Source organism: Urocitellus parryii (genome assembly GCF_045843805.1).
Source record: "Urocitellus parryii isolate mUroPar1 chromosome 10 unlocalized genomic scaffold, mUroPar1.hap1 SUPER_10_unloc_3, whole genome shotgun sequence".
Lineage (NCBI taxonomy): Eukaryota > Metazoa > Chordata > Mammalia > Rodentia > Sciuridae > Urocitellus > Urocitellus parryii.
In genome coordinates, this window is record NW_027551756.1 from 1,127,003 (window position 1) to 1,415,360 (window position 288,358).

At 36.2% G+C, this 288,358-nt stretch overlaps 1 long non-coding RNA gene and 2 pseudogenes across 1 annotated transcript; 2 read left to right on the forward strand and 1 right to left on the reverse strand.

Moving 5' to 3' along the window:
- Nucleotides 1–54,515: 54,515 nt before the first annotated feature.
- On the forward strand, nt 54,516–56,020 carry LOC144251252 (alpha-internexin pseudogene; annotated as a pseudogene).
- Nucleotides 56,021–91,686: 35,666 nt separating this feature from the next.
- On the reverse strand, nt 91,687–206,019 carry LOC144251253 (uncharacterized). Its single transcript, XR_013342654.1, has 4 exons — nt 205,882–206,019; nt 143,636–143,746; nt 112,063–112,259; nt 91,687–91,777 (listed from the first exon to the last, which is right to left on the reverse strand). It is a non-coding gene; the product is annotated as an uncharacterized LOC144251253 (long non-coding RNA).
- Nucleotides 206,020–267,092: 61,073 nt separating this feature from the next.
- LOC113178679 (bublin coiled-coil protein pseudogene) lies at nt 267,093–267,284 on the forward strand (annotated as a pseudogene).
- Nucleotides 267,285–288,358: the final 21,074 nt, after the last annotated feature.

A 288,358-nucleotide genomic window follows, 5' to 3' on the forward strand; every position in this document is an offset into this window, starting at 1 on the left:
TTGATATCCAAAGGGGCAAGCTCTTTGGGGGGAGCCTCCTGATCCTGCCATGGAGTTGTCCTGAGCCCTTGGGGGAGGGGTTTCAGAGTTGAAAATTCAGATGGGTCACTGTGTTTTTCTTTTAGTGATATGAGAAGATGGAAGATACATATTTTTATGCTTTTTCTGTTCCTGATATTTTAGGAGCTCAGATTGTGGGTGTTCTATGGAATGCAACAGTTGCTGCCATACCGAGGCCACATTGAAAAATCAGATAGCTGAGGCCCTAGGAGTCAGACACTCAGTGATACTGGGGCCTTTGAAAGCATTCCCTGTAGTTATTCTTCAGTCAATTATGCTTAATTAGTAGACTAGAATTATAGAATCTTCAGTTCATCAAACACCAATCCTAAGTGCTTTGCCTTGTCTCCTATAATCCACAAGGCTGACTTCCTCCGGTGTAGGTGAAAGTAGCAACTCCTCTTTATTAGCAAGGAAGTTGAAGCTCTGAGGGTTTAAGGACTTGAGCCAAGGCCAGACAGCTATGAAGCAGCAAAGCAGCGGTCCACATTTCAAATTGGATAAACCCTAACAATGTTAGCTAGATCAATAAGTAAACAAGCATAACTTTACAGGAGAAAGAAAGGCTGACAAGTGCGTTGCTTTAGTTCACATGTTTGGGAATTGTGGGCTGAACACTACAGATTCAGGCACAGCTTTATCCAGAGGTTGCAGTGTCATCATCAGGACACTGCCTCTCTCCATCTCCTGACACTGCCTTCTTTGCCCACCCTGTCTCTGGGGGTGGTGACATGCTGCCAAGCAGCTTTAGAGACACAATCTTCTAGTTTGGCATTGGAGGAAAAGACAGTGTCCTAATGATGATAGTGAAAGTCATGGGCCAGCCTGGGACACTGCTTCTTTCTGCCCATCATGGTGGGATGGATTGATCTCAGTGGTCAAGCCTGGAGGGGCTGAATCATTGTGCGAGAGAAAGAAAGAGTCACCAAAAATATTCAAGGGTAAATGATGAGACAGGGAGATGAAAGCCAAGCAGGCAAGCCACAGATGTCCCCACTGAAGGGGTGAGAGCAGCTGCATTTAGAGCACAGCCCCTTGCAGTAGAGGTGGCTGATTTTGCCCCTGTGCCTGTCTTTGGTCTTAAGTGCTGCCTGCAGGCTTACTATTTGCCAGGTGTCCACTCCTGTTATAAGGAGTGGACACAAAATCCTCCCGCAAAATCCTGTTATAAGGGCTCCTGTTTCATGGGGAGCTCTTATAAATGATGGCTGGGCAAATCCCAATTTCCACCCTGTGTGATTTCCTGCAGAGGACTCAACTCTGGGGTTTACCCTGTAGAAAGAACACATTGTTCTGCATTGGATTCTGGGCACCAAAGGAACAGAGTAGTGGTTGGGGCCTCAGAGCCAAGCCCTGTGGGGATCCCTTTCCAACACAGCCAATCCAAACCCAGGTTGCCACTACTTTTCTGTACAGAGACCGGAGAGCAAGTGTGGGGAGCCCCTTCCCCACACATGTGCCTCACAGGTTGCCCTTCTGATCTGGTGCATGGACTTGCCTGGCTACTCTTTGGGAACCCATGATGCAGGGACCTTGGGAGGTTCCAGTTAAAAGAGAGGCCCTGTCCATCATGACTCCCTGTTTCACTCCACATTCCACAGCACCCTCTGCTCCATCATCAAAATGCAGCTGTACCTCTATCCAGAATATTTTTGAGGTCCCAAGACTTGGACAACCTGAAGCTTCTCAGGACCTTCCTGTTGATCATTATGCCTGAATCAGAGGGGAACTTCCATGTGCTTCCCCAGCTGAAGAACACAGATCCTGTAAGTCTGAGCTCTCTGATGATGGGGTCTGGGGCGGATGACTGAAGGTGTGTGCAGAGGAATCTCAGCTGGTGCCCCTGGGATCTGCCATATGTTCCCAAGACACACAACTCTGACATCCTTCAGCTGGTGGAACCTAGTCTGGGAAGATGGCCAATTGTGGAGGAGGGCCAGGACTATTCGCAGAGGCAGGGTTCTCGTGTGAATTCGGAAAGGCCCAAGGAAAGTCAGTCATGTTGGGTGTTTTCTCCTGCAGCTCTAGCACCATATCAAGTGATATAATTGCCTCCAGCAGCTGTGGCCCAATTTACTTGCTCACATTTGGAAGAGCATATCATCACATTCCCTGTGAAGGAGGAGAAATAGCCCTCAAAATCAGAGGTTGGTCCGACACCAGCATTGACCACACAGGAAGATATGGAGCCACCAGTGGCCACTGAACCTTCAAGAAGAGGAGGAAGCTTAGCTGCCAATAAGCAAGTCAGTGGATATTGAACACTATCTTCCACTTGGTATATATGTATGGTACATATGGTGCTCCAAGCTGCCATCCCATCCTCTGAAAGAGAACCATCTTTCCTGGCAGCAATATAAATTCCAAAACAATAGAGGCAGGAGGTCAAGAAACTATTAGGCCACAGTCCTCCAATCTCCTAGAATGTATCCTCACTTCCCTAGTTCTAAACTTTTCAAAGGCATCTCCCACATGTGAGCTCCTGAGCATTACCCAGTGCCAGAACCCCCAGCACAGCTATCCTTTCCCTCCCCTCTGAGATTATCCATTTTATTTTATTTTTTAAATTTTTATTGTTGGTTATTCAAAACATTACATAGTTCTTGATATATCATACTTCACACTTTGATTCAAGTGGGTAATGAACTCCCATTTTTACCCCGTATGCAGATTGCAGAATCACATTGGTTACACATCCATTGATTTACATATTGCCATACTAGTGTCTGTTGTATTCTGCTGCCTTTCCTATCCTCTACTATCCCCCCTCCCCTCCCTTCCCCTCTTCTTTCTCTACCCCCTCTACTGTAATTCATTTCTCCCCCTTGTGTTTTTTCCCTTTCCCCTCACTTCCTCTTGTATGTAATGTTGAATAACCCAGAGGGTCTCCTTCCATTTCCATGCAATTTCCCTTCTCTCTCCCTTTCCCTCCCGCCTCTCATCCCTGTTCAATGTTAATCTTCTTCTCATGCTCTTCGTCCCTACTCTGTTCTTAGTTACTGTCCTTATATCAAAGAAGACATTTGGCATTTGTTTTTTAGGGATTGGCTAGCTTCACTTAGCATAATCTGCTCTAATGCCATCCATTTCCCTGCAAATTCTATGATTTTGTCATTTTTTAATGCAGAGTAATACTCCATTGTGTATAAATGCCACATTGTTTGTTATCCATTCGTCTATTGAAGAGCATCTGGGTGGGTTCCACAGTCTTGCTATTGTGAATTGTGCTGCTATGAACATCGATGTAGCAGTGTCCCTGTAGTGTGCTCTTTTTAGGTTTTTAGGGAATAGACTGAGAAGGGGAATAGCTGGGTCAAATGGTGGTTCCATTCCCAGCTTTCCAAGGAATCTCCATACTGCTTTCCAAATTGGCTGCACCATCTATTTTATTTCTCTTCAGATCATAAAATCTTTCGCCTTTTCTATTTTATTTTTTGTGATGCTAATTCTTATGGCATTGTAAGTATTTTTAGTGGCATTCTTTTATGTTGACCTAAAAGTGCTTAATCCATTCCCCAGGCTGTGCCACCACCAGTACTGCTTAGCTGCTGATGGAGCCCATGCAGAGCTCATAGGTGCTGTGAGAGAGGATACAAACAGGCCATCCAGAAGGAGGTGAGATAGATGCCCCAGTTATGGAGCAGGAGGGACTCACTAATGAGTGTTGAAGATTTTAGGCCATTATAACTCATACTATGATCTATTTTAACTGTCACGTGGCACTACAAATCCCACTCATATAAGATAAAAACCTTAATATGTACATTCTTATTGCTCCACAGATCATGGCTCACCATCCTCTTATTCTTCAAGACACAATATTGAAGTTAGAACCATTAATGACTCAGTAATGGTCTGTACTCTTTAAATTAAAGGAAGAGTCTTATGTTTTGCACTCAGGCTTGGAGGACAACAATGGGCAGGAGCCTGGGCAGTGAAGACTTGGCATTTGGAATCTGTGGAGGTATTGGAGTCTGAAGTTCACTAATGGCAGTGGTGGCAAAGACAACTGAGGAGTCTGTAGGTGGCAACGTCAAGCCAGGCATCCAGAGAGTTGCATTCTCATCCTCTGGCAGTGGCAGGAGTCTGGTCCCAGTGCAGTGATGGTGGCTGCGGCATCACTGGTGGCCCTGTGGGGACTCCAGTGGCTTCAGTGTGGAGCTCTGTTAGCGGTGATGGTGACAGCTTGGGACAGCAGGCCTCAGAGTCAGAGGGTGACTGGAGGCTGTGATGGCCTCTGCAGTGGCTCCTCCAGGCAACTGGTATTGCCCCTTGTAGGGCCTGCCTGCTCTGGAGGAAGGGCACAGGAGGCGGTGGTAGCCAGACACCTGCTGAGGACCTTATGCTGCCCATTCCAGCAATGCCTGGCATTGGCCTGGAGCCCACCAGGCTGCTCACCTAATCCTTGAGTTCACCCTGCCCCTCCCTGAGTTGCAGCCTCTGAGGGATGAGTAGGCCTGCTGCCAGCTGGGGCAGCCTTTGGAGAAGGCACCCACCCTCCCCAGCTACATCTCCCCTGGGCTGGGGTAGCAGAGTGCAGAGGTGGGAGGTGGGGGGGCCTAGAAAATCCTCACCCTCCAAGTGCATCCCTGGGCTGGGACAAGGTGGAGGGCACAGGTGGCAGTGGGAGTCTAAGGGCAACGAGTTCTCTGTCTTGGTCTTCTGCCACCCCCAGCCACAGAAATGCACTTTGGGGGTGAAGATGTCCTAGGACCTCTGCTTTCTGCACCCACAGTCCACTCAGGAAGTGGCTGGGGATGGTGAGGTTCTCTCTCAAGACCGCCCCAACCTAGCAGACAACCTAGTTCCTCAGTAGAGAGGCTATATCAGGCGATGGGGTGAGCAGACACACACAGTGGGCTCATGGACAGAGGGAGACGTGGCAGCTGTGGGAAGCAGAAGGTCCTGGGCAGCTGCGTGGGTACCACCGCCTCCCGCATTCTTCTTCCTGAGCAGGCCAGTCCACCATGCACAAGACCAGGGCCTGGAGCCTCCACCACAGAGGACATCCCAGCTACTGGTTACCTTATCACTCTGACACCCACTATCCCATGCCCTTGCTGCCATGCCAGCCTGGAACTCTTCGCTGCAGCCAACCAGACTCCCCACATGGCCACTGGATGCCACTCTCACTGTCCTGCAGCTGGACCCCAGTTACTTCTGCAGGATGAAGATGCTCACTGCTGGACACTGCCTGTTGTTGCTGCCCCTGCTTCTGAACTCTTATGGTGCCACCACAATTGTGCAGCACTCAAACTTCCAAACTCCAGATGGACTCCAACAATGCCCACCAAGGCCCCAATGTCATCGTACTTTACACCACACCTGGTGCCCGACCCCTCTACTGAGGATGGACCCCTGATGCAGCTGCATGTTGCTCCTGCACCTGCCAGACCCTGGAGCTCCGCCCTGCTGCCACCAGACTTTAACATGGATACTAGACAGTGACACTCAGTACTGGTGCCCACTTCATTGCAACTGCCAGAGTTTGGTCCATTATGTTTTTGCCAAGAAGCCCCTCTCCATAAAGAAAACGTGCAAGGCAAAAAAACAAGTGCTGATGGAGAAGCTCTTGCAAGTTATCTAGAAGGTCTTGCTAAGCTATTCGATGAAGATGTGTTGTGCTTGAGGTATTGGTGTCTGAAGTTCAGTTATGGCAGTGGTGGCAAAGGCAACTGAGGAGTCTGTAGGTGGCAATGTCAAGCCAGGCATCCAGAGAGTTGCATTCTCATCCTCTGGCAGTGGCAGGAGTCTGGTCCCAGTGCAGTGATGGTGGCTGCGGCATCACTGGTGGCCCTGTGGGGACTCCAGTGGCTTCAGTGTGGAGCTCTGTTAGCGGTGATGGTGACAGCTTGGGACAGCAGGCCTCAGAGTCAGAGGGTGACTGGAGGCTGTGATGGCCTCTGCAGTGGCTCCTCCAGGCAACTGGTATTGCTCCTTGAAGGGCCTGCCTGCCCACAAAGCAGGGCGCAGGAGGCGGTGGTAGCCAGACACCTGCTGAGGACCTTATGCTGCCCATTCCAGCAATGCCTGGCATTGGCCTGGAGCCCACCAGGCTGCTCACCTAATCCTTGAGTTCACCCTGCCCCTCCCTGAGTTGCAGCCTCTGAGGGATGAGTAGGCCTGCTGCCAGCTGGGGCAGCCTTTGGAGAAGGCACCCACCCTCCCCAGCTACATCTCCCCTGGGCTGGGGTAGCAGAGTGCAGAGGTGGGAGGTGGGGGGGGCCTAGAAAATCCTCACCCTCCAAGTGCATCCCTGGGCTGGGACAAGGTGGAGTGCACAGGTGGCAGTGGGAGTCTAAGGGCAACGAGTTCTCTGTCTTGGTCTTCTGCCACCCCCAGCCACAGAAATGCACTTTGGGGGTGAAGATGTCCTAGGACCTCTGCTTTCTGCACCCACAGTCCACTCAGGAAGTGGCTGGGGATGGTGAGGTTCTCTCTCAAGACCGCCCCAACCTAGCAGACAACCTAGTTCCTCAGTAGAGAGGCTATATCAGGCGATGGGGTGAGCAGACACACACAGTGGTCTCATGGACAGAGGGAGACATGGCAGCTGTGGGAAGCAGAAGGTCCTGGGCAGCTGCGTGGGTACCACCGCCTCCCGCATTCTTCTTCCTGAGCAGGCCAGTCGACCATGCACAAGACCAGGGCCTGGAGCCTCCACCACAGAGGACATCCCAGCTACTGGTTACCTTATCACTCTGACACCCACTATCCCATGCCCTTGCTGCCATGCCAGCCTGGAACTCTTCGCTGCAGCCAACCAGACTTCCCACATGGCCACTGGATGCCACTCTCACTGTCCTGCAGCTGGACCCCAGTTACTTCTGCAGGATGAAGATGCTCACTGCTGGACACTGCCTGTTGTTGCTGCCCCTGCTTCTGAACTCTTATGGTGCCACCACCATTGTGCAGCACTCAAACTTCCAAACTCCAGATGGACTCCAACAATGCCCACCAAGGCCCCAATGTCATTGTACTTTACACCACACCTGGTGCCCGACCCCTCTACTGAGGATGGACCCCTGATGCAGCTGCATGTTGCTCCTGCACTTGCCAGACTCTGGAGCTCCGCCCTGCTGCCACCAGACTTTAACATGGATACTAGACAGTGACACTCATTACTGGGGCCAACTTCATTGCAACTGCCAGAGTTTGGTGCATTATGTTTTTGTGAAGAAGCCCCTCTCCATAAAGAAAACGTGCAAGGCAAAAAAACAAGTGCTGATGGAGAAGCTCTTGCAAGTTATCTAGAAGGTCTTGCTAAGCTATTCGATGAAGATGTGTTGTGCTTGAGGTATTGGTGTCTGAAGTTCAGTTATGGCAGTGGTGGCAAAGGCAACTGAGGAGTCTGTAGGTGGCAACGTCAAGCCAGGCATCCAGAGAGTTGCATTCTCATCCTCTGGCAGTGGCAGGAGTCTGGTCCCAGTGCAGTGATGGTGGCTGCGGCATCACTGGTGGCCCTGTGGGGACTCCAGTGGCTTCAGTGTGGAGCTCTGTTAGCGGTGATGGTGACAGCTTGGGACAGCAGGCCTCAGAGTCAGAGGGTGACTGGAGGCTGTGATGGCCTCTGCAGTGGCTCCTCCAGGCAACTGGTATTGCCCCTTGTAGGGCCTGCCTGCCCACAAAGCAGGGCACAGGAGGCGGTGGTAGCCAGACACCTGCTGAGGACCTTATGCTGCCCATTCCAGCAATGCCTGGCATTGGCCTGGAGCCCACCAGGCTGCTCACCTAATCCTTGAGTTCACCCTGCCCCTCCCTGAGTTGCAGCCTCTGAGGGATGAGTAGGCCTGCTGCCAGCTGGGGCAGCCTTTGGAGAAGGCACCCACCCTCCCCAGCTACATCTCCCCTGGGCTGGGGTAGCAGAGTGCAGAGGTGGGAGGTGGGGGGGCCTAGAAAATCCTCACCCTCCAAGTGCATCCCTGGGCTGGGACAAGGTGGAGTGCACAGGTGGCAGTGGGAGTCTAAGGGCAACGAGTTCTCTGTCTTGGTCTTCTGCCACCCCCAGCCACAGAAATGCACTTTGGGGGTGAAGATGTCCTAGGACCTCTGCTTTCTGCACTCAGAGTCCACTCAGGAAGTGGCTGGGGATGGTGAGGTTCTCTCTCAAGACCGCCCAACCTAGCAGACAACCTTCCTCAGTAGACAGGGTATATCAGGCGATGGGGTGAGCAGACACACACATTGGGTTCATAGACAGAGTGAACATGGCAGCTGTGGGAAGCATAAGTTCCTGGGTAGCTGCCTGGCTACCACCGCCTCCCGCATTCTTCTTCCTGAGCAGGCCAGTCGACCATGCACAAGACCAGGGCCGGGCGCCTCCACCTCAAAGGACATCCCAGGTACTGGTTACCTTATCACTCTGACACCCACTATCCCATGCCCTTGCTGCCATGCCAGCCTGGATCTCTTCGCTGCAGCCAACCAGACTCCCCACATGGCCACTGGATGCCACTTTCACTGTCCTGCAGCTGGACCCCAGTTACTTCTGCAGGATGCAGATGCTCACTGCTGGACACTGCCTGTTGTTGCTGCCCCTGCTTCTGAACTCTTATGGTGCCACCACCATTGTGCAGCACTCAAACTTCCAAACTCCAGATGGACTCCAACAATGCCCACCAAGGCCCCAATGTCATCGTACTTTACACCACACCTGGTGCCCGACCCCTCTACTGAGGATGGACCCCTGATGCAGCTGCATGTTGCTCCTGCACCTGCCAGACTCTGGAGCTCCGCCCTGCTGCCACCAGACTTTAACATGGATACTAGACAGTGACACTCATTACTGGGGCCAACTTCATTGCAACTGCCAGAGTTTGGTGCATTATGTTTTTGCCAAGAAGCCCCTCTCCATAAAGAAAACGTGCAAGGCAAAAAAACAAGTGCTGATGGAGAAGCTCTTGCAAGTTATCTAGAAGGTCTTGCTAAGCTATTCGATGAAGATGTGTTGTGCTTGAGGTATTGGTGTCTGAAGTTCAGTTATGGCAGTGGTGGCAAAGGCAACTGAGGAGTCTGTAGGTGGCAACGTCAAGCAGGCATCCAGAGAGTTGCATTCTCATCCTCTGGCAGTGGCAGGAGTCTGGTCCCAGTGCAGTGATGGTGGCTGCGGCATCACTGGTGGCCCTGTGGGGACTCCAGTGGCTTCAGTGTGGAGCTCTGTTAGCGGTGATGGTGACAGCTTGGGACAGCAGGCCTCAGAGTCAGAGGGTGACTGGAGGCTGTGATGGCCTCTGCAGTGGCTCCTCCAGGCAACTGGTATTGCTCCTTGTAGGGACTGCCTGCCCACAAAGCAGGGCACAGGAGGCGGTGGTAGCCAGACACCTGCTGAGGACCTTATGCTGCCCATTCCAGCAATGCCTGGCATTGGCCTGGAGCCCACCAGGCTGCTCACCTAATCCTTGAGTTCACCCTGCCCCTCCCTGAGTTGCAGCCTCTGAGGGATGAGTAGGCCTGCTGCCAGCTGGGGCAGCCTTTGGAGAAGGCACCCACCCTCCCCAGCTACATCTCCCCTGGGCTGGGGTAGCAGAGTGCAGAGGTGGGAGGTGGGGGGGCCTAGAAAATCCTCACCCTCCAAGTGCATCCCTGGGCTGGGACAAGGTGGAGGGCACAGGTGGCAGTGGGAGTCTAAGGGCAACGAGTTCTCTGTCTTGGTCTTCTGCCACCCCCAGCCACAGAAATGCACTTTGGGGGTGAAGATGTCCTAGGACCTCTGCTTTCTGCACCCACAGTCCACTCAGGAAGTGGCTGGGGATGGTGAGGTTCTCTCTCAAGACCGCCCAACCTAGCAGACAACCTTCCTCAGTAGAGAGGGTATATCAGGCGATGGGGTGAGCAGACACACACAGTGGGCTCATGGACAGAGGGAGACATGGCAGCTGTGGGAAGCAGAAGGTCCTGGGCAGCTGCCTGGGTACCACTGCCTCCCGCATTCTTCTTCCTGAGCAGGCCAGTCCACCATGCACAAGACCAGGGCCTGGAGCCTCCACCACAGAGGACATCCCAGGTACTGGTTACCTTATCACTCTGACACCCACTATCCCATGCCCTTGCTGCCATGCCAGCCTGGATCTCTTTCGCTGCAGCCAACCAGACTCCCCACATGGCCACTGGATGCCACTTTCACTGTCCTGCAGCTGGACCCCAGTTACTTCTGTAGGATGAAGATGCTCACTGCTGGACACTGCCTGTTGTTGTTGCCCCTGCTTCTGAACTCTTATGGTGCCACCACCATTGTGCAGCACTCAAACTTCCAAACTCCAGATGGACTCCAACAATGCCCACCAAGGCCCCAATGTCATCGTACTTTACACCACACCTGGTGCCCGACCCCGCTACTGAGGATGGACCCCTGATGCAGCTGCATGTTGCTCCCGCCCCTGCCAGACTCTGGAGCTCCACCCTGCTGCCACCAGACTTTAACATGGATACTAGACAGTGACACTCAGTACTGGTGCCCACTTCATTGCAAATGCAGCCAAACCCTTGTCACTATGGCAGATGAAAACACTCATGGCTGGATGCATCTGTTGTTACAAACACTGTTTCTGGATTGTTTCACTGTCACTGCCACCATGAGTAGGAATCAAGGATCTCCCAAGTGAAAGCTGCATGCTGACACCACCACAGTCACCCCCACCCCACGCCAATACTCGACTCCTGACTTTCGACGCCTGATGCCCTATGCCCAAAACAGCTGGATGCTGCTCTTGCCACCTTTTCATGATGGTGCCACTGCAGTGAATTGAGCCCAAGGATGCTTCTCTGCTCAAGATGTATAAGAGCTGGGAAACTGATCATTCTCCCTTACAGTCACCTCACCAAGTTCCACTGCATGCTGCCTGCCTTTTGTCACCCCAGGACCAGACACCAGTCCTCAGGACCCTTGAGGAGTTGTAGCTCTAACTCAGAGAACTCATCCAAAAAAACAAGTGAGCACTCTAAATAAAGGCTGCAGTCCTCACAGCAGGCAGTGGGTGGGACTAGGTGGGTCCAGCTCACTGGTGAGAGGGTGGGGTTAGAGCCTGGGAGCTGCTGGCAAGGTCTAGACCTGATCCTGTAGGGCAAGATAGAGAGGGATCTTTGGCTGCTCTGGGAGTCTAGTCCTGGAAGAACCTTCTGGTCCTTTCTCCTGAACTTTCCGTGGTGTCTCCTTCTCCTACTCCTCCACTCTTCCCTGAGGAGACTCTGTGTCCTGGACATAGGGTCATCTGGGCACAGGGTCTCTGGGCAGTGTTGTGAGGCCCCAGTACATTGCAGCAGGCTGGGGACAGCCAGACTGGCCATACCTGGACTTGTAGGAAAAATAGCCTATTAGGAAAATACCCTCCAAATCTACCAAATTTAGCCTAACACTGGCTTCTTCCAAGAGATTATCAAGAAAGGAAAAATATAAGTAAGCAAGTTTGTCTGGCTAAGGGGTGGTGTGAGGAGAAGTAAAGACTTCAGATTGGGTAGAGCTGGATTTAAATCCCTCTTAACTGGGTGACCTTGACCAGGGTGCAGAACTAAGTACAACCTTGGGTTTGCATCTGGTAAAGTAAAGTTGGTGAGGAGGATAAGCCAGGGGTAAAATTAAGCTGTTGAGCAGTACCTAAACTTTGGGAGCCAGGAAGGCATTTGACATGATTTCCATGCAGAAATATATTCTGAGATTAAAGTCAACGCACTTAGAGGTGCACCTTTGGAAGGCAACTGACCTGTGAGCAGGCGGTTGAATTGACTTCATTTTTTAGATGAAAAAATAATATATGGAAGATCATAAGCCGATGTTGGGTTGGGCTTGTGAAATTATAGGCTGTTTTCAAATTTGTTTAAAGTTACATTGAGTTAGATCTACATAGTTCAAGCCTCCTGGGATATCCCCCACCTCTTGTCACACCCCCACATAGAGCACTATCTACAATCCCTTACTCTAATTTTTAGAGTGTCACCAAATATGTCAATGCATGTATGTACATATGCAGAGATATACATTATGTAATACTTTGTTCCTTTTAGCCTGCTTTGGAACCTCCTGAAAATAAAATCTCTTATTCTTACGCACATTCTTTTGCAGCTTTCCCTCCTTAATTTGTACCCCTTAAGCTGAGCATCAGGAAGAAGGAAACACCAGAGAAACTCAAAGATCCGAAGGACACCAACCCTGCTCAAGTCACTCTGGAAGCCGACTAGCCTGAATGTGCCCAAAGCTTGAGGAAACATCAGCCCTGCTTCAGCCACTCTGGGTTGGATGTACAAGGTGAAAGATATACTAACCAAAAGGAAAATGGACTGTTTCACTCTTATACTGTCATTGCCACCCCTTACTTCTGTCATATACAGAGTCCTTTGTTTTGTCTTGACTCTAGGACTGATAACAATCAAACACATAGTTAATAATATCAGAAAACAAACACATGTACCAGTTCAATCCTGAAAGGGCATTGCAGTTGAGATCCAAGCTCACTATTTGGAGGATGGTTTCCTTTTCTTGGTGGATTCAAAAGCTTAATTGACATAGCATGGATTGTGCTATGAACTTGTGTATTGCTTCCATGTTTGTTTCCTCTTTTCATTAAAACTAGTGGTTCTACAATAGAAGCAGGTTTCCTTTTTAAAAAAGAGAAACAACTACTATGATATTACATTATATAAAGCTTTAAGCCAAGAAGATAATAATGCCCTTTGACTTAGAGGATTAAATAATGAGCATCAAAGGGGGTAATGCTGTAGTTCCCAAAAGACTCCCACCTTAATTGTAACACACAAGTCTCTCTCCTAATCAAGAAGAGATTATTTTAAGAACTCAGCAAAATTTCCAGAGCACTTTTTATCTCAGGCCTTGTAGCTTAGAAACTTTACCCTTTCAACTAATCAGAGGAGGAACCTCACTTGCTCATCTGGCATAGGTAAGTTACTCCGTGGTCTGTAATAGGGTATCATATTCATACCTGCTTCTTCAGCTTTGTCATGATTAAATAAGATGAGGTGCATAGAATGCTTTATGTCACCTGGAAAATGCAGGGAACATATGAGAATATTATTTTTAGTTCTCAGGTAAGCAATAAAGTGCAGGGCCTGAAATCAAACTGCAGAGGGCCACTTCCTAGCTTTGCCACCTATTTCAATGACAATGGGCAAGTTGGGGGACCTCTTCAGGATTCAGTCTCCTCATCAATAAAGCAGAAGTAATAATAGGTCATAGCTCACAGTGTTATATTAGGATTCAATGAAATGATCCATGGAAAGCATTAGCATGTTTTGCATGTAGTGATCAGTCCCTAATGATAGCTATTACATATTGCCCTCATTATTACTATTACAACAAGTACAGTTGATATATGTCCTTTATTGATCCTAATGGCAGAGAACAAGAACCAAAATTCTTTGTGGAACTTTGTAATGCACAAGGAAAGATGCATGTAGGTGAACATACAAAATCACTTTCTCTGAAGCTTGGAAAGGGCTGGAACAGAACAGTAACACTTACCCTTAGCGTCTTTGGTATCTATTCCTCTAAGTTCTAGTTGAGCAGTGGAGTCCAGCCTCCTCCCACCCAAGCCTCAGCTGTGTGGCATTATGGACAGCCTGTGAGCTGTGCTGTGTGGCTTTCCCACTCATTGTCACTGGACTCTGACCTCCCCCATCCAAAGAGGGGCCTAGCTGCACATCCATGGCAGATTGGACCATGATCATCTCTCCCCCACTCAGTGAACAATCATTGTTTAAGCACTTCTCTTTTAATGAGGAGCAAAGTTACCAAGAAGGTTTTCTTTTCTTGGTTCCCAGGAGGCTCTTTATTTTACAGACCTACTCTCAACTTTGCACAGCTTGAGTTTGTTCTAGAAACCTACTCATCATTACTGATGTGCAACATTAAAAAGGTTTTCATTTTTTCCTTCTGCAAATCAACACATTCAGCCCAAGTCTCACTGATCTTGACCCCCTCATTTCTGTGAAAACAAACCTCCCCAACTCATCTCAGAACATTCATTTTTTTTTCTTTACCTATTCCATATGGCTTTCTCTTTCCTAATGTGATTTCATTTTGAGAAACTAAAGGGAGGTGGGTGTGTGTGTGGAAAATGCTATGAAGATGAAGCTTAGTATAGTGTAAATGTTAATTCATTTGGAAAAATGGGGTAAATACTCAACTAAAAAAAATCTTTTTGTTTCCTTGGAGGCCATAGAAATCATCTTATTCCACCATTAAAGGACTTGCAATACCTAAGTCATTAAATATGTTGAACAAACAATCGGCCTCTGTACTCAGAAATAAACACAACTGGACTATCATGCTAAATTCGTCCCAATTCTACTCTCACAACTAATTTTTCTCATTTTTAAAATTATGAGCCTGTATTACTTTTACAATTGAAAACAAAATCCCTTTTGAAAAACTCAGACATAATTGAACATAGACAGACAATCTCACCAGACCGATCCTTCTCTGGTTGTATTGGAGAGTGACTGCTAATGGCAGCCATGCTTATCTGTGTCATGGGCTGGATCTCAGAAGGCTGACAATATAATCTTTCTGACAAGCATCCAATAACACATTTTTAGCTTACTGTTTGGGGTCTCTTCTTTTTACATTCCAACTCTTGACTCATTGTGTGTGTGTGTGTGTGTGTGTGTGTGTGTGTGTGTGTGTGTGTATGCACACGTTGTTCCAGACTGTCTGTCAGAAGAACACGTCTCTCTAAATGAAGAAAAGTGTTTCTGGTGAATGCCAAGATTATATGAGGAATCATAGCATGGAGTTGCTATTTCTTTGTTGCTGCCGGGTAATTGCTTTAAAGATGAAATTCAAGGGCAAGTGTACCTCTAAGAAAATCTTTTGTAGCACATACAACCACTTGTACCTTTCGAATGATCATGAACTGCCTTCTGCCAACTTTTGATCAGGGTGACAAATCTTGGCTCAGAAAAGAAATTTAGCCATGTGTCAGCCCCATCAATAAGCTAGAAAGAAAACTAATTCATTTTTAATGGAAATTCTGTTTACAAAATAGACTAGGTATATAACCAAACTCTAAGAGGAGATAACTCACTCTGGCAAATAGGCTGCATACCTAATAGAGTAAAATAAAAGTGAAGCAGACACATTGTACTTACAGAAATGAAGTACATGCGACATTTTATAGTTACTACAACAGTAATTTTACATCATACAGAAGCTTTCATTTTCAGTCTTGATTTAGATTCAAGATGCAGAAGAAAAAAAAGTTGGGAAAGATGGAAAAGGAATGGAGCCATAATATTAACTAAAATTGTATGCTTATTTTTCAAAAATCTTTAGACGGATACAAGATTGCTGAAGTCCCTAGAATTGATGGGATCTTTGCCAATTTCTCAACTCCATTGGTCTAGCTAGTGTTGTCCCCCTAATTAATGTTGGGATCATTCCCATGACAGATATTGTTAAGATATTTTCTTTTTTAAAAAATATTTTTTTAGTTGTTGACGGACCTTTATTTAATTTATTTAATTTATTATACAGATGGCCTCACACATGCCAAGCAAGTGCTCTACCACTGAGTAACAACCCCAGCCCTGTTAGGACATTTTCTAACTTGCTTTGTTTCTACTTTAATTTGATTTTTACTATCAACCAATAGGTAAAAAACTATTTCCAATAAGCAAAGGGAAATATGGAGGCCTAGAGGAACCCTGCTCCCTGCCTAAAATGATAGTATCTTCCTCCAGATGGATATTGACTACCTTCATTCACAAAGAGAAGGAAAAGACAGAGGATACCATCATTTGGGTCAATCACACAAATTCTATATCATTGGAATATCATGTTAAATTCTTCCCAATTCTATTCTGACAACCAATTTTCTGTATTATTTGGATTCAAAGGATATAAACAGAGTCCTTGGAAATACAGAAGCAGAAGTCAAAGCCTTATTAATCTAATATCGTTTGCAAGTCTAGAATGGCATACAGAATAAATCAGTGGATATAACTGAGATCACCAAAAATGTTTGAAAATATTCCAGAGATCTAAATCACAAAAACAAAAAGGGAAAGAAAGAAAACAATGACAATGAAAGATAGGAGTTTGAGGAAGGTAGATACTGAAATGAAAATATGTGGTCCTGAAAGCAACGCGGGTGCAGATTCATGTCCCACTGGGGTCATTTATGCCCCAGCTCCTAACTCTTGGCATGGAACTGATGCTCAATAATTTTTAATGAAAGATTAAATGCATGAGAGCTCCCTCCCTCAATGAGTCTAGGCCAAGCAGAAAAACAAATATGAAGGTAAACAATTGTTTCAATGCAACAATCTCAATAATAAGAGTCAACAATTTTTTTAGTGATTACTAAGCTAAAGATCCCTATGTCTATTAATTCATTAAATATTCACAGTGATCTTTGGAGGTAGGATCTATCAATAGCCTTGATGCAAAGATAAATAAATTGACACACAGAATCATACAGATGGCAATCTGCAAAACTGGAATAAGAATTAAATGTGGGTTGTATTAATAACACTCAGCACAACGACATTCTGTGTTGTAATGGGAAGAGACTCCACATTAACTCATGACCACTGGTAGATTCCAAAAAAAAAGCCACAATTATTTATTCCCTGCATCTTCACACTCTTTACCATTGACTTTGCATCTTTTTTTTTTTTTTTAATCCAAAGAGGTAGAATCTGTTTCCCTACCCCATGTATCTAGGTTGGCCTTGTGACTTGCTTTGGCCAATGGAATGTGTTGAGTGTGACAGATGTTTTGGTTCTGTGCCTAGGACTCAAGAGGCCTTGCTTCTGTCCATTTTCTTGGGGCCCTGCCATTGCCATGTGGACAAGTCTGGAATTGCCTGCTGGATGATCATTACATGGAACACAACTGGGTTGGCTGATTAATCCCAGCTGAGGCCTAGAGATGTGAGAGAGTCTATCCAAGATCAGCAGAGCCTGCTAGCTGACCGGCATCGAATGGCAGAGGCATAAAGGAGTGCAGCCCAGATTAGAACTACCCAGCTGAGCCCAGCCTAAACTGCCAACCCGCAGAATCAGGAGTTAAATAGTTGTTGTTCAAAGCCATTGTTTTTATGTGGTCTATTAGAAATAACTAAGTGATACATCCACCATATCAACAACTGCCAGGATCATGCTTAACTTTTTTTTTTTTAAGGCCAGTAAATGATTTGAGAGAGAGAGTGCACCTTAGGATTGCCAAAATCAAAATATTTTCAGAGGACCAGTGTGGAAAACGATTGGTGCCCAAGGCAGAACTAATGATTGGTGCCCAAGATACTATGAAAATATATTGAGAGAGGAACCTTGATAGCCCCTGTTTATATTGTGGTAGACTACTTTCAAAACGTTCCCCAGTGACCACCCAACTTCCCTTCAGGGTCTTCTACAAGGCTGCAATCGAGGTGTCAGCTGGGTCTTCGGCTTCACCTGAAAGCTCAGGGAGGATCAGCTTCCAAACTCCATGTGACTGCTGGCAGGATCCCGTTCCTCAAGGGCTGTTGGCTAGAGGCCCTCAGGTCTCTGCCATGTGGATCCTCTTTAGGGCAGCTAACAATGTAGCAGTTTATCTTTTCAAAGCAAGGAGAGAGAGAGAGAGAGAGAGAGAGAGAGAGAGAGAGAGAGAGAGAGAAAATATGCAGGCAAGATGGAAGTGACAGTTTCCTCTGGTTGCCCAGGCACAACCAGAGGAAAGTTCACATAGGTTTATGAATAACAGGGTCTGGAGAAAATTGGGAGTCACTTTAGAAGAAGCCAACCATATAACTAAGTTCTATGAAATCATGAAGATATGAGTTTTGTAAACAGGGACTTATTCATCAAATCTCAAAACACAAGGCCTCAGGAAACTAGTCTTTTGGAAATGTGAAAGAAGCAATTTTTTTTCATATAAATAAGTGATCTTATTGTCCCAAAAGCATAACAAAAGTGAAACTATAAATAAGTTTTAAAAGGTTTGGGAAAGGGCTGGGGATGTGGCTCAAGCGGTAGCGCGCTCGCCTGGCATGCGTGCAGCCCGGGTTCGATCCTCAGCACCACATACTAACAAAGATGTTGTGTCTGCCGAGAACTAAGAAATAAATATTAAAAAATTCTCTCTCTCTCTCTCTCTCTCCTCTCTCACTCTCTCTTTAAAAAAAAAAAAAAAAAGGTTTGGGAAAATTCTCAGATGCTGTTTCTATAATGGAATATTGAGGGAGTGTAAGGAATGTGCTCTGTGGATCCCTAATGATTTCAGAGCAATGTCAAGAAAAACGACCTTGGCTCCCCACAAAACATCCCTCAGAGGCAAGCAAGATGGACCATTGGCCTAATGCGTTATGGCATTTCTTATATACTTATGCATAACACTATGTGGGAATGCAATAAAAATTTAAACAAGGTACCAGAGTTCAATAAAATAAGAGGATACAGCTTTTGAAAAATGGAGACATGGCATTCCTACATGGTCTCTAAGATATTCAATGTGCTACTGCTCTTTTCTGCTCATTCCATCCACAGGAGCTCATCTAAATCATAGATTCCAAAAAAGCATGTCTTAGTTCCTCACAGAATTAAGGAGAAGAAAACAGGGTTTTGTAGGTATAGTAATAGAAAGAGGAGGAAAATATCTGACTTGATATGACAGGGCTTTCTTTTATACCTACATTATGTTCAAGAGTTTAAAACAGCTAAGCCATTTATTTTGCCCTCAGGCAATGTCTGAGTAGATATTTTAGGCATACACTTGGAGCTTGGGGGGATTTGTTTCCCTCAAGTTTATAAAGAGAGGAATGAGGATGGGTGTATTGAAGGTTTATGCTTTACAATACGCATAGTAGGGCAAATAAATGTTCCTGGCTAATGCAGTAGCACTTAATTAGAAGATAAACATCCCTCAATGAAAAGAACAAATTTAAAAGTTTCCACATAAGCAAAGTCATACATTTTGACATTGTAAGAGCAGTAGTTTCTGTCAATCAACCTGAATTCTCTTTAAGCCTTAAACATATAAGTCACATTGAGAGGGTTATGCATTTCACAAGTGGATTTATATATAAATACTTTTGCTGGCTCCAGTTCAACACAACAAAAGAAGTCAAACATTAGTCTGTATTTGTATTTCTTTGCTGAAGTGTTTTGACATAAACTGCACACAATCCTAGCTGAAAAGCAGCAGGCAGTTTGGAACTAACTGCTCCTCACACTTGCATTCTTTGTGATGTGATTTTTTTTCTCCTTGGAAAAGTAGACAGCTCATGAGTGAAAAGTTTACTCAAACCCAAGAGAAGAAAATTTAAAAGTGGCATAGCATTTCTGAAAACTTCTAGCTTCACACATAATTTACTGCTGCTTCTCAGAATTCCTATAAGTATCAAATTCCCAAATTCCAATTGCACAATTTATGGTCAGCATTTACATCTTTTGAAGACAGAAAGCAATATATATCATCTCTAGACATCACTTAGAACACCTTTTACCAATTCAGTTCTTCCCATGCAGAGAAAAGACATTCTTCCCTAAAACTTTAAAATATTCAAATTACATTGCAAATACTATTGAAGATATTTATGGAAAGGAATATTTGGGGAAATTTTTATACTAGGTGGAGTTAGAAAAATGTCTCTGGAGATGACCTGTAGTCAGTTATTGCCATAATAACATTGAATAATGAGCCACCCTGAAACTCATTGACTTGAAAACACAATTATGGGTTCTCCCATTTGCTAGCAGCAGGCTGACCATGACTTGGCTGAGTTAAGTTGGACTGTGACTTCCAATTCCAGGTTGCAGGTTAGGTTCAGATCTGCTCTACCTATCTCTTATCTTCCATGGATCAACAATTGCCAGAGACACATGGTCAGCTCTGTGTCTCTCAGTTTGGGACCTGGTCTGAAACAATAGAGGCTGCTGTATGGAGCATGTTGTCCTCCCAAGGAATCCCTGATGCACAAAAAGGCAAACCTAGCCATCCAAGTGCAGGCAAAGTCCCTGAGACCTCAGACACCAAAATCCTCAGATACTCAAGTTCTTTATGTGAGATGTCACAATTTGCGTGTGACCCAATGATTGCCCCTCTCATTTTTCTGGAATTAAAGACAAAGGAGTCTTTTAAACTTTATATTATGGAGAATTTTGAACTTTCATAAGGTAATCACAAGTCATTAATACAGTGTAAACGATTTCTAACAAGGAGAGCGCTCCAACTTCAAAGTCTTACTCAATAGACCTTCAAGTTTATCCTTAACACAGTATCCTATTCACCTTTATGTTCCCAGCCCTGTTCTTTATTAAAATTATAAGGAGAAGAACAAAAAATGTATTGCCTCCTCCCCAACTTCGTTCTTAGATATTTCTCTCCATGCATTTCCTCAGTCATCCTCAATTCAATTCAATCTTCCTTAACACCATGAGTAATTTGAGAAAGTGACAAACTCCTTCACCCACTTACCAGCTATTTGTGGTTATCCACCAGGAACCACAATTTTGGGGATTCTATCCAGTATTTTGTACAGGACTTTCAACCCATGAAAATAATGGACTAAGGAGAGTAACAAAAGATAGACATACAAAAAAAGTATGGTTAAGTTCTATACTACTAGATCAGAGAGGAGGATTCTACACAGATAGATGTATGGCTCAGGTGGTTAGGGAAGGGTTATTTGGAAGAAGTGATGTCTAAGCAAAGACCTAGAAGAGGATTAGAAATTAACCAGGTGAAGATATAAGGGGAAAATACTCAAGGCAGAGAGAAGAGCATATGCAAATACCCAGATGCATGAAAGCTTGATGCATTTTTTGGGGGAAAAAAGTTTGGTATGGCTACAGCACAGATTCAACATGAGAAAAGCAGTTAAGGGAGAGAAGAGAGGAAAAAGTGAGGTTGGGGGGATCCTCAGGAGTTAGTTTTTGCAGTACTTTTTAATTCAAGTGAGGGGATTTTGGATTTTATCTTGAGGACAATAAGGGTCATTGATAAAGTTCTGACATAACCAGATTTTATTTTAGAGTGGTCATTTTTGCCACAGGTGAAGAATAGACTGAGCAAGAAGCTGGGAGGGAACATGGAGAGAAGAGGGGGGGACTTGTTAGACTGTAGCAGTCCTGCAGGTGAGAGATCTCATTTAGAGAGGTAGAGAGAGGAGGAAGGAGTCAAGGAGCACCGTGGGAGAGGAAGACCAAAAGATGTATTGAATGTTGGTTCTGGGAGGAGAAAGAAACCTTCATGACGCTCAGGTTCCTGCTTGGCCACTTGCTGAGTGAAAGAGCCATGTTGGGGCTAAAGTTACTCGGTTGTGTCTCAATGTTACATTGGCCCTTAAATGATCGAGACTCGACTAGATAAATGCAGATCACAGGATCCATCATGGAAATGCAATGGCCATTTGCTTCACGAATTTACAGTGTCACTTAATTTGGACATTTGGATATTTACCCCTTTGCCATAGGACACCTAACTGGTGAAGGAGAAAAAGATCTGCAGATGGATTCCAGTCCCAGATCTGCCCCCTGGAAGCTGTGTGAGCCTGAAGAAAACTCCTTCAGTCTCTGGGTTCCATTATTTGCAGAATAATAAGATTCGAATCACTCCCAAAGTCCTATTGTTATGGTTCCAGTTCATCTATTTCCTGTTCATTAAATTTTATACATTAAAATGAAGTAATTATCAAGACATTAAATAAGAAATACCATTAGCAGTGAAATTCGTTTTTTTTCTTTGATATTTTATAAAATCTTTTTGATAGTAAAAAAATTATCCTGAGTTGTTATAAAGGATATTTGAAGGGTTAGTCTACACAATATCTGGAGCTTTATTTAGTTTTCTCTGCTGCCTGACACAGGTACCCATTCAATTTGAAGAGCCTGCGGAACACAGTACCTGAATTTTAAATGTGTGAATTTTTTATGTCAGAAAACACCAATAGCATTTGTCTTTGAAATTATTTCACATTTTCTAGCATTGTCTTGAATTCCAAAAAGAAAAAAAAAGCAGTGTCCAACTTGTTCCATTATTCCTTCTGGAAGAACTATATTACAGGTCTCATTTCTTGATGGTAATTTCTTTTGCTACCCTGGGTCTCTTGCAGAAAATATAACTGAAATAGCTACAGAGACTGCTTCCTTCCTCAGTTACGTGGCCACCAGTAGTAACCCAAGTCAATGGGGAATGAAGTCAAAGCAAATTTGCTCTCACATCTAATTTCAACCGCCAGACTTGCACGTCTGAGGGCTTCTGGAGTGTTTCCATTGGCAGGTCTCTCTGCCACCTCACACATGTGGGACAGTGCCTGATACAAGATAATGACAAGATGTCCCATTTATTGAGTCCTTAGTAATGCCAAGCACTGTGTCAGGAACTTAGCATGCATGTTACAATTAATTTTCACATAAACTCTGTAAGGTGGATTTTATTATGATCTCCATTGTACAGATGTAAAGATTGAGATTCAGAGGAACTTGCCCAAAGTCCCTTCAAAGGTAGAAAGTGGTCAATCCTGGGTTTGCAAATGGAAGCCATCCAATGTCAGACTCTGGGCTCCACCAACCAATCTGCCTCATTTCCACATCAGTACTGAGTGGCTATCATAGTTAAAAGGATGAGTAGATCCATGGATACTGTCACATTTTGTCTCAAATCAGTTTGTCTCAATTTTTTTTTTCTGCTTCTGTTACTCTCCACTGTAGTTCTATAGAGCTTAAAAGTGCTTCCTGCCTTGCAGCTGCTTGATACAACTCACACATCCAGTGGTGTGCTTGGAGCAGTTAGGTCTCTGCTCTCCCAAGCACATTCAAAAGAAGGCGGTCAAAAAACAAGCAAACACATATATCAACAAAGGACTTGCAGATTGTGAAAGTATTTTGAAGGCAGTAGAACAAGATAATGGGGTAGAAAGTGTTTGCAGGGAACTGTTTCTCTTAGTTCTATTGATATTCCTTCCTCTATCTGTTCTCACTGAGAGGTTCAGCTCTTGGAATCTTTTTTTTTTCTTTTTTCTTTTTTTTGGAGGGGTGGGGGTGCCTGGGATTGAACTCAGGAGTGCTCAACCACTGAGCCACATCCCCAGCCTTATTTTGTATTTTATTTAGAGATAGGGTCTCACTGAGTTGCTTAGAGCCTCCCTGTTGCTGAGGTTGAAACTCACAATCCTCCTGCCTCAGTCTCCCAAGCCGCTGGGATTACAGGTGTGCACCACCAAACTCAGTTTTTGGAATCTTTATTATCACAGTAATTTTATAAGTCTTCTCCCTGTTTCTGGGTTCTTTTTTGGTTAGTCTATCATGCTGAACTCCTTAGGATAATCTTCTCAAATTGTTACCTTCTTGACTTGCCTTTTGCTATACATGAGGCTCAAATACTTGACTTCACACCCAAGTCCCTCCATCATTTCATCTCCTGCTACAGTGCAATAATGTTTCTGGACCATCTACCACATGCTGGCCACGGCATATGCCTCAAAGTAAGACATCTGGTCCTTTGGGATAAATTTCTTGTGTCCCTTCTACCATTGCAGTCTAGGGGTGCTGGGTTTGAGGTCTCCATTCAGCAAAGAATTGAAGAGAACTTGTTGTTGTTTGACTTCATAATGGCTGCCAATCTTACTGGAGTGAGATGGTATCTTAGGGTGGTTTTGATTTGCATTTCTCTGACTGCTAGAGATGGTGAGCATTTTTTCATGTATTTGTTGATTGATTGTATGTCCTCCTCTGAGAAGTGTCTGTTCAGGTCCTTGGTCCATTTGTTGATTGGGTTATTTGTTTTCTTATTGTTTAATTTTTTGAGTTCTTTGTATACTCTGGATATTAGGGCTCTATCTGAAGTGTGAGGAGTAAAGATTTGTTCGCAGGATGTAGGCTCCCTATTTACCTCTCTTATTGTTTCTCTTGCTGAGAAAAAACTTTTTAGTTTGAGTAAGTCCCATTTGTTGATTCTTGTTTTTAACTCTTGTGCTATGGGTGTCCTATTAAGGAATTTGGAGCCTGACCCCATAATATGTAGATCGGAGCCAACTTTTTCTTTTATCAGATGCAGAGTCTCTGATTTGATATCAAGCTCCTTGATCCATTTTGAGTTAACTTTTGTACATGGTGAGAGAAAGGGATTCAGTTTCGTTTTGTTGCATATGGATTTCCAGTTTTCCCAGCACCATTTGTTGAAGATGCTATCCTTCCTCCATTGCATGCATTTAGCCCCTTTATCAAATATAAGATAGTTGTAATTTTGTGGATTGGTCTCAGTGTCCTCTATTCTGTACCATTGGTCCACCCGCCTGTTTTGGTACCAGTAACATGCTGTTTTTGTTACTATTGCTCTGAAGTATAGTTTGAAATCTGGTATCGCTATACCTCCTGATTCACACTTCCTGCTTAGAATTGCTTTTGCTATTCTGGGTCTTTTATTTTTCTATATGAATTTCATGATTGCTTTATCTATTTCTATAAGAAATGCTGTTGGGATTTTGATTGGCATTGCATTGAACCTATAGAGAACTTTTGGTAATATCACCATTTTGATGATGTTAGTTCTGCCTATCCATGAACAGGGTATATTTTTCCATCTTCTAAGATCTTCTTCTATTTCTCTCTTTAGGGTTCTGTAGTTTCCATTGTATAAATCTTTTACCTCTTTTGTTAGGTTGATTCCCAAGTATTTTATTTTATTTTTTTGAGGATATTGTGAATGGGGTGGTTTTCCTCATTTCCATCTCAGAAGATTTGTTGCTGATATACAGGAATGCCTTTGATTTATGCGTGTTGATTTTATATCCTACCACTTTGCTGAATTCATTTATTAGCTCTAGTAGTTTCTTAGTAGACCCTTTTGGGTCTTCTAGGTATAAGATCATATCATCCACAAACAGTGATAATTTAAGTTCTTCTTTTCCTATCTTAATGCCTTTAATTTCTTTTGCCTGTCTAATTGCTCTGGCCAGTATTTCCAGAACTATATTGAATAGAAGTGGTGAGAGAGGGCATCCCTGTCTTGTTCCAGATTTTAGAGGGAAAGCCTTCAGTTTTTCTCCATTTAGAATGATGTTAGCCTGAGGCTTAGCATAGATAGCTTTTACAATGTTGAGGTAAGTTCCTGTTATCCCTAGTTTTTCTAGTGTTTTGAACATACTCAGCACTAAAAAATGACAAAATTGTGGCATTTGCAGGGAAATGGATGGCATTAGAGCAGATTATGCTAAGTAAAGCTAGCCAATCCCTAAAAAACAAATGCCAAATGTCTTCTTTGATATAAGGAGAGCAACTAAGAACAGAGCAGGGAGGAAGAGCATGAGAAAAAGATTAACATTAAACAGGGATGAGAGGTGGGAGGGAAAGGGAGAGAGAAGGGAAATTGCATGGAAATGAAAGGAAACCCTCAATGTTATACAAAATTACATACAAGAGGAAGTGAGGAGAAAGGGGGAAAAACAAAACAAGGGAGAGAAATGAATTACAGTAGTTGGGTTAGAGAGAGAAGATGGGAGGGGAGGGGAGGGGGGATAGTAGAGGATAGGAAAGGTAGCAGAATACAACAGTCACTAGTATGGCAATATGTAAAACGAGGATGTGTAACCGATGTGATTCTGCAATCTGTATACGGGGTAAAAATGGGAGTTCATAACCCACTTGAATCAAATGTATGAAATATGATTATGTCAAGAGCTTTGTAATGTTTTGAACAACCAATAAAAAAAAAAGAATTGAAGAGCAAGACCCAGAGATCTCAAGCAAACATAAGGTTTATTGCAAAAGCAAGAGAAATAGACTTCTCTGAAGAGGGGAGGCCCCAGAGCTGGGAATCAGGTAAGGGAGTTTTGGCTTCTAATTTTTATGGTTTCTGGAATTTCTTCCTTTCCTTATCTCCTCCCCTGTCAGTGCTTTTCCTGCTATTATTCGTTGGTGCCCTCTCTGTCCACAAATCTGTTTCAGTTTTTCTATTAGGTCCTTTGCTTAGGAGCACAAGTTTGGAACTGTCTGTCTGATTGGGTACCGGCTTGTGGCTATGAGCACTTCCATCAAGCAGGAAGTTGACCTTGTTAGAAGACCCTCTCCATGCTCCTTTGTTTGGGCCCTGCCCCTGACCTCCTCTCTCGCCATCTTGCCCTGGCTGCCTAAGCCATTCTATGTCTCTCTCACTACACACTATGTTCACTTCCACATACCTGATATCAGAATGTCCTCCTCTGTTCTGTCCACCCATCTAACCGTCCTAGTCATTCAAAGTCTAGCTCAAGTCTCAGTTTGCAATTACCTTTTCTCTATGCCATTCACATTAATGTCCTTATTTTAAAAATTCACATTAGTTTTCATGGCTTTTTATTTGATAGCTTTACAGTTAAGCACACCGCTGTATAATGCTACTTAATTGCTGTATGAATGTGTGTGTGTGTGTGTGTGTGTGTGTGTGCGTGTGTGTGTGTGTTACATACATTTGTGACTGATGGCTATACATTTGTTCAGGACAACCAGTTTTCATATTCCGTTTATTTCGTGGTGTTAATGATCACTATAGCTGCACATACCACGTGCAGAGCACTGTGCTAAGTATCCTACACGCTGCAGTTTTTTACTCCTCCCCACATCTTAATGAAGTGCCTACGTTTTTATCCCCTTTTGGCAGATAGGAAACAAAGGCTTTAAGAGGTGAAGCCAATTGCTGAAGATCACACTCTAAGCAGTTGGCAAACCTGGAATTCGAACCCCCAAATCTGCAACCTAATCTCTATGCCACACTGCCTGGGCACAATCTTGGGCATTGGTTTGTACTTTCTATCTCCATCTACTTCGTAGAAAGAAAAAAAAAAAACCTTTTATGGTTTGGATGTGAGGTGTCCCCCAAAAGCTCATCTGTGAGACAATGCAAGAAAGTTTGGAGAAAAAATGATTGGGTTATGAGAGCCTTAACCCAATCAGTGAATTCGTCTCCTGATGGGATTAACTGAATGGTAACTGAAGTGGTAGGGTGTGGCTGGAGGAGTTGGATCATTGGGGCATAGACTTTGTATCTGGTGAGTGGAATCTCTCTCTGCTTCCTGATAATCATGAGAGCTGCTTCCCTCTGCCACACTCTGCCATCATGACATTCTGCCTCTACCTCAAGCTCCAAGGAATGGAGCCTGCTGTCATTAGATTGAGACTTCTGAAACCATGAGCCCTTAAATAAACATTTTCTTCTCTACAGTTGTTCTGGTCAGGTCTTTTAGTCACAGCAGTGAAAAGGCTGACTAAAACACCAGTTGTGACTCAGGTCAGGCTGGGAGCACTGACTGACCTCCCTCTGGCTATGGTGGCAATCTGGGTACCTTCCCAGGAAGCTTCCTGAGGTACTCAAGCAACTTCTCCTAGCAGCTTCTGCTGGCTACTGCCACCATCTGGGAACTGGACCTGTCTCTTACTGGATAGTCAAGCAACTTCCCTCCAATACAGGTGGAGGCACGATCAAGGGGGCAGTTCCTCCAGAGCTGGAGTCTGCCTTCTGCAGTTGTCACTACGAGGGCCCAGTGGGGAGAAGCCATGACTACCACATCTGACCAAGAGTTGAATCTTCACTTGGGGAGCAGGTGGGTAAGAAGAACACCTTAAATGGAAAGCCACAGGACAGGACATCCAGAGTCATTTCACATATCAAGAAACTCAAAGAAGCATCCTGTCAACAGGAGTGAACTCACCCTGGGATGTCCCTTGAAGGTCAGAGGATTTCTTATAACTCAGCTCCAAAGCACCTAGAACTGAAGGAAGATGTGTTGGATGTTTATCAGGAAGAGACAGTGAGCCATTTAACAGTTTGAACATTCTTTTAGGTTTAGATTTTTTTTCCTTTTCCATTTTTAAAAATAGGCCTTTTATCATGTAGTGCTCAATACCGAGTGGGAGCTGGCTCTGTTCTCTGGAGTCTCACTTTAAAACGTCTGGTATTTTGAATCTCAGGGCCCATTATTCATTTTTATTGATTTTCCTCTGGCCGAGTTCTTACGATCCAACTCTGACTGCCTTCATATTTCCCTCTCCTTCTTATAAAGCTCCTGAGGTCCTTGTATGAGAGGCTCCTGTTTCCATGAGTGGGCATTTTCAGGCCTGTCTGAGGAGATTGATGGGTGGGCATGGGTCCTGTGTCTTCCCAGGGTCCCTGAGGTAGCAGCCAGTAACTGCTTCACTGAGGAACTTCTGCGGGAGGTATTAAGTTTCCACAAGACTAAATGAGGGAAGAAAATGAGTTTCCTTAACTTGAACCTACCTTTAAAATCTCACAACCTGGATAGGTCATGGTTATTCATAATAGTCAGCTCCAAAGGTACATTTTAAAAGTTTTAAAATCTTGTCAGATGATCCCAGATAGAAAAGAAAGGAAATTACGTGGAATATTCTACAAGAGAACACGGCTATTTTTACATTTTATTTATAATATTTGGCTTGTGGCATGGGTTTTCAATGATAATTTTCTATACCGGCTACACAAAGCAAAATATTGGTAATGCTGTTAAATTAAAAAAAATACACCATGGGAGTGTGAATTGAAATTCAAAGTGAAAATCACACACCAGAAAGTTGAAAACTAACGGACCCAAAATTTAAGTGAATATTAGATTTAGTGTAGACCTATCAGCAATTAAAACAAAAGGAAATTTTAATCAGTTGTACATTTCTGAATATTTTAAACTTTTATTTTTAACTAATACATGAAGCATCAGTTTTACCTATTAACAGAGGACCATACCTGTACATATCTCAAAATATTTAAATCAAGTTAAATATATTTATCTCCTCAAATATTTACCATTTCTTTAGGGTGAAAACTCTCAAAATGCTTTTTTCTAGTTCTTTGAAATGTACAATACACTGTTCTTTCTTTATAGACACCATACTATGCAAAGCACACCAGAACATTTTGCTCCTATCTAATTAGAACCTAATACTTCTCAATCAACCTTTCCTCATCTCTCATATTTGCTTCTATGGCCACCCTCTGGTAACCACTATTCTACTATCAACTTCTATGACATCAAACTTTTTAGATTCCACATATGAGTGAGACCACATGCTACTTGGCCTTCTGTGCCTGACTTATTTCACTTAGCATGATGATGTCTAGTTCCATACATGTTGTTGCAAATGAAAGGATTTTGTTCTTTTTTTCATGGTTGAATAGTATTCAATTTTCTATAGGTTCCACATTGTTTTTATTTGTTTATCAGTTGAGGGACTTTTAAGTTGTTTCAATTTCTTGGTTTTTGTGAATAGTGCTGTGGTGAACATGAGGGTGGGGGGAGTTGATCCTCTTTGACATAATGATTTCATTTTCTTTTGCTATATACCCAGTGGTGAGATTGCTGGATCATAGAGTAGTTCTAATTTTAATTTTTTGAGGAATCTCCATATAGTTCTCCATAATGGATATATTAATTTACATACCCATCAAAATTAAATTTTTTTCTACACCTCACCAGCCCTTGTTATCTTTTGTCTTTTTGAAACTACTCATTCTCACTGGGATGAAGTAATATCCCATTGTGGTTTTTGTTTTGTATTTCCCTGATGATTAGTAATGTCGAGTATTTTTTTAAAGTACCTGTTGACCATTTGAATGTTTTATTGTGAGAAATGTCTCTTTCAGGCATTTGCCCAGTTTTTAATCAGATTTTTTATGGGTTTTTGCTATTGAGTTTTGTAGTTCCTTATATAGTCTGTGTATCAACCCCTTTTTTAAAGTATAGTTTGCAAATATTTTGTTCTAGTTCTGTAGATGGTCTTTTCATTCTGTTGATTGCTTCATTTGCTATACATAGGCTTTTTAATTTTTTGCAATCCCATTTGTCTATTTTCACTTTGGATTTTTTTGTGCTTTGGGAGATTGTCCCAAAAAATATGTGCCCACACCAATGTCCTGAAGAATTTGCCCGATATTCTCTTCTAGTTGTTTCATAATTCCAGGTCTTACATGTAAGTTTTCAATCAATCCATTTTGAGTTAATTTTTGTAACTGCTGAGAGGTAAAGGTGTAGCTTCATTTTTCTGTATATGGATATCCAATTTGCATAGTACATCTTTGCTGGACTCATTGATTAGTTTTAGTTGCTGTTTTCTTTGGTGTCACTTTTGTGATTTTCTCTATATAAGATATGTTATCTGCAAACAGTGACAATTTGACCTTTCCTGTCCCCCTCCCCCAATTTAGATGTCCTCTTGCTTAATTAGTCTGGCTGGGACTTCCAGCTCTTTGGTGAATAAAAGTTATGAAAGTGGGCATCATTGTCCTGTTCTAAATCTTAGAAAGCTTTCAGGATTTTTCCCATTTCATATAATGTTAGCTGTTGGCTTATCATAGATGGCCTTTATGTTGAGGTACATTCCTTCTGTGCCTTGTTGTTCAGTGTTTTCATCATGAAGGATGCTAAATTTTATCAAATGCTTTTTCTGCATCAATGGAGACAACCTTCATTTTTGTCCTTCATGCTGCTGATATGGTGCATCATGTTCATTGATTAGCATATATTGAACCATCCTTGCATTCCTGAGATGAATCCCACTTTATTAGGGTAAATAATATTTTTTATTGTGCTGTTGGATTCAGCTTGATAGGATTTTGTTAAGCATGTTTGCCTTTTTGCATTTGTGTTCATCAGGAAAGGCTTGCAGTTTTCTTTTTTGTGGGTGTGGCCTTGTCTGGTTTGGATAGCAGGGTAATGCTGGCCTAAGAGAATGTGTTTGGAACAATTCCTTCTTCTTATATTTTCTGGAGTAATTAACAAGAATTGGTATTAATTCTTCTTTAAATATTTGATAGAATACAGGGAGGCCAGCTGGTCCTGGGATTTTCTTTGATGGAAATCTCTTTATCACTGATTTAACCATGTTGCTTGTCATTTATCCATTTGGACTTTCTATTTCTTTGTGATTCAATCTTTGTAAGGTATATGTGTTTAGAATTTTTTCTATTTCTTCTAGATTATCAAATTCATTGGCATATAGTTGCTCATAATAATCTCTAATGGTCTTTTGCATTGTGTAGTATCAGTTGTAATGTTTCCTTTTTCATCTCCAATTTTTTAGTCTTCCTATCCTTTTCTTAGTCTAGTAAGAGTGTGTCAATTTTGCTTATCTTTTTGAAGATGTTATTTCTACTCTGATATTTATTATTTCTTTCCTTCTACTAATCTTTCATTTAGTTTGTTCTTGTTTTTCCAGTTCCTTTAGATGCAGCAGTAGGTTATTTATTTGAGTTATTTCTACTTTTGTGATGAGGGCATTAATTGCTATAACTTCCCTCTTAGAACCTCTTTTGCTTTACCTCATAGGTTTTAATATGTTGTGTATAAATTTTCATTTGTCTTAAAACTTTTTAAATTTATTTCTTGATTTCCTCTTTGATTCATTGGTTGTTCAAAAGTCAGTTGTTTAATTTCCATGTATTTTTATATTGTAAAAACTTTTACTTGTTATTGATTTCTAGCTTAATTGCTTTGTGCTCAGAAAAGATACCTAATGTGATTTCAATTTTTTAATTTATTGAAACTTATTTTGTGGCCTGTCATGTTAGTATCCTAAAGAATATTCCATGTACTGATGAGCAGCTGTGTGTGGAATGTTCTGTTTATATCTGTTAGGTCTATTTGGTCAAAGATACAATTTAACTTTGAAGTTTCTTTATTGACTTTCTATCTGGATTATCAGTCCATTGCCAAAAGTGGGGTGTTATAGTGTCAAATTTTTATTGGATTGGAGTCTATCTCTTCCTTTAGGTCTATTAATACTTGTTTTATACAATCAGGTGCTCGAATTTTGGGTGTCTGTGTATTTAGAATTATTATTTCCTCTTGCTGAATTTATCACTTTATCATCTTGTAATGACCTTCTTTGTCTCTTTTTCACTGCTTTAAAGTCTATATTATCTGACATTAGTATTAAAACTCCCACTTTTTTTTACCTTCCATTTTAATGAAATATTTGATTCATCTCTTAACTTTCAGACTATGTGTGTCCTTAGAGTGAAGTGGTTTTCTTGTAAGGAACAAATGGGTTTTGTTGTTGTTGTTGTTGTTTTAATCCAGTCCATCACTCTGTCATTTAATTAGATAATTTAATGTATTTACATTCAAGGTAATTATTGGTAGGTAAGATTACTACATCCATTATGTAATTCATTTTCTAATTTTGTTGTAGTTTTTTCTCCTTCTCTTATACTTTTTTAAATGGTTAAGTGAATTATTCTAATAGTATGTTTTAATTTCTTGCTTGTGTTTTGGGTTTTTCTGTTATAGATTTTTGCTTTGTAGTTACGATGGGGCTTACAAAAAAAATCCTTTGATTTTAACAAGCTACTTTGAAAGGATGACAAATTAACGTGATCATAAAGGCATGAACAGAAAGAGGTGAACAAAAGAATAAGAGAAAGTATACTAAAAATAAAACTCTCCAGTGACCTCCCATTCCTTCCTACATTTTGAATTTTTGATATTCCAATTTACATCTTTCCCTCTATCACTTAACATTACAGTAGTTTTTATTTTGATTGTTTTGCTTCTTAGTGTTCCCACTAAAGATATGAATGGTTTATGCATCGCCCTTACAATATTAGCACATTCTGAATTAGTATACTTAGTCTTATCAGTAAGTTTTATGCCTTCCTATGTTTTCTCCTTACTCACTAATGTCTCTTTCAGTTTGAAGAACTTTTAATGGCATCTTTGTAGAACAGGTCTAGTGAAGATATATTCTCTAAGCTTTTGTTTGTCTGAGAAAGTCTTTATCACTCTTTTCATTTCTAAAGGATAGTTTAGAAATGGGTTGACTGGCCAAGCGTGGTGGTACATGCCTGTAATCCCTGTGGCTCCAGAGACTGAGGCAAGGAGGATGACGAGTTCAAAGCCAGCCCCAGTAAAAGTGAGATGCTAAGCAACTCAGTGAGACCCTGTCTCTAAATAAACTACAAAATACAGCTGGAGATGTGGCTCAGTGGTCCAGTGCCCAAGTTTAATCCCTAGTACCCCCCAAAAAGAAATGGGTTGACTCTCTTTGGTTTTTTCCTTCAGAATTATGAAAATCTCATGCCTCTTTCTTTTGGCCTGTGAGGTTTCTGAGAAGTCTGCTGTCAAGTGAATTTGGCACCCTTTCCCATGCAACCTTGAGAGTCTTTTTTTTTTTTTTAACCTTTCACATGTGAATGCCTGATTATATCTTGGGATTGACTTGGTTGAGTTAAATGTGACCTTTGACCTTCCTATACTTGAATATTTATATCCTCCTCTACTTTGGGGAAGTTTCTTGTTGTTGTTGTTGTTATTTCTTTGAATAGGCTTTCTACTTTATTAATTCTCAAGTCCTTCTTAAATACTTGCTTTTTTAACACTATCCAAAAATTACTGTAAGCTTTCTTCATTTATTTTCATTCTTTCGCTCATTCAACTGTGTATTTTCAAATAGGCTATGTCGAGATAATTCTTTCATCTGGGTGATCTATCCTGCTATTGATACCTTCTATCACATTTCACTGAGTCTATTTTTCAGCTCAAGAATTTGTTCACTTTTTTTAAAATTGCTTCCATCTCTTTCTCTGTTAGAGTATTGAAATGTTTCTCTGTGTTTTCTTCAAACACACTGAGTTTTCTCAAAGCAGCTCTATTTAAAGTATTCTCTGTCTGATAGCTATCTTCCATACTGATAGCTGCCTGGTCAGTTTTTGACTTCTTTCTTATTTTGAGTATTAGGCAAGGTCATGGTTTTCCAAAAGTTGACAATGCTTATTAGCATGAGACATCATCTGAGCATTTAAGGATCAGGTTTTTATTTCAACCTTCCTAATCTGGCTTTGTTTATACTGGTCTTTCCAGAAATTCTAAGCAGATTCCCTCTTTTCCTTGTAGTAGCTTCCACTATTTCAGTACTAAGTGCTGCCCAGGGTCCAGATTTACCAGAAATCTGTTGGTGGTATATTATCACTATTTTAGTAGTAGAGGGCAATCCAAGCCCAAGTTTGACCCAAATACACTGCTGATATAGTGCTCAGAAAGGAAAAGGAGAATACCTAAAGAGAGCATTCTATATCCATAAGCCTCCCTCTGAGGCCAGGTTAGGCCCAGATACTACATTCGGAGTTACCAGCCTATGGTCAGATACTGCAGATTCACCTGCAGCCATCATAACCATCAAGCTGTGTTGTACCCTGAGCCCATAGCCCACAAAGACCAGCAACACTAGGTAAGAACCAAAGTTCATGGTGCTATGGGTTGCCTATTTCTGAGGTGGATTATAGCCCAAGACCTTTGCAACCAGCCATAGGCAATGCTAACACAGAAGTCTGAGAAACTGGGGCCACATGCCTCCCCCTGACACAAGAATAGTTACAGATGTTCCATTCCCATGCAGGCCTGAGGATGAGAGCCTCTGTGATCTGCCCAGTGTTAGGTTTCACCAGACTAGCACTAAGTTCCAGGACAAAATCTTATGCTTAATGCTCTGTCCTATTCCCAGAAAATGGAGTTTTGCACCACACTGTGCTGCATTGAGGTTTAGAGCAATATTGGTGTCAATAAACCCTTAGCCATATGGACTGACACCATACTGGGTTACGACTGAGTCTCACAGCCACAGGACCTGCTTACTCAGTTTCAGGAGTAGATAGAGACCCATGTTGCAACTGGCAGTGATGCAGACTGAAACATAAGTCTGTCCCAGTGGGGCACTGGTCTTTGCCTGGTGCCAGGGCAGTTCTTGAACCCCATTCGTGAGTACTGGTCTGGTGATATCTCTTCTTCCTGAGATTAGAAGATGGGTGGTGGAGATGGTCATTTGGCCATCAAGGCTGATGTTAGGTTGAATTATACCTGAGTCTAACAGCCACAGAGGACCGTGGTCTTGGGAGAACAGCAAGGGTGGCCTAGATCCACTGCAAGGCTCAAACCAATGCAGCTCAGGTCTGTCCCTCTGGTGTCCAGGTCTCTACCTGATGCTGGAGCTGGACTGGACATTCTGTCTGTGAGCTCTGGCTGAAGAGCTTCTATTGGGTTCTTGGTCTCATCATAGCAGGCCTGACACAGGGATTAAAGACAATCCTCAGTGCTTACCTTTCCTATTCTTGCTCCACAGCAGGTGGCATCCTTATTCCTGCTGTGCCACCTGTGGTTGGGGTATGGGTGGTGGAGGCCATCAGTGCCTGGGCTAATGCAGCTCTAGAGGTTCAGTCCACAGGTATTGTCCTGGTGGTCGAAGGCATGGGGCTTTGCCCAGCACTGGGTTTTGCCATGGCAGGCCTGGTACTGGGTTTCACGTCTAAAGCCTGGACTTAATTCTCTCTCTGTTTCCCAATCAGGAGTCACTGCTCCATTCTGGGCTTCTTGGAGTGGGGAAAGGGGTGATGCAAGCAACTTTCCTTCTTGGGTACATTTATATTTAGTATGTGTGTGTGTGTATATATATATACACACACACACATACTAAAAACAGACACTATGGGTCTCTCAACTGATTTTCTTAGCTCTTGTGCTGGTAGTTTGATGTGAGAATAGCTGTCCAACTTGGTGTGTCAGTGGGAAAAGATTGCCAGAGGGTCTTAGCCACCATCTTGCTCCCCTGCCTCTAGAAAGCTCTGAATTTGATGACATCATCTGCCAGGGAAAGAGAATATTTTCACTTTGTTTTTCATGCAAAATTTCTTCATTGTTCTGTGTTTCTCCAAACACATACATAATAGAGATTTTGAGATATTCGGGGATTTCCTCTTATTTCTTACTATGCAAACACCAATATCATCCCTGGGGTATTTCCCGGTACCAGTGGAGTTCAACATGTTTGGATTTTCTGATTTTGATTAAAATACACATCTGAGAGGTTCATGAATCGAATGTGATTCCTTCCCATCATTCCCAAATGCCTTAGTTGGCCATTACCCACATGCACAGTTATTTAATTACATCCAGAGGAGATGAGGCAAGCAGAGTGTAAGGTGATAGTTTTGAAGAATAAGGGTTCAAAGACTGCTTCTGTCCAGGGAGTCATTTCTTAACACAGACCCCAAATTCCAAAGCACACTCATCTAGCAATCTAAGAGTCAGCCTTCTCCAAGTATGGGCATTTCAATAGCATACCTGGAGAGGACACAAACCACTGTTCATGCCTCCTTCATGCATCACTATCAAGCTTTCATGAATGACATACTTTGGGTCCTTCCCTAACTGTTTTTAATAGCTTTAAAACTCTGAGGCTGCTGATATGTGATTATGTAAGCAAATGTATTTTTTTCAAGATATACATTTTCTCAGGTCTGAATAAATAGCATATATTCAGTCTGTAATTTACTTTCATCAGATATCATTCCTCCCCTCACTTAAAAACAATGTGGTCTTTGTGCTTTTCACACAAAGTTCTTTTTAAAGAAGATTATATATATATATATATATTCAAGGTACAGTAAGCTTTGGTGTCTTACCACTGATGGTTCTCTGCCAAGAATTCTTATTTCAAATATTTTCTGCCCCAACCCCACAAAGTTGTGTAAAGGAACAAAGTGGATATTATTCTTTAAATCTGAGTTTAATGAGAGTGGGAACAATTGAAGCACATCATAATTGCTAAACAGGATTCAGTTTATAACAGCCTTGCAAAAATCTGCAGGAAAAACGCAACACAAAAATAGACCCAGACAACAGCAGTGCATTTGTATGTATCTGCCGCTCCTCAACTCCTTTCTCTAGAGTGCCTATGTCATGAAGCAGTGAGTGTAGAATAGTCACCTCTGTGGTCTTGCATTCACCCTTGATCCACATTATTTATGTTCTACTTCTATTTTGGAACTGGCAAACATTTTCTAATAGTAAGACTCACGTGCCACCAACAGTGATGTATAATCAGACTGAATTGCTTTCTCCTGCATTAGTAAATTAGGGCAATCCCACCCAGTCCTACTTGCCTTTTGTACTGCACAATTTGTCTTCAAACTAATGGATCTTAACGCAGGTGATCAAAAGTTGTAGGGGTTACTTCTCAATTCAATTAGCTAAATTATTTCTTACCATTTCAAATCATAGCCTAAGGCTCCATAAGGCAGCAATTTTTAAAAAAATTTAAAGTGAGGCCATTCATGCTCAGATATCAGAGCTATAGTAAAAAGAAAAAAATCTGTGCAAACTCTGGTAAGATCTAGTCCAAAAAAAAAAAAAAAAGGACAAAAGGCAGGCGAATTGAAACTGTTGCCTGACTGCGATTTTTATAAGCCCTCTCCCCTCAGTCCCCAACTATTTCACTATTAACTTGTACTCACTCTTGAGTTTTTTTTGGTGGTGTTGTTGTTTATATGTGTGTGTGTATTTGTATCAGGGATTGAACCCAGTGGCTCTTAACCACTGAACCACATTTCCAGCCCAGTTTCCTCTCGGGTTTTTAATAAGGCCCTGAGTTAGAGCAAACAATTTGGAGCAATATTTCTCAACAAGCCTTTGTCAGAACACTACTCCTGCCAGAGCCTCTGGAAAAATGGGTTCCATGGTGTAATAAGTTTGGGAAATGTTGTATTTCACAAGGCTTATTAGCACATTAGAAGCTTCTAGAAGCCATACATAAACTTTTAATTCAACTAAATTAATTTAGCGGAACCCGCCTTTTTCCCCAAATGGTGAGGCCACAGAATTTTATTCTAAACATGACTTTCCCATGGAACCAGTGTTCTGCCATGATGCAGATTGGAAAACTCCATTTTAATGTGCCCAGCTAGTGTTCTGCTTGCATTGTCTTTACCGTTAAACTGGACGACATATGTGAATAATCCATTTGTGCGGTGAGGCTGGGGGAGATGGCAGAAGGGAGCTGGGCAGCGAGTCCCCGTCTCCTCACAACACAGAAAGGGGGTAGTGAAGGAAAAGCAGAATGGAGAGGTGGGTGTTAAAACATAAAGGCTCTAAGATTCAATGCTACAAAGTCTGAGACCTGGAGAGGCTTGAAGATTGATGAGCAGAGTAGAAGATAAGTGCAGCCTCCCCTAATTCCAAACCCAGACCAGAGTGGGAGACAGAGAGAAGCACAGCAGGGAAAGGGAGCAGAAAAACTCTTAACCCCACCCACTTCAAAACATTTGGAAAGGCAGACAAAATGAAAGCGTGATGTGAACAGCAGTGTCGCTGAAGCAGATCAAACAGTTTAAAACCAAATCGTGCATAAAAAGCTACTCAGGGGTCCCCAGCCATTTTGTAGAGCCCTCCGTGGACTAGTCACCCCCTTGAATCTTTCTATGTCCAGACAGCTGCAAATTAAATCACCCGGAAGTCCCCTGCAATGGAATCTCTTAAGAATCCACCCAGAAAGAACTTCTAGATGGACTTATACTTGACTGAAACCCATTCACCCTCACTTCAAGCAAGGGGAGAGGGGTGGAGCAGACCTGGGCCAGGCAGTGTGCCTAACACAGCGCTCTGCTCAATCTTCTCAAATCCAGACAGAGGCTGGATACTCTAATCAGCCTCTGCACAACACAGTTATAGATTGAGCAGATTCAAATGTATGATATGTCTGGAATAGGTAGAAAAAATAATTATTAAATTTAGTAAAATTGCTGTAAGTTTAAAAGAGGGCTAAAAGTGGGATAAAAGAAAGATTTGGCAAAAATAGATAAAGAGACAGAAAGAGGAAGGACAGCAGAATAAAATAGACATTATTATTGCTGTATGTATATACGTGACTGCATGACCAATGTGATTCTGCAACCTGTACACTCAGAAAAATGAGAAATTATTCTCCATCTGATTTATTACAAGTTTATACCTGGATTTGAGGGACCATTGAGAATATTCATAGTTAAAATGTTTGATGAACTAAAAGAAGATGTAAAGAGTGAAATTAGAGAGAAAATACAGGAAGTGAAAAGTCACTTCAGTAAAGAGATATTCTGAAAAAGAACCAAATAGAAATTCTAGAAATGAAAGTATCAATAAACCAAATTAAAAATTCAATGGAAAGCATTACCAATAGATTAGACCACTTTGAATATACATTTTCAGACCATGAATACAAAGTATATAATCTTGAACATAAAGTTGACCATAAAGAAAAGATGTTAAAAGACCACAACCAGAATATTCAATAAATCAGAGATAACATCAAGAAACCAAATCTAAGAATCATGGGGGTAGATGAAGGATCTGAAATACAAACTGAATCTTTTCAATGAAATAATATTAGAAAAATTTTTCCAACCTAAGGAATGAGATGGAAATTCAAATACCAGAGGTATATAGAACTCCAAATAGACAGTCAAAGCAGACCCACTCCAAGACACATTATAATGGAAATGCCAAATATAAAGTACAAGGATAGATACTTAAAAACTGCAACAGAAAAACAACTGGTCATATTTAGAGATAAACCATTTCAGATTTCAACTAATTTCTCAATCCAGACTCTAAGAGCCAAGAGAGTTTTGAATAATATATAACAAGCTCTAAAAGAAAATGGATGCCAACCAAGATTACTATACCCAGCAAAATTATGTTTCAAATTGAATATGAAATAAAAAAACCTTCCATGATAAACAGAAACTAAAAGAATTCATAACCAGAAAAACCTGAACTATAAAACATACTCAATGAAATATTTCATGAAGAAACAAAAAATAAAGATGAAAATGAGGGGCTGGGGATGTGGCTCAAGCGGTAGCATGCTCGCCTGGCATGCATGCGGCCCGGGTTCGATCCTCAGCACCACATACAAACAAAGATGTTGTGTCCGCTAATAACTAAAAAATAAAATATTAAAAAAAAAGATGAAAATGAGGATAGGGATGAATTAAACTAAAAAAAATAGTCAATTAAAGGAAAATTAAGTCCAATTTATACATTAGAAATATATCAAAATGGCATAAAATAAAAAGAATCTCTTTATAATAACATTGAATGCAAATGGTCTACATTCTTCAGTCAAAAAAGTAGGCTGGCAGATTGGATAAAAAACAAGACCCAAAAATATGCTGTCTTCAAGAGACTCAACTCACAGACAAAGACATCCATTATTGAAAGTAATGAATAAGACATATCATGCAAATAGTATTCACAAACAAGTAGAGGTAGCAATGATCCTATCAGACAAATGTTAAAAGACCACAACCAGAATATTCAATAAATCAGAGATAACATAAAGAAAACAAATCTAAGAATCATGGGGGTAGATGAAGGATCTGAGATATTATTTAATCTCCAGGTGTTAAGAGTGGTTTCTGTTTTTTATCTTACCATTGAAAGTGGATTTCAAGCCAAAATTAACCAGAAGAGACAAAAATGTCTCTTCATACTGTTTAAAGGAATCATACAAAAAAATATAATGATTGTACATAATTATGCCCCAAACAATGATACATCAACATTACATAAAACAAACCTTGATCAATATTAAGAATTATAGACAATTCAATAATATTGGGTATCTTTAACACACCTCTCACTAATAAATAGATCATCCAGACATAAACTAAGTAAAGATTTTATAGAACTAAAAAATACAATTAATAACACCTAACTAACAGATATGTATAGAATATTTCATCATCAATGATGGACTTCACTTTCCTCCCAGTAGCACATGGAACATTTTCTAAAATAGACCATATTTTAAGTCACAAAGTAAATCTTAGCAAATACAAAAAGAAAGAGAAAAAAAAGAAAGAGAAATAATACCTTGCATTCTGTCAGATCATAATAGAATGAAATTAGAAATCAATGGTAAGATAAAAAAGAGAAACCACTCTTAACACTTGGAGATTAAATAATACAGTTTTGAATGATGTATGGGTAATAGAAGAAATCAGGGAAGAAATAAAAAAAAAACTTCTCGGAAACAAATGAGAATAGAAATACAATGTATCAAAATCTCTGGGACAGTATGTAGGTAGTTCTATAGGAACATTTATAGCCCTTCCTAAAGAAATAGAAAGATAGTAAATAAATCATCTAACATTACAATTCAAGGACCAATGGAAAAAAAGAACAAAACAACATCAAATGAGTAGAAGACAGGAAATAATTAAAATTAGGGTCAAAATCAATGAAACTGAGAATAAATTTTAAAAAAAACAGAGAAGAGCACAAAACAAAGAGTTCGTTTTTTGAAAGGATAACAAAATTGATAAACCTTTAGCCAAACTAACCAAAATAAAAAGAGAGAACACTCAAAATAACAAAATTAAAGATTAAAAAGGAAATATTATCACAGATACTACTACTGAAATTCAGAGGATCATCGGAAACTATTTTGAAAACTTAGATCCAATATGCTATAAAATCTTGGTATATTAACAAATTCCTAGAGACTTATGACCTACCCAAATTGAAACATAAGGATATAGAAAACTTAAATAGATCGAAATCAAGTAATGAAATTGAAGAAGCTCTCAAAAGCTAAAGAAAAGCCCATGACAAGATGTTTTCACAGCTGTGTTGTACCAGACCTTTAAAGAAGGTCAATCGGAGAGAAATAAAAAAATAATTCCTCAAATTATTCCATGAAATAGAAATGGAGGGAATGCTGACGAATTCATTCTCTGTATCACCTTCATATCAAAACTAGACAAAGACACATCAAGGAAAGAAAATTTCAGGCCCATATCCTTGATGAACATAGATGCAAAAATTCTCAATAAAATGTTGGCAAAGTGCATATAAAAACACATTAAAAAGATAGTGCACCATGATCAAGTGGGTTTCATCCCAGAGATGCAAGGTTGGTTCAACATTCGGAAATCAATAAATGTAATTTACCACACACATAGAGTTAAGGACAAGAATCACACAATTAGCTCAGTAGATGAAGAAAAGCATTTGACAAAGCACAGCACTCATTCATGTTTAAAACACTAGAAAAACTAGGGATAGAAGGAACTTAGTTGAACCTTGTAAAGGCTATATATGACAAACCTAAGCCAAACATCATCTTAATGGAGAAAATTGAAAGCATTTCCTCTAAAGATAAGAACAAGACAATAATGCCCACATTCACTACTCCTTTTCTACATAGTCTTTAAAACTCTAGCCAGAGCAATCAGGCAAGAGAACAAAATTAAAGGGATATGAATAAGAAGAAAAGCTCAAATTATCTCTGTCCACTGACAACATGTTCCTATATTTAGAAGACCCAAAAAACTCTTCCAGAAGACTTCTATAGCACATAAATGAATTCAGCAGAGTAGCAGCACACAAGATCAACATACAATACGCGATCATGTTCCTGTACTCCAATAAAGAATCTGGTTAAAAAGAAATTTGACAAAAACCTCAAAAAAAAAAACCCTTGGAAATCAATCTAACAAAAGAGGCAAAGGACCTCCACAATGAAAACTATAGAACAATAAAGAAATAAATTTAAGAAGACCTTAGAAGATGGAAAGACCTTCCAAGTTCTTGGATAGGCAGAATTAATATTATCAAAATGACCATACTACCAAAAGTACTATGCAGATTCAATGCAATCCCCATTAAAATACCAATGACATTTTTCACAGAACTAGAAAAGACAGTTCTGAAATTCATTTGGAAAAATAAGAGGCTCAGAATAGCCAAAACAATCCTTAGTGAGAAAAGTAAAGCAGGAAGCATCTTAATACCAGACCTCAAATTATAATACAGAGCTAGAGTAACAAAAACAGCATGGTATTGGCACCAAAACAGGCATGAAAACAGATGGAATAAAATAGAAGACACATAGACAAACCCACATAAATACAGTTATCTCATAGAAGGCAAGATACCAAAAACATCCATTGGAGAAAAGATAGCATCTTCAACAAATGGTGCTGGGAAAACTGGAAATCCATATGTGGTAGTGAAATTTAACCCCTATCTCTCACCCTGCACCAAACCCAGCTCAAAGTGGATCAAAGAGCTAGGAATCAGACCAGAGACCCTGTGCCTAATAGAGGAAAAAGCAGACCCAAATCTTCATCACACCAGATTAGGCCCTGACTTCCTTAACAAGATTCCTAAAGCTCAAGAAATAAAATCAAGAATTAATAAAATGTGATGGATTCAAACTGAAAAGCTTCTTCTCAGCAAAAGAAACAATCAATGAGGTGAATAGAGAGCCTACATTTTGGGCGCAAATTTTTGCCACATCCACATCAGATAGAGCACTAATCTCCAGGATATATAAAGAAAAAAATTAACACTAAAAAAACAACCCAATCAATAAATGGGTTAAGGAGGGGAACAGACACTTCTCAGAAGAAAATATACAATTGATCAACAAATATATGAAAAAATGTTCAACATCTCTAATAATTAGATAATTGCAAATTAAAACTACCCTAAGATTTTATCTCACTGTGGCCAGAATGGCAGTTACAGGAATACATACAACAACAAATGTGGGCTAGGATGTGAGGGGAAAGGCACACTCAGATATTGCTGCTAGGACTACAAATTGGTGCAACCACTATGGAAAGCAGTATGGAGATTCCTTAGAAAAGTTGGAATGGAACCACCATTTGACCCAGCTAGCCCACTCCTCAGTTTATACCCAAAGGACTTAAAATCACCATACTATAGTGATGCAGCCACATCAATGTTCATATCAGCTCAATTCACAATAGCTAAACTGTGGAAGCAACCTGGATGCTCTTCAATAGACAAATAAAGAATATATATATATATATATATATATATATATATATATATATATATAGAGAGAGAGAGAGAGAGAGAGAGAGAGAGAGAGAGAGAGAGAGAGAGAGAGAGAGAGAGAGAGAGAGAGAGAGAGGGCCTGGAGGCCCCCCGCTGTCTGTCAGGCCTATTGTGGACGTCCTGCAGTACAGCCAGAGGGGGTACCTGGATGCAGCGGTAAGCGCAACACAGGAAGAGAACCTGGAGCTGAAGAGCAGGTGTGAGGAACTCCGAATAAGAACCTGGAGATGGGGAAGGTCATGGACAGTTTTGAAGGGCTTGTGTGCCAGGCTCAGAAACAGAAGGAGCTTGCTGAAGCCGAAATCCAGAAGGTTCTGAAAGAAAGAGACCAACTCACTATGGATCTGAACTCCATGGAAAAGTCTTTTTCTGACCTCTTCAAGCAGTTCGAGAAACAGAAGGAGGTACTTGAAGGTTACCGCAAGAATGAAGAGTCACTGAAGAAGTGCGTAGAGGATTACATAGTGAGGATCGAGAAAGAGGGCCAGAGGTACCAGGCACTGAAGGCCCACGGAGGAGAAGCTCAGGCTGGCAAACCAGGAGATCACCCAGGTCCGGAGCAAGGCCCAGGTGGAGGCCTTGGCCTACCAGGCGAGCCTCAGGAAGGCACAGATGCAGATCCACTCTCTGGAGAAGACTGTGGAGCAGAAGACTAAAGAAAACGATGAGCTGACCAGGATCTGTGATGACCTCATCTCTAAGATGGAAAAGATCTGATGAGGGCCATGGCCACACCTGCCTTTTCCTGTCTGTCTGTCCATCTGATTTGTCTTAGTTTTGTGTTCTTCTCTCTTAACCTCAACTTGGTTTCAAAATAGGTTGCTTTTAAAAGAAGACTAAATAAAGTTTCCCTTGAGCTCAAAAAAAAAATGGTGCTGGGAAAACTGGAAATCCATATCTAACAAAAGAGGTGAAGGACCTCCACAATGAAAACTATAGAACAATAAAGAAATAAATTTAAGAAGACCTTAGAAGATGGAAAGACTTTCCAAGTTCTTGGATAGGCAGAATTAATATTATCAAAATGGCCATACTACCAAAAGCATTATACAGATTCAATGCAATCCCCATTAAAATACCAATGACATTTTTCACAGAACTAGAAAAGACATATAGATAGATAGACAGACAGACAGATAGATAGATAGATAGATAGATAGATAGATAGATAGATAGATCCCCAACGGAATATTATTCAGCCATAAAAGAGAATGAAATTATGGCATTTGCCAGTAAATGGATGGAATTGGAGGCTATCATGATAAGTGAAATAAACCAGTTCCAAAAAGTCAAAGGTCAATTGTTTTCTTTGATATGTGGAAGCTAATCCAAAATAAGGAGGAGAGGGAGAATTTCATCAAAACAGAGGAAAGATCAGTGGAGTAGACCAAGAGGATTGAGAGGGAGGAAAGAGAGACAGGATAAGAGAAGAATAGTGGCATGAATCTGACCAAATATTCATATGTACATACATGAATAACCCCAGTGAATCTCAACATCAAGTATGTCCAGAAGACACTAATTAAAAATAAAATCTCCAGCAGCCTGCAGCAGGGCCCCGGAGACCCAGGCCAACTGACTCGCGTGGCCTGCCCTGCGGCTACAGAAGGCGTGGCGCCTCAGTGAAGCCATTAATTGGCAAGCAGGGAGGTTAGGGAAGGCCATTAGGTGGAATCCCACTAGCCAAGCCCACACGGACCCTTGGGCCGAGCAGAGCACGGGTTCTCAGAAGGGGAAGGAAGCGGTACAGTCCCATCCCCCACAGCGGACACTCCGCCGAGGCAGTCAGCGGCCACCATCCGGGAAAGCTGAAGGATACACCGCCACTCTCCTTCAGAGTGCGACATCAAAACAGGTCGGTGTCATTCAGCTCACCCCCCAGACAGCGGGAATTCGCATAAAATCTCTCCTAGGCTTGCCGGGAGAGGGAGTATCAAGCTGAGCCTCCATACAGGCTAGGGGGAAACCAGAGACACCTGACCTCCAACCCCTCCTCCCAGTAGCAGCCAAAAGGAAACCTGGCTAGCCAGCGCTGGGGGAGGGGCAAGCAGAAAAAATCAAAGTGATAGAATGCCAGGGATCCCAGTAGCCTGCAGCAGGGCCCCGGAGACCCAGGCCAACTGACTCGCGTGGCCTGCCCTGCGGCTACAGAAGGCGTGGCGCCTCAGTGAAGCCATTAATTGGCAAGCAGGGAGGTTAGGGAAGGCCATTAGGTGGAATCCCACCAGCCAAGCCCACACGGACCCTTGGGCCAAGCACGGGTTCTCAGAAGGGGAAGGAAGCGGTACAGTCCCATCCCCCACAGCGGACACTCCACCGAGGCAGTCAGCGGCCACCATCCGGGAAAGCTGAAGGATACACCACCACTCTCCTTCAGAGTGCAACATCAAAACAGCGGACACTCCATCCAGGCAGTCAGCGGCCACCATCCGGGAAAGCTGAAGAATACACCACCACTCTCCAACAGCTTGCAACATCAAAACAGCCAGCAGCAGGACCCCGGAGATCCAGGCCAACTGATTCGCGCGGCCTGCCCCGCAGCTACAGAAGGCGTGGCGCCTCAGAGAAGCCATTAATTAGCAAGCAGGGAGGTTAGGGACTGCCATTAGGTGGAATCCCGCCAGCCAAGCCCACCGCCCACGCCCGGAACAGGCCCAGCATCCTGCCAGCATTGTAGTCACGACACCCCAATTGGAATAGGGACAGAGCAGAGCCGCCTTCCACTCCCGTAACAGGCCCAGAGAGCCGCCAGCGTGGTAGACACGTCACCCCAATAGGAGTAGGGGCACAGCCGCCGCCCGCACCTGCAAGGGAGACTTTTCAAGTATACAAGAGCAACATAAATAAATAGGGGGTAAATTTCAAAACACAACAGTTGCACCAAGCAGAAAGAAACGCGAGCAGTATGAAAAGACAAGGAAAGAAAGGACCACAAGCAATGCAGGTCAACTCAACTTTAGAAGAGGTAATAGCTGCAACAGATGGAATATCAGATAAAGAGTTCAGGATATATATGCTTCAGATGATCTGGAGTCTCAAGGAAGACATGAGACAGCAAAATCAGACAATGAAAGATCACATTGACAAACAAATCCAGGAAGTAAAAGATCAATTTCACAGGGAGATAGAGGTAATAAAAAACAAACAAATTGAAATTCTAGAAATGCAGGAAACAATAAACCAACTTAAAAACTCAATTGAGAATACTACCAGCAGAGTAGATCACTTAGAAGAGAGAACATCAGACAATGAAGACAAAGTATTTCAACTGGAAAAGAACATAGACAGCTCAGCAAGTCTGCTAAGAAACCATGAGCAGAACATCCAAGAATTATGGGACAATATCAAAAGACCAAATTTAAGAGTCATTGGGATACAGGAAGGCACAGAGCTCCATTCCAAAGGAATTAACAGTCTATTCAGTGAAATAATACGAGAAAACTTCCCAGAATTGAAGATTGAGACAGAATCCCAAATCCTAGAAGCCTACAGGACGCCGAATGTGCAAAATCATAAGAGATCCACACCTAGACACATTATAATGAAGATGTCCAACATACAGAATAAGGAGAGAATTTTAAAAGCTGCAAGAGAAAGAAAGCAGATTACATTTAGGGGTAAACCAATCAGGATAACAGCTGATCTCTCAACACAGACCCTGAAAGCTAGAAGATCCTGGAATAACATATTTCAAACACTGAAAGACAATGGGCTCCAACCAAGAATCGTGTATCCGGCGAAATTAAGCTTCAGGTTAGAAGATGAAATTAAAACCTTCCACAATAAACAAAAGTTAAAAGAATTCGCAGCTAGAAAACCATCTCTTCAAAAAATCCTTGGCAAAACATTACAGGAAGAGGAAATGGAAAACAACATTGAAAACCAACAATGGGAGGTAGGACAGTAAAGGGGGGAAAGTAGTCAAAGAGGATAACAAATCAGGTTTAGTAACATCAATAAACAAATATGGATAGAAGAACAAACCATATCTCAATAATAACCCTAAATGTTAATGGCTTAAACTCACCAATTAAGAGACACAGGCTAGTAGAATGGATCAAAAAACAAGACCCAACAATATGCTGTCTACAGGAGACGCATTTGATAGGAAAAGATATACATAGACTGAAGGTGAAAGGTTGGGAAAAATCATATCACTCATATGGACCGCGGAAACAAGCAGGAGTGTCCATACTCATATCTAATAAAATAGATTTCAAGCCAAAGCTAATCAAAAGGGATATAGAAGGACACTTCATACTGCTCAAGGGAACCATACACCAACAAGACATAACAATCATAAATATATATGCCCCAAATAATGGTGCAGCTGTATTCATCAAGCAAACTCTTCTCAAGTTCAAGAGTCTAATAGACCAACATACAATAATCATGGGAGACTTCAACACACCTCTCTCACCACTGGACAGATCTTCCAAACAAAAGTTAAATAAGGAAACTATAGAACTCAATAACACAATTAACAACCTAGACTTAATTGACATATATAGACTATACCACCCAACATCAAGTAGCTACACTTTTTTCTCAGCAGCACATGGAACCTTCTCAAAAATAGACCATATACTATGTCACAGGGCAACTCTTAGACAATACAAAGGGGTAGAGATAATACCATGCATCTTATCTGATCATAATGGAATGAAACTGAAAATCAATGATAAAAGAAGAAAGGAAAAAGCAAGCATCACCTGGAGAATGAACAATAGGTTGCTGAGTGATCAATGGGTTTTAGAAGACATCAAGGAGGAAATTAAAAAATTCCTAGAGTTAAATGAAAACACAGACACAACATATCGGAATCTATGGGACACATTGAAAGCAGTTCTAAGAGGAAAATTCATTGCTTGGAGTTCATTCCTCAAAAAAAGAAAAAACCAACAAATAAATGATCTCATACTTCATCTCAAAATCCGAGAAAAAGAAGAGCAAAACAACAGCAAAAGAAGTAGAAGGCAAGAAATAATTAAAATCAGAGCTGAAATTAATGAAATTGAAACAAAAGAAACAATTGAAAAAATTGACAAAACTAAAAGCTGGTTCTTTGAAAAAATAAATAAAATTGACAGACCCTTAGCCATGCTAACGAAGAGAAGAAGAGAGAGAACCCAAATTACTAGCATACGGGATGAAAAAGGCAATATCACAACAGACACTTCAGAAATACAGAAGATAATCAGAAATTACTTTGAATCCTTATACTCCAATAAAATAGAAGATAGTGAAGGCATAGATAAATTCCTTGAGTCTTATGATCTGCCCAGATTGAGCCAGGAGGATATAGACAACCTAAACAGACCAATAACAATAGAGGAAATAGAAGAAACCATCAAAAGACTACCAACTAAGAAAAGTCCAGGACCGGATGGGTATACAGCAGAGTTTTACAAAACCTTTAAAGAGGAACTAACACCAATACTTTTCAAGCTATTTCAGGAAATAGAAAAAGAGGGAGAACTTCCAAATTCATTCTACGAGGCCAACATCACCCTGATTCCGAAACCAGACAAAGACACATCAAAGAAGGAAAACTACAGACCAATATCTCTAATGAACCTTGACGCAAAAATCCTCAATAAAATTCTGGCGAATCGGATTCAAATACATATCAAAAAAATTATACATCATGATCAAGTAGGATTCATCCCTGGGATGCAAGGCTGGTTCAATATACGGAAATCAATAAATGTTATTCACCACATCAATAGACTTAAAAATAAGAACCATATGATCATCTCGATAGATGCAGAAAAAGCATTCGACAAAGTACAGCATCCCTTTATGTTCAAAACGCTAGAAAAATTAGGGATAACAGGATCATACCTCAACATTGTAAAAGCAATCTATGATAAGCCACAGGCCAGCATCATTCTGAATGGAGAAAAATTGAAGGCATTCCCTCTAAGATCTGGTACAAGACAGGGATGCCCTCTCTCACCACTTCTGTTCAACATAGTCCTCGAAACACTGGCCAGATCAATTAGACAGTCAAAAGAAATTAAAGGCATAAAAATAGGAAAAGAAGAACTTAAATTATCACTATTTGCAGATGATATGATTCTATACCTAGCAGACCCAAAAGGGTCTACAAAGAAGCTATTAGAGCTAATAAATGAATTCAGCAAAGTGGCAGGATATAAGATCAACACGCATAAATCAAAAGCATTCCTGTATATCAGCGACAAATCCTCTGAAACGGAAATGAGGACAACTACTCCATTCACAATATCCCCCCCAAAAATAAAATACTTGGGAATCAACCTAACAAAAGAGGTGAAAGATTTATACAATGAAAATTACAGAACCCTAAAGAAAGACATAGAAGAAGACCTTAGAAGATGGAAAAACATACCCTGCTCATGGATAGGCAGAACTAACATCATCAAAATGGCGATATTACCAAAAGTTCTCTATAAGTTCAATGCAATGCCAATCAAAATCCCAACAGCATATCTTGTAGAAATAGATAAAAGAATCATGAAATTCATATGGAATAATAAAAGACCCAGAATAGCAAAAACAATACTAAGCAGGAAGTGTGAATCAGGTGGTATAGCGATACCAGACTTCAAACTATACTACAGAGCAATAGTAACAAAAACAGCATGGTACTGGTACCAAAACAGGCGGGTGGACCAATGGTACAGAATAGAGGACACAGTAACCAATCCACAAAACTACAAGTATCTTATTTTTGATAAAGGGGCTAAAAGCATGCAATGGAGGAAGGATAGCATCTTCAACAAATGGTGCTGGGAAAACTGGAAATCCATTTGCACCAAAATGAATCTGAATCCCTATCTCTCGCCGTGCACAAAAGTTAACTCAAAATGGATCAAGGAGCTTGATATTAAATCAGAGACACGGCATCTGATAGAAGAAAAAGTTGGTTATGATCTACACGCTGTGGGATCGGGCTCCAAATTCCTCAATAGGACACCCATAGCGCTAGAGTTAACAAATAGAATCAACAAATGGGACTTACTCAAACTAAAAAGTTTTTTCTCAGCAAAAGAAATAATAAGAGAGATAAATAGGGAGCCTACATCCTGGGAACAAATCTTTACTCCACACACTTCAGATAGAGCCCTAATAACCAGAATATACAAAGAACTCAAAAAATTAGACAATAAGATAACAAATAACCTAATCAATAAATGGGCCAAGGACCTGAACAGACACTTCTCAGAGGAGGACATACAATCAATCAACAAGTACATGAAAAAATGCTCACCATCGCTAGCAGTCAGAGAAATGCAAATCAAAACTACCCTAAGATACCATCTCACTCCAGTAAGACTTGCAGCCATTAGGAAGTCAAACAACAATAAGTGCTGGAGAGGATGCGGGGAAAAGGGCACTCTTGTTCATTGCTGGTGGGACTGCAAATTGGTGCAGCCAATTTGGAAAGCAGTATGGAGATTTCTCGGAAAGCTGGGAATGGAACCACCATTTGACCCAGCTATTCCCCTTCTCGGTCTATTCCCTAAAGCCCTAACAAGAGCATGCTACAGGGACACTGCTACATCGATGTTCATAGCAGCTCAATTCACGATAGCAAGACTGTGGAACCAGCCTAGATGCCCTTCAATAGATGAATGGATAAAAAAAAATGTGGCATTTATACACTATGGAGTATTACTCTGCATTAAAAAATGACAAAATTATAGAATTTGGAGGGAAATGGATGGCATTAGAGCAGATTATGCTAAGTGAAGCTAGTCAATCTTTAAAAAACAAATACCAAATGACTCCTTTGATATAAGGGGTGTAAACAAGGACAGGGTAGGGACGAAGAGCTTGAGAAGAATATTTACAGTAAACAGGGATGAGAGGTGGGAGGGAAAGGGAGTGAGAAGGGAAATTGCATGGAAATGGAAGGCGATCCTCAGGGTTATACAAAATGTCATATAAGAGGTAAGGAGGGGTAAGTCAAGAGAATACAAATGGAAGACATGATTTACAGTAGAAGGGGTAGAGAGAGAAAAAGGGAGGGGAGGGGAGGGGAGGGGAGGGGGGATAGTAGACAATAGGACAGACAGCAGAATACATCAGACACTAGAAAGGCAATATGTCAATCAATGGAATGGTAACTGATGTGATACAGCAATTTGTATACGGGGTAAAAGCGGGAGTTCATAATCCACTTGAATCAAACCGTGTAATATGATGTATTAAGAACTATGTAATGTTATGAACGACCAATAAAAAAAAATAAAAAATAAAAAAATAAAAAAAAAAGCATCATTCTGTCCACTACCAAAAAAAAAAAAAAAAAAGAAAACATTAAAAAAAAAAAATCTCAAGTTTCTAAGGTACCTTAACTATTGTGGTTAATATCCTAAATGTGCTCCCCAAAGCTCATGTGTAAAAGGCTTGGTCCCCAGCTGATGGCACTATTGGAAAGGGGCAGTAACTTGAGAACAGCTATAGTTGAAGGAAGTTAGGTCATAGGAGGGCATGCCCTGGAAGGCTATAGTGGCCCTGGCCCCTTCCTCTCTGTCTTTACCTCCCAGTACACATAAGGTAGGCAGCTTTGCTCCCTCCACCATGCAACTCCTACCATAATATTCTACCCACCCAAAAGCAATTGAACCAACCAATTATGCACCAAAACCTCTAGAACTGTGAGCCAATATAAACCTTACCTCCTTTAAGTTGATTTCACAGGTACTTTGACACAACAATGGAAAACTCATATGTTAACTTCTTGTAATTTTTCTATAGCCATAGGGTACAAATTAACTTTTCATTTCAGAATTCTAACAAAAATTAAATGAGGCTCATCAATTTTATCCAAAATAATGCAAGTAAAATAATATTTTAAATTTCTATGTCAGAGAAGACATGAAAGAAAAAATGAGAAAAAAATAAATGGGAAAAGCAAGTCCAAAAAAAAATGAATACTTAATTTTATAAGATACAGTCCTTAGCTATGGAGAAAAGGTCTCAGTGATACTCACGAATACACAAATTCTTGATCAACTTCCCCCAATACAAAATGTTCCTCCGTTCCATTCACTTTTTCTCTAAAATCCTCACCTTGTAAAACACACCTTTCCTGTTCACTTCCTCCATTTTTATTAGAATCCTCCAACTCCTCACCCACCCACAAATTACAGTATGATGTTAACAAGTCCTATGCCCTGGGATTGTGGCTAAAACAACAGAATCAAAGGCTTAAGGAAAATAGAAAACTTATATTGTAGAGATAAAATAAAAAATTTCTAAAGCAAGAAAACCCTAAATCCATAGATTTAAAATAGTTGTCACTATTTGCTTCATATGTATGCAAATCAATACACATCTATAAAAGGAACTCTGGGAAATTATCTACTAGAGGATAGCAAAATATAGATAATCAGATAATATAGAAGTTTTTAAAAAATCTGATAATCCTGAACAAATTAATGAAAAGAATGTCTTCTACAACAATAAGGCTAACCAAATTTAAATGCCTATTATATCCAGGCAAAAAGCGTTATTAATTACAGTGTACATTTGCAAACAACAAATACTGTTGTGAAAACACTCTAAATTCTTCATGTACACTTATCATTTTATCTTTCTTACAACTTGGTGATGATGTGTCTTCATTATCTTTGTTTTCAAATTAGTTTAAGAGAAAACTAATTAAATTTGTCTAGAGTAACACAATTAAAAAGTACTGAAGCCAGAATTTGAACACATTCTGTCTAGATCCAGAGCTTATATTTTTTCTCATATACTACAAGGGGATCTCAATAAGTCAGTGAGGCACACAGACCAAGAATAAAACAAGGCGTAAGTTGATGAGTCTGTGAATAATGAAACACCCTTAATTCTGCTTCAGCTCTTTCAAGACAAAATAGACATACAGAATTTTCTGTGAACTCCCCTTACTTGTAATTGTGGCAAATAATTCAAATTTAGAAATAAAAACTGTGCAGAACAGATTAAACAGATTCTGAAGTTGTATCTGGGCAACTATTTTTTAATGTAATATTCATATCCTCTTCCATGTTGCTACATCTAAAAAATATGAAATTAAAAATTTTTAAATGACTTATTCCAAGTTAACAGCTAGATTTACCTTAAAATTTCTTTAATATCCTAAACCATGTTTTTATAACTTCGTTACCTAAATTTCTCTTTGTATTATAGATTTCACATATCTAAAATCATTTGTATGAATTTTAAACTTTATAAATAACAGACAACTGACAAGCAAATTGATATCAAAGTCTATTTTAAAAAGGAACAACAAGCCAGGTGTTGTGGCATGTACCTATAGTTCAAACTATTCAGAAGCTGAGACAGGAGGCTCTCTGGAGCTCAGGGGTTTAAGACCAGTATAGGCAACATAGAAGATCCCCTACTCAAGGAGGCGTTGGGGGGGGGGGGGATTTAAAAAAAATTGTTACCACATTTAGTGACAAATGCCTGTAATCTCAGCTACTTGAAAGGCTAGTGGAAGAGGAATACAAAAGTTTGAGGCCAGCTAGAACAAAGCAGAAAGACCTTATCTCAAATTAAAAAAAAAAAGACTTGAAGCACAGAGGTAGAGTGCTTCCGTTGCAGGGGCTGTGGTTCAAGCCCCAGACCCTGAAAACAAAGAAAAATCTCTTTTTGGGCTTGGGATGTGGCTCAAGCTGTAGCGTGCTCGCCTGGCATGCGTGCGGCCCGGGTTCCATCATCATCACCACATACAAAGATGTTGTGTCCACCGAAAACTAAAAAATAAATATTAAAAATTCTCTCTCTCTCTCTCTCTCCTTAAAAAAAAAAAAAAGAGGCCCAGCCTGCCGCACCTCTAGCGTCCTCAGTAGCTCCAGCTGCAGCCGCTCTCCAGGCCCTGATCCTGGCACCATGAGCTTTGGTTCAGAGCATTACCTGTGCTCCGCCTCCTCCTACCGCAAGGTGTTCAGGGACAGCTCTCACCTGTCTGGGCGTCTCTCTGGGACTGGAGGCGCGGGCAGCTTCCGCTTGCAATCACTGTCCTGCTGCAATGTGGCCTCCTTGGCCGCCTGCTCCTCGGCCTCATCGCTTGGCTTGGGCCTGGCCTACGGCCAGCTGCCGGCGTCCGACGGGCTGGACTTAAGCCAGGCGGCAGCGTGCACCAACAAGTACAAGATCATCCCCACCAATGAGAAGGAGCAGCTGCAGGGCCTCAACGACCGCTTCGCGGTGTTCATCGAGAAGGTGCACCAGCTGGAGACACAGAACCGCGCACTGGAGGCCGAGTTGGCTGCGCTGCGGCAAGGCCACGCTGAGCCGTTGCGCGTGGGAGAGCTCTTCCAGCGCGAGCTGCGCGACCTGCGCGCGCAGCTGGAGGAGGCAAGCTCGAAGCGCTCGCAGGCCCTGCTGGAGCGCGACGGCCTGGCCGAAGAGGTGCAGCGGTTGCGGGCACGCTGCGAAGAGGAGAGCTGCGGGCGCGAAGGCTCCGAACGCGCCCTGAAGGCACAGCAACGCTACGTGGACGGCGCCACTCTGGCCCGCCTGGACTTGGAAAAGAAGGTGGAGTCGCTGCTGGACGAGCTGGCCTTCGTGCGCCAGGTGCACGATGAAGAGGTAGCTGAACTGCTAGCCACGCTGCAGGCATCTTCGCAGGCCGCGGCTGAGGTGGACGTGGCTGTGGCCAAACCAGACCTGAGTTCAGCGCTGAGGGAGATTCACACCCAATATGAATCCCTGGCCGCTAAGAACCTGCAGTCAGCGGAGGAGTGGTACAACTCCAAGTTCGCCAACCTGAACAGCAGGCGGCGCGCAGCACCGAAGCCATTGGAGCCAGTCGCGAGGCGAGGAGATCCACGAGTATCGGCGCCAGCTACAGGCACGCGCCATCGAGATCGAGGACCTGCGCGGGGCCAATGAATCCTTTGAGAGGCAGATCCTGGAGTTGGAGGAGCTGCACAGTGCGGAGGTGGCCCGGCTACCAGGATAGCATTGGACAGCTGGAGAATGATCTGAGGAATACCAAGAGTGAGATGGCACGCCACCTTCAGGAATACCAGGACTTGCTCAATGTCAAAATGGCCCTTGACATTGAGATAGCAGCTTACAGGAAACTGCTAGAAGGTGAAGAGACAAGATTTAGCTCCAGTGGATTAAGTGTTTCAGAGCTGAATTCACCTCCCAATCCAAGTTATCTGCTTCCTCCTAGAATTCTCAGTTCTACAACCTCCAAAGTCTCATCCACTGGGCTGTCACTTAAGAAAGAGGAAGAGGAGGCCGAGGCTTCTAAGGTTACCTCTAAGAAAACCTCCCAGATAGGAGAAAGTTTTGAAGAAATATTGGAGGAAACAGTAATATCTACTAAGAAAATGGAGAAGTCAAATACAGAAGAAAGCACCATTTCAAGCCAAAACATATAATTCTGTTGCTTAAAAAAAGTTAATGCTTAAGAGGGAATAATATCTATTTGACTTGTTAAACAGCGTATACCTGAACCGTAACTCCTGTCACCACTACATAATGTCTTCAAGGCTTCAATCCTATTTAGTGTTGAATACTTTCTCTAATAGGAAAACTAGCCCTTAGATTGGAGTAAACTGCAGTCCTGGAGCAATCACAAGGAATTATCTAAGAATACAGCTTTCTCACCTAAAGCTCAGGCTTCACAGTGATAGATGATTCAGGTGCAGAGGAAGTACAAACTAAGGTGCTAAATCTGTGATCATCATCATTTGCTGTGAGCTGAAAGCAAACCCATATATATTTACTATACCCAGCCAGTTAGCCAGTACCCAGCTATATAATCTTACTCTAGGTTCCTAAAACATAAGATTACTGCCAAATGGTGGTGCACATCACTGCATAAACCAATGGTCCTCACCCAATTCCACTCTGATAGAACTAAGTCACAAATGATAGGTATTTAATGGACACTTTCTTCCCTACTCCCTTCAATTCCACATATCCTTTTCTTCCATCCATGAAAAAAAAAAAAAAAGAAAAAAATGTCTAGTGTAGTATGTTTCCCTTTTGAATACATTTAGGTTTTTTTCAAAAGAACTTACCCCTTTAGGTCTCTTTTGCTCAATGGATAAAATTAGATGCATGTCAACCATTTCTGTGATTTGTGTAATAACTTACCCTTGCCCATTTCATGTACTTTCTGTAGGTTAAAAAAAAATGGCAGTGATGAATTTTAATGGTTCCCCCAACAAGCAAAATAATGGAAATAATCTCTAGATGTTAGACTTTGAACTTATTCAAATCCATTTAATTAGGGGAAAAAAACCACTTTATTAAGAATGTAGCTTTCACCTTAACTTTAGAAGTACAGTAATAGTTTTCCCAAGCTGTGATTAAGCTGACCTTAGATGTAGTAGGATGTTAGAAGAGGTGGGTATTCCAAGAATGGAAAAAGCCAAGGTCTCATCTGTGTCAGACTGTGTGGTATAGAACTAGCTTTTTTGTGCCCTTATCCTTAGAATCCATGTGTTCCCCTTCTCACTAGTCTAGGTCCTAAAGAGGCCTTGCTTTTACTCTCCTATGCCTTTTAAGAATGCTAAGTAGAGGATATTTTATCACTAGGACACAATGCTATTGCCCAAAAGTTAAAAAACAATAACAATCTCACTTCTGGTCAATCAGCATCACCAGCAAACATAAAAAAGAAATCATTCTCTTTTTTCTAAGAGTCTTCCCCCACAGTTGCCTCACTGCTGCATGGTTGGCAGGTGTCCCTTCCCTGCTGGAAAGGCAGAGACACTCAGACCCCAGAGGGGTGTGCACACCGCTTCTCACTTCCTGGACTGTAGTCTGGAGGGTCAGTTTTTCATCCGCCTGACTGTGTAGCATCCCCATTGCCCTGTCTGCCACATGTGCCAAGTTTGATGCAGGACTCTGTCAGTGCTTACTTCCACAAAGCTACAGCTGCCCCTGTCCCTGTTCCACAGCTCCATTATGAGCTCTGTGGTGAAAAGGACATGATGCGTTTACTGAACTTCCTTATTCTAGCACATGCTTCAATAGTTCAAGGAACTCAAAAGACACTTTTCTTCCTATCCCTATCTTTATTCCTCACAATTGCTGTAAGACATTAGTAAAATAATAAATTTTAAAAATCACATGAATCCCACCAAAAAAAATGTCTTTTTATATTTTATTATTAAATTAAGATATACTACAATAGGATGATGTTTATATATTCATTCGACGTATTACAAGATACTTAAAGATCTTTTCAACAACTTAAAGGAAATTAAGCTCACTAATGTTTCAATGGATTTAGTTATAATTATAAATCTTCAGTACTCGGCAAGTATATGGTAACCCCACCCCCCAAACTGGAATACATTAATCTATAATCATTCTATATAATCAGGAATCCACTTTCTCCAAATTTATTATGCCTATAGTTTTGACTGAGATACTGAAATGCTTTTATAATTAATAAAAGTAAACGTGATGACTATTAATAATGAGTTATTTCAAGCAATCTGTGGAAGAGAAAAAGTGTGAAAAAATATTCTTAGTTTTCTTTTATTTATAATCTTAAATAATGATCTAATTCAAAGGTAACTTATTAAAAGTTGGCACTTTTTGTTGTTTTATTTTAATATAAAGGGATATTTTGGCAATTTAGAATACACAAAAATACTCAAATGTGTCAGTTATTGCTATGCTGATTACCTTATAAAAATCAGAATAAAACATGGCTTTAAATTGTGAAATACTTTTAAGAAATTCTCAGTTTCTTTCATAAATATACCACAAGAAAATATGTCTCTGTACTTATTTTGATATTTCTTACACATAAATTCAATACCTTTATCACACTATATGAAAATATTTGATAACAATTCATACAAAAATGAAGGTAGTTTTGTCTTTAGTTTTAAAAATAATCACTCTAAAATTAACAAAAACTTCGAGTTTTAATGATCCATTACATCTTAAATTTGTATTACAAACTTTGACTTCTATACATGATCTCTACCATCTAGTTTCTACATAGAGAAAAACACAGAAAGACCAGAAGTAGGCCTCTTTGTAAATGACTACTCAAATCCATGAGAGATACATTTCGGTTCTCTCAAAAGCTACACAGCTATGTCTAGACTTCTTGATAAAAATGATACCCAATTTTTATGGAAAAGGGACTGTCTTTACTTTCTTATAATTTTTATAAATAACAAGTTCCCTGTTTTACACAAATTTGAAATTCAGAAAACTCAAAACTGGTTTTAGTACTATCCTGGTCACAGAAACTGACAAATTAGGTGGAAATTTCCATCTCATCTTAAATTAAGTTACCTTCTAAGGACAATCTTAAAGATACCTGCACTAGTTTCACATATCTGATTCTTATAGCATTAAATGTAAAACTGATCTGTCTTTAAAAAGAGGGAAGTCCTGTGCTACTGATTAACAAAATGGTGGAAGTTTAGCACTGAAGTTTGGAAGACAGTTTTAAAGTACATGAAAATGTTTTAAAACGTCTTTCACATGCATAAGCGTCTCAAAAACTTCAAATTATTACCACTGTACAGATAAAATGATAGACTGAATGAATAATACTTTCTCTTTTAAAATGATTATAACAGAACCTCTAGGTTTTGTGTATTTCAGTTTATATCCATTACTTCACTGTTTCTAATACTTAGGTATTGAATTAGCATTCTGAGTTGTGTCATTCTAAAGACATCCATATTCAAAAAAGCTCATAAGCATACTACATAAATTTAAATTCACTGATGGTAAACTTAAAAAGTCAAACACTGAAATGACAAAGTAATATTATTTTACACAAAGATTTCTTCAATAATAAAAACATATCAGAGCTTAAATAGGCTACTTCCATTCCAGAATATGATTATAAAAGGAAAGGATACAGCATAAATGTGTGTTACAGATAGCATGTATTTACTATGATGAATATTTAACCTAAAATATGACGTCTTGGCTATAAAAGCAAGTTTTTATTAATAGAAGCTCTATTTTTATAATAGGAGATGAGGTAATTAACATTATCTATAAAATTAGGAAAAAACACCTTTAAGTGTTAGTAGCTAAAGGTACAGTTGACAGTTGGAATTAATGATGTTCTCTGAAGTCTTAATTACAAGGGAAGAAAGGAGGAAGAAAAAAGAACAGTGTTCAGTTTTTAAATTCTGTCAATCTTTAATGCAAAAGTGTTACACTGGATTTTAAACAGATTAATTGTTAAAATCAATCATTTGAAAGTCTTAATATTTAATATTGTTAGATTATATATCAAAGTAGTTTTATTATTTATTTACTCCAAACCTTTCCAGAATACTTCACTTGACAACAGGGGTTCTGTTTCTCACAAGATAAATGCATTTACAATGCCAAATAAATCATATATAAAAGCATTTGTCTTAATACATGTCATTCAATATTAATTATCACCCATTGGTAAAACCCTAAAACCCCAACTCATTTTTACCAGTCATAAAGTTGTAATATAAAGTGCTGTTTAATAAACAGGTACAGGACTACACAATAAAGTTCTTCATACAAAAACAATGATTTTTTTTAAAAGGTACTTAATCCTTATAATTTTATGCTGTTAGAACAAAGGTTTAGGGTTAACTGGCCACTGAAATTTAACATACTACACTAATAATGTACACAATGAAAACTATGCAGAATACATGAAAATTTGAAGTTAGACTTGATTAGTTAAAACTGCTATAATAAAAATACTATTGACTGGGTGGCTTAAGCTATTTGTTTTTCACAGACCTGAAGACTAAGAAATCCAAGTTCAAAGTGGGGGTAGGTTCAGTTCCTCATTTGGAAATGGATATATTTTTGCTGTGTCCTTGTATAGAGGACAGAAAGGTCATTTCTCTCCCTCATACCTTCCATAAGGGGATTAATCTCATTAATGAAGGTTTTCCTCCAGTGACCTAATTATTTCCCAAAGGCCTCACTTCCAAACATCTTCACACTGGAGATTGGGGCTTTTTCAACATATGAACTGGGGATGTGGGGTGACAAGATTCAGTCCATAGTAAGTATGTAATATAAGAATTAAGTAAAAAAAATTCTTAAAAACTTTTTCAAAAGTTTTTTGTTTTCTTTCTGGAAAAACACCTCTCCTGGCACTAGAGTCCTAGTTTCATCTCTCTCACTGAATTCTTCTAATGCCCTCCCAACTGGTAGTCCTGATTCTATTCTTCACTGTTGTTATAAAGCCAATCATAACAATCTTGTTCCTTTTGTCAGTGTGGCTGGGACAAGTCACTCAATGTGAGAGGCTTCAAGAGACTTTTCTCTCAATTACAAAGGTGTAGACTATTAATTATAGTGCATTAGCCAATCCTAGCTTGACTCTACCTCTGGCATTCTTGTTATAATATATGTTACAATATATAATTCTTGTTATAATATTAGAATCATCACTACATTGATATTTTCTAAAACTTCTACATGAAATCAGCCTAATAAACCAGCTTCCTAAATCTTACCACACAATAGTCAATGTGACTATTTTTTTTGCCATTATAGTTTCCCAACACTTTTAGCATGAAGTCCAAACTCTTTAAGAAGCCCTAAATTCATGTCCATGAATAACCCTTTGATTCTACTCTCCCTTTTCCCTCAATATGCTCTACCCACAGGACCGTTTTTTCTTACCCTTCAAATATAAATACTGCTCATTGCCACTTTAGGTCTTTGCATATCTCCTGTTATTCCTCTGGGAATACTTTCTCCTTCATATTATTCAGATATCTGCTCAAATTGAGGCCAGCATAAAAAGCTTTTCCTGGATCCTATCTAATCCATTGGCATATCTTGTCCATTACAACCTCAAAACAAACTCCAGAAGCAGATCACTGTGTACCACACTCAAGTCATCCAAATCATTGCTACCCACATTGTGGTCTATATAAAACTCTTCAGTAAACTTCCTGTTCCCAGCCATGCTTTCTACAGTTACCTAACTGATCCATTTAAAATTTAACTCAGCTGCCATCCATATTTCTCTTTTGCTCACAAGCTAATGGCTTCTCTTCTCAGAATAAAATAAAAAATTTCCACAAAGCTCTATACAATTTTGCTCCCTGCTACTGCTTTGAACTTTGATCCACAACTCTCTCCACTTTTCACTCCAATCCTCCGGTCTTCAAAGTCTGTTGATAGTTCTTCAAATGTGCTGAGCAAGTTTTTAGCAAAGGAAGAGGGGCGAGGGTTGTCCTTTCTTCTTTCCAAAAACAAATATCCAGAGGATTCTCACCACAATTGCTTTTAGGTCCTGGCTCAACAGTTGCTTTGTTTGTGAGTTCACTGAGGACCACACTCCCAGATATACAACTTTATACCCCTCCAACCCAATCCCCTTAACAGCTTTATTTTTCTTAAAACATCTATCAATATCTAATATATTATGCATTTGTTTCTATTTTGTTTACTATGGACAAATCCTCTAAATTCTAGTAAAGCAAAGTTATCACCCAGGGAATGTAACCTTATTTTTTTTATTATGGCATTCTGGATAAAGTTTTAAAGAGTCATAATAAAACACAATGAGAAGAAATTTAACTAACTCTGAGTTAAATACTAATTTAAATTAACTTTTAAAAAGTTCTTAGGTGTATGTGAGGGACATATATTAGCACAAAATAAAATTTCTAAAATAAATTAGACTTGATATTTGAGGAGATAGATCCCATGAAACCGAATAGAAGGCTGGGAAATAGCAGCTCAGTAGTGGAGCATTTGTCTACCATGCACAAGGCACTGGTATGATCTCCAGCACCACAAAAAGTAAAATGAAACAGACTAAAAAATTAGGTGAGTAAGATCTTCAAATAATAATTAAAGAAGGAGAGAGTCCCAGATAGGGTCCTTTCTAGGCTAAGGAGTCCAGCAGACACCTGGTCTGTGCTGCTGCTCGGAGTACATGCTCAGAACCATAGGAGGAAAAGGAGAACCTGAGTTCCCTGAGGACCAATAGATTTCTAAGGCCACTCTTGCAGAGCAGGTGTGTGCACTTGCGTGTGAGGGTGTGTCTGAGCATGCATACTTTTGCCACCTACACTTACCTGTGCTTATTCATACTATTACCTGCATAAGGTAGAAAGCTGTCATCTTTAACACTGCCCTTCAGCCAAAAAACCCTCTGTTTTACACTAAAACCAAATAAAACAAAAGGGTGCATGAAATCTGTGCATTTTACTCAATGTGTGCTCTTTACTCTTATTTGGACTGAAATGAGATTAGCTGGTAGATATACCTGTACAGCGGGTGAGAACTGTCACAAGTCTTTTTGTTTCAACTTTGAAAATTTAAATGTAAAGCATGAAGATGTGAATTTGGTGTCAACATACCCTATATATAATCAGAGATATGATACACCATTAGGTGTATTAAGAATTGTAATGCAAAAGAAAGGAAGGAAGGAAGAAGGAAGGGAGGAAGGGAGGAAGGGAGGGAGGGAGGGAGGGAGGGAGGGAGGGAGGGAGGGAGGGAAGAAGAATAAAGAAATTCCTGAGAAGATAATGTTATAACTTAAATATGGATGCTTTACAAAGTTAAACTTCCAAAAATAAATAAAAGAAATACATAGTATCCAAAGATGAAAATGTCATAAAGCAGCGATTATGAAGAATCAAATAAAGTTCATGAAAAAAGAACCACCACTGGAATTTCCAAGCATCCTTATGCATTTACAAAAAGGGTAATATTTCAATAAGATAGATAAGCTTGAAAGGCCTTCAGAATAACATCTGGTTCAGATTTGATATAAAGTAGACAATCTTGTGTGGCTAATCTTTTAAGTCAATTTTATTAAAAATCCACACATCTAAACATAAATAAGGTATGTTATAACTAATTCTACTTTTCTTGTTTTGAAAGATGATTTTGCTTTTGTTGAAATTATTTTTTCTTCAGATGAATTAAATTCTAGATAAAAGATGACACTCTAAGACAAATTATATCTACTTTTTAATTTCATATACTACTTATGACTGACACAAAGATTAAATAAATCATGTACAGGAACATATATCAAAAACTGCAGCATCTTGTGGTTTCTTCACAATAATAAACAAAAAATTTTTCATAAGTCAGCAGATGTATGAGTAGCTACATTTTGTTTAAGGTTATATGGATCTCAATTAAGTAAAAGTAGTGTAGACTGTAAAGAGAGATTAGGAAATCACTAGAAGAGGAGAGGAGAATATTCCTCTGGGCAGGGAAAACATCATGTGCAAGGGCTCAGAGAAGACAGTGCAGGAACCTTCCAATCAAAATGTAAAAGGAATCAGGTTCAGTTTGGTTGACAATCAAGTTCAAGAAGCAGAAAGGATTCAAGGCACAGCTTATAGAACATGCCCAAGATTCGGCAATGGAAACAACTGAGCACATTTTAAATTAAAAAAAGGACGGAATTTCTGCTGCTGCTGCTTTTCTATATTTAACCTTTCTTCAGCTAAACCAAACTATAAATCTCAACACTTCCATACATGTAACTCCTCTGGCAGGTACTACTTTTATTACTCAATTGCCACTTGCCCTTAAACTTCAATGCAAAATCACCTCTTCCCAAATTCCTTTCCCAAATTTTGTTTCAGATGCCCACTTCATACTTAACACCTTGATATGAACCATTGCTGAGTAAAACAATTGGTTTTCTTCTAATCTGTACTTCTTCCTAAGGGTAGTGGACATATTTTTATTCATCTATACTTCAAGTTACTAGTATACTAGTCAATCAATAAAAATCCAAAAGATATAGTTCAGTGTAATTCCAACATATGAGTAGTAATTGAGACATACTTGTTCTACATAAGCACACAAATTTAAATGATTTAAAAGACCCTTTTGTACACCGTCAGAACAGATAACAAAACTTTAGGTTACACTGGTCAGGCTACATGATATGAGTTATCTATCATATTTTTAAAAGCTATACCGTAAATATGACCTAAAACACTCATTAACAAATACACACTGAGGACATATGAGGACCAAATTCTATAGCACTGCTCTTTATATCAATGCAAATCCAAAAGGCAGTGAGCTTAATTTTATATAATACTTGGTGAAAATCATCACTACAATATAGCATGTTATATTGAAATATAGTATTCGTCTTTAATAAAAATTCTGGACATTCTCACATTAGATGACAAACTAGATTAACTAGATTTCTTTTCCACAAAATCAAAATTCTTTTTGAAATGTCAGCCTTGAAGATCATAAAATTATACAGAAGGATGAGGAAATATGCTTATAGTGCATATAAATATGAGAGTATATTAGGCTGCATTTAATTACCGGTTCAAACAACAACCTGATCTAACCTTTGACAAGTAAAATAAACGTTCTGAATAATTTAACTAAAGCAAACATTTGCTGTTAATGCTAGCTAATTATAATAAGAGGCTGAAAGATAAGGGGAAGAAAGATGAAGAAGAGAATGAGAAAGGAAGATGAAATTGTTTTTAATTAAGGTTGAGATCTGCAACTATTCATTGAAACATGATTTTTTTTCAATGAATTCAATTCACAGAAAAGGGCAAACCCAACAAAGTTGCTTGATAAATTCTCAGATAAAAAAACATAAAGCTGGGGCTGGGGATTTGGCTCAAGCAGTAGTGCGCTTGTCTGGCATGCGTGCGGCCCGGGTTCGATCCTCAGCACCACATACAAAGATGTTGTGTCCGCCAAAAAATTAAAAAATAAATATTAAAATTAAAAAAAAAACATTAAAGCCGATTGAACAGTTCATTCTTTCAGTAGTAAAAAGTAACCTCACTACCATGGGAACAGGAAACCAAGTATAGAAGTATTTGGGTACAATCAGATCCCCTTCTCTCGGGGTGCTCAATGTTTAATGAGAAAAGAGGAAGAGGGATACCACACGTAGTAAAAATAACAAAATAAAAACAGATGTCAAATTAAATTGAAATTTCAGGGGAAAAGAAACAATATAATATTGAGACGTTCTAAAAAGTTTTCATTGTTCATTGTTAAATTCAACTGAGCATTATCTATTTCATCTGAAAACCCTACCAGTACACAGATAAAGACAAGTGATCATGGGAAAATATATAGGTTTCCCACTGCAGAAACTCTGGGATTAGAGGACATCAAAACTTTAAAAGGGCAAGATCCTCAAAACTTACCACAAAACAGGAAAGAATTGTTTTCCAGAGCTGCTATCTGATTGCTACTAGAAAAGATCATAATTACTACAGTACTGACCCAGCCCTACAGAAACTTGTATTCACCTACCTTGAGAAAAGAATCAGCAAAAGTAGAAGAAACCAACTTCTTAGATGAAACCACTGGCTATCAAATGTGGGGGAAAAAAATAAAACATCCTGACAAAAATACAAGAGCCAATGAGGCCCCTGTTAACTAGAAACAAATAAAAAGACCACCTTATACTGAGATTATTATTTTTACCTCTGAAGAACACAGGCACATTTAGAATAAAAAAAAAAAAAACAAATGAACTTTGTTAATTTATTGAGACTAATCTCATACCTGTACATTGGGTGAGAACTGTCACAAGCCCTTTTGTTTCAACTTTAAAAATTTAAATGTAAAGAAAATTCCTGAGGGGGCTGGGGATGTGGCTCAAGTGGTAGCATGCTAGCTTGGCATGCATGCAGCCCGGGTTTGATCCTCAGCACCACATACAAACAAAGATGTTGTGTGCGCCGAAAACTAAAAAATAAATAAAAAATTCTCTCTCTCACCCACATTCTCTTAAAAAAAAAAAAAAAGAAAGAAATTCCTGAGAAGGTAATAAATGTTATGACTTAAATATGCATGCTTTACAAAGTTAACCTTCCAAAAATAAATAAAAGGAATACATACTGTCCAATGATGAGAATATCATAAAGCAGTGATTATGAAGAATAAGATAATATGAATGTAAGAATTTTCAAGCTTATATTAATGTTAAATATACACACTACTGTACAAGAATCTAAGCTATGACAAACTCTGAGTAGAAACTTTTTAAAAAGGCCAGGTCACAGGAAAGTTCTGAAACATTTCAAAGTCATTTGGCCAAAGAATAGTGTTTTCTTGAGACTTCATGGCAGTCATTATCACTTTGTACTTGAAGGCATTCCTCAACAAATTTCTTTACTACAGTCTTCAGAGTAAAAGGACAGGATCTGGGCTCACAGAAGGGGTTGCTTCCAGTTGGAGCACCAACCAGCAGAGGATTCTTGCAGGCATTCTGCATGCAATACTACTGCTGAAGCTGTCTAAGAGACTGATTTTCTCCATGTCAGCCTCCAGCTTAAGCTGCTCCACCATGCACTGCAGGTTGCTCATACAACCCCAGAAGACATGGCAGTGGCAGCACAGGCTCTGAGGTCAACTGAGCAGAGCTGGCCTCCTGAATGTACATTATTATTGTCAGTAAATTGATATAACCTTTCATTCCAAGAGAAATTCAAATGTCCCCTTGGAAAGACCAGCTATTCTTCAAGATAGGAAGCTTTGTCTGAAAAGGGTTGTAGTCAAGGACCTATCAATCTTATGTCCAACAGCCAAAGTTTGAATTGCCTAATGTGCCACCCAAAGCTAGAGAAATCTGAGAGTACAGAGGGTTTTTTTTAAATAAATCAAGGTGGGTGGAGTCCTGGCTCAGTGGTAGAGCGCTTGCCTGGCATGTGTGAGGCCCTGGGTTTCGATCCTCAGCACCACATATAAATAAATAAAACAAAAGATTTATTGACAACTAAAAGCAGAGAAATTATATATATATATATATATATATATATATATATATATATATATATATAGAGAGAGAGAGAGAGAGAGAGAGAGAGAGAGAGAGAGAAAAGAAAGAAAGAAAGAAAGAAAGAAAGAAAGAAAGAGAAAGAAAGAAAGAAAGAAAAGAAAGAAAGAAAGAAAGAAAGAAAGAAAGAAAGAAAGAAAGAAAGAAAGAAAGAAAGAAAGAAAGAAAGAAAGAAAGAAAGAAAAAGAAAGAAAGAGAGGGATATGTAATGATTTTAATGTAGTTCTAAAAAATCAAAAGTAAAATGTACACTAAATTATCAGTCATGCCCACTTTAAATGGCCCCCACAGTTATAGCAAATTATATTCCAGGGTACATTCTGAAAATTATCTAAAGAAAAACAAATTTTCCCTTTGAAATTCTGGTGCAATGACTGCTAGATTATATTCTTCAACAAGAAACAAAGAATTCTGGTGAAATTTTGCTCAAAAATATTATTAAGTCAGTGGAATCTATTGAATAAACTATCATCGCTTGTTTCTGGGCTAAGAACCTTTTAGAGTATTGATAATTACTAATTTACTGAATGCTTGCTAAATGCTATACTCTGGGTTTAATGACTATTAGCATATTTAATGTTCTCTGCAATCTTATCAACCATGGATAACTTTTACCTCCACTTTTTCCTGGGTGGAAACAAGCTAGCCAGTTAAGCACCTGGCCCCAAGGTCAGACTGGCTACTTATTTTAAAGTTTATTTTGAGACACTTTTCCTAGATTCTTACTGTGTACAATGGCATTGAGAAATAGAGAAAATAGAGAGAAGGACAGAGGCAACATTCTAGCTGGCTTGACACAATTTTTGGAAGGTGGAATATAGAAACTATACAGACTACACAATGAAAGGCATAATGTCAAAGCAGAGGAGCGACATTTGCTATAATGCTAACTCTAAAGAGGTCAAGGGATAAACACAGGGGAATAGAAAGACTTCCCAGAGAAAGGGAGTATCTACCACAGGCTTTGAAGAAAGTAAAGTTCTGAAAAGCACAGATAGGCAGAGAGCTCATCAAAGGTCAACTGAAGAAAGATTGTTCCAAAGGCAGCAAAATGGACAACAAAATAGTAATGTCTCTGTTAGCAACTGGAAAATCTGCAGTGAAAAAAAGGCAGCTACAAAACAGTCATATCATATCATATGAAATGCAAATTATTAACAATAAAGCTTTACATCTAAATAGCACTTCGCAGTTTACAAAAACTTTCACGTATATCCTGCATTCTCGATGGGTGTTATATTGTTCCCGAAGGGACAAAAATTGGTACATGGAGTAGGGGTGGGCAATCTTGGATAATACAATGGTTTATGGCCCTCAAATAGGTTAAAATACAAAAAAAAAAAAAAACAGATACATAATATATCCATTGTATAAAAATTTCATGAGGGAGGGAGGGAGGGAGGGAGAAGGATTCAGGAAATTTTTTCTAAAAGGGCAGTTTAGGAAAGCAATGATTTAAAAAATAAAAAAAGGTTTAGAAATATTAACATATCCTACACCTCATTAAATCATCCCATCTATCTAGAGGGTAAAGCAGGGCGTCTTTCCCCTTTTTAGAAAGCATGTAAGGCAGAACTGGAAGAGTTAAGCGGACAAATAGAGGCGGGGAAAACAGTTCACAGAAGCACACATTCTACACAAATATAGTCAGATTGATAGATATAGATATATAAAGGCTATATAATGAATATATGACAAATATATATAAGACCAATAAAATAATGTGCAGCTTCACTAATAAAGAAATGTTAACAAAAACAAGAATTTTCTCCATCACATTTGCAAAACGAAAAAGGAAGATAACAAAGAATGTGCATAAAACCAGATAATTAACTCCAAGACATACACATTTTCAAGGCACAATAATGATCAGAATTAAAAATACAAGGCCCTGTACAGTAGCACATGCCTGTGGCATCAGTACTCAGGAGACTAAGTCAGGATGACTGGTGGAACCCGAAAGTTTGAGGTAGGCCAGCCTGGGTAACATAGTGAGGTGAGACTGGGGGAAGGAGAGTACAGCAATTTTATTGCTAGGAATTTATCGCACTGATGTAACTTCTAGCCAAATTTATGCAGAAAAAGGTTGACTATAATAGTTAAAAAAAAAAACTATAGGCAATCTAAATGTTCAATAAAGGATTGGTTTTATAAATTATGGTGATCTAGAAATGGAATAATAAGTAAACATAAAAATCTAAATGCACTTAGACCACAATGTACACAGCATATGAAATCTGCAAGTAACAGAATAAATATAGTGAAACCCCATCGTTTTCTAAAAATATGTAAATTTAAGTTTGCTACATGGTAGAATTTCTGGACATTCAAGAAACCAACAAATCATGAAGAGAGTGTCTTTTTACATATCAGGATGCTTCAGAGAAAATCATGATATAGTCCTCAAAACATTAAACTACAAATCCATTAAAATGACTTGCTTAAGTTCATACATTTGGAAAGCAGAATTGGATAAAATTATATTATTTTGGCTCAAAATCCATTGTTTCTTATTACTTTAGAAAGCTTACTACTACTCAAAAATCAATTTTGGTTATTAAATATAATAATGTCTATGATTCTATAACAACTACTGAAGTGTAAGTCCTCCCATAGCTTCTCAGTACCTTTTATGATTTGCTCACACCTACCTCTCTAATTTCTTTCATGTCTTTTTTCTCTAGTAACATGTAAAGAAAAGAGTCTTGTTTTTCCTCAATCCTCTTAATATACATATCAATAAGATGTAAGTAAGCACTGCAATATTTTGTGGAAAAGCCAAGTAGTTACTCAGGCCTCTATGATAACAAGGGGAAAAATATTTAATAATACATTAAACTTCAAATAAGACAGTGCTAGTTCAAAATGTTAGAAACAAAGAGCTGCCCCATCATCAGATTATATATCTTTTGGCCTCCAATTTTTAAATATACTGGACATTTTCATCCATATATCTATCCTTCTTGGACGTCCCTTAATTTAAGCCAATATCATCTGGATCACTCTTGAAACATGACAAGATGCCCCAGCACTCTTCTCTTAGTCCCTTCAATCTCTTCAAAAAAGATCACTATAGATAGTTATTTAATTTTTGAAACAATGAATCGAAATATATGAATATCCTTACTGAAAAATTCTTCAATGAGTTACCACTCAAGGGTTTAAATTTCTAATGAAATCTACAAGATCCTATGTGACCCTTGCCCACAGGTGTGGCTTCTCTCACCAGGGTCCCTGGGCTCCAACCACACTATTTGTGATTTGCAACAAAGGAGTCTTCAGGGCTTTTACAAAAGTTTTGTCCTCAGCCTCCAATGTCTTCTATTCTTCTTGAAGAACAAAATAAAAATTTCACTTCTTTTTTGAAACCTTTCTTGATACGTGGGTCCTGTCTTTTCATCATTCTATTTATGTGGGTGAGAGGAGAGGGTGTGTAGGAAAAAAAAAAAGGGAAAAAGAGGGTTTTTACATATAAAAAAAAGTACAAATATATATGGTTTACTGCCACCTCTAAATTTATGAGTACAAGGAATATGCCTAACACCACACTTGCACACAGATGACACTTAATATCATTTGTGGGGGAGAAAAGTGAAACAGAATTGTTCTCAGCAGGTCAGAATGCCACAAAGATGCTTCCCAAATGAGCATGAATCAGACGAAAGATTATGCATTCCTACTTTTAACAAATCTAGTTTGCTTTAAATATGGATAAAAATTGATCCATCCTAAAAAACATAATTTGATAGGAATGAGTGTACAAAGATACTAAAATACCAACCACGAGGGAGGTACAAGGGAGGGAGTGGAGACATACAACTGAATTCATCAGCAAAGGAAAAATAACTAGAGTTCATTTCTCGGCAGAAGCAGTAACCACGATCATACTTAAGTGACAGGATGAAAATATAATATTTTAAAAGGAGTAAATCTGGGAAAAATTAACCCTTTCTCTTAAACTCTCTTCATTCTTTCATTTCCCCAAGGCATTCCTGTTATGTATTAAAATTAGGCACAAAATATATTTCTTTAGAAAATAAGTGGGGAAAAAAATTCCCACAATTATTTCCCAAGTTCTTAAGCATTCTCAAATTTTATATATATAAAATTTGAGTATATATATATTTTGTTTTTAATTCAGGAGTTTATTCCTTTTCTAAATGTGTTTTTCTCTACAATCAAGAGATAAAACATTTAAGATTGAGTACTAGCTTACTTGACCTGTTAATGCCGACATATAAAGAAGGCAAAAACATCTGCCTGGAACCTAAGTGAAAAGTCAATATCATTAATTAAATTCAAAATCTTAAATTGTTTCCCGATTAACTGACAGCTACTGAAGTTAAAGAACTTCTATCCCAGCGTCTGGCATATCAACTACTAACAAGGGAGACTTCAAGGGGAGAATGATAAACTGGTGAAGCAATAGGGAAACCAACTCAATCTCTGATTTTTAAGGAACAAAGCAAAATCCAAGTGTCTTGGGGTGGTGGGCAGGAATCCAAGTCTCTTCTGCTGTGATTAAAACCACTTCCCTTTCTGAAAAACATTTTAGTAAGACACTACTGGTGATAAATTAGATTGAACAAATTTATTAACATAGAATACATTTTGATATGTCCACAGGCCTTTAGTGCTTAACAGCCTGCTCACCTATGTACATAAAGTTTATTGAGATATTAATCCTTCTGGATTTTGGTTTCTCTGTAGTATTATGCTTACATTTTTGTACTTTTGTTTCAAGAATAATTCAAAAACAGACAAATCCGTTTCCCTAGGAAGTCTGCCTGTTTCTTTCTCTACCTACACATATAATGTCTACATGTCCTCATTTTCCTTTATTTTAAATCTTCAAAAAAAAAATGGTCCTTCTAAAATATAAGGTGATTTTCTCTTTAACCTATATAAGTAGGATCAACACCATTTCCTGAAACCTGTGATGGGGTTTCCTACAGCAAAAGCAAGGGGAGACAGATGGGACAATAAACATATTGTAGTCTCTCCTCCCTAAAAGGAGCCAAGAAACCAAAAAATCACTTGTTTGACTACAGAAATATGGTTCCTATTAATATCCAATAGTTGTACTATTCTAGAATTAGTACAATGACACATAATTAAATAGCTTGCATTTGGAAATTTCTATCATTCAGAATGCAAAAACATTATTTCTAACACAAAAAAAAGACAAATTTAATCAGAGCCGAAAATTTTAAATTACTGAAAAAGGTCCAAATTTTTTTCATTAAAAAAAAGATACATAAAAGGATATTATTTCATGCCTTTGATACCTAAATCTTATGAAATGTATATGTGTATAAATCAATGGATAAGAAAATTTAAACCAGAACAGAAAATCTGATTTAAATTCAAATTAACATCTTCTTTTTACCTATTCCTTTTGGCAGTACTTGCAAAATCTGTAGCGACAAACTATCACTTCATTATCTTCCCACAAGATACTGGATTTTCTCTAACACTTCACAATGCTTCTGAGATAGCATATCTGACATAACACCTCTGCTTCTCTCCAGCATTTAATAAGATAAAGAAAAGGCAGAAAGAGAAGAGACAATGTGTCACAAGTGCAACAATCCAACCCTTATGAACCTTCAAATTAACTATATACTGTAAATCATTTTAACATTTTCCCACATTGGCAACTCACACAATCTAAGTTCCTGCTTCTCTTTAAAGAAATGAATACTCTGGAGTCCCTTTATTCATCTCATAGAGGTCGAAGGGGAGGGGCGGGGGCATGGGGTTATTAATGATGGTGGAATGTGATGATCATTATTACCCAAAGTACAGGTATGAAGACAAGAATTGGTGTGAAAATACTGTGTATACAACCAGATATATGAAAAATTGTGCTCTATATGTGTAATAAGAATTGTAATGCATTCTGCTCATATAAAAATAAAAAAAAGAAATGAATACCCTTGCTATAGGGTCAATCAATGAATGATAGAGTAATAATACTACTTAAGTTAAAATGTAACTAAAACAAAGCATAGTAACTCAAAGCTCAAGTAGTTCAAGCTTATTGTTTCAAATTTTGTTAATTAATTAAAGCTGAGTAATAAAATGTTGTCTTTGAAGGTTATTTCTATTTTTTACCTAGATGGGATTCCTCAAAGATAAACCATTAAATGTCAAGTTTTTAAATCACCCAAATACTCAATATCAAATTTCCCTGTGTTAACAAAATTTAAACTTTGCTCAGGACTTTCATTAAAATGAAGATGCAATTATTTAGCTTATCTGCTTCGTAAAAATGCCCAGAATATGTGGGTACTTATCCACAAAAACATGCAAGATTTTCAGAGGATTGTGTAAGAAATGAAATATGGAGAGAAAGAAGGTTGCATACTTCTCCCCAACTAAAATCAACAAGTTTATTCAACTGTTCCTCAGTGTCAGAGTGCTTGGGTACAAAAATTCAGAGGGCATGGAGCAGGCTCACTATGGACTTCTATGGCATCATCATAACTTATTAAATCCTGGTTGAAAGGCATCTGACAATAGCTAAAAAATTCAATGTTCACTTGAATGTGAAATTATGTGCCTTGAACCTTACAATTTCAGCATTGCCATGTGTTCTGTGATAGTTAAGGGCCTGTCAATGTTTCCATTATAAACTCTGGTTTTCAGAGGTTTCTATCTTGGCCTATAAAAATAGACTCCGGTCTGTAACTTGGCATCCTAAGTACTGGTATCAGCCCAAGGGAACATTTTTTCTTCCAAAGATTAAAATAAAAATCTGTTTAGTAGTTTTAAGTTAACAGGGTGTAAAAAAAACTGAAGGGGGGTGGGCAGTAGATAGAGAGTGTTTTTAAAAACACACCCCAAAAACCCAATACTGTCTCACTACTGCTTCATTTTAAATTTTCGGATGATTAACACAAAATAAACCAATGATACTGTGTAAATGAAAAACCTTAAAATAGCTTAAATTGAAGATATTATTGCGGTTACTTAAAAAAAGTCATAAATTTTTAAACAACTATTTAAGTTGTATCTCAATAATTCCCATGTTTAAGGTTTGTCCACATAACCATTAACATAATAAATCAAAAATCATTCCAGAGGTAACTTTGTATACATGTAAAAATGTATTTTTAAATTAATGACTAAATGTAGATGTACTTCAAATTATCGGAGACAATCTTCAGTGCTATTTTCAATGAATTCAAGAAATTTCTCAGACATACTACAATTTGAAACTGCGAAGGAGACCTTTACAAACTGCTCATGAAACACACAAAGTGATGTTCTTTGTTTATTTTTCTAGCTTATCACAAATGTTTTCTTTAAAAATATAACACTAAAACACTGCTGTATCTTCAAAAAACTATATATTTTCCAAGAAACTTCTGTTAAAAGTAATAAAAACTATAAAATCTGCAAAGAAAATTATTTGGATATAGCCATCAAAATTATGAGTATGTACACACTGCTGGCCCTCCATCAGTGGGTTCTGCATCCATGAACTCCACTCTCTATGCATAGAGAATATTTGAGAAGAAAAACATTGCACCTTTATTAAACATTAAAGTCCTTTTTTTCTTGTCATTATTCCCTAAACAATATTACAAACTGTTTACATAGCATTTAGATGGGTTTAAATATTATCTAAAGTATAAAGGAAGATGTTTGTCGATCTTATGAAAATAATACACCATTTCATAGAAGGTATTTGAAAATATACACATTTTGGTATCTACCTAGAGTCCTGGAATGAATTCCCTATGGATACCAAGGGATAACTATACTGTGTTAAAATTGTTTTTTCTATTGAGGTAAAATACAAGACATAAAATATGTTCTATCTAACAATATAGCTCAGTAGCACCCAAATGCATCCATAATGTTGTGCAAACATCACCACCATCCACCTATTATTTTTATTTTGTAAATCAAACTCTGTACTCAATTCCCTATTACCCTTCTTCCACTTTATGTCTGTATGAATTTTTACTATACTCTAAGTGCCGTATACCAGTGGAATTATATAGTATTTATTTTATTGGCTTACTTCATTTAATGAATCAATGTTCATTCATGCTGTAGCACATGTCAGAATTTTCTTTAAGGTTGAATAATGTTCCATTGTAAGGATTTATGCTTTGCTTATCTATTTATTCATCAATGAACACTTGGGCTTTCTTCAACATTTTAGCTATTGTGAAAAATGCTGATATGAACATGTGTACACAATTATCTCTTTGAGACCCCATTTTCAATCTTCTTGTATACCCAGAAGTGGAATTGTTACATGCTATGATTTGAATATGGTTTATTCCTTCCAAAGCTCAGGCTGAAATTTGACCGCCACTGTAGCAGGGTTGGGAAGTAGGGTATAATGGGAGGTGTTCGGGTCGAGAAAAATTAATACCCTCTCTCCAAAATGAGGTTTTGCCTTTTCGGATTAGAGCTACCTCTTGTGTTTTATCTCTTCTATCTTTCATCTCACCATATGTGAGTGCCCGAGTTTGAACTACTTTCTAGCCTCCAGAGCAATAAGCCAAAATAATCTTCTATTCAATATAAATCACCCAATATCCAGTCTTCTATTATAGCAACTGAACTGGCTAAGCGCTGACATCATAGGAATATACTACTTTTGGTTTTGTTAAGGAATCATACTCTTTTCCATTGTAACAGTATCATTTTACATTCCCACTAAAAGTGCACAAAGGTGGGTTCCAACTTTTCCACAACCTTGTAAAACTTGTTAATCTCTTTTTTAAAGTTTTTTGGATAGTAGCTAATGTGTGAGAGGTAACTCAGTGAAGTTTTGATTCACCTTTCCCTAAAGATCAGTGATGATAAGCCTTCATGTGTTTATTTCCATTTGTATACTTTGAGAAAATTAGGAGTCTTGTATGTACTATGAATATCAATTCTTATCAGATAAATGTTTTTCAAAGATTTTCTCCATCTTGTGAGCTATCTTCCCACTCAGTTTCTTTTTGATGAATAAAATTTTTGGATTTCCAAGTAGTCCTATTTGTCTTCTTGTTGCAGCCTAAGACTTTCGTATCATATTCGAGAACAAAGCCAAATATAATGTTGTGAATCTTCTATCCTGTGTTTATTCTAACAGTTTATACCTTTAAATCTTACATTTAGGTTAATGGTCCATTTGGAAATAATTTTTGCATATAGTATTAGGTTAAGGATTCAATTGCTTTATTTTGTATTTGGATATCCATTTTTCCAACCCAAATTCTTGAAGAGACTCTTTCTCCACTGAATGGTCCCGACATCCTTGTCAAAAATCACTAGACTTTTATGTGAGAGTTTATTTCTGGACTATCAAGTCCATTGGTCTATGTTTGTCCTTATGTTTTGATTATGTATCATAGCTTTCAAATATGTTTTGAAATGAGGAAGTGTGATTCTCCTATCTTGTTTATTGTCAAGATTAGCTTGGCTATTCAGGGTCCTTATGTAAGAGTCCATATGAATTTTAGAATAGGCTTTTCTATTTCTGCAAAATCATCATTGAGATTTTCATAGGGAAATCGAACTAAAATTGATTTGGGTAGTACTGACTTTAATTCTTCTAATTTGTGATAATGGGATGTGTTTCTATTTATTTATGCGTTCTTTAATTATTCTTCCAGCAACATTTTGTATTTTTAGTTGTATGAGTCAAGTTTGCTTTTGTGCTAGGGATTAAACCCATGGCCTTCCACATACTAAAAGCACATATATAAGCCCAGCCCTAAAATTTTGCTTTAAAACTGGGGTTTTGCTATGAGATAACCATAACCCCTCAAACAATTTCTCATTAAATTCAACAAGACCAATAATCTCAATTTCTGAAATAGTATGCAAAACAATTAACAATTATTCTTGATTTGTAAATGCCTCATAAAACCACCCATAACTTGAATTTCCTGTCATTTTTATTATTCAAGTTCTCAACTACTGAATTAACATTTCTGTAAATATGATTATTTGTTTCATCTTTATTAAAAAAATAGCAGTTGAATTCTAGATACCATTATCATATATTGTAGAAATTAAACAATTATTAATGTTAAACTTTATCTAAGACTTCTCCTCCCTTTCCCTTTCCTTTCAACAGGGTCCAGTTGCATGGTTAAGGAATGATAAACAGACTGCTGGCATTCTTCTACAATATTTCACATCTTCAAATATTATTAAAGTACAAAATAAAATTTCTTGGTCACCTTATCCATAATATTCCAGCGTCACTGTTTCTATTAGGTCCCAGAGAGAACATCTTTTATTAATCCTACAATTAAATGATTCAGCAGCCAACCACACTATCTTTGCCTTTTAACAGTTCCAATCAGTAGCAGATCTAGGTGTAATCAACAGTGTCATTCCTACTTGCTTTAGGAAGCAAAACAAAACAAAAACAGTAGGAATCTTTACTAGAATACAGTAATTGATACAAGGAAACATTATAGGCTATTTTAATCCAAATTAGCCTAAGATATTATTGGCTGTTTTTTATAATCAGAAGTGAAATAAAGAGGGCAACTTTTAAATATCTGAAGACAGGATAAATTTGAAACAAAATAAATTTTTATTTAGTAAGGTTAAAATTAAAAGGTACTGTTCTCAAAATGAATCCTTTCAGTCTCAAAAGGGTCATTACTTCTGTTTTGGTTAGTTAGCACCCATTTAGCTGACAAATTAAAGCCCTCCTTACCTCCTACTGCTACCATACCAAACCAATTTCATTATCATATATTTATAGAAATTAAAGCATCTCAGAGAATAACTGGCAATGTTCCTACTCCTCTTAAAAAAAAACATTTAAAATTTTACCAGCAACATCAGGACATTCTTAAAATTTAATTTAGTAAACTGTTCCTTTTTCTTTTCCATTTTCCAATTTTTGAATCCCTAGCTTAGAATGTATGGGTGGTAGTTAAGTGCTATATCTGGTGCCACTCAATAGCATTCAGGTAACACAGTGATTTATTTACGGGAGAAAGCAAAAGCCAATGGTAATTTGATATGATGACTACACATTTTATCTACACAAAAATTCACAAATGGAAATGTTACCATAGTAACAACCTGATCACACTGCACATGAGGATAGCTGATTTCATGATATAATTCTATAAATGTTTACTATAATAAGTGTGATATCTACAAAACCACAATTCTCCCATTTCCTCACTCTGCTCAGAAGAACAAAATGTGAGGAATGCAGTTCACAAGTTTACATCCTTGTTAAATTATTTTACTTCTTAAATTGTACAACCCCCCCAAAAAAAGAAAATTAAAAAGGCAGAATTAAAAAATTATATAACTAGATATTTTTATTTTTAGCCTATTATTTTTGGCTAAAAATAAAAATATCTAGTTATAGAATTCTGTATTTGACATATTCCAACCTGGAGAATTAGAATTTCACACACTGGTAGAAAACAAATGTACCTGGTGGCAATCATTTATTTCTATGTCTGAAACACTTCCAAAGTTATTCAGCAACAAGCCTACATTATTTAAAAATATAGAGAAAAAAAACCAAAATCATTGTGCATCTTGTAATTATTAAGTGTTAATAAAAATATTATCTATGTACAAACTAACATTTGCTTACAAGATGCTTTTCATAAGAACATTTCTGGACACCTTGTATTATTGGTAAGGGAAGAAAATGCATTAAACAAACACTGCAGGAAAAATAAGTTGTCATCACTTTGTCTCTTCACATAACAAAAAAGTCATCTTATAACTTTAAAGCTCTGAATATAAAAACAATTTACCCTGAAAAATGATGCGGTTTTCCTAAGGTAATATAATGCAAAGGGAATATGTACATGTGTGTACATATATCAGTCAAGTTACAAAATACACATTTAAAATAATCACCTCAGCCTATTGAAATATAAATTCATAGGGAAATGTAATAAGGCTCTCCGAATGCTTTTAAATTATTCTAATGAAACTTTCTTTGGACAGTAACAATATAACTTTGGTTATTAATTATTTAAACTACTTCAAAGAATGGAGTTTTTATTATTATCAAGTGGTAATTTCTTTTCCATACCCAATTTGTACTAATTTGTGAGGGAGGAAGGCATTTGTAATCACTTTTCTGTTCTATGAATGCTCTCTGTGACTAGTCATAAGACATTTTAAAATAAAGGACTAAAAACTAGTCTTTGCTAATTTTAATGGATTTCCCCACAATATACACAATGAGTGAAAATAGAGACATTAACAGGTAATTAGGGAAATAGCTTATCATATAATTTTATAACAAGTTACAAAGGAAAAAATCACACAATATACTCATTCCACAAATATGCAACAGGTTGTGCCTCCACTCAGATTTCAATAGCATTTTAATAACAAATGGTTCTTCTAACATCCTTTTGCAAAATTGTCACATTAAAAAATATCTTTATCTTTTTATCTTTTAATTTTACTTTCACCCTCTACTCATTTTCCTAAGCTTCCCCAGAAAAAGTTCTAACATGAAAGACAGTGACTTCATAAGTACCTATATATAAATATTTTGTTTATTAGGTAAATGATATGTTATTATAAAATCTAATCTCTTAAATCACTAAGTCTCTCCCCTTCTAGAGACTTTGGAAATGTTAAAGTATTTATTAGGAAAATACTGACTATTGTGAATATATTTTAAGTTAACTGATGTTCACTATAAAATTAGATCATTTATGAATACTAATTTCTCTATTATCTTGCTGATTGCTAGGTGCAATGAAAGTTTACTTTTAGGATTCCACTGCCAATTATTTTAAACTTTTAAATCTCTCTAAAATAACACAAAATTGCTAAAAACAAGCATGCTATAAATATGGAAACATATCTACAAAAGTAAAACAGAAAATCAAATTAAATATGCAAGTTGTACATACAAAATCCTTTTTAAAAAATATACAAATTGTCTTCTTCAGCAGGGTAAGTCAGGCTTTAATCTGTAGTGTGTATATCATGGCCACAATTAAGATATCATGGCCACAATTCAGAGTGAAGTAAAACAAAATCATAATAAAAAATTTTAATTCAATATTCATAGACCTAGTACTTGTGGCAACCTACCCACTGTGATTCACAAGATGGCATTTTGCCATAGAGACAGTGCACTTACATATCTGAACATCACCAAATGCCACATATAAAAGCTTTGAATACGAGTAAACTATCAACCTGACTTTTACAATGTACTTGAAATAAGGTGTGACTATAAATTCACAACTTTCACATGAAACTATCAAAAACCAACAAACAAGCAATATCCCATCCAAATATCATTTTAAAAACTGTTTGAAAAACAAATTATTAAAAAGAACTTTAAGTATATAGCTTTACTTCAAAAACAAATGAGGATAAAACAGTAAGAAAACAGTGACCTATATGTGTATGAATACACAAACACAGTTTCTAAGCATGCACTTAACTTAACACACGCACATACACATGCACACAGAGCAAAAGATTTCCTCCCATGGCTACACCATTGCTTTGCAGACTACAAGCTAATTTGGGTTCCTATCATGCATCTGATCGGTCATACAGCAATACAAAACAGAAATAAGTAAAGACGACCATCTGCTTGTTAGCTGAAACTATAAAAGTATATCTTTTTAATAAACAATAAAATTAGTTTGACAGGGCAGAGACCACCTGAATAGAAAATCAAATTCTTCATGTTATTTAAGGTGTATGTCCGCTGGCTATTAAATACTCCAATTTATTACAGCAACACACACAATACTCATGTCATACTCATTTTCTAAATCAATAATCAGCACAGCATGCTTCATTAATCTCATTTTACAACATGAGCATTCCTAAGACATAAACCATCTGCTACTTGTAGTAACAGAAAAATCAAATTAATCCATTCTTATTATGCATTCAGATTTTAAAGCAATTAAAGATGCTCTTAGTGTAATCACAGCCACAGAAGTAGTTCTGTAATGAGGGAAGCAAACTCTTCACTGAACTTTCTGTCATTCTCAATACATTTGAAAACTTTACAAGCTTTCTGCACTCCAGTGGGCCATTGTTCTCTGAACACAGATGTTGAAAACAACAAGCAATTTTTATTAAACATTTAATCTTTGCACATTTGAAAGAGTTTAAATACTGAACAGTGATCAAAACATAAAACATAAATACCAAAAATAACTGCATATTAAAATGCGGCATAATGTCTAGTTTAAACTTATAACAAGAAGAAATTCAGATATGAGGTTTTTCTGATTCCGTAAATATAGCTTTACTGCTCTTGCTCCTATTATTTTCTATCACATATGGTATGTATTGATATTATCTTCAACATCTGCAGCACCTGAGCAATGGCATGAGAAGCTTTGTTTCTGAGCAGTATAGATTTGTGATTTTTATCTTACTTTTTCCCCACTTATGGTCTCTAATATAAAAACTATTACTCAACAAGTAAAATTTGAGTACACTGAATACAAATGCTTCCAAATCAATAACACAAGGACCTATGATATTAAAGGGGGGGAGGTAATGGCAATCAAAGAAGCAAGTTCTTTTAAAGAAAAGAAAGCAACATGGCTGCAGAAAGCTCCCTCCTGATCTTAATCAAGTTTCAAAACTGGAATTCAACAATTCTGGAATTTTTCTAAGGAAAATTAAAATGATCACTATAGTTTCTAATGAAATTAATCTGTACATATCTTCTTTCCTACATCAAACAGTACATTGAAGGATGAGCAGGACTTTGTGAGCTAGACAAGGAAAGGCTAAAGGGAAGAGAATTCTAGAGACAGGAACAAGCAGAAAAGCAAATCAAAGAAAATGACCTTCATTCTAAAAGTAACTATTAAAAAAGTAGCACATGCCCAGCTCTGTATCATGCCCTAGGACACAGCACTAAACAAGACACAAGGCCCCGATCAAATGGAGCTTAAATGCAATGGTGGAAGATGAACAATAAAACACTGTTAAAACACAAGGTGGTGCTAATAGCTATGATGTAAATTTTAAAAGTTGATGGAATGGAGAGATTGGGGCTATTTTAGACTGGGTATTCACATGTTTGAGGAGGTAATACTTTAAACAGAGTTGAGTGGCAAAAAAAAAAAAAAAAAAAAAAAAAACTGTCATGGGAGTCTAGAAGGTTATTTCAGTGAGAAAAAAAATAGCTAATACAGAAGCCCAAAGGCAGAAAGCAGAACTTGGATAACTCCAGAGTTCTTGGACTAGAGAAACTGTGTGTCCTAATATGTAATGTGGAATTTTTCCATTTATCACTGCTTTTGTTATTACTAATGTTCTAGCTCCAAATTCTGTGTGAGACACAGATTATATACTTAAATTATAAAACTCTGTGCCAAATATGAAACTGACTATATGGTAACAGCCTACTATTTATTAGATCAACAGATTGTGTACACATATAACCTTTGGCCACCATTTTTTTTTTTTTAGTTGTAGATGGACACAATGCCTTTATTTTATTTATTTCTTTATGTGGTACTGAGGATCAAACCCAGTGTGTAACACACGCAAAATGAGCACTACTCAGCCTCAACCCCAGCCCCTAGGCCACCATATTTGAAACAAGAGAGAGATAGGTAACAAGGGAGAGGGAATAGTGTCATGTGTCCCTGCTGCTATTCAAGAAATTCTTCATAGTAAATGTAAAGAGGTTATCAATATAAAAAGTCCTCAACCAAAGCCATAATCACTAGCATTCTTATAATCTTAAAACTAAAATGAAGTCCATTTTTTTACATATTACACTAGCAAAATACAAAAGTCTAGCAGCACATATTAGTGGTAAGACTGTGTAAGACCAACTCTCCCTCCATAGATTAACTAATGGTAAGAGTGGAAAATGGTATAATATCAGGGAGGACAATCTGTCAATATTTGAAAGAACCATGAATGAATTTTCTCTTGTTCCAGAAATTAGCACTGCTAATTATTCCCCAAATGTTACCCACATATATGTGTATGAATTCACAATCTCAACACCAAAAGCACTATCCTAACTTTAATATAGTCATTTGGATATAAAATTTGACTTGAATTGACAAAAAAGGTATTTGTAGACTTTAGGTTAGCCAACAATATCAACAATCACACATTTTTTTCATCAGAAATAGCAATTAGCTTACGAAGTGCTGCATCCACTGGACTGTCTGGTAATTTTTAAACATGTATCACATTTACACCACTAAAGTAGGAAAAATAAAGAATTCTGACTTTCAAACCATCCAGTCTCCCAATGGATTTCAAGCTAAAGGACTGAGGCCCTGCATCCGTTTATTCATTATAACATTATAAAAGCAAAATGCAAAAAAACCATCAAAATGTTCATCCAATAAGGAACTTATGGAATACTATTTTCTCCTTCCTTTAAATTCTATCAACATGTATTTCCTAAACACTTAGCAGGCAATGGTTTAACATCTGCTGTTAGTATAATATACTATTTTTACAAATTTTTACTTCATTTCATAAAATGAAAGTCTTATAAAGGAACGACTACAAAGACATACAAGATAGGATTCCTCCTTTACATCATCATAGTCTATTTGGTGAGAAAAGATTTCATAAAATAACCTCAAATATTAAAATAAGATGACTCAGTAAGGAAATTGATAGTCAATACAAATAATCCTTACCCAAGATCCATTATGTATTCATCCATTCTTTTAAAAAGAACTAACTCAGAAAAATCTTTTGAAAACAATCTTGTAAAGAATCATATTTGGGTAATCTGGGAAACTAATCAGAATTCTATAGGCTACTCAAGGCTAATGTAATCAGTGTGGAGGCTCTCATGGGGTGGAGCTACAATATGCCTTTAAATGATGGGGAAAAGGCAAAAGAAAACAGCGCTTATATTGTTCTTGTGTTATGGGATATTTGGAAACACATTCTAGAAAACCAATAAAGGTAGTTAGTCAGCAATGAAAGATTGATATGTGATGGGAGAGAATAAATAACCTAACAGTTTTCTACACTTGAGTGCTAAGTAAAACTTGACGCAGATGGGATTTGTCCTGGATACTAATGGACACATAGGATTTGGGTATTAAAACACACATCCACTTTCTCCATAAAAATCTTTCTATACTAGTGTAACTGATGCTTTCCTTATGAATCATACCTTTATTGGTTATCATGTTTAACAATGTGCTCTGCTGCTACCAGATTAAAACTAATATATTTTGTTTGCTTTCTTGACAACTTCTGATAGTGCTCCACCTTCTAGCATTCTTTGTACTTGAACATAATCACATGAAGATGAAAGAAATTGAAATGTTAAAAAGCAACATTCTATAAATATCAGGAACTTAAGTAAGAAAGATAAGATACAGAGAAATAGCTCCATCTCAAATACACAGGTTATTTTGAATTTGTATGGATGTGTCAGTCTTGGCTTTCTGATTATCCAGCATAACTACGTTTTGGAAAAAACAACAACTGGATATTCCCATGATGCAAAATCTACCCTTTTGTGGATTAAAGAGTCACTCATACTGATAACTAAAACTCTGTTCACTCCCTATATATACATATTATCAAATTCAATTTTTTTCAAGACTCATTTGTTCAATTTTATACAGCCTTTAGAAACATTAAAAAAACTGACTTTATAAGCAAAGAAAGTCACCTCTAAAATTCCATCTATAATAAACCATAGTCTTGTCCCCAAACCTAAGAGGACTTACTTTAAGCATGAACAATCGATTTGTTCAGTGAAATTGCAATATGAGTTCACAGAAATAAGAGAATCTTTATGGAAAGCACAAGCATGACTGTACAAATATAAAATTATCACCATAAAATTTAATAGTAATAATGGTCAAGACTCTGTATACTATTTAGAAAAAGACTAATGTAGCAAGCACAGTCAATATCAAGTAGTTAATATTGACTATTTTATTAATTACTTCTATTTTAAAAGCATTCAATAATTATATGTAAAAGACTAAAAAGAAATGAGAAATGAATTAAAAAGAATTCATGGAAAATGAATTTCAATGTTGTCAGAAATTAATAATCATGAGCAGATCATTCATACAATTATAGATGGAGGTGTTTTAAAAAACCAGTTCCGTAAGAAATGTTTTGTTATGGGAATGAGGAAGATGAAGATAAAGTTATCTGCAATGTAGTTTTGCAAATTTATTCTCCAAAAAGTCCAACAGTAAGAATATTGGCCTTTGTGGACCACACAGTCTCTGTTCAAACTACTCAACTCGACTAAAAACTAATGAGCATGGCTGTTACAATAAAACTTCATTTATGGAAACAAATTTGAATTTTTATGTAACATTCATATGTCAAGAAATAGCACTCCTCTTTTCATCTTTTTAAACATTTAAAAACATACAATACTTCTTGGTTTGTGAACTATATAAAAATGGACAGAAGGCCAGTTTTAGCCCATGGACCAGATTTTGTCAATCCCTATTCTAAATCATACACTTAATCACGCTGTACTCTTAATCACAAAATAGAAACTTCTCTTTCAACTCTCATATTTCCACATCTATTTTCAAAATTCTTTTGGATCTCCTGCTGTCCTCAGTGTTCCACTTTGAAGAGTTATTTCTCACCTGAATAGTTCCCAAAAAGCAAAACAAAAAATCTATTTGACCTTCTCACCATCAGTGATGTTTGCACCTTCAGTCCTAAGAGTTGACTGATCAAGTAAAGACACAAGAACAGGAACCATTTGAAGAATATGGTAAGTTTGATCTAATATTTAGTAGCTATATAAAAACTTAAATAATAAGCAAAAGAACATAAATATCTTTAACAAATACCAATGGGACATTTGCAAAGTTGACTATACGAGACAAATATTTTTTATTTGTTAATTTGTTTTTAGTTGTATATGAACACAGTACTTTTATTTTGTTTATTTTTATGTGGTGCTGAGGATCAAACCCAGTGCCTCATGCATTCAAGGCAAGTGCTCTGCCACTCAGTCACAACCCCAAAATAATCTAATGCATCACAAAAATGTGAAGTCTACATTCCCTGACCACAATACAAATCTACAGTTGTTTAATGCCAAAAAAACTCACATTAATCAGAAACTGAAAAAAAAGAAAAGTTCATTTCTAGCTAATTTATATAACAAAAGCACTGTATAACATATGCTAATGGTTCTAGGCTTTGGAACAAAGATGGCTATAAGCATTTGAAATGAAAAAGAGACAGTGTGCACCTCCTAATGAGGACACAAATAGCACCTCTAGTCTTTCCCAGGAATGAAGTGTAAATCCAACTAAACTCTAACTTAGCCAGCAACTAGGAGAAAACATAGAAGAAAATGTTTAATTGCACCATGAGTATAATATCAACAAAATCCTGACTGCAGAAAACTCTATAGGTCAAACAACCCAAGTTCTTCAGTAGATGGAACAGGAGGGAAGGGGAGTAAAGCAGAGGGAAGAAGAGGGGAGGGGGGAAAAGGGGAATCTGGAGGGAAGCACCACAGATAAAAGACTTGACAGCCAAACATAGCTTTTAAAAAGAGTAACACTAAACTGTAATGTCTAGAGATGTACATTTGAGTAATAACAGCATTAAGCTGAAATGAATTACTACTATAAAAGTCAAAAGAATGGTTACTGTGGAGGGAAAAACTGGTCTGTGATTAGCACAGAGCACCTGCGAGAACTTCTGCAGTGGCTAGTAAATTGTATTTCTTGACCTGAGTGGCATTTACAAGCATACTTAATCTATAATAAGAATAGTAATAGTAATAGTAATAATAATAATAAACATTTATTGGTTTGAGTAATTTCCTGTATTTGAGTTCAATTTGATAATGAAAAAGTTGAAAATTAAATAAAAGCAACATGTTATACATGTCACATCCTTTTACATATATGTAAAAATAGCAAAACTATAGTAAAAGGAAAGTCATAATTTAACATTGTTAGAAGTAAAATGAAGAAAATTTAACAAATAAATGAACTATTACTTAAGAATATCATAAAAACAAAATAAACCAAGGGCTAAGGATGTAAATCAGCAGTACAGCAAGTCTTCTGCATACCCTAGGCCCCAGGTCCAATATCCCAGCACCACAAAAAAATAATTAAAAAATTAAAACACAAATAATGACAATAAGCCAAATAAATTAGCAAAGGGGGAAGCAAACAAGCTAATTATTTCCTTCTTTGAAAAATCCAATAAAAACTGACTAAATTTCAAGGAAAAGGATAAAAAAATACTACTAGAAACAAAACTTTATAACAGCAAACCAAAATAAGATTTTTTTTAAACACAGGAGTTAGGGAGTTATTATATACAACTTTATGCCAAAAAATATGAAAATATTCATTGTGGTATATACACACAATGGAGTTTTACTGAGTTATGAAAAAGAATGGCATTAAGGCATAGGCTGGTAAACAGAAATAGAAAACATCATGCCAAGTGAGATAAGCCTATCTTAGACAATCAAGGATCAAATGTTTTCTTTCATGTGTGAAAGCTACAGCAAAATAAAGAAAGAGGGAAGGATTGGACATCATAAATATATAGGGAAGATAGTAAATAGGAGATTAAAAGGAGGGATATGAAAGGGGAGGAAATGTGAAATTAGTTTTTTTAAAATCATACTATGTGCACATGCACACACGTGCGAGCACACACACACACACACACACACACACACACACACACACCCCATATCCACCCCCTATAGGGAATTCTACCCTTAAGTACAAAGCAACAATAAAAATAAATAAATGGATGTGAGAAAGGAAAATCAGTAGAGGAAAGACAATGGGCGGGGGGAGGGAGGGGGGAAGGGGGGCAACAACTGAAATCAAATTCCATGCTTGTATAAATTTGTCAGGATCAACCCAACTACTATGTACAACTATAATGCTGATACAAAAAAAAAAAAAGGATAGTTTTATTTAAAATTTCTACAATCAATTCAAAGCTACAAAGAATCTGAATACAGTAACAGCCTTATAAGATATCAGACATATAAAGATTTTTCCTCTAACACTGCAGATTGTCCAGGAACACCCTTCCCTCAACCAAAGGCATATGCCAAGATTACATTATGGGTAATTTTTTGACAAGGTACTAATCATTCTTATTATGTTTAGACTATTTTATAATTTTAAAAAAAACTATACCAATTCATTTTACTTTAGCATGGTCCTAATATAAAAGACTATAAAAACATTTCATTAAACGTGGCAAAACTGATTTAACAGTCATTCCTAATAAACTAACCAAGATAAAAAATACAACTTCCATTCCTCAACGGAGGATTTATTATGATAGGCAAAAAATTATACACAAGTAGCATTTATAATGGCAATGGAATTTTTTTCCTCATCAAAACCAGTCAAAAATATTGAATACCAATGCCAGCGCTATTAGTTCAGCATCATTGGAGAGATTTTAAACAAACAGGTCAAGTAAAAGAAATGAGACCAGTGATGGAGTACTTGCCTAGTGTATGAGAGTTCCTGGGTTTGATCCCTAACAACACACACAAAGTATAAACTTTTAAAAAGACAACAAAACTATAATCTGCAGCTAATATTACCTACAAAAAAAACAAAATAATTTAAAAATTTAAATAATAAACTGAATAAGATTGCATGACTTTAAAAATTATTTTCTACACTAAAAATTGCTCAAAATTCAGTATTTATTGTGTTACGTGTCAGAAACTGTGCTAAACACTTAGACAAACTAAAAACAAACATAAGGAAAATAAACCAGCACAATTTCAAAAACAAACAGTGTACTGTGAAAAACCTAGATGGAAAAGATATGTGCCTTGTTTGAAAAAAAGATTTCAATGGCACTAGGTTTAATCCAGATGCGAAACATATTCCTAGATGGGAATATTTACTATTGAGAAGATAAAGATTTTCGCCAAAGTAATTGGTACATCTAATGCAATGCTAATAAATATTTCAAAGCAACTATGAGAACACAGAATCACACAAACTGATAAACATTGGATTGTCCAGGAACACCGAAAAACTTTTAAAAGATATGAAGGGAATAGTTCCGTAAGATAGAAAAACAATAAATTTACAGTACTGTTTTAAGGTATAAGAGATCAACAGATTAAAACTAAGTCCAAAACACATCTGTAACTACAAAAAAAATGAGAACATGATAAAGGGATATTTGTTAATGGATTGGTTATGAAAAAGTTTCTGGTTACACAGATGGGCAGAAAGATTATTTACTAAAATTGGGAAAACTAAACAAATTACTAGCAAATTAAGTAATATAATAAATTTTAAACTTGTCAAGTTTAAGGAATCCATATGAACTTCAAGTAGAGAAATGTCAAGTAAATAAGATATGGATCTGAAGGTCATAATAATGGCTAGCTGGATCAAACTGAAATTGGGGACACAAACAAGACTGCCAAGAGGAAGGCACAGAGAGAAAAGCATCCACTTTGAGGAATATAAATACAATCAATCAGGAAATGGAAAAACCAGGAATGTGAGGCATCATTACAGCAAGAAGAGCAAAAACACATCTCAAAATGGAGATAAATTAAAACTTAAGGTCTGAAAATGTCCACTGGAATTATCAAAATACATTCTGCCTGATATAAGGCTATAAAAAGAGATTCACTATGTAAAGTAATAAGGGAAGAATCCAGATTTCAAAATGGTATGTTTAGAAAGAGGTTACATATTAACATTTAAAAGAGAAATTGAGGAAAGACAGAAAGATATCCTAAGGCCTGTTCTTAGGAAAACTTATGTCTGAAACACTACAGACTTAAAGGAATATGTAATTTTTTTAAAGATACTGTCTGAAAACATTTAATTGTAGATGACTAGAAGCTTAATCTGACAATCACCTTTTCCCAAATGGTCACTACTGAGTAAGAATTCTCAAAATGCCATTAGTTTTTCATTCAGTCACATTTTTTGAATCCTGTGTTTAAAGTCCACAAGAAATAGCAGTTAATGTGTTACCTTGGTTCAGTTAGTATCAATAAGATTTGATTATCAACTACCATATTTTCCAAAATGTTTCAAACACTTATTTTTAAGGAAAGAAAGATTATCTTAATTACAAAAAGAGAAATCAGTATCATCATTTGCTTTGTTAAAGTTAAATACACTATATGGCTGGCTGCTCAAATAAGAGTCCTCACATGGTATAAAATAGTAGACCAGGAATTGAGAAACACAGTCCTAACAAAGACCTCATTTATATTTTCATTTGTTGTTTTTGTTAACAATCACCAAGTATCCTTTTATGTATATATAAATTTACTGCCCCAGATAAAATGACATCAGACAATAAATAATATATTTTACACACTTAAAACAGAAAGGAACTCATCTTGTCATTTCTTACAAAGGATAACTTTCCAAATTAGAGTAATTTACATGCTTCAATTTAGTTTTCCTTCTTTTTGTGGAAATGCTGCATGTTATAGTTGATAAATTCTGCCAAAGAAAATATAGTCCCATATTTTCACCAAGGGCAGAGATGTTAAAAATTTAAACTTTTAAACTAAGGCTATTTCTATTCTAGACATACTTTCTTTCCTTTAAAATTCATCTTAATTGGTATAAATACAATGCAGCATCCCTCCTATAGCATAACATTACAGCACAATATTTGAGATTACCTTTTAGTCATTCAACATTCTGGGGGCAGAGTACATTACACTAAGGCCACATTGAAGTAACAATTTCCCCTTCAGTATGAGGGGAAAAAATCATTTAGTTATTTTTCCCTGAACAATGAAACAGTTCTAAAGACAATGTAAATACAGGTAATAAGATTTCAAATCAGTAACATGTAAAATAAGCTTAAGTGAATATTCATATTCACTTACATGAGCAATTCATACAAATGAAGGGTCCTGTATTATACATCAATCTGCTGGTATGCTAACATACCATTCCACTATAAAGAATTATGGTACCAAAAGACAAATATTTCTGAAAACTGACATAAATCAAGAATCTTAAGAGTCTCCTAAGGTTCATGTACTGAAGGCTTGCTTCCCAGGGTACACTATTGAGAAGTGGTGGTGACTTTATGAGGTCCTTGATAGCATGCCCTTAAAAGGATTAAGAGACCCTGGCTCTGGCCTTTTTTTTTTTTTTTTTTTTAAAGAGAGTGAGAGAGAGAATTTTAATATTTATTTTTTAGTATTTGGCGGACACAACATCTTCGTTTGTATGTGGTGCCGAGGATCGAACCTGGGCCCAACGCATGCCAGGCAAGCGTGCTACCTCTCCCCAGCCTAACCCTTTTGTCTTTTTGTACCCCGATTCCTACCTGTGTGGTGAGTGGCTTGTTTCAGCACACACTCCTGTGATGATACTGCTTTGCCACAGACCTGAAGCAATGAGACCAACCAATCATATACTGGAACCTGTGAAACCAGAAGACAAATAATTCCTTTCTCTAAGTTGATTACCTCAGGTATTGGTTATAACAAAAACCTAATACAAGTGGAGACAAATTAAAACACAAAAAACAAGATGAAACACAAGAAAAAGCAAAGCTATATACTGTAGGTAACATAGGGAACAGAAGGCCACTGTTTTGAAGATTAAGGTGTCCCTGTGGAGCAAATCTTAAAATCAGAAACAATGGAACCTTTTGTTTACTCTTATTCTTAGAAACTGACAATTATTTCAAAATAATCTTAGGAGCTAAGAATCAGTAATATATACTTTTAAGGTGATCATATTGTGGATTATAATAAATTTCTAATAAACTACGAAGGCTAAAAAATTTAAAGCCTTCTTCCTTTCCCTCTTTCCTACTCCCTTCTGTTTATCAGTCTCTTTCCATGCATGTATGGACAAGTAAAATTTATTCATTTGCAGAAGTTGGTAACCAAAACAATTAATAAAATCTTCCATAAACAAAGTTAGAAAGCTTTTCTATTTAGTTGACATTTACTTTCTGAATATGGAAATTCTGTTGATCAAGTTCACTAGGCACAAAAGATTGCCGATAGATATTTTGGTAAATAAGGAACTTTGTTTCTTGTCAGATTAAAAAATCAGAGAGAATACCTTTGAAATAAACAACTTAATCATCATTCTATTATTTTTTTATTCCAAATCATAATTATATATAAAACATTCTCTATGCCTACAGTTTACTAATAAAACTCTTATTCTCTATATTAACCTAGCAAAATGCACTAAACTTCATACTAATTATACAATTTGACAATATATGCTACTCAAAAATAAGCCTAAAGTGATCCATTTGATTCTAAATAAACATCACTCATCGCAGACTTTTTTATGATCTATATTTCTTAAGGGTCCACAAAAGAATAATTACTAAAATTCGTGAAATGTTTCACATTCCTTCTTTGGGAGAATAACCTGACTAAAGCAGACCACTCACTAATAAAGTGTGATTTAATAAATCATGTGGAATCTTATTTTGTTGAAACCCTTACTAACTCCTAGCACCATCTGTTACCATCAAAACTGTATGACAAGATATGATATATAATTAATATGTAAACAACAAACTAATTAAAATGGACAAATACTCCATGTTCCTGCCATTTGGGAGCTCTAATTACAGACTAAATTTTAAGCTTGAATTAAATATTTAAGCTGGAAAATTAACTTTTCTTCTCGAGCCTTGAATACATTAATACAGATATGTGAAGCAACTTCCTGATGGGAACTTAAACATGTAATTTAGTTTCATCAAAGCAGTTACTAATTGTTAAGCAGCAGTACCTTACCATATGTACACAATAACTATTTAGAGCTGAAAAGGTGGTTCTAAAACACCCCTCTGAAACCCTTTCCAGGCATAAATATAAAATGTATATACATCATAGCAGTTAATACTACACATTGAAAACAAATTAATCTTCAGATTTCAATGCTTTCTGAAGATAAATAGAATTTGGTCTAAATAAACAAAATAGTCCCTATAAGTACATGATAAGGTATAAATATAAAAGACCAAAATATATTCAAAGAAAAAAAAGAGGTATAAATTCCTCAGATTATACCAAATAAACACACTCTGACCTACTGCATTAAAATAGTAACTTAAGAGAGTTTATCAATTCTCTTTTCCATTCTAACTCTTCTCTTCATGGAACATAACAGGCCTTGAAAATAACATTCTAGAAAGATTTCAAAAGATGACCACTTAAACAGAAACTTATTTCTACACTTTTTATTCATGTTTTAATTTGTTCTTTTTAGTTATACAAGACAATAGAATGTATTTTGGCAAAATGCACATACAGAGAATATAACTTATTCTACTTAGGATCCCATACTTGTGGTTGTACATGATGTGGAGTTACCCTGGTCGTGTATGTAAATATAAGGCTAGGAAAGGTATGATCAATTTTCCTTCATTTTTTAATGCAGAAGACAGAAGATTTCAGAACAAATGACAGGCAACCATTTAATGAAATAAATTCTCTAAGAATATAAGAAATATCTTTTTTCATTGCTATTTTAGTTTTAGTAAACAGAATAAGAGAGATAAGAGAGAGAGTTGAACTGGTACTGCTTAAGAAAGACATATATCACTTTTTTAAAAATAGGCTATTCTAATTCCTTAAAAGCTTAACAGACTAATAATAGCAGGTGGATAGTATAAGAATTTAGTTACAAAAAGAGAACACTGTCAAAAGGGTATAATAAAAACTATGTTTGTTTATATTTCAAATTCTTTTGTTAAACAATAAGTAGATTAACCATTAGGTTTTAGTAAAAAAAAAATATATATATATATAATTACCTAGGGAGAAGTAGTATATTACACTGTTTAACAGTCAAGGTCAAAGACATATACATAATACTTATTTGTAGTAAAGATGCAGTGTTTGAAATTTTTTTTTACCAGAACTTAATTAAAATTGAAATTATAATAAGACCTGTACTTAAGAATAAAAAGGAGTTTTGATTTTTTTTCTGTTTTGGCAATAGAAAATATATTTAGTATATTGCAATTAATTACTCCATTTAGGTTTTCGCTCAAGGACAAAATTATTGCCATTATTTTCTCCCAACATTTCCTTTTATCTATTCTATCTTAAAACTGCCACAGTTTTACTCATGCTTAAATTTTTACTCATTCTATAAAGCATTTCATATGCCTAGTATATTTCTGATCCCATAATGATGTTCTCTAATTAAAAAAACCCAGACCCACTCCCAACACCCACAAGTTGGTGTGCAAAATACTCATCATTAATTGACAAAATTTACCATATAGGTTCAAAGATGCCTAGTAATTACCCTAAAGTTTCAAAAAGATTTACAGCCACAGACTAGCAAACATCCACAGAAAGATAAAAGGGTACTCTTTGATTAACTCTTTGAAGTTACTATTTATTTTCTTTAAAAAAAAAGTTTACTTTTTAAAAAAATTTTTTGGTTGTAGATGGACACAATATCTTTATTTTATTTGCTTATTTTTTATGTGGTAGTCAGGATCAAACCCAGTGCCTCACGTATGCTAAGCAAATGCTCTACCACTGAGCTACAACCCCAGCCCTATTTTCATTTATTCTATGTCATATAATGATTTTTAAATAGAGGACAATCAGTAAAATGTTACATGAAGATAAAAACCCTGTCCTAAATATTTGGTGGATATACAAAATCTGGCTGGTTCACATTCAAACATCATGATTCTTCTCATATTAAATCAGTCAACTGGATAACAGAAGTTCCTCCATAATGTGGGCTAGAAAAGTCTATTCAATTTTATTTAAAATCTGTATGCTGTAAAAGTACATGTCATAGACTTTACTAGGATGACAACTATATAGATATACATGACATATTGATTAAACATATTGAACTGGTTTTTAAAACCAATTTATATAAATGATTATAATAGTCTATATTATGTTTAGTCTTTGAAGGCATATGGTAGTAAATTTGAATTTAATTTACATAAATATAAAAAGCTCAGTAATTTTTATCCACCCTGCATATGAAACAGAGCAGATAAAAAACAAGCAGAGTGTACTTTATAAACACTTGAGGCTGAAGCTTGAACACCAGAAAAATGAGTTTACTTCTTAAAAAGCAATCAAAGAATGACTGACTTCTGTCCAAAAAAAGAATGTCATTGAGTAATAATGAAAATTAAACAGTTGATATTTATATATACATAAGTATAATTTATGAATACATATTTTGCAAGTAGGATTTTTTATTGACTATATTTTCAAAAACACTAACGCAATAAAATCCTGATATATAGTATACATATGTTCAGAAGAACTACTAAATAAGACCGGTAAGACCACTTTGGGAAATTTCAGCACTTTGTAAAATATATATTAAAAAAAAAAAAGGTACATGAAGTGGTTTTGATAAATACAGTACTATCAGAGGTTCCAAACTTGATTTGAGAATGGTTCTACCAAGCTCTACAAAACTAAACCACCTTGAAATATATAGGCACTGAAGAAGGGGTCTTGACCTCATCTCACTATTAGGGTCTTTACTCTAATTCATGAAATAAATTAAATGACCCATATATTCAAAAAATTCAAAAAAATAATAAGCAGGATCCAAGATACAATCTATCAATTTGAGGTTTATGTTTGCAATATTATCATCAGAAGCATTGACAAATACTTATCATATGCCAGTTGTTTTACAAGTATCCTTTTCTAGTACTGAAAATAATTGCAAACCCATTTTATCTCCACTATACAGATAAAAAACCATGATACAACTTGCCCAAAGTCACAAAACTGGAACTCAAATTTCTTACCCCCAAACACTATCTGATTATAACACTATTTTTTTCTAATAATTCATTCTAAAAATTTTCAAACTATCAAAAAATTTGTAAGAATGTTACAGTGACCATCCATATGCCTACTACCTAGGATCTTATAAGTGACATTTTACTACATTTATTTTATTACTTACCTATCTGTTCACCAATCATTTTCAATATATTTCAAAGTTGTAAATGCCATACCATTTTTCAACATTACAATTACTTTCAAATATACAGAAAAAGTGAACAAACTATACAGTGAACACCCATGTATCACCCAGAATCTTCAATCACATTTGAGTTTATTGTTTTATTATGTCTATCCATTTGTCCACCCTTCCACTAATCCATCTTATTTTAATTACCTAAAATATGTCACAATCCAATTCCCTTCTGCCAAAAACAGAGATGTGAAAAGCTGTTTGTGTTTACAGCTATTATCTTACCTTAATTACTTTCTGTTCAATTAATATATAGCCTTGTAGACTTTAAATTTTTTTCTCCATTTCTCTACCTTTTCTATCAGGAAACCTTTAGAGACAAAAATAGATGCACTGGTTGATGGGAACTCACTTGATTTTTTTGAGAAATTAAAAAGTTCCCTTAGGATATCAGAGAAAATGAAAAGAACTCATTTTTTTAATTACACTTCCTGATGACTAAATAGATTTTGTCAAACAAGAAATTTGATAATATCTCTGAAACTATTTTGCAAAAAAAACCCTAAAAAACAAGAGATTATGATACCTTTTACATTTTTGTGGTATTTATTGTCATGATTCTATAATGTATACATATAACACATTTTCTGCTGGTAAAATGTTCTTCTCATTTTACATGAAGGGACTTCTAAATATTAGTATTTCCTGGGGTTCAGCTATAATTTTTGAATTGCTGTATCACTTTATCATCATTAACTCCATCTACCCTTACGTTCTCTTACTCCTTCACTTTTAGCACAAGTACTTTCAAACTCATTGGAACTTCCAGTTTGTCAACTCATTTCATTTCAGTCTCTTACTCCCTGTCTACTTTCACTTTCTTTCCCTTTAATCCTGGAGCCTATGAGATACGATTTTAACTTATGTCTTACTAGCACACTGTCTTATCTTGCTGTATTTATTAACTGTACTTTCCCAAAAACCTTCCAACACTCACTGACTGGACATCCAATTTGTTGAAATCATAGGAATTAATGAAACAACAGCAATAATTCCTCCCTCTCACCGAACTGAAACAGCCACATCCATTATGGTAGCCTAGAAGACACCATTCAAAGAGAAACTGCTCTGAAGAGTTGCAGTAAACTGACAATCTCCAGCCATTATAACTTCAGGATCCACTGTAGTTTTCATGCTAAGGCCACACACTCCCCAGACTTGCTCATCCAATGACAAGGTAGCTAGAGGAAGGCCACTGCTGCCCAAAATAGGACATCTCTAGTAGCCAAAGTTGTCTGTTCTCAAGGCCAACATTCCCTGATTACCTGCCTAGCTGAGACTTTTACAAAGCTGTACTGTATTCAGTGGAAAGTCTTCTGTCTTCCCTTCCCCTCTCTTACAGGTGCCAGGCCTGCATTACAGTCTAAAGGCTTTCCCTGCTTGGTCCTGTTCCTCTCTTACTTCTGAAGACTTTCCCACACTAACGCTCTTAATTTTCTAATTACATCTTAACTTTCTGGAGGACCCGAACTTTCATGTCACACTTCTCCTATTTCTAGCATTCTCAATTTTAAAAAATAATAATTAGCCCACCTCTTGTGGAAATTCATTCCTTCATTAGTCTTGAGCCAAATCTGTTATATCACTCCACATACGTTATTCCAAATTTAACTATTTTAAATTGTTTTCTCTCCTATATCACAACCTCTCCTCCTCCTAGCCCTTTTTCATCAACTATGAAGTCTCTGCGAAATTAAGAACAAACCTCTTTCAGCCTTGCATCATCCTCCATTGACCAGCTCTTCAGAGACAATGGTAAGATAGTACCTTTCAGAGGTCATCTATAATGCTTCATCTCATTTGTTTATCCATCAACTACTCTTTGAGCTTACATATGTTTTACAGCATTCCATGCCAAATGCTTATTAAAGACGTTAGGAATGTCAAATTCATGACATTTTTCTAACCCGTCTATTCAATACATTTTTCTAACCCGTCTATTCAATACACTCGCCTTATCTCTCACTTTGTCTTCAGTGACACCATCACTGTTTCCCTCCTTCATCTCCTCAACAAGTTCTTCTTTTATCATTACATTGTTTGATAGTAGTCCCTTTGGTCCAAGTTTACCTCTCCTCTATATATAATCCCTGGGAAGTCTTCTACCTGTCAAATACATTTATTTACCTTTGTTTTGCCAATGCCTGACACAATGCTTGAAAATGCTAAACAAAGAAGTTCATGCCAATATTTATGTTAATGACTCCAAGCATACATACATCTCTTACTCTAGCTGGTCTCCTGGGTTTGAGAGATCAATGTATTCAAACATCCCTTGAAAGTCTTCAATCAATAAGATGCCTAAACACAAGTCATCCTCTTCCCCTTCAAACTGTTGCTCTTGTATTCTCCATTCAATGAATGGTGCTACCAATCAACAGTCACTTGAGTCTAATACTTGCATTCCTTTCTTGACCTTCTTACATGCAATCAACTAGATTTGGCCAAATCTACCTCCTTTTCCCTTACTCTGATGCTAACTTAATTCAGTGTCTCAATTTCTCTCCTGATCTGCAATTGTCTCCTAACTGGTACCCGGGCTCTTGAGTTCTTGCTCCAAATCTGATGGCTAAATGTCACTTAACTATTCCTTCTAACAACCAAATCTGATCACATCTCTCCTTGGCTTAAATTCAATAGAGCACAATGCCTAGCACTGCATACTGAAACTCTTTCTATGCAATGTCTTCCTTTCCCTTCTCCTTTTGCCTCCCAGGATAAAAGAGTGCAGTCACTTAGAATGATCCACAAAACTCTTCAGAAAGAGCCTCAGATCTCAGTATTTCTCATGGTGCAAATCTATCAACTTGCCGTTCTTCAAATACACTTTGGGTTTACAGTTATTTTGGGGCTGGTACAGGCAATATTTTCCTCTATATGCACTGGCTTTTCTTCAACATTCTTCACACTCAGGCTTCACCCACTCTAGGAAGTTATCTCGGAACCATTCTTCAAGTCTAAGTCCAAATTGGTTTAAAATCCCTTCTTCTAGGACCAACTGTTTGCCCTGCATGATTCTATCACCTTATTCTTCACATGAGATGCTGACTCTTTAACTGTTTAATTTTTTTTAACAACTCCCCCATAAACTAGAAGCTGCTTAAATAAAGAATCATATCTTACTTTGTTTCTCTAGCCACTAGAACACTGTTTGGTTAAGTAATAAGCAAAAAGTGTTTTGAAGAAAAAAGTTTAAAAAAGAGCTACTTTAGTATGTCAGTAAAATTGATAATTATTTTACAAAACAAATATAACCCGTGCTTGCTGCTTCTCACCTTCACCCTGAAGCAGGATACTAGACCTCTACAAGCTGTCCTTTCTGGGAATCATCCTTAAGTCCATCATACATGTTCAGAACAAGACCAGTCAGCTAACAGTCACCTATTAAGTCAGTCAGCTTTGAGATACTGTGACAAAATAAGGAAAACAACTTAAAGGAAGAAAGTTTTGTTCTGGCTCATATTTTCAGAGGTTTCAGCCTGAGGTTGGCTGGCTCCATTCTTTGGACCTGACATGAGGCAGAACATTATGGTGGAAGGGCATGGCAGTGGAAAGCTGTTCTGCTCTTGGCAGCCAAAGGGGGTGGGGGTATTGGAGTTAAGATACAGTCCCAAAGGCAAGCTCCCAAGGACTCACAATCTTCAACGGGGTCCCACTCTTATAGCTTCTACCACCTCCTAGTAGTCCTCTGAGGTATAAAACAGATTAATCCACTGACAGGTCACAATCCTCTAGATCAAATCACTTCCAAAAGCTCCATCTTTGAACACTACTGAATTAGAGACAAAGTCCTCAACAAAAGAGCCTTTGAGGACACTCCAGATCCAAACCATAACACCTACCATGGCACATATGTCATTTCATCCCCCCTCTTTGTGTCTCTATGTGGTATTTTAGGTCTGATAATTCCGCTACCTCCAAAGTAAGATGAGAAAGCCTCTTCTGTTCTCCCCATTCAGGCATCTGTTTCCTGGGTTTTATACTGTTGGTTACAATGGCTACTGTCACCTACAGGGCACCAATGCAGCTTCTTTCAGTACTCTGACTCCCACTGAGGCCCACTTCCCCTCTGCTCTAACCGCTGCTTTGTTAAATAGGACTGCTCTCAACCATGGTGACTACATCTTTCACAACACTGAAGGCAAGTGGAAAGTGCAAAATGTTACTCAATAAACTGACAGAGGAAAAAAAAGTATCTTTCATCTAGTCTTTCACAGATTACAAGAGCCATGCTATTTGCCTCCTGACTGTCTTGTTCTGATTGTTTTTTGTTTTTTGTTTTTTTTTTTCCCTACAGCCCACTCATCTACCTCCCTTGATGGAGGGAGGTCTGGACCAGAAAACAAACAGAACCCAGGTTGATTTTAGAAATGCTGTTCTTTTAACAACTAAAGCTGTGTGACCCAGTGACATAGTTGGAGAGTGTCCACCAAAGTTTCATGTTCTGGAAGCTTGGTCCCCAGTGTGGCAGTGTTCAGGTGGTAGACTCTTTAAGAAATAAAACATAGTACAAAGTAATTAGGTCATGGGAACATTGTCTAGGGAGAAATTAAGGCTTGTCTCAGAGTGAGAGAGTTCTTAAAGAGAGCAGGTTGTCTTAAAGCAAGACCATTCAACATGTTTGGTCCATTCTGCAATGAAGCCAGTCCCATTTCTGTTTCTCAGCCATGTTATAATGCAGCCAGGGACTCTTGCCAGGATCTTAGCCTCATGCTGTTTAGACCTTCCAAAGACCCGAGTCCTCAGCAAGCCTCAGGAATTTTGTTTAGCATGGAAAGCATACAAAAATATCACCAGATTTAGGTCTTTGTATTTTATTTTTCTTAGAAAAAAATCAATTCATGTGCCTTTGCATCGAAGACTAGGTACAGGTCAATTCTGCTAGTCTCCATATCCCAGGTATGCCTGAACCCCAGAGTAAACACAGGTGAAGATCACACTGGTAAAACCTACCACCAAAAACAGCTTAAACATGAAAACAGAAACCAGAAATATCAAAACATGCAATATGCTTTTTGCTACATTCACATTCACAAATAGAAGTCTCCCATTCTTGAGAATATTTCATAAACTAACATTGTTATCTGAATATCAGTATGATTAGGTCAACAGTGTAAATACCGTCTATATCATAGCACTTCAAGCAGTGGTAGGCACATCACCTCAGTCAGTATTCCAAAAGCTATTTCCAGGCAAAGACAAGCTGAGGAAAGGATAGCTGGAAAGATGGACAGTAGGTAATAATCTTCCGGACTGGGGGAGCAGGTTGGTTACAGTGGCTACTATCACCTACAGGGCAGTAATTAACTATCATTAAGGTTATTCCTACAACTAGAAGGTTCATTCTTTATGTCATTAGAACTTAAGAAAAATAACTTTTCCTCAATTCTACTCAGTTCCAAACCTACTTAGGAAAGTAATGTGTACCAACAAAATGTAACCATAAAGAAGAGAAATAGAATCAAGGGTGGGGAAAAAATCAAAATTCTCTGAAAACAAATTTTAAACAAAGTGTGCAATGAATATTAACATTGATGAATGTTCAATTTCAATTAATAATTGAAATACATTAAGAAATTACAGCCTGCCTTTATGGTTATAAATAAACAAATAATTTAGGTTAATATATTTTCCATCAAGCACTTTAACACAAGAAATTTTTCTTCAAAGTATCATTTCTGAGGATTTTCAAAATATTCAGTTATGAAAAATTAAACCTTCATTTTTGCCATTTTGATACTTTTGCCATCCTTTCAATCACCACTTTTATGGATTTTAACACCATGTTCTCCTGGAACTATTAAATTTTCATGAAGAAAAAGAAATTTATATCTGTTTAATTGTAATACTTTTAAGTTGACACATAAGAAATAGACCTCCAACCTTAAAAAAAAAATAAGATGGGATACACAGAGACTTTAACAGAAACAGAAAATAAAAACAGTCAAGAAAGAACTCTGGTATAGATTTCACTCAATTTTAAGCGCTAGATAACTTTAATCTAGAAAGAAGACACCAATTCAGTCATAACTATAATTTTTAAAATAGCATATTATACCTTAATAGAGAATCTGGATAGTAGTGATTTTAAAACAAGCAATGATAACAGGAAAAAAATACCCCTCCTTTTGTTGTTTTTATTTAATTTGTAAATTCCTACCACAGGTGGTCCTTCAGACAATATCATAAAAGATTATTAAAAATATTAATAAATAAGGCTATTTATTTAAAACTTGGGCACTTTTTCAAAATTAATTCTATTCTCAATGCCTAATTATCTACAAGGTACACATGGTCTCCAATCTAAGTTAATATGATTGATTTTTTTTTAACAAAATTACTAGCATATGCATACCCACAAATTGAATGTTATCTCCATTCAAAGTATCATTTTGAATAGTTGTACATCAATTCTACTAAAAAAAAATTCAAAAAAAGGCATTCTAAAATACTTTGATTGATGAATTATGTATTCATCCCAAGAGGGCTACTTCAAATGAAGGCATTATTTTAACAAATAAACTTTGTATCTGTTACATCTTGATTAGCCTAACTAATCAATAGTCACATGAAATGAGGGGAAAAAAATGAAAGACACATATTTATCCAAAAAATATTAATTTTCATTTGAAATTTACATATTTAAAATAAATAAAGGAAAAGCAGGTAAATATTATAAAGTCAAACAATAACAAAGGGCCCTTATATTAATTACCTTTTGAGAATTGAGTAATTATTGAAAGTAAAGAAAAAAAACCTGTAGCAAGCAGTCTACAATAGGTAGCAATCACTGAGGACAATCTTTAAAGCCTACACATATAAATTTCTTAAGTTTTATAAAGCTTTACTCATCCATTAGTTTTAGTTGTAGTCTATGCAGAAATAGTTCCAAATTATAAACAATTCATTAAAAATGCAGCTCTTCTTAAAATAATACCACTGCTCTAGAAAAACTGCTATCAATTACATTCTAACACTTTTAAGGACAATAACATTTTTTTCTGATTTGTGTGGTGTTTTGGAATAGGAATAATTAAAAACTAGTCTGAAATCACTCAATGCATATAGATAAAAACATCTAGACATTTAAAATATATATAAATTTTATTCAATTCATCTTCATCAAAACTCTTCCCAAAAGTAATTTTAAGTTTTTAAAATACAAGGCCTGTAAGTTACCTTCTTTATTTTTTATGAAAGTTGTGTAAAATGAAAATTTTGACCACAAACTGTAGGTGTTAGATGCCTTAAAGCAAACTACTGCAATTAATATGAAATTCTAAATACCGAATATAATGCCACATAAATAGTATAACAGCCAAGTACTGTCTAAGAAGCCATATGTTTTTTCCCATTGTTCAAAAAAAGGAGATGACTTCCCGTCACTTATGTTTCTGATTAGCAAGGTGATTTATGCCACAATCACTAAAAATGCCAGCAAGTGAATGAGAAAATGCATAGTGACTGCACCAGATGTGCACAATAAACAGGAATCCCATTGTAATCTCTGGTACTTAGTTTATATGAAGGAATGTAGGAAACACTCTTGGATATGGCAAAGTCACTCTTTTTTTTTACATTTGACTATAAATGATATGAAATAAATTGTGTGTTTTATACTTTATGGCATGCATACATTGATAAATTAGGTACCGTTTTGTATCCCGACTTATCTACAAGACAAACCTGGCTAAGATCATGGGGATTAATTGCTTCAGAAGTGTGAAATGCAGCTTTTCCATTCTTTTCTGCACACTCAGTGAAGAAACAATGATTAATCACTGTTTAACTATTCTCCTGAGAATCTACAAGATTGCCAAAGCAGGACTTATCCTCATAAATCCAAAAAATACAGGTTTAGATTTGTTGCCAACAACAGAAAGAACATGAACTTAAACCCATTTGTTATCAGATTAAAATAATGTCAAAGTTTTAGAAACCTACTGGTACACAATTCTCTTTAGTGACTTCAGTGAGAAATTAGATTAACATGTAAGATATAACGTGTTTTAAAATGGGTAAGGAATATTTTTTAGTTTATGTAAGATCCTGTCCAAATAATATCAAATTACATATTATTAAATGTGAACAGAAAACCTTCCTTAGCTATATCAATAATTAAATTCCTGTTTCATTTATAAAAATTAAAATATACACTATCAGATGAAAACCACTTTCAATAGATTTCTCATATGAAATGGCTACTTATTTTAAAATATTTTATTTTAGACAGCAACAGCTGAATGGAATTTGGGCAAAACTACTTAGTTCCAATATTACTAACAAATGCCTTATCAAGGGTACATACAACTGAAAGTATAAAACACCAAACTTCTAAGACTATACCATGAATGATCCAAAAACATGTAATGTTTTCAACATAAATACAGAAGAACAAAAGTCTCAAACATATTCAAATAATTTAGGCTTTCAAAATATCTTCAACACATATTCACTAGCATACTGACTACACTGCAACTCTTAAGTTGAAGAAAAGTTATTGTTCATATCATTTACAAAACTTTGAGCACATATTTTTAATAACTGAAACCTTATTCCGTCTCAATAAATGCAATGTTAGTGACTTTCCTGTCAAATCATTACAAATTAAAGACTAACAGAAATTTCCTTTAAATGTGTCAGCTGTTCATAGACTACAAAGGAATACTAAAGTTGGGAATACTCTAAAGTAAAACTTCAAATTTCTATGACAAATATAAATGTTTGGTGAATATATTTTACTTAGAAGAAACAGCCACCTCTCAATTATAAATGGTTGTTTTTCTACTTGTCTCATTATAAGTTTATATATCTTCTCCCATCCAATTCATCAACTTTCCTGCTTCTTTCAGATCTGCTAAGTACCACAGAAGACAACTATAACTGCAAAGAAGAGAAAGGGAAGTTGTTGGTTCATTTCACTGTTCATTAAGCCCTTGAAAGAGTGAATGAGAGGAAGAGAAGATGAACCAGATTCTCTATTTTCTACATTTTACTATTATTTAGGATTGGCTCTCTATTATCACGAAAGAGTACACATACAGTGAAAACCTAAAAAACTTCTCAGTGAACTTTGAAAAAAAATGCTCACATTACCTAATTTAAAAAGTAAAACATCCTAAAAGGATATATTATTTAAGAAGTATATCTCCAGATAGTTCAGTATCTGCCATAGAGTAAATAATTAATAAATATTTGTGGATCAAATTAATTCATATTGAAATAATTTCAAAGCTAAAAACATTATAGAACTTAAAGCAAATCATTACCTTTTTGCTACATTTCCAAACATCTTCTCCACTCAAAATTATTCAATTCAAATGAAAAATAGTTAAGAGTCATCCTTATGTGTATTGCTCAAAACACACCACTAGTATAAAACCCCATAGAGACAAGTTTCTCTTGTTTAATTTACAAAGATTGGAAGCTCAAGGATAAACACAGCTTACAGAGAAACATGAGTGCATGAGAATAACATAGTTGGTATTTCTGCACTAAGATTTTTGCAAACAAGTTTGCACTTATAAAGGAAAAGTCACCACAGATGGTTTATTTAGACTAGTAAGTTAAAGGGAGAAACAGATAAAAAAAAAAATTGCAATGTACAGAAGAAAGGTGTGTGAAGTGCATGGAAGAGAGACAAATGATGATGTTAAATAATGAAGTATTTAACAGGGAATCAGGTAAGACAAGGTTAAAAGAGTTGGCGGTTAACAAGCGAACTTTTCAATTGTGAAATAGAGAATTCCCTAAGGACTCTACTCAGGGTTAGCCCATGAAATGCCAGGCAGCCTCTCCACAAATAGTACATGTTTCACATACTACACAATGATATAAATATATCCCTAAAGAAATTGAAAGAGATCTTTCATTGTTGCTTAAAGGGCAATTTGATAAGCTACACCCTGCATTTAGAGGGAAACTAGATGCACAAGACATCTTATTTCTATTATTCCTTCCATAAGAGCCCTCTTTCTAAAAGCAGAGTACTTAAGAAAGTTGAAAGGATACTGAGTACACACTCTCACTTGCCTCAGAAGACAAGTGAATATATAGATGTATAGGAGATATCATTCCAATGTCTTTCAGCTCAGTAAAAAGGACATTGTTTCAGATTATAGGGAAAGGGGGAATTGTAAAGAATTGAAATTTGTTGCTGGGCATCTTGGTGCATACTTGTAATCTCAGCTACTCAGGGAGGCTGAGGCAGGAGGATTCCAAGTTCCAAGCCAGCCTTGGCAGCCTACTGAAACCCAGTCTCAAAATAAAAAAATGAAAATAAAACAAAACAGCAACAACAACAAAAAAAGACAGCTGGGACAGTAGCTCAATGGTAGGCTGCCCCAGGGTTCAATCTCCAGTACATGAGACAGGGTGGGGGAGGGGGCATTTAAATCAGAGGAATGAGTGAGTCACTAGAGGTGCTCTGGGGAATACTCTTCACAGGCTACTCAGTTTTTTGGCCTTTTAACTGATCCCATACCACCTACTATTCTCACTTAGGTACTACAGTATGGGTCATAGTGAACAAGCAATTTGAATCATGTCACAGGACACCATAATCAGTATCTACAGCCACAGGGGCAGCTGAATCACTAAAGAGTACAGGGAGCTTGACAAGAATGGGTAAAAAGAATAACACTATTACAACTCAAAAGCATATGCCCACTCCATATTATACCAGTAGACTTCTGATGCCATTATCCTATCCCATGTTTATTAACTATGCTTCTGGGCTAAGCAGCTAGGAGGAATATGTATCATAATGAACACTACAAACCATTTGCATTTGTGGATTTTTACAATTACAATTTTACCTAGTTCAAGGAATCTAAGACATGAAGTACTTCATTTTTTGCCAAGTGCATTTGAATAATGACCTACCTAAGACTGGTATAAGAAAGAAGCTGATGGCTGGGGATGTGCCTGGCATGCGTGGGGCGCTGGGTTCGATCCTCAGCACCACATAAAAATAAAGATGTTGTGTCCACTGGAAACTGAAAAATACTAAAAAAGTGTGTCTCTCTCTCTCTCTCTCTCTCTCTCTCTCTCTCTCTCTCTCTCAAAGAAAGAGAAAGAGAAAGAAAGAAAAAAAAAAGGAAGGGGAGGGGAGGGGAGGGGAGGGGAGGGAAGGGGAGGGGAGGAGAGGATGGCCCTGCATCCCATCTTAACATAGCTTGGTGATTCTCTAGCATTCTATGGAAATATTCACAAACTTGATATTCTTTAAAAACATCAAGAGATAAGTCATACATACATGCCTGCTGTATGTCTTAATTCCATTAATTCCATTAACAGAAACATTTAACCACAAAAATCCTAAACTGGAAACGAAATCACTAATTTATATGGCTAAAGTTAAAAAAAAATCACTAAGAAGTAAGAATTACAGAATAAGCTTAAAAGACATGAGAAGCAGCTAATCATGATGCTTCTTGTATGTCACACAAGTTAAACACAGCATGAAGTTTGACCAAAAGCTTTTAAAAAATGCATCTGTGCCCATATTCTCTGCCTTCTTCCTTTTAAAGATAAATCATCCTTTCTCCTGTTTAAGGATAAACCATTTCCTTTATGAGGCAATCTAACATTGTACACATTACTTTAATAATCTTCCACTTTTTTTTGCATAATCACTCTTAAAAATAAGCCTAGCTTGACTCTAACTTTCCCCTTCATCTGCCATATGTGTTTCTCTTCCATCTGTCACCTGAATGCCTTCATCTTTTGTTCTCTATGAAGCTGTTCTTCTAAAAGTCACCAATAACTCCCCATTAGAAAATTCAACAGAATTCACAAGTCCAACTTCACTGACCAGTAGAATTTACCATTAAATAATCACTTCTCCTTCCTTGAAGTGCTTACATCCCCCTTTCAGATATTCAGAGACATGGGAGTTTCTCTCTCACCTCACTGGGTTTTCCATTCCTAACCTCCTTCACACTCCCTCTCTTAATCCTTTTACTTAAGGTTCCCCAAGGATAGGACATAGTAGTTATATCTACCAGACTGTATTTAAAGTTAACTTTTATATAATCTACAACTGACAATTTTTCCTTCATCCAAAACATCTCCCTTACCCATTTACCCTGTCCGAACTTTGAATTCTCCCTGAACCCAGGTCAGTGTCTCCTTAACCTCTCCACTCAAATATACAATTTTCCATGTTCAAAATCAACCTTCTGACCTTCTCCCAACTGTATTCCCTTTATAATCTTCCCCTTCTTCATTAAATGAAAGTTTTTCTCCTGTTACTCAAACCAAAAACACTAAATTCATTCTCCACTTATTGCTTTCTCATAACTCAAATCCAACAAATCAGCAAACCCTGTTGTTCAAATGACAATTTTCTCTCACTTCTAACCTTCTACGTGGTGTCTCCGCATCTGCCCTTGCTACCTTAAAATCTGTTCTCAAACTGGCAATCAATAATTCTTTTAAACTACAAATCTACTAAGGAAACTCCCCAATAACTCTCTATCTCATTCAGAATAAAAGCCAAATGCAGGCATTTAAAAGATATAAATTCCGAGTTACTTTCTTAATTTAATATCCATTAGTAGAGAGTAACTGCAGTAACTGACCTTTAGGCTTTCCTTGAACAATTCAGCAATATTTTTGCCTCACAGCCTTTGTATATCGTATTCTCTGTGCCTAGACACTCATTCCCTCATGTTCTCCAGGTCTTTAATGTTCTCTTCTCAATGAGGCTTTTCCTGTACATGCTACTTTAAAATCTCTACCCCTCTCCCTATATAATAAACTCCCTAGGTCCCTCTTCTTGTATTATTCTCCATCATAGAATCACTATCTAACCTACTACACATTTACTTATCTAGCTACCTATCAACCTCTCTGCCCTCAAACATAACCTTAATCAAGTTAAGGATTTTTGTCTATTTTGTTTTCACTGTGACAGATTCTGTAACAGTCTTCAAGGGGTTCAGACTGATTTCAAATTTCTCCTTAGGAATAATAGGATAGCAGAAAAAGTTTTGGGAATAAAGCCCTCAATGTTCTGATGAAAATTATTTTAAGCTTAAATATTGAACTAAATCATCAATCAACTGAGAGAATAAATAAGTACATTTTCTAATATGCACAACTCAAAAAATTCATCTTCCACTAAACCTTTCTAAAATTTTATTTAAGTGAATCTAAGAATGAGAATGGCAATGGGATAAAAGAAACAATAACTAACCCAGTAATACAATAAAAGAAATCTGAGAATGGCACTTCATTGAAAGGCCAAGGAAACTCGAGATTACTTAAAAAACAGTGTAGCCAACAAAATGTCATTTTGTGATTTAGGAGCCTGAAAAGACAACTGTGAAATGCTATCAATAAAAATAGAAGTATATCTCTCTTGTGAGCAATAAATGAAAATAATGGCAGTTTAAAAGTCTAATAAAAACAAACAAAAACTATATGCAAGGCAAACCATGGTACAAATGTGAAGCATAATGTAGTATAATTTTAAGCCAATGAAAAAAGTTAAAAAATCTTCAATTCTGAGGGAAAAAAAATGTCCACTGCTCAGCTAGCTCTGAAGAAAAAACAGAAATAAGTAATATTCTGGATTGATACATAATTGCTGTATGAGAAAAACAATCACTATGTAAGAAATAACAATTACATATAATAAAATAATAAAAGTAGAATCATTTCTCTATAATGTTCTTAGCTGAAAGTCATCATTACTATCATAAGGTATTCCGACAATCAAAAAATGGGGAAAAAAAGTGTTGACAAAATATGGAGAACCTGCAGCCCTCATACATTGTTAATGTGAATATAAAATAGTGCAGCCACTATATAAAATAGTCTTGATAACTCCTCAAAAAGTTATACACAATATTAAAACATGACTGAGCAATTCTACTCATAGGTATATACCCAAAAGAACTGAGAGAGATATGCAAATAGGTACATGTGTACACATGTTAATAGCAGCACTAACTCACAATAGTCGAAAGGTAAACTGAATAAACAAACTGAAGTATATACATACAATGGAGTATTAGTATTCAGCTAAGAAAAATAATTCAGTACCAGTAAGTGCTACAACATGGATAAAAAAAGGAAAATATTATGCTAAGTGAAAGAAGCCAAACACAAAATGCCACATATGATTACATTCATATGAAATATGAAGTAAAGCTAAACCATGGAGACAGAATACAGACTAATAGATACCACAAGTGTAGGTAAGGCAGACTTTATAAAGAGAAACTGCTTATTGAGTATTTTACCTTGATGTTATATAAATGTTTTTGGAACTAGATAGAGGTAGTAAGTAGTAAAATATTGTGAATGTATTAAATGCCAGGTAACTAATTACTTTAAAGGTTGATTTTTATATTTTATAAATTTAAACAATCTATCTTAAAATAAAAAGATATTCTGCTTTTAATTCACCCTTTTCTAGTCTCATATTTGCAAAGTACTTAGAAGATTTCCATAATTTTCTTTCAAAGACTCTTGAAAACTAACATTTATGATTTTGGGGAAAAAAAACATTTATTTGGAATTCACTAATCATTTAGGCTTCATTTCAGTTTCTTTTGTTAAATTCAAGTAAAATAATAGATTTTATTTTCAAAGTATTACATTAGTTCATCTCTGTATATTAGGATTAGGGATAATTTTTATCTTACTTATTTCAATATTTACCAAATTTTTTAACATAAAATATTACTTTTATAATCAGAAAAAATGCAATTTATTAAAAGGATAAAACATGAATGCGTACTTAGAAGAGACTATTGGGGAAAAGATCTGGGTTATCCAATGATGATACACAGAACTTACAAAGATAACAATGTTTCAGACCAAGAATGATTTGAAGGTATCAGAATACACATCCAATTAATGCAGATAAAAGGAAAAGAATACAGAAATATGTACCTTACCATAAAGGCTTGATTGTATCCAGAGACTTATTCTCCTTTAAAATTCTGAGATATAACTATTTGTGTCTGTGCTCCCCCTACACTCGAACCCCAATAAGGGCTCTAGCCTTCCTCAATAGTTACCTTTCCATCAAGTCACTTGATAGCTTATAGTGAATGGGGACAGTGAAGAGAAGACACACAAGAAAAAGCAGCTTGGCTGAGGCAGAAAAACTGTCTCATTCCCCTTACTTTCCAAACAAGTCAGTAATGAACAAACTTAAAGCAGGATTTTTGAAACTGTAAACTCGACATATTATTAAATAGGAAAATAAATTTAGTTATTGGCTTCAGCATGTATTACATGAAATATAAAAGAACAAGAGCACAAAGTACATCCTATGTAATTAGTATAAAAATTGCTTTAACTTTTTTTCAGTTTCATTTATACCTATAGGAACTGGCTTACAAATGTAAAATTTTTCTTATTATTGGCTGTGGTAGGAAAAAATTGTGAACATGACCTGAGAAATTTTCAACTCTACATTTATCCTAATTTCCTATTCCTCTAAAAAAAATTAAGTGGAGGCTTAAAGGATATGGAAAATATTTGGGAAAAAAATATCTATGGATAGAAAAAGTATAGCCCTGAAAATTGCTAAGACTGCTGGTGAGAAATGTTTCTTAAAGCTTCCCCCACATATTTCATGGACAAAAAAATCTATACAATTACTATGGTAAAGGGTATTCACAGTATTCAATGTTTAAATGTATATTATGAATAAATAGATGCTTACCTTTCAGAAGAAATTTACTAATCCACAAATCTGTTTGATACTTGAAAATGCATGTTTTTGTTATGGTTCAAAGATGACACCAGCTCAATACAACAGATTTCACCAAATAGAAGTCTTGACTGGTAAACAGGAATTGAAGAGGAATCAAGATCTAGAGACCAACTGACTTCTCCCTCGACTGTTGGAAAAACATCTACCTGAAAAATAAATAAATAAAAATAACTTCAATACTCCAATTCCAGTAGCAAACTAAAATGTTCCTATTCCAGTAGGGAACCCTAAACTAAACCAAACAATGCAAAATAGCAGGCCAAACAAAAATTCATGTCAGAATATTTTAGGCTCCTGGAGGACAAACATTACCCTACTCACTAATCACTTTCCATTATCTATTTTAACTCCAGGAGGAAAGTATCATTTTATAATACCAATAATAAAAGACATATCTCTCTCTCTCTCTCTCTCTCTCTCTCTCTCTCTCTCTCTCACACACACACACACACACACACACACACACACACAGTCAGACCTCACTATAAAACAAATCACTTGTTATAACTTCATTTAACTTTCTCCTGAAATGACATACAAATCTACTCTTCTAACATACAGTAAAATAATATATTTTAAAATGATATAAAAAATGGAAATTTGACATTTTGAAAACATGTAAAAATTCCATTAAAAATGGATTTCAAAGCATTAATATAAAATTAGCGTATGATTACATCTGTGATGACAAGTGAATATTATTTATTTGTGAGTGAAAAATTAATTTACATAGCTTTTTCCTAGAGCAAAAGAAAAAACACATTACTTCATTTAGTAATGTATTTCCATAAATTATATGATGTAATCATATTTCTATACAAAATTCAAAATAACAACTAAAGTTCTTAAACAGACTATCCAATTTAAGCAAAAACCTCTTAATATAATAAATTACTAAACATATTATCATCCACCTCTAGATTTCATTCTTAGTTTCTTAACATTCAACAACCTGTTAAGAAGTATTGGTGGCACACTATATGTGCAAAAATATAGCAGCCTTCAGGTAATATGACGTAAAATGTCAGTGGCAGACAACTAAAAAATATGATAGCAAATGGACCTTAAAATTACTGAGAGTTGAAAGGAATTAATTAGATCAAACACATTGTAGTATCATGTGCTCCTTAAACCAAATAACAGAAGTAACCCACTGGAAAAAGGATTTCCAGAAACTGTCTTATGGCATTTTAGATATTTCTATTTTATTAAATATAATTCATGTTTCATCTGTGTTTGTATTCTTGTTTGCAATAATTTATTATATTAAAATGCAGAACTTCTGGGCTCAGGATGTGGCTCAGCAGTAGAACGCTTGCCTAGCACGCACGAGGTCCTAGGTTTGATCCTCAGTGTCACATAAAAATGAATAAATAAGGTATTCTGTTCAACTAGAACTAAAAAATAAATATTTTTTTAAAATGCAGAACTTCCTATTTATTTATATAATTAATTGGTGCTGGAAATTGAATCCAGGGGTGCTCTTCTTATTTTGACATGATTTTGGCATGATATAGCCCTAGCTCTTATTTTTTTTATTTTTGAGACAGTCTCAGTAAAGTTGCCCAGGTAGCCCTGAACTTTTGATACTCCTCTCTCAGCCTTTTGAGTAGCTGGGATTATAGGTGTGCACCAACACCTGGCTTAGCATTTCCTTATTTTAAACTTTCAATCTTATCTGAAAAGTTTCAAATGATACTCTTCTAAATTATAATACACATACAGAGAATATCTTAATGTTTTCACTGGATCTTTGCACAGCAATATATTCACATAACTTTTCTTCTATGGTTGAACCAAAAATTTCTGACCATTAAAATAAAATGTGTCTTTCTCATCTTTGCTTTGTAAAAACAGACCATTTTTGTCTCTTTAGAGTGAAAGTATTCAAATATCATTCGACTACTTTAACGTTATCTGTTTTATGATTAATGTGTATTTAAGTAACACTGAATATATATTGTCATACCACTGTCTTACCATTATTTAAAGAATGATGGCTATTTACCTCAAGAAGTATGACTGTAACCAAAAAAAAAAAAAAGTGACACTACAATCAATGTCCGGAGTAATTATAATTTATTTTATTTCTAAATACATACTTTAAACCAATTTGGGGCCAACTTTCCATTTCTTACACTGCTAGGGTCATTAATTAACCTTATTTTGACATGATATATTGAATATATCATGCCAAATATATTGAATATATCATGTCAAATTGATATACAGTGAAGGAAACCAAGATGGGAGAAAAAGAGAGGGCATTATAGGCAAAATTAGGAAACACATATGATCCCCTGTACACTCACTAAGGCCACAGCAAACAACTACACTTCCTCAGCAACTCATATGCAGAACTATTTACCAGGCTCTCCATGAAGACTATACTGGCTCCTTTTCTAGTTATTCTCTTAGGAATGACATAAATATTGAGAAATCTAGAAATAGATATACACATGCACATATAAAAAATTATTGTCAGTATGTAAGTTACTGCTGCCCTGGGATTGCAATAATTTATGTAACATCTGTTTTCATATTTTTCTAATTTTTTCCCTAATTAGCATGCATATTTAACGCATAAATGCTCAGACCACCTTTTTTCTGCTGACTGTGCCCATTTTTCCCCCTGAAGTTGTGTACTCCTAGGTAGAATTTAGAATACATGGAAACCAAAAGTTTATTGAAAGTACTAATTTTAAAATGTAAACAGTACAAAACTAATTTTCAAGAGAACACTGAAGTCTTAGGAGTTTTCACAAGTACATGTCAATCTGTCAGCAATAGTCATGTACTAAATAAAGACCCAAATGAAACAAAAACAAACAAAAAACCTACATAAAAGCAAAATTCTAATATTGTCTTAACTTTAAATTCTAACTTTCCCAAGAACTAAGAAACTTATTAAAATAGCTATGATTTCGTGTCTCGACAGGGTTGGTACAATTTTTAAATGTTTATGCCTCAAACAACTAAAATAAATGGACAAATCCCACAGGTAAATATCAAGATGTGTGTGACCAACCATCTCCTTTTTAAATTGTAAACCTCAAATACAACGCAGATTCAACAAAAGGACAAAGTTTTAGTCTAAAGCTTATGAAAGTTCAATCCAAGTTCTGGAAAGCTCTTAAATCAAAATATTACTTATATTCACTTTTAATAGAAAAAGTAAAACTAAAGGCAGATCAAATCAATGCAACCACAACTTAAGTATTTTCAAATAACAATGCTTAGGATGACAACAATGTAGCCCTATCTGAACTTTACTCCAGAATTAATCACTTTGTATATTAATTGCTTATTTATAGACTTTAGTCAGTCATTTGCTATTTGTCATCTACTGTCAAGACTATTCTGGGCCTTTGTAAACACTAAAATTTTGTCAGCCTTCAAGAAGCTTACAGTTTTACTTGGGGAAACAGCACATAATTATGCAAATGCATAACTGTGAGATTTTTATACCAGGAAACAGGATTTAGTTCAGAGATCAGCAAAGGCCTAAGAAAACAGTTTTAAGATGAGGTCTTAGTGTTATAGGATGTATTCCAACCTACGGCACAGCAAGTGCAAAGGTCCAAAAAATAAGTAAGACCAGCACATTTTATGTCAAGAAAGACCAGTTGCGACTGGAAAGGGAACACATGAGAACCAAAATGAGGCAGAAAAAGTAAGCAAAGACACTAAAGGGCTTAAAATAAGTTATGACAATCAACTCTACTTTGAAAAACACCACATTTGGCTAACTCACAGTGAGGGCCAAAAGGTGGCAGGGGAAGAGTCAGATGTGAGATAAGAATAACCTAAACAAAGATGATAGAGAAGGCAGAAGAGACTTCTGTGATTACAATCAGCTGATCTTGGTGGGAGATTAGATTATGTAGAGGATGAGTATGGCTAGCAATTCCTTTCACTGATGTACTGAACTCTGAAAGAAGATAAGGCACAGAGGGAAAGAGCTTAAATTTAGATTTAGGTATGTTAAACAGTTTACCTGTTGCTGATGTCTCATAGGCATTTCAATTTAAATGTCTGCAGTTATAAGGAATGTCTGGGCTAGGATCAAATTTAGAATTTGCCAGAATATGAGCATTTATAAAAAATGAAAACCTATATCTTTTCCAATCAGAAAAATCTTCAAAAATCCAATGCCTTCCTAGTTTGTAGCTATTACACTATATCAGAATAGAGAAGTATTTCATATCTTGACAAACTCATTTAGGCTATTATTGGTTAATCCACACAGCATATTTGCATTTTATGTCTTATTTTGAACTGCTTAATAATAGTTATCATTTACGGAAATTATTTACTTTGAAATAGAATTGCATTTAGTACTCTAAAAATATGCATTAAAAGTCATTAATCTGGGGGGATAGTAGAGGATAGGAAAGGCAGCAGAATACAACAGACACTAGTATGGCAATATGTAAATCAATGGAAGTGTAACTGATGTGATTCTGCAATCTGTATACGGGGTAAAAATGGGAGTTCATAACCCACTTGAATCAAAGTGTGAAGTATGATATATCAAGAACTATGTAATGTTTTGAACAACCAACAATAAAAATTTTAAAAAATAGAAAAAAAAGTCATTAATCCTCACAATAATCTTAATTATCACATCCACTTTTCAGATGAGGACAGTCAAGTTTAGGGAAGTGTAAAGTTACTGGTAAGTCACTAAATGATAAAGCTTCCAACTCAGGTTATCCAAACTCATGGTCCATGCCATGTCCACCTAAAATAAAGGGTAGTATGTGTAGTATCAGGGGTCTTGAATTGTAAAAATAGATCAATTTCAGTTACAATCCTGACCACAGAACACCACGTAAGTACTCTGATCTATGTTTCCTCACCTGAAATTCTTAGTAAAACCTACTGACATTTTAGGAAATGTAAGTCAAACATCTGAACTGACATCCCCATACCAACACATGTTCCTCCTACCTAGGGGGTGAGAGGTGCCAATGGAGGGAAGATTTAGAGGCTATTCACTGAACTTATTGTCCTTCAACTAATAAACACTGACCATGAAAGCTTTGAAAACTAAACAGTATGTGGGATGGCAGGCAGGTCATTGGGAACAGCTAATCAGTTCTCCTCTGCTCTTCTCCCAAGTGGCAAAAAAAGAACATCCATCAGAAAAGACAGAAGCCAAAATTCTAAAAACTGCCAGTGAAGAATTCAGCAGTGCTTCAAAACCTTTAGTGTGTATAAAAACCATCTAAGAAGCTTATCAAAGTGGTGATTCAGAATCAGACTGACAGGACAAATAGATGTGAATGGTGGGAACATAAAGTTAAGGGAATAATTCTACCAAATGGGTCCACTATGCTGACCCCTACATGCTTCTTTTCCAAGAAGCAATTTATTTACCTGCAGCCCTCCCTCACTAAAATGATGTAACAGGATATGTTATATTCCTCAGCAAACTACCATTTATCTACAGGAGAAATGCAGGCACAAAATAATTCCAATAAGAGGCACCCAAGTTACCCTGAAGGGGAAGACTTTTGTGATTTTCACAAACTAGATGCTAGAACTCGGGAAGAGAAGGATAATTCCCCCTAATCATAAACTCTATAAGAAGAGATTATAATTAGAACTTGTCATCATGGGCCAAAGTGACCTACAGTGCTCATGGAAGTGGGAACTTGAAAATCTGATGTCATTCTGATGTCAGTCAAAAGTCAAGAGGTGGACCTGGGTGGGACTCTTGGAAGCTTCCTGGGGAAGCTTAGTATAAAATTTTCAGATTTTTTTATGATTATTATCAATGTGTCTTTTCAGTAAAATCAAAAAAAAATCAATCAATCAATCAATGTGGAATCCTTCTCCTCTGAGAGGACCCATTCTCTCCTTAGAGTGCCCCCTTTTTCCATCCTTTCTAATAAACTCAACTCTATTACTCTTGAGTGACATCTCTGAAATGTCTTTCCAACTTGATCACAAGAATTGACATTTGGGGAGAACTTCACAGTGCCTCGGTTTCCCAGAAGTCCCCAATCCTATATCAAGATCCTCCAAATATTTTGATACAATAGATGACTTTTCAAGCCTTCTCAGAATATATCTACCAACTAACCACTTTCCATTCTTTAGGCACAAAATTTTTAAATTTTTGAACATACATATTTTATTCAACCTAATTAAATCATATCCAACTTAATTTAAAAATTTCAGTTTTTTATGATTATTATCACAATGTCTCTTCAGTAAAAAACAAGAGATGACTAAATAAAAAGTTTCAACTATACAAAAAAAATAACTGCATGATTTTCCTTAATATAAAATTTAATCTTCTGGTTAAAAATTAAGTCATTTACTGATATTTTTGGTAGAAGACATAGGAATTGTTTAACGGAGATGAATACGGAAAATTTTGTTGCAAAATTTATATGTAAAAGGATACAATAACAGCTAACAAAAAAGGACAAAAAGGAGTAAGAGCTTACATCTAACCTTGCTTAATGACACTAATGGACATTAACATACACTGGTACCAAAGGAGCATTCAGGACAAAAAATATTTCCCATACTTCCAATCAAACTTAAAACGTTTGTGTCATGAAACTGTCTATACTGAGTACCGTTGAACAAACTGCACTCAATCTGATCTGATGCCACACCAAGTTAGGGCTATCAGCATTGTTCTGGTGGCATAGAGATTCTAACTCCAACAAAACTCCCCAACTTTCCCCCAAGGATAACTACTTGTTTTTTAATTTGGAAATTTCAACATGAATATTTTTCTTTCAAGGCCTATCTATGAAGATGAATATAGTCCACTGAAATTTAGTTTTTTTACATAGTTTTCCCTGTATTCTTCTAAATCAATGAAAATATTCAAGCGATTTTTTACCCCTTGATATTTACATACATGCCAGAACCATGTTAGGAAATAATGTCAAACATAATAAAGTCTCCTTGAAAAATGAACATTAGTAACAATATGAAGTTATCTTATTCAATGCCTCCTCCCCGCCACCAAAAAAAAAAAAAAAAAAAAAAGGAGGAAATTAACACTAACTCCATATAGCTAGCAAATGGTATGGCTGGGAGTTGAACCCAAGCAATATGACTCCTGTCCATTTGGTCTTAACCATGCCACATTGATTTAAAATGAATTCTTAGTATAACATAGTTTACCTGACCATAATGTACTCTGCTCATGAATTTCCTTCAATTTCATAAATCTTGATAGATTTATATCACTGTTTTTGAGATCTGGCTCTGTCCCTTTAGCTTTATTAAATGAAATGCTTTCAAGACGTCCTAATAGAATCTATTTTCACTTACCAAAATGACTCTTCATCTCATATTAGTATAGAACATTTTTCTCCCAAATATTCATGCTTATTTTTCACTAACCATAGTTGGTATCAAACTAGATCCCAGATTACATTAAGCTCAAAGCAGAACAGAAACCAATGCACATGAAATTCGAGAATTTTTTGAAATTCAAATGTTATACATTCAATATTGCTCTTGATGCCAAAAATACAGTTTTTGTACTGAATAAACTGGTTCCACATGGGATCAAGCAGATATCAAGTTCAATTTAGCTTAAGAAAAACAAATATATTTGTTCCTATCATTCTTTTCAAATGAACCAAAAGAGGCTGGGTCAATCCAGAGACACAGGATTCAATGAAATCTTGAAGAACACCAGTCAAAATGAACCCATGGAAAGTCAGAAAATTCCAGGAACTATTATTTTTCACTAAGAAAACAGCAGATTAATCTAACTCTGATTTAAAAAAAAAAAAAAAGAATCCCTTAAGCTAATTTCAGTCTTTGTTCATTTCCTGTGCCCCCCCCCCCCAAAAAAAATAAAAAGGCCATGGGACTTTTCAAAACAGGTATCTTTCACAATATAATAAGACGACAAGCATTGTCTATAATTTTGTTTCATATTCTACATTTTCAATTCTAGCCTTCTATTTCTGCATCTCATTAACTACTCCTTATATTACCCCATTTGTTTCAAAGTTCCTTAAAAAGAAAATCCAGTGCCATTTTGTGATATCATCTGGTGTCACCTTTTATCCAATAAATACTATCTGCATGATCAAATTGTTCAAAAAGAAAAGTCCGAACTGTATTTGGTTGCATTAGAGGAAAGCCAAAGAAAAAGACCATCCCAGGTTAGTCTTAAACTCTGAGGGAGCTTTGGTTCTCAGAAAATGAAAGGCAACACTGATTAAAACTAGAAAAAGACAGAGGCAGAAGAGTTGAGTGTGCTCAATAAAGGACTCAATCATTTAGATTTTTTTTTTTCCCTAGCTTGTGGCTCATGATTTTTCCACCACTCATTTTATTACCAAACTACTGTTCCTTTATTGATCTCACTGCCTTTTATCTCTCTGTTATCTCTTTCTCATGGAGAAATAAAGGAAATCTTAACAGGATAATGTTGTTAATCAGCAGCAATACAGAAAAATGGTTGAGAATCAATTACCAAGTACTTAGTGAGAAAGACAGCTCTAAGGGAGATAGAGTAATAAAAAAACAAACTAGCATTGTGGGTACAGAACTATAGGACTTAGAGGCAAAAGAATATGAGAGAAATGGTGGTGCCTACACAGAATGCAGAAGAAAAGTAAGTTTATTACATTCCCAAGATTTCTAATTTTTGTGGCACGGAAGGTACAAAAAGAGGGTAGAGACAAAAAAGACCAAGTGGGAGAAAAACAAGATACTCTTTTCCCAATATCTTCCTTCGGTATCTTGATCCCTAAAATAGGTATGTTGAGGATAAAAGAAGGAATAAGAGTATTATCTAAATTTTATTTTTGCTAACTTTTATAGCATAAAGTAATTTGAATTCACTGACTGAAGTTTGGAAAACAGATGTCAGCATTTATTTCACAGGTATTTAGGATTTTATTTTAAAGTCTCCTTAGTTCTAAACAACAGTATTACAAACCTAGAAAAATATCCAATTGAATCTTTAAAAAGTCACAAAAAGTGGTTTTATGATTTAAATAATGTCTCATTTTGGTACTGATTTTAAATATGAACAATCCAACTGAATTCTCAGATTTGCAATTTAGGTTACTTTTTTAGTAGATTTCCAATAAACACTCTGATAAGATAAATAAGAGTATCATACATGTACTGGTGCTAGTGTTTCAATCTGTCTAATAACAATAAAATAGCCGTGAATTAATTTACATATCTAATGTCATTTTTGGTTCTCAGGATATTTTTTTTTTGAGAGAGAGAGAGAGAGAGAAGAATTTTAATATTTATTTTTTTTTTAGTTTTCGGGGGACACATCTTTCTTTGTATGTGGTGCTGAGGATCGAACCTGGGCCGCACGCATGCCAGGCGAGCATGCTACTGCTTGAGCCACATCCCCAGCCCCTCAGGATAATTTTTTAAATGTATTCTTCAAAAAAATTCGTCAACATATTTAAAGTTTCCAAGAAAAATTACTACTATGGTCTCATAGTTTATCAAATGTTTAAATCAAGAATATTCAAAAATCTTATGACAAATAATCTATGTTAAGCTATTATAAATTAGTGAAATGAAACAGGAGAAAAATCACAAAAATGAGAAATACAGTATGCCAAGCCTTTTGGTTCTAAAACCAAAGGATCATGATGTTGTTTTAAATTTTTAACGTTTTCCATTTGTGATACAGAAAATTCAAAAAAGGCTATGAAGCAACTGGCTATTATTCTCCAAGGGTGGAAGCCCAAATAAAACATTCAGCTGTTAGGACATGGAAGGCTAGGAAAGGGACACCTAAAAACATTTTTTGTTTTGTTTTGTTTTGTTTTGTTGGGGGGGGGGCGGTGGTAGTACTAGAGATTGAACCCAGGGGTACTTAACCCCTGAGCCACTTTAACACAGCTCTCTACTTGGCAGATCACCCAAACAAAAACTATCATGACTATCATGACATATGAAGAACTAAATAATACAATCAGTAATTTAGACTTAACAGATATATAGAGAATATTCCATTCATCAATGAGGGAATACACTTTCTTTTCAGCAGCACAGGAATCCTTCTCAAAAATAGTCCACAAAGCAAGTCTTAGCAAATAAGAAAAAAATAGAGAGACTATCCTTCATTTTATTATACCATAATGAAATGAAATTAGGATTCAATGATAAAATAAAAAATAGAAGTTACTCTAATACCTAGAGGCAAATAATATACTATTGAATGATAAATGGATAGCAGAAGAAATCATGGATGAAATTTAAAAAATACTTCGAGGTAAATAAGAATAGAAATACAACAAATCAAAATCTCTGGGATACTATGAAGGCAATACTAACAGAAAAGTTCACTGCATTGAAGTCATTCTTTAAAAGAAAAAAAGTCAACAAATAAATGACCTAACATTACATCTCAAAGCCCTAGAAAAAGAGGAACAAATCAACACCAAAAGCAGAAAACAGCAAATAATTAAAATCTAAGCTGAAATCCATGAAATTGAAAACAAAAGGAACAATTAAAAACATTGACAAAACAAAAATTGGTTCTTTGAAAAAAAAATAAAATTGATAAACACCTATCCACGCTAATGAAGAGAAACAGAAAATTCACATGATTAAATACACGAGAAAAAAGTAGCTATCATGATGCGCACTACTGAAATACAGAAGATAATTAGAAACTATTTTGAAAATCTATACTCCAATAAAACAATAAAAAGTAGAAAATTTTGAAGATGTCAATAAATTTCTAGAGACATATGACCTACCCAAACAGAATCAGGAGGATTTAAACAAATCAATTTAAAGCAATGAAATAGAAGATACCATCAAAAGCCGACCAATCAAGAAAAGCAAGAGCAGACATATTTCAAACATTTCCAAACTCATTCTATGAGCCTAATATCACCTGATACCAAAATCAGACAAAGACACATCAAGGAAAAAAAACTTAAGACCAATATCCCTGATGAACATAGATGCAAAAATTCTCAATAAAATCCAGACAAATCACATACAAAAATATATTTAAAAGATAGTGCACCACACTCTCGTGGAGTTCATCCCAGGGATGCAAGGTTGGTTAGACATACAGAAATCACTAAATGTAATTCATCACATCAACAGACTTAACCACAAGAATTTGACAAAATACAGCACCCCTTCATGTTCAAAGCACTAGCAAAACTAGGGGTAGTAGGAACATACCTCAATATAGTAAAAGCTATATATCTAAACTCAAGGCCAACATCATTCTAAATGGAGAAAAATCTAAAGCATTCCCTCTAAAAACTAGAACAAGACAAAGAGGCCCTCTTTGACCATTTCTATAAAACAAATCCTTGAAATGTTCACATAGCAATTAGAAGAAAGAAATTAAAGGGTTATGAATAGGAAAAAAGGCACTCAAACTATCCCTATTTGCTGATGACAGGATTCTATATTCAGAAGATTCAAAAAGTCCCATCAGAAAACTTCTAGAATTAATAAATGAATTCAGGAAAGTATTGGGATATAAAATTCACACCCATGAATCAAACGCACTCCTATATATCAGTGATAAATTCACTGATAGAGAAATTAGGAAAACAACCTTATTCACAATAGCCTCAAAAAAATAAAATACTTGGGAAATCAATCTAACAAAACAGGTGAAAGTCCTCTGCAATGAAAACTACAGAACACTAAAGAAGGAAATTGAAGATGACCTTAGAAGAAGGAAAGACCTCCCATGCTCCTGGAAAGACAGAATTAATATTATCAAAATGACCATACTACCAAAAGCATTATACAGATTTAATGTAATTCCTATTAAAATCCCAATGACATTCTTGATAGAAATAGAAAATGCAATCATGAAATTCCTTTAGAAAAATAAAATAGCCAAAGCAATCCTTACCAAGAAGAGTTAAGCAGGAACATCACAATACCAGACCTTAAACTATACTACAGAGCATAATAACAAAAAAGGCATGGTATTGGCACCAAAACAAACATGTAGACCAATTGCACAGAAAAGAAGACACAAACCCAGATAAATACAGCTATCTCATACTAGACAAAGGTGCCAATAATATTCACTGAAGAAAAAAAGGGAAAATTGGAAATCCTTATGTAACAAAATGAAGTTAAACCCCTCTCTTTCACCATGCAAAAACTCAACTCAAAATGGATCAAAGACTTAGGCACTAGAACAGAGACCTTGAGCCTTATAGAAGAAAAATCAGGCCCCACACTTCACCATTTCAGCTTAGGATCTGACTTCCTTTAAAAGACTCCTAAGGCGCAAGTAGTAAAATGAAGAATCAATAAATGGGATGGATTCAAATTGAAAAGCTTCTTCTCAGCAAAGGAAAAAAATCAATAACGCGAAGACAGAGCCTACAGAATGGGAGAAAATCTTTACCACATGAACCTCTGACTGAGCATTAATCTCTAGGATATATAAGGAACTCAAAAAACTTAACACCAAAAAATAAATAAATAAATAAAAATAACCCGATCAATAAATGGGCTAAAGAATGGGACAGACACTTCAAATAAATATAATTCATCAACAAATATATGAAAAAATTCAACCTCTAGCAATTTGAGAAATGCAAATCAAAACTCAGTTCTAAGATTTCTTCTCACTCCATTTAGAATGGCAATTATCAAGAATACAAGTAATGATGAATGCTGGCGAGGATGTGGGGGAAAAAAGGTATACTCATACATTGCTGGTGGGACTGCAAATTGGTACAACCATTCTGGAAAGCAATATAGAGATTCTTCAGAAAACTTAAAACAGAAACACCATTTGACCCAGCTATGCCACTCCTGGGTATATACACAAAGCACTTAAAATCAGCATACTACTGATTTTATGTAGTGATTCAGCCGCATCAATGCTTACAGCAGCTCAACTCATAATAGCTAAATTATAGAACCAGATCTAGGTGTCCTTCAATAGATGAATAAAGAAAATGTAATACACACACACACACACACACACACAGTATTATTCAGCCTTAAAGAAGAATGAAATGATGGCATTTACTGGTAAATGGATGGAGCTAGAGAATATCATGCTAAGCAAAATAAGCCAATCCCAAAAAACCAAACACTGAATATTTTCTCTGATATGCAGATGCTACTTCACAATAGAATTAGGGAAGAATAGAGTTACTTTGGATTAGGCAGAGGGGAGTGAAGGGAGGGGAGGGGGCTTAGGGGTAGGAAGGATAGCAAAATGAATTGGTCATTATTACCCTACGTACATACATGACAACAGGACCAGTATGATTCTACATCATGTACAACCAGAAAAATGAGAAGTTATACTCCATTTATATATAATGTGTCAAAGTTCATTTTACTGTCATGTATGAATAATTAGATTTTGAAAAAAGAAAACATAGGAAAAAAAGTATTATACATATTTTCTTTGGACTATGATTACTCTTTTTTGACCCTAAGTAGATTAATATATTTCCAGTTGAATAAAACCAAGATTTGGTACCCACCAATCACTTAACATAACTTTAGTCACTATCAATTGGCTGAAAGCCATATTTTGAATTCACTTAGAGCCAGGCTACCACATCCCCGAAACCCATCTTTAGATTGCTACATTTCTCTTCTAGGCTAGTCTTCCTAAACAAAGACCTTTCTTTGAAGTACACATTTTTTAAAGCAGTTGACCAGCAATTTTTTTTTTTTTAAACAGGGCCAGCCTTCCCACACTTCATATGATTAACAATCTCAGGTCATCTTCTTTAAAATTTTACTTAAAATATATATGTATATATGTGAGTATATATTTTTTTAATTTAAAAAGAAAACATTTAAAACATTTGTCAATGAACCTTGATTTTATTCATTTATACGTGGTGCTGAGAATTGAACCAGGTGCCTCACACATGCTAGGGAAGCACTCTATCACTGAGCCACAATATTATCCCCTCTCAGATTATCTTTGCATTAAGTGACTCGTCAACATGGTTTCTTTCTAAAGGAGGTAGGCTCTTTAACCTTAACAAGTATTAGTCATATAGTATTAAATATTTTTACAAAAACCACATAATTCAAATACCCACAGCAAATTTATAGCATCCTAAGGACCATGCACATCAGAAAACTATAGAACTTTTTCAGGATGTCAAGTCTTAGTAGAATTCAATTATAAGGAATGTGCTGAACTACATGTAATAAAAATGTCTAGTTTAGCTGGAATTTTTAGCAACTAGAATTCTGCTCTATAGCAATTCTGATGTTTAGAACTTAAAAGTACCATTTTAATAATACCAGAAAGGTTAAATTACATCCTGAACAGTTTGTGTACTGGGTACAAATACTTTAAACCAGGGAAAGGATAGTCTTTTTAGCAACTAGAACATTTGATCATGCAGGAAAATAAAGTTCACCATATCTATGTGATTCATTTGATCAACCTCCATAATTAAAGATGAGAAAAGTATGCTTCATTTTGGGAAGCATACCATTAAATATTGTCATGTATATATTAACTCAATTCTATCCAACAAATCTCATGGGGCTTCTAAGCAGAAAGGAGGGAGGGGGACTTTTTAGAAGGGAGTTAACAGGGATTGAACTCAGGGGGCTTTTAACAACTGAACCACATCCCCACCCCTTTTAATATTTTATTTAGAGACATGATCTAGCAAGGCCCTAAGGAACTCAGCTAAGTTGCTGAGACTGGCTTTGAACTTGCAATCTTCCTGCCTATGTTCCTAGTGGGGGGTGCACTGACGCACACCTGTACTTAACATCCAATAATGCAACATGGAAATCAGACTTTTTCATAATATTGAATGAACCTTTTAATTTAAGATGTAGACAACTGACCAAATTATTGCATCTTCTGTAGTATGCTCTTGGGGAAAAAAAAAAAGATAAACCATATGAACATGCTCTCTGGATTTTAGTACATTTATCTTACTCATCTCCCTCTTCCAAACTGAATAGAACAGAAGTAAAACAGATCTCTCATTCCATCACGATCATACTGATCCTCTTTCCCTCCCAATAATATCAACCAGAGACTCCTTAAAAGAGTCTAATTTTTACCAAAGTGTTCTCTCATGGGGCATTTTTACTTTATTCTTCACTCAAACCTTTGGTTATCCCCAATATCTGAAACATAAGGATAGTGTAATCAATTATAAAAGGATGACAGTGCAGTATTTTAATAATTAAAATTATGAGTAGTGATTATTAATTTACAAGGAAATTTTTATTATACTAATGGTGAAATATATATAAATGAAATAAAAATAAGCCTAAGAAAGGTTTACTATAGTTAAATATGACAATGTCCTTCAAGAAAAAAAAAGTTAATATGGCTATTTATCATAAGTCTTTTTAGGGTTCAGTTCAGGTTTTCAAATTCTTTAGATCAAAACATATACTTTGACAGAGAAGTCATTTCCATATTGAACAAAAACAACCATAACCACAAATAACCAAAACCTAGTGAACTATGTTACTATGTTAAAGAAGGATCCTGGCAGATACCAATAATTTCAGATAAAACAAAGTTCCACCTCTGGATATTCTGGGCAATATAATAAAAAAGAGGAAAACTGAAAAAGAAGTAACTTTTGAAGGGGAATTTGATTAAGCTAATTCAATTTTACTGAAGAGAATGATTAACTATGCAAAAGCTACTAGAACTTATTAGATCAAAAATCAGCTATTTTCCAGAATACCTCTTTGGATAGTAATATACAGATATTTTCCCACAGAAATAATCTAAAAAGTCAGGTAACTACTTACAGAAGAAAATAAGTTTTAAACCTTCATTATTGGCAGGAGATTTCAAAGAATAGCATTAAGGTGGATGTAATCACCATCCATCAATACAAACTGCAATTTAAAATATTTTCTCAATAACTAGTCTGCACTACGGAAAAAAATTTTTAATTTCCATATATGGTACTGAATAAAAATGGAATAAAATTAAATCCACTTTAAAGCTTTACATAATGACCTCCAGTGGCTTACAGTCTCTCTTCAATCTTTACTTCCAACTCTACATTATGTAAATCCACATTAGCAATCTAACAACTTGACACAACTCTATGTTTTTTTTTTTATTTGAAACCTACAGTTTTCAGAGATTATGAAGGAAAAGAAACCAAGGTGTGTTTAAAGGGCAAAACAAAGAGCTAGATTACATTTGCCATTTTGACAGGCCCCTCCCAGACCTTGATTTCTGCTCACTTTGATAGCAACAGTTCTCTCAAAGCCTACAAAATCCGGACAGGACCTACAGTAATCAAGGAGAAAAATAACTGGTCTTGGCAAACAGGCTAACAATCATCTCTGTCATCTCACTTTATAATCCCCTGTTTAGTGGGGATTATCTGTTAATACTGCATAGTAGGTGAGCCATTATAAGCCAAGCTATAGCATCATCTCAATAGATCAAAAATTATTTTGATAACATTCAACATCACATGAGATTAAATGCTAAAACAATTATTAACTGGAAATGTGATGAAGTGAACAAAATGTATCTTTCCAAAAAATCTACAGTAAAAATCACATTACAAGCTCCTTTTAAAAAAATTTTATATATATATATATATGAAATGCAGATGCCCATTATTCCCACTATACTCAAGACTGTACTAAAAGATCAAGACAGAGGAGGAAAAAAACATTGAGTAAAAAGGAAAGAAACAGAAGGGGGCAAAATTGTTGTTTTTCATATAGAACAATCTATGTAGGACATCCAAGTGGATCTATGAACATTTCATTAGATTTTATGAAAAAACTCAAAAAGCTCACTGGATATACACAAAAAATGTCTCTGATTTTGTTTTCATATGTTCACTTTCCTAATCCATGATTATCTCTTTGTATTTCTGTGTCTTCTTCAGTGGGTTAAGTCTTTATTGAAAGGCACCAACACTACACAATGCATTAAGCACTAAGCTTTGATAAAAAGAGAAAAACATTCCTCTACCCCTTCTCAGAATATCTGTGACATTTTCACATTTTTAATTCTTTTACCAAATTGATTCGGTAATTCAACCATGCTATACTATTAGTTGCTATTTTGGCCAGATTCTGACAGGTGAGGTATACTCTACAACATCAATAGTATATATAATTTTTTTCTGATATTAGAATAAAATGGTCCCAGTTCATTATTCTTAGTGAAACCACAGCCCAACTTAAAAGTACCACTTTGCTGGTGGCAAAATGAGAGTCCTATGACAGCTCCATGTCCAGCTATACAGCCTCCAGTGACATTTCTGCACTGACTTCTTACCATGTTTTACCAGTATTTTGTTTCTTGTATCTGAGTGTTATCTGAAAATCAGGAGCGGTTTTACTATGATTCCAGAGGATTCCTAAAGTTTATTGTCAAAAGCACCTGAGCATATTTTTATTTCCTATATTTAATTCACTTTACAATCCTAGTTTTTTTAAATCATCATTTACTTCCATTTCATAAACTTCTTCAAAATCTAGCAAAACACTAGCACTACAATGATCAACATTTAGTAGATGGATGCAATACCTTTATTTATTTATTTCATGTGGCACTAAGGATCGAACCCCATGCCTCACACTTGCTAGGTAAGCGCTATACTACTGAGCCACAACCTCACTCCCTGGGTACTTGCTTTCTTATGTTACTCACCCCCATCCTAATTTTTTTTGTCTCGGCTGTTGTTTTATTTACCAGTCTCATCCAACTATCAGTTCCCATTGTGAAAGTTTCCCAAATTTATATCTCTAGCTCTGACCTGTATTCAAAGATCCAGATCATGACTGACAAACACATAATACACAAACAGAATTCACCAGTGAGTTGTATGTTGGTTCAAGGGGCTTCTCAGTGCTCCTCTGAACATCAATATGCTCTCTGATACCATCACTGAAGAAACCTATTCACCATCTCCAATCATTCCCTAAATATCTACATCAGATTGCCCAAACCAACACATTATACTCAATATATCAAATACAGGACTCATTACATTTCCCCCCAAACCTTCTACTCTATATCCTACTGAACAATATGGTGTATCTCAAATTTCTCTATCTTTATTCTCTGTTATTGTTTGGATGTGAGGTGTCCCTGAAAAGCTCACATATGAGAAAATGCAAGAAGGTTCAGGAGAAATGATAGGGTTGTAAGAGTCTTAACCCAATCAGTGATTTAATCCCCAGGTAGGGATTAACTGAGTGGTAACTCAAGTGGTAGGGTGTGGTTTGAGGAAGTAGAAATTGGGGCGTGGCTATGAGTATATATTTGTATCTGGTGAGTGGAGTCTCTCTCTGCTTCCTGATTGCCATTTGAGCTGCCACACTTTTCCACCATGATATTCTGCCTCAACTCAAGCCCTTGGGAATGGAGATGGCCTTTTATGGACAAAGACCTCTGAAATCGTGATCCCTAAATAAATCTTTCTTCCTCCACAACGGTCACAGCAGTGTAAAAAGCTGACTAAAACATTCTCCAATACCATACCCTACCTAATATTAAGCACTTAATACCTCTTAAAACTAAGCTGCTATTTATCTGCTAGCTTCCTACCTAGTTTCCCATCTACAGTCTCTTCCCATTTTTTTCAATCTTACTAAGTGCTATAAAAGCAATTTGATCTTCTCACTTTTAACACTCAAAAGCCACATGAGAGGATGTGGCAGGAGGATTGCTAGTTCAAAGCCAGACTCAGCAACTTAGAGAGACCCTATCTCAAAAAATAAAAAGAAGGGACTAGGAATGTAGCTTGGTGGTTAAGAGCCTCTGAGTTCACTCCCTGGTAACAAAAAACAAAAAAACAAAAAAACTCAGATTTTCTCCTTATACAATGGGACATATTATGATACTATTTGCTTAAATCTAGGGATTAGAATTTATGTTGTGAAGTGACTTAGTCACCTCAAAGTAAAAACTGACAGCAAACAGGCAGGTGAACACGTACGTTTTTACCTCAGAATATAGGTATAGACTAGAGATATCACTCAGAAAAACTAACATAGATGGTAATTTTAGCCACAGATTTGCTTAGAAATATGGAGCTTAAAAAGACAGACCAGAATTTGAAAAGAAGAAGCCTATAACACATTAATGCAAGAAGCAAGAACCAGTGAAGAAGACTAAGAAGGAAAAAGCACAAAACGCAATTTTGTAGACACAATGAGTTTTGGAAAAAATACTTAGAAGAAGGTATAGTCTACCATATTGAATGTTATTAAGAGTAAAAGTAAAATGAACATAAAAAAAAGTTCATTAGACTCAGCAATGGTGACATTATCTGTCACCTCAAAAGTAACATTATTGGTGCTTGTTTGGAAGGTAAGGAAATGAAGGTGAAAATTGATGTAAACAATTCCTTCAATAAATTTGGCTTTAAAATGAAAAGATTAATCCAGATGATTATGTATGACAATACATGTGATGCCCATGAAGCACTTAGAACACTGCATTATCTCAAGCAGTTTCCCGCTGTCTCTTCTCCCATTGATAGCTCTCAGTATACCATTACTCATTCCCAGCAAGTTCAAAAACAAGGCAAGAATGCCCATGATGCCTAATATTACCTTATTCTGGACATACTCCTTGATGAAACTGAATTAGAGAATGCATTCGAAACATCAAAAATAATACCTTATAAGAAATAAAACCACTAGAAGAAAAAAGTTACTGGCAAAACAAACTAGGAAAGAAATAATACTATATGCAGATGAGCTGATGGAATACCTGAAAAATCCAAGAAAATCAGTGATAAAATTTAAGTAGCAAAAGAATTCAGCAAGGTAGAATAGGAAATGAACATACAAAAATCAGTAATAGTCTGATCACAAATAATAATGAAGTATAGCATATAATGGATAAGTCTGATTTAAAGTATTAATGAAAAAAAAAGATACTTGGGAATAAAGAAATATTCAAACCCTACATAAAGGAAAACAAACATTCTTAAAAGACACAAAGGAAGGTGAGCAACTGAAAAAAAGTATCCTGTTTTGGGCTAGGACATATCAAAAGTAATATAATACATTTAAAAAATGTAATTTGAAAACAATAAAAAAATTAATGAGCTTTTATGGAGTAAGACTAATTGATACTGAAGTTAAAGTAGAACAGAAAAGTTCAAGAAAAATAACTTTCTACATATTGAAAAACTGAAACTAGGATGTGAGATGAAGGCACAAAAGGTGAAAAACTAAAGCAACCCAACTGCATTTCAAATTAATATCATATCCATACTCAAGGGATAAGAAAGAAATAATTAAACCAAGTAATATGAGTACAGCATTTGATTATATATACCCACAGAATGGAATGTGGTAATGAGAAAGAACTTCAAACAAATCTTGAACTATTTTTGGTAGAGATGTTTCTTAATAATGGTATGATAAGCCAATTTCAAATTCCATGATTAGATATCTAAATCTAATCATGGAAACACAACAGACAATCCCAAAACTATTTTAGATATATAATTGAGTTGAGCAAATAAATATATGGACTGATGTTTTTGAAAGCCAACTGTGAAAGAAGGGACAAATATGAAAAGGGAGAAGGCAAGAAATAATCCCATAGAGATGAACTGGAATTAGAAATACTGGTGTAAACTGATTCCTAAAATATCCATGTGCCTATGCATGTTTTTCAGTATGGATGTATACATGTACGTACGTACACACACATACATACACAAACACACAGCCTGCAATTCCTAGCCCTGTTCTCTAAAAATTACCTAAAAGCACACTCATACCAAGATCTTCATCTCCTAACATCATGCCTCCTTAAAGACAATCAGGGATCTCCAGAAAAATGAAAGTTTCCAGAGCTGAGAGAGAATAAATAAAAAAATAATCCTGCAACAAACTGTTTTACCAGAAAGAAAGTAAACAAATAGACAATCCTTCACAGTGTTTCACTTCACCTCACCAAACCTAGACAATTAGGGCACCAAAATAAGTACAGAAATGACCTATACACCAAGGGAGAGGGGCAATGAGCTCACATCAATGATAAAAGTAAGTAAATCTATCAGAATCATTTTTATTTACAATAAAATGCTCATGCAAACCGATGAATGTGAAAAGACGTCTGAAAATGGAAAATAAAGTTTGCAACCATTGAAGAGAAAACTGGGTTAGGCAAAAATCATCACTGTAGGCTAAATCTAGAAGGAAATTTTGGTGAGGGGCATATATGCATGGTATTAAAGCATTTCCTCATAGGCTGTTTATCAGTTGCAAGAGAAAAAAATGGTAACTAGATATCAATAACACCCTGACCCAGTGGTCACAATTAACATCAACAATGTGCCTCCCAATGTGACATCATTTATGTAGTTATGTGGCTGGAGTGCATAATCCAAATCTAATCACAGGGACACAACAGACATTCCCAAATGAAGACTAGTAGGTTGGTAGGTAGACATTCAGAAAATAGAAGGTTGTGTTAGTGAAAAATGTCAATGTTGGGTAAGAACCATTCCAAATATTAAAGACGACTAAACAGAAATGACAAACACAGACCCTAGATAGGATAAGTGAAGGGGGAAATGCTCTGAAGAATATCACGGGGTCACCTGAAAAAATAAACTGAAATATAGGCGATAGTTAAAATGTAAGTACTGTTATCAATGTTTTAATTTACTCTTAATCATGAAACAATATTCATTAGAGAATACCCTTATTCTTAGGAAATACACACTGAAGTATTTTTAGGAACAAAAGGCTATGATGTATGCAATCTCTGCTCAAATGTTTTAGGAAAAGTGTGCATGTGTATGTAGAGGGAGGAAGGGAGGACAAAGTAACCTAATGCCAAATAATAAAGTAGAATGTTAACTGTAGGTAAATCTGGGAAAAATCTATGTAACTCTTATTCTTACAACTCTTCCATAAATTTTAAATAACTTCTAATTAAAAGGTTCTTTTTAAGCCAGACATCTACTGTTTTTCCTATTCTATAATTCCCATGTTACAGTTGAAGAACACATAAGGCCTGGCAAGATGAAGCAACCAGGAGGTGAGCCCAATATGTCTTACTCCAGAGACTAGCACTAGTTTTAAGTATTCTGCATTTTTAATGAGTCTTCTTTTTCAGCTATAAGATTTCTGAGAATATTATCTTCTCAATCTTTCCTTTTGAAATTCTCTCACATAAATACTCTTTCCTCCATTTCCTTTAATCAGAGGTCCCTATCTCTATAGCTGTATCCCATCTGTGGCACTCCAGAATGTGGTATTCTGGCAACATTATGTACAACAAATCCCCAAGGAAAATCCTGTGTTCTAGATTCTGGCTTTCATATATTTATAGATATATAGTATACTCAACCCAATGAGCAACTAAAGGAGAGAACTATATATTTTTCACTATTTTTTTCCAAAGGCCAATGACAAAGCCTACACTAGCAGAGATTCAGGAAACATTTATTCAACTAAAATGTGCACCTTGTTCTATTGCTCATGGTCTTCCTCGTGGCAGAAAACTAGGAACTCACCCAGTTTATTCGATCCATTTATCCACCATATCTAACTAAAAACAGTTTAATATGTACTTTCTTTAAATACTTTCTAACTCGACAATATCTGCATATTTAATCCCGTAAGCACACAAAGGCTATAGCTAACTAGTACCTTATTTTTTTTTCTTGTACACCAGAATGCAAAGCTTCCTTTTTAAATTTGTTTTTAGATATACGTTAGAGTATATTTTGACATATTATACATACAGGGAGTATAACTTATTCTAATTAGGATCCCATTCTTGTGGTTGTACATAATGTGGAGTTTCACTGGTTGTGTAATCATACATGAACAAAGGAAAGTTATGTCCAATTCATTCTACTCTGGTCCCTATTCTCATCTCCCCTACTTCCCTTGATTCCCCTTTCTCTAATCTAGTATACTTTAATTCTTCCCTCTCCAACCCCCTTATTGTGTGTAACCATCCACATATCAGAACATTTGTTTTGGGGGGAACTGGCTTATTTCACATAGCTTGATAGTCTCCAGATCCATCCATTTACTGGTAAACGTCTTAAAGTCATTGTTTTTTATGGCTGAGTAATATTCCATTGGGTATATATAGCACATTCTCTTTATTCATTCATCTATTGAAGGACACCTAGATTGGTTCCACAACTTAGCTATTGTGAACTGAGCTGCTATAAATATCAATGTGGCTGCATTACTGTAGAATGCCGATTTTAAGGCCTTTGGTTATATACTGGCAAGTGGGATAAGTGGGTCAAATGGTGGTTCCATGCTAAGTTTTTTGAGGAATTTCCATACTTCTTTCCATAATGGTTGCACCAATTTGCAGTCCCACCAGCAATGTGCGAGTGTACCTTTTCCCCCCACATCCTCACTATCATTATTTGCATTCTTGAAAATTGCCATTCTGACTGGAGACAAAATCTCAGTATAGTTTTAATCTGCATTTCTTGAATTGCTACTGATGTTGAACATTTTTTCATATATTTGTTGACCACTTGTATTTCTTCTGTGAAGCATCTGATCAGTTCCTTTGCCCATTTATTCATTGAGTTATTTCTTTGGTGTTAAAGTTTTGAATTCTTTTATATATCCTGAAGATTAATGCTCTATCTGAGATGCAGGTAGCAAAGACTTTTTCCCACTGTGTAGACTCTCTTCACATTCTGGATTATTTCCTTTGGCATGAAGAAGCGTTATAGTTTGATGCCATCCCATTGATTTATTCTTGATTTTATTTCTTGCACTTTACGAGTCTTACTGAGGAATTCAGTTCCTGGGTCAACATGAGGGAAAGTTGGACCCACATTTTCTTCTAATAGACACAGGGTCTCTGGTCTTATGCCCAGGTCCTTGATCCATTTTGAATTTTGTCCAGGGTAAAAAACTGGATTTAAATTTCATTCTGCTACATATGGATTCCAGTTTTCCCAGCACTATTTGTTGAATATGTTTATGGTACCTTTGTCAAGTATCAGATAACTGTATGTGTGTGGGTTTCTCTATCTTCTGTTCCATTGGTCTTCCGTGTCTGTTTTGGTACCAATACCATGCCATTTTTGTTACAATAGCTCTGTAGTATAGTTTAAGGCCTGAGATCTTGATGCCTCCTGTTTCACTTTTCTTGTTAATGATTTCTCTGGCTATTCTGAGCCTCTTATTTTTCCAAATGAATTTCATGGCTGCTTTTTCTATTTCTATCAAGAACATCATTGGCATTTTAACAGGAATTGCATCAAATCTGTAGAACACTTTTGGTAGTACAGCCATTTTGACAATATTAATTCTGCCTCTCTAAGAACATAGGAGAACTTTCCATCTTCTAAGATCCCCTTCAATTTCTTTAGTGTTCTGCAGTTTTCACTGTAGAGGTTTTTTTTTTTTTTTTTTTTTTTTTAGGCTACTGAGAATAGGATACTTGTCCTAATTTCTCTTTCAGATGATTCATCATTGGTGTATAGGAACATAATTAATTTATGGGTGTGAATTTTATATCCTGCTATTTGCTGAATTTGCTTATGAATTCTAGAAGTTTTCTGGTGGAGTTTTTTTGGGGGTTTCTAAATATACAATCATATCAGCAAATAGGGATAGTTTGAGCTCTTCTTTTCCTATTTGTACCTCTTTTCTTTTGCCTAATTGCTTTGGCTAGAGTTTCAATGACCATGTTGAATAGATGTGATAAAAGAGGGCATCCCTGTCTTGTTCCAGGTTTTTTTAGAGGGAACACTTTCAGATTTTCTTTGTTTAGAATGATGTTGACCTTGGGTTTAACATATATAGTGTCTACAATGTTGAGGTATGTTCCTACTATCCCTAGTTGTGCTAGTGTTTTGAACATGAATGAATGCTTAATTATGTCAAATGCTTTTTCTACATCTATTGAGATGATCACAAGGATTTTTGTCTTTACATTTACTGATACGGTGAATTTCGTTTATACTGATTTCCATATGTTGAACCAAGCTTGCATCCCTGGGATAAACCCCACTAGATTGTAGTGCACTGTCTTTTAAATGTGTTTTTGTATATGATTTGCCAGGATATTAAGATTTTTTGCATCAATGTTCATCTAATATTCACCAGGATTATTAATCTGAAGTTTTCCTTCCTTGATGTGTCTTTGGTTTTGGTATCAAGGTGATACTAGTTTCACAGAATGAGTTTGGAAAGGTTCCCTCCTTTTCTGTTTCATGGAATAATTTGAAAAGATTGGCGTTAGTTCTTCATCATAGGACTGGTAAAAAATCAGCTCAGAATCCATCTGCTCCTGTGCTTTTCTTTGTTGGCAGGCTTTTTTTTTTTTTTTTGGGGGGGGGTAGTTGTAGATGGACAGCATGTCTATTTTATGTGGTGCTAAGGATCGAACCCAGTGCCTCACACTTGTCAGGCAAGTACTCTGCCGCTGAGCTGCGGCCCCAGTCCCTATTGGCAGGCTTTTGATAGTATCTAATTTCATTGCTTGAAATTGATCTGTTTAAATTTTCTCTGTCCTCCTGATTCAATTTGGGTAGGTTATATGTCTCTAGAAATCTGTTGATGTCTTCAAGATTTTCCATTTTATTAGAATATAAATTTTCAAGATAACTTCTGATTATCCTCTTTATTTCAATAGTGCCTGTGGTTTTATTTTCTTTTTAATCACAAATTTAGTACTTGGAATTTATTTCCCTTTGTCTCTTCATTGGCTTGGCTAAGAGTTTATCAATTTTATTTATTTTTCGAAGAACCAACTTTGTTTTGTTGATTTTAAATTCTTTTTTATTTGTTCTAATAAGTTATACTGTTTCATTTATTTTTAAACTTTATTTCAATTTCATTGATACCAGCTCTGATTTTAATTATTTCCTGTACCTATTGTCTTTGGTATTGATTTGTTTTTTCTCTAGGGCTTTGAGATTAATGTTAGCTTATTTATTTGGTAACTTTCTTTTCTTTTAATGAATGTACTGGTACCTTTCACCCTTAACAATATTAGTATGTTTCATGTGACAATTTCAAAACTTGTTCCCATCCCTTATTTTGATAAAAAATAACAATAAATTTAAAGAGAAGCCAGTTTATGTCCATGCTAAAGAAATAAACAATAAAGTTTGTTTTTGTTTTGTATTTTTACAGATCCTAAGGTCAAGTAAATATAAAAAATACTGAATTTAAAATAAGTTACACCAGGTTTTCAGATCTTTCAATATGTCAACGTATACTGTGATTTCCCCTCAGGAGAGCCAAGTATTCAGTACTTCACAAGCCTATTTTATCATGGGATGCTTTTTAGGGCATCTTCTAGGGACAATACACATAGAACACACTATGGAAATGCTTACTACACTAGTGTTGGCAGGAGAAATAAAAAAGTAAATACCTGCTTAACAGTATACCAGGGTAACATGAAGCTTTCCACAAAGAATCAGTATCTACTTTTTATTATAATTGCAATTGCTTAATGATAAAATGCCTATGAATTCTATATTAAATACCTGCCTACTCTTGGGTGCTACTAAAGTTCTGGTGGGAGTTTCCAGTGCTTCTTGTAATATCCGAACTATAAAGGACCAAATCCAATATCAGCCAAAAAAAAAAAAAAAAAAAAAAAAAACAATTAAAACATATATACACAAAAAGCAAATGAGAGGTCCAAATGAGAAGCATATGGCAGTGCTTCAAATATAAGAGGAAAGGAGGGGTAAGACAAGATAATACAAATCGAAGAAATGATTTACAGTAGAAGAGGTAGAGAGAGAAGAGGGGAGGGGAGGGGAGGGGAGGGGAGGGGGGATAGTAGAGAATAGGACAGACAGCAGAATACATCAGACACTAGAAAGACAATTTGTCAATCAATGGAAGGGTAACTGATGTGATACAGCAATCTGTATACGGGGTAAAATTGGGAGTTCATAACCCACTTGAATCAAATTGTGAAATATGATGTATTAAGAACTATGTAATGTTTTGAACGACCAACAATAAAAAAAATAAAAATTAAAATTAAAAAAAAAATTTTAATGTTTGTAAAAATTATCTGGAAATTTTGATAAAATGCAGATTCTGATACAGGAAGGTGTGAGACTGAACCCAAGATTCTCTATTTTTTTTGCAAGCTCTCAGGTACACCCAACACCAGTAATGTTGATCTACAGATGATACTTTGGATAGCTGAAGTATAGCACACATCAGGACAAAAAGTTGAGGTCTCTAACTCATCCAGAGACTATCTTTCAAAAAGCTTTCCAGAGATCTAATTCGCCAATCAAAAAAATAACTTTCAATCATTTGAAAAAATATACAACTGTGTAAGAAATTAAAGGTACTTCAATCACTATTATCTGTTAACACTTTTGAATTAGAAAAGGAAGTTTCCTGTAAGTATGATAAAAGTACATTTATATGAGTCAGATTTTTGTCTAAATTCTCATTCTACTTTTATTTCCAAATGCCCACACTGACAACACTGACAACACAGAAACTTTCAAGACACTCAGGCATTGTCTGCAATTTTACTGACTTACAAAGCTGCAATTGTAAACCCTGCCCCCAAGCCAAAGGACATGCATAAAGCCAGCATCTTTCTCAATGATTTACTGAAAGCAGCAGCTCATTTTAATAAAACCATCCCAAAACGTAAAATTGACTGAACCAACTGCTGTGTTGGGCATACCCAACAGCTGATTAAAATCATTCAAGATTTTTATTCTTACAGATTTCTTTTCAAGCTTTGAAAATTTTCTCCCATTCTATACTTTTATCTTGATAATGAAATCACTGAAATAAACAGACCTTTAAGTCAATAAAGGTTTAAAGTACAAAAGTAAGCCAATTTTAGAAAAAAAAAACTAATAAATTAGATCACATACAACTCAACAATGCATACACTAAAACTAATAACCACTTTTCTAGAATGTATTTGTGTAACAAAATTAGGAGTTTGAACTAACTTCTTTTGATGTCAAACACTATGTGGCTTTTTGACACCACACTGTCATTTAGCAAAGTATTAAATATTGTACATGATACATCATCCTCATTCCTTATCAAGGAAAACTTTGTAAAATTAGAAGCTATTTCTTATTAACTGGGTTTCTTGCATTAAATATTTTAATATTTTATTTCACTAAGAAAGACATTTCTTTGCATGTATATGATGGCAATATTTGACTTTTCATAACGAAGTAATGCTATATGATGGTAATATTTGACTTTTCACAATGAAGGACAAAAATAAGCCAACTGTTTAGATTCCTCTTCTTTATGTTGTGTCTTTGATCACTAACAATGCTGTGTGAACAGCCAACAGAAGGCTGACATTTTATAAAATATGCAGTGATAAATACTAATACTGTAGCATCTGGGAGCGATACATAAAATGCAGAAATACACCTAATAACTGTGATCTTAAATTACAAGTTACTAAAAGCTAAATTAAAAAAACAAACCTAAGAATTAAAAAATGGCAAGATTACAAAAGGGTGGAGTTTTTGTATTTTTATTTCTAAAAACAAAGTTTTAAAAATAATTTAGTAGTATTATGCTTTTCCTACTACTCTATAATGTAAAAGCCAGCAACCTTCTACATACAGGCTATCTGTACTACATACCTTTTAACAATCAAAAAAACATACTACAAAACTGGCATCAAAAGGCACTATATAAGCTTCACAGAAAACTTTCTCAAATACTTGAAATTGTCAAAACTGTAAAATAAAGCATAATATAGTACTTTTATGACAAAACAACAGTGACCATGACCAAATCAGTTTTTTAAACTAATAATCTAAACAAACATACTCTTAATAGTACCACCAATGCATCTTTCCAGTGACCATGACCAAATCAGTTTTTAAAACTAATAATCTAAACAAACATACTCTTAATAGTACCACCAATGCATCTTTCCACCATCTAAGCTTTAAAGTCATTGGTAAACCACAGCAAGTAAAATGGGATCAAATATGTTGAAATGATTTTAATTTTACCACTAAACATTTTAATAAAAGGAAGCAAGCAGGTAAGGCACACAGTAACAATAATCCAGGAACAATCACGTGAATTATTTCTGTAGCATTTGGGTTAATATCCCACCAATATTCACCAAAACCAGGGTCCAGCAATTGTGTTTTTGTAAATATATATGCAAAGATGAAATGAAAAGCTAAAAGTCATATTCAGAAAGACAGGAACTCTAAATTACACTCTGACTAAAGAAAATATACAACAGTTAAGTATGTGGGAAGCAATTGTCCTTGTGCTTATAATTAGCATGTGAATTTAGGGATTTCACTCTTTAATGCACACCCACCAGCCTGTTATTCTTACCATTGCTTTTCATGTCATTTAATGGAGTTGAATACTCTTTTCCCTCTCAGATTTACATCAATGCTATTTAATTTTTTTAAAGCTGTTATAATAGGTTAAACAGCAGTCTCAACATCACTCTTCATCTCCCACTGGACAAAGAATGGCATTACAGGACTGAGAATAGAGAAGGCATATTTACATTCATAATGTTCCTAACTGTAACATTTATGTAAATTATGATTTTACATTTGCAAATACAATAATTTTTAGTTTTACTGCATACTTTGCCCTTCTTTTAACATTAACTTTCTATAGTTCTAACAACCTCAAAAAAAATCATACCTATGAAATATGTGATGCTCTTCTAGCTACTAAAATAAATATTAAATCTAAAATAATAAGGTATCTGGGGCTGGGTTTGTGGCTCAGTGGCAGAGTACTCGTCTAGCACATGCGAGGCCCTGGGTTCAATCCTCAGCACCACATAAAAATAAAATAAAGGTACCGTGTCCAACTACTACTAAAAATTAATTTAAAAAATAAAGTATCTAATAATGTATGTACTTTTAGTCTTATTCTACTATGAAAGAGTTTTAGTATATTAATGAAGAAGTGCTAATCATTTGAGTTCAAGGAATCTTCCTTTAAAAATACTGTCATCATTTTTTAGTTATTTCATATAGATTTATATAACACAAACAATATTCATTTACTACCACTGTGTAAATGTGGAGAATATACTAATCATTCCATTATTTTGCCCACTGAATTCATCTAAGCATAGAATATATCAGTATTACATATATTTAGGAGAAGAGAATAATTTGACCACTGAAAAACTGTAATTTTAAAAATAATTTACCCTGTTGAAATTTATTTAAAACAAGAAAAATTATATATTCCAATGACAGCACAAAAGGGAAGTTATTTACTGGGTTTTGCTCATCAAAAAAGTTAATAAAAAAAAAATGTTCCTCAATTGTCACTAAACAGGTAAATGAAAGTAGGTATAGGACCTCTCTCTCCTTTCCAGAATATAAAGTTCATGAAAGCAGAGTCCATAGCTCTCTTAGGTCTTTATCAACGCTGCCTGAGTGCAGACAATCAATATTTATGGAAAAAGTGTTAGCATTTGTAATGAATTGTACTTAGCCTGAAAGAGATTCAAACGAATATAACATGGTACCTCCTCTTGTCCCTTAAAATCTAGTTAGCAGTGCAGGACCTCAACTCAAGTGAAAAATAAATAAAGTACCTTCTGAGTAACAAAAAAGGAAACAGGAATTCAGAAAATTAATAGTGGTGCACACCACTCAGAAATTTCAGAGGAGTTAGAAATAAAAAGTATGTGACCAATGGATGAGGAAAAAAAAAAAGAAATAAAAGGAGAAAAAATAGATGTACGTGAGGAAGAATATAGAAATACAGAAATGTGCTCAGTATATTGGGACCATCCTGACAAAAATGAGAACAATTTTTGGTTTGTTTTGTTTTTCTTTTTTTTACTAAAAAAGTCGGGGGGAAAGCCTACACAGTTGTAAGTTTTTCATCACTGACAAAATATGAAAGAAAAACAAAGGAGCAAAGATTTATCTTGGCTCTTGATTTCAATCTATGAGCCTTTGGCAAAACAGAGCATCATGGCAGGCAGGGCATGGTGAAGTAGAGTTGTTCACCTCACAGCAGCCAGGAATCAGGGTAGGGAGGTGCCGAGTTGAGATATATCCTTTCAGGGCATGCTACCAGTAACCTGCTCCTTCCAACTAGGTCTGCCTCTTAAAATTCCCATCAACCTTCTATAAATCTATGAATGAATTAATCCACTGATGAGGTCAGAGCCCTCATGATCCAATCACTTCCCAAGAGCCCCACCTCTGAACACTGCTGCGTTGGGATAAAGCCTTCAACATACGAGCCTTTGGGAAACATTCCATATCCAAACCATAACAGAAGTACATTAGGATAAATTTATGTGAGAACCTTAAATACAAAGTTGGAGATTACAAATTTTTATCTATGGACAAAGTGGGACCACTGACAGTTCCTATATAGGAAAATAAGGGGGTAAAAGCAATACTTTTAGGCAGATTAAACTGACAGCAATATATAAAACATATTTGATATCTTACAAAGATTTCTGAAGTATTTCAGGAACAGGGTTGTCAAAGGAGCAGGCTTTTGGAAATGGTACAGAACTGTCAAGGGCAAAAGCTAAAATCATATACTGACAAATCAGATATAATGGGTGAGAGAAAAGGAAAAAGTAAATTCCTACCTGTCAGATGAAGACCCTAAAGGATAATAGAAAAGAGGCTGGTGAAAACAGGTTAGGTAAAAGATGATGCCTTTGGTTCCAGACATTCACTGTGAGGAGAATCAAGATATCCTGAAATGGTAGGGAAAGGAGAAATGTTAACATGATACTAGAGGTACAGATTTTAGTGTGCTCTATGAAGATGTAATCAGTAAAAAACTTAAACCGATAATAGACACTGAAGCGTATGCTGTACTATTTAACAAATTCCACAAATACACTTGTGGAAATTAATTAAAATTAAATAAATGGGAATGACTGTCTTAAGATAGTTGCATTCCAGAAGGAATGACTTAAGACAGACACAATGCCCAGAGAGGAGCAGCACGCTTTAAAAAAATTTACCTAAGGTTGTTAAACAAGCAGGGTCTTAAGTGTATAAAGGAATCATAACTTTAAATTATTGGGTTTTTGGTTTTGTGGGTTTGTTTTTGTGTTGTTGGGTTCCCCTCAAGATTTTTCAAAGAGATTAGGATTTGTTAGGATACAAATGAGAGGGGGGAACTATCAGACTTTTAAGCTCCTAGCTCTATATTGTTCAGAGGTAGATAGAACATTTTTCTTTTAAAATATACTGATTCTGGACTGTATCCAAAGTTAATGTTCATTAAAGACTAAAAGAAAAACTGAATTTATATGTTTTTTATCCTGTATATTGAAAACATTTACTTGCCTCATTTTCTTCTCATCTATATTACCTCTCAGTACCACTTTCTCAAGGTTAGGTCAGTATGTATGTAAACTAAACATTACTTTGATATTTCCTAGTTTTAGTAAACTATTCCAGTGAGAAAAAGAATATACATTTTAAAATCTGATTTGAGCAAAATAAAAAGGAAAGTACCTACAGAAGAAGATAGAGATAAATCAGGAAAAGTAGCATGCTCCCTCCCCCAACTCTAGCATGGGCTTGGCACTAAGAAGAGCACCATAAACTTCAGGAAAAGAGACTCAGAACACCAGACATAAGTAAATGCAAACAAGGCTTTAAAAATTGTTTTCCAGAGTGCACTTCATCTGAAGAACCCTGAGAATAATTTAATTGTGTCAAAATTTAGGGATTCCAATGGAAAAGGGAAAACTGTATAAGGTCTGACATATAAAGAGAAGGCTCATTCATCAGTGTAAGCAGCACTTGTTCTGAAAAGCCAGTGAATGTATGCAATCTACATGGGTGTCTCACTCGACTAAAGATATTTAAGCTAATCAATAAGTCGAATATGTTCTTAAAAATGCTAAGTGGTTGTTTATGTGTGTTAAGATTTTCTGTGCGGCATACTAATGTACTTTTCCTGTATGATATGGTGAACTCGGGTAATGATCAATACGTGGTGTATCTGCTGCCCACATTTTCAATGACAGCAAATGGAGTGTAAAACTGGCACTGGAAATGATTAGAAAGAAATTCACTTTAGAGGTATGTAGCAATGGTTTTATGTTATAGATCACTTACTAAATCTAAACTCTTCTAGTTCATCATTAAATTAAGAACAATAGTACATTAAAAATTAGCAAGTATCAAATATCCATTTGGCTTATTGAAATAATAGTATTTAAAAAGCATACATTAGTCTTTTTATAGACTGTCCAAGGAATAGGCTAATCCATTTTAACACAAAGTACATTCTGTGCTTTGGGGAAAATTCCATATTATAAATTTAAGTTGAAGACAATACAGTTATTTGATTTTCAAATACACATAAAATACATGTTTTCTTCAATTAATAGTTAAATCTCCTCAGTAAAAAATTTCAAAAACATGAAACATTCAAGCACTTTATTAAAAGATAGCTGTATTAGTTAAATTATTTGTTTCTATCACAGATGCTTAAATAAATGCACTGCTTAATTTTCTTATACAAAATAAAATGTAAAGGAGGAAGAGTAAAAGCCTGACTTAATTATCTTTTTCACATGTAACTGTCTAAAGACAGTAAAGAAAAGCAGAAGAAATATTGACCCTACAACTTCAGGACTCACCTGTTACCTAGTCACTAAAAACTGAAGAACAAGTTTTGATGAGAAAAGAGTAAACGTATGATGAAAGCTATCATTCTATAAATTATGTGGCACCTGGTGTGGGTCCCACAACCAACCAGTCACCTTTACAGTAGGAGAAGAGAGAGGGACAAATAATTGCTGATACAGCACCTACATGGAGCCTCTACACAGTTAATATACACACATTGTCAGATCATACATTATTGATAAGACTACAGATGAGTGTTACAGAGGAGGAACTGTGATTCCCTGGTTCCCACCACTATCCATGAAGCAACTGGATCTGCAGCAATATCCAATTAGAGAACAAGAGCCCTTCCCCAAGACAAGAGCAAACAACATCAGTATCACTCTTAAGTAACTTAAGCCAATATCAACAGTGCCTGTGGAAACTCTGAAACCCTGATGAGGCTACCACTCCTATTGTCAGACTAATCAGAGAGGATGCACCCCACATACTCTGCTGTCTATGTCATATCTGCCTGAATTGCTACTTCCAAGACCTACCATGACAGTGGTTCTCTCCAATCACAATACAGTATGTTCTGTACCCCCCAAAAAATGAATTACAGTCAAAGAAGCTACAAGGAGATTACGTTATGGTGTCTAGTGGGAAACAAACAACATTACATAACAGACTGGTACCCCAACACACATTAGGAGAAAGCCAATTTCCAAGAAGGTTATCACATAAAAGCAAACACCCATCCAAACAGATGTGCATATAACTTAGAAACACAGAAATATGGAAAAAACCAAGTAATATGACAACTACTAAAGTTAAACTCTCTAGGACTAGATTCCAAAGACACTGAAGTGGATAAAATGTCAGATAAAATGTTAAAATAATAAGTTTTAAAGAAGCTCAATGCAATCTAAGAGATTAGACAGAGAAAGCTGAATGAAATATGCAAAACGGTATCTGAACAAGAAATTCAATAGAGAGATTCTCAAATAAAACCAAACAGAAATCTTGGAAATGAAAAGCGCAGTAAGTCAGACTTTAAAAATTCAGTTGAAGACCTCAACAACAAATGAGATCAAGTGGAAGAAAGACTATCAGAGCCTGAAGACAGCTATTTTGAAATATTACATAAAGAAAATGAAGAGAGTATTCAAAATATCTGGGACAGCATTAAAATATTAAACATCCATCTCATAAGTACACCAAAAAGAGAAGTAATAAAATTTAAGGGTATAGATAACTTATTCAATGAAAAAATAGCAGAAAAAATCCAAAACCTTGGGAAAGATATGGACATTCAAGAGTAAAAGGCATTTAGAACCACAAACAGATGTGACTACAAAAGATTCTCTCCATAATTTAAACTGTCAAAAAATATGTAGGACAAAAAAAAAAAAAAAAAAAAAAACCTGAAATTTGCAAGAAAGAAATGCCAGCAAGTCACATTTCCAAGCAAAACCTATTAACCTATCAGATTTTTCAAGCGAAGCAGTAGAGACTAGGTAGACATGGTGTATTTCAATTCCTGAAGGAAAATAAATATCAACAAACATAACCACAATTACCTACCAAAGGTATCATACATAAACAAAGAAAAAATAAAGACCTTCAAAGATAGGTATAAACTTTAGGAATTCATGTTCACTATTACAAAAGATGCTTAAATGAATATTACACTCAGAATAGAAAGATATTTACCATCATGAAAGCACAAGAAAGAATAAGTACAACTACACAAAAAATAGAAAAAAATCAAGCCATCATCAATACAATAAACTATCAAACCCCTAAGAGAAGAGGAAATAAGAGTATTTAAAACAATAAGAAAAATCAACAGAATGACAGGAATAAGTCCATACATCAAAAAACAAAAACAAAAACAAAAAAAAACCCACAAACGAAATGGTCTGCAGAATGGATTTTTAAAACAAGATCCGAAACATGCTGTTACAAGAAACTCATCTTACCTGTAAAAACATACACATACTGAAAAGGAAAACATGAAACATTATATTCTAAGCCAATGATATTCCAAAGCAAGCAGGAGTAGCTATATTTACACGCAACAAAATTAACTTAAAGACAAAAACTGCAAGGAGAGACAAAGAAGGTCACTGTACATTGATAAACAGAATACTGCATTAAGAAGATATAATGAGGGCTGGGGATGTGGCTCAAGCAGTAACGGTACTCGCCTGGCATGCGTGGGGCGCTGGGTTCAATCCTTAGCACCACATTAAAAAATAATAATAATTAAAAGTATTGTGTCCATCTATAACTAAAAATATTTTTAAAAAGATATAATGATTACAAATTCATATGCACTAAATATCAGAGTATTCAATTTTGTGAAACACACTCTACTAAACATAAAGAGACAGGTCCTAATACAATAACAGTGAAAGACTTCAATTTCTCAAATCAAATGAAAATGTAAACAATATCCCATTCTCACCAAGATAGATCTTCTATTAAAAACAAAAGTTAAATTACACTTCAAACCAAATACAGTGAACATTTACTGAGTATTCCATTCCATATCTGCAAGCAGAATATGCATTCTTTTCTTCAGTGTAGAAAACTTTTTCTATAATACACCATATGTTAGCCCACACATCAAGTCTTAAAGTCAAGAAACAAATGAAATGACATCCTTCATCTTTTCTGATCACAATGGAATGAAACCAGAAAACAAGAGAAATGTAGAAACACAGGTACAAACACATGGATATTGAAGAATGCACTTTTGAACGATTGGTGGGTCATTAAAAAAAATCAAACTTTTTAAAAATTTCTCAAATCAAATGAAAATGTAAACAATATAACAAAACCTATGGTCTACAGCAAAAGCAATTCTAAAAGCAAAGTTTAAAGCAATGAGTGCCTACATCAAAAAATCAATCTCACAACAATGCATTTTAAGGTCTTAGAAAAGAAAGAATAAGCAAACCCAAAATCAGTACACAGAAAGAAATAAGCCGAAATAAATGGAATAGGGACTAAAAGAACAATTTAAAGACTTGAAATTCGAGACGAAAAAGAAGAATTTATAACTGAAACCACAGAAATTCAAAAGATCATGAAGGGATATGCTGAAAAATGGCACGCTTTTTAAAAAGCTGGAAAAAAAATCAACAAGAAATGGATGTATTTCCAGACTCATATGACCTACCAAAATTGAACCAAAAGGATACAGAAAACCTAACTACACCAATAACAAGTAATGGGACTTAATCAGTACTAAGTAAATGATCTCCCAATAAAGAAAAATCCCAGGTCTTCACTTCTGAATTTTACCAAGCTTTTAAAGAATAATATCAATGCTTCTCAAACTGTACCAAAAACCTGAAAAGAGAGAACTCATCCAAACTCATTCTATGAAGCCAGTATTACCCTGCTACCAGAACCTGACAAAGATGACATACACACATAAAAAAGAAAACTATAACCTAATACAAAAAAAAAAAAAAACCAACAAAATACTATCAAATAGAATTCAACAGCACATTAAAAAGACAGTATACCATGATCAAGTGGGTTTTCATTCCAGGGATGCAAGAATGGTTCAACATACATAATTCAATAAATAAAATAGAGCACATAAATAGAACCAAGGATAAAAATCAAACAATCACCTTGATAGATGCAGAAAAGGCATTTGGTAAAATTCAACATTCCTATATGATAAAAGCCATAATAAATCAGGCACAAAAGGACCATGTCTCAACATAATAAAGGTTATATATGACAAACCCATAGCCAACATCATACTTGATGGGGGAAAAACAGAAAGCATTTTCTCTAAAATCAGGAATAAGAAAAGGGTTCTCACTCCCACCACTCCCATTCAATATAGTACTAGAAATTTAAGCAATTGAAGAAATAAAAGGTATGGAAATGGGAAAAGACGAAGTCAAATTATCCCTGTTTGTAAAAGATATGATTCTATACATGGAAAAACAGACTCCAACAAGAGACTAATAGAACTGATAAACAAGTTCAGTAAAATAAGAGGATATAAAAACAACACTCAAAAACCAATAGTTTTTCTATACACCAATAATGAACTGAGAAATAAATAAGGAAAATACAGGAATCACACACACACACACACAAAAAAAAAAAACCTAAGAATAAACCTAAATAAGGATGTAAAAGATCTCTACAGTCAAAATTATAAAACCTTAAAGAAGTTGAAGAAGAAATACTAAAAGGTAGAACGACCTCCCATGTTCACGGATTGGGAGAGAAAATTGTTAAAGTGTCCATACAATCCAAAGCAATCTACAGATTCAATGCAATCCCCACTGAAATATCAATAACATTCCTTATAAAAGTAGAAAAACAAAACCTAGAATTCATATGTAAGCATAAAAGTCCTTGAATAGATAAAACAATCCTAAGCAAGAAAAACTGAAGTGGGAAATATCATAACACCCGATTTCAACACATACTACAGAACCATATTAACAAAAACTTCATGGTATTGGCATTAAAAACAGACACAGACTAATGAAACAGAACACAGGACCCAGAAATAAATCTGCACATCTTCAGCCAACTGATTCTCAATAAAGGTGCCAAAAATATTCACTGGAGAAAGGACAGCCTCTTCAACAAATGGTGCTGGAAAACTGAATAGCCACATGCAGAGGACTGAAACTCAACCCCTATCTCTCCCCCTTTACAAAAGACAACTCAACCTAGGTCAAAGATCTCAGGGTACATTCAAGGTACATCCTAAAACTCTTGAAAATTCTAGAGGAAAATAGGGGAAATACTTCAAGAAAATACCAATGTGCAGGCAACAATTTCCTAGAGAAGACTCCAAAAGCACAGGAAACAAAGCAAGAATTGACATATGTATTACACAAACTTTAAAAGCTTCTGCAACAGCAAAGGAAACAATCAATAGAATGAAGACTAAACCTAAAGAATGGGAGAAAAATCTTTGCCAGCTCTCCATCTGACAGAGGATTAACACCCAGAATACACAAAGAATTGTAGATTGAGGGTACAGTTCAGCTTGTATGAGGTCCTGAGTCTGATACCCTGAGTCTGATACACACACACACACACACACAAAAAAAAAAAAAAAAAAAAACACTTAAAACTTCAGGAAAATAGTAAACTAGTTTTAAAATGAACATATAACATGGACAGACATTTCTCAAAATAAATGAAAACAGTTAATATATGAAAACATGCTCAATATCCTTAGCCATCTGGGAAAGGCAAATCACAACTACATTGAGATTTCCATCTCATCCCAATTAGAATGGCTATTATCAAAATATAATAATAACTGCTCCTGTGAATGTAGAGAAAAAGGAACCCTTGTACACTGTTGGTAAGAATTTCAATTAATACAGGCAATACTGAAAACAGTATGGAGGTTTCTCAAAAAATTAAAAATAGAACTACCATATGATTCAGTTATCCCTCTCCTGGGTATAAATCTGAAAGAAACAAAGCTAGCATACCAAAGAGTCACCTGCATACCCATGTTCACTATGGCACTATTCACCATAGCTAAAATATGGGATTAGCCTAGCTGCCCATTAACAGATGAATGGATTTAAAAAAAAAAAAAATCACACACACACGGAGTATTATTCAGCATAAAGAAGAATGGAATCCTATAATTTCTGGGAAAATGAATGGAACTTGAGGACATCAAATTAAGGCCATTAAATTTAACAATGTAGAAGTCACTGGTGACTATGACAAGAGTGGATTCAGGGTAGTGGTAGAGACTTTTACCCCTACAGTGGTGAACTTAAGAGAGACCACAAAAACAATCAGAAATATCAAGGAGAGTCAATTCCTCCGAGAACATCTTAATACCAAAAAGGAGAGAGAACTGGGTTAAAGACAACAGATTTTTTTAAAAATGGCAAAAAATACTATATGGGTGTACTTATGATAAAGATCAAGTGATTAGGGGATAATTAATGAAGCAGGAAAGAAATGTTGTAACTCCCCTATGAGATGCTTTTTTTTTATTTTTATCCCCCCTGAACTGAGGGAGAGACTAAAAGGTTGAATAACATGATGAAGTTTACAAAAATAAATATAAAAAAAAAACTGAAAGACTATCTATACCCCATGTACTACACCAAAAGTAAATACTCTATACAAAAACACTTTCTACATATTAATACAAAAATTTTAAAAATAGATCATTACCCTACTGGGGGGTGAACAAACTACATAAACAACCACCAAAATTCTGAAACAGGATATTTGACAAGTTGCGCAAAGAAATACAAATGAGTTAATATTCCCCTAATTGTCAAAGTTCAAAAACACTGACAATAGGGAGCCAGGCAAAATGGCAGACATCTGTAATCCCAGCTGAGAAAGGAATTTTGCAAGTGCAAGGCTAGCTGATGCAAATTAGTGAGATCCTTACCAACTTAGTGAAACCCTGTCTCAAAAAACAAAAAAGACTGAGGATGTAATTCAGTGATAAAGTACAACTGGGTTAAATCCCCAGTACAAAATATGACAATATCCAGCAGATGCCCGAGTCTGGTGATTTGAATGTTATCATGTAGCACTCAGGAAGGACAAACTAAAGCATCTTATTGCAAGGCGATTTAGAAATATGATTGAAAGCTGGCTGTGATGGCATACACCTGTAATCCCAGCAGCTTGGGAGGCTGAGGCAGAAGGATCAGAGAAGGTAGCCTCATCAACTTAGCAAAACTGTAAGCAACCTATTGAAACCCTGTCTTAAAAAAAAAAAATTAAAAGGGCTGGGGATGTGGTTCAGTGGTTAAGCACACTTGAGTTCAATCCCTACTACCAAAAAAATGAAAAAGAAATATGACTGAAAATTATAAATGCATTTAATCTTTAACAAATGATTTTACTTTTAGAATTTACCTTGAAAAGCTAACTACACAAAAATAAGAACAGTGATCCTACTAGCAACATTGCTTATTGGAAACAACCTATATAATTCATTTTTAGGAAACTAATTTAACAAATTATTAAGCTATCACTCAGAATAATTTCCAATACTTTATAATTGCTGACACAAGAACATCTAGGATATGCAATACCTTTTTTTTAATATTTTTACTTGTAGATGGACACAATACCTTTATTTTATTTATTTATCTTTATGTGGTGCTGAGAATCATACCCAGTGCTACAGCCCTAGCCCCCTTTTACTTTTTTTAGCCTCCTTTTATTTTTTTTAATACTTTTTTATACTACTGATATTTTCTACAAAGGCTTATGGATCATGTTTTTAACAGCTCTATTGAGATATAATACAATACAGTACCATCCATTTGAAGTGTAGAATTTGATATTTACATTATATAGTTGCTCAAGCATAACCACAATAAATTTTTGAACATTTAAATACCTCACCCCTAAAATTATCACAAGTCCCCATGCCCTAGCAACCTTTAATCTATCTTCTATATCTATAAATTTTCCTATACTAAACACTTCATATAAAAGAAATCATACAATATGTGGCTTTTGTGACTGGCTTCTGTAACTGTATTTTTATTGGCCATTTCTCAAAGTTAAAATCCTTATTCTCTGTGGAAGCAGGTGTGATAGACTTAGGAAAAGACTGACTCATAACCACTTGAAACTATCAGATTAGAGTGCAGGCAGTGGTGTTAAGTATAAATTTCACCATCTTTACTTTTGTACCTTTTGTGATAGTATAGATAACTAGAAGTAGTATTTTCAAATAACTATATATAATAACAATATTTCATTTTACACATCTTAATTCTGGAGAGCAATTTTCACATTATGATTGGATTTTTACTAATTACTTATACAATGATACTATAGCAGTATCAACATGACTAAGTCATAAAACAGAACTCTGAAGAAAAAACTCAGTTATGAAAGAATATCTATACTAATAAAAAAATTAACAAATGTTAGCAAGAACGTAGAATAACAGGAACCCTCATACATTGCTGGACGCAGCATATAATATGATGCAGCCAGTGTGGAAGACAATTTGGCAGTTTCTTAAAAAAGTGAACCATGACTTTTTAATCAAATGATCTAGAAATCCCACTCCTAGGTATTTAACCACAGGAAATGAAGAGACATTACAAAGACCTGATTACAAACATTCTTGATAGATTCAATCATAATAGCCCTACATTGGAAAAAACCTAAATAACTATGGAATTAATTGACAAATGATGAATGCATTGATAAAATGTACTAAAACTATAATGATGTTTACCAACAAAAATTAATTCTAGATCCATTTTGCTCAGAAAAAAAGCCAGACAAAACAAACCAAATATTGTACTATTTCATTTATATGAAATATAAATGAAAAGGTAAAGTTATGAACAGAAAAAAAAATTAATGGTCACCTTCGGTAGGTGGTGGGAATTAATTAATTAATCTAATTTTGTTTAAGAGATCATAATGATGAAAATATTCTACAACTGATTCATGATGGCTGTACAACTTGTTAGTCCAAAAAAAAAAAAAGAATCATACATGTGAAAAGGTGAATTATACCTCAGTGAAAGATATAATGTATTCCCCATCCCTCAAAGAAAACTTTAACTTTCTAAATATAAATTTATAGGAGGTTTGTCAAAAAATGAACTGTGGTGAGTTGTAAAGTTTTCTATCAGAATATATCCAAAAAAGGAGTAGGGGTCATAATTTTTTCATGATAAGAGCATCTGGGTACATTAAGAAGGCCATCAAACTATTGGCACATTTACCTACCTAAGATAGGTACCATCTCTTAATATGGACTACATCAAATCTTAGACATTAGAGAAAACAGTATAGAACACTTGGTAATAATCACAAGCTCTGTTTCAGAAATGGCAAGTAGGTTTTACACTAAAACTTCTGGTTATCTTAAGTTGAAGAAATTATGAAACCACCTTATGGCTAAGCAAGAAAGCACACCATGACCTGATATCTACAACTATCAGAGAAAGGGATGCATATGAGCTACTTACCTTCTTCTACACTCGGCTGAAAGCAGTTTAGATAACAGCTCTCTTCTTTACCACAACAGAGAAAAGCAAAGGTGAGGTAGTTTCAGAGAAGTACAATACAGAGGGCCCAGGGTATAAGGATTGCATCCATTATAATAACAATAAATATCAAACTCGACATTTCCATAGGCAAGTCTCTCCTGACCCCCTTGGACTTCATACAGTCCAAACATTGTTATCAAATCAGGAGGCATTGGTGCAGATAAGGTAGACAAGCTATCATTTAAAACAAAATCAATTCAAGAAAAAATAAGCCAGAATTGGTTTATTGGGATTAAGGTAACTATCAAAACTGCTCCATGCAGGTGCAATGGTATACACCTCTAATCCCAGCTACTGGGGAGGGAGGAAAATCACAAACTCCAGGCCTGCCAGGGTAACTCAGTGAGAACCTTGCTCAAAATGAAAAGTAAAAAGGGTTGGGATATATAGCTCAGTGATAGTACCCTGGGCTCAATCTCTAGAACATTAAAAAGAAAAAAAATTAAAAACCTGCTCCAAAGATATTTTTAAAGAATGAACTAATGATAGGAATCTCAAATTCAGCCAATTATTCCACCAAAAATATCAAAATATATCAATTCCACTTTAAAGTGGACCTCTCTTAAAGTGAGGCCTTAGGTTGGAGATGGACAATGTTATGAAAAAAAAAAAAACACTGCAAAAGAAAACAATGCCTAAGAATAAAACAATTTAATCACTAGGCATTGTAAGATTTTCCCATTGGAAAAAAAATTAACAGCTATTAGTTATCAAAGACTAGTGCTCATTTGATTCTGTCATTCCAACCTGGGGGGGGGGGGGGATCGTAAGTCTTTCTTTAAAGCATTGATCCAACATCCTTTTGTGAAGCAAAAAGCATATCTTAGGTAGAATATTTTCATAAAGAACAAACTATAGGATGCTTATTTACCAGACTTTCTTTGGTAGCACACCCTTCTGAGGAAGTTTCCCTTGCCAAGCTGGGGGAGGGGGGTGGATAATAGAGTTCTATTATTTCTATACTTGAAATAATGCTAATTCAATTAATTAGGTATTAAGCCCATACTAGTGAGATTCTATTAAATAAAATACTCCTGTTAGCCAGAGTATTCTGCCAGGAATTTTTAAATTTTGAATCAATCCCTGACCTAAGAACCAATGATGCAATCCCATGTCCATATTTTTTCATCCTTACCCTTTCATCTACTCAACTACCTTAATTATTAAAAATTTTCAGAAGCATGTATATGAAATCATCATATATGCAATAATAAACTTCACACAAATATGTATTGTTTTAAAAAATCCATCTAGGAAGACAGTGTGCTTTAAAGCCAAGTTTTTCTGGAATAGATTATTATTCAGGACTCCAGGGGTCCAGTGAATTAGCCCATTACTTTTTTGTTTGTTTTTTGGTACTGGAGATTGAACTCAGAGGGACTTGACCATCTAGCCACATCCCCAGCCCTATTTTGTATTTTATTTAGAGACAGGGTCTTGCCAAGTTGCTTAGGGCCTAGCCAAGTTCCTGAAGTTGACTTTGAACTGGCGGTCCTCTTGCCTCAGCCTCCCAAGCAGCTGGGACTACAGGCATGTGCCACTGTACTTTTTAAGAATGCAAAATCATATCATCGATTCCAGACAATCCCAAAAAGTATTCACAAAAAAATACACAAACCACATTCTGTGCACCTGTAGATGGTGGCTATTGGCTTCATGGAGGCAGTTTGCACAATGGTTAAGAATATGTGTTCTAGAGTCAAAATCCTGGGTTTGATCTTGGCTTCAGGGTTTTAGGAAAATTTGACCTCCTGAGCCTCAGCTACTTAATCTGTTAAAGGAGAGCCAACTTAAAATGTACTTGGGAAGATTAAATTATATCTGCAAAAAGTGCAGAAGTGCTCCCTCTTTCAGTATTAGTTGCTACCTACTTTTCTCCACCTCCTCCTCTTCTCTCTGATGTAGCAAGGCCACCTATATAACATTTCTTGGCATCTGCTTCCCAGAGCATCTTTTCCTCCCTACACAGTATGCTGGAATATTTTATTTGCGGCTGGCTCTGACTTTATGTTAATTGTGCTTTTTGTTTCCTGCAAAAATGCAGTGCCTTACTATTGCTGTATTTAGAATTGTAAATTTCAAAATCTATAAATAAAAAATTAAAATAAATAATTTTACAGGAAGCCAGTCCTGATTATAAATGCAGACTAATGGCTTTTCCCCTACACAAAAATAAAAAGAAATGATTTGAAAAAGCCCCAAATCTGTTACTTCCCACAGTATTACATGATATTTCTTTTTTTATTCCTTTAAAAATCAGGTAATACTAATTATTGACCAAGATCTGAATGAGTATGTACAGATGTGGGGTTTGTGAAAATCCCACAAACTACATCAATTTGGTTAACCAAGTCTTAAAAACCTTTTAAACTTTTATTTTCCCAGTACTTAGGCTCACAACACTCTTTCAAAGGTATTTTCTCATTTAATTAGAGCCAAGTACCTTAAGGTGACCACTGTATTCTAGGCATGGTGTTCCTCAGACCTCCAGGAGGCACTATTCACAACAGATTTGAAGTGAAGCAACATGCAGTTTAGTCAATAGCACTATGTGAGACAGTATATATTGTCAAGTTTATGACATTATCCTCACAGACCACATAAAGTAAAGAGTAATTCTTACTGCCACTAATTTATAGATGAGAAAAAGATATTAAAACAAATGAGTTGCTCAAGATCATAGAGTTAGTAACTGGCAGTGCTAAGACAAATCTCAGTGTTCCAATCTGCTTCAAGTTTAAACCAAAATGAATTTTTATGTCTTATACAATACCTTTTAAAATAAAGCCTACATTCCTCATGTAAAATTAAAAATACTTTCTTCTACTCAGCATTAATGATTCCTTTAGAAACAAAAATCTGCAAATATTAAGTAAAAATTTTTAGTGATTTTAGTTACCCATGAGCATTCTTAAATACTTACGATTTCTTAAGCACTTAAACATGGGAGGAAAAGGTAACCTTCCCCTCATTCCAACCAACTGTACAGGGGCATTTCTCCAAAGAGTTACTTACAGGCTACTCAAATTTACTCTTTCTAAGCTTGCATTATTTTAATGCAACCTGAATTTTACATTTTATATATAAATCCAGCAAACATAGTCTTCAGTATTTATCATTCATTCAAAAAATATTTATCACCAGGCACTATTCCAAAAATTAAGGAGAACTATTGATGTCAATAAGCTTAGTTTGGTTGTGGTGCTTGCCACTGTAGACCAATATCTTCACTCTTAAGTATAATAATGGTTTTCCACATATGTACAATGGCATTGCAGAGATTTAGAAAGGCTACATGTGGTTCTACCTTCAAATACATGGCAGGTGACTTGTTATTTAATAAAATATAAAGTTGGTTCTGTGGTTCACTTGCAACTAGAGATTCTTTAATAGCTAAAACCCATCTGAAATATAGTGTATATGAAAAAAGGACAAACTTTAGGAACACTGTATAATTTGTATCAAACATCTTGGGACAACATCGCCTTGTTTTTGTAAAATCATTCTGTAACAGATCTTCTCATTTTAATTGGAACATCATCAATGATCTTTGAATTCTTCCATATGCTAGTGTACCAACTACAATAGAAGCCAATTAACATCTCTACATAAATTATAAAACTTGGGCATCTCTAAAAGGTAATTGGGAGAATAAGATAACAGTGGTCAACAACAAATACTGGGAAATTTTTACTGAAAGAGGAGTCTATCCTGGACTTCATACAAGAAACCACATACTTCATTTTAATAGCAGAGCACTTTCATAGTAACACAGGATAAAATGTGAGAACATTGGATTTCCAGAACCACAAGACCTAACTTTTTATTTTGAAATTTTATATTTCTAAGAGAATGGTAATATACTATATAATTCCCACATACCCTTCTCAACTAGGTTCCTCTAATATTAACACCATATTTAACTGTTACAGAGTTACTAAAACCACAAAGTTAACCTTGCTTTCCACTATAACTGCAAATCTTATATTATCATTTGTACCACCACCACCATTTTTTTTTCCAAGCCACGTTACCTTTTACTGTAATGTCTCCTTAGTCTGCTCAAACCTGTGGCCAAGTACTTTCTTTAATGACCTTGGCACTTTTAAAAAGTACTGATTAGTTACTTCACAGAATGTGTCTCAATAGGGGTCTATCCATTTTCTCATGATGAAACTGAGGTTTGACATTTTGGGCAAGATCACATAGGTGATACCTGTGCCCTTTTCAGTGTATTACATTATATCAGATATTAATATGTCTTTTATTACAGGTAATACTAACCTTGACTCTTGGTGCTTATAAGCTTTCTGAAGTCACTGCTTTTCTCTTTATAAATATCTAAAAAGCTTGGGGAAACATTTATATACCATGTAAATATTCCATTTCTTTCTGAATTTTTACCCCATTTTTCGCATCCAAAGATGAATCTTGCCTGCAACAATTTTAACTGTCATGTTTGCATCAAGGTGATTTTCTATTCCCTACATTTAAAACTTACTTGGAATAAAGAAGACTATACCAAATACCAAAATCCAAACATTTTCAAAAAGTTTCTAGGGGCTGGAGTTGTGGCTCAGTGGTAGTGCACTTGCCTAGTCATTACCCCAAGGATTTAATGACTCCAGGTCTGACCTTCAGTCGCACTGATCAAAAATTAAATTCTGATAGAAGCTTGCCAAAGAAGGACACACAACAAGCAAGTAACATGGCCAGAATTTGAATCATGTCTGCTCAAATCTACCTTTTTCTTTTGGGAATTGAACCCAGTTATGCTTAACCATTGGCCACTGAGTTACATCCCCAAGCCCTTCTTATATTTTATTTAGAGACAAGCTCTCAGTGAATTGCTTAGGGTCTCACTAAGTTGCTGGCTTTGAACTCTAGATCCTCCTGCCTCGGCCTCTGAAGCTGCTGGGATTATAAGCATACCCCATGATGCCCAGCTCAAATCTACCTCTTGATCACTATTCCATCTGCAAAGAAAATCTGGACTATCCACCTACATAGAGAGACTAAAAAACGTAATATTAAAAATCTTCTAGTAAAGTCTGAATTGAGTAGTACCAACTTCAAGATCTGGACCTCTCCTTTAGCAAAGATGGCAGACTACTCCCTGCCCTCAATGGGCATAACCTTTCTTTAGCTTCATTGATACAGTCAGGTAAATGACCTAGATTTGCAAGCCCACCAGTGATTCCATCTCTTTAGAAACTTTGCAACTCTCTGCATCTGTTCTTCTGGGTAGATTTTAAACTCTCAAAATATTAATTCCTATAAAGCCATTTTGAAACTCCAATTTATTAATAAAAATTTCAATTATTTTTTGCAAACAAAAACATTATTAGATATCTACAGTTATTCCACTAAAGTCCATTTAGTTGGATATTTGATTTCCTACTATGTGTAGTTCTAAGTACACTGTCTATATGCTAAAAAAAAAAAAAAATCATAATGCCACTGCATCCTCAAACAACTCAAAAATCTAGTACAAGGGAGTTAAGTTCAGAAGAAATTACACGCACTCTTAGTAAACAGCCCAGCAGTCCAGAACAGGAAAAATCTCATGGAATAAAGCTTCACAATGAATAAAACAAAAGGAGAAGGGTACTAAAACACAGTTTAAGAAAAAAAAAAAAATGTAACATGTCAATGAAGAAAAGTGAAAGCACAAGAAAAACAGGATTCCCAGCCAAGAAAAAGCAAGCTGCTGAAAATTATCAAATCACTGGAAGAAAGGAAGTCAGACCATTAGAGAGTTTATAATCTTTGTCTACTTTGATATCTGAAGCACTTAAGTTCCTGCCACAAAGAAACCATCAACCAGGAAGGTATATCAAAACTTGGGGAACAGGATTTTCAAAGGCTCATGCAAGATTCAGGCTCAGAGTCACTTATCCTTGGGAAGTATATATTCCATGCCATGACCAAGAACAGCTATTAGAGAGGATGGGGTTGGGACCCTTTAACAAGAACAACACAGTAAGCTCTACCATTGAGAAAGATTTTAATTATACACTACGCATTCCTACTTTGGAATACTACAAAGCTCTAAAAATAGAATGAGTGAATCTATGGTTTCAAATAGATTGGAAAGTGGAAAAAAACTTCAAAGAGAAAAGGCCAAGGTATAGAATAATGTGTATCACATGAATATCTTGGTACAGAGATAGGGAGTCAATATAAAGATAAGTGAAGTCCAAACCAAAATATGCAAAACTGATTCTAGAGACAGGGATCATGGAGAATCAATAAGACCTGTTAGATATAGGGAGAAGGGAAAAGAAAGCATCTAGGAATGCCTTGTTTTCTTAACCCTTACAAAGGTAATCAGAATTCTTGTTTATCTGGCTATTTATCAAGATGTTTAATGATGATTTGAAACTACCTTCCATCAATTTATCACAAATTCCAAATTACCAATATTTGCAACACTGCATATCTGACATATGAAGGAGAAAAGGAAATTTAAGAACAGGGGATAAACTGGCAGAAAAACAACCTTGCAACTTTCCAAGAAAAGCTACATATAAAAACTATCAGGGATAGACATACCCAAAAATTTACATTTGCTCTAGTACTCCTTGAGAATTTTTTTTTCTCTTACAGGCTATTTTTTCAATATTTGCTAACTTAGATTCAGGATAAGAACTTTCTGCTATGGATTTATAACTCAATTCCAACCCTGATTCTCAGTCATTAAAACTTAACTGAGGGCTGGGTTTGTGGCTCGGTAGAAAACTCGTCTCGCATGTGTGAGGCACTGGGTTCGATCCTCAGCACGACAAAGATAAAGGTATTGTGTCCATCTACAACTAAAATTAAGAAAATTAAAAAATTAAAAATAAATCATTCTGCTGCATGTAAATTATATTTCAATTTATAAGAAAAAAAATAAGAAGAGGCTTAGCTATACATGAAAAGGAAGCCTGATGAGGACTGTAGGTTCACAGAACTGTTTGCTTTCTTCTGAGAAAGGAATAAAATGCAGTGGTGATATATGACCGTTTCCTCAGAAAATGTCACTAACATTTATTTAACAGTACAATCTCCTTATACTTCACATCTACCAGGTAATGTTTATAATTTTTCCAGGATCTACATAATAAGAAAAGCCAAAGTATTACCAAGGCATGAGTTCCTAGGGGGTCTCAGGTCCAGGTTTTTGGCATCCCACCAAAAGGATCTGAGCGAAAGAAGAGGTTGGCAAGCAAAGCAAAGGTTTACTGAAAATGAAGTTCACTCTGGGAAAGCAGAGTGGCAGAGCTGTGAAGAAGCTCAAGGCCCTGTCTACATAGTGGAGCTTGGTTTTATTGGGATATGCTAGTTCTTCCCCTTTTCCCCTGGATAGATCTGAGTCTGTCACCGTGATTGACAGCTGAATTTGACAATTTCTTCTCTACAGTCCCCTGCCCCATCTCAGAAAATGCACTGAGGCAGTAAATCTCAATGCTAACTAGTAACAAGTTAACTTTAGGTCAGTCCCTCTGACTATAGCACATGCCCAAGATCAGGGACTTTCCCTTCAGGGCCTTCCTTGTGGTCTTCTAGCTTCCTCCCTTTAACAGCAAGATGTCCAGTTTTCCTTCACAGGTAGAGTGACAGACAAGTGAAGTTTGAGTTGTGACTGAGGGCCCTAAGTGGTGGTCTGCCCTTTTTATCCCTTTCCCACACCCTACATCTCCTAACAAAAAGGAACTACAAAGTATCTAATATTACTGTCCAGTGTACAATTTTAATTTGTTTCCTATAAATAGGAGAATAATAAAAGCAATATTAATAAATTTGAAGAGAAAGAACCTAAAACCTCAAATCGTAGAATGGATTAGAAAGTTTTCAATGTTTATAGTAGAGATTCCAGTAATTGTAGATGTAACATCCATTCTTACCTACCTCCCCAGTGATTCAGAAGACACTGACTTCCCCAGATCATATCCTAGCTCCAGGGCTGGTTCAGAAACCCAGACTTATTTAAACCAAACAGCATACAGTGATTATTACTGGTCTAAAGGTGACCATGGGGTCTAAACAGGGCAAATAAAAAGAACTTTTAGAATGTGATTATGAAACTTCTATTTCTGTGCTGAAACTAATGGATGTTTGTTGTCCCAACTGCCGATTATATAACCACACTAAAACAAGAAGGAAACTAGCCTGAGGATAAATAGGAAACACAGATAAACCAAGTTAGTATTTGGTTCATACCATGCTTAAAGATCAAGCCCTAGAGTCTCCTCTATTTACAAAATTTGCAATATGAGAGAAAAATAAACTTCCTTCTGGAATAAGGTAAATTATTTGGGGGTTTCTGTCATTCAGAGATGGATCCACCATAATTATTTTTAAGTGGTTTCTCTAAAGTAGATAACTTATGAAAGCTACTTCAAATTAGGAAACAACACTTCATATTTTATAAATAAATTACAATCTTTAAAAGTGTACATAAATTCATTAATCCATCGAGTTCAATCACAAAAATATATGTGACCAGTTAACAGACAATGAGTTTAGGTTACTTTTACTTAATTGCACAAAACTGTTTACAGTACATTTCTCAATAAAGAAAAATTGAATTATAACCCAAGGGTGAGTTAACGTACAAATCTTGAATAATGTCATATATATTTCGCTAACAGATGCTCAGAGACTCTGCAAAGACACTCCGCTCAATCAGAAGCCAGATTAAAGTTCCATCTGGAGCCTAATGGCTCCACGGTTCTATTACAATTACCCAAGTCACCAAAGTAAGCCTTAATAGCTGTATATCACGATCTCTCTTGAAGGTACATATAGTCTTGCCCCTAAACCCAGAAAATAAGATCATAATTTTGTGTATGCATACTCAGATGCAGAAGATTTAGTAGGTATCCAAATGCTATTGCATTTTTTCACTGACACTGAACTTTTCCTATGTGACTTTTCATCAGCATATCTGCTTAGAAACAGATGCTGGGATACTGCATCATCACCTTACCTTGACATATCAAGGACAAAGTTCACTTTCCCTTTAATCTATTTACAGAGTAACCCAGATACCTAGAATAATCTTTCACATTTCTCTTAGATCCTATCACAGGCATTTCTTATCAAAACAGAAAAACTGGATAAGGTTATTTTATCTCCTAATTTTCATGGCTATAAATTGTTGCAAAGCCAAAGGATTTAAGAGCAGGAGGGAACCTGGAAAGTACTAAAAGATCCACATCTAAAACCAACATTTCTCAAAGTTCCACTGCCTGACATGCACTATCTGCTTAAAACATTTTATAGCAATTTGACATAGTAATGAGCTTATGTTTTATATATCTTCAAGTCTTTGGAATAATATACATCTTTGGGTTTGTTTCTGTCTCTGGACTAAGACTTGGGCCCAGTTAGAACACTGAATTTCACCTGAAAGTGTTTGTTGCCCTAACAAGGTGTTTTGTTTCATTTTGAATGCCTTTAGATGGAACCCAGACTTTCTGATTAGCTCAAGTAGTAAGGTATTTACATCATTATCAGGTTAGCCCCAGAAGGCATCTGAAGTGGTCCATTAAAGATCCACTAGGCCAATGTCTCTCAAACTCTACTAACACCATTGGTGAAAAATAAAAGCAACTTCAGTGAATTGCATATAACATTTTTTAAAATGACTTGCCATTGTATAACCCACAAAAAGAATACAAGAATACATACACATGTGGAAGATCAGCATCCCTAATTCTAAAATCCTAAATCCAAAATCTTCCAAAAGTTAAAACTTTTTGAGCACCAACATAATCCAGAATTGTAAAATTTCACAGCTGTCCTCATGTACTAAGTTGCAGTGTAGAGGCAGATGCACAACTTAAAAACAAAACCACCAAAAAAAACAAATGTATAAAAATCACTTCTAAGTTATGTGTATAAAGTGTATATAAAACAAACAAATTTTGTGTTTAGATTTGAGTTCTATCCTCAATATATTTCTTATGTGAATATTCCAAAGTCCAGAAAACTTCCAAACTTGAAACACTTCTGGTCCCAAGCATTTCAGATAAGGGATACTCCACCTTTCTTTGTATATGGGTTGTGTCTTAAATTTTATTTCTTATTCATGGACATAATACTGTAAATGAACAACACTGTACCAGATGAGTACCTTCAAAGATGCAGAAGCTGGCACTTGTCACAATTAGCAGGACCAGTTCCAGTGGCCCTTTTCCTATATTCATGATCATAAGGTTTGTTTGGACATCGTGGTCTACAAAGCCAGTAAGAATATATGTACCTAAACTAATATTTTAAAGTCCTAGACCAACTAAAATGTTTTTGTATCTTAAATACTAGAGATGAATTTTTATGCAGTTCGTTTGATTATACAGAAATTAAAAATGGCTATAAGTCCCCAAATAAAACAGAATACAAAAGCCCAATAGTTTAAAGACCAATATACAAATAATATAAAATTTCTAAAATTTTGATAAATATATTTAAGTATTTTATAAAAATATTCTTATAAAAAACACTGGCAGCATGCCAGGAAAAAGTTTATCTTAATATATAATTTATTACTTAAATAAACATGAGGAAAATACCTGAATAACAAGTAAATAATATTACAAGGTAAATTATAAAATAAGTACAAATAGTACATTAAAATGATACTACTTTTCTCCTATAAAATTAGCACAAATATTTCTTTTTAAGTATTAATGTTGCTATTGATGTGAAAAATCCAGGAATCTCAAAATTTGTTGCTGGGAAAGAAAACTGGTAGCTTTTGGCACTTACCAGAGGACTTCTAATTACCCTTTTATCCAGTAAATCCACTTCTGGAATTTATCTTATGGAAACAATAAGAGGGCATACAAATATTATTACAAGTAATTTTGAATGCAGTATTGTATATATAATAGTGAAAATTCTAACTCCCTCAATAGGGAATTTTTAAATTATGGTGCATCCTTACAACTATAAAAAGAAATGTATATTTATCTTTCCTGCCCATAAAATGCTATTTAAAAAAAATACATGTTTAAGATCCCATTTTTATATTAAAACTGTTAAAACAGATTTAATCCTTCACTAGTAAACAACCCAATAATTTTAGAATAAACTGACAAAAATGCATTTTTACTTAGAATTCTCTAACATTGTTGTTTTCTTTCAGCAAGAATAGCCAAAAATGGGCTAGGGGTGTGGCTCAGAGGTAGAGCACTTTGCCTAGCATGTGAGAGACATTGGGTTTAATTCTCAGTACCACATATGAAAATGAATAAAATAAAGGTCCGTCAACAATTTTAAAAAATTTAAAAAAAGAATAGCCAAAATTATAAGAAAAAAGAGAAGGAAGGAATAGAGGGAGGAAAGGAAGCAGGCAGAAAAGTAGAATTAAACATAGGGAAATCTCACGATAAAATTAAGCAACCTAGAGAAACTGGTCTTTGAAATTATTTAAAATAAAGTTTTTTGGTTTTTTTTTAAGAGAGAGAGAGAGAGAGAGAGAGAGAGACAGAGAGAGAGAGAGAATTTTTAATATTTATTTTTTAGTTCTCGGCGGACACAACATCTTTGTTTGTATGTGGTGCTGAGGATCGAACCCGGGCCGCACGCACGCCAGGTGAGCGCGCTACAGCTTGAGCCACATCCCCAGCCCCTAAAATAAAGTTTTTTGACAAGGAAAACATAGCCTCTGAATATCCACAACAGGTAAAAAAGCAGGCCTTAGCCACAGACCTCATTTCTACCCATATGCACTACATGAAAGTGAAGGTGTGATTAACAAAAAGCCTGCATCTTTTATCTAGGAATTGGCCAGAAACAGCCAACTGTAGCAGCCTCCTACACGAGGTACTAAGGGCATCAGCAGCAGCCAGGAAACTCAACTGCAAATGCCAACAGAAAAGGCTAACTGCAAACCCTATTGCCATAGATGTAAACCTGCATGTAGACAAAGAAAGTAAAAACCTCCTCCTGGAAGAGCAAAGAAGTTAGATTACCAGGTCTTAAGTCTTCTCCTAAATGGAGCATCATGCTACCTTGCAGACTTATATATTAGTCAACAGTCTGACTAATGAACTGCAGAATTTAATTTTCCACGTAGTATTTCAGCCCTGTGTCGCATACTCTTTGTGTGTGTGTATGGAAGCGTGTATCAAAAAATAAATAAGGTATTTATTCTGTTTTTACAAAGAAAAATAATCTGAAGTTTAGAAGTTAAGACTTCAACTGACCTTAACACTCATATACTTAAAATAGTTAATTTCCCAAATACACTGATTTTCCTTACCATAAAGTCATGTGATATGGGCTGTCCCTAACTGTGCAACAGGATCAAAGACATTGTCCTGAATGCTACACACTTTTTACCTTCAGTAAGACATACTAAAATTCCGAGTACCATTAAGAAATAGAAGCAATTTATGTTCACAAGTATTTTCTTCCTTAGAATAATATCTAAAAAAAGTAAAAGCCAATCAAGTATTTGTACAGATGTTGAAAACAATTCAGTCTTACAGTTTTCCCTAACAATGTGCATAATACATCATGGGACAGAATGGGAGAGAATATCAAATTTGAATCCTGGAACACCTATTTTGGAAAGCAGGACATGCCATGAATGCCACCATACATGAAGGTCTTAGGACAGGATAAGAGGCCTGGCAACCTACAGACATAGGAGTTAATAGGCTCAAGGACACCTATCTAAGGGTAGAGTTCTATATCACTTTTACAAAGATAAAAAGGTCTTAGAGTCTCAAATTCTTTCCAGGAAATGGGCCTGCACGCTACTCCCCAAAATAATCTTTTTCCTTTCCTCTTTACTCTGCATGTGACTGTGCTTCAAGCATCTGAATAATGAACAATACAAATGAGTCAATATAATGAGTGATGAATAGAAAATGGAAAACTATTTAAAACACTGCTTGTGTGATAAAAATCAATTCTACATATTAACCAATCAACTCACCACAAACCTAAAGCATAATCCACAATTACTAATTCACAAGTATTGTTTTTCCAAAAATTCCATTCAATATCCAACATAAAAAAAAATTTTAATATAAAAATAATGATGAAGGAATCAAACCTTGAGACAGTATTCCTAATTCTACTATCTACTACTTCAGTGACACAAAGAAAATCATGCAACTTGAATTTGTTTCCTTCAAATGAAAGAGAGATATCAAATATATAACAAAGAAATTTAAGTACTCTTCTCACAAACTTGCTTGATACCATAGGAGATTTTTTTAAACAGTGACACTTCAGTTGTATGTATAAAGTTAGATTTTATAATTATAAATGTTGATAGTACTGGTACAAATTCTTCTTGCTTTTCAACTTATTTATATTAAGACATTACTCTACACAAAACACACACACTATACGACAGACAGATAATGTAAGGGCCAAGACTAAAATATCAGACCACCACCACTATGCCAGGTAAGTCTCTTGATTATAAACAGCAGACACATATTGTGGTTAATATAAATCAAAAGGGAATTTATTGGCTAGACACTGAATAGCTCAAAAAAATTAAAAAAAAAAAAAAACACACAAGGCTGGTGAATCAGGCTTGGTCAACTTGGTCAAGAACAAGTGATAATAAAATTAGAGAAAAATTCCTGCTTCCATAGTTTGGAAGGAAGCCTGCAACTTAAGTTACAACAACAAGGGTCACAGGCCAGGAAGGAACACCATCAGCAGCTCTCAAGAAGCCCACATTCCCTCTAGCTACCACAATGCAGTGCTCAATCTTCAGAAGGACCTCATGACAGCATTTGGGCTTCCTTGGCCTGGAAAAGTGAGAGGCAGCCTCCCATCTAACAAGAAAGAGGGTTTGGTAAGACCCTAGGCAGTAGTCACCAGAAATATCCTCTACTAAGGCCCATTTTTGGTAGTGGACAAAATTGTAGCAGCTTTGATTCTGTGACTACTCGTGTCTGTGAAAGTTTGCAAACTCAAAGTTCTTAAAAATTAGTGCATACTCTAACATTATTTGTTAGATTTGTTTGGTGCAATTTCTATTCTATTTACAAGGCAAAAATTCACTTTTCCTACAGTGGTTCTATCAACCGATACTAGACTGAGTAATTCGGATGGGGTCTAGCAAGTTTCTTAATACACTATAAGTATTGCCTCTTGCTTTATATTCTATCCGTCTGCTAATTTGGTTTCTTGCTTGCCTTTTTTGCTGCAGCTGTGCACCGGGTTAACTGTTTCAATGGTTTTCCTACAATAACTCACAATTTTTTTCCTGATCAGTGTGCTGTATGATTGGTTCTTTGTTCCTAAGATAATTATTTTACATTTGTCTACACTGAACTGCATTTGCCATCTGCTGGCCCAATCACCTAAACAATCCAAATCTTTTTTAATCTGATTGCATTGTTCCTCATTATTTCCCCTAGCTCCAATTTTAGGATCATCTGCAAACTCCAAGATCTTTTCTTTAAAGATTGGACACATTTCATTTTAATATAGAGGGATGTTTTTTAAAAGTGACCCTTTAGTCACACCAGCTGAAATCTTCTAACTTGAAAAGTTTCCATAAAGCTTATCCAAAGATACCTTCCAATTATACAAAGTGTTTCTAGAAACAAATTTAAGTAGAACCCATTCTGTTTCATTGCTCTTGATGTTACCATGTGTTTAAAAGTATTATGTCTAAGTTCTCTCCACAGTATAATTTTTAAGGAATATAAAAATTCTGTTATTCTTATACATATATCCATGGCAATTGTGTTGTAATAAATTTCCTGAAGTAGAGTACAAAATTCCTACATGTCATTTTACTGATTTAAAAAAATATATATATCAAGTACTCATCAGTAATTGGAATTAGATACACTCTTATCTTATGACCTTGCTCCAAGTGCTGATCCCTAAAACTTCAGTTTCTTACTGACAAAGGAGATTTTAGAAGATAACTTCTCAGAACCCATCCACCATTACCATTCTAAATTACATTTTAAATATGAGTCACATACTAGAGCTCCACTACTTCTCAAATTTTGCTACTTCAGATTTTCCAGGCTCCACCTAATTATAAACCCTTCTATAATTCACTTTTTATTTTGAAGTACCTTAAAAGTGAAATGTTGTATACACTTATTTAAGCATAATTCACCCTCCAAATTAATTTGGCATATCTGAACATTACAAATCTTTGTTACTTAACTATGATGAAGGGGACCAGGTACATCTTTAGATCTAAGAAAAAACTGTAACCTTCAATGATTCCTTGTAGTATAACCACACATCTCCACAAAAACCTTATTTAACTTCTTAAAATTATCAAAATTGACGTATTTCAACAATTTTGTTATTTCAAGTGGTAGATTAGGACAACTGAATTTAAGATCGACTTTGATTTATTCACTCAGTGAATGTTACAAAGACAAAAATGAATACTTACCCTCAAAAAGCTGAGGGTAAGATGTATACAAGTGGAAACAAACTATTATAATAGAGATACAATTAAATGGAAGTAAGGAAAAGGAAGAATTTACCTATGGCTAGTAAATGAGAAGCTTTGTGGAAGATGTATACTTGAACTCTATCAAATACTGTCTTTTAAAAACAAATGCAGAGGCTGGGGATGTAGCTCAAGCGGTAGCGCACTCGCCTGGCATGCGCAGGGTGTTGGGTTCGATCCTCAACACCACATAAAAATAAAAAATAAAGATCTTGTGTCCACCTAAAACTAAAAAAAAAAAAAAATTTAAAAATGCAGAACCAGGCATAGCAGCACAAGCCTGTAATCCCAGTGGCTTGGGAGGCTGAGGCAGAAGAATTGCGAGTTCAAAGCCAACCACAGCAAAAGCGAGGCACTAAGCAACTGAGTGAGACCCTGTCTCTGGGTAAAAATACAAAATAGGGCTGGGGATGTGGCTCAGTGGTTGAGTGTCCCAGAGTTCAATCCACAACACCCAAACAAACAAAACAAATCCACACACACAAAAAAAAATCCACTAAACTATCAATATTATCATAGAAAAGAAATATAAAATAGTAAGCAAACTGAAAAAATAAATCAAAGAAAGATGGATTTGCTGATTATTTCTGTGTGGTAGAATCATGTGTGCTTCTGTAAAAAAAATTCATATTCAAGAAAGAAAAGGGTTTTTTTCTATTTTTTTAAAGGTATACTTTGACCAACTGAATACTATTACATGAAATATTACAGGCCAAAAATCTATAACTTTTAACAGAAAAGTCAATAAGAACTTATACATCAGATAACATATGAAGGATCTAAAGGATAATCTAAAGAATTAATCATATATTAAACCTCCCGTCTTTTTTTATTTTTCTTCAAAGAACGACTGATTTGGGGTGACATAAATTGAAAGGCAGGATTTAAAAATACATTAAAACTATTCCAAGTTAATTCTAGAATGATGAGATGATTAGGTCACATCTTTCCTCTAGGTTTGTAGAAAACCTTTATAACTGATTAATCAACTTCCCCCCACCTCAAACACTTTTGAAATGTCACTATTTGTTCTCTCCAGAGATATTTTATTTGTATTTTGTATGTTAAGTAAAAAGAAAGCATTTAATAAAATAACTACTTTTATTTCAAAACAGTTCCCCATTCAATAGAACTTTGATATTTTGAACATCCTACAAATGATTTCATCTTACCTGTAATCTAATAAAGACATTTCAGTTGAAACAACTGGACATTGCTTAAACTTCCCATGGATGCAGAGATTAAGGGAAAGAAAATGTGTATGAGTAGGCAAAGGAGGAAATACAAGGATTCATCAGAGGTACAACACTGGAAGTGTGAGTGTTTCAATGAACACTTAACTTAATGTCTGATTCAATTTTCAAAATTTTACTTTGAGATCAGTGTAGTAGAAGGAGGGGATTGATTGAGATATAGAAGATGGGATAAGCGAAGAACAGTGGAATGAATCTGACCTAACTTTCCTATGTACATATATATTGCAGTAAATCTCACCTTTATATATGTCCATAAGGCTCTTCCCTCTCTTCCTGGAGAAAGGGAACAGAGGGAAAAGTACTGGGGACTGAATTAGAGCAAATCATATCCTTGCTTTAATAATTATGCCAAAATGAATTCTGATGTTATATATAACTAAAAAAGAACCAATAAAAATTCTAGTTTGATTCCTGTGTTCTATGCAATAGACTATACTTGAATTAGTAGACTCCTGAAACACAAGCTCAGCTAAATCTCTTGTGATGTATATATAAACATATATATAAATTATAATAAGACTAAAAATAGTATGCTTCATATCGTCTGAAATTCTCTCCTAAAGAAAGGCAATATGCAGATGTTTCAAACTGGCATCCACACGTCACCTCCACTGGGCAAATAATTCACCCTGAAAAAATTGCGAAGATTCAAAAAACCTGGACATTCCACACAAAAATGTAGATTTTTAACTTCATTCAAAAACAAGACAAGGGCTAGGGATATAGCTCAGTTGGTAGAGTGTCTGCCTTGCATGCACAAAGCCCTGGATTCAATCCCCAGCACCACCACCAAAAAAAAAAAAAAAAAAAAAAAAAAAAAACACTAAATTAAATTCTGAGACCACTTCCAGCAAAGTTCTTCACTTATTCAACTTCCCACTAACCCACTTTTATCCCCTTTCTGTTGCTTATCAAGTTTCACTGGGACCAGGGTTTGTAACCCTTAAACAGAGCAGGCAGTCAGACCTTGATTCAAATCCAACTCCACCACCACCAAACTGCATAAACCCTAAGCAAGTAATCTGACCTCTTTAACATTCAATTTCTTTGTCATGACAAAATGTTATTTATTGTCAAGGGGTTAAAACAACAGAGTACCAAATAAAAAATTACATGTTCAATAAATAAATTATTAAACTACTGAGGTTGCAATTCCTAAACTTATTTAACTAAAAGTTACATTTCCTTCCTTCTATATATGCTGTTATGGTTTGGATGTGAGGTGTCTCCCCAAAAGTTCACATGTAAGACAATGCAAGAAGATTGAGGAGAAATGATTGGGTTTTAGCCTTAACCTAACCAGTGAACCAATCTGATGAGATTAACTGAGTGGTAACTGGAGGCAGGTGGGGTGTGGCTGGAGGAAGTGGTTCATTGAGGGCATAGCTATGGGGTATATATTTTGTATCTGGAGAGTGGAGCCTGTTTCTCTCTCTGCTTTCTGATCACCATGTGAGCTGGTTCCCTCTGCCACACTCTTCCGCCATGATGTCCTGCCTTACCTGGAGCCCTGAGGATTAGAACCTGCCTTCTATGGACTAAGACCTCTGAAACCATGAGCCCCTAAATAAACCATTTTTCCTCTACAGTTGTTCTGGTTGGATCCTTTTAGCCACAGAAGAAAAGCTGAATACGACATATGCTAAAGAAAAAACTGGATCACTGTATAAGGCTCCATTGTAAAATGAGGATAAAACTGGATTTTTGTATTAAAATGAATTGAAACTTGTGAAGTCCTTACAATAGTAAGGTACATGCTAGCCTCTAAAAAGAGTTGTTATTACAAAGAGTAGCAGTAGTAGTTGTTCCCAGAGAACTAGTGGACATGAGCTCTGGAATCCAATAGTTGCAGTTGGACATAATACCTTTATTTTAATTATTTTATACGTGGTGCTGTGGATCAAACCCAGAGCCTCGAATGTGCCAGGCAAGCATTCTACCGCTGAGCCACCACCTCAGCCCTCCTTGTATATAATCTTAAAATCTTCTCAACTATCCCACATTTTTATGTTAAAAATCTGAGTCTCTGTGAAAACAAGTCACTATGAAAGTATAGAAACAAACCTCGTGTTCTGGGCTTGTACACAAATTAAACTCTGACAGAAACAGAAGAGTTAATTCCAAGTATAAAGCAGGCACATTATATGGTGCTCATAATTTAATTCCTAAGGAGTTTTAGCTTTATGACCAATAGAATCACAGACCAGTCTGGTTGTACTTTCTTTCCAATTCCTTTCTGCTTTGCCAAGAAACTCAGCAGCTAAGTTAGGACCAGTGCAAAGAGATACCTTCTAGGACTATTGGTTCCAAAGCTCAGCCATCAAAAATAAAGAATGAGCCAGGCATGGTGACACACATATCTGTAATTCCAGGTACTTGGAGGCTAAAGCAGGAGGATCCTAAATTCAAGACCAGCATGAGCAACTTACCGAAACCCCAAATCAAGTGAAAACATGAAAAAGGGCTAGGGAAGTCAGTCTGTGGTAAAGCACCCCTGGGTTCAATTCCCCACACTAGGAAAAAAAATTATAAAGAGTGAAGAACGTCTGGTCTAGCAGCAGCAGTGGTTCTCTATTAAATGGTACCAAAAAGATAATTTGACTTTAGCATACTAATTATCTCCATTACAGTCATTTTTAATTAGTCTGAAAATAAAGCTTGATTCTTTAAGTATTTAATTTAACAAAAGATAGTCTCTCCTGGCTATAATAGTATATATCTCCCAGATTCTCTGCCATATCATGGAAATCCTTTCACAGCACTCAAAACAATGAGAAAAAAAACAACAAAATTGACTTAAAAAGAGTAATTTCCTTTCCAACCTAAATAAACTTTACACAAACTTGCCTTTGATAATCGACTAAACAAGCTGCACCACCAGCATCAAGGGAGGGTGTGCGGATATCTAGCAGGTGCTGCAGTTTATCACAAAACCGTCTAAAATAATTGGAAGTGACAACAAACTACCACAAATGATTTATTAGTCTTTCACTCAGCTTCTCAGCTTCCTAAGGACCAGAATAAATAATTTACCAACTCTCTATCTTCTAATCATTAATTCTTCCCTATGCATCCAAACTACATTTAACTCTGATAGGTTCAGTGGAATAAAACCCACAATAGGAATATATTTCCAAATACAGAATTATCTGACTGTATGTAAAAGCAAATTTGTCAATCAAGATATACAATTCAGATGAAGAAGTTAAGGGTTCAAAGTCAGTAACTATAGTCGAGTTTGAAGATGCTTGTGGAATAAATTAAGTGAAAATGAAAGAAATATAGAGCCTAGCTAGATTTCTTTCATAGGTAAGTAAAGGTTCTAGTGCCTCCACGCAGACCAAACCAAAGGGGCAACCTAAACACAGTACACAAAAGAGACTTTAGGGCTGGGGATGTGGCTCAAGTGGTAGCGCACTTGCCTAGCATGCATGAAGCACTGGGTTCGATTCTCAGCAACACATAAAAATAAAGATGTTGTGTCCACCTAAAACTAAAAAATATTAAATAAAAGGGAGACTTTAAACCCCAAGTGTCACTGTCTCACGGAAGCCACATTCATTGAATGAATATAGCCCATAAAACTATCCTACAATTACAGAACATATTCCTTGTTGCCTGTCAAAAAAGGTAGAAACTTTAAAACCTGAAAGTATAGGAGCTTTCTTCATGCAAAGCAGACTTGATACAAGACAAGGCTCATCTTCTTTGAAATATTTTAATGACTATATTAAATGGGTTTATGACACAATTACTAAACTCCTGTGAATTCTAAAAAGAAAATAGGTATGAAAACCAGATATACTCCCCCAAATATGATACTGTTAAAAGGTATGTATATTAATTATGTAGAGAAAAAACAAAGCAAAAATCACACCCTAAATCCATTTTGATGTGAGCTAGTCTTGTCTCATTAAATCAGCATCTATGATTAAAACTGAAATCATTTTTGGTACATAATGTATTGCATTGTTAGAGCAGCATCTGTTTATTACACAGTGTAAACATTTTTCAGCTTTCTGAAATTACACTTATGCAAGAAATGGTCCAGACCTACAAATTCATTTAATCTTTTATTTCAAGAAGTACTTTCAATAAAATGATTAATAACAATAATAGTCTAATATGTGACATTCTAGGAGGAAACTTCAAGCTGCTAGACACAAAGAATTTCATAAATGGACAGTTTCTCTTTAGAGAGCACACCAAAACCCAAATCTTAAGAAAGAGACAGACAGGAGAGTGTGTGTGTGTGTATGAATGTGAGATACTATAAGTGTGTGTTTAAGTATATTTTTAGATACACACGACTTCTACCAAGTACATGATTTCTTCCAAAATACAAAATGCACTAAAGTGAGTTGAACTAAAAAAAAATATAGAAATTCAAACCTAAGAAATGTAATTGAGATTATAGTATCTTCAAATAATCTTTTAAATTTCAAACTATTCATAAAATATCATTTTCAACAATCAATGTTTTATTATTATACCAGCATTACATAACTATCTTGGCACAAATCATTGTTCATAGTAAGCAAAACTAAAGTGTGTTTTATTTATATAAACATCCAGCTCATGTGTTGCTATGGAAAAATAAATCAAAAAGCATAGGTTCTAGTCTAACACAGGTTAAAATAAAGCAAAAATGGAAACCTAGATAACATTTTTGAATGCATCTGTTTCAAAAATTCTTTTAAATGGAGATTTTACTTTTTATTTTATTTATTTATTTGTTTTTAAATGAGGTGAGAAGAACAGAAGCCTTTAAAACAAAAAAGAGCGGGCTGGAGATGTGGCTCAGCGGTAGCGCGCTCGCCTGGCATGCATGCGGCCCGGGTTCGATCCTCAGCACCACATACCAACAAAGATGTTGTGTCCGCCGAGAACTAAAAAATAAATGTTAAAAATTCTCTCTCTCTCCCCCCTCTCTCACTCTCTCTTTAAAAAAAAAAAAAAAAAAAAAAAAGAGCAGCCTGACAATGTTGTCTGCAGGCTTTTTTTTCCTACTACAAATGGTAACAGTAAAATGGCTTTCAAGACAGAAGAAGTTCAACAAGAAAAGAGCAATCTACTGGCACCAAACTGCCTGAGGGTGCCGACTTTTGCCAGGACTTTGATACAGTGCTCAATTGAGAGTTGATGGCACCTGGTCCTATGTGTTCAAAACACTAGGCCTACAGAGCCCCATAAACATCTATGGAAGAAGTCTGTGTATCCTGATCATTCAGTGTCTGTCAAAAGAGGAACAGATAAATTATAGTATTTAGGTTGTCAGATTATGAAATATTATAGAACTGTGAAAATGAATAAACCAGATGTACAAACAGTAGCAAATTAACAAAGTCAGGAATAATGTTGAGTTAAAAGGGGGGAAAGAACTGCATAAAGACTAATAAAACATTAGATGAACTAAGAATAATGGATATAAGAATGCAATGATAATATAAAAACAAAAAGAATATAAGCAGATTTCAGGATAGTGATCATCTCTGGAAAGGGAAAGACTTACAAAATATTTTTTAAAAATATATAGCGTTTGTTAACATAGTAATCTTACATGGTAAATACAATGTTACCTATTCTTTGTATCCTCTATACTTTCTAATTTTTTAAAAATCTGTTACAATTTAAACAATTTTCTCCTAAAAAGAGTTTCCAATATCCATACCTGAAACATGAGGAACCGCCTTTAAAAAAAAAAAAAAATCACTCGTTTGCCTAGTACCCATAATCTAAGAATTAAATTTGCCAGTGTAAGAAACTTAAAACTCTTACCTTCTTTTCACAAGTTATTTGATTGGATAACAATTTCACATCAAGTTCTCAGGAGACCCCATACCTGTATTTCAAAGTTGAAGTAGTACAGTTTCCACTATATGACATCCTCAAAGTTACAATCATTCTCAGCAGAGGCTTTTAAATATAGTTCTATCATCTGCTGTGAGAACAAACAGGAACCAGAGCCTGATTCCCAATTCCTTGGCTCCAGCATCCTTGGGAGAACCTGTCGCTTTCTTAGTGGGTATGTTTTTTTCTATTTTCTTTGCATGAAAAATATTAAACTTCAATATTAAACTATAGCTACATAGAAACAAGATGCTTTCGATTAACAACTACATCTGCATATGAGAACAGAAGTTTACTATATACTTTTTGTCACCATGAAGAAAATATCAAAGATGCTGTTAATTTTCACAAAAACTGATAAATATTCTCTCAAAAGTAGCAGCCATCTGATTTAAAGAATTACGGGCTTGTTATCTTAAACAAGAAATGATATCCAACTCATATTGATGTTTTCTATCTGAAGTATGTCATGCAATATTATAATTTATCTCATAAATCTACCAGAGTGTGATCAAATCCTATCAACTCTGATTGGCATAAATTTGAAACAATAAAGCAATCACATCTGTTTAAGCAGTTGTAGCTTGCTAGACAACATTTTAAAAGTTTATACAATAACATAATTATACTTTTCTTCCTCTCTAAGACCCTCTTACGCTAGAGCTTTACATAATTCTTTTATGTATACTGGGTTCAGTGTAACCTAAAATAGGAAATATGGTACAAAACAAGGATATGGAGGAATTGGGGAAGACAGATAAGTGTGAATTTGGTATATTCAAAAAAGTAACAAGCTCTATATGAAGAACTTGCTCTCACAGTAGGGGAGAATAAATAAGTATCTAATTTCATGACTGAAACTACTCTTGAAAAAGTATGAATGCTTAATTTAAACAAAAATATGTGGGTAAAGGACAAAAAGATTAGTACACAGGAAAAAAAACACTGAGCAAAAAAATAGTATATAAATAAAATTTTAAATCACTACCCGTTTTAGGTAATAAAATCTCTACTTTTCAAAACTTGAATTATTTAATGAAAACATATTATGTATATGAATCAATAAGTGAAAAACGCAATATCCCCAAAGCTAGAGTATCCCCTAAATTAACTGTATACAATTTTAAGAACATTTTAAATAAGCAAGCAAACCAAACCCTAAGAATGAGTAGGCCTTAAAGATATTGAAAAACTATGGCTAAAGAGAAAAACATTAAAAAAAAAAAAACTTTAAGCTGTTAAGTAACTTCAAGTTCTCAATGCTTACTATATTTGTATATACATTACCCCTAAAACATGCCTGAAGATAAGGTGAATATTCTAGGAAAGACAAATAAATGAGTATAAACCCCATTTATAAATGAGTATAAATACCCAGTGTGAATCTGGTACATTTAAAAAAGTAACAAGCTCTATATGAAGAACTTGCTCTCACAATAGAGGAGAATAAATAAGTTTGAACAAAAAATAAGAGTATCTAATTTCATTACTAAAACTACTTTGAAAAAGTATGAATGCTTAATTTAAACAAAAATATGTGGCTATTTACCAAATACATATATGTTATATATAATTTTGAGATCTTTTACTATATAAAGTCTGAGATATACCTTTTGCCTGCCATTCTTTACATACAATAGTTTGAATTTAAAGCAATTATATTTCCTACCATTAAGTTTTAAATCAGTTAAACTAAAAAACCCGATAAAAGGAAAACCTTCAAAGAAAGATGATGTGTTATCACGGTGGTGAAACTTCAACTCAAGAGGACAACAAAGACCTTTTAATAAAATCTAGGGCTTATCTCAGATATTTTCCTTATATCTACAGACATAACAAATTTTTACAAAATGAAAAGATTACATTTGGTCAGACTTTTTTTTAACACTATTTGGAATGATTGGAATGCTGTGTTGATGAAAAGATAAGATCTTTTCTTTTGCTTTTTCTATAATTTTATTGTACTCTCCTTAATTCATGAAAACATCTAATAGTTTTCCTTACTTGATTTTATTCATATCTTCTAGTTTAATTTCTAATTAAATGCAACAGGAAAAATGGCTCTCTTATTCTATTTTATACATCTATAACAGAATACTGAGTCTGGACAATTCACAGTAACAGAACTTTATCCGGCTCATGGTTCTGGAGCCTAGAAAGTTCAAGATCCATGGAACGCCACTGGTGAGGACATTCTTACTTCTTAGTTCCCATAGTGGCATGCAGAAAGACAAGAGATAGAATTTGGTTTTATAAGAAACCCATTCTTATGGAATGAACCCATTTCCACAATAAATATATTAATCCACCTAAGAGGGCAAAGTCCTCATGACCTAAACACCTATCATTTGGCCCCACCTTCCAACACTATTACATTGGGGATTAATTTTTTTTTTTAAAGAGGATATTTTTTTAGTTTCAGGTGGACACAATATTTTTTATTTTTATGTGGTGCTGAGGATCGAACCCAGTGCCTCATGCATGCTAGGCGAGTGCTCTACCACTGAGCCACAACCCCAGCCCTATATTGGGGATTAAATTTCTAACACATGAACTTTGCGGGATACTTTCAAACCATGGCACTCCTTTATGTTGCAACTCTCATGACTACTATGGAATATGGCTTACCTATAAAGACATGTTTTTGATTAACCTAGAATATTAATATTTTACTAAAAGACATAAATCCGTTAAGTTTATCTATCAAACACTAAAATAGAATTAAGAAATAAGTTTAAGCCTTCTGACCAATGTATATTATTGCTATCTATTAATCTACCTCACTTTTGCATTTTATTCATTTAATAAATACTATGGGGTGGGAATTAATAAAAATAAGATAATTTCTGTTCTTATACAACAATGAATTGTAGTTTATTGCTATAAGTGCTCTAGAATATGTGGAAGTGTAGTAAGATTATTAAAAAAAAAAAAAATCGGGGAAAGCTTAAGAGATGCATCCAGCAAGATGGGTTAACCAGGAAAAGAGGTAAGGAATAAATAGTGTATAAAATGACTACATGGGCTTATTTCTTCTCCCTCTCAAAACTATTCTACAATTAATAATTTTTCCTTCACATGGACAAAACAAATAGAGGTGGCATAAAGGAGGAAAGAGATCACAAATTTGGAGGAAAGAGATGAATAACTTGTCAAAGAAAGTTACTTGTAACAGAATCTGTAAAAGACAAAGAGAAGCAAACTTTTTGCCCAAAGTCAGACAATGACTGAATCTCACATATTCCACCTCCACAACCCCAGTGGTGAATCTCCAAGTGAACTGAAGGAAAAAGAAAGGGATGGGGGTGGGGAAGAACAGGAAGAAATAATTCAAGACAATATTCCCAAACCAAAGAACACTTGCTTTCAGAATGACAAGGTCTTTTGAAGATCCAGTAAAAATGAAATAAAACCCATTTCAAGACTCATCAAAATAAAATCTGACATAAAGATTCTACAACCTGGGGATACACAGTGGAAAACAAAACAAAGGGGGAGGAAGCAACATGGACTTCCTAATAGTAACACTGAGAGCTATAAAACAAAGTCTTCAGTATCTGAAAGAATGATGTGTAACCTAGAGTTCCATACCCAACTAAACTAGCAATCAAGAGTAAAATAAAGATATTTCAACCTTTTGTAGTATCTATTTCCATATCATGAAGTAGTAAGAGAAAAAAAGGAAAATGAGCTGGAATTCATGTCTAAGAACAAAGTAAAGCTATCTAATCTGGGAGGATAATCAAATTTGACCTTCTTCAAGATCTTTTTACCATAGCACAGCATAACTAAATGAAAATAGCAGTAGCAGTTTGAGAAATAATAGCTGTAATAAAATAATACCAGAGGAAGTAATTATAAGCAAGCATTCTTCTAAACGTTTTGCTCTTTAAGAAGTTTTAGAAGACTTCTAAAAGTTTTACTCACATACAGTATAAACAACATTAATTTGAAGACGAACCAAACCATGCATCTATAATAAATGTGTATATGCATGTATATATGTGAGTGGGAGGGTAGTCTTCATTCATGCTATGGTTTAATTGGGTTATTTTAATACTGTCTCAACATAGCAGCATGGTTTATATGAAGAAAATGTTTTAGATATGTAAAATAACATTTCATAAACATTGTCAATGACATATCAGTTCTCAATGTCAGTCTCCTCCCAAAACTGATTAGTTAGCATTAGTTATTTTTCAAATGTTAGTTGAAAACCTGCACATCCTACATGGTTGCCTTTTGAACATAATAAATTCTTTCAACAAATTATGTATTCTTCTTATACAGTTTTCATTTATAAAATATCAAAGAAATCAGAGTAAGCCCCTATAGTACTAACTGGAAGCATGCTTATCAACTTGGTCTACTTATTTTTCTGTTCCCATTCATAGGATCCTTAAAATTCACCTTGAAAACATTTTTTCCAAAAGCTGTGAAATATCAGTTGGCCTTTATTAAAAGTCATAACCACAAAATGCCTTGGTTGGCTAACAAAAAATAAACACTGACCATAATAGAACTTAATATTTAAAAAATTCTTAAAGATTCTGCATGTGAATTAAGATTCCTGTTCAATACATATTATACAAAACTATTAGGAATTACTCAATTTAAAAAGTTGAGATATTACTAGGGTGACCATAGGTCTGAATCTGCCCAGGAAGGTCCCAGTTTACAACCTACTATCATGACAAATTATAGTACACCATTTTGCTTTCAAACTGCCAAGTTTATCAATGTGTGTGATGTATTAAATATAAATTGTGGATTTATAAGATACAGTAGGGTCGACCTAGCTATTATAATATTTCTTATTACCAAATCATCTTGTTGATTTTGCAATTAGCATTAGTATTTATGAAAAATCTAACTTAAAATCTTTGGGTGATTTAAACAATACTCTGCCTTATGATTCATACCAACATCACCCACACTCTAACTGTTCAATTCATCTGGTTTTTGAATGCACTCTGTATATTATTAAAGACCTAGGATGGAGACTTCCGGGTCTTCAGATTAGCAAATAGTGTTCGAAAGATGTTTTCCTCTTACCTTCACACCAAATTCACATCTTTTATTACTCTCCAAGGGTCCCCAGAACTTTTAAATAACTAGATCTATTTAAAACTACAACTAGTTACTTTCTTGTTCTTTAATGTACATGTTAAAATGCTTTAATGCCGTTTTTAGGATTAATAGCATATTTGGGATCATTTCTATAAAGGCTGATTAGCCAACACTTCATTCTTTCAACAGAATGTGTCTATTTGACTCTGATAACAGCATTATTTTTATAAGAAAATCTGATTTGATCTATTGGAGTCCTGGGCATAGGAGTCTAAAGACCTAAGTGTTGGTCCTCCACCAGGCAAACATGATCTCCCTGAAACACAAGTTTTTTCCTTCTATATGAAGTTTTGGTCAACAGCATAAGATTACGGGAAGAAAAATCAAGAAGCTCAAGTACTTACCTACTGTTTAAGAAAGATGACTAAATATAACACAAAGTAAATGTATCTATCAGAAATATCTACATTCTCTGACATTTAAAAAGAAATCTACACATACCAAACTACAACAAGTTTAGAAGAAAGGCCTTGAGTCAGACTGCACAAGTCCTATCCCAGAGCCACCACCAACTCTCAGTAATGTGACAATGAGCAAGTTACTTCACATCTCTATTTTTTTATCCTGAAAATTATACTTATCTCACCAAGAAAATCAATAATCCAAGTAAAAGATCTCATCTCAGTGCTGTGTCTACATGCAAGAACTCAATAATGTTAACAATGATTGCAATAGCCTACATTAATGTCTCTTTTTCAAAGACAAGTCCAGGAGAAAATGTTACATGTGCATGCATGTATACAATGGTTTATTCACCACTGGAGAAGGCAGCTTTTTCTTAACACACACACACACACAAGCACATTTAAAAATAAAATTCCATATTTAACAATATCTGGTTGTTCATCTCCCAAAAAGTCACAGATATGTATGATACACACATTTCTAAATTCATGTATATAAATCAAAGGAAAACACTTCCTCTAAAGCAAGCATATGAAGATATTAAAGCAAAGTTCCAATTAAATATTTATATATTCAATACTTCAAAATAGGAATTTGGATACATGTGTGCATAATTTACAATTCTATAGTGAAACCTGTCTATAGAGGCCATTTTTGCTATATTTCAATACCATCTTAACTTGAAATGTACAATGCAGTTTCTCTCTGAAGTGTTAAAGCTGTACGTGGTAATTCACTGCATGCAAATACAAAATAAAGACCACAGTGCACACATGGCACTCTTTACCCAAATGACTACCTTAACCTATTCATTAAACCATTCAACAAGACAGACCTAATTACTGCACTTTAGCATGAAAGAGTCAAAAAAACAATATTACATTCTTTGGTTAAAAAAAATCTTCACATAAAATAATTATTAAAGTCAAAGAAACTATCTCTCACATTTATAAAGATCTCTGTCCAATCTAATTCGTTAAAATGATATGAAACTGTCCATAAGAAGTATGATATGAAATGTCATTCTGACATAAAAATCTATAGAAACATGCTACTTTCCAAATACACATATAATGGAGATTTAAACAACAAATACGCATATAATGGAGATTTAAACAACAAAGACTATCAGTTAAATTTACACCTCAAGGGTCCAAATCTAAGTTGGACTTCATTTCTCTGAACTTTCCTAAAAACACTTTAGTAAACTAAACAGATTTTCCACTAAAATAAAATAAAGACTCCATAATTTATCCTAAAGCAAGTAAGAAATACAGACCTGCCCTTTTTGAGATACAAAGGATAATGTGGACTGAGGTTTACAAGTTCAATCTCGGCTTACAGATGACAAGCTATATTATAAATCCCTGAATCTACAATGACCATGCACACAATACACTGACATTTTAATCACCTACTAGTAACCCTAAATTGGTAAATTTAAAGCTAAACAAAACATAACTAAAATGTTATCACTACCATATAGTTAAAAAAAAAAAGGAAAGGAAACAAAAACTCCATGAGCATTGCAATGAATATACTTTTGCCTTAGAGCTAATACTTTTTAAGAACCACAAAGAAAAAAAAAATCAAAACTAGTCAGTAACAATGCAGCATCTAAAAGCAATAAACTCAAAATTAAGTTATAAATAATTTAAAACATGTCATGAAGATATATTAATAATTCATCAGATAAATAATTTACTAAATAATCAAATAAATAATGAAATACATAAATAAATCAGCAAATAATTCTGCAAAATAACCTAAACAATAAGCCACCCAAACAAATCACAACCTATAAAACTACAATGATTTTCTGGATTCTGATAGTTTTAAATAAGCAAATGTACATATACTAGATCAATCCTTGTTAGAAATATTTTTCAATGCTACTAGTAAAATCCTCATCTTAATACATAAGAACACATTTTCAATTTTTAAAAGACTGCACAGAATTAGTTCTCATAAATTATTAACATGAATATAATATATCCTCCTATTTTTTACATGTAAGATCTTTAACACATTTTCCCCTCAAACAGCTGGACACCTGAAATATTCTTAACTTACACTTCTTTTATCAAAGAGATATTTATAGTATAACAATCCAACAGATTTTCTGATGGTTCTCCTATCTTTAAGGCATCAAAAATGCTCTGAAGCAGGAGAGTAAGAATTAATCTTGGGGCTGGGGTTCTGGCTCAGCAGTAGAGCACTGGCCTAGCATGTGTGAGGCACTGGGTTCAATCCTCAGCACCATATAAAAATTTAAAAAAAGTAAATTTAAAAAAAGAATTAATCTTAATTATTATAGATGGTATTCCATTTGTTAATGGATAACGTTTTATAACTCCAATAACGGTACAATAACAGTAATTGGACCATCTCTGTTTTTTATTTTATTGATTTTTTAAAATAAATGACAGCAGATTTCTTGGTGGACTAAGTTCAACCTCACAGAATCCAACTTTCTCTATAGGAGCTGACATACAAGCTGTTAAAACTGGCAGGATTTCAGACGTGAATACCAAAAGTTAGAAGGACAAAGTGATTGGTTGACATCTAAAGCGACCTTCAATTTGGAAAACTCAAAAGTCCTTCAAAGAACACAAGATCACTTAACTGCTACAATCTGAACAAAATTACAATCTAAGGTATCACAAGGTGTCTAAAACACTATTGACCTCCTAATCAGTCTACATTAAATATTTAAAGTTCATCTATCTATAGTATTCATGAAATCCATGAACAGAAGAAGCTCTCAAAAACTATTACAGTCTTTCCCATAGATGTATGAACTTTGTGATGATTTTGGACACATTTAAGGGAATAAATTCAAACAATGTAATACAACATTTGATGAGAAGAAAATGAATCCATGTGTTTTATATAGCTCATTTTAATGACTCTCACAATCACCTTTCAAGTTAGGTTAATATTTTACCCGTTTTACAGTCAAGGAAATGAAAACTCAGGAAGATTGTGTATACTGCATACAGTGCCCAAGTAGCAAGGAAGATTTGATCTCAGTATGCAGGTTCATTTAACCACAGAGTCCTTAAATTTAGGCTCAATTTAAAAATGGAGGAAATTCTACCACATAGTATATGGTATACTGGTTAGAGTAATGGTTCACCAAGGGCCATTTTGTCCCCCAATGGAAATTTGGCAGCGTCTGGAAACATTCTTGGATGTTGCTACTGGGAAGTATTGTTGACATCTAATGTTTACAAGTAAGGGATGCTGTACAATACACAAGACATCTCCCCATCTCAAAGATTTATCTGACCCACAATGGTAGAAGTGCTGGCTCATCCATCTGCCCCTCAGGAAACTGTGTATTTGAATAAAATCTTTTTTAGAAAAGCAGTTTTTCCAAAATAATACATATTTGGCTTGAGGATGTACAGTCTTTTTTTTTCTATATATAGCACTACATATACTGAGATATCTTAGGAAAAAAATGTGTATCCATGGAAGAACAGATATATGGAAACTCTTTGTACTTTCTGCTCGATTTTCTATAAACGTGAAACTGCACACGTCTTTTTAAAATGTGTATTCCTCACTTATTTGTAATTAACTATCTTAGAAGCAATACTAAAATAATGTCTACAGTTATTTTTAAAAACTTTAAATTTTCATATCAAAATTTTGTCAGCAAAGTTAATATAAGATTAAAAGTTACATTTATGAACTGTCCTCAAAGTGAGTATCCAAGATACTTAATATTAAAAACTTACAGGGATGTATTATTCCAATGCCATAAAATATGTAATTGTGAGTGTTTTGTTTTGTATTTTGCCTGAAAATATCAAGTACTGATGGCCCAAGTTTCTGCCATCTTTTTGCTCTGACATATACTGTTTCTATATGTACTGACCTCATGTTCCAAGAAGGTTGTGGGGCCCAGCACCTAGGTGCATGCCTGTAATCCTAGCAGCTCAGGAGGCTGAGGCAGGAAAGTTGCAAATTCAAAGCCAGCCTCAGCCACTTAAGTGAGTCCCTAAGCAACTCAGTGAGACTCTTGTCTCAAAATAAAAAATAAATAGGGCTAGGAATGTGGCTCAGTGATTAAGCACCACTGGGTTCAATGCTGTGGGAATTCCAACTAACATACAGACTTGGCGTATATCTATAAATATAGATCCATCAATATGCTAGTAGATAAAAACTGCGATCATACAAAATTTAATACAACTGAATTAACTAAATGATTATAGTGGTTTCACTGTGACTTTTGGAAGGGTGACTAAATTTATTTTCTCCACACATTTCATTACTTTAATTTTTCTACAAAGATATATACTATATTTACAACTATATGCTTTGACCTAGATCCTAAAGTCATCATGCACCCTATAAAAGTAGTTTAATTCAGGATTCAATTTATTTCATTACTTAGAATTTGCCAATTTGTAAACACAATGGTGTGAAGAATCTGTAACTGGGCTCTATCTTTCCCCACTGGGGCAAATCATACACATTTTTCTAGCAGGCAGTAAAAAGTCAACCTCTCAATGCCCAACTTGTATTCAGCTTACCAACATTTACATATCACAACTATCAGTTTTGCACAAATCATTTCTAACCAGATGCTAACTCCATCATTCCTAACAATCTACCCAGACATATTGACTGCTTTGCTCTTCTCACTCTGTGGAACTAATCATTTGTCCTTCATGCTTCTACAAATCCTTCTACTTTCTATATTTCTGATTTGTTTTTAATTTTTGCCCTACCATATATATTTCTGGTTGCTTGTATAAGGACATACCTAACAAATTAAATCTCTCATATTTTTATGACTATCTTGCGTTGTTTTAAATTTTTCAAGTACTACTGATAATTACACAATTGTAATGAGAGTATTGCTTTCTAAAAGTTTCATAATTACCATTAATAGAGTTTCATAGTTTAGAGCACTTTAAAGTTCTCCACATTTTCTAGTGTAATTCGACTTAACGCTATTGCCATCCCGTAAGAAAAAAATTAAAAAGTAATATATTTAAGATTATTAAAGTGCATGGAGTTGACCAAAATAGCAAACAAAAAAGTGAAATACATCATCCCAGTCCTTTAGAACTTGGAAAATAAGACACCTGCATACAAAAATAGAAATTTACACACAAAAACAATAAAATACATAATCAAGAATACATAATTCAGAAAATCCACAAGGTAACAAGTCAGAGGTCAGGAACAGTCAGGTAAAAATCCTCAACTAAGACCAAAATCACATATGGCTAGAATAGTGATTGTCAATCAAGAAAGACAGTGCTTCCAAAGGGACGTGTGGCAATATTTGGAGAAACTTTTGCTTGTCACAAATGGGAAATATCTGCATCTAGTATGTAAAGTCTAAGGATACTGCCAAACATCCTACAATGAACAGGTCAGCCTCCCAAAAAATGTCAATAGTACTAGAAGGACTAGTGGGAATTAAAAAGAGTCAGCATTTAAACAAGATTGAATAAGTAAAACTGATAGCTATAATACATGTCCCTTAAGAAACCATAATAGCACTAGTGGAAGAACAGTGGGAAACAAGATTAGAAAACAAAACAGAGTAAATTGTAATGGCCTATAAAAGAAGTCTGACAGACCAAAGAGATAAGAAAAAATAATAATGAAAACATGGGCTGGAGTTGTGGCTCAGTGATAGAGTGCTTTCCTTGCCTGTGTGAGGCCCTAGGTTTGATCCTCAGTACCACATATAAATAAATAAAAGATCCATTAACAGCTAAAAATATTTTTTTTTTACATATAATGAAAATATTAGAACATTGAGGCATAAAAGCCTACTTCATAAAGTTATACTATGGACAGAAAGGGACACTGTTTCCAGCTATCTAGAAAAACTATGTACTTTGATAATAGTAGCTACAATGATAATAGTAGCTACAATTTTCAGTTAGTAAACATTTTTGTTTTAATAAACTGCTTAACTACCAAGAAAGTACCACATCCACATTCACATAAGCTATACACAAATGAAAGTAGAAACTTTAGGAAACAGTAAGCAAACTCAGAAAGCAGATTTCATCTTTAGAGTATGTCCCTAAGATTGGTGAAATTGAGCTTACATTTTAATGACTGTATAAAGCTCAAGAGATAAAGACTTTGAAGTCTCAAAAGGAAACACATGTGGTACTACAAAAAGCTATATTCTCATGTTAAGGGGGTCAGGGGGAACTAAAAGCATCTCCCTGCTGTAACCCTTTTATAGTCACACCTGCCCCAGTCACCACCAACCACTAATCTGTATTCCATCACTATAATTTTGTCATTCTGACAATATTTTATCAATCCTGCAGTTATAACTACAAATTGCCCTTCCCAAAGGTTCTTGGACTAAATTTGCACTGCGTGCATGATCCAATAAGTCTCAAAGATGTCCATTTAAATAAAATAAAATGTTCAATTAAAAATATGGGAGTTAAAAAAAAAAAGTTCTCTTAAACTGCTAGGCAGGTAACTGGACAAAGTGTAGGCAAATCCTCTGAATGAAAATAACATCAAGTCAAGCCTCCCAAAATCCAACACTTTTCTAAAAACACTCTGCTAGTCAAAACAACAACAAAAACCAACAAAACATACAAGGATACCATACACACATACACAATGAATAGGCTTATTTTTTTTTCCACAAAACACAGTTCAAACAAAGAAGAGCAGTTATGATTATGAGAGGAGTCTTAACAAAACGCATCTGAAACTATATGATAAAAGAAAAAACTTTTGCAAAATGCAATAAAAGTGAACGTCTCAAAAATCATATGCTTAGGGGCTGGGGGTTGTGACTCAGTGGTAGAGCGTTCACCTAGTGCAGGTAAGGAACTGGGTTCGATCCTCAGCACCATATGGAAATAAAATAAAGGTATTGTGTCTACATACAAATAATAAATAAAAATCATGCTTAGATGTCATGACAATGTCAAGCTGCTATAAAAGCTTCTAAATAAGTGCTTTGAATTTCTGTCTTTAATTCATCACAGACTAGTAAAATCAGTTTGCAAACCAACACTGAACTGAAGACCCTACTTTGAGCAGCACTAGTCTAAAACACAAGTAGATAACTATAACAATATTAAGAATATATACAATATTCAAATAGATTGCGATTTAAATTCTTCCAGACTAACTGAAGACTGAAGTGGAAGGTCTAAGGTGCAATAAAAAAGTCAGTAAAAATCTAAGAAAATGTGGGGCTGGGGATGTGGCTCAAGCGGTAGCGCGCTCGCCTGGCATGCGTGCGGCCAGGGTTCGATCCTCAGCACCACATACAAAGATGTTGTGTCAGCCGAAAACTAAAAAAAATATATATACATATATATATATTAAAATTCTCTCTCTTTAAAAGAAAATGTATGTAACACTTCATCAGTTTAGATGCTACATCCTAGCACAATTACAACAACACAGTCCCAAAATAGCATTCTTTTTAAACTAAGGACATGGGCTGGATAGATTGTAGATGAGCAAAATGAAGACAACTTAGTATAGAAAGTTATTTAGAGACCAAATTTCAAGATTTAGAGAACAAATTTCAAATATCAAGAGCTAAAGGTTTCCTGTCCTAATGGAAATATCCTGTCGCTAATGCCAAAACTGTGGGTAGCTTATTAAGTTAGGGTATTTTTAAATGTATAACCTTATCAAACAGAAAAAATTTACAACCACATATTAACAGAGGTTGAATATGTTTTCATTTTCAGTTATATTGAATGAACAGGATTCCAATTTCCATTAACTATACTCTAGAGTATGAATGAGTTACATAATACTTTAGCATACTTTACTCAAACTCTCCAAGCACAATATATTATTTTACTTTTACATGCAGTCATTTAAAGACCCTGCTCAGACTTCCAGAAAAAAAATCAAATGTAAATCCAAATCCACTCAGAGGGGAAAAAAAAAAAAACTTAAAATTATGGCACCACATCTCCTAAGAAAGAGTCATGACTAATACCTATATAAATGTAAATGTTTGGTCACTTTTTACAATGTTAACACATCTAACTGAAGCATCGCAATAACCCCATAGGATTATGGCTTTATAGAATAGATAAAATAATGGTTTAAAAATTTAGAGAATGAGGGCTGGGTTGTGGCTCAGTGGCAGGGAGCTCGCTTAGCATGTGCAAGGCCCCGAGTTTGATCCTCAGCACCACATAAAAATAAATAAGAGATATTGTATTCAACTACAATTAAAAAAAAAACAATGAAGAAACTTGTTAAAAAAGGTATAAGATATGTACAATGAATGTAACAGAGAAAAAGATACCCAAAAATATAATCACCCGCTGTTTCTTCACATCATTCCCATCACAGGAAACTGAAAGGACAATCATTAGGCATACACAGCAATTAAACTAAATGATATGATGCATTAATCTATTTGATTTCAGTACCACCAAATTCAAACAGTTTAGCAAGATTTTTTTCATTTAATTGCTTACTGAGGTTAATAAGAATCATATGGTGCCACTTTCAATGGTATGGAAAATGAATTTAAAGGGAAAAAACTCGGCTGAAGGATTATAACTTCTATCTGGTATAAAGTGAGGCAAAAAATTGTCATCCATAAAGTCATTCTGAAAAGCCCAGGGACATGAACCTTACATAAGAATTCTTCTCCAAAATATTTTGTAGTTATACTGATACAAAGGTAAAACCTGAACATATAATAAGACACTTTGGTGGCTTAGAATGAAGTTGGATTTAAACTTGAAATTTATGGTGACCTTAAAAAAGAATATACATTGTTATTGTTTAAGCCAGATACAATGTTCGGTATAGGAGAGTATTTGGCTTTATAATAATTTTAAACTTTGAAAGCCCACACCAAAGTTATAATCATGTTTGTATGTGTTCTTAGCTACTTCAAGTCATTTCTGTGGAAAGAAAAAGGCAGGCATTTAAAAACAAACCTAAATATATAAGAACATCTACTGTGATGTTTTCACTTACATGTCCTGATCCCTACTTAATATGAAAGTTCAGTAATCAAATTTTTAATGAGATAAACTAAAAGTCAATGTACTTCCAAAACATTTAAGTTGTAAAAGCAAACACCACGGATTTGTTTTTAATTTCATCTTTAAAAAAAAAAAATCAAGCCACAAACCCAAAATTCTTTATCATAACATTTGCACTGGTTTAAAATTTCGGGGGGAAGAAAAAGGCTAGCAGCTAGCCCACTCTCCCAATCACCAATATCTGAAATCTAATATCCCAAGTCAGAGAACTACAAGCTCTCTTGCCATAAGTGCCCAAATAGGCACCTAACTCCTATCTACAAGGGTCTGGGAATAGAAGCCCAATTTTGTATAGTAATCAATTTTCTTCCACTCTGAGTATATTATCTTAAAATAACTGCTAATTCATTTCCCCACTCTAGAATATCTAAGATTCACACCTGAAAATAATGCTCTGCATTCACACTAGTACTTCATGTATTTAGCTCTAAAATGAGATGACCTAGAGGGGCTTCATCCTTTTGCTCAAACCAGAATCTGATGCCTCCATTGAAAGATCCCATATTTTATACTTGAAGGAAAGTGAGTATAGTTAAGTTTCTAAGGTTAGTAAGCTCTTGTCCATAACATTGAATCCAAAGAAACAAGTCTACCTTGACTTTAAACATACATACAAACACACACACACACTCACACAGACACCCCACAGTTAGATATATCATTTTAAAACTTTCTAAATAACATTTCTTGAACTGTGAATCCTTGAAATACTTGTTAACCATGTTGTACACAACTTTTTCAGCAATTAAGGACTAACTAGTATTAAGTTGCAAATATTAGCAAGAAAATTAAGTAGAAATAGTTCATGCCTTATTCTCAGCTAATTATAAAAATTATCTTAAAAGGTTACGTGACTTATTTCAAATTCTATACAGTTAAAGCCATAACATTCATAATTACATATTTGAACTTAAATTATTTTAAATTAAATATTCTGAATTTAAATTATCTTTATAAATTTTATAATTATGGCATTCTTGTAATTTGTATCAAATTCTTTAAAAATGGTCTAATCTAAAATTTTAAGACTTTTTTAAAAAGTCATTAATTTTCAGTCATCTTTTGATTGGATTGACATTTACATGTAAAAAGATATAGGTTATTACTTTTGCATTTAAGTTCTGTTTAACAAGGATAAATAAAAATCATTAACTAAAGGTTATTTAAAGTTTTTAAAATTAAATAGTGGGTTTCCTAAACTTTGGGATAATTTTTGGTAAATGCTTTTTGTTTAAAAACTATCAACTGCCATATAATTACAAATGCAATTTTAATCTATTGCTTAATTTGAGATAATTAAATTCAAAGATATCATGACTAGTTATTATAACTTTTAATTACACTGTATTTGAGATACCTAATTTTATATCACTATAAGAAAAAAATTACAGGTCACATACTATTCTCCACTTTATTTTAATGTCAAGATATCTTATCTCTTAAAAATTAATCTTTCTATTCTAAAAAAAAATTTAAAGTCTACTGGCTATGACATTAAATCCACTTCCTCTCTTCAAATCATTTATAAAATTTTCACAGTGAAGTGTAACTTATTCAGAAAAATCCCAGTTAAGAATTTTAAGTATATTTTATAAGTTCCTAGAGTCACTTGAATTTCCTGGATAGTTAACTGAAAAGATTTTAAACTACTGCAATGAGATTTTTTTATAACAACAAACATCAATGCAACAAAATAGCTAAACAGGAGAAATACTTCAGGTGTCTGCTGAAAACAATTATTTCTATATATTCTAATGCCCAAAAACCAAGTCATTTTTTTAAAGTTTATGATGGTTTTTCACCTATGTGAATTTAGCACAAATTTACTGGTTAATTCCACTCAATATAGTTCCTTCATATTTACACAAGTTAAATAAACAAAAATCTTCATACTTCTCACAGAAAGCCAAATTAACTTCCTATGTGGGAAGAAGTTAAAAAAAAATACACACATGTAACATGCTATACTAAGTACTATAGAAAATTCATGGATGAGCTTTCAGGCTGAAATTTTTTAAACTATTAAAAAATAGCAGGGGCTCGGGATGTGGCTCAAATGGTAGCTCGATCATCTGGCATGCGAGAAGCACCAAGTTAGATCCTCAACACCACATTTAAAAAAAAAAAGATACTGTGTCCACCTAAAACTAAAAAATAAATATTTTTTTAAAAATAGCAATATTATAAGTATCCATATTCCCACCAAAACATAATGTTCAAATTATACATTTAAATTCACACAAATATGAAATCATATTTGCATTACATATATTTTTAAAAAGTTGAAGCCTGCTGTGTACCATCCCCAAAATCACTGTCTCCTCCTTATTAGCAACCACTATCATGATTTTGATATGTAAATTAGAAGATGGAAAATAGATTATGAAGACATTTCTAAATAGTAGTTGTGTTTTGTATATTTTTCAGTTGACAAATGGTATCATACTAAAAGTACTTGCTTTTAATTCAACATTAATTTTCAAATGTATTGATATCAATATACTTTCTTCCTCTTAACAATTGTACTGGAACATACATGCATATACATTTTAGTTATCCATTTTCCCACTAATGAATATTTAGGTTATTTCTTATTTTTCATTATTATAATACTTTAACAAATATTCTTAAACAAGTCTTTGTCCATACAAAAGTTTATCTAAAGCACTGTTTCTCAACTTTGGCACTACAGATATTTTGGGGTGTGTCATTCTCTATTGTTACGGTCTGTCCTATAAATTTTAGGACATTTAGCAAAATACCTAGCCTCCACCAATTAGATGCCAATTATAATCCCCAGGCCTGACAACCAAAAATATCTCCAGGAATTGCCAAATGTCCTCTGGTGATAAGATCACCCCTGCTGAAAACCACTGCTTTGAAGTTTATATAAAAATAAAATTGATGGGTTATATGCATATTTTCCATTTTACTGGATACTGACCAAATAGCTCTATCAACTCACATTCCCATCAGCATATAGTATCTCTGATTTCCAAACACTCTTGCCAAAATTTGATAATGTGTGATGATTTAAGCTTTTCCAATAAAACAAATCATTAATTTTCCAAAGGGAGGACTGCCATTGGAACTAGTTAAGAACAAGTGGTAAACATATGCCACTTTTTAAGAAACACAAAAACCTTAAACTTCAACAAAGAAAAATATCTATATTATTATTCTCCCTTTTCTTCTAGGCCCCTTTACCTTAGCATGCATGTGATTAATATACTGAAATACTCCTAACTTTTTAAACTCATTTTGCCTGGAAACTTCAAAATCATTATATTTGATTTATATTTCCTAATAAAACTTTCAAGGCCAAATATTTTTAAATAACTCACTTGAAATATTTTGACAGACATCACTTATGGTGAAAATTATACTTTTAATTGCTGGTTTGTAAATATAGAAATATACTAGACATATATAACTATTCATTCACAATGCAAATACCTATTCCCAACTCCCTATCCAAAGAACCTATTAAGTAAGCAAACTGGCTCTATAAATGAACTCAGATGGAATAAAAATGGTGGAGTAATCATACATTCTGCCTTCCCCATTCCATACCAAATCCATAGAAATTAGACCCAAAATTTGTAGTTCCTAATTTCCAGTCCTCTGAAAAACTCAATTTTAATTCCTGTTCCTATAAGATGCCTATTCTGTTTATTAAATATAGATCCTCACTTTGTATAAGCAATCTTGTATGAGTTTCTGTTATTGGCACCTAAAGAACTTGTCTAAGGCTATGGCACATGAAACGATTGATGACTTAACTGATAATGAATCCAACTATAACCAGACTAGAAAACCAAGGCAGGCCAGAAACTCAGAAGAATACCCAGAAGATAAAAAAACAAGACTTGATTGAAATTAAAATACACACACACACACACACACACACACACACTGCCACAAAATATAGGAGTATTCCAATAGCAATTCAAATACAAAAAGACATGTATTTGAAGCTAGAGGAAGCCTGAAGACCATCAACAGTATGATTATTAAGACTATCCAGGCATACTTCCCCTTCCCATCTCTCATCACAGTACCAAGCCCTGGACAAGGTGGCTAGTAGGAGAGTTAACCTATCTCTCTCCTCAAGGAAAAAGCAATAAGTATGGGCCCTTGATTAAAACCAAACTATCGAAGCCTGGTACCTAACCTAAAGAATAGGTATCTCAACATTCTATAATAAGGAATCCTTAGACGTTCTGAGGAGTTGTGTAGACTTATCAAAAGCAGTGTCCTAGAAAGATTAATACAGCATCAATAAGAAAGAACTAAAGAGAAGGAAGAATACAGCCCAGGAATGTCAGTCTGGAAACAAAAAAAAAGGCATGCAGGTCCTGAAATCCTGATACAGACCCTACAAAAAGATTAAACTGGGTAAAGAAAAAAAAAAATCAATTTGTTGGATGGCTTAGTATTGTAGGAAAGGAAAACAGGGTAAAGATTGCCTTCAATCATTTATTCTGTTAGACAACAATAGTTATGAAAAACTTTATTATAATATTTCTAGCACTAAACATTATTAAATTAATATGAGAATAAAGAAGTCAAAATTAACAGTGAGGTTCTGGACCTCAGAATGTGGGATGAGATGAAAAGAAATCTGAATTTAAAGATAAATGACTCTCGGCTTTAGAAATGCTGAGGTTTTTGTCCCAAGAATTTCATTAATGTTAAAAAGACACTTTTATACCAAGTATATTTATAAACCTTTTTAAATTTATATTATGAAGTTCTTGATAACATGAAGAATAAGATACAGAAGATGTTATAAAACACACGATAAACACGGTAAAACTCATCGCTGAACCTAAGAGACAGAACAATACCACTATCTTCAAGATCCTGGAGTATTCTTCCCCATATCTAACCTTTTGCCCCTCATCCACATAGATTACCACTATCCTGAATGTTTTCTTAACTCTACCTTACTTTATCTTAATTTTTTGCTCAATATTTACATATTAACAATATACTTGTTAATTTATCTTGAAGTTGCCCATCTAAAACAATACCATACTAGATGTATTTTTCAGTGAAGTGATACTATTTCTTCACTAAATGTTAGAGTATTTCTAAGAAAATGTGGACACATGACTGGAGGTCATTCGTGTACAATGGCCTATAACATACTTCAATGTATAAAAATGCCACAATTTGTTCACCCTGTCTCCTACTGATGTTACTTAAGTATTCTCAGGTTTTTGTTGTTACAAATAATACTTCCACACAATATTCCTGAACACATCACCTGGTACACATGTCCAAGAGTCTCTCTCAATAACCAGAAGGAAAATTGTGTGATAGGTTATAGGCATGTTCCATTTTACAAATAATGCCAAGTTGTCATTTTGTTATTTACAAAGACACATAATAGAAATAAGAAGCCAATACCAACAACCACCATGTAAAGCACATGCCCAATTAAATTTATATCACATGCAAGCACACAAATCTACTTGGAAAATAATCATCACCATTTTTAATGTCACTACCCAGTATCATAGTTAAAATTATATAAATATCTCAGGAAACTGGCTCTGCACTCATTTCATTTCTCTCAGTGAAACCATTATTTCAGTGTGCCACAGTCTTAGACGAGGTTCTCTGTGTACCAATAACAGAAACTCATACAAAGTTGCTTATCCAAATGAAAAACACTAAAAAGAAATAAAGGTATCACACAGAACTGATGAATAGGAATTACAAATGCTGCCAAAAATTAAGGCTATTCTAATCTCTCAGGGTCCTCACTGGTAATGGGATTCATTTTTCTTTCCACACCCCAGGCCCTTCTGCTTCTCCATAACTATAGGCTTGTCTTATATAGGTTGTCTCAGGCCCAGTTTTTTACCTATCTTTCCATAAGAAAAGCCTAGTAAACTCTAACTTGTATCTTTGTCATCTAACATTTTTTAAATTATTGAAACACAGCTTAGCCCAATTTAGCACAGAGGTCAACCCAAGATCCTAACAGCTATGTAATGGTAATAATATAAGGGTCCCACTGACAAATCTGCAATGGCTCACCCTTGGCCAGAGATATCACTTCTCAAACAAGAGCCTAACGTTAGCAGACATCTAAAGCAACCAGAAAATTATAGTGAAAAGTGTAATGAAATGCAACTGAGAAACCTAACCATAATTATGCAACTCACTACAGTACTCACTAGTCATTCTGATAGTAGTTTTCAGTTTATCTAAAGCTACATACAACACCCTCCATTTCCAATGCCAAAAGCCATTTCTGACTATTTCTCACATTCTATCTTTTATGCTTTTCCTATTGCTATTCTTATTCAAATTCTCTTTGCAGAACTATCATGCAATTAATCCAACTTCATTCAACCTCTTGATTTATCTGGAGAAGTCCTCTCCTGGTTCTTCTTTTCTGACATCTCAAGTTTTCTTCCCTTGTTCATTTTTCCTGTTTGACCTCTTAGTTTTTAGAAATGATACCAAAAGCACATGCAGCAAAAGAAAGATAAACTAGGTATCAGATTTTCTTAATTTTTCTGTTTTTCCAAGGAAAACTTAAAAATTCACTTTAACAAAGTAAAAAGAATCTCCCAAAGAATGGGACAAAATGTGTCCAAATCATGTATATGGCACTTTTACCTACATATTAAAAAAAAAAACTTAAAATTCAATAAATGGAAAGAAAATTCAAATAAAAACAGGGTAAAGGATTTGAATAGAAAAATATTCAAGAGAATATACAAATGGCCAATAAGCATATAAAAGATGTTCAGCATCATTAATCATCAAGGAAATGCAAATCCTAAACACAACAGGAAGTTAGCAAAATGGTAAAGCTAAAAGCTCCAACTTCCTCCTCCCCACAGAAACAAAGTAACAGTAACTATCAGAATCAACTTTCCCAAAACTAGAGAGCAAAGTTTTACAACAAAGCACATACTGAAGAAAAAGGCAACTCTAAACCTACTTTTTGATATTTTTAAAGGCGCCAGCCCCAAAGCTGATGAAAGAAACAAATCGACATACTCAAGAAGCTCAACGAGCTCCAGGTAAGATAAATTCAGAGATCCACAGAGATGCATGATAACAAACTGTTAATACAAAGAGGCCCTAGGGGGCTGGGGATGTGGCTCAAGCAGTAGCGCTGGCCTGGCATGCATGCGGCCAGGGTTCGATCCTCAGCACCACATACCAACAAAGATGTTGTGTCCGCCAAGAACTAAAAAATAAATATTAAAAATTCTCTCTCTCTCTTTCCTCTCACTCTCTCTTTGGAAAAAAAAAAAAAAAAAGAGGCCCTAGAAAAGCAAGACAGAAGTGACTCATCTTGTACAAAGGATCCTCAATAAGATTAACACCAGCCTCTCATTAGAAACCATGGGGACCAGGAAGCAGTAGCATGATATGATCAAGCACATAAAGAAAAAAAACTTGGCTAATTGTATGTGTCCACTTGGTTGGGCCATGGGATGTCCAAACTCTTGGTCAAATAGTATTCAAGTGTTATCTCAGAATGTTTAGGATTAGATTACATTTGCATTGACAGACCAAGTAAAGCATGGTGGGAATGCTTCATTCAATCAAAGACTCTAATAAAAGGATTGAGAAAGATAGAACTCATTCTGACTACCCCAAATCAGGACATTGGTCTTTTCCTGCCTTCAGATTCAACTGAAATGTTGGATATTCTTGTGTCTTCCAGTTTTCATACTAGAACTTAAGCTATTGTTTCTCCTGATTTTCAGGCCTTCATTCTGGAGCTACAAAACTGCAGATCTTGGTACTTCCCAGCTTCCATAATCTTGTGAACCAATTATTTATAAGACTCCACATCTGAGGGTGCAGCTATGTGGTACAGCATCTCTGTAGCATGCATAGGACCTAGCACCAAAGAAAAATGTGTGTGCTCGTGCATGCGTGGGTGTGGGTGTGCTGTGTGTATGTATGTGCATATGTGTGTATGTGCATGTTCTCCAGCCATGTTTTTCTGAGTCTGTTTCTCTGGATACTCCTAATATAGCTATCAATAAAAAAAAAATACTTAAAAAAAATTCTCTATATCTGGCAAAACTGTCTTCCAAAAAAATTAGGGACAAAGAAAGACCTTTTCAGATAAACAAAACCTTAGAGTCATTAGCATTAGATTTATCCTATAAGTAGAACTAAAGGGAGACCATAAGTCTAAGGGAAAAGGCATTGGAAAGCAACTCTAGGCCTTATAAAGAAATAAATATTCCAGTGAAGGTCAATATATGGGCAAACATAAAGACCACTATTATTGTATATTGGTTTGTAACCTTCTTGTTCTATTCCTATAGATTTTAAAAACAAATACATGGGCTGGGGATGTGGCTCAAGCGGTAGCACGCTCGCCTGGCATGCATGCGGCCTGGGTTCGATCCTCAGCACCACATACCAACAAAGATGTTGTGTCCGCCGAGAACTAAAGAATAAATATTTAAAAAAAAAAAAAAAAACAAATACATAAAAATAGTGATAAATCTGTTACTGGACATAATACATAAAGATGTATTTTGTAATAAGAACAAAATAAAGAGGGGGAGGATGGAGATACACAAGTACAAAGATTTATCTACCTCTACAGTTAGGATGGCATCAATTTGAAATTGGCTGTTGTAAATTTAGGATATTAATAGTCATCTTTATGGTAACCACAAAGAAAATATTTTGCATATATTAAAACTTACACAAAAGGAAATGAAAGGGAATAAAAATGATTCACTACAAAAATTAAGTATGAAAATAGTAATGGGAAAAAACAAGGAACAAAAAAGGCATAACTCAGAGAAAACAAATAACAAAATGGAGCAAGTATGATTTCAAGTATCAATAGCGAAGCCAAGTATGGAGGCATACAACTATAGTGCCAAGTACTTGGGAGGCTAAGATGGGAGGAACACTTTTGCCCCACAAATTGGGGACAAGACTAGGCAACACAGTGAAACCCTGTCTCAAAGTATCTGTAGTTACTTCATAATACATTAACATGCCCCCTTAGAATAATAGACTGAATATCATGAAAAAACAGTAAGAAAAAAAGACTTGAAAAACAATACAAACTAGATCTAACATATATAGAACACGCCATGTTACAGAAAAATATACATTTGTCGCAGGTGCACACAGAACATTTTCCAGAAAGACTATTCTAGAAAAGACTATTTAACCACAAAACAAGTCTCAATATTTTTTTTTAAAAGTCCAAAATCATAGGCATTTCTTATAACTAAAAAGAAATAAAGCACAAACAGGTAAAAATTAAATACTAGTCTTAGATAACCAATGAGTCAAAAAAATAGAAAACAACAAAACTTATCAGATGCAGTAAAAGCATTGTTCAGAAGAATTTTATTGGTTTTTTAAAATAAATGACAGCGGAATGCATAACAATTCTTATTACACATATATAGCACAATTTTTCATATCTCTGGTTGCATATAAAGTGGGTTGACACCAATTCGTGTCTTCATACATGAACTTTGGATAATGATGTCTAGCACATTCCATCATCCTTGCTAATCCCCTGCCCCTCCCTTTCCCTCCCACCCCCCTGCCCTAGCTGGAATTCCTCTTCCTCCCAGCTCCCTCCCTACCCCACTAAGAATCAGCCTCCTTGTATCAGAGAAAACATTGGGCATTTGTTTGGGAATTCGCTAACTTCATTTAGGATTATCTTCTCCAACGCAATCCATTTACCTGCAAATACCATGATTTTATTCTCCTTTACTGCTGAGTAAAATTCCATTGTGCATATATGCCACATTTCTTTTTTAAGCATTCATCTACTGAAAGGCATCCAGGCAGAAGAATTTTTTATAGGTGTAAATGACTACATTATAAATAAAATTTCAAATCAATTAACTAGCTTCCCCTTCACTACAGAATAAAATTCCACCTCTCTACAGCCTGATCTTCAAAGTCTCCCATGAAATGGATTCAACTCACATACCTAATGTCAACTCTTAAGTTATCCTTGAGCCCTATAAGTCAATCTCTCAATTCTTTTAGAATGTCATGTCTTTCACACCTGGACAGTTTTTCTTAAGACTTTACCCACTTAACAAAATTCGTCATTCACCCTCCAGGACCTATAGGCTCTTGTTATTTTTCAAACTAATTTTCCTCAAATATAAGATGCCAATAAATTTGAAGATATTTGCCAATTTTTAAGGTGTTATGTGGAAAAGAAAACAGCATATAATAAATTTATTCCTCTAAATTCCCTCAGTACAGCATTTATATTTCTTATTTAACTTCTTAGGCTTCTTTGTATTATGACTCAATACTGTCAATCTCTATTAGATCACAGACTCTTGAGGAAAAAAATTCTGTCTTACTTATCTATAATACTGTAGAAATCTCACTATGGAGTTTCAGTAAGACAACCTGGACTTGAATGTGTTTAAAAAAAAGAAAATAACACTATAACACTTATCTCACATGTATTATCAGAATAAGTTAGTGAATATACATTAAAATCAATTTGTAAAGTGGATCTTATTCAAATGCAGGATTTGGGTATTTTAAAAGATATTTACTAAACTTAAATGTCACACTGCAAATCTGTCACTCTTCAATATCAAAAGCTACATGAGGGAATACAGGAAATTTTTTTTCAAGTTCCTATAAAATTACTACATCTCATCATACTTCAATGACATAATAGTTACCAGGATTCAGGAGAGCAAAGAACCCTTCCAACACTCTAGATAATCACTAGATCATGATTAGCAATTCCTATTATTGATTCCAGAGAGCAGGTCTATGACTCACTCCCATTTCTAGTCCCATAAGGAAGGATTTTTCAAAGAGTATCAAAATATCCAAGGAGGGAAGTGCAATCTGAAAACAAAATAGCACTCTCCCACTTTTTATTTGTATTATTTAAATACACTGAATGTTCAAGTTAACATAAAAGGGCATATCAAAGTGGGACACCAGCTGAGGAGCATGGCACTGGGAAACACTTCAATAAAAAAGAATAACTAAAGACATAAAATGAAGAAAACTTTGAGTGTTCATGTCCATCACATCTCTACTACCTAAACTACTAGAATAAACTCTTCATAGTTCTCACCTGCAGTACAGCATACTCCTCAACTTATCTTCCATACCATGGCTACGTTCAACTAGAACAAATCAACACATTCCTACCTTTTCAAGTAGTTTCCTGTGGACTTAAGAATAAAACTAACCTGGTCTCTGCCTGGCTTTCCAAAATTGTTTTATGGTCTTGGATGCCTCAAACTCAATGCTCCAGCAACAACTATTCAATCCAAGTTTTATACATATGCTTTAAACTCTTTGAGGCTTTGTGTCCTTGTTCATACCTTCTCCCAGCAATGTCCCTTCTTTACCAGGTCTGATCAATCTCTCAAAACTTGGCTCAACTTTTCTGACGTGCTAAAAGTGTTCCACAAATGACAAAAACTGGGCCAACTGCAGCTCCCTTGAGTTCCTACAAAACATGTGCCTATCTCTAACTGAAATGCTAATCTTAATACTTTTTAAGGTATTACATTGCTTAAAACTTTTAGTTGTCCCTGCTCCCAAAATCTTTTTAGGAGCTAGTGCTCCAAAGACACATGGGCATATTGATGAATATTACACACTAGCAATGTAGTTGTTGAGCTGGTCAACTAAACTCATTTCGGATCCATTCCCCAGAATTACCCTGCTGCTCTGTATAATATACAAATGTATTTCCCAAGCAATCTTGGGATCTGGCAAAGATTTGTCCAGAAGGATCTGACCAGTGGAGAAGCACTGATGGGTAACTGAAAATTTGACGAGAAGTCAAATTTTCTCCCTTTCTCTCTACTTCCTGTAACATCCCTGACAGAAGCTATGTCCTCTATAACTCCAGTTCCCCTCTGATGGCCCAGCTCCCGTCATGCAACCATTAAGTTCTGGTTTCCCCACACAGTCTGGTTTTTATAGAATAGAAACACCACCTATTCTCATCTTCCCTCTCGGTTTGAGAAACTGGAGGCTTTCTTCTGTAGTTATTTTCTAGGTTATATCACAGTTCTCCATTTGGCTCCTGAGCAATTCCATTATCTACAGAACTAGTTCTGGTTAACTTTACTAGATGTTGAAGGACCTACTGTGGTCACTATTTCCTACATGAGTCTTGACTGGTTTCATATGCCATTTTAAAAAGAATATATCAAAAATGTAACACTTCAAAATAAAAAGTACAGCATAAAAAGTTTCAACTGAAGAAAGCTTATTACACAAAAACATTATTCAGAATACAGACACAGAGGGAGAGAACATCATGCATTAAATTCTTAAGAGTAAAAATAAAGAATCTAACATTTTATTCATACCGAAGTAATCCTTATTGGGATGAAGTCTAGTCAATTGCAATATTTGCCTGAATTAAGTCAATCACTTATAATAAAAATGTCACTTTTTTGAAACTTATTTAGTAGAGGGGGAAATTGGAAGGATTATGGAATTTGGAGTCACTGCAGGCCAAGACATCTGTTTGGAGGGGAAAAAATGTTAAAGACCTCCTGTCAGTGACTTATCATTCAAATACACAAAACTCAGTCTTTTTTTTTTTTTAAAGACAAATCCAACTAATCAGTTAAAAAGATCTATGTTTATCCAAACATATTTCATATTTTAAGATTATAAAGTAGTAAAGTTGAAAGGAATCACCTTGAACATAAGGAATAAATGCACAATTTGTAAAGAAATGTTAACAGCTACTTATTATAGGACTTCTCAACTCTTCCCTTTTGTGTATTCATTATCTGAAATTCCTTTAGAAGAGCAAAACTGATAAAATTTTACTTACTGCCCAGACAAATTTCAGGAAATGAAACACATCTAGAGGAAAGAACACTATTCTTTGTTTTTATTTTATAATATTTCTTAATCTCTGAACATATATTATTGATCTCTACAAATATATATGTATGTATATGTACATATATGTGTGTGTGTATATATATATATATATATATTTCCCAGTGATCTCCAAACTAAAGCAAAAAAATCAATTTAAGATTACAGACTTTGGAAGAATAAGAGATATAAAGAAAGATGGGCCCGACATTAATAACAAGTAAGCCTAAAATTCTAGAAACTTACATAAACCATTTTACTCAAAACCCTAAGAGACAATTTCACAATGAGAAAATAAACCCCAAAAAAGATTACAAAATCTTTCCAAGCTACCTAATCAGAAAACATTAAACTCACAATTTAGTTCAGTAGTATCTGGATCTACATTTTTTTTAAGAATTTCTTTTTTAGTTGTAAATGGACACAGTACCTATATTTTGTTTATTTTTTATGTGGTGCTCAGGATTAAACTCAGTGCCTCACACATGCTGGGTGAGTACTCTACCACAAATCTAGATGACATGAATTATTTTGCTAGAAAATCTGAATTACTGAAATTGATCCAAGGAATGAAAATTACAATAACTAAAGAAAAAGCTAAGAAACTGCTTTAGTCAAATAGGCTAATAATTTCAATTCATATTCTTTAAATTGTTTCAGAGCACAGCAAAAAGAAAGTTTCCCTGTTCTTTGATGAAACTAGTATAATACTAACTCTAAACCTGACAGAACACATAGGTAAAATGCATGCCTATTATACTTACAAATATGGCTACAATCATCCACAAGAAAGTAATAACAAATAAAAATCCTTATTAGAAAACATATTACAAACATGGTTTACTACAGAACATAAGAATTTGAAACTAGAAAACTATTAATTTGCCATGTGTGGGGGGTGGGGGTGGGGGGGGTGGGGGGGTGGGGGGGGTGGGGGGGTGGGGGGGGTGGGGGGTGGGGGGGGACGGGGGGACGGGAGGGCGGGAGGGAGGCGCACAGACGGGGGGGGGGGGGGGGGGACGCGGCAGGCGGCGGCGCGAGGGGAGGCAGGACGAGTCCTGAGAAGCCGGGGCGGGAGCGACTGCACGTGAGGGGCTGCACAGGAGAAAGCCGAGGGCTTGGGCTTTTTTTACGATTATCATCATCATCATTATTTTGTTTTACCTGTGGCGCAGATGGGTTCCCCAGTTCCTATTCCCTGAATCCTCCTCCTCTCCTCCTCTTTCTCTCGGTCTCTTTCTCTCTCTCTCTCCCTTAGTCTGCCGGGAGCTCGCGGAACCTGCCGGGCCGGCCGACCTGAAAGAGAACAGAGCGGGAGGGGGTGGCGGCGGTGACCAGCGGCCACGTGACCACGCTCGCGCCGTCACGGCGGCCGTCTCCTGTAGCGCACCCTCCCCGCGCTCCACCTCTAATAACCCCGCGGCCCGCGCGCCCGGAACGCTCCTGCGCAGGCGCCTGCGCGGGCACCGGACGCGCTCGCTCTCGGGGCCAGGTGTCAGGGGCCCAAGAGGCCGGAGTAGGTGGGGAGTGAGCCTGAGGCCGGCCCTCCTCCCATCGGCCGGCTGCTAGGGCACATGCGCGCGGCGCTTCCGCGCCCGCCTTCCAGCTGCTGGAGGTTGAGTCCGCAACTGTGTCTTCTTTCCAAGTTTGCACCCACCAGAACCTTCATAGGTTGGGACTGAGGAGGAGAGAAGTCAGCCCGTGGGACCCCTAAGACTTGGCGCTCCTGCCGAAAAATTTACATCTTCTTGTCCCGTGTAAAGGACCTTCCCATTTGACGTTTTTCTGTAGCTGAGTAGTCCTCTGACCCAGGTCGTCTGTCATTCTGAAATTTATCCAAAGCTGCCGGACTCACTAGCACTCTGTGGAAACCTACTTTGTTATAAAACCCATAGAAGTATAAATGTCATAAAAGTTATTTTTTACAAGCCCACAGTGCTAAATTCAGGTTTTATCTTTTCCTTACAACCTAGAACTGAATCTTCAGCCCAGTACTCTCTCCCTGAAGGAATGATGACAGGTCACCTGAAAACAATCAATGTCTAAACCCTTGCCTTGTTGCCCTCGACCTTTGGTTAATCATGATTTAAAATTCCCTTCAGCTGGAGCACGTGGGACCCTGGTGTTTATTTCCCCAATATGAAAAGCCTTTGAGTGGTAATGCTAATTAGAGTGGTAAATGCTTCACCTAGTAAAAAAGATTTATGATCTTTTATTAGGCTATCTTTACAAAGAGCTCCAAAGGAAATTGATTCTGTTGGTTCCCGAAAAAGGAAACTAAGGCAGAGAGAGTTCAGATTTCCAAAAGTTAGCTACCTTGAGAGGAAGATGCCTGTGTGGGAGACCTTCCTTCATACACAAAGGCTCCACTTCACATAGGGATTTCCTCTTTTTCTGTCACCTTTCTTTCCGTTACAAAAACTAAGCAGGTTAAGTTAGAGCCTCTGGCTGGATTTAATCAGAGCTAATAAATAAAATGTATAAACTTCCTAATTGGATGTTCTGGCTAGACTAGTCATTGTTATCATTAGACTGGTGGATACTAACCTGATGATGTTCAAGAAAAGAGACTAGCAACAAAACCCTAGGAAATGTTGGGATGAATGCTTAGGAAAAAACAGGCACAGACAGCCCCAATTTATTTTTTTGATGGTGCAAAATCTACTTGCATTCTGTAGAAACTAGTTTGAATTTCAGTCTTCACCAGACTAATGATAAGTGATATGATTATCTTGGTACTGGGCAGCAACAGCCAGCTGTAGTTCTGTCAACCATATGATCATGAAGGTAAACAACCAATGTTCTATAGTGTACCTAGTGGACTTTCTTCTCTGGCCTCCAAAACTTTTCTCACCCCAGATCCTCATCACCTCTTTCCTGAACTACTAAGGATTGAGCCGGTTCTAGGTCACAAGGAAAAGTCAGTCACTCAAGCACCCAGGTTACCTTATCAGTTTATTAGGCAAAAAGTGAGATGTGGGGAACCAGCCCAGTCATCCCCCATTACCTCTATCCTGGTGCTTCTCAGACTGGGAAGCCCAGTTAGACCTCATAGAGTGCAACTACAGTGACCCTTTGACCACAACAATAGCTCTAGACACCTATCTTCTCTCTGGCTTCCTACTTCTTATTCCCCAAGAAACAAACTGAAGGGTCTATTAGATCCCAGTTGATACAGAGCACCCCATGAGGCAGAGGGTGGCCAGCAATCTAATCTTGGAAAAAGACACTAAAGCAATACAGCTGATAATTAGTAACCCTATAAAATATAAATATTGTATAAAATTCATCTCAAGTTATGCTACTTATAATACAGTTCAGGTACTTAAGGTAGAAGAATTAAATTTGAAGCAACATCAGCATTCTTAAAAAAATGAAAATTGTTGCACTTGTTTTTACAGCTACTTGTGTGCTCATTGATTCTCGGCTTCAACATCTAAGTGTATTCTTTGTCTTGGGGCATGGCACAAAGTGAAACACAAAAAAATGAAATGTTCTCTAGGAAAGGTGAAAGCTGAGAGGACAGCCCTTGACAAGACTGGCTTTCCTCTAGAACTCTACCTAAGTGAACACAGCCTGCCTCACCCAGGCTAGGCCACCATCCATATCCCTTCTCCCAGCTCTTTTCTCCCCTATGCCACTGGATTTGCTCAGACAATTTAGCCATCTTCAGATCCTGGAATTACCACAGTTGCCTGGACTAACATAATAATCAGATGTACATCCTGCAGTATGGCATTGCCAGTGTGAACCGAGAGGGTTGTGGTAAGAACGGGTTATGTGTGGGACTGGAATCAAGGATCATCTCCTTTGCTATCCGTTATGGCACCCATGGAAGTAACCCACTCAGATCTCCCAGAGTCATCCATTAAAATGCAGCTAATCCCAGGTAGAGAGAACAAACTAAAGCCTTTCACCATTAAGAAAATAAGATTGTTTAAAACTTATTTTAACTATAAATTTGATTAAGATTATAATAAAGATTGTGATTATGATAATAAAATTACTACATTTTTAGGGTATTTCCTATTCTGTGTTCTTGTAGAAGATGCTTTTGGAAACTTTTTTTCCAGTTTGTAATAAAAACTATTAACCATCATCCTTAATTACCTCTTCTTTCTCCCTACTCCTAATCTTCCATGAAGGACTTGAAACAAACCAGGCCAATCAACTTCTCTTTCTGAAAAAGTTGAGAAATGGGATTAAAAGGCAACTAGTCAATCTTTGTATGTTGTTGGAACTGTAAAACCCAAGAGAGTAGACCACATTATCATCAAGGTCTAACCAAGAGAAACCATTTATTTATTATTACAGGGAATTTAATACAGGGAATGAGTTACACAGGTGATGGACCCAAAGAAGCAATGGGGGTTTTTAGAGATTAATAACAGCAGGAGGGAACCATATCACCCCTTTGCTGACAAGATACAAGAAGATACCACGTTACTGGTGGTCCTGGAATGGGGTCGTCCAAGGCAATAAATACAGAGTCTGGTTTTATGCAGAGAAAACTATTTAAGGTAGTTTTCCTCAGAAGCTAACTTTTAGCACAGCAAGCACTTGTAAGGTTTACCCACCCTTCACCACCAATCTTAAGGAATAGAAGAAAGTCAGTTTTCTAAATAAGAGTCACAGTTATCTGGCAAATGGAGAAGAGGTGTTTGGCAGGAAAAACAATACATGTTTGCTATGTTCCTTCTGCTAGATACCCAGAGCATGTATATACCTTTCTTCTAATATATAATTTCAAAACAATCTCACCTAATATAAAGTAACTATTTACTAATCCTGTAATTAAAGAATGACTATTAATAATACTCAATAATTCCAACATTAATCAGTAGGTTTTTGGCTTTAAAGTCATTTTAACTCTCATACTAGTCATGGAAAATAAAATGATATTATTTAGAAAGTCTACCAAAAATTACACTAAAACCAGAAATTGATTTGTATGTAGTGTCTCCATACCTATGTGTGATAGACTGCTGGCTTCTCCTCCCTTCCCAATCTATTTTTCTCTTCTTCCATTGGAATTGAGTTTTAGCTGGGCACATGGCCATCCGTCCGGAGGCTACATTTTCCATTTCCCCTCATGGCTGGGTGTGGCCACGCAACTCCATTTTCATCCATGGAGCATAAGAGAAAGCAACGTGTACCTTTTCAGCATTGCTTGCTTAGAAGAAAATTGCTCACCCTATGCTACCTCTCCTTCTCCATTCCTGCCCCCTGAAATAGACATGGTGGTGACTCAGCTCCCAATGTGCACAGCCTGACAGAGCAACCAGATGGAAAGAAACTGGATTTCTGGATTGCTCTGTGGAAAACTGCCTACCGGAACTAGACTGCTCCATTACACCTTTAATTAGAGAGGAATAACTTATGCCTTATTTAAGCCACTAAAATTTTAAACTTTCCCCTACTTAACACAATATATGAGGCATTGTATTCTGTTAACTAATATGTGGAAATATCATGAGAAACTAGATCAGTTTTTGAAACATAAATCCATTTGTCCTTAAAAGAAATGATGTCAACATTTTAGATACCTGAGGAATGCCAAATGCCTTGATACTACCAGCTCCTTTTTTCATGCCATCATGCTTTTAATTATCACCAGGGAAACATGCTCAGTTGCTCTTGAAGACATTAAAAGGCAGGATAAATGCACAGACTCAGTAGTAGAATTGCCCAAGTTCAATCCTCGCTGTTTTTATTTGCTTATGATAAAATCTGAACTAAGGCACTTACATTATTATCCTTTGTGGTTTCAGATTTGTCTGTGAGATGGGGGTAATAATAGTCCCTAAGGTGTTAGGTTGTTGTAAGCATTATATGAGATAGTCTCCTATAACACATTTAACATATGGTAACCATTCAATTAAAAAATAGATATTATTATCATCTTGGAGTCTTGATCAGAAAAGAAAATCTGCATGGAGAGCAAATTATTCTTCATATAACAATAATGATTGAAAAATCAATGTTTAGACACTTGAAATAGCAAATTCTGGACTTGACTTTGAACATCAAAAAAACAAAGATATTTTTGCTGTATTGCCCAAACATTTATTATGATATACCCACTAATATGCCTAAATGGTATTAAAAGGAATGTCTTCACTTATGTTCCAAAAGTACCATATCTCAAAGCTTTACCCTAGAAGGAGAAAGAACTCTTAGGAGGGACATTATCAGCATTGGTTTTCAACAGTTTTATGGAAGGACACAGGACTCATGATCACAATTAAGTATGTAAAATCATTTCCTTGAAATTTTTATTCTCTATGATTGCAATTATTTCCTACTGAATTATATTTTCCTTCATCAGCTGTATAGATGGTTCCTTAATAAACAATTTCAATGTTGATTTTATAGTGTCTTTATACCATATGAGACCCCTAAGTCTTTTTCAGGTACAGGATTAAAATATGCTAAGAAAAGCATATGTAAGCAATGTGGATTATATCATTTAGTTCATATCTCTATTAAAGTGTTCATCTCATTGTGTTTTGAGCAGCTACTTTAATGTCTAACATCCCATAGACCATGAGCTCCTCAAGGGCAAGCAATGTGTCTTATTTACCTCTGAATACTTAGTGTTTTAAGAAGTGCTTTGCACTGGTAGGTAGTCAACAAATGTTTGGAATAAATAAAATAAGTATCACTGTGTGGAAATCATCAACTCAATTGTTGAACAGTGTGTGATTTATCTATTGCAATGTAACAAATCACCACACATTTACCTGCTTAAAACAACAACATACAATTATAATTCACAGTTTCTGCAGGTCAAAAGTCTGCATGAGGCTTAACAAGGTTCGTTGCCTGGGATCTCTCCTCGTGTTTGCAATCAAGCTGTCATCTGAGGTTAGAGCCTAGCTCAGGTCTTGATTGGGGAATGATTTGTTTCCAGGCTCACATGGTTGAGAACAGAAGTTTTTCTAGTTACAGAACTGAGGGCCTCAGTTTCTTACAGTCTATTGGCTGGAAGCTGCCCACAGTTTCTTACCACCTGAGCCTCACCACACAGAAGCTTGCTTCATCAAAGCAGAAGAGAGATTTGTAGAAAGACAGACAATATATATTACATAATGTAATTATGGAAGTGACATCCCAATCACCATTACAAGACAGAAGTAAGTCACTGGTCCCTTCCACCTTAAAAGGAGATTATTACATAGGGCATATGTACCAAGAGGCAGGGATAAATGGGGGCTGTCTTAGAGCCTTTCTGCCACAGATATGAGTATTTATAAATAAGATATGAATGCATAGTCCACTAGGATGAAGAAACTTGATTAGATTCACATGCTGATTCAAGAGAATAACTAGATGCTTATTCAAATGTGTAATGCTTCAAAACATAAGAAGAAGAGGGCATCAATAGAGTCCTTTCAATTTGAGTGGATGTTACAACTCGTTAACAGAAATAGTTGAACCCCCCAAACCACCAGCCAGTTTTGTTAAGCTGAATGTCCATCTAGAAATCCTTTTAAGAGGTGACTGAAATATGAACATCAAAGGTATGTAACATCTGTCTGAAACCCTGGAAAATTTAAAGCAAAAATGTCTCAATTGGTCCTTGGCATGTTCTGGTTGATTCCATCCATTGGAATACTCAGCCAAAAACACTAAGCATGCACAAAAGAAGACAAATGCATAAAAACTAACAATGGGAAAGATATTAATTAGCTATTGTTGCAACAATGCTGCATAACAAAAAACCCATATCCCAATGACTTGCAAAAACAAACATTTATTTTTCTCATTCAGAAATTATAGGTTGGCTGTAGTTCATATGGTCTTGCTTAGGCCTGGCTGGGCCAAATTAAGCTAGGCTGGACTCCAGACTTTGGGTTGGGTTCAGTTTTGTTCCACATGTATTCTTTATTTTGGGACCAGCAGCTGCACATGGCACATTTGTGATCTGCTCATAGCAGATGACAGAAGTACAGATGACCAAGTAGAAACATTTGGTCTCCTAAGGCTTTGGCTAAAAATTGGCACTCTGTCACTTTTGCCCACATTCTGTTGGCTTAAGCAAGTCACTCCACCAATATCAATATGATGTGGAAATATATTCTGCTGAATTTAGTGGGAGGCAATGAGAAGTCCCATGATAGAGGGCATTGTTAATAATTCCAATATATGAAGGGACTGCCGAAAGGGAATAATAAGCAAAGATAGCAAGCAGAGATAATCAACCATAGACGCTGGTCAAGATGCTGATCAAGGAACTCCTTGATTGCTGCTTTAAAAGAATAAGCTACAACACCATGAAACTCAAAACGCAGGCCATGCATTGGTGCAGCATTGTGCTACTTTGATATGCAATCTTCTATAAAATATAAAATCTACTTTATAGTAATATAATAAAGGTAAAGATTTTACAAGCACAGGGGCCTTAAAAATTATGGTTCCCACAGCAAATATAACATAGGCTTTTGCACCCATGTACTATAAAGACAGAAGAAGTCCTAACTATAAACAGTAATGGGAAATCATGCATATTCAGAGATGAAGGTGGCGAAAGAGTTATGAGCTCAGTTAGAAAAATTACTTGGGGAATTTTATCTTATGGACAAAGCCTCAAGTAATATACAGCATAATATAGTGAATGTTTTAATAGGTGCCTGGGTAAAGTAATTTTCTTCTATTTAAAAAGGCTGCAATGTTGTAATCCAAATAAAAAGAAACACATTTATTTATTTCCTTAGATTTATTATGGACAATACTGATATTTTATTCTCGTGTTTTTGTTTTAGATTTCAATAGTTTTCTTTAATTTATGACTCTTTGTTGGAACCCATTTCCTTATAAATGAGTCGGCCTGAGGACATGGCAAACTGACATTTTTTTCTGTTTACTTTTTAATTCATCAAATCCTCCAATGATCATCTGTTTTTAATTATTTAATAATTATTTACCTGTACAGTTAAAATGGATTTATATGAAGTTACTTACAGCTTGCCTCACAATTCAGCTATTTGTAGGGCATTAAATAGTACATGATAATTAATTAATTAATTAACTGAATTTAACATTTAATTTGCACATTGAAACACCAGAAGTTGAAACACTATTCTATCAAAAATACTTGGAGAACATAATGCTATTCCTTCAAATATAATGCTATTCCTTCCAAATTCTGTAGTGTCATAATAAGTGTCACATATGTAGCCAACTCCCCCTGATATCAAATTATCAATTCATTTATGTATGCCTTAAGACATGAACAGATGCATTCCTGAAAAACTGGAGTAGAGCTAAATTCCATATATCAAACTATTCTCTAATTTAACTTTCATATCTTGTATTAAAATATTGAAGGTAAAGTCCTATGGCAAAAGCTTTTAAAAGCATGTCTACAATTTAGGGTCACAACCGGGCAGTCTAGAGATGTCTGAGAGGCTGTCTATGACTTCCTATTAAAATGCACACAAGGATACAGAAAAGGAAAAAACTGGCATATGGAACTGTGAACCTAAGTGAAGAAAGACAAGTTACTAAAGGTGGAATTTTAACTAACTGCTGCTGCAACCAGAAAGGCCAATCAAGCAGGTTCCAGCAAGGGAATATGGAGGATTAGAAAAATAAAGACTCACAGATGCAGATTTGGAAGATAAAATAGCTGGGATCAGGTGGAGTGCTGCTCTCTGATGGAGAAGCAGATCTATCTAAAGAGCTACACCAGAAATCTTTATTTATATATGTCTCATTATCAGGTTAAATTCTATACAAGCCTTATTCTTTGTACTCAGAAAGTTATAGGGCTAGAAACATTTATGTAGCTTTTCCACAGTTGTAGGAGCTTTGTGTAGCTCTCAAGAAAGTTGATTGTTTAAAGTTACTGTTAAGCAGGCAGCTTCAGAAGTAGTGGAGCTGGTGTAGCATTGTGGCTGTCTAGCAGGAGAGCTCCTCTATTCCCAGAAACTATGTGCCTGAAATCAAGGTCAAAGCTGATAAGATTCTTTTGCAGGGCCTTCTCATGCAGACCATTACCACAGCAGCTAGGCATCCTGCACAGGAACATTCCTAGGCACTAGGCTTGCCACAGCCATGAGTGAGCAAGACCCCAATTGCAGACACTACTCTCCCATTCTCTGTCACTGCTCTCCACAAACTGCCTTATTGATGATGGACTGAAAACATACTTAAGCTACCTTCCATGAGTTTCTCCCGCTGAAACAATGCAAGACAGATGATATAAAAATCCAAGAAAAGGGCTGGGGTTGTAGCTTAGTGGTAGAGCACTTGCCTAACACATGTGAGACACTGGGTTCAATCCTCAGCATTACATAAAAATCAATAAATGAAATAAAGGGACTGTGTCCATATACTACAAAGAAAAATATTTTTTTAAAAAATCCAACCGGGCGTGGTGGCACACGCCTGTAATCCCAGCAGCTCAGGAGGTTGAGACAAGAGGATCACAAGTTCAAAGACAGCCTCAGCAACAATGAGGCACTAAGAAACTCAGTGAGACCCTGTCTCTAAACAAAATACAAAATGGTACAGAGGCTGTGGCTCAGTGATTGAGTGCCCCTGAGTTCAATCCCTGGTACCCGCCCCCCCTCAAAAAAAATTCAAGAAAATTTTGCTATGTCCTCATTGTCTATCTTGAACTCCAGTGTGCAGGTACTTTTCAAATAATAAACACAGCAACTGACCCAACAGGGGCTAAAGTTCTTTCACTCACTTTGTCTTTCCTCCCTCTAATCTCATTACTATCTATCTCTTGATACATTCAGAAGCACATCAGAAAGAGTGGTAAGTCAACAGAGATGAGTTAAATTTTAGGAATCTTAGTTACCTAAGTGCTAAAATGGGAGATGGGAAGGGAATGAGGAAGACTAACTGCCAGATGAATAGATTTTGTTCAAAGAATTACAAACTGCTTAGAGAAATCAATGTTGATAGCAAGAGGAAAATGCAACATTAGACCAGAAGAAACAGCTATATGTCTATATGTATTCAGCTGTATATCTGTATAGATATACATATACATGTATAAATATCAGATATATACTAGAATTGAATCCCCAGCTTCCTGTATGCCAAGCACACTATCTACCATTATACCCCCAAATCCCAATAGATATATATTATTATTATAGGGCAACATTTCTGGATGGGGGCACTGTGAAGCTTTGAAGGAAAAATAGTCTTCTTTCTTGTGTGAGACAGTTAGCTTCACTTGCCCTTGGGCATCTAATTCAGATAGTACCCTTGTGTTCCAGTTATTAATGTAGGTAACAAAGAACCCTGGCATAGAAGAACAATCATTTTGCTTTGCTCATAAATTTTATGGATCAGGAATTGGACAGCACACGTTAAAGATAATTTGTCCCTTCTTGCCTCCTTCTGGGACTCAGCTGGAAAAACATAAAGGCTAGGGGTAATCCATTTCTGGAGGCTAGAATCATCTAAATGCTCCTTCAGTCACATATTTGCAGTTTGGCAAGGAGAACTCAAAGACTGGAACTGTCCATCAGTGCATCTACATGGGTCCTCAGCATGTGACTTTGCTCTATCACAGCATGGCAGCTACAGAGCTCTGAGTACAAGTGTTCCCGGCAACAAGGTAAAAGCTTCATGACCTTTTCTGACCCTACCTGAAAATTATGCAGCATCACTCTAGCCTAAAGGTGGATATAAGCATGCTTAGACTTGAGGTTAGTGGCAAATCTATTTTTCAATGGGAAGACTATCAAGGGCAGTATTGGTCCGTGTTTAGAAAATTATAACTGCCATAACCTGTCACTGGGACAATTTGTATTCAATTTCTATGCCATAAATTTACCACAAATTTGACCACTTAGACAAGTAGTAAAGTAGGTCAAAAACTGGGCACATATTTTTCTAGATTAAAATCCAGGTGTTGGCATCTGCTTTCCTTGTTGAGGCACTAGGGCATAATCTGCCTCCTGCTCATTGGGATTTTGGGCAGAATCCAAGTCTTTGCAGTTGTAGAACCAAGGTCTTCATTTTCTTGCTAGTTGTCAGCTAAAGGCTGCTACCAGATTTTAAAGGCCAAGCACATTTATTGGCTTGTGATCATCTTCCTCATTCCTCAAAGCCAACAACAGCAGTTTAAGTCATTCTCCTATGAAATCTCTCTGATCCTTCTTTTGTGATCATGTCTTTCTTTGACTACAGCAAAGTAACATAATCACAAACTAACATAATCACAAGTTGCAAGAATTAGTATGGTCATCTCTTCAGGGGCAGGAGGAACATTGTTCAGCTTGCCTGCGTATTATACAACCTATTCTCTCTACCCACATTTTAAAATTCTTCTGGTAACAATTCTATCCCTGGTTGATATGTACTGTATCAGAGATTTTGTATATTGACTTAGGGTTTGGGTTTAGATCTGAGAATAGTCAATGACACTTAATTCACCCTGTCTGTTGGCAAACTCTGGCTCAAACAATAAGTTCTCCAAATTCCAAAAGGAAAACCGAAAAAAATTCAGCTTGGGGGTGTATTAAACAATACTGTAGCATATGGAAAAAGAAATACTACATTTTTATATTCAAAGAAAGATGATGGCTCTGGAAAAAAATGTCGCTAAGAAACACATTAAAGTTTTATAATATGTCTGCTTGAAATCATGAAAATATGCCCAAGGACATGGCTTCTTTGTAAACAGAACAGATATGATAAGACTGACATAAAGATAACTATGAAAAGAAACTGATTGAAATGAGCAAAAGTAGTAGGAAAACCCAAAATATATGAAAGTCAAGTTGAAATCTGCATATAAAGGAATAAAGAGTGGAATTTGGTACAGCAAAAATAATAGACCAATAATGTAGATGACACAATTGAGAAACTATCCTAAAATATGTTATGAAGAATTAAGAAAGTTTTTGGTTGCACGTATCAGGAACTCTATTTATTCTGGTCAATGAATCCTCCTTTGATCTAAGACTATTCAAGTGTGGTCTTCCACTTACATCCAAGAGTTTTGATAATTTGAATACCATAATTATTAAGGATGATTTAGTAAATATGATGTCAGAATTTGTGCTCCAGAAGCAGAAACGTTACCTTTTCAAGTGACTATGGAATAATGTTACATTTAACTAATTTTTCTTTTTATAAGAGGCAGAATAAATTTACTGACTGATCATTGCCATTTGATCCTTCTATATATGTTTATGCATTTTTGTGTAAATATATTATACTTTACTTTAAAAAACTCACCCTCCCCCTTAAAAGAGAAAAAGAAAATACTCAACCCTAGAAGCTGGGATAGGATAGAAATAAGGAATTAATTAAGATAAAAACAAAGATTAATTAATAAAAGGATTGAGAAATTCATAAGATATTTCTTTGAAAAGAGCTAGAATATAAAGAAATGTTAGTGTTGATAGGATCAAATCAGATGGAAATGTTTTATGTAGAAAACTACTATGGTGCATGCCTGTAATCCCAGTGGTTTGGGAGGCTGAGGAATAGTGAGGCACTAAGCAACTCAGTGAGACCCTATCTCTAAATAAAATACAAAATAGGGCTGGGAATGTGGCTCAAGGGTCGAGTGCCCCGAGTTCAATCCCTGGTACCAAATAAATAATAAATAAATAAACTATCCAATTTTATAAAACAAACATAACTTTGATACCAAACCTATATCAATACACAATTTTACTTATGTCATAATATAAAAATCATATATAATATGCTAATAAATTATATTAAAGCTATATTAAAACAATTACCTGCCATGATTTAGTTGTATTTAGCCTCATAATGCAAAAGTGCTATAATATTAGAAAATTGTATATTTATATATGCATGTGTATATATGTATGATGTTATTAGGAGAAACCAAAATAATTCATTATAACATTAGTAGAGGCAGAAAAATTTACTTAATAAAATAAAAATTTCATGGGGGTAGAAAAGATGGTGGAATGAGATGGATATCATTACCTTAAGTACATGTATGAAGACATGAATGGTGTGAATATACTTTATATACAACCAGAGATATGAAAAATTGTGCTCTAGGGCTGGGGTTGTTACTCAGTGGCAGAGTGCTTGCCTAGCATGTGTGAGGCACTGGGTTCGATTCTCAACACCATGTATCAATAAATTAAAAAATAAATAAAGGTCCACTGACAACTAAAATAATTTTAAAAATTGTGCTCTATATGTGTAATATGAATTTTTTTATATTTATTTTTTAGTTGGACACAATATCTTTATTTATTTTTATGTGGTGCCGAGGATCGAACCCAGGGCCTCGCATGTGCTAGGCGAGCGCTCTACCACTAAGCCACAACCCCAGCCCCTGTAATATGAATTATAATGCATTTTGCTGTCATATATAACAAATTAGAATAAATAATAAGTAAATAAATTAAATGAAATGAAAATTCACTCCTGATAGAAGCTCTGAGTGAATCATGAATAAAATTATATTTCCTTAATAATTAAATTAAACGATAGCCCAAATTATTCTAAGTAACAAATGCTATAATTCTGTTTCCCAAAACATAATTGAACATTTGTTCCTTTTGGAAAAATTATTTAAATTTAGCTAAGGTCAGTGCAAAGTGAGAGTGAGGTAGGGAGATTAAATTAGGTTGTCATTTCACAGAGCACTATAATAACTTTTAGGTAGATTAAAAAATTAAAAGGAAAAAAGAAACATTAAAAGATTAGAAGAATTAATTAATTAATCCTGGGTAAGGGTACTTTAAGCATAAAAGCAGCTTAAGAAATCACAAAAGATTAATGGATTCAATTCCATTAAAATTGAAATTTAGATAACAGGACAGGTAAAAAAAAATAAGGGCAAATGCAAATTCAGGACCATATTTCCAACAAAATAACAAAGGGTTTATCTACTTAGTCAACAAAGAGCTCTTACAAAGCAATAAAAGAAATACTGATATTCCGGTAGGAAAAAATAAGAAATAGGAATGAAACAACTCACAGAAGAATTATAAAGAACCTTAAACTTATGAAAATGTAAATTAAAGCAAAATATAAATACCCTTTTTTGTCTCACAAATAAGCAAAGATTCATCAAAGATAATACTCATTGCTGGTAAATATGTGCTAAAAGACACTATAAATTGGTTACAAATGATGTATATTAAGGAATTTATAAAAATTCACACTTTTGGACTCAGTAATTTTATTTCTAGTTATCTATCCAGAAGAAGTAATTGGCAACATAGATAAAGATTTTGTAGAAAGTTATTCATCGGAGGATTATAATAAATAATTGGAAATAAATGTCAAATCATAGGGAAATGATTAATTAGATATTGTATATCTATGAAATGGAATACTATGTGCGCATTACAAAGAATTATATAGATTATATACTGCATAAAATTTTAATATAATTTTATATAACATAGTAGGAAAATCTAGGAAACAACTACCAAAATCTTTACAGTGGATATGTCTGAGTGACGGATTAGAGACAGACAATTTCAACAACATTATTATTTTCTGGTTTCCCATTTTTTTTTCTTTGTACTCAGGCCTGAAACCAGGGGCACTTAACCACTAAGCCACATCACCAGCCCTTTTTATTTTTTATTTTGAGACAGGGTGTTGCTAAGTTCCTTGGGATCTTGCTAAGTTATTGAGGCAGATTTTGAACTCATGATCCTCCTGCCTCAGCCTCCAGAGCAGCTGGGATTACAGGTGAGTGCTACCACACACAGCTAGTTTCCAATTTTTCTATAGTGAACATATATTATTTTTATAATCAGAAAAAAGTGATTTTTTATTGGTCTGTAAGAACAATCTATTCCACTTGTCGATTATTGTGCAGCAAGTTAAACTCTTCAGCTTGCATTTTCATCCTTGATAATGGCTAATAAAAAGTGTCTTCTTTAATTTTAAGGTTACTAAATACTCCCAAGTTAAAATTTCTTCTATTTTCTGGGGCAAACTTTTGTTGTTGTTGTTGTTTCAGAAGAGCTTTTATTTAGTTAGTTTTTAAGAATTCCAGCTTTAAAAAGATTAAAACAGTGGCATTCTTCACAATAGCCAAAAGATGTAACCAACTTAAGGGTCCATCTACAGATGAGTAAATAAAACAAAACAAAACGTGATATAGACACACCCATCTTAAAAAAGAAAGAAAAATTGGCAAATATAACATGGATGGATCTTGAGGACAAAATGCTAAATGAAATAAGTCAGTCACAAAAATACTACAGATTGCACTTACATGAGGTCCCTGAGTAGTCAGATTCATAGAGAGAGAAGGTAGAAAGGTAATTGCCAGGGAAGGGTTGGGGGGGCCTGGCCAGGGAATTGAGGTCTGACAGGTCCAGTTCTGATTTTGACACTAAAGAGTTCTGGAGTTGGGTTGCACAGCATGAATGTACTTGATACTACTGAATTTTACATTTTATGTTATGTAGATTTTACCATGATTTTTTAAAGAAAAGATTAAAACAGAGAGACAAAGAGGACAGAAAGCAAGAACAAAAGTATCTAGCACAGGCAAGGTGGTACATATTGCACCACTAGCAGAACCTTAAAACTGGGCCAGTGGGACCTTACCTTTGATTACTGCAAATCTTCATTTACTAAATTTGTTCCCTGCTTTATTAATTCTGTGAGATGAAAACACTGCATATCAAGTTGTCACCAACTAATGGATACTTGAATAACATGTACAAACCCACAAGGAAATACGCTTTCTTAAAGCCACATTCTTTTGGGGTCTCTTAATTTGAAGATCAGCACTGTGAAGAAGTGGTTCCTGAATGGCTGTGTGTGAGAGTGTGTGTGTGAGTGTGTGTGTGTGTAGGGGGCATTTTTATTTTACTGAAAATTTCCATGTGTAGTGAACATGTCCCTTTGCTATTAGCAGATTTCCAAAGGGACCCCTAACTTGAGAGCCACCATTAGGAGGAGCGTTCCATTTGTGATTGGCCTAGTAACTTCCACTGCAATTTATATATGGTGCCCACATATTTCAGATAGCTTTCTAAGAATATCTAAAAAGGTTTTCTACCTCAGGATTTTATGGACATAGAAGATTAAGAGTGATTGATCCTTCACCACTGAAAGTTCATGATGTATATTTTCCTCCATCTTTACCCGTGCTTGAATACATAGAACAAACAGGAATTATCTGTTTTAATCCAATCCAATACAGATTCTTCTGCTTTCTGCTATTCTAGATATATTGATACATATTTTTTTTCTGTGTGTATTCAAACTATTCTTGTCTTGCTTGGATTTGTGCTAGAATGTAACCTTTTTTAAAAAAAAAAAACCAAGACTTTCATTTGTGACTATTTCCCTCATCTTTGATTAGGTGCTTGTACAACAATTGCTTTAGAATGTTAGTTTTAATTTGTCTTAGCAGTGATCCACAGTTAAAAAATTCTTTATATTATTACCCATTATAAAATTCTCTAACATAGATGTATATAAATAAAAATCTCACAAAATAATATCCTGATAGCATATGGTGCACTCTGATGTATTCTATCCTATTCCTTTCTATTTACTTTATTTATGAAAATAATTACTAGTCATGACCTTCTGAATCAGTGGTTCTCAAAATTACCTACACATTAAAATTACTTATAATGTTTTAAAAAACATAGATAACTGAGTCTATCCTTCAGCTCCTGTTCCTTCCCACCATCAAAGTCTCTGATTTAATTGGTTGGAAAAAAAACATGGGCATTGGGATGCTATAAAGCAACCCTAGAAATTCTAAGGTGCAGCCAGTGATGAGAACCACAGATTTAAATTGATTGCACAATCCCCTCTTAGGTGTCATCCCCCAATTTGAAACACTGTTTAAAATGTTCTCTTTGATTATTGTTCGATGCTGTAGTGATTCTTAGAAGTTCATATTAGTTTTATTTTATTACTTTTAACAACAACTTTCTCTTTATTATGTATTCAAATGCACCCCACAAAAGACTGAGGCTTACACTTGGTTCTGTACTTTCAGACTTGGATAAGCTTACTTGAAATATGTTGACTAGACCTATGCTTCTCAAACTTTCATCTCAAATTTTGATATGGATGGGAATTACCTGCCATCCTTGTTATAAGGAAGATTCTGATCCAGGATTACTCATTAGTAATGTACTCATTTCTAATGAGTTCCCAAACAAAGCCAACGATGCTGGTCCATGAACCACTCTTTGAGTAGCAAGGTACCAGACGAAGATGCTTCATCTTTCCTTTCTGTTCAGCTCCTTCTCTATCCTCTGGTCAGATGTTTTTGTGCTTTTTCTCTTTGTTATTTACCATCTTGCATAAACCCTGACAAGAGAAACAGTATTTTGCTTCCTTCCCATTGGAAAGATAAGCGACCTCCTGACTGGGGCTCTACATGACAAGGAATCCTCCTGTCCATCCCTAATGGGTAGTTCTGTGAACATTATAAACGTTAGGCACCATATTAGTAACATTCACTTTGCTATGGTAGTTTGAGTAGGTATTGCTGATTCAGTGTCTCATAATGTGCAGGTAACACACACACATATACATGCATGTATGTGTATCTACTTGTAATAAATTTTCACATTGTAAGTATTCTTTTGTAATCATTTAAACTGGGGAATGTTTCTGTAATGTGATATTTGTGCTTGTACTTGGAACTATTTTACATTAAAAGTGTTTAGTTACAAGCCTGACCTATTTACTAGTATATATACACTTTGAGGCTTAGGACTATCCTTGCATTATCTAAGAGCCTAGAAGGTACTCAGTGAATGTTTTTTGGATTGAATATTGGCCATAAGAATTATTAATAACATGATAATTCTCAGTAGTGCCGCCTCCAATCTCAGTGGCTTAAAATAGCATGCAGGGGTGAGTAGAGCACTTGCCTAGCATGCAGAAGACCTTATATTTGATCCTCAGCATTGAAAAAATAGACAAATAAAAATAATTGGCATTTATTTAGTAAACCAATCAGTAGATCAACAATTTAGATTGGGTATAGTGTGGTAGTTCCTCTGATCCAGACTGGACTCAGTGACATGTCAGGTCAGATGATCACTGGCCGAGTGATGGGGGTGAATGTGCATGTTCAAGCCAGAGTTACTACAAAACTGATGTAGCAAAGAAGAGGTAAAGAATTTCAAGTCATTTTTTTTTGCAACCAATCTACCAAAGTGATTTTTCTTTCAGCCCCATCTTTATGATATCATTCTCCAAGTCTAAAATTCCTACAATACGCAGAAACAGCATAATGTACTAAAGTCCCTCATGATTTTAATTTTGAAATCACTAGTTAGTTCTTTCATAATAGAGGCTTGATCTGAAGTGATTTAGTCAAAGACATGAAGATCCGGATTTTTACTGGAGTGCAGCCTGGGTTTCATTACAGTCCATTCTCACATCAGGTGTATCAGCCACAATCCTACCCACCTGCTGGTGCATGAGCCTTCCAGGCACTGGGCCAACATTCAGGGAAGGAGACAACCATGTGTTTTAATCAGCATCTGTATCTTGATTTTTTTTTTGGTTGCTCTTTGAGCCATGTTAAACAAAAACATAAAAATTACCTTAAAAGCACCTTGATGAAAAGACACTGTTATCAACTTTCTCATCAGATGGGAGGAGAATTCTGAACATGGGAATCAGAGGCCAACAGCACTGACTTCATGGAAAACAAAATAAAAACCCCTAATAAATGCTTAGTTTAACAAAATGATCATAAAGAAACCATTGATTGTATTAACAAGAAAAACTAAATAACCAATGTCATTCTCAGGGTCCCCTTATTCTTCTACCACAAGGAGATGTATTATATGAAACATATGCACATAATTGAGCAGCAAATAAAATTGCTTAAAAAGAGATACTCAACTGACAGCAATAAAATTTAGACCAAATATCAGAAAACTATTAAGCCTAGCAGTAACATTGATTAGAGCACTATTTTCTTATTTAGTTAGTCCTAGGAGGACCATTGCATTGCTATTTTGTTTAAGCTGGTGGAAAGGTAAACTAATCTCGCTTAATGGGAAGAAGATACAGAAGTTCTGCTTTCTCTTTTCATTGCAAGGGATAGATTAGGGATGATTGAAGCTTCAGTAAGATTACTGGGTACAATACATTATTTATTTCCTGGAAAGGAAGAGACTTGTAGAGACACACCTTAGCTCATTGAAAAGCTTTCTGTCAGCCATGTAAAATTGTGAAGTACTCCAGTTGTTTCTTCAGGTCTCAGCTTCAACCCTTTCATCCAAGAGGACTCTCACAAATCATCATTCAAAGTCCCAAATAAAAACTTCTCATTTTTTCTCTGTATAAAGAGATCTAAAACTCTTTTTCATGTCAGTGTTAATGATGGCAAACAGGCTGAAGCATTTCCCACACCCCTTGGAGAATAAAATTCTCCAAGAAAGGTTTTATTGGTGAAGGTTAAGACACCATTTCCACCCTTAAAATGACATCCTGGTAGCTATCCTTTTGCAAGGCAGAAGGCTGAAATTCAGAGTTCAATAATATATATGGAAACAACAACAATAAAATATACATCAGCACATTGGGTAGAAAATGAAAGTTCAGGCACTTCTGTTAAAACACAGCAGGTTGACGACCTCTAGCAGTTACCCTTGCTAAAAACCTCACCAGACATACAACAAAATAAACTCAAATGTCAAAAGCCACAAAAAGACTATGGCAAGTGAAAAGTCGCTGATTATATTTTTAGAAGACTGACCAGAGAAAGGCATATGGTAGCTGACTTCCTCAGCATTCTCTACTCTGCCAAGTTCTTGTGAGAGAGTGGGAATGGTGGTGGTGATTGTGGTTGTGGTGGTGGTGAAGATGGTGGTAGAACACAACTGCTATGGTTTGGGTATGAGGTGGATCTCAATAAATTCATGTTCACAGTGCAGAAATGTTCAGAGGCAAAATGATGAGAGCTATGATCTCACTGGTGGGTTATTCCATTTGATGGATTAATAATTTGAATTATTACTGGGTGGTAACTGTAGACAGGTAGGGAATAGCAGGAGGAAGTAGGTCACTGTTGTGATCTTGGACTATATGTCTTATTTCTGGCTCTTCTCTCTTTTATTCCTGGATGCCACACCCTTCCACCATGATGTTCTGCCTCACCTAAGACCTCCAGCAATGTTGTTGGCTGACCATGGACTGAACCTCTGAAACTGTGAACACAAAAGAAACTTTTCCTCCTTCAAGTTGTTCTTCTTGGGCATTTTAGATCACAGTGACCCAAGTTGACTAACATAACAACCCTTTCCTTTTACACTACTTGAATGCTGAGAAAACTTACTTTGTGTACACTGGACATACCCACAAAGGCAAGTTAAGTGGTAGTTTCACAGCAAAAAAATGTCTGGTGAATTGAATAGAATACTTTCACAAGAACTGTGAAAGATCTGAAATTAACCCCTCTGCCTCGCAAGCAAACAAGTTCGCTTACCACATGGATGTTGACAGAAGACATGAGACTCCTGGGTCAGACAAAGGATTGTATTACTCATGAGAAAACAGCAACATGAGTAGCTTCCCCCCAAGTCCCATGAGAATGATGCTGAAGACCTCAAATGACTGCATAAAGTGGGTTTGCATTATAGCTAAGAAATTATAGCTTAGGAAACTCTGATCTTTTATAATATTTCCCTTCATGCCTTATGCAAGCAAACTTGTTCAAATTTTGCTCTGTAAGAAAAAAGAATCTATTATATTGGACAAAGCTATTTGTTATGTAAAGATCCTTGAAAAAATAATGGATAACAAAAGCTACCAGTGCCTCTGCTCATAAGAAACACAGAATTACATGAGATCCATAGAGAATTGTCTCCCAACCTTTTCCCTAACAGTCTCAAGAGATTTTTCTTACTATTCTGACAGCAAAAACATACTTGATCACTTTATCCTGTGACCCACATATGAACAAGTCCTTATTTATTTATTTATTTTGAGCACCAGGGCTTGAACCCAGGAGCACTTTACCACTGAGCCACATCCCAGCCCTTTAAAAAAATGTATATATATATATATATATATATATATATATATATATATATATACACACACACACACACACACGCACACATATATGTGTGCGTGTGTGTGTGTTTGTGTGTGTGTATGTGTGTGTGTGTGTGTGTGTATTATTTAGAGACAGGGTCTCACTGAGTTTCTTAGGGCCTTACTAAGTTGTTGAGGCTGGCTTTGAACTCACGATCTTCCTGCCTCAGTCTCCTGAGCTGCTGGGATGACAGGCTGGCATCATCATGCCTAGAGAACAAGTCCTTATTTTCCCATATAATTTCAGCCATAAATTGTAAAATTTATATACCTACTTTTCCAGCTATTAGCCTATTTTTTCAGCTCCACTACTCATAGGCTGTTGCTCTGTGGTGTTGGGCCTGGGACTCCAAAACTGCAAAATATATGAAGTCTCGACCTTATTGAGGTCACTCTCAGGGATATTCCAGGATGCATTGATGGGAGATTGAAAGGCAGGAAGAGAGGATAGTGGGTCCTCTCCTGGCTTCTATCTCAGGTTTGCCTCTCTCCAGAAGAGGACAGATATGACTATTGCTTCAGGTATCGCTTGGTACTTCCAAAGTCCCTCTGTGGCCACCCCTAGAAGTGCATATAGGGCCATGCTGTTGGATTAGCAGCCCCACCACAATCACCCTGCATCAGCTACCCTAACATCAGTCACACTATCCCCATTGTATTCCCCTGTCTCCTTGACCCTCCAGTACCCACCTTGCTACACCCCACCTCAGAGATATACACTTCAGTTGCATGAATGTGGCTTTCCCCGTCTTACAACTTTGTAGAACTTTTAGGTTCTGGGAACACTATCTATTCCTATTTTTTTCTTAGTTCTGATGGTAATATTTTTTTTCTGGCATTTTCAATCTCCACATTATTCAGCATCCCACTTTCAACCTTCCAATTCCTGTGTAACAATTCTCTGTATGAAATACTCTCTGTTTGAAATACTTAGCATTGTTTTGGTTTTCTTGACTGCTCCACTGCCTATAGTTAGAAATGATTTCATGTTCTAATTCATTGTCTAAATTTTCATGTTATTTTTAAATTTTTATCCTTATTAAAGGACATAAAACAAACTATCAAATAGCATAACAGGCTCCTGCATGGTGGCATGCTGGTCAATGTTCAATAAGCAGCTTTCTGGAGAAAACGGCCTCCATTTGTAATGAATGTTGACTTGCATGTTGTAATCAAGCTACCACCATGATGTCACTATACACATTTGGGAAGAGCTGTGTACTGCCAACTTTTGCAAGCCAGTGTGAGCCAGCTCCAGAACATCACTGTCTTTCCCATTCTTCATTTTCAGGCCAACCATCATTAACTCTTTCAGCCAGCATTTCTGGTATTGTCTTCTGTATTTCCATCTAATTATAACTAAAGGCAATACCATGCATTCCCAGTGCAGATGCAGAAATAATTAGCATTTACTGGTCACACTCTTTGTTTACTCTTCAATTAGTTAATTTCATCTCCTTCATGCCTCAGTTTTAATGGTATTTCCTGAGAGAGGTCTTTCCTGACCACCTCAATTTAAATTAGGTTCCACCTGCTGGTCCTTCTCATGCCACTTTATCCTTTAATTTCGTGGCACACATCCCAGTTTGTAATTATCTAATTATACTTATGCTCATTTATTTATTGTTTGCCTCTTCCACTAGTTTGTAAGCTCCATAAGGTCAAGACTTGATATATTTTGGTTTGCACTGTATTCTTGTGCTTTTTTTTTTTTTTTTTTGTAATACTGGGATTGAACCCTGGGGTATTTTACCACTGAGCTACATCCCCTTTTTATTTATTTTTTATTTTTTGAGACAGGCTTTCACTAAGTTGCCCCAGGCTGACCAAGAACTTGAGATTCTCCTGCTTCAGCCTCCCGAGTCACTGGAATAACAGGCATGTGCCACCATGCTCAGCTTTCTCACAATACTCTTGAAAAACACCACACCTGAAAAGCACTTTGACCAGTACCTGGCCCATTATAGATATTCAATAAATATTTGCAGAATGAAGGATAATAAAAAGAATGAATGCTTAATACCTGCATGTTATTTATTTTTAACAACATTTTTACCAAATAGTTATTCCTGAACTCATGTAGATGAAAATTGTCTTCATGATGTTAAATAATAGGCTTCAAAGTCCAAAGTGGTATTGAGATTTGAAAGAAAAATTAGGCTTTTTCATAAAAAATGTTGGGATTTTTGTTGTTATTCCAGTTATTGCCGAGTTTACATTCATTTTTTTTTGACTCTGCTAAGAAAGATTTGGAATAATTTGTACCTTAATCCAAGTTTGCATATACCTTGATTGGCAGACTTTCTTGATCAAACGGAAGCTTAAATCTGTCCCAAATTATATTTTTAGTTTAAAATTCAACCACTTCTTATTCTGGGTTCATCCTAGTAATTCGAAGGACACACCCTATCATTAAGAGTCTCCCAGTCAGGCTGGGGTTGTGGTTCAGTGGGCACGTGTGCGGCCCTCTCCTATCACGTGTGGGGCTCTGGGTTTGATCCTCAGCACCATATAAAAATAAATAAATAAAAGGAAGGTATTGTGTCCAAATACAACATATGTATGTCTGTGTGTGTGTATTTTTTTTTAAGAGTCTCCCAATTCTCTCTTATAAGACAAAAAAGTTGAATAAGACAATGGGGGTTGGCTGTTTATGGGCCAGACTAGGGTGCTGAATTCTAGTCTATCAACAACATCAAGCTATATTAGTGATCCGAGTAAGGGATGCTGTCTGTAGTGAAGTATTTTCAGGAGAATAAAGAGGGCCACAGAATATGGAGTGGATTGAAGGAGAGAGATGCAGGAGATGGGCAAATATCTTAGAGTCTCACTTGAATCTAAATTTAAGATGAGGGAGACCTGAAGAGATAAGATGGTAAAAAAGTACAAGTAGAAAAGAAGGGATAACAGTAATGAACCTAAAAGGAACAGTATACCGAGCTCAGTGGCAACTTTGCATGCTTTATGGAACAGTATGAAGGTGAGGGATGGTGGAACTGGATTTTACTCTGTACTCAGCCACTTACTAGTAGTGGGTGATCTTTGATGTCTCTTCCAGTGCTGCAACTTGGGAGTTGAGGAGGCCAGATGTGGTGTTTTAGTGTCTAATCGCTAGATTTGTGGGTGCTGAGAGACAGTCCTAGTAATGGCTTTCTGATTTCTAGGTCAGGCTTCCTGGTGCTAGATACTACAACTTTTTCAGTGATTTTGCAACTATCTAGTTTCCTATATGAAATTCATTTCTATGTAAAATACCTAGGATGATTTGTGTTTCCTTCAGGATACTGACTGATAAGAAGATCACATTTCACAAAAGTTTTGCCTAGCCCGTTGATTTCACTGTATCTGTGATTTCACTGTCATTCTTTTTGTTTAAATAATGGCTCACAATTTTCTTTCATATTAAGATAGTAAAAGAATCCCCTTGTGGGAAATGCTGTTAAGTTCACATTCAATGAACATGAATTTTTACCTATAAAAGAGAGACAAACTTACCCCATTCAGGATGACTCTGTGCTCAGAGGCTGGGTCACATCTGGCTTTATTCAGGGACTTGGATCAATTGCAGAGAAGAGAGTGAGACAACAGGTACCCTACCATAAATTGTTAAGTTCTTCAGGGCATCCCTAAGATGTCGTTGATCCTGGATGAGATGAACATTAGAACATATCTAAGCCAGCCACAGTGGCACACACCTGTAATCTCAGTGAGTCAGGAGGCTGAGACAGGAGGATCCAAGTTCAAGGGCAGCCTCATAAACTTAGCGAGGCCCTAAGTGACTTAGCAAGAACTTGTCTCAAAAAATAAAAAGGATTGGGGATATAGTCCATTGTTTAAGAGCCCCTGGGTTCAATTTCCAGTATCAAAAAACAAAGCAACAACAACAACAACAAAAAATCAAAGCAAAACAAATAAACAAAACACACACATCCAAGAAGACAAGATACTCAAAGGAAAAGTGATGACAATTGAAGGTGAGATATAATCAAAAGGCAACGTCATGGAAGGAAGGAATGTTTTTGTCATTACATATACAGGCCAGAGCTATGTACATTTAAATATATTGTTCACATCAGTAGTTCTCCAAGTGTGGTCTCACACCAGCAACATCAGCATCATCTGGGAACTTCTTAGAAATGCAGATTCTTGGGTCCTACCCCAGACATGCTGGAATCAGAAATTCTGGGATTGGTGAAAGTAATCTATATTTTCTAATCTTTTAGGTAGTCCTATGGGTTAAGAATAATAGAGTTTAATGATTTCTGGCCTTCAGTGTAGATTTACACAGTCCTTCATGCCAGTGATAACTAAGTTTTTTTTCCTATGGGTGTGATGATCTACTAGCAGGACTCTGGGACCTACTCATATATGACAGCATGGATAAGAATTCTGTGTGGGTGACAGTTCTGCGGTTAAATAACTTACCCAAGAATAAATGTTATTCATAGGTAAAAACACTAATATAAGTTCCCAATTTGAGAATGAGGGTATTACTTCATTTTTAATGATACACAGTGGGCTGGGGATGTGGCTCAAGCGGTAGCGCGCTCGCCTGGCATGCGTGCGGCCCGGGTTCGATCCTCAGCACCACATACCAACAAAAGATGTTGTGTCCGCCGAGAACTAAAGAATAAATATTAAAAAAATTCTCTCTCTCTCTCTCTCTCTCTCTCTCTCTCTCTCTCTCTCTCTCTCCTCTCTCACTCTCTCTTTAAGAAAAAAAATGATACACAGTCCTATGAAAATTATATATCAATATTATCAGCTGTTTATTAAATGGGACATTTTGCAAACAGTTTTAGAGACCTGTTCTGTGACTTTATTTTTCTTACACATTTTTTTTCTAGTGCTTGCATCAAATCCAGGGCCTTGTGCATGCTAGGCTGGACCACCACAGAGCTACATTCCTAGCCCTTTAATCTTATTTTTTTGATCATAAAATATTTAGACTCAAATATATGTCTATGTGATATTGGGATCTCTCTTAGAAACAAAACATAATATACTTACTGCTCATGGGTTTTAGATTAAAGAAAATTAAAAATAATTTTCACTTGCAAATAATTTTCAGTGCTGAATAATGCCTAATTTTATAATACTTTATTATTATTTTGCCTAAAACATGTACAAAAGCAACTTAACATCAGCAAACAAAGTTACAGAGAGGCTTTCCTGGACCAACCTAGCCTTTAAATAAGAATTCAAGTGAATGCTGATTAATTTTAATAAATTCTTTCAAAGATGTATATAAGGAAAGGATACCAATTGAATATTGTAAATGTTTTTTTAAATCAGATACTTTATATCTTTCAAAAGTAAATAGCCATTTAAAAAAATTTATTCGTTCTTTTTAGTTATACATGGCAAATAGCTATTTTAAGATTATCAAATACTTGTTCAGCATATTTCACTATCATCAGAACTGGGAATGAAATTAGTTGGGGCGCAACTAATAATATTCAGACCTTGCTCACATTGTTTCACGAGAATCTACCTTCTATGAAGCTAGTCCCATCTCTATGAATAATTTATTCCCTAATCCAACTCATTCTGTTGGTTAAAATTTTGAGTATTATTGCATAATCTTGTTGAGGAAAATAGAGTAACATTTTGAACAGCCAAGTAGCTCTTTTTATTCATTTTCAGTAATAATGTAAAAATGGAACCATAAATTGATTTACGCATGTGGCACTATTTGAAATAAAAATGAAGAAATCTCTTTTACAAGGTCCAATTCTTTAAGGGATTGTAGCAGCATTCTTTTCTCTGTATATTCTACAAATTTCTGTTGAGTTTTAACCATTTTTTTCTTTTGTAAAATTTCCAATGGGATTTGTCTGCTTAAACAAGGTTTATGCTAATGTAACATATATATTACCCTGAAGGAATATCTAAAGTACAAGGAATATAAACACATTAAATTAAGTATGAAATGGCTTTAATGACTGGAATGGATCATTCAGGGATGTAGCTGAACTTCACCCCAAAGTGCCTATTTCCACCATTCCTGCCTTTTGAGAGTGACTTATCTTTGTCACAGTTTCCCATCTGTTGCATATTTAATCTCTCCCAGAATTAAGCCTCCTTCACTTCTTCCAGAAACACACTCACTTCTGCTCTTTTCTAAATTGGAAGCTTCCCTCTCAGTCTATCTTCCTACTGTACTCCTCCACCCTATCACTAAATCATGAAGTGCTTCACAGAGTCCCAGCCTCCATTCTTTCACCACTTGTTTACACATCTCTCCAAAAGGTGGCCTTAAGCACAAGCATTCTGAATAATCTCTATCTCCTGCAGGGAAGGAAAATGTTACTAGGGATACATAGGTGTTTCAACCATATTGGTACTTTTATAGTTCTAAGTATCTTCATAAGTATGAACTGTTTTATAACATTTTAAAAAGTAGATCCCATCATCATTATTGTACTATGACTGTCATCCATGATCATCTAGTTGCCAAGATCAATGTCCCCCCACTGAAACTTTCCACTATTTAATGCTCTTGGTCAAATGTTCCTTGTTTGAAATGGCTTTCCAACTATATGCATATTATAAAATAAAGACAATGCAGTGGAGAATAAAGAAAAAACTTGAATCCACATTCTTTATGCTTGTGATCTAGAGAAATACACTTTCAACACTTTTTTTCACTGCAAATATTTCAGTGTGTATATGCATATTTCTACCTTGTAAAATTGCCATTTTTTTAGCTGTAGATGAACACAATATCTTTATTTTATTTATTTTTTATGTGATGCTGAGGATCAAATCCAGTGCCTCATACATGATAGGCAAGTGCTCTACCACTGAGTTACAACCACAGCCATGCCATGTTTTTTTTTTTAAATGTGCCTCGTATTATTAAAATAAAGGCATTTCCCTGAGTCATTTCACTATTCTTCAAAAACCTAATTTTAAATATCTGCATCATATCTTGTCATATGAATGTACAATTATTTATTTAGCTACTCACAGTCATTAGAACCATCACTCTGTTGATTCTCCAGGACAACAACAGTCACTGTATCCTCACCACGTTCCAGGCAGTACTCAGAGTTCTTTGCATTTGCCATCCTATTTTGCCCTATGATGTAAGTACTACGGTTATTCCTCATTTGACTGATGAGGACAGATCAAGGAAACAAGAGAGCAGTGTTTCCTATTTGCCAGTGCCTTTTATGTCCTTTGCCCTGTTCATTTTTCACTTATTTCCTTACTTCCTATCTGTGGTAAACTTTCTTGACTTTACTACACCTTCTCTGAAGACTATTTATAAGTCAATACCTGTGTTTCCAACTTCTCTCCTGGTCTTCTACCCTAAGATTTTCTATTTGACAACTCAAACTTAGATATACCAAGCTATTCTTTTCCTATAAAATCTGCTTTTATTTCTTCCCTTTCCTGGTTCAGTTGGTAGTCTTGTTTTCCTTTTAGCACCTGTCCCTATAACTCAGGTAGCATCTTTCCTTGGCCAGTTGCCAAGAACTGTCCTACTTTCTTTTTTAAAAAAATATATTTTTTTTTAGTTGTAGATGGACACAATACCTTTTATTTATTTATTTATTTATTTATTTATTTATTTATTATATGGTACTGAGGATCAAACCCAGTGCCTCTCACGTGCTAGGCAAGTGCTCTACCACTGAGCTACCACCTCAGCCCCTGTCCTGCTTCTTAATATTTTCCACAACTGTTCTTATTTGCCTATCTTCTCAGTGACTTCTCAAGTGACTTACTCATGACTTTTCATTTAGACTGTTTTAGTAGACCTCTGAGACCTGCCCTGAGATCCCTCTCTTCTAGTGTCAGTCCCCCCAATTATTGTTTTATTAATCAGACTATATTCTGTTCACATATTTTCACTACTATCATTTTTGAGAGTTTATCATAATCTAAGTGAGGTCCTCTTTATATTTAATGTATCTGGGATTCTTTGGGCTTCAGGAGTCTCTGATTATGGAATTTTTCAGTCTTTTTCTTTCTTTCTTTTTCTTTTTTTTAAATTTTCTGACTCTCTTTCTCTACTATTTCTTAGACTTTCACAATGCAAAAATTGTTTCAGTTGATGTATCTAATAAGTCCCATAGGATTTCTTCATTCTTTTATGATTTTTTTTCCTTTAATTGGGTAATTTCAAATTACTTGCCCTTGAACTTATTTTTTTTTCCTGATTGATTGAATTTGATCATTGAAGTTCTCTGTAGAATTTTTTTGTTCTTTAGTTCCAGCATTTTTTTTCACTCTCTCTCACTTGTGTGTGTGTGTGTGTGTGTGTGTGTGTGTGTGTATTATGGTTTCTATCTCTCTCTGTTGAACTTCTAAATTTGGTCATGCATTGTTTTTATGATTTCACTTAGTTGTCTGTTTTCTCTTATAGTTAAATGATTATTTTAAATGGTTGTTTAAAATTATTATTTTAAATTTTTTGTCAGGGAAGTTGTAGATCTTCATTTCTTTAGGGTTGATTGCTGATACTTTGTCCTTTAGTCATGTCTGATTGTTAAATTAAAATAAATTAAAGTTGAAAAATGAAAGTAACATCTGCACATGGAATGATAGGAGTTTCCAATATAGTCTTCTCACAAAAACATCAATTTACACAACTATCCACACACACACACACAAAAAAATACATTCACAAGAAGTAAAGAATCCCATGAGTGACTACAGGACCTGGGTATAGCAGAGAAATAAGAATGATGCATTGAAAGGGAAGAAAGAACAGCTTCACATTACCCATGTCACCCCTCCCCTAAGGCCACACAGCACAGTGTAGATAGAGGTAATCTCTGTGTGAGAGGAGAGTGAAGCCAGCACCAGACTTTGATGCAAATGAAAGCAGCAGGACTTCCCCAGAGAATTCTGTCCCCAGGCCAGAACCTGCAGCTCTAGATTCCAGGTCCACCCCAGCATCAAGCCATCCCCAAAAGCCTCAGGTTTCAAGATAATCCCAGCACCAAACTACTGTGGCCCTAGCCTGATTATTAATGACCCTGTGTCCTTATATTGGTGCCTGCCCATTTGAAGAATTAGGCATCTCTTCTAGTCTTTATAGACAAGCTTTGGTGGGGAAAATATTATTAATCAATCCATGGAGAGATTCTGAGAGGGTTATCTGGTGTGATCTATCAGCATTTCAGGAATTTTCAGGTTGGCCTGATACCCAAGTTAGTGGAAAGGCAGACTTGGCTCCATAAACACCATCCAGATGCCTGGGTCTATGGATAGGGCCTGGATCCATGGCAGCTGGCCTAGTTCCAGAGTCCACTGGTATGGACTAAAGTCTTAGTCCATAGGGGAGGACCCGTCTCTGAAGCCAGTTTTGTGTCTGAGTTCATGAGGATGAGGCTGATCCTGTGTTCACAGGGGTGGCCTGACCTAGGGTTTTTTTGAGGGGAAGTTCTAGACTTTTGAGTCCATGAAGTAGTCCTGGAGCCTAGCTCCATTGGAGCCTGGGTCCATGAGGACCAGCCTGGGACCTGGAATATGGGTGTGGCCTGGATTTGAGGCAAGCTTGATGTCAGGGCTTACAGAGGTGAACCTGCAGGCTAGGGCCATGCTAGCTTGGTGCTGAAATTGTCTTGAAATCTGAGGCTTTTGAGAATGAGTTGATGCTGGGGTGGACCTGGAATCTAGAGCTGCAGGTCTGGCCTGGGGACAGAATTCTCTGGGAAGGTCCTGCTGCTTTCATTTGCAGCAAAGTCTGGTGCTGGCTTCACTCTCCTCTCACACAGAGGGTATCTTTCTCTACACTGTGCTGTGTGGCCTTAGGGGAGGGGTGACATGGGTAATGTGAAACTGTTCTTTCTTCTCATTTCAATGCATCATTCTTATTTCTCTGCTGTACCCAGGTTCTATAGTCTCTCACTGGGATTCTTTACTTATTGTGAATGTATTATTTTTTGTGTGGATAGTTGTTCAAATTGAAGTTTCTATGAGAAGACTACATTGGAAACTCCTATTATACTATGTGCTGATGTCAATTTGCTCTTTAAATTTTTTTTTAATTTAAGAGAAATTTAGATTTCAATTACTTTCCTCTAAACTTTCTAAATCTAAACCACTCTTATCAGGTTCTCAGATTTGTATTCATTCCTAATATGCTTTAAAAAGATTCCTTATCTCTTTCCTAATCATTACTCCTTGTTTTGGATAAATTGCGGTTATGTTGAGCCTTCTCTTTCTCTTTTATTAAGGCAGTTAACCATTTATCAGCTTTATCTGAATTATCATAGAAAAATTTATTTTCCCTATAAAAATAATTGGCTTTCTTAACTGCAGTTTTATTCAGTAGTGCCTAAATTCATAACATTTCTCCATAAGGTTTTTATTATAAGGAATTCAACTTCTTTCTACTTAAAATCTTTGGGGCTTTGTAATTTTCTTTACTTTTGGCATTTTCAAATTCCTAGTAAATGACCAGTAATCCATCTGTTGCTAGATGCTGTGGAAGTCTCTCATAAACTGTGATGTGATGCAATGTTATGCTAAATTAAAATTTATATATTCTTTGATTTCCCTTTTAATGGCTATTAGAAAACTTTTATCTTAGAGTAATGGATTATTGAATATCCAACATGATGTCTTTTTATCTTTCTCTGTTCATATTATCCATATTAATCTACTCCTACAAGATCAGATAAAAAGAATTTCTGCATCTGAATTTCTAATGGGCTCCTAAATATATTTTTTCACATGTTCAAATATATATTCAATATAAAGAAAGACTAGTGATTAAAAAAAATGTTACCTGTATTCTTATGTTTCAGAATTTTACCAGTCTACTGGCAGTATTTAAATAATATTTATTTATTGTTATTATTGGGGATTTGATCCAGTAATATTTTAGCAACCGATCCACACTCCCAGCCCTTTCTCTTTCTTCTGTTTTGAGACAGGGCCTCACTAAATTGTTGAGGCTGTCCTTGAACTTGTGATCCTCCTGCTTCAGCCTTGCAAACCCCTGGGATTATAGGCATACACCATTGTGCCCAGCAATAATCTGTATTTTCATGACCTGGTTCATAATACAGAAACATGAAAGAGCAAGAATTTATGTGATTTTCCTTTAAAACAACAGTTCTTACAAGGATAAATTAAGTTGATTTTTTATTCAAAGATCACATTACCTTTAATATTTATTTTCTTTTAAAAAAATCATGACTCTAATAAATCCACACAAAATAGGATTATCTTAAAGAGGATCTTAATTAAATCAGAAGGGAAAGGAAATCTTTTTTTTCTAGAATATGTGCATGTAAGTTCCTTAATACATTTTCTTCTAGAGCACTGATTTATAAAGCCTGGCTCTAGATTCACTGTGTTCTCCTGAGTGTCATGGAAACTAATGCCACATGTTGGTAATATTTATACTATAACAACATCTGTACTTGTTTTCTAGTTAATAATTCATTGTGCTTAACTAAAGGACCTCCCCCCATTAATTTCTGTGACATTATCTGACAGAATTTTGAGAAGATAGTAAATGAAGGAGTTGGTTTCATGGATCTTGAAAAAAAATATATTCCTTTCAGAAAAAAAGCACAAAACCTGCCATTTTTACCAATTTTATGTTAAATGTGTGGTAGCAATTACATTTACATTGTTGTTCAACAATCACCACTTCTTATTTCCCCAATTTTTCATCAGCCTGAAGAGAAACTCTAAACCAACTAAGAAATAACTTGCTCCTCCAACCCTCTCTCTCTTGCCTGTTCTAGAGATTGCAGGTAAGTAGAATAAAACAATATCTACCTTTGCATCTGGCTCATTTCACTTAGCATAATTTTTTTTCAAGTTTCATTTATGTTGTAACATGTGGCATAATTTCATACCTTATTATGGGTGAATAATATTCTGTTGTATAGATATACTACTTTTGTTTACCCATTTGTCTGTCAATAGGCCCTTGGGTTGTTTCCATCTTTTGGGTATTGCGAATGATGCTACAATGAATGCTTTCACACAAATATCTGTTTGAATTTGTTTTTAGTTCTTTTGAACTGCAAGCATGGAAATGCTAGGTCACATGATAATTCCATGTTTAGTCTTTTGTTTTCCACAGTGGCTCTACATTTTACATTTCCATTATCCATATTCAAGGGTCCAATTTCTCACACTCTTGATAACATTTGATAGTTTCTGTTGTTTGTGGTTTTTTTATTTGTTGCCATCCTAATAAGTGTAAAGTAGTAGCTTGCTGTCATTTTGATTTGAATTTTCCTGATAACTAATGATATTGAGCCTCTTTTCATATGCTTATTGGTCATTTTAAAATCTTCTTTGGAGAAATGTCTGTTCAAATTCTTTGCCCATATTCAAACTGGATTATTGGTCTTTTTATTAAGTTACTAGAGTTCTTAGATATTCTGGATGTTAAACCCTTGTCAGATGTGTGATTTGCAAGTATTTTCTCTCATTCTGAGGACTCTCATTTTGCTTTCTCGATAGTATCCTGAAGAAACACAGAAGTTTTAATTTTAACAAAGTCCAGTTTATCTAATTTTTCTTTTGCTCACTGTATTTTTGTTGTCACATATAAGAAACCATTGCTAAATCTGAAATCATGACGAGTTGCCCCTATGTTTTCTTCTTAGAATTTTATAATTGGGCTGGGGATGTGGCTCAAGCCGTAGCACGCTCGCCTGGCATGCGTGTGGCCTGGGTTCGATCCTCAGCACCATATACAAACAAAGATGTTGTGTTTGTCGAGAACTAAAAAATAAATATTAAAAAATTCCCTCTCTCTCTCTTTAAAAAAAATTTATAATTGGAGTTCTTAAATTTAGGCCTTTAAAAAAATCCATTCCTGTGTTTCTTTTTGCTACAGTGTAAGAGTTTTCATGTTTCTTTAAATCAATAAAGAAGTTGATTTTTAAAATGTTTTAAAGCACCATTGCTATGATCAGATAAATATTTCCAAAATATATAATTTAAAAAGAATCTAATTGATTTATGGACTCCATCTATAAAATACAACTCTTAAGATTTTTCATACAGCAAGGTAAAGTATATTAAAACATGCTGTTATGAATCTTAAACATATGCACTGAACATACACACACACACACACACACACACACACACTCTTACACATTTATTTATTTATTTATTTGATACCACAGGTTGAACCCAGGGATGCTTAACCACTGAGTCACATCCCCAGCCCTTTTTATATTTCATTTAGAGACAAGGTTTCACTGAGTTGCTTAGGGCTTCACTAAGTTGCTCATGCTGGCTTTGAACTTGCAATCCTCCTGCCTCAGCCTCACAAGCCACTGGGATTACAGGCATGCACCACCACATCTGGCTAAAATATTTTTTTTATCATGAATCATTAGAACTACTTGTCTCTAAATTTTTTGCTTCTTTTTGTTTCAGTGGGTTCTTGAATAAATATTTTATTTGTTAAAGGTATTCAAAGACAACAGGGAAATCCCTAACTATTTTTCTAGCAGCTCATATCAGGAGATACTTGGAAGCACACAAAGATTTTAAAAATGAAACAAAGCATCAATCTCTCTATGTCATAATCTTTCATTTCATGAACTATAGCCAATATGAATTTTTAAAGTGAGAATTGCTGCTTATGAATGAATAATTTACAAATAAGCCCCTATTTCAGAGGGAAAATGTAGTAGAGCTGGTCTTACATAACTACACAAACTATCTAGGTGGCATGGTTTGAAGAGGTACCTACTCCCCAATCTCTAAATAGCATTTCTGGCTTTTCAGGAAAACAAACCTTAGATATATTTCCACTAATATATTGACAACTCTAGGTGGAAATAATTTTCAAAAATATATTAGCATAGGGTTACTAAGACAAATTTAGTTGTTTTCCTGGAGTTGCTATTTTAAGAAAATTTCTGTCTACTAATTGATAGGTTCAAAAACTAACAATGAAGGGAAAATGTTCATCTGGGAAGGGGGTACTCTCAAATATTTATCCACCAAAACCTCATTTAATTGTCTCAATAAAACCACTTCAAATTGGATGTGGTGGTGTACACTTGTAATTCCAGTGACTCAGTTGGCTGATGCAGGAGGATGGTGAGTTCAAGGCCAGCTTGGGCAACTGTTATGGTTTGGATGTGAGGTGTCCCCAAATCTCATGTGTGAGACAGTGCAAGAAGGTTCAGAGGAGAAATGATTGGGTTGTGAGAGTCTTAACCCAATCAGTGAATTAATCCCCTAATAGAGATTAACTGAGTGGTAATTGAAGTGGTAAGGTGTGGCTAGAGGAAGTGGGAATTGGAGGTGTGGCTTTGGGGTATATATTTGTATCAGGCAAGTAGAGACCTCTCTCTCCTTTCAGATTATCATGTGAGCTGCTTCCCTCTGCCACATTCTTCCACCATGTTGTTCTGCCTTACCTGGAAATCTGAGGAATAAAGCTGTCAATTGACTGAGACCTCTGAAACCGTGAGCCCTCAAATACACTTTTCTCCTCTACTGTGTTTCTGGTCAGATCTTTTAGTCACAGTGGTGGAGTAGCTGACTAAAATAGCAACTTAGTGAGACCCTGTCTCAAAATAAAACATAAAAAGGGCTGTATTCTCCAAATTTCATGTGTTGGAAAAATTAACCCTCAAAGTCCTATGTTAATGGTATTTGAGAAGTGAGCCTTTTGGATTAAAGAGTTCTTGTGGGAGTGGCTGTGTGATAGGCCTAAGATAACTATAGTTAGGCTCCCTCACTGAGACTTATAGCCTGCTACGTTTTAGTATATAGTCAAGGTCATGAATGCCAATTCAGCATATGTACTCAAGGTTATAAATATCTGTCCGTGTGCATGTGCTCACTTATGTAATCTATTGACACTGTGCCTTCTTTGTTTGGCCTCTATATTAAAAATGCTTATTGGAAGGACTCAGAAGGCTGCTGCTTCCTTCAAATAAAGCATTCTACAATCCCAACTGTGCTTCACATCTTTATTCAACTTCCAGAATCCTGAACCTTTTCTCTAGGGTCTAAGCCTTTTTGCAGGATAGTGGCTTTGTTATAAAAGTGAATTATTTCCAGTTAGCTTGCTTTGTATCACCATGAGATGTCCTAGGAAGGCTCAGGACTCTGCAGAGAGTCCCTACCAACAAGATGGCTCTCACCATAGGCAGCTTTCCCTTGAACTCCCAGTCTCCAGAACTGTAATAAATAAATATTATTTATTTATTTTAAACTTTCCAGTTTTTTTTTAGTTGTAGTTGGACATAATATCTTTATTTTATTTATTTACTTTCATGTGGTGCTGAGGATCGAACCCAGTGCCTTATACATGCTAGGCAAGTGCTCTACCGCTGAGCCACAACCCTAGCCCCTATTTTATTTATTTAAATTGCCTAGTCTGTGGTATTCAGTTATCACAATAGAAGACAAGCAAAGATAACTATGAAACCAGATAACTGATCTCTGAAACATGGCCTATTCTTTGGAACTTGCAGACTTCCTCTAAGCTTGGCTTCCTCTAGCCCTTCTCCAGGTGACAAAAAACATTCATTTTAGCATAAAACACTCAGAATCACCTGCTCACAAACCTTCCCTCTTTAATGTCTGGTGGCAGAAAAGTTAGAGAAAACTTCACATTTCTACTTCCCTATCTGAGAACCTGCACTTTCCCTAATTATTGGCTTTGGAACATTGATCTCCTTCACAAGAGAACTAACTATAGCCTAAACCATCACAGAAAAATCATTATCTGTAGCCTCATATATTGCCTTCAGTATGTGTACGTAGCAGAAGATACCAAAGGCCTTCAGTCTGCAGGGTTGAGCCAGCACTATTCCTAAAGCAAACTGAATCAAACTTAGTGATATTTTTTGGAAGACCATACTCAACAATGGATAGGACTCGGACTGAGTCTTATTGACATCAACCTATTTCTGCATCTTTACCTGCTCATCTGGATTCCCTGAATACCATCATGGGACCAAGACTGGCTTTTTCATACTGGGATTCAGCTTCAGAGTACTCTCTTTGAAATACCAGTACTGGAGTCTGGAGCTGGCTTGTTCCCAACAGCCCTAGCTGTGGACGACCTCCCTCCTCTCCTCTTCGTGCTTGCCCAAGATAGAGGTCCCAGAATGCCATCTCACTGAACATGTCTGGAGTGTTCCTGTTCTCCACATCTTGGTCAAAATCATTTCATTAGACTTCTTAGTAAGGTACTTGGATTTATTCCCCATTAATAAGTGATCAGAGACTCCACAGGACTATACCCAGAATATGAATAAATCCTTGCCCATATCAGGAAATAACTGGAAATAATTAGATTCTTCCAATTTGGCAGATGAAAACTTCAAGGTACCAATGTGAAGGTGGTAGGATGGTATTGTACATCAAGTTGGTGAATAAGCGGCATGTTAACCATGCTCGTTGTACCTTTTATTGGGAAAAACAAAAAGTGTGTGAGACACTGGTGTTGATGATAGGGAACTGGAACAACCTGGAGACACTGGACATCCAGAGAGTGAAGTAAAATAGGAGCTTCCTGGAAAAGAAGTACAAATCAGTATTTAAATTGGCCATCTTTCTTCTGTTTCTAATTGAAGGCTAGAAATTCAGGGTTGGGGCAGCATTCCAAAGTGAAATCTAGAGGACTATGATTGCAGTGAGAGACAAACCTGACTAGGAAGCAGGAGTTCATTACATTTTTTATTTATTATTTTATTTTTATGTGGTGCCGAGGATCAAACCCAGAACCTTGCACATGCTAGGCGAATGCTCTACCGCTGAGCCATAACCCCAGCCCCTCATTACACTTTTTATGCTTTTTTAGACTCATTGTGAGGCCTCAGACATTTCTTCTGGAACTATTTTTGTGACTCATAGGAGAAAAGTTAAGCAAATATATATATTTGACTCAACCATAAAGAATACTCACATGCGCGCACACACATATATGCATACACACACACACACACAATAGTGGATGGGCATGATTTCCTAATCATAGCTGTGAATTTCCAAAAATTAAATATACTTGGGAATACCTTTCTTTTGTAATGAAGAACATTTCTTAAAATGGCAGAGAAAACCTTACACATTAAAGCTGTGCTGTGTCATCACATTAAAGGCTTTAAGATGCATGGTCTATCAGGATCCATGGGAGAAACAACCTCTGTGTGTGACTTAGTAAGGTGTTCACCCTTACGCAGCTGTAGGATTTGATGTGCCAGGAAACTGATGTTCTAAGTATGGAGTTGAGCCTGCAGTTAGTTATAGTTAACCAGAGCAGCAGTGAGAGGAAACAGATGTGGACAAGAGAAAAGACAATTGGAAATCTATGAAAATAAACAGGAACCTGTGTCTATCTCACCAGTTCCAACTTTGGCTCTGCTATGGGTGACCTTCGGGGGATGCTGGTGCTCTTTGCCATGAAGCTACACTGCCCTGGGCCAGGACTTAGAGAAGCTGATGGAAGATGTTGGTGGCAGCTGGGGGTGCTAGGAATCAGGTGCTGCCCCTGGCAGATCAGTGACAGTGTACATGAGTTGCCAGTGTCTACCACACACTCTGGGGCCTTTCTAATTCCACACAAAATGTCTCTTGTGGTCATCGCTAACTTGGAATTATAGAGGGAGGAGAGTGTTGGGAAATATAGTTATAACTTAAAGTTAGTAAGGTATCCAGATACTACAGTGCAGTTTTCAATGGAGCTCAGAACAATCTGCACATTGGTTCTCTTCCTTACCACTCATTGATCCATTGTTAATTTGTCTTTCATAGTTCTTACAAAAATAACTAAGAATGGGACCACCATCTGACCTAACTATCCCATTCCTTGGTACTTATTTAAAAGAACTAAAATTAGCATACTGTAGTGATCCAGCCACATCAATGTTCATAGCAGCACAATTCACAAGCCAAGCTATGGAAGCAGCTCAGATACCTGTCAGTAGATGAATGGGTTAAGAATATGTGGGATAGGTGCAAAATGGAGTTTAACTCAACCATAAAGAAGAATGGAATTATGACATTTACTGTTAAATGGACAGAAATGGGGAATATCATGCTAAGTGAAATAAACTAGACTCAGAAAAAAAATCAAGGATCAAATGTTTTCTGTCATACATGAAAACTAGAGCAAAGAAAGTGAGAAAAGTAGGGTAGATAAGATATACTAAAGATATAAAGGGAGGATCAGTGGAGTAGAAGGAGATTGAAAGGGAGGGAAAAGAGATGGGAAAGAGGAGGAAATTAGGAATAAATTTAACAAAGTCACACAAATAAAGTCACACACATAAATCTACCACAGGGAATTCCACCTTTATGTATATGCAGAAAGCACCAATCAAAAATAAATAAATAAAGGAGACAAAGGAAGATCAGTAGAGTATAGGAAGGAGAATGGGGGGAGTGAGGAGGGGAGGGAAAGTGGAGAGTAATGGGGACTGAAATGGAGTAAATCAGATTCCATGCGTAAATAATTTTGTCAAAATGAACTCAACAACTATGTATAACTACAATACACTAATAAAAAAGTTACTCCAATATGCAATAAAAACAATAATAATAAACATTTATAGAGTATTTGCTGCAAAAAATCTTCTCTTCTAGCTATTTTGAGATAAACTATGCCTTACTGTAAACTTTATTCACCCTACTAAGCCATAGAACACCAGAACTTATTCCTCCTAACTGTAGCGCTTACCTTTTGACCAATGTCTTCCATCCTTTATCCTGCTACTCTCTTCAGTATCTGGTAGCCACCATTCTGCTCTCACCTTGCATGAGATAAAGTTTTTAGATTACACATATGAATGAGAACAGAGTGCTTGTCTTTCTTTGCCTGACTTATTCACTAATGATAATGTCCTCCAGGTCCACAAATATTGCTACAAATAAAAAAGGATCTCATCATTTTTTATGACTGCATAGTATTATGCACACACACATAAAGAAAGTGCGATACATATGTATAAACACACACACACACACATACACACACACATTCATCTGTTCATCCATTGATGAACATTTAGTTCAATTCTATATCCTGGCTGATGTGACTATGGCTACAATAAACATTGGAGTGCAGGCATCTCTTTTTCACATTGCTCTTTTAATTTATTTATGATTATTTAACTAAGATCCCCACAATGCTTTATGCTCTGGAGCAAGGGTCAGCAACTTTCTTTACAAAGAATCAAATAATAAATATTGTAGATGCTCAAAATGACTCAACCCTCCCATAAACAAAAGATGCCATAACAAGATGTAAAAGAATGAGTGCAGCTGTGTTTTAATAAGACTTTATTAAAAATAAGTGGTAGGCTGTATTTGGCCCATGACCCTGAGGGTTGGCAATGACTAATCTAGGACATCAGATGTTGTTTATGTGGCTTTCTGTTATAGCCTCAGTTCTTGGCACTTGTTTTATTCACAGTGGGTATCAAAAAATAGCCGTTGACTGAATGAATTCTATTCATTGCTGTGCAAGTGGACGTTGGCCATTCTGACTTTCCCATATTCATTCAAACCATCTATCCTACCAGGAATACCCTCTCCCCAATCCAAAAACTGCATTTCACTGGACAGTACTTCTGTTCTCCACTTTTTAAAAAAATATTTATTTATTTTAGTTGTACACAATGCCTTTATTTTTATTTATTTATTTTTATGTGGTGCTGAGGATGGAACCCAGGGCCTTGTACGCGCCAGGTGAGTGCTCCACTGCTGAGCCACAACCCCAACTCCTGTTCTCCACTTTTGATGTAAAGCCATAATCATCCAAAATTCCACTACTTTTAGGTTTTGAACTCTAACAGAAGTCATTTTATGCACCAGTAACTTGATGAAATACATTTCTAATAAACATTCAACAAGCCATTTTCCCCAAAGTTTAGCACTTTGAGTCAAGCTCCCCTGGGTCCTGTTTGGTTCTGGGAAGCAAAGGAGAGAAAAATTAGTGAAAACCAAGCTTGAGCAATACGTTGACAAATTATCCTGCTGCATATGAGTCAAGAATGCCCTGCACTGCTACAGGGTGCGGCCGCTGAGGAAACTGCTTTTGGGAAAAAAATCTGCTTATTACTTTCTATTTGGTTTAGGATAATACTATGGAGTTACTTTAGTTCCACTACCCCCTCAAATTTTATTACAGAACTTTTCAAACATAAAAAGAGTTTAGAAAGACCCAACGGACACCCAAGCACCTATTGTTCTGACTCAACCATTGTTAATACTTCACTATATTTGCTTTATCTTGTCCCTATATTTTTTTTCTGATCCATTTGGAAGTGAGTTACAGACATCAGGCATTCTATCATAAATAATTCATGCATGTGCATTTCCTAAAAGTAAGGACGTTATCCTATGTGAGTGTAATACCATTAACAATACTTCCCTACTATCATCTAATATCCAGGCCATATTCAAATACCTCACTCGTCCCTCAAACTGTCTTTTATAGTTGTATTTAATAAAAAATACAAAACAGGATCCAATTCACTTGGCTATTAAGCAAATCTGACTTTTAACTTTTAAAAGTTGTTCCTATTCTTATAGGAATTCTTGTATACAGTCAATATAAAGTCTGGAATAGAGAATAGCAGGTGTAAAAACAAGGAGGTCTTTTTGAGAAATAGAAAAGCAATATTCTATGACCTGATAGACAACAGAAATGGTGGGAAATGATTTGGAATGATAATTAAGAACCAGAGAAGGAATGATCTTGACTACTCGGCAAGGGAGCTCTGACTGCATCCTTCTATTGAAGTCGGTCCCATGAAATTTAACAATGTCAAGACTGAATACTAGACTGTAGAAAACATCTCAGTACCCTATCTATCCCTTTCTCTGTAGCATCTTCTATTATCAGATTTTTAACAAATTTTTAAACTTTTCTTTCTTGCTTGCGATGGAGTCTTCCTATGTTGCCCACATTGGGCTCAAACTTGCGGTCCTCCTGGCTCACTCCCAGATAGCTGGGATCACAGGTGTGCACCACTGCATCTGACTTGATTATCAGATTTTTCAAGCAGGCTTGTAGCTGACAATGTCCGAGTTTTGTTCATGGGATGGGGGGTTTAGTTTATTGTCAAAAGGACAGCTGAGCATAGTCTTCCATAGACATAGGATATACCTCCTCAGAGATCATCTTGATATTCCTAAGCAACTGATGGCCTCAGGGGAACTTGACCCCTTTCTCTGCCCTCTGGAAACCTGTGACAGGGGACTTCATCACAGCCCCTCTAGGGCTAGAGTATGTGCGTGCTGGTTATGTATAGGGATGTCCATTTGCCTTTACTGATGTGAGAGTGGAAGTTCTTCATATCAGTTACAATAAGATTACCATTGATGTGAAACCCACATGCAATTCAGCATTTTCCTCCTTTATAGTTGGAGACTCAAAGGCTAGCAGAGGTTAAATTGCTTCTCTGGGAGTACAGTATAAGATGGTGGTGAATAACCACCCCTCAGTGGGCAAGGCTATTTGGCAGTCACGGAGTTCCTTACTCATACAGAGTGTCTCTCTGGTGAGATTGCCTGAACTCACGTGGTATCAGATATGCAGGGAACTGGTAGCTGCTTTATTTCACTATAACTGCTTTGATGTTTCCTGTGGTCCCCCTGCGCTGAGGATAGCTGTGACAATGTCCACACACTAATTTCAGTTCCAGTCATCTCCTTTCAGTTTAATCCTTGAAGATATTCAGAGTTTAACTTCTGATTATACTTCTCTTGGGTAAAAGCATTGCCTTGTGGATTTCCTTCTCTTCCTCTTTCAAAAATGGTTTTGGAGGTTTGGGGTGGGGGCAGGGTGAAGGGATCCTTCTATTCATAGTGTTTGAGAGGAAACTTCTTTAAAGAAATCTTCCCAGGCAGTGCCTGGAAGGGAGTTCTCAGGAGACTTCTAGAGTGCTGGTAATGGAAAAGTCTATATCTTGATCTAGTTAGTTGCTTACTGGTGCATTCATCATGTGAAAATTCATCAAGTTGCACATATCACTTGTGTACTTTTAACTACACATGTCTTTTTAAAAAAATCTACTTTTTTCCCGCTGGTTATTCCTTCATTCAAATCATAAAGATATGAGGAGCAATTTCAAAACTCTTTTGTGCTACAACAGTATCTTTTGTTTTTTACTAACAGTTTATTGAGATACATTTCACCTAGCATAAACTTCACTGTCAAAGTGTAAAATTCAGGAATTTTTATTACAAGCATAGAATTATATAGTCATAGAATAATATAGTGGGAATTGTATAACCCCCACTATATAATTTCATAACACTTTCATCATTCCCAGAAGAAATCCCATAACTATTACCAGTCACTCCCCCACTCCCTCCTCCCTCCAGCTCTGGCAATTATTAATATACTTTCTGTATTTATGGATTTGTCTATTCTTGACATTTTATATAAATTGAATCATAAAATATGTGATCATTTCTGCTAGGTGTCTTTCGCTTAGGTTATTGTTTTCAAGGTTCATCCATGTTGTATCATGTATCACTATTTCATTCCTTTGTATTGCTGAATGATTTCCCATTTTGTGGATATATCACATTTTATTTATCCATTCTTCAGTTGGTGGATAGTTGTATTGTTTCCACTTTTGAACTATTATGAGTAATGCTGCTACAAACATTCATGTACAGGTTTTTATGTGGATGTTTGTTTTCCTATCAATTTATACTTAGCCAAATAGAAATTTCAACACTTGGCCATTATAAGATAGTCTTCCAATTTACCTCTTAGTTCAAAGAGGAACTCAAGACAGTATTATAGAATATTTAGAAACATATGACTATGTGAACATTATATTAAAACTCATAGTGTTACACCATAACTGCACTCAGAGGAAAATTCATAGACTTAAATGTTATTGCATTGAAAAGAATAAAAATAAATGAATGAAGCATTCATCTCAAGAAGCCCAGAAAGAACAAGAGCAACAATAACAAACAGGAGGAACCAGTAACAGAATAAAAAGGGAGGCAGGCTAGCAACAGTGTTAGGCAAAGACAGGGGTAATGGTAGCTTCAATCTGACCCTGCAGGGAAATGCTACCCCCAAATAGATCTGACTGAGGACTTGAGGTGAGAGATTGTGTTTTCCTTTATGTTCCACACAACTTACTCCCTATCACCCATTGCTTAAGGGCCACTCCTGGGACCCTTCTAACTCCAGGTGGCAGATGGATTAAAGCTGCCCCAGTAGATTGAAGGCACATCTCCAAAGTAGTTTCAGGTGTAAGCATTGGAGGCAAAGCACACTTGAAGGTGGGGGTAGACTGGTGTACAGAGAACCTGGGAAAATGATCCAAGGAATCTGGGCAGAGCGTTGACAGTGTCCACCTTGTGATGTCTTCTGGCTCTCCTGGTCTTTGCAGAATTTTCCCTTGACTACATGGTCCCCTCTTACCACATCGGCCAAGAGAATACACTGAATTACACAAGTTACTGAGGGATGGCAGCTGGTGTAACTTAGAATCCTATCTTTCCTGGCTTGGTTGAGTTGGAGGGTCTTCCACATGTGGACTCTGCATTGTGTCATCTGTGTAATTATATGCATACCTCTTTACTTGGCCTTACCATGATTCACATTGGCATTTCAGTTCTCTACAATGCTGTCCATGTGTCATGGCTTGGGCAGTCTACCACATGGTCTCTGTTATGGAACTTGTCAACCCCTCAGTCTCTCATCTCAGTTACCTTTTCCCTCTCCTCTTGATGGGATGGGAGAACTTTAGGGTTCTCTCCATACATATTTGGTCTGAGGAAAGTTAAACTCAGTCTCTCACTCTGCCCACCCAGTTTTTATTTGACTTTATTGTCTCCCTGAAGTTTGACCTGGGGGAGCATGTGAGGCAGTGCCCCTTCTGTACGGGGAAACTCTTTTCTGATCTTTTCCTTCAACTCTCAAACTTGCCCCTAGAGGAGCTCATCTCCTTCTTCTTTTGTTTTTCTCCTCCCTAAATCCCTTCATATCAGAAGCAGGAAGTGTTGGGCATTTCCCTTCCTATATATCAGGCCCTCTCTGCCTAGGGCATCCTTCCCTCTGTGCTTGGCCAAAGGTGGGTGGATATTAACTTTCACTGTTGGACACACTCTGTGACTGAGTCTGTTTCTCTCTGGATAAATTGAAAAGGAGGATAAAGGAATTTAGAAATCCCTTTTCCTTTGACAAAATCCAGCTTTTAAGTCTTGCTGCATATTTAAAAATCCTATTTTCCAAGTCAGAGGCCAAATTATAGCTTTCCCTCTTTGCATTTCTATTTAACAATCCTAATTCCCCCCCAAGGCAGATGGATGCCTCAGGCTGCCTAGAGAGAGCTGTAGAGAAAAACACATTAATGTTATTATTAGAGCAGTATGATTCTGGCCCAACATTCTGATTTACAACTTTAAGGTTGGTATCAGGATTCAGATTCCACTAAATTCTAACTGGTTAGCAGAAAAAGTGTTTGAGGCCAATATTTGTTCCTATTAGGCATCAAAAGATGTGTAATCTACCTCTTTAATAGTCTGGTCTGGTGTGTGTGTGGCATACAAGATTATGAAAAGTCAAGCAATGACAAAAATGATCATTCCTTGCAGTAGAGCATTATTGTTTTCACAATAAACTGTAATTTTAAGAAATGGTGAACTTCCCAGGTAGCAGATTCCCATAGTCAACAATCCAAATAGCCTTTTACTGATTTTTTCCCCCATCTTGCCTCAGGCTTTAATTTGGCTTAGAATGGTAGCATTACTGATCCAGTCTTCATTTAAAATTTTGCCATCTTGTTCTTCAAGGATATTTTTGCAAAAATTTTGAGTTTTAAGAGTAATGCATCCAAGTCTTACAAATCTTGATTACTGAGCTCTTGCTTCTTGATTACTACTCCCCTGCTTCTTCCTAGACCTAAAATTCTTATCTTCAAGATTCAGCCCTAGTCTACCATCTCTTATATCTCTAAGTGAATTCAGTGTTTTCTTCAGATTCATATGTGACTTTTTCCTTGCTATTCTCATGATCCTTACTACTCTGTATGTTTACTTATCCTTGTTACCTCCTTCTCTTGTAAGCCACTTCAGGTTGGAATCCAGCTTTGATTCAACTTGGCACCCTTTAAACATCTGTCAAAGCTCCTGTACAATAAACATGTATTTAAGGGATAAATAACACACTATCTCATAAGGAACAAAAAGGTGAAATATATTTTTAGGAAGAGTTATATCAGAATGGTTACGATTTCTTTCTTTCTTTTAAAATATTTTTTAGTTGCAGTTGGACACAATACCTTTATTTTATTTATTTTTATGTGGTGCTGAGGATTGAATCCAGGGCTTTGCATGTGCTAGGCGAGCACTCTACTGCTGAGCCACAACCCCAGCCCTACAATTTCTTTTTGTAAAGCAAAGATACCTGCCTTGGAAATTTGTTTAGATCAAATACCTGATACTAGTTTGATGCAGAATAAGTGGATTATACACTAAATTTCTGTTCTCTCGGCATACTGTGACAGATAGTAGACAGAAAAGTGGTAGAGAAGTATATAGGAGAAAAAAAGGTGAATAGAAAGAGGGTCAATAACAGAGAAATAAATGTTTGCCTTTGATAATGTACACGCAGAGACCCTAGAGTTGATTGTACAATTTATCTTTAAGCAATTTGATATAATACTGCCACAGGACTGACACAGTAATTTATTTCCAAAATGTTAGATTCTGTTAGTATTTTACAGATCAAACTTTGTTTTTCTTCTTGACATAATTGATTACTGCTTTCACTGGGATTTAGTTTAAAGTAATTCTGTACTGCAAAACTGCAAAGAAAGTAGAAGCTACACATTTCTCTAGTAGAGCAGCTGTGTCTGGATCAGCACAGCAGAATTTTTTGTTTTGCTATTGGTTCCTTTCTTTATTGCTCTATTCATTGTTTTACTTCCACTTTCCTACCTATATGAGTTAGAACAATGATCATCTATTATTTCTTATAAGTTTATTGATTGACAGAGAGGCTTTTCTGACATGGAACAGGTTTTGCTGAACTTGGTTTGGTTTATTCTTGGGCCTGAGTCAGCTGGAGGCTGATTGGCCTAGTAGCAGCCAGGATGGGAGCATGTCTTTGCACCACACAAGTATCTTTGCTCATACTCTAGCAGGCACACTTGAGTTCATTAACAAGGCAATGGTATGGCTCCAAGACAAAGAGAACAGAAACACACAAGCTTTCTTCAGGCTTAAGCAAGGAACTCTCCCACTATTACCTTAGATGCATTCTATGGGCCAAAGCAAGACATAGACCATCTGAGACTCCTTAGCATGAGAAGCAAAGTCACATTGCATAATGTGATGACAGGGAAGAAAATAATTGGGGTGGACTGCTTTTAGAATAAATATACTCTATGATGTATGATGTTCTCTTAATTTTCTATATAATTTGTTCTCCAAATTATTTGATACATTTATGAAAATATGCATTTTTTCATAAATCGTAGATTTTTTACATAATAAATAAAAAACTTTAGGTTATACATAGTTGGCAGAATTCTAAGGTAGGCTCAAGATTTCTGCCCCTCATTGTATATTATATCATATTATAATTCCCTCCCTTTGAGTACAAGAAGAATCGGTGAATATAATGGAATAGTTACTCTCCCGATTTGTTTATATTGTATGGCGAAAGTGATAGAATAATGATAAGATAATCACATTATATTAACTTAGGTTCTGTCTTTGCAGACTGGAGAGACTCTCCTTCTGGCTTTGAAGAAGTGGCTTCCAGATTTTGAGGTGCAAGTGGCAAGGAGCCATGGGGGTCTCCATGGAACTGAGATCCACCCCTTGTTGGCAGCCAGCAAGAAAGTGGAGTCCTTAGCTCTACAACTGTACAGAACTGAATTCTGTCAACAACTGCTTGACCCCCTGCTCCAAAAGGCTCCAGAAATGCAGTCCAGCTGATACCTACATTGAAAATTCGTGAGACCCCTATCAGAGCCATTTAAATTGTGCTTACACTCCTGACCCATAGAAATGGAAGAAATAAATGTATGCTGTTTTAAGTTACAAAGCTTGGGGTAATTTGATCAGCAGCAATCGAAAATTAATATACCAGGAGGAAAGTCCAAAAAAGACTTTCTATAAATGGAAAATAAGAGCAAAGTTTTATAGACACTAAGGATAAGGAGTTTCAGCAGTTACTAAATTGAAACACAAATTTAATTTTGAGATTCCTGGTGGCTGAAGTCAAAATGAAAACATAAACTTTTATTATTATTATTTTTGCACTTATTTTTGTGTGCTAGCATATGATTCCTAGTTGCATTGCTATCACAATGCTAACTACCAGTCTTGGGGTAGTAGTTCCAGAAAGGGGCAGCTGACGTGCAGGCTCAGGTCTTCGAGGTGAACAAGATATTAAGATAAAAGCCTAATTCGGTTGCTGCTGGGTCAGAAAGTCAGATGGGATTGTCAAATGTGATAGGTGAGATTTCTCTAAGAGAGAAGAAGTATGGCAATCTCTGGAGGATGGAGGCAAATGCTGGAAGGATGGGTGGGGCAGATAGGTGTTCTTAGCCATGTGCATTGGGGGAGAAATATCCAAGTCTGGGACATAAAGGAAGGGTGAGAGTGAAAGATGGTTGAGGTGGTGAACTATAAGGTCTAACTTACATAAAGAAAGAGAGAAAATCAGGAAGGTATTGATAGACTGAGGGGAAAAATGAGACTCCTTAGATTTGGATCTTTTAAGAATGTTATAATAGGGAAATAACAAAGTAGGAGAAACCAGTCATTGTGGTTTAAAAAAAAAAAGTTGTATATTTGAGTTGAAATTTTTATAGGTGACCCAGGTATGCATTAGGACAAGAGCACAGCATGATCACAGGAACAGGCTGATAAAACAGAGAGGATATAGGTCATAGGAATTAAGGAGGTTAAAGAGGTGTGAGGCTGGAATATTGACTGATCCCACTTCAGTGATATTTTGGGGCAATGCAAGATTTGGTGTGGAGGAGGAGACTGGAATCAGATGCCAATGTTTTGATGAAAGGGGGGAAATTACTAGGGCATAGGTTGCCTGCAATCCCAGTGAAGTCAGGGATTCTATTTCTCATCTTAACCATCTTATCACAGTGCCTGCCAAAGTGTCTTGCTACATAGCAAAGTCCCTAAAAAATTAATGGCTTAAAACAATGAACATTCATTAGCACACAGTTTCTGTGGGTTAGGTACTAAGGGACCCTGGCTCGGGGTCTCACATAGGTTGCACTCAAGATGCTGGCTGGTGCAGTGTCAACTACAGTCCTGATAGGGCCTGGAGGATCCACTTCCATGACAGTTCTTTTCTACATGGTTATGTATCAAAATACTGAACATAAGAGGAAAAATAAATTTGCACTGTAAGAACAGGGAGTTCCATTTGGAGCATTTCATTTCCAGATGCTTATGGAACAATTCATGCCATGCATGAGTCTGGTGAAAAAGTCCAGAGATAAAGATTTGGTGGTGTTATGGTTTAGATATGAGGCGTCCCCTAAAAGCTCACATGTAAGGCAATATAAGACTCTTCAGAGGAAAAATGATCAGATTATGAGATTACCTCATAATGTAATCTCAACCCTTGATGGAGTCAGCAACTATGGTTGGACATTTGAATTACTCCTGGTGAAACTATCAGCTAGGTCCCTTAAAGCCTGAACTGGGGTGAGGAGTTATTTGTGTATGAGATACTATACCTGGACAAATCAAGGCCAAAAGCCAAATCCAGAGGAAAAGAAACAATACAGACAAGGGTCCAGAATCATGACTTTGGTTCTACAGAGTATCACCGTGTGAACATACCAGGAACAAGAAATAAGAACCATGATCACCATTTACCAGGTGTTTACCATGTGCCACTTATTGTGCTAAGCTGCCCTGCAGAACTCATTTGATGGTCACAGGAAATTGACTTAGCCTGTTTCTGCTGCCTTAACAAATTAAGACTGGGTAATTTATGAGCAACAAAAATTACTTCCTCACAGTTCTGAAGGCTGGGAAGTCCAAGATCAGGGTGCTGGAAATCTCAGTATCTAGTGATGGCCTGGCTTTTGCTTGAATATGTGCTGCTGATCTTCTGAAGAGGACAAATGCTGTGTCCTCACATGCTATAAGCTTACCCATCCCATTGCAGACCACCCAGACGGAATTGGCAAGGAGAATAGTTTCAGAAAGTATAGTCAGTTTGGGAAGGAGTGGGGTATGATGGGAATGCTATGTGGACAAAACAATAAGAAAAATGAGGGCCAATTTTCCACACCATGAACCTGAAAGCAGTTACCAGTGTGGTGAGGCCTTGACACAAGAAGCCAGAGAGGTTAGTGAGTCCCAGGTGGCAATCTGCTGAGGGGCAGCCAGTAGGATCAAGCTTCTTTCTCTATTAGGAACTGACCTAGCCCTGCAGTCATGGTTTAGGGCTTTCATACTCACACTGTCTTATTTCTTGTTACTTCATGGTCCTTTTACTGGAGTGGTCTCAATAACCAGTTGATTGCCTGCTTTAGGCACTATGGGTTGGGTTGGGTTGGATTGGGGAGACAGAGGTTTTCAAAGTGAGGCCCTTGGGCCCTTATGTGTCTCTGAGGATCTTTCAGGTGTTTCGCAGGTTCAGTTATTTCTGTGTAACTCTATGACTTCATTTGTCCTTTCCCGTGTATTGACATTTGCAACAAATGGTGCAAAAAATGACAGTAGGTAAAAGCACAAATCAAGGCAGTGAATACCTAAGTACTAGTAGTGTTTGTGTTCTTCATGGCCATGACACACAAGGGGAACAGAAAGCTTGTTTCATTTGTAAGTCCTTGGTAAAGCAATAGGAATTATTAATTAAATTTCAATCTTGAGTACATTTAGTGTTACGATGACAAAACAGGAAGTGCACAGAAGGTTCTGCTGCTGCATAGCAAAGTACAGTGGTTGTCTCAATAAAAAGTATTTGTGTGGGCTGGGGTTGTAGCTCAGTGGTAGAGCGCGTGCCTAGCATGTGTGAGGCACTAGGTTTCATTCTCAGCACCACACATAAATAAATAAAATGTCTATCAATGACTAAAAAAAATTTTTAAAAAACTATTTGTGCAATTGTTTGAGCTGAGAACTGAATTAGCCACTTTTTCGTGGAAAACCATTTTTACTTGAAAGAACAACTGATAGACAGGCTACAGCACTTGGCAGACATTTCTTCAAAAATGAAGTAAGCAAGCCTGTCACTTCAAGGAAGACAAAACTGACAGTATTTGTTGCCAATGATAACATTTGAGCTTTCAAGAGAAAATTATAATTTTGGAAGACTTGTATCCACCATGAGATTGACAGTTTCCCAATACTAGAAACTTTTAAATGAGATCTATGGTGCTATTAACCAATATGAATTTCTTGCATTATATAATGAAATGTGTCAATATTTCAAAGTTCTGCATAACTTAGTGAGTTAAGATTTTCAAAATGACCAATTCACAACAGTACAAAATTGTGCATGGATAAAAGGCCCATTCAGACTCTAAGATAAAATAATGAATTTTAATGTTAGCATTAGTATTGAAAATTAATTGATATGGTTTCATATTCTACATTACAGCTAACTGCCACATGTTAAGTTTTAGTATAATATAAAAAAGAATATCCAAAATCACCTAAAATGGCTATTAAAATACTCTACCCTTTTTCAGCTACATATCTGTGTGAGGCTAGATTTTCTTCATATGCTCCCACCAAAAGAACATAGCAAAACATACTGAATGCAGAAGCAGATCTGGGAATCCAGCTGTCCTCTATTAAACCAGACACTAAAGAGACTTTCACAAATGTAAAACAATGCCTATTCTTCTCACTAATTTTTTTTGTTTCCAAAAACAGAAACAGAGCAATTTTTCATAAAATGTTATTTATGTTAACATGTAATAGTTTTATTGTTGTTATTTTTAATGAATTAAAAAATAAAAATGTCTCAAATTTAAATTATAATGGGGCAAATATTGATACACATTACCTACACCAAAGTTCTTTAAGGTCCTCAATCATTTTCAAGATTATAAAGGGGTCCTAAGAGCAAAAAGTTTGAGAGCCACTGAGTTAGAATACAATTTGGCTATTGTAACCAAGAGACTTATACAGAAAAAGTGGTTCCAACAATATGGAAATTTTCTCTTTATTCAGTAACATTTCAGAGGTCAACAGTGTGGGAGTGCAAGGCAGGCAGGTGATTCTGTTCTATGAGTCATTCAGGGTCTTAGATCCTTCTGTTGTGTTGCTCTGACATCCTCTAGGTCATGGGTTCTTAATATGGGGTCCATGAGTTCAGAATGTCAATGAACTTGGGTAGCATTTCCTTCAATTACAGGCAGCAAACCACAGCAGTGTTAGTAGAAATAATGATATTCTCAACAATGAAAGTCCTTTCCAGTAACTAACAACACATTAGTTATTATCTCAAGATTCTGTTTATATCCATTACTAATTTAAAAATGTTTTGTTAAAACCCCTTAGTAGATTTCCCTATGAAATATATCAATTAAAATGTACATAGAGTACTGGTATATGTTTGTTTTTAAAATATTTTGTATTATTGTATTTCACTTTGATTGGTGTCCTTTATAATCCATTGTACCTGTATACATTTAAAACATCATTCTGCTAACACCTCTGAGGAAGATTAGCTAGAATGTCAGAAGGGTACAAATGTGATATAAGGATCACAATTCTAGGGTCATAGGCAAAAATGGAAACAGCGTGGAGAGTAAGAAACTTGCTCTTAATGAAGTGTGCCCAGCCCCTTGTGCTTACATGTCATGTAGAGAACTTGGTCATCAGGCCATGTCTGGCTGGAAAGTGTGGTTTCTAGCTAGAGAGCCACATGCCTTGTCCAAGCTTGAGGGTAAGTGGGGGAATGAGGGAATATTGCACTTCATTTGGGTTTGAATCCTGGAGCATTTAAACGTTGAGCTATATCCCCAACCCTTTTTAATATTTTATTTAGAGATAAGGTCTCACTGAGTTGCTTAGGTCCTTGCTAAATTGCTGAGGCTATTTTTGAACTCTCCATCCTCCTGCCTCAGCCTCCGGAACTGTTGGTATTACAGGCATACACTACTCCGCCCAGAGACCCTCACTGCTGCACTCATCATCATCTCTTTTCTGGGTCCTGCAGGGCTTTGTTTCTCAGATGAGCTATTTGAGCTATTCTCACTTTTCCTTTCTGCTCCTTGTCTGAGCCTCTAGAGGCTGTCTTTCCTTGGCCCCTGGATTAGCAGGTTCATTCTCTGCTGGCACTGACGCCCCTCCTCTTCTGAGCAGTTACATAGGTGCCAACTCCTCAGGCAGTGTCACAAATGCCAAAATTAATGAGATTCCCAAGGCAGAGTTAGAAGGCTCCAAACATCTCCCCCTACAGTAAATATTTATTAGAAATAAATACTATTATGAAGAAAAAAAATCCAGTAACTTTATGGTGGAGAAACCCACAGACAGCACCTTAAGCCAGTAGTCAATGTTAGTATCACCAGGAGAAAGACATGCTATCTACATATGTCCCCTAATAAGAAGGGCACACCATCTCTGTGGTGTTTTTCTTCCAAACCATATCCTTGATCTAATCATGAGAAAACATCTAACAAATACAAATTGAAGACCTGTTACAAATTGGAGGGGCCTAAGGAGACATGGAAACTAAATGCAAATGTGGGATCCTGGATTGGATTCTGGAACAGGAAAAAAATGATACTAATGAGAAAGCTGGCAAAATTTAAACAAGATCTGCAGCTTAATAAATAGTATTGTAGGGCTGTGGCTGTGGCTCAGCAGTAGCACACTTGCCTGGCATGTGTGAGGCACTGGGTTCGTTTCTCAGTATCGCAAATAAATAAATAAAATAAAGGTCTGTCAATAACTAAAAATATAATAAATAAATAAATAGTATTGTAGCCCTTGCTGGTTTTGATGGGGATACCATGGTTTTATAAGATGTCAAAAGTAGGAAAACTGTAAAGGGTATATGCAAATCCCTGTACCATTTTTGCAACTTTTTTTCCAGTATAAAATTATTTCAAAATAAAATATTTTTCTAAAAATGCATTATTTGTTTATGCTTTTTATTGATGCATAGTATGTATACAGAATAGTGGATTTGATTATGGAATATTCATATGCACATAAAATGTAATTTGATCAATTTCACTCCCCAATACCTCCCCACCCTCTGTTCTGCCCTCCCTCATCCCCTTCTATGTAATGGTCTCCCTTCTATTTTCATGGCTTCCCTTTTCTTCCCCTCTGGCATCCACACATGAGAGAAAACAATAATTTTCTCATAATTTCAAATAAAATAAGTCATATTCAGAAAAATGAAATGTTTTTAAAAGGGCTAAACAGGTGCACTAATAGGACTGTCTTGTATTGTGCTCTTGCTAGGGTTTTATATATATATATATATATATATATATATATATATATATATATATATATATATATGTAGTTTTCATCGGGCACAACATCTTTGTATGTGGTGCTGAGGATCGAACCCGGGCCGCACGCCTGCCAGGTGAGCGCGCTACCGCTTGAGCCACATCCCCAGCCCCTTGCTAGGGTTTTAAAAAATTTTTTTTGTTGTTATTAATGGGCCTTTATTTTATTTATTTATATGTGGTGCTGAGAATCAAATCCAATGCCTCACACATGCTAGGCAAGTCCTCTACCACTAAGCTAAGACCCCAGTCCCTTGCTAGGGTTTTAATTACCCTGTGAAGGTCAAGGATTAGTGTATCTCTCTTCCATTCAAGGTTGAAAAAAGAACCTGAGCCAGGTGATCTTCAGTCTTTGGACCAGCTTGATTAAAGTTGATGATCCAGGCAGGATATAGTAAAACATGTCCATACCCTCTCTGAACCTCAATGTTCTCATCTTCAAAACAGGAGAATGTATTGCTTCTTTTATAGGGTTGTTGAGGGATATATTTAAAGAGATAGTCTCTGAGGTGTAACAGATGCTCAATATATACCTATAATTATACTCTAAAGAGAAACCTGGGAAGAAGTCTTTCTACCATATAAAGTTTAAGGAAAGCATGCACCTAAGAATTTATAAAGTATTTCAAATATACCACATATGCTCCAAGTCAAGTTACCATTAGGGATGTTTACGTCACTGTAGTGCCACTGGATTTAACTGAAGTTATAACACTGTTGGGGAACCTAATTTAATTGAGCACTCTCTAATTTGGATTCGTCTTTTTTTCTACTTTAATTCCACATGCATTATATGCCTATAATTTATTAATTTAGTCACTTGGTTTGATGATATTCTTTTTGGGGCATTGCTCATCAGTGCTAACTTGTCCAAATATGGGTCTCAGTGGTTGCTGAAAGCAAAATGATGTAGGAAGGAAACATCCAATGACCCAAATCTCATAGAAATGCTGCTTTGTTTAAAAAAAATGTTTCATGATACAAAACTTGGATCTGACCAGTTTTACCTAGTGATTTTAGTTTTTTCAGTAGTAGGAACGAGGAGAGTGTGGGACGTCCTTAGAGGTTGTCTATTTTCCTGTGCTCTCATGCTTTTTGTTATATCCTTCTGGAACAGTGCTACTCATGATATGGCATGAGGATGTGTTCCAGATGTGTTCCAGTCTGCCAACCTTGCTGGGCTGTGATGGCCATCAACAGTGAGTGTTCAGAAACTTGGATGGCAGTTCAATGGAGTTGCTTGATGTTTGTTGAATAAAATGAGAAAAAGGTCTTGTATTTGCCTTTTCACTTTATTTTCCCAATAATTCATTATTATTTTGTTCAATAAGTCTGTTACAGATTGGGAAAAGTACAGAACACCTTATGCTTACCCATAGACAGAGAAGCACTTATCTAAATTATCAGGTGCGTCTGACAAAAAGATTATTTCGGGTAATGTGAAATTGAAGGTAATCAGTAAAAAGGAAGGCATTCTCACCTAGCTCTACATATTTTGTAAATACATCTTGGCAAACATTACTGCCTAGAAGCCTCCTCCACGTGCAGATTAGGAACATTTGTGTGAAATTTACCATTGCTTGTGAACCCTTTGAAGGATTGGTGTGGGGGTGTTCTGTTTTCTCGTTGAGAATTTGTTATAGTGGGAAGCATGGTAATGACCATCATGGTTGTTTTCTGACCATTCCCTGTTTCCATTCTGGCCATTTTCTTCCACATTGTTGCCAGAATAACAATCTTAGCAAAATGTGAAGTTTTATTATGTTACTCTGATGCTTAGAATCCTCTGTCCCCCACAGGATGAAGGTCAAACTCTTTAGCCTTCTATGCTCAGTCCTTAATGACCTGGTCCTGGTTTATATCTCTAGTTCATGCATTTTAGAAAGATTATCCCTCCTTGCCAACCTCCTAGACCTTCCTGTCTCACTGGGCCCTCTTTTCACTATCTGTGAGGCCACTGTTAAGTCATGTACCCTATCTGGGCCTCAGTCCTCTTGCTCCTAAAATTATAGCTAATGAAACAATCTCTAGCTCTGATTTTCTTAGAGTATGTTAAAGTACATTAGACAATAAAAGCATGCTGAGAAAGACCTGTACCTAAAAAATGTCTAATTACAATGGCTTGTGCTATAATAGAGGGGTATGTCCTTAGAAATCCCAACCTATGGGCCCTCAGTCTATGAGAACTTCAAGCTCATACACTGAGAAAACCAACTTCCCTCCCCAGGGAAGATAAAACAATCAACTTTAAATATCAATTCATCTTAGCTAATGTCATAATGTTGTTCAGGGTGCTTTTAGAAGCATCGATTTAGTCCAGAGCCTCCCCATCCTGAGCAAAGAAACTTATTCTTTTTTAAGTGAACTTAAATGTCCTCATTTTCAGACTATACCTTAATCTCAAAAAAAGTATGTGGAAAAACAAAATAAGCAAAAGTTTTCAGAAATGACTTAAGACTAGCAGCCCCTTCCCTTTTCAATAACATGGAGAATTCATTTAGCAAAACTGAAGTTGGAGATATTATTCAAATCCATTCTGATTTCATGCCCAGTAGGTTCTGCTCCCCTGAGATGAAAAATTTGAGGACCATTTCTTTGGGACTTGGTAACTGCACAAATCTTTGCCTCCCCTGAGGCATGAGTACACTTCCTCCCTCCTGAGGGTTGATGTGTAATTTATCATACATCCCTCTTATCCAGCCTGCCAAAAAGCTTAGACCCAAAGTGGAAACTCAGTCACAGCAACCATGAGAACAATTACAGTTAGCATGTTTCCCTCCTCTCTTTGTATTTATCCTGTTCTTCGATTTTATTAATATTGTCGCTAAGTTGTTTTTTAATAAATCATTGCAAATTCCTTTGGAAAGAGGTGAAATACAAATAAATACAACTGGAAAATAAGCATAACATATAAAAATTACAGTCTATACCCAAAGAACAACATCCTTCACCTCTATTCAAGGATATTAAAATTAAAAGTGAAGTTATTTGGAAGTGAACAGCATGATATCAGCAAAATTTAGACAAGTAGTAATTTGTTTATTAGATGCTTCATCAAGTGTTTCAATCCATTTTGCTTTATTAATCTCTTAGGGAAAATTGAGACCTCTCTGAACACTTAGCATGCTCAATTCAATTAAATATTTTGTAAAAATACATGTTAGTAATTCTTAGGTGAGTATCTACCTTCAAAGTGGAACCAATTTTTTTTTTTTTTTTGAACTGGGAGCTCTGTGTTGTTACTTAAAGGAATGTTGGCTGCTGTATCCAACCAAAAATGTGTGAAGATTCAAATACAATGGAAGTTTACTTTTTGTTTGCCAAGTCTGAAGGAGTCTCTTCCTAGTTAGCAGGCCCATTGCCACTAGAGGGTATTTCAGGTGCCTGGGTTCATTCCATCTTTGGCTTCACCATCCCTTAAGGCATCCAGCTACCAAAAATAAAAAGAGAAAATAAAGCCCTTACCTGAAAATAATATATCACTCCCACACAGGTTCCATTACTAAGGACTAGTCTGATGGCCACGCCTAGAGGCAAAGAGAAGAGTGAGGGCCAGGAGGTTAGTAAGTTAGTGGGAGTTCGTGGCTGGATGTCCATTTTTCAACAATGATTCCACATAAGTCAAAGAAAAGAGGTGCTGAGAAATGGCGGGTGAGCAGAACCAAGAAATAACAGAGTCAAGCAGCCTGAGATCATCATGCAATACATTCTCCTTCTATGCTGTGGAATCCATGGGACCCAAGTAAACTAGATATTCCAATTCAGACTCAATCTCATTTTCTTTGCATCAGGGAAGGCTCTCTGTTCAATATGTTACAAAATATGATACATACCTCGGATAAGACTTTTTTTTTTTAGGAATAAATCTACAAATCAGAAGATTGCCTTTGTCAAGCCATAGATTCTGATGTTTATTCAGGAAATGTGGTTATCAGCTGGGTTCCGGGCCCAGCTTAGCCAATAAATAGCTGTGGTTTTAGATAACCCAATTTACCTCTATGGCACTCAGACTCTTCATGGGAAAAAAATAAATAAAGACCCAAGGGACTGGACCAGATGATTGCTAATATTCAACTAAGATCCAGTGGAAAAACTCAGCAATTTGACTGGCAATATAAACCTAATTTAACCCGAGTACATTTTTAACTTAATAAATTATATTCTGACATCAACAGTAAACCAAGTTATTGTAATAAACACATTCATTGATTGAATTTTAAGTAAGTAATGGCTTGTTCAATCCAAGTATTGCCTACAGTGGAGGGCTATCCTTTCCATATATCAGACTTCATTTAACCAAATGCCTAATTTACTGCTGCAGAATGAGTTAAGAGTTTAAATAGGCCTTTACCTTTTTAGAACCGTGACATTGCATTTAATCGAATCACATGAAACTTCATATGCAGCTTCTTAACCTAGTTATCTGAAAGGAAAGTGCACTGAGGTTAATTAATCAAAATGTTGTGTGGTAAAAGTAAATACTAGTCTTCACCCAGTGGGTGTTTTTCTGGCCAGTTAGAATGCCATTCAGTAAACAACTGAATGCCCAGTTCAGTGAAGTGAATCGTAATGAGGTTACCCAGATGGTAACTTCCCCGAGGGGCTGTCCTTAAGCAGTACCTGAGTCAGGAAGAGGGAAATGAGTCCCCTCCACCCAGTCTCCTAGCAGAACCACTTAGTAGAGTTTCTGCTTGGAGGACTATCCCAGGCATCTCTCCAGAACTTCATCAGCAAATCATCATGTCTCCCTGCAAGTAACTCGTAAGAGAATTACCCAACACTGAAATCTCAGCTTGACCACTGAATAGCTAATTATCTGGATCTTGCTTAATTTCATTTCCAAAGCTCAATAAAGAAGTCTGATGTGGTTCCAGAAAATAAGATGGCAGCACAAATAAGGGAGAACTCCATTCTACCTATGCAGAGAGGAGTGGAGGAAGTTCAGAAAATGCTTCATAGACCAGGTGACAATAGAACAGGTTCTTCAAAGACAGGAAAGTCTAGGAGGTTGGCAAGGAGGGATAATCTTTCTAAAATGCATGGACTAGAGATATAAACCAGGACCAGGTCATTAAGGACTGAGCATAGAAGGCTAAAGAGTTTGACCTTCATCCTGTGGGGGACAGAGGATTCTAAGCATCAGAGTAACATAATAAAACTTCACATTTTGCTATTTAGTATTAATCCCTGTGTCTAGAGGGCATTCCTGGGAAGAGTGCCCTCATTATTATCCTTAACATTTACAACCTGTGACTTGTTTTTTAAAGGGCTTTATGTGAACTATGATGTAATTTTTATAAGTATTTTAAAAAGGGTAACAAAAATCATGTACTAATTCTGATCAGAAAAATAAGCCAGGAAGTTGATGGTATTCATCAGATTTTAACTAAATGAAATAGTTCCTAATGATAACAATTATATAATAAGGATAAAACACTAACTTAATGTGTATTCAGTTTAAATTGTTATGTATTTTTAAATTGCCAAGAAAAACAGTTTTGTACATTTGAAAAATTTTTTTTCCAACAGCTTTCATCTTCAATGTCTTAATATAACCCTTACCAAAAAAAAAAAAAAAAAGAAGGAGTTGGCAAAAACAGCCTTCTAGCACAAACACTTTTTTTAATGAATAGTAGCCTAAAACTTAATATTTTTATAAAGTATTTTAATATTGTTTTGTGGATAAATGAAATAAAAATTCTTGTTGAATGCACCTACATATCTTTTCGATTGCTGTTCATATTTCTCATTAATTTTTTAAAAATTGATATGTTCTGGGCTGGGGATGTGGCTCAAGCGGTAGCCTGCTCGCCTGGCATGCGTGCGGCCCGGGTTCGATCCTCAGCACCACATACCAACAAAGATGTTGTGTCCGCCGAGAACTAAAAAATAAATATTAAAAGTTTCTCTCTCTGTCTCTCTCTCTCTCCCCTCTCACTCTCTCTAAAAAAAAAAAAAAAAAAAAAAAAAAAATTGATATGTTCTGAATTTATTCTTCCATTGGGGAAAAAATGTTCAATTACTTGTAATTCCTGAACAGAGTTAAATCAATTCTTTGTTAAGTTTAGAATACTACTGAACCTATTCTATGTGGTTAGTTTTCCATGTCAGGTGAGTGACATTTTTACAAATATTTTCTTGTTTTAAAATTGTACCAGCCTGGGGAACACCTGTAAATCCCACCAACCCTAGGGGGCTGAGGCAGGAGGATTGCATGTTCAAGACCAGCCTCAGCAACTTAGAGCAAAATCCCTTCTCAAAATAAAAAATAAAAAGGGCTGGGGAATGTAACTCAGTGGTAAAGCAACTCTGGATTCAATTCCCAGTTAGTGTATTACATAGAAAAATGTTAAGTAATTTGAGTGAAGCTATTCACAATCTATGTGAAGGATACAGAATGACCAATTTTTGACCAGTAAAGGTCTTAATTTTCTAAAAATGTAAAATCTGTATATTCATGTGTGTTTTGCAATTATTTTATTACAGGTTTAACAAAAATAAAATTATATAATTGTAAATGGCCAATCAAATGCATTTATGTTTTTTCAGTATTGTAATTGTGTTAATTACCATTACTATCATGTCATCTAAAATTGTTATTGGCCTTTTTCCTGATTTTCAAAAAATAACATTAAATCAGCACACATGCTTTCTTCAGTAAACATTCATTATTTTTGTAATATGTAATAGTTCCTCAGCTTAAGGATGTTTTCTAGTTTGCTGTTTGCCTTTTAATTTTACATGTACTTTCTGACATTTAAGTTGTACATTTGTATGTTGTCAAAGCTATTTATTATGCTAGAAAACACTTAATCCACCCCAAATTAAATGTTCATGTCATTAAAAAAAAAAAAAAAAAAAAAAAAAAAAAAAACCTCGCGCGGCCCCAGCGGCGCCCAAGCCCGCAATGGGGACCTGGGCATGCTGGTGGAGGCGGGCGCGGAAGGCGAGGAGGATGGCTTCGGGGAAGCAGAGTATGCGGCCATCAACTCCATGTTGGACCAGATCAACTCCTGTCTAGACCACCTGGAGGAGAAGAATGACCACCTCCATGCCCGCCTTCAGGAGCTGCTGGAGTCCAACCGGCAAAGGCGCCTTGAGTTCCAGCAGTAGCTCCGGGAGACCCCTGGTGATGCCAGCCTCTAGGCTGCACGCGCCCCGCCAGGCCCCAGCCCTGCCTCTCTGGGCTAGACCAGCCGAGCACTCATCACCTGGCTTAGACACCTTTTCACGGTCTGGCCTTTGGGTCTCCTGGTGGGTCTATCACTGGGCCAGCTCCCACTGCCCAGCATCCTTCCTGGGGCCAAGTGGGGACCTGCAACCCCGCCACTTGCCTGCCTGCCCAGCTCCTGAGTCCTCCACTCCTCCCAGGACCGAGGGTCCACATTAAACGGGTCCCCCATAAAAAAAAATCCTGGGGGATGTATGGTCTCACAGCACTGCAGTGGAGTTTTAAAAGGCTTCTTCAACCACATCAGCAAGGTGATAAAATTCAGTCCTGTTGGGTGGTCCAAGAAAGACAAACCATACCATGGTCATTTTGGGGTGCTATCTTCTTTTCAGAGAGATTCTAATGATCCTTTATTATCCTGAGGCTTTTTCATTATACATCCAAAATGAATAGCAACCAGCTTCAAAGAAGGAATAAACAACAGAAGAAATACTAAAAGCATATTTTTGGGAGAGATGGATTTAGATCTGTTTTTCAGTTGACATTTCTATATGAGTGTGGGAGAAATGACTTTGTGTTACATTTTACATTTAGGAGAATCAAAAGGGTAAATGGAAATATGAAAGGCAGGGTCCATTAATAGAAAGGTTAAAGTATTTAGAGACCCCCCCCCATCCTGATTTAGAGTTGAGGCTCATCTACTGTTTACATTCATGATCTTAGATAAGTGATTTAACTTCTTAGGGTCTCAGTTTCTTCATTTCTAACTTGGAAATAATAACATTGATCTTAGAGTTGTTAAGAGATGAGCAGGATAAGCAGTAACACATTATCTCATGAGAGGCAAAAACTTTTATTTCTTTGAAAGGAGATGCACACACCACAACCTGTACAAAGCGGGGTTGAAGCAAAGAGGAGAATCACTACTTTAACTCTGCTCCATTTTGTTTGCATTTAAATTTTTTTCTCTTGAAGGACTTTTCTATTATTTATTATAAAAGAGCAGATTGCAGAGAAAGGGTTTGATGTATTTTTAAAGGTTGAGAGAACTTGCAAAAAAATCCTTTATATACTGCAGTGCTTCTCAGACTGTGGTCCCTGGAGGTTTGCCAGGCGTAGAAGGGGTGAGCAAACATTCCAGGAGAAAGAACAGCATGTGTTAAGACAAGACCTTGAGCTGGGTAGAGGCTTGGTGATTTAGAGTAGCTGAAAGGCCAATGTGGATGAGGAGGCAAGACAAGATTAAAATTTATCTCTATAGTGATAGATTATTGCCATGGTGGGTAAGCAAGAGTGACTTTTTCATTTTTTAAGATCCCTCTGAAAAAGGGAGAGGGAATAGATTGGAGGGAGACAGAGATCTTTCAAGGAGACTGGAGGTTTTAGCTGTGGTCTAGGAGAGATTGAATGGGGATGTGGACTATGGCAGTGGAGGAGATAAGAGAGGCTGGTGGAATTGAAGAACTGTGCGCTTGGTGAGATGGCAGGAGGTGTCAAGGATGTGTTCCTAGAAGTCATTTCCTTCATTAAGGACAACCTGTGAAGGAGCAAATTCTTAGGGAAGATCACAAGTTTGGTTGGGTATAACACACCTGTGGGAGAGACAGAGTGGGCAGTTTGTTATGTGGATCTGGAGAGCAGAGGGCTGGAGAGCTTTCCTCTTTAAGGAGTGTTTGGTGTGTGTATAGTAAATGAACTGATGGAAAAGGACAAGGTTATCCAGTACAACTTTAGCCAAGATGGACTAAGATTGAGCCCCACAGAAATACCAGCATTTACAAGTCAGATAGATGAGGACCAGGCATTAAAGGAAGAGCAACCAGATAGGGGGAGATGAGGCTGGTTGTCCCAGAAGGTAAGGGAAGAGAGAGCCTTAAGCTGGAGGAAGTGTTCACTTAGGTCAAGGGGTCACCTGGGTCAAGCATGTGGGAACTGATAAGTGTCTAGGGTATTTAGTTACAGAAAAGTGATTAGGACTCTTGTGAGAGAAGTTTTTGAGGAAGAGTGGCTTGTGGAGTGAATGGGAAATGAGGAAAGGGAAATCATGAAGTAATACTTGCTTGGCTAGGCAACAACAGACAGGAATAAGAGGAGTTATAGAGTGACTTTGGGTGGAAGGAAGATAATTCCTTATAGAAAAGAGCTGAATTTTTTTGTTGTTGTTAGTACCAGGGATTGAATTCAAGGCTCGACCACTGAGCCACACATCCCCAGCCCTATTGTGTATTTGTGTATTTTATTTAGAGACAGGGTCTCACTGAGTTGCTAAGCACCTCGCTTTTGCTGAGGCTGGCTTAGAACTCGCGATCCTCCTGCCTCAGCTTCCCAAGCTGCTGGGATTACAGGCATGTACCACCATGCCTGGCTGAAAATATTTTTTAAATTATGGAGAAAATCAGGGGAGAGGCAGAAATAGGAAGACACATAAAGAGGGCATGTCAATTGTTGATCGGTGGGTTCATTTTTTTCTTTTTTGGTAGGGGGAGGGAGAACCTCAGCATGTGCTGGGCTTTATACAGTCTTAGAATGTGCAGGCAGCTCCTCTATTGTAGCAGGAGGTCAGGGGAATGGGTGGGTACAGATGCTGTTGGATTTGTAGGTTCGGTGGCAGGAAGCTGAGAGATTTCTGTCTGGTGGCTTCTATTTTCTCTGTGAAGGAGTAGGCGAGGCCATCTGTTGAGTGTGATAGGGGAGGCGGGAAAGGTTAGAGATTTGAGGGAAGCAAAGATTGTTAGAAATAGTCATTGAGAACAGAAGAGAGAGGCGATCAGAGAAATGTATCCAGATGAGATCAGTGACCATGAGTGTGTCATAGTGTATGTGGTTGTGAGCTGCTGCTCACAAGGCTGATAGATTAGTTGAGACATAAACACACAAGGTTATTTACAACACAGTGTAGGAAATGAAATACAGGGCATGATGAGAGTTCATCAGCAGGAAGATTCTTACTTGGGACCTAAAGATAAGAAAGCATGAGCCACGTGAAGAGATGGAGGAAGAGTATTAGCAGACAGGGCAAATGAGAATAGCCCAGAGGTTGGGAAAACATGGCTCATGGCTCCCTTAGAGCTGAAGAAAGTTCCCAGGTGGAGTCACCTAGATGGGGGGTGTGAGGGATGCTATAGTAGCAAGTAGCTAGAAGAGAGGCTGCAGAGGAGCTGGGTGGGCAGCCCAAGTATGTACTCATTTAGTTGTTCACCAGGTGTGGTTCCTGGACCAGTAGGAACTGGAACATCAACATCATTATCACTTGGGAACTCGTCAGAAAATGCGAAATTTCAGGCCCCTCAAAGACCTAATATCTACCAGAAACTCGGGGGGTAAACCCAATGACCGGTGTTTTATAGGACTTTAAGTGATGTGGATGCACACTAAAATTTGGGAACCAGTGCTTAAGCAATGGGGCACCATTGTGCCATTTTTAGGTTTTAGAAGGTTGACATGCTCAGAATTAGGTTTATAAAGATCTCTAGCCAAAGTGAGGAAAATGGAGTGCTTGGTGCATTCTAGTCAGGGATCTCAGCAGGGCTAATTCTTCAGCTGGGTTACTGATCTAGAGGCTGGTGCTTCCTGCCAATGTCCACAAGTTGACCAGAACCACCTGACCCCTGGGAAGCTGCCTGACTAGCGCAGCTCTCTAATAGCTCTCTGCTGCCCCCCTCTGTTCATCGGCTGCTCCAAGATTTCTCTGGTCCACAATTTCCAGATCTTGACTGGCCCAGTTTCAGCATCTTTGAACTTCTGTAAGCACAGATTTGTGAGAGGTGTGAACTTGGCTGATGTAAAAATATTGCCTGAATTAGGCACGGGCATTTGACATTCTTTGGATGGTTATTGAGAACCTAAGAAAGAGTACTAATCAAGCAGTTAGTTACCCTGAGACTTCTTGGGGACAAGGTCTGCAAATTTTGAAATAAATCTGTACTTTATATGCCTTTGCATTTTGAGGTAGCCTTTTTTTAAAAAAAAACATATACAACATGCTGATATCTCTCCAGAGAGGAGATATCTTTTAGGATCAAAAGATACCCTGTGTATGAAAAAAAAAAAAAGATCTATTTGAAGATTTTTTCCACTGCTAGTAAGAATGCAACCACAAAATACTTGGTGTTGGGTAAGATGATGCCATCAAATTTTACCACCTGCATCTCTCTTTAATAGTTAATTTTCTTAGTTAGTTAGTCTGTACTTCATTTCATTTGTAGATGTAGAGAAGGATGATTTTCCTATAAGCACAGGTGGGGTTGGCATAGCTGCTAAAACACCTGAGAGAGAGAAATAGGCTGCCTTATCTCTGGTAACAACCAACAATGCAAAATAGTAGAATGACACCACCTAAACATGAGTGAAGCCATGTCTCCAGCTATGATGCCCTGAATACGATGCTGCATGGGATTTGGAACCAGCCAGGGTGAAGTTGGAATCTTGGTCTCATCAACTACTGGTTGTATGACGTTTGGGAAAATTACATAACCTCTATAGACTTTCCTTTTCTCTCTCTCCCTCCCCCTTTCTTTCTTCCTAATCCATTCATTCCTTCCTTCCCTCCTTCCTTTGTAAAAATGAGTTTTTGTGATGCTAGATTGGACAGTAAGGTACTTAGTAGGTGATCAATAATTGTTATTTTTTGTTTCCTGTTAGTATGTGAGTGAAACTTTAACTCTCCTAAATTTTCTTAATTACATACCAATTCAATTTACCAAAAAACGTTTTCCCTTTTCTTAAGCTTTTATTTTATTCTTAGGGTATCCCTGGTGTAATATGTATCTCAGAGAATATTTAGACCGTCAGCACCTTCACTGGATGCCATAACACTTCACCCACACAAATATGTATATCTATGGCCATTCTTATATCCCTCTTTTTAATTTCAAGGAATCATGATAGCATTAGAATATCTCTTCCTCCCTTTTTTAAACTTCAAGATGAGCTCTCTTATGTGTTACTGGAAGTGGAAAATCAAATTAGGTTATTTCACTCCAGGTTATTAATGCTTAGCCCTAATGAGTCCTGCTTCCAGAAGTTCATGTCAGTAATGATGCTTCTCTTTCTCCTGATGTTGTGACACACTTGTAAATATATTGTCTTCCTACACTAGCTATATACTTGTTGGTGGGTCCTTTCTAGTTGCAAGAATTGTGCCGTGCCCTTAGTAATGTTAGCGTTCCTTTAATCCCTAAAAAAAAAAAAAAAAAAAAAAAAAGAAAAAAAAAAAAAAGATGAGCTCTCTTTTTCCTTATATTATAAATGAAGCTAAGGAATAATGTCTAAGAAAGAATTGCATGCTTATGAATGTAAATCACAATAATTTCATTCAGCTAATGATGATGAGTTACTGAAGGTGAAATAATAAAAATGAAATCCTGGGAAAGTTGATAAAACAGCTCTAGAACATACTGTGACCACAGTCAATGGGAGATTATACTCTCCTCAAATTGGACATCCCGGCTTGGCTCTTCAATTTTAATGTGTTTCACATATTTTATCAATATATATGTATGGGTAACATATTAGTTTTTAGTTGAGACTGCACCCTGATAGAGCTCTGTGATAACTGTCAGCAGGGATTCAATGAGTAAAGGGTGGTTCAAGAATTGGGAAGAGGAAGAAGCCACCACTTGGGTCCATGGTGACCAAACCAGACTATCATACAGATTCCTTGACCAGCCATGTCCAGGGTATTCTGTCATAAGTTTTAAGGCTTTAAGAAGGAAAAAGGTATTACACTGAGTCATGAAATTTGGGGAAAATTCTGATACACGGGGAGAAAGGGAAGAATATTCCAGATAGAGAAGAATATTCCAGGTATCAAGAACATGGAGAGGGCCACTAGCTCTCATATTTATCTGGCTGGACGTGGGAGGGAAGGAAAGTATTACTGGAGAGATATGTGGGGTTAGATTAAGAAAAATCTTGAGTAGTAGAAGAATAATTTTGGGGCAAGTGGACATTTTAAAATAGGAATATGATACAATGCAATGTGATTAGAAATATCAGTCAGCGTTCTGAGTATCAGCTGGGAGGATAAAAAGAAGGTAGCCCTCATAAAGAAGCTCTCTTGCATTCATATTTGAGATGTAAAGACCATGAACAAATAAACAGAGAGAGGATAAGGCCCTGGAGAATGGATGGGGGATGGACTGATGGAAAAGATGTGGTAGGCAGCTTCTAAGATGGCTTCTGATGATGAGGATCCCCACCTCCTGGTATTCATGTCTTTGTGGAATCCCCTCCCCTTTTGTATGGGCTGGACCTAGTTACTTGCTTCTAATCAACAGAAAACAGAAAAAGTGTTGGGATATTACTTTTGAAATTATGAAGGGATCTTGAGCAGAAGGATATCATCTCTAGAGACACGGTTTGCAATGCTACCAAAAAGCCCTGACCACAGGTTGGAGGCTGGTCCTGTTTGCCCACTAGTGTTGAGTCTCAATGACATTTATTACCAAGCCCAGGAAAGATGCTAGGTGGTTTGCCTGTTTGTCCTCTGAGCTAATTGAAATGGGCAGATGTGATTCCAGTGCTGCCATCCTATCAGGACTGTCACAGGTCTTTCCTAATTAATGTTTATAGCTTACCCTGGTCCCCTGAGATGGAAACAGGGGGAGATGTGCCAAACAATTGCATTGTGATTTTCATCCCGCTGATTGATAATGGACGCAGCATAATCTAAATTCCAATCCTGGGTTTAGGGCTGGCCAGCCTGGAAGGGCTGGTGACCCTTTGGTGGGCACATTTACTCAGGCACTGAAGGGCAGGGATGTGCATAAAGGTCTGAGAACTTCTTCCCGGTTGTCACTAGGGCTTGCCTAAGATATGGTCCTCTTTTCTTCCTCCCAGCATGAAGAAATCAGTACACAAAGTTAGACTGTCTTCTTTCTATCAGTTGTTTTTTGCTTTATTTACACCACTTTGAGCTTATCAGGAACATCATCAATGAAACTCATGCCGCTCAATTCCTACTGCCCAGAAAGTGAGACTTTTTCTGAGCAAATTGAATAAGAGAAAAACAATGCTATTGATTACTTCCCTCTAACTCCTTGCTGACAGAAGTCCAACTGTGTTCAGATAATCACCATTCAGGGGACATTGGCCCTGGCTCAGTGGTAAGTCCTGATTAGTTTAAGCCAAGTGTGGTCTTCTCATTGCCATAGGCAGTTATTGGGGTTGGGTGGGCATGCAACCCAGTTATAGCTACCAGAATCTGAGGATAAGTCTACTGGTGCAGAGATGTATGAGTAAAAGTATCCCTGCTCTTAAAAAAAGAAAGAAAGAAAGATAGAAAGAAAGAAACACAAGAAAGAAATAGCCCCTTCTCCTTTGTTTTTTGTTGTCCTGTCTGCATGTGGCACCTAAATGTGGCAATGTCTTTCTTATGACCGTGATGGAAGCTCATTGAGGACAAAGCAAACCAGCTAAGAATGATGGAATAGAAAAAAATGGTCTTCAGAAATTTCACTGAGCTTCTGCATGAACCAGCTCTGGAGTTAATTCTCCTGGGTAACTTGTGCTATTTGAAAAAATAAAATATCTTCATTGTTCAAACTCTTTTTTAGGGTACTGGGAATTGAACCCAGGGGTGCTTAACAAATGAGACACATCCCCAGCCCTTTTGACTTTTTTATGTTGAAGACAGAGTCTTGCTAAGTTACCTAGGGTCACATTAAGTTGTTGAGGCTGGTTTTGAACTTTCGATCCTCCTGCCTCAGCCTCCTGAGCCACTGGGATAACAGGCACGTGCCATTGCACCCAGCTGCTCAAAAACCATTTTGAGTTGAGTTTTCTTTTAGGTGTAAATAAAAACATCATGGTGCAATTAAAAGTTGTTTATAAGAATATGAAAATTCTATGCATATTTTAGGGATGCCCTGTCTGTTCTATAGTTCCTCTTTTCCTTCCCTTCTAGTTTTGCTGCTCTTTTATATTTGGTCATTGAGAGGCCAATTCATTCTTGTTGAATGATCTTCCCTTGTACTCCATTCAGCACTGGTAGACTTTGCAATCCAAGCCCCTGGGCATGATGCATTGGTGCAATGCAGAGGGGACACATGACCTATGTGGAGGTACTAGACAAACTCTAAAACTTGTCTGTTCACACTAAGTATTTATGAGTGGGCATAAAGAGGGATAACCCAGGGAAGCCGATCTGCTTGATTTCTACTTAATAGTGATATGATCTTGGGTTATGTTGTTTAATCTCCAGGCCTTGGTTTTTCATCTATAAAATGGGAACCAAACATCCTCCCTAAAAGATGAATAAAGATTAGATCTAATAAATATCTGGCTTTTGCTTGTTATCCGGTCTGCTCTTGCTGTGCTGGCTCTGTATTCCAGTCACTTGAACTCTCTCTCTCAATTCTTCCAAAGTACTTGGTCTTCTCTCACCACAGCACTTTGGCACCTGCTCTTCTTTCTGCACATGTTCTTTTTCGATTCTTCTACCATTTGGTAAACTCCTATTCATCCTGCAAAGCTCTCAGATCAGGTATCTCTTCTTTCCTGAGTCCACTGCATAGATCAGCTTTCTTTGTTGCTTCTTATAACCACAATCCCTTCAGAACATTCATCACTGGGCCTGATTATTTTTTTTTCTTAGTACGATTTTTCATTAATGTTGTTCACTCCCAGTAATAGTATTTTAAGAAATCAGGGATCATGTCTTGGTTGGTATCTGTTTCACCCCCAGGTGGCTCAATCAGCATTTTTTTCTATACTATTATTCAATGAAATTTGATGAATGAATGCATGAATATGCAAATCTCTGATATTTAGCAGGGGCTTACTAAGCAGTGGCTGTTGCCATTGCTGTAGCATTCTCTTATCAGACTTTCCAGCCGTTTCATATTTCCTTATGTTCCCTTGAAAAGAATCCAGAGTATTTCATCATTAAGTTGCCCTTTACATATGCTACAAAGGAGCAGATGGTGGGGTGTAGGCAGAAGTCCCAAGGGACTTTACTTCTCTTAGCCTCAGTTTCTTCATTTACACCGAGTTAGTTTCTTGCTTCCCTGGCATTCATAACACCCTTAGGAATCAGGTAAACCACAGGGTGAGTGGTGTCTTATCCTGGTTTATTGACTTTTTTTTTTTTACTTGAATATTTGGTGGGGAAGAAAACCCATCTCAACCCATATCATTAATAAAGCAAAATTTTTTATTGAACCAAATTATAAAACGTGCACAAATTTGACAAATAGGGAGCCCACCTTCAAGTTTCTTCGTGGTATGCATTCATATGTCAGCATCACCCAGAGGGGACTAGGTCCTGTCTCCAGGAAGTTGGTTTCAACTATCCTGGAGCAGAGCATCAATACATGTAGGTATTTAAAATCTCTCCATGGGACATTAATGTTCTGGGATATTTGGGCGGAATAATTAGACTCAGTTCCATGGATGAATTCACAGGTCCTATCTAGCTCTGACCTTCCTCTTGACTCTTTATTCATGTTCATTCTAGCAGTTCTAAAATTCTAGGTCTAGGTCTTTCAAGAGTTACTTTTGGCTTTTTCCCATGGGAGGACTTTCACTAGCAATCCAGGTGATAAACCTGTAAGAATTGTCAAGGAGGCCTGGGAACCAGCCCATGGCCTCTGTCAATAAACCCGTTGCCATGTATTAAGAGAAGAAAAATGTGTGCATCTCAATTTCTTGATGTTAGATCTGGGTAGCTCTGCCCAGATTTGGAAACACAAGTTCCAAGGCAGCTCAGGCCCACAGACATGAGAGCCTGCTGCAGCCCTTTGGCTCCATTTCCCAACACTCTCCCATCTGGCCCATGCCTGGATTTAATTGAACAGGAGTCTGACCCTCTGCCTGGGCTTTTGTTACCATGCAGCCTGCACAGCAAAGGATGGAGAGCTTCCCTCAACAAAGCATCCCCCCCGCACAGTGCCTTTCTGAGCAGGCACATTCAGAGATCTTAACGCTCAGCATACAGGGATGCTATGAAAATCAAATGTGTTTTATTTATAAGTCCCTGTGCTCCCACCCCACAACCTCCCAAAGGAAAAAAATTGCGAGCAGCAAATGCAAATATTTTTTCAAATCGATCGCTTTATGAAAATGCCTGTTTTTATTCTATCTTTTTTAAGGACTAGAGAATCACATAAATGACAATTCCAGAAACCATAGATTTACGGCTTTGTTAGTTTCCAAATATGTTGGCATGGAGTAAAAAAAAAAAAAAAAAAAAAAAAAAAATTGTAATTTCGGGAAGAGAATAATGTACTTTTTTATTAAAATGGAAATGACACACTGCTGCATATCTAAGTTGATTTAGTGTTTTTATTAGTTATATAACTGTTTTAATACCTCACTAACTATTGCATTCTCCCTTAAGGTTTCCATTGTTCACATACCCTAGAAACAAATTGATAATTCTGAAAAAATAAAGTATTTCTTGGTTGTTTGCTAACAGCAGAATCAGTCACCACAGGGTTACTACAATGGGCATCATTATATTTGGATCCTTATCAATTTCACTATACGGGTAAGTATTATTGCTGTATACTGGAACTCCTTTGGTGTTATTGCTTAATTTTAATTGTGATTGTAAAATGTGAACAATGTGGATCTTTAAACCACAATTAAACACCTGCTATACTTGTTGTCTGTTGGCATTTAAAGATATATTGAGTATTCAAAAACTGCTGATTCAGATATTACATTGAGCATAAAAATAGATTTAATTTGAGAACAAATGTTTGCTTAAGGAGGAAGTTACAGGAAAGTTTTCGGAAGTCAGATAGGTGAGTCCAAATTTAAGAGGGAAACGGACCCAATAGAAAGGGCAATCATTTTGCGGAACGCTCTTCTGCCTTCTCCTGCCGGTCTCATGCCAGTTTTCTTCGGCAGTGGGAATCTGCCTCTTTGTCCCACTGACAACTTGTTAATGAAGAACCTCCCTACAGGAAGCACCTGCCCGATGCTGATGAGATATTAATAGGAGAAACAACAGTGTTGCAAAGGCGCAGGGGAGTGTGGTGAGGAGCAGGGGTAATGATACCTGATGTCAGCCCCGGGTCCCAGCCCAAATCAATGTGAAAAATAGATGTTCCTAGCCTTGGGGGCCTAAATCCTGCAGATGAAGGGTGATTTGAAGTTTCCTCAAATCCGAATTCACAGAGCACTGTTCGCTGAGCTGGGTCTGCGGTCTGTAAACCGATAGTTTTCTTTCCTTTGCATATTTTTCTGATGGGTTAGGTGCATTTATCCATCTCCATCATCATAATTAACCATTTGCACAATGTTTGCAAAGCTCTGTACTAGGTTCTGAGTTTCTAATATCATTTAAAACAGCGTTGTTTGCCTAATCTCAGATATGTTTTAGTTTCTTTGGAAAATAGCATTTCTTGTTTTAATTTCCCAGCAGTGTTTTTATAAACAGTGAAGAAGGGAGAAGTACCGGAGGGACAAAGGGATCATAAAAGAATCTTTCCTTAGAGAAATAGGACCATAGGTTGGATTTGAGGAGCAGGAAAGAATAAAATATATAGGGTTATGTTCATCTAAGCTTCATTTATTTTAACTTACAAAAAAAATCAAATCAAAATAGGTTTGCAAATCCCAACTTTCCTTTTCAAGTAAACAAATCTGATAGTGCACAGGGGAGCTGCCTGGGCTGTGTGGGAAGGTTCATGTGAGACAGTAACTTTCTGCAAAGATTGCAAAATACCCAGCTAAGAAGCTTGACAGAAGCAGAGCAGGCCTCCTCAGGGGTTGGATCTTGAGTGAGGTGCACAGGTCAATTTCGTATTTAAGATGTTCAGATATATTGTAAGAGCCTGGGCTCATTTGCTCCCCCTCCTCCCCCCGCCACCAAGTCCTATCTCAGTGCTATGACACAAGAGTTGAGAAATAAACCAGATTTTGAAAAGCCTTAAAAAAATAATTCTGGTGTTTAGTGAAATGCTTTTGAGAAATGAGAGGAGGAGGTTACATGGTGCATCACATTAAAAAAATAATAAAAGAATCTAAATATCTAATTTTTGAAGGGCCAACCATTTCCCTTCTCGATGACTCTATTGTTACCAGCACCATGACAATAGTGTCCTTTCTGATTGCAGTCCCTGTAAAACTGTGGATCTGAACTGAGGAGGAGCAGGAAAAGCTTTTTTCTTTCTTTCTTTTTTTTTTCTTTCTTCAAAAGCATGCAGCCCGAAACAGCTTCTCTACTTTGTTGCTTAGGGATATAGAGATCCTTAAGTGGTAGGGAGAATAGAGGGACGGGGTGGGCAGTAGAGAGGCAACAGGTGTATTCTGTTTTATAAAGATAACTATAAACCTGACTAGACTCAAATTTGAAGCAAGAATTGTCCCTGTTGAGATCCTTTTTCAGGGACTCTGAGATATTATACTTGTGCCCGGTGAAGATACATGGTGGGAGCTTAATATATAATTTTTGAATGAGTGAATAGAGATATAGAGCGAGCCCACAGAATGCATTGGGAGGAGAGTTCATACATGAAGAAGATCTGATTCACAGGCCAAACTTACACAATGATGGGGAAAAGTAAGTAACATCCTTGATCAGGAAGGTAGAGTAGTTCCATAACTTTAGTAGATAAAATAACATTAGCTGCTAGCTATAACAGGCAAACCCCGAAACTCAATGTCCTAACTCATATCACATTTTTTAACCTTTAAAATTTTTTTTGTTTCTCCACATTTTTTATTGGTGCATTATATTTTTATATAATAGTGGAATTTGTTTTGAAATATTAGTATATGCACGCAATATAATACTATAATTTGGTCAACATTACTCCCTAACACTGCCTTCCTCCCTTCTCTTCTTGCACCCCTGGTCTCTTTCTTCTACTGATTTTCCTTTGGTTTTCATGCAATCATGCCATACGTTTCTTCTCCTGTTTCCTCTCTAGCTTCCACATATGAGAGAAAACATATGACCCTTGACCTTCTGAGTTTGGCTTATTTTGCTTAACATAATATTCTCAAGTTCTATCCAAATGACATAATTTAATTTTTCTTTATGGCTGAATAAAACTCCATTGTATATATATACCACATTTTCTTTATCTATTCATATATTGATGGACACCTAGGCTGGTTCCATAGTTTGGCTGTTGTGAATTGTGTTGCTATAAATAAACATGGGTATGCATTTATCAATGTAGTATGCTAACTTTAGTTCTTCAGGGTAAATACTGAGGAGTGGAATAGCTGGGTCATATATATGGTGGTTCCATACTTAGTCTTTTGTGGAAACTCCATACCGATTTCCTAGCAGTGGTAGTACTAATTTATAGTTCCACCAACAGTGTAAAATTGTTCCTTTCTCTCCACAGCCTCTCCAGCATTTTCCATAACAGATTTCAATCTCAATGTCTAGAATGAGTGTTCATGATTGGGGAGAGACACTTCTAATTGCTGATTCAGGGACTCTGGGTCTTCCAATTCTCTTATCTTTTAACTCATAGTATCCAAGTTTCCTTTGAGGAGGGGAGATAGAATTTATGACCAGGCATAGGAGGAGTCCAGAAGCTAGGAATATAAACCACTTTAACAATTTTGGTGAATAAAGAATTGTTCAAATATGGGTTACAAATAACTGTCGGTTTAGGAAGCAGGCCCTGGTTCTTCTGCCTACTGAAGGAACACATGCTAAACTGTTTGTTATAGATGGTAACATAAAATCTTTTCTGTTGATGGTATGAAGTTGGAAATGACCACAGTGCCTCAGATTCAAAGTAGGAGGGAGCACTGGAGGGTGAGAGCTCTTTTAGAATTGGCTGGGGGGGGGTGTTGCTTTTGTTTGGGGTCTTGCCTTGGACCTAAGCAGGTGATGCTTTAAATAAGTTTTATATAAGTTCACACTCTCTATGATGATCAATAATGCAGTAGTTGGAATTATCTGTTAATATATCCCAAGAAACAAAAGTGTCTGTATCCCAAGACTGACCTTTTCTTGATTTTATACACACACACACACACACACACACACACACACATGCACACACACACACACACACACATGCACACACACACACACACACACACACACACGAGATTGTCAATGAATCTCACACAATAGACAAATAAGCAATTTATGTTTTCTCCATGTAAAACTTGTTTTCCAGCCAAGTACCAGGAGAGAAAGGGAGAGGAGGGAGTTTGTTTTTTTAATTCTTTTTTTTTAGCCACTTACAAATGCATTTATTATTTAATAATTTATATGGGTGGGAAGCTTGGGAACTGTTTGGTTGAGTTCTTTTTTTGGGGATCTCCTAGGTTGTAATCAGGGTGTTGGCCAAGGATAAAATTCCACCTGAGATTCAAAGTCATCTTCCTAGCTCCGTAGTTGTTAGAAGAATTGAGTTCCCTGCAGTGTAGAGGGACTAGAGACTGCCCACCATCCTTTGCCATTGTGCCCTCTGTACAGAGTGACTGTTTCTTCAAAGCCAGTAAAAGACATCTGCTGATGCTTGTCTCTTATCTTGAGAAAAAGGGGAACTTTTGTAAGGGAGTTTCCTGCACACTGTTTTAGACCAGTGCTATTCAAAGTATTGTTCCCTGACCAGTGCCAGTCCTTGAATGTTACTGATGTGTGACAAGTCTAGAAACTGCCAGTAAACATTCAGAAACTAAAAAAAAAACAGAGCATATTTTTCTGTGTTGAATGTAGTAATGAAAATGTGGGCTTACATTTTGTATGTCTTTATCATAAAATAAAAATTAAAAATTCATTCTGATGCTATTTTACCAAAGTATTGATTGCAATATATTAGAAACAGAAAAATAAAGTGGTCTGTCATCAAGACAGTTTTGGAAGCACTGCTTTGATTAGTGCCTTCTGACCCATGAGATCTGAGATTTGCTGTGAGAATCAAGAGGTAATTATATATGATACTATAAATTGTTCTACAAATAGAAGTGGTCTTGCTGTTGGTGCATTTATCATGCTGCTACACTTCTGGGAAGACCCTGCCTTTTCTGCCCTCCAGATTGTTTGAGAAAAAGGTGGGGCAGGAGGAGGCAAAGCAGAGTGTGTGTTTTCAAAGTCCCCATTCCAATCCCAAAGGGCTCTGATCCATCTGCAGTCTAGGGGTTTGGTGGACACTTCACCTGGGCATATGCAGCCACAAGGACTGATCCCTAAAGGATATCCTCCTCATTGCCCTATGGTCCAACTCTCTTGTTTTGTTTGTTTTGCATCTCCCCCTTGTGGAATGTTTTGGAACAAAGGGAGAGTGTGCCCAAAGTGATATTTTGGAGGTTCAGTCTTGTGCACCATGTAAAAAATGGATCAATTAGTGAAGCACGAGAGATGCCTGTGCTTGCTGTTTTAACCATCCAGTAGATCATGTGTTTCACTTGGATCTTGGTGTCATCCGGGTGCCTGCATGAGGACCCCCAATGCTGTCAGCCCTCATTCCCTGTTCCACCAATGAGGGTGCCAGGTACTTGAGGAGCATCCCCTGGTCACCCAGATACAGTCAACAATAATGATTTTGGGATTGGGGATTTAGCTCAGTGGCAGAGCACTTTCCTAGCACACGCAGGTCCCTGAGTTGGGTCTCAAGCCCTCGGTGGTGAGGACCTGGGGAGGCAAGAACTAAACCCCAGTTAAAGAATAGACTGCAAGTGGATTTTGAACCGTTAGCTTCCTTATAGTGCTACAAGTTGGATAAAGTTTCATTGTATGATTGTGCTAAGTCTGAACCAGAAGAGAAGTTACACTGATATCCTAGATACACCAGCTACAGGCTGAGGAGAGCGACACTCCTCTTATCCAGTTGTTACACCATGGTTCTCTGGCAACTCTATTACTAAGAACTGGTGCTTTATCACGTAGTTACTAGGCATCTATTATGTCCCAGGCACCATGAGAAAAAGGTGGGGTAGGAGGAGGCAAAGCAGAGTGTGTTTCTCACTCAGAGAAAACAAAATATTAGTGACATAAAAACATATCTGTCTTGAATTCACCTCTTTACTCAAAGTACAGATAAAAAAATCGATGTTTAAAGTAGATAAACCAAATGATTTGCTAATTTCATGTCTGTAGATTCTCTAAGGTATATGGTACGACCACTCATATGCTAAATGTCTGAATATAGCATTATATAATAGAATGGCCTTAGCTTTTAGCAAGCAGTAATATTAAAATCATAGAAATATAAAGAGTGTAATTTCAACTTTTGTAATACTCGTGTTGAAGGCTTTCACTGTAATATCTAGTGACCCTATAAAAGAGTTTGTAAAATAAATTCTTCATAAAATTTAATGCTAGTGAAAATTTCCCTCTTCTGGTAATTTTTGTATTAGTAAATGGGATTTGGGTAAGCTGTAAAAATTTTCTTCCTAGCATTGGCTACCTGGATGCTCAGGGCTAGGTTTATGATACAGGTGCCAACTTCAATCCTTCTAAAAAGCCTTGGAAAAGTAAGATGAACAAACTAATAGAGTCTGTAATAATTTTACTTCCTCACGGTTACTGGGCTAATTCTTTCATGATAAAAAACTAAACCTTAGGAAGATCCACTCTCCAGAGCCGCTCTCTTTCAGATCCTTTGGTAAGTTAGTGGTTTGGATTTTATAAACCTCAGTTATTTTAGGTAGAAGAAGAAAGGGTCTTCTGGGCTAAGAGCTAATTGGAGCAGTCTTTGCCTTACCATAAAGCCTGCTCCTCATAGGCTCATTTCAGTTCATTCTAGAATGATGGTGTCCTCCTGCAGCCCTGGGGCTACACCAGGTTTGCTGTGTCACTGCCATGGTCTGTACCTAGGTCTCTAGTTCAAAACTCTTTCCTGCTTATGAATAACATTTTAAAAAATTATTTATATTCATGTACTTATTTAGGTATGATTATCATGCTCCAAGTATGTAGCAGGCATCTCTAGATAGTTCAAATATGTAGCCAAAGAAGTAAACATTGAGGTTTAGGAACTGACCTGGGCTTAACCTTGAGGAGCTTGCACTCTGGGGAAGGAGTCCAGCACATATAAGCATGCAGTCCTTTTCAGTCTCAAGGGTGACACTTCTGGAAAAGAACACAAAATGAAAAATGACAATGAAACCAAACCAAAAATAAAACAAAGCAAAAAAAAAAATCCTTCTCTCTCATGATAGAATTTGTGGTGGACAAACATATGGGAATTACAGAGCATGGGATCAAAGAGAGAGGATCAATAAGACCATCTCACAGTACATTCCCAAAGAAAAAAGAGAGCACACGTTTAAAAAGAGTATTGTTTAAAAAAATTCTCCAAAGGTTGGAAATATGGTATGTCCTTTCAGTGTCAAAGTCATTGCTTAACAAGGCCACTGAGGGACAATTAATTATCTTGGGAAATGTACCTTGGCTTGACTTTGGTATTTACTATTAATTAAGAGCTCAAATTCTGTGACGTTCCACGTTAACTTGTCGATCTTGTTCAACAGAGATGCAAATAATTTCTGTCCAGTAGCAAAGATAACTCCAAAGATTATGGCTTTTGTTGCCCTGTGGAACATTAATCAGTTTTGTATCTAACCTTACAATATAATTCTAACATTTCTCTTTAAATGCCTATAAATACTCCGTTCCTCAAAATGCTTTCTGAACTAGATTTTCCTTACTGCCTCCCTCATTAATAAGTTAATAAATCTTTGACAGGCACTCATTTTATATTTGTATGAGAGTCATGTTTTCAACTATAAAAATTATACTTTGACAGTATGTATAACATTTTACACATCTTACATTATTATCAGGACAAAATCAATTTCCATTCACCATCCTTGCTTAATAGCAAACTTCCAGGATCTCACTGTCCTGCAGTTTTAATGAGACATGTAGAAAGTTGTTTACTTTGTGGTAGAGACAACCAAGGGCCCAGTTATCTGCTGTCTCATAGTCCATAAAGTTGATCACTTTTGACTTTTTGTATTACTATTTTTTAAAAGATTGTGGTTTTCTTTTTTTGGTACTGGAGAGTCAAACCCAGGACTCACACAAACTACATAAGTGCTTTAACACTGAGCTACATCTTCAGTTCACCTTTTTATATTTTTAACTTTTGATTCCTTCATTCAGCCCCCTCATATTCCATAAAGTGCTGGGGAGTTTTCCATTAATCCACTCAGCTTGCTTTGGTTGAGAAGGATTTATCTGACATTCTTCCTATCATCCCTGCTCATAATGACTCCAGGTCAGAACATGTAGGGAGACAGTAGGACACTATGATCAAAGTTCTCTCTCTCATGTTTGATTTAGCTGCCTTCTGTCCTTTTGACTATAATTAATTAATTAATTAATTAACTAATTCACCAAACATTTATTGTGTGCCCGACAGGCACTTTCGACTAAGGTATTCAAAATAACAACTACAGAAAAATAGAAAATGTCAATTGAGGGCCCACTATGTGACAGGAATGACTCAAAGCACTTTATTAGCTCAGACAAACAAGGTTCAGCTAAGACTTGATACCCTATATAGTCACACAGTTAACAGTATTAACAACTAAGACTACATTAGTATGACTTTGTTATTCGAGATTTTTTTTTTTGTCTAGATAGGTAAATTTTCAAGTAAATTTGTTTCTCGAAAATCTCAAGATCTGCCTTACTCCTCAAAATAAGCTAGTAACCTACATCTGACCAGAGCAGTGTTAGACCTTTTTGGAACAATATTTGACTAGATTGTAGAATGACTATTTACTCCCCAAGGCTCACTTCAATACTTTCATCTATTGTGTCCACTAATTCTAAACTATTCTATCACCAACTTTATTCAATTCCAATTAGTCAAAATATCTGTGGTTATAACAAATTAGAATTTAAAAAATACCTGTTGTAAGTTGAACCCCTAAGTCTTAAAATATCCTGTTCTCACCTCTCCCTTCTGAGATGCTACTGGGACTTTGCCAAGACCCTGGACTCCTTTGCTGTAATAATCAATCAGCTTGGCTTTGGTTGATCAACAACAAAATTGGATGACCTCTTCAGGGAGTTACAGTCAATGCCTATATTCATGGAAGTTCCATTCTACTGAGGAAGACAGACCATGACCAAAACATACATAGTTTAAGATGGTGGTAAATACAATGAAGGATGATAAAACAGGGGGAAGAGAACTCTGAGTGGTAAAGGGCTTCTTTAGGTTAGGCTCTCAGAATGGCTTCACAGAGGACAGGACATTTGAGCCAAGATCTTTGCCAATGGGGAAGATCTGGGGAAAGGATGTTCTAACTGAAAGGAACAGCACAGGTAAAATGTGGGAGGTAGGAATGACTGCGGTTCACTCCAGAGAGAGCAAGAAGGTTGGAGCATGATGAGGAGAAGAACTGAGGAAGGCCATTTGGAAGACACCAGAGGGGGCTTTGGTGAGATGGCTGGATTTTGTTCCAAATGTGAAGGGGGAAGACTTTAGAGGAATTCAAGGTGGGGGTGGGGGTGACACACTTTGATTTAGATTTTTAAACGATTACTCTGGAAGCTCCTTAAAGACTAGATGGGAGGAGCCTAACTGGAGTTGGGATCAGCATAGGAGTCTACCATAGAAGTCAGAGGGAGACGATGTGCTCTGTGGAAGTGCCAGTAAGAGTAGAAATATGTTTTTCTTTCTAATTATTTTATTTGCTTTAATTAGTTATACCTGACAGTAGAATGCATTTATTCATTATCATACATAGATGGGATATAATTTCTCATTTTTCTGAGTGTACATGTTATAGAATCATATTGGTCATGTAGTCACATATATACATACAGTAATAATGTCTGTTTCATTCTACTATCTTTCCTATCCCCACATCCCCTCCCCTCCCCTCCCATCACTTCCTTCTACCTAATCTAAGGTAATGCTGTTCTTCCCTAGCACCCGCCTCTCCCTGCCGCCTTGTTGTGAATTAGCATGAGATATGTTTTGAAGTCAGAACTTGTTTTGGAGAATGGTCTTTTGGGCTGAATATTCTGTTCCATGATGGAGTTCAGAAGATGAGAAGAGGAGAAGGAGCAGGAGGGAAAACCAAAAATGTTGATTTCAACATGTTAAACTTGTGTGCCTTTTAAACTTAATACCTAAGTGTTTTAATATCTGTTTTAACATAATATCTAAGTTAAATTTAGGCCCATGAGTAGAAATGGATAGACCCGGGAGGTGAGGTCAGACCAAGTCAGTGCTACAGAAACATATTTAATTTATCTTTTTGATAGTTTGATGGGAAAATCCTGCTCTTGGATTTTACTACTCTTTCTCTTCTCTATCTCTCAGTTCTCTCCTTTTCTAACCACTCCTAGTAGTAACAACTTGAAATTTACATATGTCCCAGCCAAAATGAATACAAAAGTAAATCTACATATTCTCAAGTTTCACCTAAGGGAAATTTATAGTGGGGAGAAAGATTATTTAATTAGCAATATATTGTGAAAAGGGCTATAGTACAATTTTTTAAACAGATACAATTCTTAACCCACTAGTGGGTTATGAAATCGGTTTAGTGAGATGTGAAATCAATTTAGTGGGTCACAAACAGAATTTAAAGGAATGAAATAGAATAGAGAATAAAAGAGTGCATCACACTTAATAAGGGCAAATATTATGTGAAATTTTTGTTTCATACATACACACATAGACCAGTTTGCAGTGTAAAAATGCATTTCTTGCAGTGAATTGTAAAAGTATCTGAAAGTCACTGCTATAGGAGAAGTGTGGTCCAGGTATTAGTATTAGAGGGATATATGGGTCAGTTCATAGTCTGAAGCAAGAGATTGGGGTAGGGGTGGCTGCTATGGAGTCTGGGACTAGACCAGGGGGCACAGTTCTGGAAGGATTTTTTCTCTCTCTCTCTCTTTCTTTCTTTTTCTCTGTCTCTCTCCAGCTTGTCTTTGCTTGGTTTCATTATCTCCTGTGGCAGTCAGCTATCTTCACATGGCAAAAAATTATGGTTTCCATTAGCTTTGCATTCATCCCCTTTCAGCTCTGAGAAATAAGAGATAAAAGATCTCCCCACTAGCTTCAGTTAGAATTATCTCAGGGAGAGTCTCTGATTGGTCTGTCTCTGGTCACATGCTCAT